Source organism: Staurois parvus, unplaced genomic scaffold (genome assembly GCF_062004578.1).
Source record: "Staurois parvus isolate SC_StPar_1 unplaced genomic scaffold, SC_StPar_1.0 ptg000153l, whole genome shotgun sequence".
Taxonomy (NCBI): domain Eukaryota; kingdom Metazoa; phylum Chordata; class Amphibia; order Anura; family Ranidae; genus Staurois; species Staurois parvus.
The window spans coordinates 927,119-1,215,476 of NW_028317949.1; the positions used below are offsets into that span (position 1 = coordinate 927,119).

At 41.7% G+C, this 288,358-nt stretch overlaps 2 protein-coding genes and 1 pseudogene across 3 annotated transcripts; 2 read left to right on the forward strand and 1 right to left on the reverse strand.

Annotated features, from left to right (window-relative positions):
- Nucleotides 1-96,848: 96,848 nt before the first annotated feature.
- On the reverse strand, nt 96,849-188,547 carry NSUN2 (NOP2/Sun RNA methyltransferase 2). The gene is made up of 20 exons (XM_089674820.1): nt 188,456-188,547; nt 188,201-188,351; nt 163,975-164,132; nt 162,684-162,788; nt 157,599-157,704; nt 154,214-154,285; nt 153,941-154,025; nt 150,396-150,588; nt 146,651-146,725; nt 140,896-141,026; nt 139,335-139,408; nt 139,130-139,257; nt 132,434-132,530; nt 127,642-127,823; nt 116,582-116,674; nt 114,114-114,249; nt 111,218-111,298; nt 110,873-111,011; nt 99,841-99,880; nt 96,849-97,685 (listed from the first exon to the last, which is right to left on the reverse strand). Exons 2-20 carry the CDS (start codon nt 188,300-188,302, stop codon nt 97,361-97,363), a joined length of 2,322 nt encoding a protein of 773 aa, XP_089530946.1. The 5' UTR covers nt 188,303-188,351; nt 188,456-188,547; the 3' UTR covers nt 96,849-97,360.
- Nucleotides 188,548-188,918: 371 nt separating this feature from the next.
- Nucleotides 188,919-230,449, forward strand: SRD5A1 (steroid 5 alpha-reductase 1). 2 transcript variants are annotated; one of them, XM_089674821.1, is made up of 5 exons: nt 188,919-189,254; nt 199,759-199,925; nt 216,648-216,749; nt 221,300-221,450; nt 230,047-230,449. In XM_089674821.1, exons 1-5 carry the CDS (start codon nt 188,974-188,976, stop codon nt 230,111-230,113), a joined length of 768 nt encoding a protein of 255 aa, XP_089530947.1. In that variant the 5' UTR covers nt 188,919-188,973; the 3' UTR covers nt 230,114-230,449. The 2 variants fall into 2 exon arrangements, with proteins under 2 accessions (XP_089530947.1, XP_089530948.1); XM_089674822.1 differs by lacking the exon at nt 221,300-221,450.
- An 8,618-nt stretch (nt 230,450-239,067) lies between these two features.
- On the forward strand, nt 239,068-240,129 carry LOC149463700 (uncharacterized; annotated as a pseudogene).
- The last annotated feature ends 48,229 nt before the right edge of the window (nt 240,130-288,358 follow it).

Sequence of the window (288,358 nt, forward strand, 5' to 3'; positions counted from 1 at the left end):
CACTGATCAGGGAGCATGAGCAATGATGATTAGAGCACTGGGCAGGGACATGTAAGACCACAGGAGACCCATGCTGTGTGCTTTGTGTTGAGTAGCGGTTTGACTCCCTAGTGTGCTGCTAGCGTGGAGTATTTTAACATGTGATGCAGCACACAGTAAGAAAAAGGGAATAAGAAAACACCACTGTATATGCAGCATGATTGCACTGTAGTAATAGGCTCCGTGCACACTGGGCGTTTTAATAACGCTGGTAATGTTAGCTGTGTAAAGTCGCATTAAAAACATGAGTTTTTCAGCATTTTTGCATTAGCGTTAAGTGGCGTTTTGCCACGTTTTACTGCGTTTTTCAGCACTAGAGCATGTTTACAGCTAAAAAACGCCTCTAGAAACCCACTAGTTCTGGGGGGTTTTTCCAGCCAAAAAAATGCCCCTGCCAAAAAATGCTGATTACAGTCTATGTGTGCATGGACACAGGATAACATTCTGGGGAGTTTACTAGAAAAAAACGCCAAAAGCCAAAAACAGTAGCTATTAAAACATCCAGTGTGCATGTGGACATAAACATAAAAGCTTCAGTTTCCATTCAGTTGGGCTTTAAGGAAATTAGAAAGAACTTTTATTCTAATGGTAAAATGTACTTTTCACAATAATTAACTGATGTCATCTTGTTCTTTGTGCAGTCTTTGCCAAACCTTATATTGACCTTCGATATACTGTAGGTATTATTTAGGTCACATATAGATCTTTCTATAAAGTAGTCATTTATTTTTTAATAAATCAAACAAATATAGCCCTTGGCTACATCACTACTTTTCATATTATATATGTTAAAGAATAAGGTAACTAGATGAAAATGCAGTATAGTCAGGTTACAATGGTGATGTATTTGATGAAGTCATCTGGAGTTCAACTATAATAATGAAGGAGTGACAGACGGGAAATTAAGCTGTGCAAGATAATTCAGCTATTGTTGGACTGAAGAGCTGTATGCCCTATTTGAATATGTTGGTGATGATTGATTGTTTAATTTACCTTTAATTTACATAATATATTGCCTTTACAAACCAAGAAATAAAGGTTTGGTGGGATGACTAATGACTATTCCATCTTACAGAGCATGGGCAGTGGTAATTTAATTTGTCCTATACCGTTGTATGTAATTTTATTTTTAGCACATTTAACTCTTAGGTTGGAATCAAAATTTAAACCGTGGTCCTTGAGCCTCAATTTTAAAAAGACAGAAAAGGGAAAATTATATGTGTAACTCTCCCCTCCTCTTGGCTGTGAATAAGTAGTGACCTATGCATGATTAAGCCCAGAGCTGCCCTCTTTACAAACAGAGTAATAAATGTCATCTCTGATATATGTAGGTCATTGTCACACAGCTCCTCTGAGACATTTATGGTCTAACAGATCCAGGAAAACACAGGTGCAAAACAGGAGGAGACCAGTGTTTTAACCTTTCCACTCCAGACAAAAGCCGTACAGTGTCATTTCTGAATCTAGCCTATACTTATAAGGCAATTAGTCAATCAGACCTACAAAGACAAAAGCCATTAAGTAGGACACGGAGATGCAGAGACAACATGTGCAACACAGCAGAATTCATCAGCTACTTTAATTGACGAAAAATCAAACTTGCTTACAAAATTACACACTACGAAAAGTATTTTATGGTTTGCATACACACACTTCTACCAGTAATTATTACATTGCCTTAACATGGCATTGTATTTGTGCAGTATAATACAACAAACATGTTTATGTTATGAGGTTTGTGCATCACATAGGACCGGGATTTGGTACTTGTTTAGACTATCATGCAGAAGTCTTTAGTAAGACAATTTAATTCTGTTATGTTTGTTGCTTATATGTTTTTGTACAGCATACACCTTCTTTTGTGTATCAAGAAAAGTATCATAAAAGAAGCAGCCTAAAACATTATTAGACCTCATGCACACAGAACGTTTTAAAAACGGGGCTGGGGGGGGGAGGGAGGAGCCGCAGCAGGTCTGGCTGAGGTGAGAAATGGGTAGCAGCAGTGGGACCGGAGCCTAGGGTTCCCTGGGAAGCATTGCAATAGGGTCATATGTGCAGAGCCACATCGGGTCCTAGGCTGCAGACCCACATCAATTTCTATACAGTAGACCCACACCAAGTCCTATACAGCAGACTTATATCAAATCTTATACAGCAGACTTGCACTAAGTCCTATACAGCAGACCTACGCCAAGTCCTATACAGCAGATTCACATCAAGTCCTATACAGCAGAACCACACCAAGTCATATACAGCAGATCTACACCAAGTCCTATGTAGCAGATCTATATCAAGTACCATATAGCAGACTCACACCAAGCATATTTACTAGCTCTCCTAAGAACACACTGGGAGAGAATAAAAGTGCTTAGGACACAGGACCAGGAGGAGACCCAGGCGCAATTTAAAGTGGAAGAGGAGGACAGCAACACAGAAGAAACCCATAGAGGAGGGTGAGTTGCAGCAGGAATAAATAATATATATCTATGAACTGTTATATATCTGCAACATACAGTTGTGGCCAAAATTATTCAACCCCCACTGAAATTGAGTGTTTTGGCCAGTTTGACATTGCTTTTGATCATTCAGTCATCTTGCTTACATTTACATTAAAGAGGCACTTGTAGGTCAGACAAATATAACATAACAGTTATAATGAAATAACCACAAATGTCTTTTCTGTGCTCACAGCATTATCAGTTTTATTCAACCCCCAAGTGACATTCAATCTTAGTACTTAGTACAGCATCCTTTTACAGTTATAACAGCTTTTAAACGTGAAGCATAGCTTGACACAAGTGTCTTGCAGCGATCTACGGGTATCTTCGCCCATTCTTCATGGGCAAAGGCCTCCAGTTCAGTCACATTCTTAGGCTTGCGCACTGCAACTGCTTTCTTTAAGTCCCACCAGAGGTTCTCAATCGGATTTAAGTCTGGTGACTGCGATGGCCACTCCAAAATGTTCCAGCCTTTCCTCTGCAACCATGCTCTAGTGGACTTGGAGGTATGCTTGGGATCATTGTCCTGTTGAAAGGTCCAACGTCTCCCAAGCCTCAGGTGTGTGACGGACTGCATCACGTTTCCATCCAATATCTCCTGGTACTGAAGAGAATTCATGGTACCTTGCACACGCTGAAGCTTCCCTGTACCTGCAGAAGCAAAACAGCCCCAAAGCATGATTGACCCTCCACCATGCTTCACAGTAGGCAAGGTGTTCTTTTCATCATAGGCCTTGTTCTTCCTCCTCCAAACATAGCGTTGATCCATGGGCCCAAACAGTTCTAATTTTGTTTCATCAGTCCACAGAACACTATCCCACAACTTTTGTGGTTTGTCCACATGGCTTTTGGCATACTGCAGTCGACTCTTCTTATTCTTTGGAGACAGCAAGGGGGTACGCCTGGGAGTTCTGGCACGGAGGCCTTCATTACGCAGTGTGCGTCTTATTGTCTGGGCTGAAACTTCTGTACCCACATCTGACAAATCTTTTCTCAGTTCCTCAGCAGTCACACGGGGACTTCTCTCCACTCTACGCTTCAGGTAGCGCACAGCAGTCGAAGTCAGCATCTTCTTTCTGCCACGACCAGGTAGCGTTTCAACAGTGCCCTTTGCCTTGAATTTGCGAATGATGCTTCCTAAGGTGTCTCTTGGTATGTTTAACATCTTTGCAATCTTCTTATAGCCATTGCCCTTCCTGTGAAGAGAAATCACCTCTTCTCTTGTCTTCCTGGACCATTCTCTTGCCTTCACCATGTTTGTAACCACACCAGTAAATGTCTAGAAGGAGCTGAGTATCACAGTCATTTTAAAGCTGCCTAATTGGTGCTTATTATGCTTGATTGCTGCTCGGTGACATCCACAGGTGTTTTCAATACCTGATGGAAAGCACCTGTATGAACCTCTGTTCTTCAGAGTGGTAGTCTTTAAGGGGTTGAATAATTGTGGCAATGAAGAAACCACATAAGAACCATTTACTACTGTATTACATAAACAATTGATGTCATTTTAGTTGCATTTGGGTAGTTACAACGTCCTTGTAGGATTTGATTCTGAATACAATTCCAAATGTACACTATAGTCCCTAAACCCCTTTACAGCATTGGGGGTTGAATAATTTTGGCCACAACTGTACAATCATATTAAGTGTTTGCTGTTCGAAGAAGAATTATTAAAATCGAGGGGCCTTCTAGACGTACGGAATAAAGGGGCTATTCACTATATCCATCATATTACTAACTGGCATCAATCTGTATTAAAATCTAAAAGTATAATATCTTTTATGGAGTAAAAGAGACTGCTTAGTGGTCCTGCAGTATGGGAAAGGTAAAGAGGACCTTAAAGGTTGCAGTGTGTAAAAACCTGAAGGTTAAGAGGTAAAGGAAAAGAAGAAGGGAGGTGGAGGAGGAAGTGGAAAGGAGGAGAAAGGGAGAAAAAGAGGGAGAGAAAAAAAAGAAAGAAAAATAAAGTGGTAAACTCCCAAGAAAAAAAGAGAAGTAGACAGACTAAAGGAGGTGGTTCTAAAACACCCCAAGTAAATGCGAATTCCTCTACGATAAAAAAGTATCTGCCGGTACAAGGGAGAAAAAGTCCAGAGTCACAAACCCAGGAGAACCAAAGTGAAAGTTCCATTATTATCGGAGGTGAATATTCCAGGTTGTCATTTGGTAATTTGGAAGAGACCCAAGATAAAGAAAGCCTGCGTATGGAGAGCACAGGAGAACAAAGAGAGAAGGAACAGGAAAGGCCCTTAGCTCATACTGTCCTAAAAAAAGACCCGATAGAAATGTTCGCAAAAATGGAGATGGTAGTGAAGAAGGAGATTGGGAATCTTCGAAGCGATTTGGGACATATATTAACTCAAATGGAAGAAATAGAGAAAAGAACAGAGGAAAATATTCCACAAATTAAGAAGCTGGAAATGCAAGTAGAAGAAAGGCGGATAGAACAAAGAGAATTACTATTTAAAATGGAGGACCTGGAGAATCGCAATAGAAGAAATAACCTGAGGTTTAGAGGCCTACCAGAAGAAAAAGAGCAGGAAGAGGACTTATTGGGGAAACTGGAAAAGATTTGCAATCCAATAATGTGAAAATCAGTGACAGACCAATTAAATATGGTCAGAGCATATAGGGTTAGATGGCCAAAGGGAATTCCAGTAGAAAGTCCCAGAGATGTGATTGCTAGGTTTCAGGACATTGGAGATAGGCATTGGATATGGAAAAGGTTGCGGGACTTTGCTGAAATAAAATTTGAAGGAACAGCTATATAAATGTTCCCTGATATTTCCCCAGAGACACTGGCAAGGAGAAGAGCACTAAAACCATTGCTAAATCATATGAGAGAGAAAAAAGTTTGATATAATTGGGGTTTCCCAACATGCCTAGTCGGGTGGAAAGATGGAAGGTCGGCAAGGCTGAGATTCCTTGAAGATTATAGTGACTTTTGTGAAAAATTAGATTTACAGAAAGTGAATATCAAGGGATGGTCAGAATGGGTTTAGAGAGAAGGGTAAACAGGGTTTAGGTGGGTGGCAATAGACACCTAGGAAGAAGATTTAGGAAGATGTGGTACAGGGGAGATCATGGGAGAAAGGAGAGGGGTTTGGAGTTGTAGGGTGTTTTTTATTTTTTTCTTCTCCTCTCTCTTCATCTTTCCCATGATTTTGCTGGGGTGCATTAGAACACCGCTGTCCCTCATGGGTCTCCATCCCTCAAGGTAGATCTATGAGGAGGGAGTAGGGGGGACATAGGGGATAGAGCAGGTTGGCGATCTGTGGAGACTCAGTTTATGGCCACCTTCAAACCAGGAATGTTATCTGTCCAGGTGAAGGGGAGGTGGTCATGCTGTGAGTTTCACCCCAAACAAGGAATCATAAGTAGGGATTTCTCTCGTCAGATTCCAAGGCTTAAAGTAAGCCGGGGGGGAGGGGTAGATGGGAGGGAGGGGGTGGGAAAGGGAGGAGGAGGAGGGGAGTGGGACGGGGGAGGGGGGTGGGTGGGCAGAGGGTATGGGGAGGGGGTAGGTAGTTTAAGACTCTGCGATATAGTAGGAGATATATTAGTTTGGAGAAGTCCTAGAAAACTAAGGGGAAAATATGGACAAGAGAGGTGGAGAGTGGAGATGGAGAAGAGGATAGGAGAATAAGAGGAGAATGGAAGAGATTCACTTCATGACTTATAATGTTAATGGATTAAATATCCCTGGGAAGAGATTTAGGATATTTAAAGAGATTCAGCATAGATTGTCTTCAGTGGTTTTCCTACAGGAGACACATTTGGGGCAAGAAACAAATGTGAAATTAAATTCCAGATATTATTATTATTGTGGTTTTATGCAGATTCCCCAATTAGAAAAGCTAAGGGAGTGGCAATAGGTTTTGCGAAAAATATAAGGTTTAAGTTGGAAAACAGATTGGTAGATCCTGAAGGGAGATTTCTGTTTCTGAAGGGAAAACTACAAGAAATAGATTGTACATTAGCAAATATTTATTGCCCTAATAAGAAACCGGAGATATTCCTAAAAAATACTCTGAAAAATTATTGGATTTCAAAAAAGGCAGTTTAATTGTAGCAGGAGTTTTCAATCTTTGTATGGATCCTCAGATAGACATGACGTCTCCTGTGCAGAGAGAGGAAAGTAGGTCTCTGAGATCCTTGAAAAAAATGATATATCAATGCCAACTGGTAGATAAATGGAGAATTAAGCATATAAAGGACAGAGACTATACGTTTTACTCCCATGCACATGAGATGTATTCAAGATTGGATTATATATTGCTGGAACATCGACTTATTGAGTCTTTGGTTAAAGTAATAATAGAAGTGATGTCAATATCGGACCATGCTCCTGACACAATGCAATTATTATGGGGAAAGGAGTTGATTGGGGGAAAAGTATGGAGGTTAAATGAGACACTTCTCCAGGATCAAGAGACGGATCAAAAAATTAAAAAAGAAATAGAGAAATTTTTTGAGGAAAATGATTCAGGGGAAGTGTCAGTAGCAACGGTGTGAGAGGCTCATAAGGCCTATATTAGAGGAATCCTAATAGCGATTGGAGCAAAGAAGAATAGGGAAAGAAAAGAAAATGAATACGCTTCTTATAGATCTCTGTGAGCTAGAGCAGACACACGAATATAGAGTAACAAAAGAGATTATGCAGAGGGTAATAAATAAACGAGAAGAATTACATAATTTTCTGGAAGAAGATAAGAGAAGAGTATTCAATAAAATGATAAGTGAGAGATATAGATGGGGAAACATCCCAGGAAAGTATTTAATGAGGGCTCAGAGAAAAAAAAATCCAGGAACTATATAGAAACAGTAAGAGATCCCAAAGGAGAATTAGTGTATAAAACTAAAGATATAGCTAAAGTGTTCAAAGAATACTATAACATGTATAATATTATCCCCCACAGTTCTATAAATATAGATGTTGTAGGAAAAATAGAAAAAAGACGGACATACTTAAAAAAGGCAGGATTACCGAAAATAAGTGAGGAACAATTAAAATCCCTAGAATTAGAAATAACACAGGAAGAAATACAACTAGCACTAAAAAGTACCATATCTGGGAAAGTCCAAGTCCAGATGGATATACTGTGAGGTATTATAAAACATATAAAGAACTATTAGTACCTAAATTGAGGATATACAGTGGGGATCGAAAGTTTGGGCACCCCAGCTAAAAATTTGTATTAATGTGCATAAAGAAGCCAAGGAAAGATGGAAAAATCTCCAAAAGGCATCAAATTACAGATTAGACATTCTTATAATATGTCAACAAAAGTTAGATTTTATTTCCATCATTTACACTTTCAAAATAACAGAAAACAAAAAAATGGCGTCTGCAAAAGTTTGGGCACCCTGCAGAATTTATAGCATGCACTGCCCCCTTTGCAAAGCTGAGACCTGCCAGTGTCATGGATTGTTCTCAATCATCGTCTGGGAAGACCAGGTGATGTCAATCTCAAAGGTTTTAAATGCCCAGACTCATCTGACCTTGCCCCAACAATCAGCACCATAGGTTCTTCTAAGCAGTTGTCTAGAAAACTGAAACTGAAAATAGTTGACGCTCACAAAGCTGGAGAAGGCTATAAGAAGATAGCAAAGCGTTTTCAGATGTCAATATCCTCTGTTCGGAATGTAATTAAGAAATGGCAGTCATCAGGAACAGTGGAAGTTAAAGCAAGATCTGGAAGACCAAGAAAAATATCAGACAGAACAGCTCGCAGGATTGTGAGAAAAACAATTCAAAACCCACGTTTGACTGCACGATCCCTCCAGAAAGATCTGGCAGACACTGGAGTTGTGGCACACTATTCCACTATAAAGAGATACTTGTACAAATATGGTCTTCATGGAAGAGTCATCAGAAGAAAACATTTCTACGTCCTCACCACAAAAATCATCGTTTGAACTTTGCAAATGAACATATAGACAAGCCTGATGCATTTTGGAAACAAGTTCTGTGGACCGATGAGGTTAAAATTGAACTTTTTGGCCGGAATGAGCAAAGGTACGTTTGGAGAAGAAGGGGCACAGAATTTAATGAAAAGAACCTCTGTCCAACTGTTAAGCATGGGGTTGGATCAATCATGCTTTGGGGTTGTGTTGCAGCCAGTGCACAGGGAACATCTCACGAGTAGAAGGAAAAATGGATTCAATAAACTTTCAGCAAATTTTGGATGGTAACTTGATGCCATCTGTGAAAAAGCTGAAGTTAAAGAGAGGATGGCTTCTACAAATGGATAATGATCCTAAACACACCTCAAAATCCATGGGGGATTACATCAAGAGGCGTAAACTGAAGGTTTTGCCATGGCCTTCACAATCTCCTGACCTCAACATAATTGAAAATCTATGGATAGACCTTAAAAGAGCAGTGCGTGACAGACAGCCCAGAAATCTCAAAGAACTGGAAGACTTTTGTAAGGAAGAATGGGCAAAGATACCTCAAACAAGAATTGAAAGACTCTTGGCTGGCTACAAAAAGCGTTTACAAGCTGTGATACTTGCCAAAGGGGGCAGTACAAGATATTAACTCTGCAGGGTGCCCAAACTTTTGCAGACGTCATTTTTTTGTTTTCTGTTATTTTGAAAGTGTAAATGATGGAAATAAAATCTAACTTTTGTTGACATATTATAAGAATGTCTTATCTGTAATTTGATGCCTTTTGGAGATTTTTCCATCTTTCCTTGGCTTCTTTATGCACATTAATACAAATTTTTAGCTGGGGTGCCCAAACTTTTGATCCCCACTGTATATGAATGCATTGGGGGGAGAGATGGAAATGAGGAGGGAATCCCTACAAGCACATGTAGTTCTCATTCATAAAGAAGGTAAGGATGTTACTCACTGCTCAAGTTATAGACCAATTTCTTTATTGAACACAGATACTAAATTATATGCAAAAGTTCTGGTAAACAGGTTGAAAGACCTAATGCTGGAATGGATACACATAGATCAAGTAGGCTTTGTCCCAGGGAGAGAGGGTAGAGATAACGGACTGAGATCTCTGTTTCTCATACAAAAAAGCAGAAAAGAGAAAACCCCTGCGGTGGTACTCTCGATTGATGCTGAAAAGGCATTTGATAGAGTAGATTGGGGATATATGATGGATACATTGGAAGTACTGAGGATAGGAGATAGAATGAGAGAATGGATAAGGAAGTTATATAGTCAACCCTCTGCAGCAATCATGGTTAATGGGGATTTATCAGAGAATTTCGGGATGCTAAATGGAACAAGACAGGGATGCCCTCTGTCTCCACTTGTATATGTTTTGTTATTAGAATCTCTATTGGCTACAATAAGGAATAATATGGATATAAAGGGAATATGGATAGGAGACACAGAGCATAAGGTGGCAGCTTATGCAGATGATATGTTGTTTTATGTGGGGAACCCAAGGATAACATTACCAAATTTAATGAAATCACTGAAAGAGTATGGGGAGATATAAAATTTAAAAATGAATCCAACAAAAACAGAGATTTTAAATATAAACCTTCCAAATAGAGAGAAAAATAGAATACAAGAGGAATTTCCCTTTGTTTGAAGAGAAAAAGAATTAAAATATCTAGGAATAAAATTAACTGTATCCTCCAAGAACTTATATAAATTAAATTATATCCCATTGTTAAATGAGATCAAGGATGAACTAAGGAAATTAGGAGGCGGAACCCCTTCATGGATAGATTGTATAAATTTGCTAAAAATGGTGATTGTTCCAAAAATTTTATATAAATTGCAAATGATACCAAGTAAACTACCAGAAGTATATTTCAGAACAATTAAAAAAATGTTAACAAGATATATTTGAAGGGATAAAAAAACAAGAATAAGCCATGAAATTTTATGTAGAAATAAAGAGAAAGGTGGACTGGGAGTACCAGATTTGAAAAGATATTATAACTCGGTAATAATGGTGAGAATTTTTGACTGGACATATAATGCAAAAGGGAAAAGCTGGGTTAAAATAGAAAATATACTAAGTAATATCAATTTAAGTAGAATTGTATGGTTACCTTCACAATACGGAGGATTAGCAGATAGCACACGTTTGTTCACATTAAATGTTTTAAGAGTCTGGGATGTTTTACACAAACAGATGGGATGGGAATTCAATTCACTGTTAATGCCCTTAGGGTCTACAGAGTTTTTCCCCCAGGGTAAAGAAGGTATCACAGGGAAGTGGATTAAGAAGGAAGATGCACGATTAAGGGATATAATGGTGGGGGAGGAAATGGGTTCACTTAAGCAATTGAAAAAAAAGGAAGTTTTCACAAGAATGGATGAGTGGCATTATTTTTAATTGAAACACTTTATAGGGAAGCTCCCAAAGCCTCTAAGAACAAGAGAGGATTGGAACCCCTTTGAGCGTTTATTAGACACACAAGGAGATGGGAAACATGGAACTTTTAAAAAATATAAGATTCTCACTGAAATAAACACAGATATAAGGCCTCCATATATAGAAAAATGAGAAAGGGATATAGAGGAGTAATAATAGATGTGGAAAAACAGAAGAAAATGTATAGATTAATCCATGGAAATATAAATATGCAGGAGGTAAAAATGAACTATAAATGTTTGGCAAGATGGTATATTACACCGAGTGTGGCACATAGATTGAGTGGAGATAATTCACCTTTATGTTGGCGGAGATGTGGAGGTAGAGGCACAATGTATCACACATGGTGGGAGTGTCCTAAAATACAAGAGTATTGGGAGAAAATAGTAAGCTTGATTCAGAAAATTACAGAGGTTGATATTCTATTAGACCCAGAGACTTGCCTTTTTCATAGTACCAAGCTTTCAGTCAAAAAATATAAAAAGTCTGGTTTATTGTATTATTTGAATGCAGCAAAGGGATTGATATCCAAGTTCTGGAGGAGACAGGAGGCTCCGAAAATAAAAGATTGGGTTGACAGGGTGGATCAAATATGTAAATTGGAGGAACTTTACCATATGAATGAAGATAAGATGGAGAGTCATCATATAAGATGGAACAAATGGGAGGAATTTAAAAAGTTAAAGTTAATTATAGAGTTTATGGGGGACTAACATAGAATAACATGACAACACTTTTTTTCTTCTTTTATAGGGATTAGGATCTGTATTGATAATGTGTTAATGTTTTAAAGAGTATGTTTGTACAACTTTTTTATCTTAAAAATCAATAAATATTTAAAAGGTTTTAAAAACGCTCCTGTTGGTAGTAACGTTTTGGCAGAAAAAACACCTGACACCTGACCTTTTACAGGCATTTAGGCACCTTTATTTCATTTAATTGGCAAGAATTAAATGAAATAAAGTGCCTTTGAAATGAATTAATTCTCAAGCGCTAAATGCGCCTAGCGTTAACACACATTCAAGCAAGTTTAGCCGCGCTCACACACAGCTATCGTTTTTTTCTGCTGATCCTCAACATGCTGGTCCTGGGTTTCTTTTTCCTTCTGGTAAACACTACTGCTATTAAATGCTTCTTAAAGTCTTTATGTGCATGGACACATAGAATAACAGTCCAAAAAATGCCTGATGCCCCTAAAAGTGGCTGCAAAAATGCCCTTTGTGCATGAGGTCTTATTATTAATCAATAACATGTGTTGGCGCATGCAGAACAGCTTACATTAATATATATCGTGAACAGAGATTATGTACAAATGTGTACACTTCAGAAAAACAAATGTTAGCAATGTGGCAACGGTGTGTATAGTAAAGCACTACACTGTTTGTACATGACAAACCTCTGCCTCCAGACTTTATTATTATTATACAGGATTTATATAGCACCAACAGTTTGCTCAGCACTTTACAATATAACTGGAGGCAATACAGCAACAATACGGTTCAATTCAAAAGGGATAGGAGGGCCCTGCTCCTTGAAGCTTACAATCTAGTTGGGAGGGGCTAGTGGTACAAAAGGTAGTAACTGTGGGGGATGGACTGGTAGGAGGAGTAGAAGATTCCATTATTAGCTGAGGGCAGGATAGGCTTCCCTGAAGAAATAGGTTTTCAGAGATCACCTAAAAGTGAGCAGAGTAGGCGATAGTCTGATAAATTGGAGTAGAGAGTTCCAGAGGATGGGGTCAGCTCTGGAGAAGTCCTGGAGACGAGCATGGGAGGAGGAGACAAGGGAGCTAGAGAGCAGGAGGTCGTGCGATGAGCGGAGAGTACGGTTTGGGTGATATTTGGAGACAAGATTGGTGATGTAATTTGGGGCAGAGTTATAAATGGCTTTATATGTTATTGTTAATGTTTTGAATTTTATCCGTTGGGCAACGGGAAGCCAGTGGAGGGAGGGGTGGCTGATACAGAATGGTTAGCAAGTTGGATGAGTCTGGCAGCAGCATTCATGATCGATTGAAGAGGGGATAGCCTGCTGTCAGGAATGGACTCAGCACTGGTGGTGGGACTCGCCTGCCGTGTGGGCTGCAGTACCAGAGCTGACCAGCGGGTGCTCTTAGCAGCTAGAAGCTCACAATCAGCCAAACCTGGGGCTGATTGTAGAAAGGTGTATATAAGGCATGACCAGGCCTGTGCTCTGGGCCTTGGTGTATGTTTTCCCATGAGCCTCTGTACCTGTATCCTGTGTTCCTGCTTCGTTGCTGACCCGGCTTGATCCTGATCTATGTTGACCGTCTCCTGTTCTGACTACTGGCTCATCCCTGACTATTCTTCTGCCTACTCCTATGCTGTTTGACCTCCTGTTGCTGTACCTTGGCTTGTGACCCGTTTACTCTTTGCCTGCTGCTCTGTACTGATCTGCCTCCACCGTTACCGACCCGGCTTGTCTGACCACGCTACTACTCTGCCATCCATCCATCCTGCACGGATCCAGCCGTACCTGCACATACCTCTGGCGGATCCCTCTACCACTAGCAGGTGTACTCAGGGGCCGCGACCTGGTCTCAGTCCTGCGCCAATTCCATCCCCACCATCAGAGGCTCTGGTGAAAAGGCAGACTGGGGCTTAGACTCCGCGCCCTGGGGAATCCTGCCCTGAGGACCGCTAGAGGTACCACCAAACGGTCATTACAGAACCCTACGGCCGGCCTGACCGTTCCACCTCTCCAGCCCTGACTACGCCTGTGTTCCTGCACCTCCTAAAGATTAGTGGAAGGTTGGTTTGCTCACTGTGCGTTTATATAGATATATATCTGGGTGGCTAATAATAAACTGTATTATATTACCTGCGTTTCCCTGTGTCAGTCCACACCTTTCTGGTCACTCCTTGATTCCTGACACCTGCGATGAGGTAGGCCAATGAGGACGGAATTACAATAGTCAAGGCGAGAGATAACATGTGAGTGAATAAGTTGCTCAGTGGTTTCCGAGGTTAAGAACGGCCATATCTTGGAGATGTTGCGGAAGTGAAGTCTACAAGATTTGGACAGCGATTGGATTTGGGACTGAAAGGACAAATGGGAGTCTAGGATTACACCTAGCACCCTGGCATGGGGGAGGACTGATGATTGTGTTATTGATCTTGATGGAGAAGTCAGGGGAGGGGGCACGGGCTGGAGGGAATACTAAGAGCTCAGTTTTGGAAAGATTGAGTTTGAGGAAGTGGAGTGACATCCATGCCGATATGTCGCTTAGTAGGTTAGTAATGCGAGAGGAGACTGAAGGGGTGAGGTGAGGGGTAGAAAGATAGATTTGTGTGTCATCAGCATAGAGATGGTACTTAAAGCCATGGGAGTTTATCAAGTGACCAAGGGAGGAGGTGTAGATGGAGAAGAGTAGGGGTCCAAGGACGGAACCTTGAGGGACCGACTGGTAAATAGGAATCATTTTGCAGGTAGAGATGCAATAGCAGAAGCAACTGAAACACAAATACAACTTGAGTTTAAATTTAAACAGTTAAATAAAACCTAAAATTGGGAGGTTTGTAGGTTACCATTTATTATTGCTCCCCCTGCTTGGTTCTGTTGCTAAATTAGTGGCTTAACCACTTTCGCTGACCTGGTTCAAATATGCGGCCTCTTGGTGGGTGTACTGTAACGCTGAGCGGTTGCATATATGCGGCCCTAGGTAAACACTTTACGGTACTGAGAGCATGCTCCCTGATTCCAGCACAGTGATGTGTGGGGTGCTGGAAACCTCCCAATGCATGCTTGTGATCGGGAGCTTTTTAATCGTGACTGCTGTGGCAGCCAATCACAATCGTCACATGATCGGAATGCCCACCTCCACCCAGCATTTAGATCCTTTTAAAGAGCCAGGAGGAGGTGGCAATCACTGGTGTCAGGATGATAGTATAATCTAAGTATCTTACAAGTGCACAGAGAAGCCAGATATCTGTTTAAAAACTCAGTCACATGTTGAAAAGTACAAAGGCAAGTAGTAGTCAGACACTCCATCCCATATCAACACTGCAAGCTCTTCCAGATCACTTCTCCTTCCTGTTAGAAGTAACCCGAGTCTTGAGTCCAAGAAGCCTGACAGTGCTATAGACCAGTGCTCTCCAAACTGTGGCCCGGAGTCCAGATGTGGCCCTTTGCTTGCCTATTTCTAGTCGTCAAGACACTTATCCTCCAACTGATGCCAATGATGGGGCACAATTTCTCTTACACCATCCATGGGGCATTAGTCCTCCCACTTATATCAACAATGAGGCACTATTTCTCCCACTAAAACCCATAATGGAGCATTTTTTATTCCCACTGACACCAGGGCATTTTATACTCCCATTGGCTGCAGTCTGGCCCTCCTAAAGCCTGAAGGACAGTGAACTGGCTCTTTGTTTAGAAAGTTTGGAGACCCTTGCTATAGACTAAGGGTTGGGAGCCACAGGATTACTCCATGGGCCACTGATAAGTCACTGAATCCCCTTAGCCATTGCTTTTTTAGCTAGGGAAAGTTCAATGCAAACTCTGTTGCATGGGTGTTGCTAGGATTGTGAAAGACTTGGGGCACAGTAAGAAAGAGCAAGCCTGTAGCATGCTTAGCACACCGTAAAGAGTAGTGGGCATTTAGAGTTTGCCCTTACTAGCAGGAGTGTCTTAACAGGAATATATTAAAACAGAGTATGGGTCTTAGCTGTACACACTGCACATGTGTTGCAGTCTCTGTACCCATAAAATATGCCTAATTACTTTCCTGGTCTAACAGACACACATAAACCCTGGCACAAATAATATTTTTTAAAAGAGGATAATCTTCCATTATATATGTTTTTTACTACACAGAATATACACAGACAGCTAATACTTTGTCTGAACCTACCTGAAAGAGGACCTCAATAAACTAATTAGGAACTAGCAAGGAATTTGCAACCAGCAACTGTAAACATAGTACCCATACTCATTCACAAAAAATAGTTGTGACTTAGAAACTCCCAAAACCCAAACCTTTGACAAGTCCTTTATTAGAAAAATGAAAATACCCCCAAAATATCTATAATTGTACATCCATTTTTATTTACAATGCCTACCAGCTGATGACTTGTCAGAAAAAAACCACATGTGACCGATCTCCACAGTATCACCAGCTGAATGCAAGCACCCTTCATCCAAACGCCTGAACAGCCAAAGTTCAGTCTAAACCTAGATTGGGACCGGACCGTCAGCTCATCCCTACAAGCCAAGTTGCCCTGTGTGTTGGGTTGATTATTTCTGAAAGAGGTTCTAGTAGTGAAAGGGGGGGATGGGGCAGAATGCGCATATAATGTTTTTAAAGTGATGAGATAATATATTTAAATAATTGCAAAAAATAGTAAGAATTTCTCATGCATTTCTATTGCATAATGCAGAAGAATGTCTAATATGGAGAACATGTTATGTATGCTAGCCCTTTCACTCCAGAAAAATAAAAAGCTACTTACGGCATAGAATCCATCCCACTTTAGTATTTTATTTAAACAATGGCAACTGGCAACAATGACATGATTATGATACAGTAAGTTTTTAAAAACTATAAACAATTTTAACTAGTGATTTTAACTAATTTTAACTATTTAAAATAATATGTCATCTTTGCTATACTCAATTGCTTTATAAATTGGGCATAATATTGATATATTTTTCTATTTATAAATGATTTATTAGAATAATGTTTTATAATATTGCCGTTTCAATATGCATAGTCAATTTTAAATGTCCCCATTTTTCATTTCTATTTATTTAAATAATATGTTTGCTGTTTTTGACATTGCATGGGAAATTTCTCTGTTCCATTTTTATACTTTTGTATATTAAAAAATTCAGCACCATAATAAGCAGTGAAAAAGCTGTATCCTCCCTAGCGGTCTGATTATGTCAGTATTTCTGTGCTCAAAGAGGTACATTTTTTTGCATGGAAATATGTACCGTATTTTTCGCTCCATAAGACGCACCTGACCATAAGACGCACCTAGGTTTTAGAGGTGAAAAACAAGAAAAAAAAATATTCTGAACCAATGGACTGCAGACACAGTACAGGGGATGACCAGAGACTGCGGACACAGTACAGGAGATGACCAGAGACTGCGGACATAGTACAGGAGATGACCAGAGACTGCGGACAAAGTACAGGGGATGACCAAGAGACTGCGGACATAGTACAGGAGATGACCAGAGACTGCGGACACAGTACAGGAGATGACCAGAGACTGCAGACATAGTACAGGAGATGACCAGAGACTGCGGACACAGTACAGGAGATGACCAGAGACTGCAGAAACAGTACAGGAGATGACCAGAGACTGCGGACACAGTACAGGAGATGACCAGAGACTGCGGACAGTGCAGGGGATGACCAGAGACTGCAGACAGTGCAGGGAATGACCAGAGACTGCAGACAGTGCAGGGAATGACCAGAGACTGCAGACAGTGCAGGGGATGACCAGAGACTGCAGACAGTGCAGGGAATGACCAGAGACTGCGGACAGTGCAGGGAATGACCAGAGACTGCGGACAGTGCAGGGAATGACCAGAGACTGCAGACAGTACAGGGAATGACCAGAGACTGCGGACAGTGCAGGGGATGACCAGAGACTGCGGACAGTGCAGGGAATGACCAGAGACTGCGGACAGTGCAGGGGATGACCAGAGACTGCAGACAGTACAGGGAATGACCAGAGACTGCAGACAGTGCAGGGAATGACCAGAGACTGCGGACAGTGCAGGGAATGACCAGAGACTGCAGACAGTGCAGGGGATGACCAGAGACTGCAGACAGTGCAGGGAATGACCAGAGACTGCAGACAGTGAAGGGGATGACCAGAGACTGCTGACCTTTGGGGAGGGAGGGGGAGCGGGTACCTGAATTTGACAGGTATCCGCTCCCACTTCCGCGGAGTTGCCTTCCCTCTTCTTCCCGGGCCGGCTTCTGTGACAGCCGGGTGCCCACTGCGCAGGTGCGAGAAGCGCTTCGCTTTGTGAATGGCCCGGCGCCTTCTGGGACCTTTCATGTGTCCCAGAAGACACCGGATCATTCACAAAGCGCAGCACATGCGCAGTGGGCACCCGGCTGTCACAGAAGCCAGCACGGGAAGACTGTGCAGCGCTGGAGCGAGGAACAGGTGAGGCCCTGCAGGAGAGAACAGCTGAGCGGCCGGCCCGATATTCTGACATGGTGGCCGCAAAAATACCGGACCGGCCGCTATATATTCGCTCCATAAGACGCACTGACATTTTCCCCCCTTTTTGGGGGGGAAAAAAGTGCGTCTTATGGTGCGAAAAATACGGTAGTTTTTTTATTGTAGGCCTGTAATTCTTAGGAATAACTCACTGAAATCTGTCCGAACAAGAGTCTAGTAAACATCCCGGGTATGATAAAATTTGAAACACGAAATCATAAATTATAATTTAATAAATAATCATAAAAAATAATAATATAATAATAATAAATTTAATTAAATAATATAATCAAACCAAAAACACTGAAATTTGAAATATAGCGCCAAGTTCACACATCACTGAGCAAAGTCGCAAAATCGTTTTCAGTGTCTGATAAAGAATTTCCCCACGAATCATTATCACTCAATTCTGCAAGTGGTTCTGATTTACTATCGCTGTTCTCTAGCTAGTTTAAAACCGCTTTTGACCTAAAGGGACGCTTTTTGGACGCCATGGACATTTCTCAGTTTCTATGCAGAATGAACAGTAAAAATGCAGGCAGGGCACAGGACAAAGCAGTAGGGACAAAATGTATGTGAAATGGTTTGATACAGTAATGTTTTACTATGTGATTTTAGTGAATTTAGTGAATGTCACTTTTACAACTTTTAAATTTTCCACCGATCTGTCCCCCGTATGTCCCGACGTCGCAGGGAACGGAAACCAGAAGACAGATATCGGCATCGGCTGGAGGACATTGCCAGAGACACTGCAGGAGGGACATCGCGGGAGCGCAGGACAAGGTAAGTGAAGAAGAGATCCCGGAGCAACGCTGCATGGTATTCTCGAGTGTAGCTCTGGGTTACCGCTTGTGGTACTGAAACTTTACCCCGAGCTACGCTCGGGAATACCACCAGGGAGGTTAAAGCAGACAATTGCTGACCTCTACAATCATGTACTGTGAAGTAATGAATTCTCAAAAATCACAACAAAGTCTTAAAAGTTGGATTTCAGTTGGTTATTTGCAGCGTAGAAACACCTGATGTGTATTCATGTGTATTCATGGTAGAGTTCTAGCTAACTGTCAGGATTCATTTTCATAGAAATTTCAAGGATATTAGATGCTGTTTAACCACTTCAAGTCCGGACACTTTCACCCCCTTCCTGTCCAGGCCAATTTGCAGCTTTCAGCGCTGTCACACTTTGAATGACAATTGCGCATACATGCAACACTGTACCCATATGAATTTTTTAGCATTTTTTTAAACAGATAAAACTTTATTTTGGTGGTATTTATTCACCACTGGGATTTTTATTTTTTTTTTAGATATAAATGAAAAAGTCCAAAAATTTTGAAAAAAAAGTGTATTTCTTATAAAATTTTGCAAATAAATAATCTTTCTTCATAAATCTTTTATTTTAAAAATTTATTCAGTTATCCTTTTAGTAAAAATAATAACCCAACTTAGTTTATAACCAAAAATTATAATTAAAAAAAAAAGGTTTACATTTTTATTTTATTTTGTATATTTTTATTTATGTTTTTTTTTTTTTTCTTTTTTTTTAACATTACGTCACCCTAGCAGTACAGTATCACCATAGTGACACTGTACACTACTTGTGGGGGGGGGGGGGGGGGGGTGGTGATGAAGATTTTTTTTTTTTCACTGATTGCTTTTACACCCATAAAGGCTGTAAAACCAATCATTTCTCTTTCTCTCTGGCTGCATTCTAGCAGCCATTGAAAATACCGTGAGAGCTGTGATTGGTCACAGCTTGTCACATGGTACAAGGCTGTTATGAATAGCCTTGTACCATGTGATCTCTGTGATCATTCACAGATTTCACTAGTAGTAAGCAATGATGTCAGAAGTGACATCTTACTTACAACTATTCATGTGATCACAGATTGGCCAATCAGTGATCACATGATTGGGACCTCACACAGAGGTCCCGTGCATCGATCGGTGTTCTGCTGTGTCCGGAGGACACAACGGCACCGGATCGCGGTGCCGTGCGCTCCCAGGGAGTGCGCACAGGCTAAAATGGCAGGCGCCGTTTATTAATGGCAATCAGCTCCTGCACTGCTCCCATCCGGCTGTTTATACACATGGGCTGGACGGGAAGTGTTTAAAGAGCAACACAGTGGCTAAATGGTTAGCACTTCCACCTAGCAGCACTAGGGTCATCGATTTGAATCCCAACCATGGCCCTACCTTCCTGGAGTTTGTATGTTCTCACTGTGACTGTGTGGCCTCCCAAAGGCATGATGGCATGTTAATTGGCCCTAGTATGTGTTTGAATGTGAACCTTAGACTGTACAAAAGGGCAGAGATTGATGTGAAATAAATATGTAAAGTGCTGCACAAATTGACAGAACTATGTAAGTATCTGTAATAAAGAAATAGTGCTCTACTGTACACTTTAAGATGACTTTTGTCAGAATATGTTAATACTGAAATGTGTGCATAGTCTACGCACTGGTTCACTTTAAGATAATGAAAAGTTAAACAAGTATAAACTTCCATAGTAACAGGGACCCTAAATGCAACTCCCAACTTTGTGAGATGGAAAAGAGTGGCACGTTGTATCAATTAAGTATGCAGGAAAAGGACCCAGTAATGGAGGATTAGTGCACAATTTTTTTTTTCATCACTACTTCATCTTTGTTTGGCTTTTCAAATAAACAAATTGAATAATTTAAAGGTTAGATAAAAAGTTTAGAGTAGTAAAACAATTTTCATGGTTAAATATACTTTGATAGACATCTATACATCAGGCTAAAAATATGGAAAAATGAAGAAGAAAGTAGGAAAGGGATATGGTTCCAAAATTGGGAGCTATGGATTCAGAATGATACTGCTGCCTTAAAATTTTACTTAATAATATCAAATCAGTTTAAAAAAAAGAAAGAAATCCTAGCAATCCTGACAGTAAACAACACAAGAATAAAGAATTCCCTGATTAAGTGAGATGAGATACTGTATGCTAGGTGCGCCTTTGTATAGTATCTTTTCATAGTGAGTATTTCTTTACTTAAAGGTCACCAGCCAACAGAATGCTCCCAATCTCTACTTGTGATCGGGAGTTTTCCAATCATGTGACTGCTGTGACAGCTAGTCCTGGTGGTCACATGATCAGAAACCTCCCAGTATCAGAAACCTGGGAGGCACCAACATTAGGGGGTTAAAGCTGAGCTCCAATGACAAAGTTAATTAATGCCCTGAAACCCTACTAATAGCTTCCTTTGCAATGTACAAGTCTTTTTTTTTTTTCACTTTCTGTGAAACTGATTCTTATTCCTGATAATTAAACCACCCTCTCCCTGGGCTAGATGGCACTGCTTGGAATAATGTTCCATAACAGTAGTCACTAGCGTTACCTCCCCCTCCTTTGTGTAGGCTCAGCACCAGGACATCTGCAGTATTACATTGGGAGGTGACTTGCAGTGGAACTGTGAAATATTATACTCATCAACTTGTTTCACAGCAATAGAAGGGGCAAAAAGGCTTGACACGTTGCTTCATAATACATTCCTTCCCAGTCTCCAGCCATCTAAATGTGCTGAAGTGATGCTAGGAGTGAATTCCCAGTGCAAGCTTCTATGTCAAACTATAGTGAAGTGTGCATCTGCCATGGATGTGGTAGATGAACAAAAACAACCTCCTGCCTCTTGCGCTCTAGTGTGGTGTTCAGAGACTGATGGACCTTGACTGTTCCATTCCAGAGATATGTTAGACCAACATGTCTTGCTGCCCTCTTACAACTGGGGAAGACCCGATAACAAAGGTACTAGAAAACGAAAAGAAGGCTCACCAACCCAGTGAATTATTTTTGTAAACCATTTATTAATGAAATAAAGACAATAGTTTTATTCACAAACACAAGTGTACAGTATGTAAGCTCCTAAAGAAATACAAAATCCAGAGATGTGAGATCCAATGCACATAGCCTTTTACATAGGAAGAACCACTCAAGTCTACTATGGCTGTTCATTCTTCATCAGAGCCTAGTATAGATATGGTAAATTTTGGCCCCAAGAGAACAAACCTTCTAAGTTGAAAAAGTTACTTGTTACTTGTTAGTAGTCTACAATTAGAATGGGACATTTTCATAGAGAGTGAAGCTCAGTTTTAATCAAATAGCATAATGAAATTGGAAGCTTTGTCTGACCATGTTTTCATTGTAAAGGAGTTAAAAAAAAAAGGTTTTGACTTTTATAATCTTAAGAGTAACTGTTTTGTTCTGTAATCTCTACAGGCGATTAAAGCGAAGCATGTTTTATAGCATAGGGCACTACACAACGCCAGATAATATAAGATAGGCAGTTCTGAAAAGCTTTATACAATATAGACTGAAAGCAGTCTGTGATCTCTTTAAGTCTATAATCCTTTTAATTTATTTTTTTTTGTGAATTGTATTGTCTCACCCTTACATTGTCTCAACATTTTTCCAAAAATTGGCTAAAATTGCTTTCAAGGAATCTTCAAAAATGTATTCTTCACTAAAAATACACTATATTAACTCTTTGTATATCTAGCATCTGATGCTGCTGATAATTTTATATAGGTCTTAAAGTAATTGTAAATCTCTGACATGAAAAATGTGAACAAAGCATTTCTTTCTATTGGGTGTACTGTGTGTACCGTAATCCAAAGCACAGAATGTGATTTACGTCTGCTGGCTTGTTCCTCTGCTATCAACATGAGACATTTCTGACAGGTTGTGTCAACTCCAAGGGATCAGGAGAGCGGAGCTGTGATTGACAGCCTCAGCTGTGCATGTTTCCCAATGAGATTGTGTAAACGAGGTGTGTCCATTCCCTCCACTCGGGTCTCAGATTACACTAAGCTCTCCTATGTGAACATTGTGCAGCGTGTGACATCAGATCCTTCCATCTGCCTCTGGAAGCTCAGAAATGGTGTAAAAAATTCTTAACTACAAACTGATGTAGAGGAGAGAGGGCTACAGATAAACAGGTACAATTTAGGGGGATTTGTTTCATCTCTGTGTATCACCTGAAGGCAGTCTCAGTGGTATATGTAAATGTTTACAAACACTTTTAGAAAGATGTCTCACAGAAATGTTAGATTTCCAATAAACTCATTGGGGTTGATTTACTGGAGTGCAAAATCTAGTGCAGCTGTGTATGGTAGCCAATCAGCTTCTAACTTCAGCTTGTTCAAATAAGATTTGACAAAGCTGATTGGTTTCTATGCAGAGCTGCACCAGATTTTGCGCTCTCCAGTTTTTGGTAAGTCAACTCCAACGCCTCTCTGATGGTGGCACATATTAGTTATGTGCTGCCAGATTATGGCTATTGAATCTACTAATGGTACCTAACCATATTTGTGGACAAAACTGTGGCTGGACAGGAGCAATGGACATTTTCAGTTTGCATTGTTTTTCCTAGTTCAAATAAACAAAAAAATGTTTGGTAAAGGTGTTTGGATTTTGTGGATTTGATGTCAATATATGTATCTTTACACATCTTTATCTTCATGCATTCCCAATTTCTTTTTCCTGTTGCGCAGAACAGGAAATCAGGACAAATCGCAATAATGGAGTCCTTCCATGCATTTGAAATAGAGAGGGTGGAAAATATGCAACAGAGAAAGAGATAACTAAAAAAAAAATCTTTTTTTCTATGTACTATGTTGGTACTGAAGCATTTCCCTCACTTCCCATCTGACAATAATTGTGTCAATAGAACAAAAAGTGAGCTTAAGTCTCACTAATAAAGACCTATACAGAAGTTAAAAATTAAAGGGATTGTAAGCTTTAGCAAGTACGCCCTTTAAAAAAATTGGAATTAGAGGTATACTTTAAACAGAAAAACATCCAGCAAGGAGCAGGCCTTTTTTATGCAGCTTGAAGGTAAAACATTTTGTAACATAAATCCTTTAAATAACTTGCTGTGGAAATGCCTTGAAAATTGACATTCTATTACAAAGCAGTACAATGTAGTCTGATGAAAGTAACAGAATAATAACCCTTTTTGTGTTACTACATTTTCAATCACACACTTGTACAAGCATGCAGGCTAGGTGGTCACAAAATGGAGCAAAGTAAGCATACTGACCCTCTCCTCCATGGTCAACAATGGGGGTTAACTTGATAGGGGGGACATAATTGACAGTGGGGGCATCTAGGGTCTCTACCCCATGTCCAACAGAAGGGTTGTGTAGGAAAAGTCGCAGATTGTGGAATATCCCTGTGGAATAAGGGAGCCAACAGATCTGTGCAACACCAAGAAAATATTACTAAGTACATAAGGACTCCTAACTATTGGGGTTGGTCTTGATGTTCGAGTCAAACATAAGCTCAACTTGAACATTGTATATTTGTGTGTTCGGTGACCACACAAACGGTAAGGGCATTCGGCAGTTTGTTCGCCGAATGGGTCAGGTGCAATGCTTTGGCCAATCACAGCACAATGCACTGTGAGAGCCATGATTGGCCAAAGTCTCGGTGACTGGGTGACATGCCCCACACTATATAAGATTGCTTACAGCCTTGTGTAGTGTGTTTGTGGAGCTTAGTGAAGTTAGTTAGTGATGTGTAAGGAGACAGTGTATTGTAGTCAGTGTAGTGTGGTGTTGTGAAGAGCAGTGTAGTGGTGTCAGGGAAGTGTCAGTGTTCTTACAGCACTTCTGCGTTACCACTGTTCCCATTTTTTTTTCTTTTTTTTTTAAATTTTTGCAGCATCAGGTTCTGTTGCTGCATCATTAGTGTTCCCCCTTCTGTGTCACAGGTGTTTTTTTTTGCTTTTTTAATGTTTATTTATTTGTTTTTGCCGTAGCAGCACTAAAAATATTTAAGGCATAATTGCTGCTCCCTCTTCTGCATCGCAGGTGTTCCTCCTTCTGCATCAGCAGTGGTTCCCTTTTTTTTTTGGCTTTTTGAATTTCTTTTTAAATGTAATTTCATTTTTATTTTATTTTTTTTTCCACAGCAGCACCACTAAAAATATTTTGGTCATAATTGCTGTTCCCCCTTCTGCATCACAGGTGTTCCTCCTTCTGTGTTAGCAGTGGTTCCTTTGTTTTTTTGGCTTTCTGAGGGATGATGGCATTGCATTGGGTGCCACAGGTCCTTGCACCCAATCTGCTACCAGTACACCACCTGTTGATTTCACCAGGCAAATTTCACTACCCAAGTTGCTGAACCGTAAAAAAAATACTGTCCCACCCATCCACATGCTCAGTGTCTAGATGCTAGCTTGGCCAAATTGCTAGTTTTACAACTGCTGCCTTTCCATGAATTTACAGAATGTGCTGTACCACAGTAGCAGGTTCCGAAAAGAAATTTCTTATCACATAAGGCCATTCCAGCTCTGTACCATCATGTGGAAGGCAATATTTTTGCCTTGTTGGACAGGGCAGTCAGCAGCAAGGTCCACATTACTGCTGACACGTGGTCCAGCAGGCATGGTCAGGAGGTGTTACATTTCCTTCACGGTGCACTCGGTAACTCTGCTGGCAGCTGGCAAGGATGTAGGGCAGGGTTCAGTGCTGCAGTTTGTTCCGCCACCACACCTCCAGAAAGCTAGTGGTGATTCTGCCACATCTGTCTGCTCCATTCCCTCCTCTTCCTCTATGGCCTCTTCTGCTGAATTATCCTCCGAACCAGCAGTTTTCCCTAAGCGTTCATGGGGCTATGCAAGCAGTCAGGCTAAAAGATGCCATGCGGTGCTTCAGCTGGTCTGTCTAGGTGACTAGAGCTACACCGGGGCAGAGAATCTGCTGCTCTGCTCTGCAGGGGCAGGCTCAGAGGTGGTTGACACCATGGCATCTTGAGCCAGGAATGGTTGTATGCAACAACTGAACCAACCTTCTTTCTGCTGTCCGACAGGGACACTTGACACGTTTTCCATACTTGGCACACATCCTGAATTTGTTGGTGCAGCATTTCTTGAACAGGTACCTAGGCAAGATCTTTTGAGGCAGGCCAGAAACGTCTGTGGCCATTTGCAGCAGTCATATACGGCCAGTGTTCGGCTGGCTGACCTTCAACTGGAATTCAATCTACCCACCAACCGTCTCATTTGTGACATGCCCACCAGGTGGAACTCAACATTGGCAATGCTGCAGTGGCCATTAATGAGTACCAGTGTGAGTATGGCACAAGGACAAGCTCAGGAGAGCTTGGCTTCTTTTTGCCACACCAGTGGCTGCTGATAAAGGATGCATGCAGTGTCCTGTCACCATTTGAGGAAGCCACAAGGATGGAGAGCCACAACAATTCATGCATCAGTGACACTATCCCTCTAGTATTCCTGCTGGAGCACACGCTGCGTGGAATCATTGACAGGGCACTTGAGGCAGCAGCAGGAGGAAAAGGAGGACATTCCACTCAAGGTCCCCTTTATGCAGATACCATTCCTGCAGGGCCACAGAACAGACAGGAGGAAGAGGAGAAGGAGGAGGATAGTGGCAGCATGGAAGTAGAGGATAACATATGGCAGTCTTCAAGGGATGTTTTCAGTACTCAGAAACCCAGCCAGGAGTAGTACGTAGCTGAGAGGAAGTAGTTCCTGACAGTGTCACATTCAGTGACCCTGAGAACTCAGAATCTCATGCCTCCCCAAACGTACGCTGCATGGGCTCCAAGGTTCTGCAAAGTCTGCAAAAGGACCCGAGAATTTGTGTTATCAAGGAGAAGTATCATTACTGGTTGGCAACCCGTTACAAAGGAAAAGTTGCAATCCAATCAAACATCTGTGTGATGTGCTAGAAAAAACAAGTCCAATCCATGGATGTCCCTATCTCAAAACTTACAGAAATGAATGGATCTGTTACTGATGGCTCAGTGCCACATACCACAGCATATTTTATGGCTAATTGGTATATACCCAGTAGGTGGAGTGCTAACGGCCTGCAGGTTTTGGACTTTCAATTACAACAGTGGTTTCACAACCTTTTTTGAGTCATGGACCTCTTTAAGCACTTCAATACCGAACACTTTTATTTCCTTCCTGCCCAGGCCAATTTTCAGGTTTCAGCGCTCTCACATTTGAATGACAATTGCGCTGTCATGCAACACTGTAGCCAAATTACAATTCACACAACTAGAGCTTTCCTTTGGTGGTATTTAATTACTAATAGGGTTTTTATTTTTTGCTAAATTAACAAAAAAAGACCGAACATTTTGAAAAAAAAAACACTTTTTTCTTTGTTTTTGGTATAAAAGTTTGCAAATAAATAATTGTTCTTCATAAATTTAGGCCAATATGTATTTGCTACATTTATTTGGTGAAAATAACCCAAATAAGTAGTTATTATTTAGTTTGTAGGAAAGTTATAGAGTTCACAAAATATGGGATATATCTGAAAATTGATCAGTCCTGAAGTACTGACAGCCAATCTAATTTATTGAGGCCCAAAAATGTCAGAACAGTACAGATATCCCCAAAATGACCCCTTTTTGCAAAGTAGACAGTATTTCATTAGAGGCATGGTGAGTTTTTTGAAGTTTTAATTTTTTTGTCATAATTTTTCTGAAAATGAAGAAAGTAAAAAAATGATTTTCACAATTTTTTGTATATACTGTCACCAGTGCAGTACAGCATCAGCATATAACTGGTGTGTCGGTGATCAGGGACACTGACTGGTGATAGTACAAAAAAAAATTTATCATTTTTTTCAATTTTTTTATTATTTTTTTTATTACATTTTTTTCTCTTTTTAAGATTTTTTTCTTATTACCCTATGACCAAAGTAGTATAATGTTACCATAATCAGTAAGTAATCAGTATTTTTTTTTTACACAAGTTGATTGCTTATAGAAAAGAATTTCTTTGCTATAAGCAAGCATTTAACTGAATGAAATCGATTTGTTCAGGTTTTTTTGTTGTGATTAGCTGTGATTGGCCCTGGCTAATCACATGACACAGATGGGTTGTGATTGGCCCAGCCTGCGCATGTGATTGCTGTGACCATTCACAGCTAGACACACTTGTGTACAACGAGTGGCATGAAAGGAAGCCATCCATTGTATACAACTGTCATGTTATCTGCTGTGATTGGTCCACAGATCTGTCACTGGTCATGTCCAAGGTCCACAGCCGGTGACAGATCTCTCCACAGCGCGGCCCTGCGGGCACACGCAAAGCGCGATCCGGGATGGACGTCATATGACGCCCTCCTGCAGGGACGAGGTGTTCGCCCAGCCGTCATTTGACTATAGTGGTTAAGAACCTAGTGAAAGTTATGGACTCCCTCCTCAGAAATATTCACAGAAACACAACTTTGCATGCAAGTACTTACATTTTTTTAAATTTGATTGCCTCATGACACACAAAGTCTGAATAAAGTAAACAAACTTAACAAAACTTACTACTTTTCATGCAAAAAAGTAATGGCCACTCATAACAAAAATGAAATACAATCATTTTGTTCAAATTAGACAAGACAATTTTAATTCTGCTCAAGTCTTCTACTAATGCTACTACTGCTACTGCTAGAAAATGAGAATCAGGACTTGTTATTATGGAGTGATGCAAGATAGCAGTTGTGCAGAGAAGGATAATACAAATTTAAATGGTAAACATGGGCCAGCAAGTCAGAAGACATAAACATCAATGCTATAAGCAGGGTTAGTTTCTTTAATGCTGAATAGTGAATAAAATGTTATCTTTAACTGCCCCTAATAGACCCCCTGAAACCCATCCATGGACCACTTAGGCCCCATTAACAATTGATGATTTGTAGCTCAAAGCTCCAAAACGCTTGAGGAGAAAAAATTAATTATTCTCAATGGAAATGGTTTCAAACTCCACTCCAAGTTTTCTGAAGCCAAACGTTAAATAAAATAAATACACAAAAAATCATAAATAAATAAAAATGAACCCCTAACCAACTAAAACTAAAAAATAAATAAATAAGTTATGGACAATAATAATGATAATAATAATAAAAAACACCCAAACCCAAACAAAAAAATGAATACAAATTATTTATTTTGTGTTATCGTTAAGGTGTTTATTTATAATTATGTTATTATTATTATTGTATTTCAATTTTTTAAAGGGTTAAGGGGTTAAGGTTAGGGGTTAATTATTATTATTTATTATTATTATTTTTATTAACATCCTAACCCTAACAAAAAAAAATATTAGAAATGAATAATAATAAAAACAGAAATAAAAGCTAAAAAAGCTGAAAAACCTAGCAAACAAATGATGCAACAGATGATATTTTTCTCTATTGGCTAACAAAAAAAACGGCAAAGCTCAAAAACACCTGATAAGCAATATATGAAAACACGTATAAATGTGCAACAGCACGCAAAAAAAAACTTGCGCAAAACACAAAGACGCTATGCTCTAGTGTGAATCCAGCCTTGGGGTCCATGCACCCCAGGTTAGGAACCTCTGAATTAGTAGTAAAACATATATTCAGTATATATGATTAGGGTTTCTTTGGTTGAGTTAAATTCTGCTGATTATCACTATAAGCATTAATTAAGAAAACATGAGAATAATTTCATTACCTGGAAGCTGTGCATGCTTTATGAACACAAACCTGGCAAAGTAAGAGTTATTAATTACACTACTGGATGCTTAAATGTAAATTAATTCAGTACAATGTTGACTTGTCTTTTTTCAGGCAGTTGATTACTCATTTACTATAAATACTGTAATCCAATTTAAAAAATAGCTGTTTTATGAATAAAGAGTCATGAGGCAGAAATGTAACACATTATCTTTGATAAGCTTCCATTTAAATAGATTTCTACATTAAAACACTGGCTTAGAAAAGAAACAAGTAATGTGCATCTTAGTGAATTATTGTCATCTGTCAAGAAAAGATAAGAGATCTGAGATTAAAAAAAAGGCAACAGAACAGGTTGAATGGTCCTGATAAAAGACTATCAGAGGGGAAAGGATTATAGACTCGATGTGACAGTAAATGCCATTGAAGAAAAGTGGAGCATGATCAACAGTGTTTAGGGACAAAAAAGGCTCAAGTCACAGACAGATCACATCGTGATTGTTGCCAGAAGCACTAGAAAAAGGCAATGAAGAGAGAAAAAAAATAGTAAGACATAATGGAGTGAAGAGTCAAACAGAAAGTCCCCAGGATAGCAATGGAGAAAAAAGCATAGTACATGGTAAACTACAACAAGATGCCAATCGGATCAGTAATTCTTTCCTAGTTCTTCATCTAATTTGTTTTTGTAAAGATAAAAAGGAGTGGAAAATGAAAGTCTTAAACATTTTTAAATTGTTAAATAAAAAAAAGAGTATGCAAACATGGCATGCTATATCCTAAAGTATCCATATATGTAATTCACTCCTTTTAAATAAGTTGTTTCACCTGACATGCACATGTGTTGTTTAGTCTAAAATCATCCACAGAATGCACTATAGAATCAGCTTGTACCCGCACTAACAATTGAGAACACTGGAACGTTGGTCACAATTTCCTAACCTACACTATGAAAGCAGGTCTATTATCCTATAAAACAGCAGGGCCCTCTGATTCCTCCTGTATTGAATTGGATTTTAACTGTATTGCCTGCCCTTATATTGTAAAGTGCTGTGCAAACTGTTGGCGCTATATAAATCCTGTATAATAATAATCATCATCATCTCTGTTACACTGCCCACTCAGCTGTTTGAAAGTCATAAAGGATCAACATTTGTCATAGAAATTGCTGATCTGGTAACCTCTAGTGACTATCCATGAAGTAACCTCAGCTGAAGGGTAGATCAGCAAAATTGAACTCTGATGGAAATGCTATCAAGATTTTTAACTCTTTCTCCTCAATACAGTTTCATACCCAGCCCTCCAGCCATCTTCCATTTTCCCCTTTTCTTCTCCATGTCCAACATTGTTCCACTTTTTTTTTATTATTTTGTGGCCTTCTCCTTACTGGTGCATGCTTCTATTTGTCCAAATTTGTAAGTAACTCAAGCAAAACTTTTTTTTGGGATACTGTGTCAAGGACAACATTACTGTCAGGTTTTTATTGCTGACTGTGTCCCCAGACACACAAAAGGTCAAAAATGGAAGTCTGCCCAACATTATAGGACATTCCAATTTCCTCCAAATGCAACAGATTTCTTATGTTAATCATTACAACATATACAGTATACTGATAAACATCACAGCTTTTCACTAGACAGCAAATTTGCTCTCCATAGTGCTGAAATTGAGTACCGTTCAAAGTTTTAGCACTAACAAGATACATTGTAACATTTTTTTTCTGGAAAAAAAATTCTTAAAAAATGTATGACCTCCAGCAACCTAGGTATGTGGGCTGGTATTTTAAAACAAAAATTGTTTCACAGTCCCTTAAAATAAAATAATAAGTGAAAATATACAAACACCGAAAAGTGTAATTATCAAAGTCCATTCCGTGACTTGAGTGATACTTCAAATCCTCTGTTATGCAGGCCATACATGGGTTGAATTCCAAATGAATTTTCTTAAGAAAATCAGAAATATTGTGCATTTTGTAATCCGATGGTGCCACCACTGACTTAGAAATTTGACCAACCAAGCCTTTAATTTCATCTCATGTTGCTACAGAAAAGAAATTTTGTGGCCAAGAATTTTCTTTTCTTTCCAGGTCACAGCTCATGCTGATTTATTATTCGATTACATTTCTCGCACGATTCTCCCATCATTGATTAGAAATTTGTTAATTTTTCTAAAAATTTCCAACATGCCCGATCACTCAAATTCGATGGTCACTTGAAAATTGGCCATTGCTGTGACCCACTAATGGTGCAAAATTCGAACTAAAATTCTTATAAAAGATTTTCAAAAGAAAATTCTTTTGGAATTCAACCCATGTATGGCTGGCTTTGTACCTTGTGAGTTCCATCACCATAAATTACATCAGCTGCTCATCAGACATAAAGACCCCATGCAATGAGAGGTCTAAAGCATTCAATATATTTTAGAGAGCCTCCAGAATGACCACCTGTAGGATCATAAACCACACAAATATTCAACAGGGTCCTGGTATGTGTAAAACCTCTACATTTAATTGTTTTAAAAATGGAAAGGTACTCACATTAGAGCAAAACATATAAGTCATGTGTTAAGACAAATGCTGGGTGCAATAACTAAAAGCAAGTCATATACATGCACACAATCAACATGTAGTCATGCAGGTACCTTTTAATCAGCATTTAAACTATTACATATTCTGCGCATGTGAAAGACCATCTACCAAATGAACACCTGCCCTGGCACATCATAGCATTCACCAAGAAATAACAGAATCCAACTGCAATATTCTTGCACTGTCAAAACCTTCACTTTTATTATAACACGACACACAGGAGAATATATCTTATAGTCATCACAATCTGCATAATAACACACACCAATAATAATGTGACCATTACAGCATGAAAGAGATACATAATTTGACAGCGTCACAGAATAGAATTAATACATTTCCAAAGCTATGTTAGAAGCTGAAAGAAACAAATCCCATCGGAACCATACTGCCCAGGGGGTCATGGGAAGCCGAAAGCACAACCAATCGATGAGCCCATATAGCCTTAGCAAAAATCCCAGCACCAGAGCGTCCCCTCATGCATGGAATGGCTTTCATGAATTGATCTCGCTTGGACCTCCGGCTTTTAAACCATTTTTCTGGAAACTGTCCAATAGTGGGCGGGCGCCACACCCACCAGAGGAGGAGCTAGCGGAAGGGTTCAGCGAGGATAACAGAGTCACATTCAACCACCATATTGATCTCACATCATTATCTGAAAAGTAACATTTTTGCTTCTTATCTACTCTAAACTTCTTCTCACCTACCCCAAACTTCTTCTCATCTAACTTCTCAAGCAGGTAGACATTTTTAAACAGGTTTTATCTTCTAATGTGACATACTAAATGCCATAAACACGTTCAATTTCCACAAACAGGTTTTTATTTTGCTCTCAGCAGAATATCGTGACTCTGTTCCTTTGGCTTAGAGAAATGACATCAGTCACCTCTCATGCCCCTGGCATTTGGGCAACAATGCTTTATTGTAATAATTACCCAAGAAACAAAGGGTCCAAAGCCACCACATTTTCATAGGCATTATAGAATGCAAAAAAAAAATGCAGCATCTAGTGGATGCAATGATGTCAGCACAGACTCTACCTAATGCATTTCGTAGCAAAATATGTTCTCAAATGGCTAGCAAGCATGCAGCCTACTGTTAAAACAGGAAAAAATGTAAGTCAGCCTTTTTTAGTTTCTGTATAGAATTGGAAGGGTCTGGAAAGACTATAGGGAAGGGTTTGTGGGTTCCACTAGCTTTCTGTCCTGGCAGCCTCTAGGAAAATAAAGAGAATCTCCCTAACGAATATATGGTTGTGGTTGATCTGCAAGATTCCATATCAGAACACAGCAAGTAAAACAGTTTAAGAGATACTGAATTTTAGTAAGGTACAGAACTGTAAAGGGAAAAACCATGTAGCGGGTGAATATATTAAATACTGTACAGCAGGGGCGGACTGACAACTCATGGGGCCACTGGGCATCAGGGGATCATGGGGCCCCTGTGTCCTCGCCCACACTCAAACCACACTCAAAAAAGCCTATGAAAGGTACCAGGAGCATTTCATGGGGCCCCTACTGACCCCGGGTCCTCGGGCAGTGCCCGAGTTCCCAAATGGTCAGTCCGCCCCTGCTGTACAGACATTCTAAACTGTGCATGTTATCTAAGGTTATTTGGTTTACAGGCTTTAGAAATGTTTGAACAAAGGTTCACATTTGAGCGTCTATGTAGAAAACAATCACTGTAAAATGTGCCAAACATCCGCACAGTCCAAACAAAACTTTTTCATATTTTCTCTAATATGATTGGTTCCTATATCATCAAACCATAATGCATTTTCTTTCCAGAAATACATCAGTCAGGAAGAAAATTTGTATTATGGCTACTAGATAGCACTGATGATATAGGAACTAATCTTATTATAGAAAATACAGCAAATTTTCATTCTGATTGTATGGATGTTTTGAATACCTTCACAAATATTAACCCACCCAAAATATACAGAGTCTGGGCCAAAATCATAAAAGGAAAGAGGGTGAAAATATAACAGGAAAGGAGTGAATTAACTTGCAAATCAGCAATAGCATATCAGAATACAACAGCACTGTTTATTTGCAAGAGAAGATGTAACTGAAAAAATCTCAGTTTCCTCAGTCGTAGATTGATGGTAATAGCTTCCATCATGATAATGAAAGAAACATAAACAAGCACAAATAATATAAAGTTTTTTTTATATGCTGAAAAAAGGGTCAGAAATACAGATTTTTATTAAAACAAGGCTATTGGGTTGCTTTAATATAGAAAATCCACCTAGTTTCAACTACTGTATATTAGAGGTGTCTTAAAGTGTTACTAAACCCAAGACCCTGCATTCACTCTATCTGGTCTCCCACAGTACACTGAAAATGGAAATGCAATTATTTTAGTAAATATAAACAGCTAAATACCTTTTCTCATCAGCAGTATATAGCAGTCCTATGACTTCTATCAGTGTTCAGCAGCGCACTAGTAAAGCTTGTAGGAGGAATTTTCATTCTCCTCTAGGAGGATGCAGGACCCCTGACTTCTGTCTGGACAGTGCTGATTGGCCCTGTGCTGATCACATGCACTCTCCCAAAAAAAAAAACCTCTCTAGCACTACACACCAAATTGAGCATGTGCAGCTTGCCCCGAGCCTCTGTTCTATCAGGAGATATTTTGGAGACACTGGAAGAAAGGAAGGATCAGAGAAGAGAGGATCAAACATCCTTTTTACACAATGTGGAGGATTAACCCTTTAGGTTCCACAGTGAGTATAACAAGCATGCTTTACTGCATATACAAACTGATTTTACTGTTGTGGGTTTAGTAACACTTTAATACCATCTACTCTATGATGCCTATGTAGGTTTTCAGTTACAATAAAAGAGTATTGAAGTATACTGTAACTAAAGGCAAAAAAATTCTTGAGTTTTGGACTCCATTGAGAGGGACTAGAACCCCTGTCAGGTTTTTTGTTGTTGTTGTTGTTGTTGTCTGTGCCCTCTTTAGGGAGACTCCCTCTCTGTTTGCCCTGTTTACTGTTATCACCAAAAATGTTATGGTTTAGAAAATCCTAAATTTTGGGTTGTCCCCAGAACAGTAACAGTGGGGAGATCCTCCAATGGTGACACTACTTTTGGAGACTCTGGTGCCATTCAGGGATTTCCTCACTTTTGAAAGATTCCCTCTCATTCCTGTTTTGGCTATGCCACAGGAGGTAAAAGTGAATTCTCTTCTACTGGACACAGATGGCAAAAAAAACATGACATGGGTTATACTCTATCCAAAATTAAAAAAGTTTCCTTTTAGTTTTACCTCAGTACCACCTGCCCTATGATGCCTATGTACCATATCTAATACAAAAAATAGCAAATATTCTTTAGTGCCATTATGTTAGTTTCTGCATTTGCTTATTGCACATGCTGCCGAAAAACTCCAAGCAATTGCATATGTTTCCATTTAACAGATTTCTGTTAAAAGCACCAGGCACTCCCTTTGGCTTCCATCCTCCTTGCTTCCTTCATGAAGGGCTTCCATTTAATTAGTAATAACATGTATTTATTCTATCAATTAAAATTATTTCAGAAAATGGTTTGTCAACCGTTTTCCATTTCTGAATAATAAAGTTCTGTTTATTGCAATAGACTCCATAACTGGAATGAACAGGCATGTTAAAGTTGGTCTTGTGATGCAGGCTTGACAGCATAGTTAGGTTGGTGACCTCACTTTCCTCTGTGTAGTTAAGCAATACAGCATGCCTCCAACCTGATGATCAGAAATGAAACAGCAGCAGACACTGATGGGGTCATTACTTTGCTATCTCTTCACTTCCCTCTTCCATCAGTGGATCCTAGGGTTAGATTGACAGCAATGTGCCATACAATAGAGCCTGATTGGTTGTCCCTCCTTCTGTTTGTCAAGCCTGCTATGCAGGAAGCTAGCATAAATACAGATCTAGGGGCACATTGCACCGAATGTGGAGCATAGGATGAGTGGGGAAAATACACCAGAGTGTTGGAGGGGATGTGGAAAGATAGGTACGTTATATCATATATGGTGGGAGTGCCCAAAGATCCAGGGTTTCTGGGAGAAAATGGTTCAATTAATTGAGACAATCACTGGGATAAAGATAGGACTGGACCCAGAGGTGTGTCTACTACATAGTACAGATTTATCAGTAAATAAATATAAGGACTCGGGTGTATGGCACTACCTGAATGCAGCAAAGGGTCTGATTCCTAGGTTTTGGCATAGACCAGAGGCGCTGAGGGAGGAGGATTGGGTAGAGAGAACGAATCAGATATGTAAGATGGAGAAATTGTATTATACGCAGGAAGACAAGATGGGGCTATTCTATAAGAAGTGGAGAAAATGGGAAGAATTTGTGGTGAGATATACGAAGTAGTAATGAGAAAGAGGAGGAAGTATTTGTATACACTATCTAGGAAAAGAGGTAATAGAATAATGCAGAGTGGGAGGGTTTATTAGTGGGAAGGGTGGGTATTTTGAGGAGGGAGGGGGGGTATTAGATAGGGGTGGGGGAGGTAATGGGAATAAAAGATAGGAAGAAATGTAATTAATAGTTTGGATTATGGTTTTTGTATGAGAACAATGATGAAATATGTATTTTATATGGAAAATAAATAAATATTTAAATTAAAAAAAAAATACAGATCTAGGATGCACTCTATTCAATTGTGGTGTTTAGCTCAAGGACTCTATGATTAAATTAAATAGACTATAAATTAAAACATTTTCATAATATGTGGCACATAACAAATAAACATGTGAGTTCACCTATATCTAATTACTGTTTATGTGTTTTACTGATACGTAATTCCTTACATGTTCTGATTTCATTATAACACTTACCAACATTTATACGATATCACAGATCACCTCTGCCTTCCTGATAAAGCTCATTATGACACTTCTTGAAGAAAGACACTGCCCCTGCCTCGCCTCTTCAAGCAAACTGTATATAGGTTTATGTTATAATCACCCGATAATGTTTTCTTAGATATCCTCAAGTTATGTAGTGATGATATATAGGTAAAGGTCCATGTTTTCAGGAGGTTGTCCAGATGTTGAGTAAGCTGTGGAATATTGGATGTTTCTAGTAATTTACAGAAGAAAAACTTTTTTTAAACGTATATAATAATAAAAAGTATGTTTTTTACTAAATTTGTACTTTGTTTTGGCACCTAAAAAGTTATATATAAATTTTATTATGTACAGTATATACAGTTGCAAGAAATCGTATGTGAACCCCTTGGGATTACGTGGAGTTTTGCATGAATTGGGCATAAAATGTGCTCTGAACGTCATCTAAATCACAACAATAGAAGAACACAGTCTGCTGAACATAATACTACACAAACATTAGATGTTGCCATGGTTTAGTTACACATAACATGTAAACATTCACAGTGCAGGGAGGAAAAGGTATGTGAGGCCCTAGCTTAATGACTTCTCCCAGAGCTAATTGGAGCCAGGAGTGAGCCAACCTTGACTCCAATCAGTGTGATGATACTGGATGTGTTGCTGACAGCTGTCCTGCCCTTAAAAAACACACACCTGTTTTGGGTTTACTGGTTTCAAGAAGCACTGTCTGATGTGAACCATGCCTCGCAGAAAAAAGCTCTCAGAAGACCTACGATCAAGAATTGTCGACTTGCATGAAGCTGGAAAGGGTTACAAAAGTATCTCCAAAAGCCTTGATGTTCATGTGTCCACGGTAAGACAGACTGTCTACAAATGGAGAAGACTGTGTTCTTCTATTGTTGTGACTTAGATGAAGTTCAGAGCACATTTTATGCCCAATTCATGCAAAACTCCACGTAATCCCAAGGGGTTCACATACTTTTTCTTGCAACTGTACATAGATGTATGTTATAGTGTTTGGTTCTGATCTGTGAATTAATTACTCCTATAGCTTTCACTGTGTTGTCTAAGTGACATTTTAGAATGCTAACCCATAACCAATTTCCCTGAACAGGGGCGGACTGACCATTTGGAATCTCGGGCACTGCCCGAGGGCCTGGGGTCAGTAGGGGGCCCCATGAGATGCCCCTGGTACCTTTTTCATAGGCTTTTTTGAGTTTGGGCAAGTGCACAGCAGACTTATGATCCCCTATTGCCTGGGGGCCCCATGAATTGTCATTCCGCCCCTGTCCCTGAAGTACACCAATAGACGCAACTAATGGTTTCATTTAAGTCTTATAATGCATAGGTAGGCTGTTATTAGCACACAGTTTTTAAGACTGCAAGTTAGTTATAAAGAAAGTCTGAAATACAAGTGAAAAATGAGTCAAGCAAAAGGATGTGTCACAATAATAATGTAAGGAAGAGGACAGAATAACATCCATTCAAACTTTTTTCATGCTGGACCACTGTTAAATAGACAGTAGAAGCAATTTTTAAGAAACTTTCACTACGCGTATCTCTCAAGAGGAACTTTAATGAGCTCACAGCCTGTTATTTATCAGAAGGAAGGACATTTCTTCATGTCATGGTACCCCAGAGGTTTTTATCTTTCTAACATTATAAGATAAATGTTTAGAGGCATGTGATGTCTTGATTCTCCAATATGAAAAGTGTTACAAGGCCATTTTAGCTTGTAGTTATCCTATTTTATAAGGAGGAGAAATAGATTAACAGTTTTAATGGTGGTAAAATTTCTAAATACAAATATTTAAAATCAGTTTACCTGATACTGTATTTGTACAGAAACAGCAGTTTACGTTGAACTTTTGTATAAATAACAATAAAATAGAACTAAAGGCTACTATTTTTCCAATTTGGATAGAGTACAGGAGAGTTATAACCCCGGTCAGTTCTTGCTATCTGTGTTTCATTGGGAGATTCCTCTTAACTTCCTATCTCATAGCTGAAACAGGAAGTGAGAGGAAATCTCTACAAAATAAGGGGAATCCCTGGTTGTCATTGGAAGTATTGCCCCTATTAGATTTCTTCTCTATTCCCCTTCTGGTGACAAACCACCATTTGGGATTTTCTTTCATTCTTGGTGATAATGGTAAAGAGGGTGAATCTCCCTAATGGGGCCATAGACAGCAATAAAAACAAGTGTTCTAATCCCTCTCCACTCTGTCCAAAACAAAAAAAAAGTTTTGTCTTTAGTTATACTTTAATTCTAGTTTTGTACTAATAACGATTAGATGTATTTATATACAATTTGTACCTGTATTTGCCTTTGTTTTAGCCTTTATTAGTAACTCTTAGACTAGGACAAGAAGGGCTATAATATGAGTCCTAAACCAAGCTGTGTGCATTATCTGCCGTAGAAAAAAATGGATCTAGTTACTGTATGTTGTCTGACAAGGGTGTCTGGATTAAAAGGACAGTTTAAATGAAATTATATATCTCTTGGCATGTAAGAATGTTTCCATGCATTTAACTGTTTATAGCAATTAGGGATTGCTGATGAATTTGGGCTCCCCTATAGTCCTGCACAGCCAGTCATTTAGCATCTTCCACACAGTTTTCATCCATAGACAAAAATCAGGCCTTGAGCGTTGTTTTTTTTTTTTTATTGAGGGGATTAGAACTTGGATATTGTAAGGGGTGTATAGGAAGCCAAAGGGAACCGATGTCTGAGGACAACTTCCTAAACTATTCACAGCTTCTTTTCTCTGACCCAGTCTCTGTTGGAATCTTAGCCAGCAGCTCCTGGTTGTATCACTACAGACCCTAGATGAACTCCTCTTCACCCAGCAAAGTGGGGATTTCCTTCCTGAGCAGTGGATCTGGCTCATGTTCCTCTAAATAAGGTGCACAGTCACTAGCAGAGGGCTAATCTTAATTCCCACCAGAGTGCTCTTTCACCTCTCCGCCCAGGGGGTGCAGGTGTACTCACTCAGATCCTTTCCTGTACAGCTTGCAGGATGGCTGCTGCTGCCAGGTCTATCAGCTGGGCTGCCCCTTCCCTGCCATATAGGTGGTCCTTTCTCAAGGGGCCAGTGAGTCCTGAGTTTTTCTCCTTTCCAGCTCCAGGCTTGCAGGCAGGTCCCATCCCACCAGGCCTCCTGGCAGCCTTTCTCCTCCAACCTCACCTCTTCCTGCTCCACACTCCTTTCCCAGCATCACACTCCTGCTACTGAGCAGGCTCCTACACTTTTAAGGGAGTCCCAGCTGCTTGCCAAGCCTCCTGTTGGGGATTGGCTGAGGTCTTTCGAGAGTGGAACCAACCATGCCTCAGATCCACCCACTGCCTCCAAGTCTTTTTTCCGAAAGACTCAGTGCAGGGGGAAACTCCAGAGGACTGGCCTGCAGAGTCTCTCAGTTCTGACCAAAATTTGACCCCTCTGGCTATCTCATTTGAGCTGCTAATCAGCTCCTAACTAACCATTAGTGTCTAGCTCCCCCTAGCTAAACTAGGAGGGTGCTATATGTGTATTTAGCTGTTTGCCCCAAATTCAGCTTTATGAAAAGCGCAGGATGCAAAACAAATTTTGAAATTGCACCAAATGCAGTTGGTTCACAGCAATGCCAATTTAAATTGTAAAATTGCATATTGTATATACCACTGAATAATGGGTTAATGTACATAGCTATAACCACTGCATCTTTATTAAGCAAGTTTTAATTACTGAATTAATAAATAGTAATTAAACTTCTCAATCAAAATTATATACAGTAATTTAGCCTCTGCTTGACTTCACGCTAAAAGAAGCATTTAATGCAGCAGATGTTTAGACACTTTGTGCTAGGCTGTGTGCAGTCACATCAAACATATCTAAAAAGTAAATGTGGCCATAAACATAAACTTGTGTAAGCTGATCTCCAGGTAAAATCAAAAGTTTGCTCTTACAATGGGTGTACTCTTGCACTGCAAGTGTTAAATGCACATTCCTTTTTCTAGAGGGGAACATAAACAGCAGCTATACTTACCTTTTACCTTGCTCCCACGGGCTTAATCCCAGCTGTGTGACTGGTTCTCCAAAGCCCCTCTTTGTCCTTCAGTTGGTTGCAGGCAGTCTGACACCATCATGTCCTGCATTGTGAGTAAAGAGGCTGGGGTCCACCCATAACCCAGACTGTTGGAGAGGAGTGGAGAGTACCAGTTGAAACTATTGTTTATGTGCCCCTTTAGCATTATGATACTTCACTTCATTACAGTATTATTTTAGGGTCTGGCTTTTAGGGGTTTACTTGAAATTCATGCCATTTCAAGTGAATCCTTTAGTCAATACATCTAAGTGACATTTGACAGCATTTGACTGGCATGTCACAGTTACATTCACAGTATGCTACTTCCCATGATTGGACCAAGTCCAAATATAGCCAGTGATATTACAGGGAACTCCAGAAAGACACATCCCCAGAATTCCCCACACACCTAGTTCTATATGTTATTTCCTGTAGGATCCTGCACATAGAAGGACACATGTGAACACATCTGGAACCTGAAAGAGAAAGATTATTACATTTAGAATTATTAATCTATTTTTTAAACTCTGTTGTGTTTTTATTTCTTTATATGTCTTATCTGCACAAACCAAGAAAACCCTAAAGCCAGTTCACTGCAGAGGAGACGGAAAACTATTTGCCCCTCATACAAGCTCTCCCCAGTCTGCAGCCTCTCAGCATCTGGATGCTGGTACTTTGACAGAGGTCCCCCAAAAAATTTGGGTCACTTTCGTAAAGCACCACCCCAACACTGAAAACAGAGCATGGCTAGTATCGCAACGGGGAGGGGGGGGGGCTGCATGCTCATTATCCCCTTTGAGATATCATTCCTCATGCCTAGTGAGCCAAGCTGGTAAGTTCTGGGAAGTGGGGCTGTGCATGTTTTTTTCGTCTACATGGAAAAAAAAATCTCCATAGATGACCATTGCATTTTGCACTAAAAAGCAGTGACTTAACACTTCAATCAGGCAATTTTGTTCACAAATAGGTTAAGATAATGTCAGATGAATATGAGATTAGTGTGCATGGGAATCAGGGCCGGATCTAGGGGGTGCTGCAGTGGGCTGTTCCACCCCCAAATTTTAATCATGCCCCCCCAGGTCTCTGAGGGTGCATTCACTGATCCATGAGTCAGCCTGATGTAGACAGTTGATGTAAGGAAGCACACTGATGGGGACAACCCGTTTGAGGGAGAGCTGTGATGGGGACACCTGATGTAAGGGGGGCACTTTGATAGGAATAAAATGTAAGAGGGCACTCTGATGGGGACACTGATGTAAGGGGGTGTTCTGATGGGGACACCGATGTAAGGGGGTGCTCTGATTAGGAAACCTGATGTAAGGGGGCACTCTGGGACATCTGATGTAAGGGGATACTCTAATGGGGACCCTGATGTATGAGAGAACACTGATGGGGACCTTGATATAAGGGGGTACGCTGGTGGAAATCTGAAATAAAGGGGTATGCTGATGAGGACTCCTGATGTAAATGGGGACTCTTATAGGTACATCTGATATAAGGGGGCACAGGCTCTGTTTAATCACCCTAATCCAATGACAGCCTAATACATACTAGTATTTACCAGGTTGTGACACTGTATTGACAGATTGTCAGTGACTTGCACAGTGTTGTCATTATGCCCCTGACTGTTTTTTCCTGCACCCTCAGATCAGAGAGGCAAGATCCAGCACTGACGGGAATGTTAATATTTTATTGTCCTTAGCCTGGACATAGATGAACTTTAAAGCTGAACTCCATTGAAAACAAAAATCCTCCATTGCAGTGGAGCTGCTTTGCACTGCAAGGGTAACTGTAAATGCTCATTTAGATCTAGGGTACTCAAAAAAGCACTTTTAATTATCTAATCCATTGCTTCTGCAGGTTCCCTTCACAGTGCGAGGTCAGTCCCCGCAGCCTCTTCTCCCCTAAGCTCTTGTAGTAGCAGGTCTTCTAATGTCATCAAGTACAATGCACGGCCCATAGCTTTGCATTGAATGTGAGCATTTGACCCTAGACATAAATGAGCATTTAACCCTTGCAGTGAAACAGCAACCCATCTGCAAGAGAGAATTTTTCCTTTTCCAAGAGATAAGCTTTAAGCAAAATTATATTGTGCACCGCATACTGTGAGGAACATTTGTCAAGCAAATTAGTGACACAATTAGTTGCAAATTAGACTGTTTCTTCATCAGCAAACTCTCTGAAACAAATTTACTGACCTGTGCGTCTATATTCCTGGGCAGCCAAGTGTGACAGTTTGCAAAGTTCAAAGACAGATTTATTACGGAAGATAAGACAGATTTCCACTAAACAGGCACATAATTAAGGACTGACCATAGACAAAGTTTTATTCCATAGGAAGTGCAACTTTAGAGCAGCCAAAGAAGCAATTTATGACTTAAGCTATAACCTTGTAATAAATCTGTCTTACAATGTGTCTTACTGCTCCTGTTTAGCATTGTTTTACCTTGTGACAGGATTGATAAATGGCCTGTAGGTTCGATTATTTTGAATGTTGAAAAGTGACTGTTGGTACTTTGGTGATGAGCACTGAACATGCCACACTTTTGAACATATTGCTAATATTTTTTCACTTACCTCAAGGCCCTTTGTGATGCTACCTGGCATCAGTTTCTGTCCTGCATCCTGTATCCTGTTGCACCACCTCAAAGTGTCATATAGAAGAAATAAGCAATAGGCCCAATTCACGAAGCTAGCTATCATGGATGGGGCTATTATGATTGGTTGGAGATCTTGGACCTTCTGTGCAGACTGCACTTTGGATGGCAGTGTGCCCAGGGAACGCACCCCTACAGGCTACAGCTGAACTGGTACAAGCAGGCACAAGAAATGAGGATCTGGGAAAGCACAGAATATTGGACTCAAAGAAATGGAAGGAGTATCATGCAGTACTGTCAAGCAAGAGTACTAACAACAGCTACTTACAGCACTTGGGCATCTTGCAGAGGTGGAATGCTTGGCTTTCAAGCACACAGGTGTAACAACATTTACAAGTGTAGCATTACCCCCTTAGGAGTCGCTAAAGTTTGGGTCCCCCGATAGTCCTGCACAGCCAAGCAACATGCATTTCCCTCATTCAGACGTGCATCCAGGAGACAGTAACCAGTCCTTGAGCTTGTTTTTTGGATTTTATTAGGGGAATTCAACTTGGATGTGGTAAGGAGTGTATGGGATGCCCAAAGGTAATGGCATCAGAGGACAAACTAGTTAGCAACTATGAACAAGTCTTTACACAGCAGAAACTCTTGTGGAGAGCTAGCCAGCATCTCCTGTAGTACCACCCCAGATCCCTGATACTTCTTTAACCAGTTTTTCTGGGTGAATCCCTTGGCAGGGGATCCAGTGCCTGCCACTACAGTGTGAAACAGTTTCGGGTAAGAAAGCTAATCCAGTTTCCCACTAGAGTGCCTCTTTCCCCTTACTGGCCTAGGAGTCTTTCAACAAGTAGGACACTCCTCATGAAGCAGAAACGCTAGGAATCACTAGGAATCTTTTTCACTAGGAAGCACTTTGGAACACTAGGAATCTTCTCCATTAGGAAAAATTGGGGAACACTAGGAAATTGGGGATCCTGGCACTAGAGACATCATATTTCTATCCATGTATTTGCAGTTTGTTTGTACACAAGCTGATCCTGTTAGATTTTCCCCGATCAATGCCACTGGCTATAGCCAGTAATTCTGATAGACTCTCAATGTCACAATGTAATACCACAGTGGGAGAGATTCCCCCCCTCCCCATCCACCTCACATGTGTGGATGGAGGAATCTGAGTTTTTTGGGGGGGGTTTCACTCAACTGGTTGAACAAAAAAAATATCAATGTATGGGCTGCCTTAGGCAATTAGCCCATCTTAAATAGGCAGATAGCCTGGCTGGGACTCGGACTGCAGAGACTAGAGATACCGGGCTGGGAAGTGGAGGAGGGAGATTTATACACCAGTAGGGAAGGAAAGTGGCAGCTGGTTGGAAGAGTAAATAGAGAGTTATTAGATAAAGGGACCTCGGGGAGGGGGGGGGGGAAGGGGTGCGGTCATGAGCGGAGCCGAACCTCCAAAGTAGGGATCAGAGGTGGATTATGATCCAAAGGCAAAGGAGGCCTTGGGGGGGGGCGGTCGGGGGGAGCTACGGGGGGGGGGGAGATGGGGAGGGCAGAGAGAGGGGGAGGGGGGGGTGTGGGGTTAATGTTCTGCAAGATATTCGGGCCTAATAGATGGACTAGAAGAGAGAAAGATAAAATCAAGAAGGATGGAAGAAATACAGTTTATAACATATAACGTGAATGGGTTGAATTGTCCTGGGAAAAGATTTAAGTTGTTTAAAGAGTTACATCACAGGGCAACGTCAGTGGTATTTTTGCAGGAGACACATTTTGAGATAGAATCAAATGTGAAATTAAAATCTAAATACTATCCAACATGGTTTTACGCTGACTCTCCAATTAAAAGAGCAAAAGGGGTGGCAATAGGATTGGCAAAGAATATGAGATTTGAGTTGGAAGATAGAAAGTGTCAGGGATCCTCTCGATCCCCGCCGCGTTGGTCCCGGCGCAGGCGCAGTATGCCGCCCGGCGCAGGGACTCGAGCACTGGGTCCGGGCCGGCCGCGGCGTTCGAGTTCGCGCATGCGCAGTAGAAGCCGCGGCCGCCCGCTGGGCACCAATGGCAGCGCAGGGCGGGATATTTAAACGACCCTGAGCTGTCATTCAGTGCCTTCTGGTCTTTCCTGCATCCTGTATCCTGTGAACCTGTACCCTGTAAGTTATTGACCCGGATTATACCTGACCTTGCTGTTTTCTCCTATTCTGACCCTTGCTTTGCCTGACCTCTCTCCTGAATGCCCCCTATTGGATTTGACCTGCTGTTGCTGACCTGGCGTGTGACCAGACCATGCTATGCCCGCTGCCTTGTACCTTGCCGCCCTCTCTGTTACCGACCCGGCCCGTCTGACCTTGCTCATCCATCCATCCATCCCGTGCAGTGGGGTCTTCTGACCTCCTCACATCAGACTCTTCCCCGTGGGAGCCCCTTGCGCATACTACTACCACTGACGGGCGCACCCAGTAGCCACGACCTGGTCTCAGGGAGCTCCAAGTCCATCCCCACCATCAGGGGCCCTGGTGAACAAGCACCCTGGGACTTAGACTCCGTGCGCTGGGGACGCCTATTCAGTGGAGTGCTAGTAGTACCGCCGGGCGGTCCCTTACAGTACCAGAAGGCCATGACTGAGTCTAGAGGAGGTCCCTCGCCGCTGGAGGAGATCTGCAGGCACCTGTCCAATTTGACACAGACCGTATCGGCCCTGCAGGATAGATGTCAGCGGATTGAAACTCAATTCCAGGCCTGCACTATATCCGCTCCCGCCCCACAGGCCGCGGTCCCCACATCTCCAGCTGTAGCAGCCCCTGTGCTGGTGTCTGGGGCATCCGCACCACTCCCGGCGGCCGACCCCCGAGTACCCTTACCGGAACGTTTCCACGGGGACCGCACACGTTTTAGATCATTCCGCGAGTCCTGCCTCCTCTATTTTGAGCTACAACCCCGAACCTTCGTGACTGAATCCGTGAAGGTGGGGTTCGTCATCTCCCTCCTGCAGGGTGAACCCCAAGACTGGGCCCATCGATTACGGGGAAAAAACGACCCTCACCTCAGTTCGGTTGACAGTTTTTTTGATGCTATGGCCATCCTTTATGATGACCCACAGCGGGCAGCTTCTGCTGAAGCTACTCTGTACACGCTCCGGCAAGGCCGCCGAGCGGCGGAGGAGTACGCAGCTGAATTTAGGCGATGGATGGGGGATACTCGCTGGAACGAGTTCGCACTCCTGCATCAGTTCCGTATTGGCCTATCAGATGGCCTGAAAGACGAGCTCGCCCGGGTGGAGGTACCTGAGACTTTAGAGGACTTAATAGCACTGACCATTAAAATTGACCGTAGACTGCGGGAACGCAGGTTTGAGAGGTCCGGCCAGGGTCATGGAAATCCCTGGGGATCATTTCAGGGTCCCAGTCAAACACCTAGGCCAGTCGTCCAAAACCGGCCACCTGGAGATAACCCCGAACCCATGCAGCTCGGCCTGGCACGGCCTAAACTATCCCCAGAGGAACATCTGCGCAGACGATCCCAGAACCTGTGCCTCTATTGTGGCGAAGCTGGTCATATGGCGCGTTCCTGCCCGCAGAAACTGAGTAAGTGCACCTCTTCTTCCTTATCCATTGGCAATGTTGGTCCATCCCAATACTTAGTGGTACCCCTTTCCTTTCAGCTTCCAGAAAGGACCGTGGAAGTATCGGCCATAATTGACTCTGGGGCATGCAGCTGCTTTGTGGATATTAATTTTGCTCACCAGCAGGGTATTCCCCTTCAATTGAAACAGAAGGGGTTCAATATTTATTTGGCCGACGGTTCCCGAATAAAATCGGGGGTAGTGAACCAGGAAACCCCCTCCATCACCACTGTCATTGCCGGCCAGCACCAGGAATTCCTCCGCCTGGATGCTATAGCTTCACCCCTCTTCCCAGTCATTCTGGGGCTCCCATGGTTACGGGCCCATAACCCCCAGATTGACTGGGAGACCGGAGTAATCACGTTCCCTTCCCCATACTGTCGGATATACTGCCGCACTTCGGGCCCGGGGGCCCCCCAAATCCTCCTGTGCTCTGAGGGGGAAGCTGAATTAAAACAAGTAATCCCTGCGGTCTACCATGGGTTTTTAGATGTGTTCAGCAAACGGGGAGCTGATACTCTACCCCCCCACCGCCCTTATGACTGCCCCATTGACCTGTTACCCGGCTCAGAAATTCCTTTTGGGCGAATCTTCCCCCTTTCAGAGCCCGAATTGGGGGCCCTAAAGGAATATATCGAGGACAGCCTCCAGAAGGGGTTCATCCGCCACTCCACCTCACCGGCGGGGGCGGGAATCTTCTTTGTTGAAAAGAAGGACAAAACCTTAAGGCCATGTATCGATTACAGGGAATTGAACAGGGTCACGATAAAAAAACGTTACCCACTACCATTAGTACCTGAGCTGTTCCAAAGTTTAAAGTCAGCAGTGGTTTTTACCAAGCTGGATCTGAGGGGGGCGTACAACTTGATTCGCATAAGGGAGGGGGACGAGTGGAAGACGGCCTTCCGCACCCGCTTCGGTCATTTTGAATATCTGGTCATGCCGTTCGGGTTGTGCAATGCTCCGGCCACTTTTCAACACTTTGTGAATGATATTTTTAGGGACTTTCTGGATGTCTTCGTGATCGTTTATTTAGACAACATTCTGATTTTCTCCCCGTCTTTGGGGGAACACAGAATACATGTAGCAAAAGTATTGGGGCGGTTGCGGCAGCATGGGTTGTACGCCAAGGCAGAAAAATGTTGTTTTGAACAATCCAGCATTGTCTTCTTGGGCCTGATTATCTCCACCGCGGGGGTCGCGATGGATCCCCAGAAGGTCGCTGCAATACTGGATTGGCCTGAACCCACAGATAGGAAAGGCGTCCAACGATTCATCGGCTTTGCAAATTTTTACCGGAAGTTCATCAAGAACTTCTCGGGTCTGGTCTCCCCCATTACTCAGCTAACCAAGCTGGGAACCCGATTCAGATGGACACCAGAAGCGCAGGGAGCTTTCGAAGTCTTAAAGAAGCTGTTCACTTCGGCACCCATTTTGGGTCACCCAGACGCCGCTCTGCCCTATATCTTGGAGGTAGATGCATCGGAGAATGCGGTAGGCTCCATCCTCTCCCAACGAAAAGGCACCAAGGAACTGCTCCACCCTGTAGCGTTCTTCTCACGGAAGCTGACCCCAGCGGAGAGGAACTATGATATCGGTGATCGAGAGCTACTAGCGATCAAAACGGCGTTAGAGGAATGGAGGTACCTGCTGGAAGGTGCGGTGCACCCCATCTTAATATTTACTGACCACAAGAACCTAGAGTATCTGAGAACCGCCAAGCGTCTACGCCCGCGACAGGCGAGATGGGCACTATTCTTTTCGAGATTCAACTTCCACATTACGTACCGGCCGGGATCAAAGAACACTAAGCCGGATGCGTTATCACGGATGTACGAAGACGCCAAGGAAACCCCAGTACCTGACACCATCCTGTCCTCGGGTAACTTCTTGACCCTTCAGTCGGATCTTCGTTCCAGGCTAATGGAGGCATCCACAAACTTCTCTACCCCAGGCGGAGGGCCACTCCGGAACAAGGGGGGACTCCTATGGAGGGAAGACCGAATTGTGGTGCCGGAAGAAACCCGAACCTTGGTCTTGGGGCATTGCCACGACCACCCAATGGCGGGGCACTTTGGCCCAGAAAAGACCCTGGAACTTCTCCGACGCTCATTCTGGTGGCCAGACATGGCTAAGGATTGTAAGGGCTATGTCAGGTCCTGTGTCACCTGCCAGAAGAACAAGCCAGCAACAAACAAGGTTTGGGGTCTGCTGCGACCCTTACCTATTCCTGAACGGCCTTGGCAAAAGATCTCACTAGACTTTATAGTCGAGCTTCCGCCATCCCGAGACCACACGGCAATCCTGGTAGTCGTGGACCGCTTGTCCAAGATGGCCCACTTCATCCCGTTGAAGAAAACCCCCTCGGCGGCCGAGACCGTGCAAGTCTTCATTCGTGAGGTAGTCAGGTTGCATGGGGTCCCTGAAGACATCGTCTCGGACCGAGGGGTCCAGTTCACGTCCAGATTCTGGAGGGCACTGTGCAAAGCCCTGGACATCAAATTATCTCTCTCCTCTGCGTTCCACCCTCAAACTAACGGTCAAACCGAAAGGACCAATCAGACCTTGGAGCAATACTTAAGATGCTATACCTCGTTTACTCAAGATGACTGGCTGCCACTTCTTCCTTTAGCGGAATTTGCGTATAACAACGCCCGCCACTCAGCAACAGGGCAGTCCCCGTTCTTTGCCAACTATGGCTTTCACCCAGTCTTCCTCCCGGATTTGGTGTCGGAATGCCCAGTACCAGCAACACAAGATGTGGTATCGTTCTTCGCTGCGAACAATAAGAAGCTTCAAGTGGCCATCAGTCGGGCCCAGGAAGACTACAGGAAAGCATTCAACAGGAAACGGAGAGGAGATCTGGTATTGCGGCCTGGGGAGAAGGTTTGGCTGGCGACGTCCAATCTAAAGATGCTTTGCCCGTCAAAGAAATTGGGACCCAAATTTATAGGCCCCTTCTGCATTAAACGGATGGTTAACGAAGTAGCCTACGAACTCGCCCTCCCTGACACGCTCAAGATCCACCCGGTCTTTCATGTGTCCCTGCTGAAGCCAGTGGTCCCAGATGCCTTCCCTGACCGGGAATCTAGACCCCCGGAAGCGGTAACGGTCGAAGGAGAAGAAGAGTTTGAGGTTGAAACAATCCTGAAGTGTCGAAGGAGGGGAGGCCAGACCCAATTCCTTATCAAATGGAAGGGCTATGGTCCTGAGGACAATTCTTGGGAACCAGCCCATAATGTCCATGCACCCAGACTTGTCCGGAGGTTCTTTCGCGATCACCCGTGGTGGAGAGATCGGGTGGGCATCCGGAGGTTGCCCGTAGGGGGGGGGCAATGTCAGGGATCCCCTCGATCCCCGCCGCGTTGGTCCCGGCGCAGGCGCAGTATGCCGCCCGGCGCAGGGACTCGAGCACTGGGTCCGGGCCGGCCGCGGCGTTCGAGTTCGCGCATGCGCAGTAGAAGCCGCGGCCGCCCGCTGGGCACCAATGGCAGCGCAGGGCGAGATATTTAAACGACCCTGAGCTGTCATTCAGTGCCTTCTGGTCTTTCCTGCATCCTGTATCCTGTGAACCTGTACCCTGTAAGTTATTGACCCGGATTATACCTGACCTTGCTGTTTTCTCCTATTCTGACCCTTGCTTTGCCTGACCTCTCTCCTGAATGCCCCCTATTGGATTTGACCTGCTGTTGCTGACCTGGCGTGTGACCCGACCATTCTATGCCCGCTGCCTTGTACCTTGCCGCCCTCTCTGTTACCGACCCGGCCCGTCTGACCTTGCTCATCCATCCATCCATCCCGTGCAGTGGGGTCTTCTGACCTCCTCACATCAGACTCTTCCCCGTGGGAGCCCCTTGCGCATACTACTACCACTGACGGGCGCACCCAGTAGCCACGACCTGGTCTCAGGGAGCTCCAAGTCCATCCCCACCATCAGGGGCCCTGGTGAACAAGCACCCTGGGACTTAGACTCCGTGCGCTGGGGACGCCTATTCAGTGGAGTGCTAGTAGTACCGCCGGGCGGTCCCTTACAGAAAGACAGACCCAGAAGGGAGATTCCTGTTTTTGAAAGGTAAACTACAGGGAATTGAATGTACACTAGCCAACATATATTGCCCCAATAAGAAACCGGAGATCTTTCTAAAGGGTTTGCTAAAAAAATTGATAGACTTTAAAAAAGGGCGCTTGATAATAGCAGGAGATTTGAATCTCTGTATGGACCCACAAATGGATGCAACCTCCCTTGTGCAGAGAGAAGGGGGTAGGTCCCTGAGAGCTTTGAGGAAGGTGATCCACGAGTACCAGCTGGTGGACACCTGGAGAATAATGCATATGAAGGACAGAGACTATACCTTCTTCTCTAATGCACATGAGATATACTCGAGACTGGATTACATTTTAATAGATCATCAACTCATTGAAATGCTGGTTAAAATAGAAATAGAGACAAGAACTTTTTCGGACCATGCCCCAGTCGTAATGAAAATGGGATGGGGAAAAAGGTGGACGGGAGGTTTAGGATGGAGGTTAAATGAGGCTCTTCTATTGGATGAGGATATTGTGCAGAAGATCAGTGAAGAGATTAAGGTATATTTCCAGGAGAATGAAACAGAGGAAGTATCGACAGCTACAGTATGGGAAAGTCATAAGGTATATATAAGAGGAATCCTGATTGCGATGGGAGCAAGGAAGAAAAAAGGAAAGAAGAGAGAGGGTTAGTGGACTCTTAACGGAAATCCTGGAATTGGAGCAGATACATAAGAAAAAAATAACAATAGAAACAAGACAGAAGTTAAGGGATAAAAAAGATGAATTAGAGAGATTGATGGAAGAGGAGAGGGGAAGAGTATATAATAAAGTATTAAGTGAAAGATATAGATGGGGTGATAGGCCAGGAAAATACTTAATGAGAGCCCTGAATAAGAAGAAGAACAGGAATTATATAGAAAAGATAAAAAGCCCTAAGGGGGAGATGGTCCACTCAACTAAAGAAATCATTAAAGTATTCACGGAGTATTATAGAAAGTTGTATAACATCAGCCACCAAGGAACACCAAAAGAAATTAGAGAAGGTATTAACGAAAAAAGGAGGATATATTTAAAAAATGCGGGAATGCCAAAGCTTAGTGAAACACAACTGAACTCTTTGGATGTAGAAATTTCTCAGGAAGAAATAGAAGCAGCATTAAGAAGTACAGGGGGAGGGAAAAGCCCAGACCCGGATGGTTATACTGTTAAGTACTATAAAAAATTTAGTGAAGTATTGTTACCAAAGTTAAAGAAATATATGAATGATTTGGGAGGTGGGATGGAGGGGAGGAGGGAATCCCTCCAGGCCCATGTAGTTCTCATCCATAAGGAGGGAAAAGATCCCTCTCAGTGCTCTAGTTACAGACCAATTTCATTATTAAACACTGATACTAAACTGTACGCAAAGGTTTTAGCAAACAGGCTGAAAGATTTAATACCCGAATGGATCCATGGAGACCAGGTGGGCTTTGTCCAGGGGAGAGAGGGTAGAGATAATGGTTTGAGAACTCTGATGCTTATCCAGAAAAGTAGAAAAGGGAAAGCCCCGGTGGTGCTCTTGTCAATTGATGCTGAAAAGGCGTTTGATAGAGTGGACTGGGGCTTTATGATGGACAACTTGGAAGTGTTGGGGATGGGAGAGAGAATGCGTGAATGGATAGGTAAACTATATAAGGAGCCCACCGCAATCATCACGGTAAATGGGGAGAGGTCGGAACCCATTGGGATGTCCAATGGAACAAGGCAAGGATGCCTATTGTCCCCTTTGCTGTATGTATTGACATTGGAACCCCTCCTATCAATAATAAGGAATAGTGGAGCGGTAAAGGGAATCCAGATAGAAAATATAGAACACAAAGTAGCGGCCTTTGCGGACGACCTACTGTTTTATGTAGGCAATCCCCGAATAACACTACTAAATATAATGAAGATCCTGAAGGAATACGGTGAACTATCTAATCTAAAAATTAACCAAACAAAAACGGAGATTTTGAACATTAATATACCAAAGAGCGAAAAAGAAAGGCTACAAAAAGAATACCCCTTTATCTGGAGAGAAAAAGATATAAAATACCTAGGAATAAAACTTGCTACCTCAGATAAACAACTGTATAGATTAAACTATATTTCTCTGATAAATGAGATTAAGGACGAACTAAAAAGATTAGAAGGAGGAAATCCATCATGGTTAGGACGAATAAACCTAATTAAAATGGTAATCATACCTAAAATACTCTATAGATTTTAAACGATCCCGATCAAACTCCCAGAGGTCTTTTTTAAGATAATGAGAAAAATGTTAACAAGATATATATGGAGGAATAAAAAACCAAGAGTATCATATGAAACACTGAGTAGGACTAAAGAGAAAGGGGGGATGGGACTACCTGATGTCAAGAGATATTACAAAACAGTAATGTTAGCAAGAATTTATGATTGGACTTTTAATCATAAGGGGAAAAGTTGGGTAAAAATAGAGAATGATCTGAGTGGAATTAATTTGAGTAAGATGATATGGGTTCCAGCACATTATAGAAGAATTAAAGAGGGCACAAGCACTTACACTTTAATTGTCTTAAGGATATGGGATAATTTACATAAACACATGAAATGGGAATTCAACTCTATATTAATGCCTCTTGCAAACACAGAATTTTTCCCTCCAGGAAAAGATGAGATATCAGGGAGATGGTTTAAAAAGGAAGATATCCAATTGAGAGACGTATTGGTAGAGGGGGAATTGAGAACATTTAAAGAATTAAAAGAGATGGGAGGAGATTTGTTTACTAAAATAGATGAGTGGAAATATCATCAATTAAAATGTTTTATAGGAACTCTCCCAAAACCTTTGAGATTAAAATAGGAGTGGAATATGTTCGAAAGGCTAATAGAAACACGTAGAGATGGGAAACACGGAATTACAAAAATGTATAGAATACTTACAGAACTAGACACAGACACAAAGTTAATTTTTATAACAAACTGGGAAAGAGATATGGGGGTGGGGATAGATGAAGACCAACAGAATAAGATATTTAGATTAGTTCACGAGAGTGTTAGTATGAGAGACGTTGAGATTAACTATAAATGTTTGACACGATGGCATATTACACCGAGCACTGAGCACAGGATGAGGGGGGAGAATTCAAAAATGTGTTGGAGAGGATGTGGGGAAGAGGGCACGGTGTTTCACATATGGTGGCAATGTCCAAAAATTCAGGTTTTCTGGAAGACAATAGTCAAATTAATAGAAATAATAACTGGAAATGACATAGGATTAGACCCAACCATATGTCTCCTACATAGTGTTGAGACAACAGTAAATAAATATAAAGAATCAGGTGTATGGTACTACTTAAGTGCTGCAAAAGGGTTGATCCCCAAGTTTTGGCGGAAGACAGAGGTACCAACGGAGGAGGATTGGATCAATAGGGTTAACCAGATTAGCAGAATGGAAAAATCTTATCATATTCAGGAAGACAGGATGAAAATATACTATTCACGATGGGAAAAATGGGAAAAATCGGGATTGAAAGAGAAATATAGAAAACTCTAAACTAGGAAGTTATTTGAAGTTACTGGGCCTAGAGAGATTGGAGATCTTGCAGAGGGGAGGGAGGGAAATGGTGGGTCGGGAGGGAAGGGAAAGAAAAGAGGTAAATAGAAGGGACAGAGTAGAAATGTATTGATATTTATATGTATTGTGTCTCTTCTTATGGAATTTTTGTAATAATGTGAAAAATTAATAAATATTTAAATTTAAAAAAAAAAAAAAAAAAAGGGTAATGGCATCAGAGGACAAACTAGTTAGCAACTATGAACAAGTCTTTACACAGCAGAAACTCTTGTGGAGAGCTAGCCAGCATCTCCTGTAGTACCACCCCAGATCCCTGATACTTCTTTAACCAGTTTTTCTGGGTGAATCCCTTGGCAGGGGATCCAGTGCCTGCCACTACAGTGTGAAACAGTTTCGGGTAAGAAAGCTAATCCAGTTTCCCACTAGAGTGCCTCTTTCCCCTTACTGGCCTAGGAGTCTTTCAAAAAATAGGACACTCCTCATGAAGCAGAAACGCTAGGAATCACTAGGAATCTTTTTCACTAGGAAGCACTTTGGAACACTAGGACTCTTCTCCATTAGGAAAAATTGGGGAACACTAGGACATTGGGGATCCTGGCACTAGAGACATCATATTTCTATCCATGTATTTGCAGTTTGTTTGTACACAAGCTGATCCTGTTAGATTTTCCCCGATCAATGCCACTGGCTATAGCCAGTAATTCTGATAGACTCTCACTGTCACAATGTAATACCACAGTGGGAGAGATTCCCCCCCCTCCCCATCCACCTCACATGTGTGGATGAGGGAATCTGAGTTTTTTGGGGGGGGTTTCACTCAACTGGTTGAACAAAAAAAATATCAATGTATGGGCTGCCTTAGGCATTTAGCCCATCTTAAATAGGCAGATAGCCTGGCTGGGCCTGGGAATGTAGCTAATTGAATCAACAGCAGAGTTAACTTATCACAAGTTGTTTTGGACACCAGGTAGAACCTTACAAGTTAAAGCCATGGAATTATATGTACTAGCATGCCTGCTGCTCTTTGAGAATAGAAGTGACAGATCAGCAGCAAAGTTGCAGGAGCAGACTTGGGATGCTCCAACCAGAACTTGACAAGTATCAAAATCTGGTAAGAGGATCAAAACTGCAATAGAGGTCGAGTAAGCAGGTTCTGTGTTGGCACCATAGGGAAGCTTTAGAGGATATGGCATTAGTCAAACCTTGGGTTCAGGCACAACAAATTAACAGACAGAAATGGCATAGAGGTGACAAACTCAGGCACAGCCAAAGAAGAAACCAGCTTAGGCACAGACACAGAAAAGGCCAACTCAGTCACTGACAAAAAAAGAGGCGAACATAGGCACAAAAGAGGCAGACTTAGGCACAAAAGAAGGGATCACAGACTATGCTAAGGGGAAAACAGATGAGGGATTAAAACATAAAGGAAGGATTGCTTTCAATCCAGCTTGTAGTAGGAGGCTTCCATCTTAAACACAGGGGAAGCTGACCCAAGGCACTGGACCTCAGGAAAAAAGTTGGGATGCAGGAACTAAGAGGCAAACTCAGGGTACAGAACCTCAGAGGCAAACTTGGGGTCCAGAACTTCAGAGGCACACTCAGTGTCTGGACTCTCAGAATGAGAACAGGTTTGAAGCCATCTCTAAAAAGAGGAAGGGAGAAATCAGAAAAAGGTCCTTTGCGATGGGTATGAATTCAATAAATGTTATGGGATCTTCACACAATTTGGAGTTGAAATCAAACATTTCTTCCACTCAGTCAAACCAATCCATTTCAAAAAGAAAAAAAAAAGGCAACATGGTATGACCAGGTTACTGTGGTGGCCGCAGCAGAAAGGATTCATTAGCAAATTGGAGACAGCTAACAGGAATGAAATAATGTTCTCTGGGTTTAAGTTCATAAACCTGGGTGAAAGAGCAAAAATATGTCTCTTAGGAACAGAGTCTTTGAAACTGGGAGGAGAACAACTGCTCCCAGCAGACAGGATTCCATCAGTTCAACTAGACTGAGACATAAGGAGAGTGGATAGGGCGCTTCTGCTCCGGAAACCTTAATCTGAGAGATGACAGCTGATGTGATCCAACAATGGACTAAGCACTGTGCAACTTTTTAATAAAAAAGTTTAAAAACACTTACAGCAACGTAAGAGCACAAGCTTGTCTGTGTGTCAGAGTAGCGGGCTCCTGTCACTATGAAAGCAACCCTTAGTGCCAGCCAACAGCTGCAGGAGGAGCTCAGGGAGTGCTGATAAGATGGGCGCCGCTCTTCTGGGACTGCTGGAATGCAAGCCAGCTGCATGGAGGGAAAAACTGGAAGTGATGTCAAGCTGGGTAGTAAAGCATTTCGGAGCATGTGTGGGACGCTCTTTTTCATGACTATGCCCACAAATGAATAGAGCCAGGTAAATAAGGGAAGGGGGCAGCACTAAGGGATGAAAGAGGCTGGGTGGCTAGGCAACGATGGATGCAATAGGCAGAATGGACCGATGGTAGATAAAAGGAATAGCTACAACTTGCTAGACCGCCCGCCAAGTGAGGAGAACCAAAAAGTGGCTAAATTAAGAGAAATAGGATGAATAAATTACTAAATCAGTCAGGGGACACTTGTCACTACACTGTGAGATAGATGTTAGATAACATTAGTAAGTGAAAAAAAAGGTTGCTACACAGTGACAGAAGAGCCCCCTAGGTGGCATTACAATAAACAACGGCACTGTTGGAAGATGTATACATGTATGATACAGCTAAAAATTAGCAATAATGTAATAAAATATACATGTATATAAAATATACCATAGTACATATATAAAAAAATCCTGAATCTGAGATTACTCAAACATACCCTGTGTGTCCTTAAAGGAAAAAGTATACAAAAATATAGTATGTAATTATATATAAAATTATGTATGGAAAAAGAGGGCAAACAACTTGGTAGATGAATCAGTTGGGCAACCAAATGGAAGGGGGCAAAGCACTAAAATGTGAGATGAGATAATTAGTTCATGGGTAGTAATAACTATGGAATAATAATGGTGAGACTGACCAAACCAAAGGCACAAACCCTAGCATTCACCCGTGGTGGTGAAGGCACTGTAATATGCAAAAGAAAAAAAAGAAACGAAGAAGAAATGAGAATATACAATTGTGTAAATAATTATATCATGTAATGGCATCAGCTCTATATAATGGTGTTGATTTTGAGGTCCTCATTTAGACCCCCCCGGGGTTAATACATATGGATGATATCATTCCATAGTTAGTGCTACCCATGAACTAATTATCTCATCTCACATTGTCGTGATGTGTCCCCTTCCATTTAGTTGCCCAACTGATTCATCTACCAAGTTGTTTTCCCTCTTTTTCCATACATAATTTTATATATAATTACATACTATATTTTTGTATACTTTTCGTATACTTTTTCTTTTAAGAACACACAGGATATGTCTGAGTCATCTCAGAATCAGGATTCTTTTATATATGTACTATGATATTTTTTATATATATATATATATATATATACTGTATATATATACTGTATATTATTACATTATTGCTAATTTTAGTTGTATCATACATGTATGCATCTTCAAACAGTGCCGTTGTTTATTGTAATGCCACCTAGGAGGCACTTCTGTCACTGTTTAACAACCACTTTTTCACTTACTAATGTTATCTAACTCACAGTGTAGTGCCAAGTGTCCCCTGACTGATTTAATTATTTTATTCATTCATCCTATTGCTCTTAATTTAGCCATTTTTTGGTTCTCCTCACTTGGTGGCCAGTCTAGCAAGTTGTAGCTATTCCTTTAATCTATCATCGGTCCATTCTGCCTATTGCATCCATCGTTGCCTAGCCACCCAGCCTCTTTCATTCCTTAGTGCTGCCCCATTCCTGCCCCCTTCCCTTATTTACCTGGCTCTATTCATTTGTGGGCATGGTCATGAAGAAGGAGCATCCCGCACATGCTCCGAATTGCGTTACCGCCCACTTTGACTTAACTTCCCGTTTTGCGCTCCACGCTTCTGGCGTGCATTCCTTCCAGCGGTCCCAAAAGAGCAGCAGCCATCTTATCAGCACTCCCTGGGCTCCACTTGCAACTGCTGGCTGGCACTACGGGTTGCTTTCATAGTGACAGGAGCCCCGCTACTTTGACACACAGATGAGCTTGTACTCTTACTGTTGCTGTAAATGTTTTTAACAGTTTTTATTAAAAGTTGCTAGACTGAGACATGGTGAATGCTTTGTTTGCAAAACAAGTTTTCTGGGTCAGAACTCTTGGCAGATTATGAAGATTATGTATCTTTCCCTGAGCAATCAATATCTGAAGAGGAGTCATCTAGAGATAATTTTGAACCATCGTACTCTGATAAATGCTGAAGATATGTCTATCGTTCTATGGATGCCAGGCAGCTAGAATTTTAAGAGGGTGGCCAAGGCTTTGAAAGCCAGCAGTAGCCCCAGTGCAAACAAATGTTTTTTTCCCTTTCAACTGGGGTAGAAGCTGAACCAAGAGCACCTCGGACATAAAATATCAAGTTTAATAATTTGTAAGATTTCACCAGTTCCCTACTGCGCTATAGCCAAAAGGCAGCTACAGCACGGTTGGCTAATTCTGGGAGGGCGTCCGTGGATGTCTTACCAGAACCACACACCCCTTTCACCCCCTGGGGTGCAACCCACCATGCGATCTGTGATCGCTGAGTCCATTGGTCCTTCAGACACAGCTGATCACATGACTAAGAAACGGGCCAATCACAGCCACCTTTACCATGTGACCAGCTGTGTCCAATCACAGCTGATCACAGGGTAAATAGGAAATGCCGGTTATCAGCAGTTCTCTCCTCACACTGACAGCGCATGAGGAGAGGAGAGCCTGTAAGTGGCATTTCACAGAGAGAAATCTACACTGATCATCAGGGCACTGATCATCAGTGTCCTGCTGATCAGTGTAGCCCCATCAGTGTGCAGCCAATAGTGCCCATCAGTGCCCATGTGTGCTGGCAATCAATGCCCATCAGTTGAATCAGTGACCATCAGTGCCAATCAGTTAAATCAGTGCCCATTAATTGAATCAGTGACCATCAGTGCTACCTAACAGTGCCCATCAGTGCCACCTATCAATATCCATCAGTGCCGCCTAACAGTGCCCATTAGTGCCACCTAACAGTGACCATCAGTGCCCATCAGTGCCACCTATCAATGCATCTCCACAAAAAGAACCCCGGCTGACTGCCCTTTCCTGAGACTAAATGGAGTGCTGACTGCCCCCAGGCCGTATCCAGACCTGCTCGGTGAAGGGACACCTGATAAAGCAACCTGTATATGATACAACGCGCTCATTCTAAGCGCATCTGATGAGTGCGCCTTTTATTCATTTTCTGCACCACCTGAGAATGTCAAGTTCATTGGGAGTATCAGTGTCATCAGGAGACCTATTTGAAGGACTGCGTTTATTCATATACGTATTTAAGCTATTTTTATGACATAAACGCAGGTATAATTACTATGCATTTTGCTATAAATATCAATATATTTCATATTAAGTGCACAGTTGAAATAAAACTGTTGCTAAGTTAATGTTCTTTTGGATAAGAACAATCTGTTCCATCCAAACATGCACATGACAAGGTTTTAATTCTGTAGAAATATAATAAATAATGTATTTGAATATGATTAGTGAAAAGATCGTATTTTGAAATTAATTCACTTTTTATTTATTATGGCATTTAATTAGATTTCAGAAAAGCGTGAACCAAGAGAAGTACTCTGGTATTCTTTATGACATGGAAGGTTATTAACAAACAGTATACAGACATTTAAACATTGATCTGCTTGATGACCAATAGCAAAGAATAATTACTAGGATAAATAAGTTGGATATATAAGATATAAGATAGTGTCTGATATTTGCAATTTCAGCAGAATTGGACAATTTGTGAGATCTGTACTCTGCTGCATATTAGGATGGGGACAAGCTGGGCATTGCACATTCTTTAGTGGCAGCCCTACACTTCAAATTTCATGCTCAAAATGAGATATTAGTGTGAATTTGAAAGTGTATATTTGAGAAACAGCATTTATTGCCTGGATTACCTCAACCTATACTTTGGACAATAACAATTTAAAAAGTGAAAATGTAGTGTTCAAGAGAAAGTATATAGGTATAAAACACCCCCCTTTAATGCAGTTAGGTTATTTTTTTATGAACAAAGCATATACTTCTATATTTTTTACCCACAGCATTGAATGTCATTTTTCTCTGCTGTCTAATTCCTCTGCTATCTGTATGAGTAATTTCTGACAGGTTTTCCTAACTCCAAGTGACAAAAAGGTGATGGGGGAGGGAGCTCCAGCGCACAGCCAGTGATTGATATCCTCAACTGTGCATCATTCCTGTGTGCTGTGTGGAGGAGGGTATGTCCCTTACCTTCAATCAGCTCTTAGAATTCCTTACCTGAGAGTATTTACCTGGAAAAAAATAAGATTTTTTTAAAATGTATTCCCAGTTGCCATTTTTAAAATACATTAGGGACAGCAGCTGTTTGTTCCAGTACCATTTTAAAAGGGCACCTGGACTCCTGCAGGCCTCTGCTTGTATTAGAGCTGAAACTGCCGGTCCCTGTCAGCTGGGACCCACAGAAAGGCCAAGGAGCTGAGACAGTTAGCTCCTGTGTTTTCAAAGAAGCTATAAAATAGTATGGCCCCCGGCACTTACAATATGATGTTCTATACAGCAAGAATAAATAATCTAAATTCAAAACTATCCCACTTGATTGGGCACTAACATTATAAACTAACTTACTCTTTGCTAACATAATTGTATTTCACCCAAATATAGTAGAATAATTGCCTCTTGAAATTACATTATCATATTAGTAATAATTATTTTCATATCCCCTTTTATTCCAAGGTCCTTATCTTTAGATGTCTTATACTGTATAAAGAACATGAATTTAACATTTCAGCATTCTTGTTCTCATCCCATAAAGAGGCTTTGTATTGCTATAGATAGGATGAGTGGTGTATTAATTGGTTATACAGTTAGTCATTTGTTATTTAAACACCATTTCCTATACTACAGTTTATGGACAATTTATGCTACAGCTTTTTTCTATTTTGAATAATGAGCCCAGAGAGGGATGCTGCAATTTGTGACAAAAGAAAGAAAAATAATCTTTATATCAGGTATCTTTAGTTCAATCCAGTGATGTTCACTATCTTTCAATGAATGAATCCTAAATGCTGCAGAGAATGGTGCCATATGGTGTAGTACCACTCTCTACAGAATTCTACTTGTGTTCAGAATGGTGGGTTGAGCCTTGGTATCCTAGGATCACAGGGAGTGGGCTGAATGATGATGTTATTTAACATGGAAGAGGAGCAGCAGTGGCTCAGTGAGCCAAAGCTTTTTTTTAAGGGAGTTCTGGGGGATCCTTTTTCGTTTGCTTACTTTTTTACCCAAGCTGGAAATGTAATAATTTTGGCTAATAATAAAGAATTATCTTAGCCTTAAAGCGGAACTTCACTCTAGAAACATACAGTGCCTTGAAAAAGTATTAATACCTCTTGAAATTTTCAACATTTTTTCATGTTACAAACAAAAACTAAAATGTATTTTATTGGGATTTTATGTGAAAGACCAACACAAAATGGCACATAATTGTGAAGTGGAAAGAAAATGATAAATGGTTTTCAAATTTTTTTACAAATAAGTATCTGAAAAGTATGGCGTGCATTTGTATTCAGCCCCTTTTACTCTGATACCCCTAACTAAAATCTAGTGGAACCAATTGCCTTCAGGATCCACTTAATTAGTAAATAGAATCTATCTGTGTGTAATTTAATCTCAGTATAAACACAGCTGTTCTGTGAAGTTTGTTAGAGAACATTAGTGAACAAACAGCATCATGAAGGCCAAGGAACACATCAGAAAGGTCAGGGATAAAATTGTGGAGAAGTTTAAAGCAGGATTAGGTTATAAAAAAATATCCCAAGCTTTGAACATCTCACGGAGCAATCCAACATCTGAAAATGGAAAGAGTATGGTAGAACTGAAAACCTACCAAGACATGGCCATCTACCTAAATTGACAGGCCAGGCAAGAAAAGCATTAATCAGAGATGCAGCCAAGAGGCCCATGGTAACTCTGGAAGAGCTGCAGAGATCCACAGCTCAGGTGGGAGAATCTGTCCACAGGACAACTATTAGTCATGCACTCCACAAATCTGGCCTTTATGGAAGAGTGGCAAAAAGAAAGCTATTGTTGAAAAAAAGCCATAAGACGTCCTGTTTGCAGTTTGCGAGAAACCATACGGGGGAAAGTTTTTTGGCCTAAAAGCAAAACGCTATCTGTGGAGGAAAACTAACAGTGCACGTCACCCTAAACACACCATCCCCACCGTGAAACATGGTGGTGGCAGCATCATGTTGTGGGGATGCTTCTCTTCAGCAGGGACAGGGAAGCTGGTCAGAGTTGATGGGAAGATGGATGCAGCCAAATACAGGGCAATCTTAGAAGAAAACCTGTTAGAGTCTGCAAAAGTCTTGAGACTGGGGCGGAGGTTTACCTTCTAGCAGGACAACGACCCTAAACATACAGCTAGAGCTACAATGAAATGGTTTAGATTGAAGCATATTCATGTGTCAGAATGACTCAAAGTCCAGACCTAAATCCAATTGAGAATCTGTAGCAAGACTTGAAAATTGCTGTTCACAGACGCTCCCCATCCAATCTGACAGAGGTTGAGCTATTTTTCAAAGAGGAATAGGTAAAAATGTCACTCTCCAGATGTGCAAAGCAGGTAGAGACATCCCCAAAAAGACTTGCAGCTGTAATTGCAATGAAAGGTGGTTCAACAAAGTAAAAAGTTCTACCGGGGCTGAATACAAGTGCACACCTTCATACAAAAAATTTTGAAAACCATTTAACCTTTTTCCTTCCACTTCACAATTATGTGCTACTTTGTGTTGGTCTATCACAAAAAATCCCAATAAAATACATTTACATTTTTGGTTGTAACATGACAAAATGTGGACATTTTCAAGGGGTGTGAATTATTTTTCAAGGCACTATAGACACATAGAAAAGCAATGGCAGAAAAAGACACAGTGGTACATCGAGTCTGCCTGTTTTTTTATGTGCATTTATTTGGGGGGGAGCGGGGTTGTGTTTTTTGGTGGTTTTTTTGTTCGTTTTTTTTTAGTTGAGTTATATTTTTTTTTTGTTAACTTTTTTTATCTCAATTTGGATCTATGCTTGTGTCAAGCATGTTTGAAGCTATTTACTCTTGACTGTTGGCTCACTACCTCTGCTGGAAATTATTATTATTATACAGGATTTATATAGAGCCAACAGTTTGCCCAGCGCTTTACAATATAAGGGAGACAATACAATTACAATACATTTCAGTACAGAAGGAATAGGAGGGCCCTGTTCGTGGAGCTTACAATCTAAAGGAAGGGGGAGGTGATACAAAAGGTGATAGCTGCGGGGGTGATCTGGTGGAGGTGATTCAAGTACAGTTCTTAGGTGGAGGTGGGGTAGGCTTCCCTGAATAAGTGAGTTTTCAAAGATTGCCTAAAGGCATACAGAGTGGGGGCTGACCGGACATACTGTGATAGAGAGTTCCAGAGGATGGGAGAGGCTCTGGAGTTGAGCATGGGAGGAGGTGATGAGGGAGCTAGAGAGGAAGATGTCTTGGGAGGAGCGGAGCGGGCGATTTGGGCAATATCTTTGGATGAGGTTAGTGCTGTAGCTAGGGGCAGTGTTGTGGATGGCTTTGTAAGCTGTGGTTAGTATTTTGAATTTTATACGTTGGGTTAGTGGAAGCCAATGAAGGGATTGGCAGAGAGGGGCAGCAGTCACTGATCGGTTGGTAAGGTGTATGAGTCTAGCAGCAGCATTCATAACAGACTGCAGGGGAGATAACCTGTGTAACGGTAGACCAGTGAGGAGGGAGTTGCAGTAATCCAGGAGGGATAAAACCAAGGCATGGATAAGTTGTTTTGTGGTGTCATTGGTCAGAAAGGGGCTGATTTTTTAAATGTTCCGGAGGATGGCAGGATTTATCCATTGATTGGATGTGGGGCTCAAAGGAGAGATCAGAGTCTAGGATTACACCTAGCACCCTGGCATGAGGGGAAGGACCAATGGTTGTGTTGTCATGAGTGGGGGATCGGGGAGGAGGAAATATTACAAGCTCAGTTTTGGAAAGATTGAGTTTAAGGTAAGGGTGTGACATCCATGCTGATATGTCGCTTAGTAGATTTGTGATACGTGAGGAGATTGAGGGGGTGAGTTGGGGAGTGGAGAGATATATCTGGGTGTAATCAGCATAGTGGTGGTATTGGAAGCCATGGAAGGTTATCAATTGGCCCAGGGAGGAGGTGTAGAGAGAGAAAAGGAGGGGCCCAAGGACAGAGCCTTGGAGTACCTCAACGGAAAGAGGGAGAGAAGCGGAGGAGGTGGAGTTGTATGTGATGCTGAAAGTTTGCTGAGAAAGGTAAGAGCAGAACCAGGAGACAGCAGAGTCACGGAGGCTGGAGTGGAGTTTACTGAGGAGGAGCGGGTGGTCGACTGTGTCAAAGGCAGCGGAAATGTCTAGTAGTATGAGTATGGAGTAATGGCCATTGGCTTTAGCAGTTAGTAGGTTGTTAGTGAGTTTTAGTAGGGCAGTTTCAGTGGAATGTTGTGGGCGGAAGCCAGACTGTAGGAGATCAAGAAGTTTGTTGTCGGTGAGGTAACAGTTCATTCGGTTGTGAACAAGGTGCACGAGAAGCTTGGAGGCAAACGGGAGCAGGGAGATGGGTCTTAAGTTATTCAAACAGGAGAGGTCCAGTGAGGGTTCTTTGAGTATGGGTGTAACCAGTGCATGTTTGAGCAGGGAGGGAAAGGTGCCCATGGAGAATGAAAGGTTGAAGATGTTTATTCCAAGCATCAACTACTCTTTCAGTAAAATAGTACTTTCTGAGAAAGTCCTGATAAGGCAGGATCCCAACACATATAGTGGTGTATATGAAAAATTTCACCTCATTTTTGAATGTGAGGAGTGATCCAGGTAGAGAGACAATGTAATACATTTGCGCCAAATCCTCAAAGTTTGTCAGCAAGTGCCACATTCGAGTACCCCCATCACGCCAATTTGTGTTTTTCCATATTTTGCATTGCGAGTCTTTAAACAATTAAAGCATATACTGCCTGCCATTTGGGAAGCCCCCTCCTAAGTTCTCATAGTCCCCACATCTGGTCAGCAGAGCAGATCAAAAGATTTAGACCCCCTTGACATTATACCGATTCATTGTAGTGCATCACTGCACAATTTGTGCAGAATTTAGGCAGAATTAAACTCTGTAATGTTTTCTTACAAAATGGGCCTCCAGGAGCTGTAAGCCATAATGTACTAGTATGCACTGCCTATTAGCACATTATGGCATGCTTAGCTGTCAAATAATCCCTTCCAGCTCATTCAGAGGGCACTTCCGTCTTCCCCCAGTCTTTCTTCTGGGTTAGGAATGATGTTACTCCCACATATATGAGCTTAGTGTACATTAACATGGACAGGCAAGGAAAACCGCTAATGACAGAAAAGACCAATACGGTATCTTAATGTAGCATTTGCCAATACAAGGCTTTTGTGTTCTGGTGCACTGAATTTTGAGTTTCTTGGCACCCACTGTACTTGTGGATTAGGTGACATTCTAAATCAATGGTGCTGTGTGTTGATGTGAAAGGCAAGAAATATGTCACCAGCACATAAGGAAAATACATAAAAGAGCCCAATGCTTTATTGAAAGATCACATCACAGAAAAGATGGCTATCATTGCTGAGATAATTCATAATTGTGATAATTCAAGTAAAGCATTGGACCCTTTTATTGAGTCCTCTGGTGTGCTGGTGACATATTCCTTGCCTTGCAGTCTTTCTGGTCTCCAGGTGGTAGTTGCAACAGCACCCACCCACTCTTCAGCCATTTTCAGGAATGTGCGCGTTGGGAATATTGCTATGGACAGTTGACCTAAAAGGCAATTGATGCAATGCCTAGGTCTGAAGGAGGTCTAAAAAGTTATTTATTTATAACGTAATCCTAATGACCTTCCTCCCCATGATAATTAAACCCCCTTTTATTTATCTTAGATCAGCAGGCGATGAGGTCCATGTGCATGCGGCGGATGGTGCTTATTGGGAGCAATCTTCCTGCAGGCTTACAAGTAGACAACTTTTTTTGGCCTGTGAAGAACCCAGTACACATGGCACATTGCCATTGCATCTCCTTGCTACCCAGAACCGCTAACACTACACCCCCTCATGCTACACCCCTGATTCTGAACGTCTCTGCTTTCCAGGACCCGTGACACTGCACTTTTCTATCTGTTAGCAACTCTGCCACTGCATACTCCACAATTGTCCCCAATTCCCTGCACCCCATTGCAACCTTTGCCGGGACATGCTGAGAGGAGGAGAGGCTGAGTCTTGAGTTTCAGAGTTCTCTGACCACTGGTGATGTCACATCTTCCCCAGTTTAGCCTGTAGAGGCCGGTTAGTCCTCTGGTCTCTGGGGGCACTGTGCACATTTTGTTTGTTCCCAGGGAAGGGGGAAAAGTTGCAGACTTCAGGGCTGAGAGGAAGAGGGAAGCCAAACAATTAGGTGCCCATCACCACCATTATTACAGAACCCTCCCAAAGTAGCCATTTTTCTAGATGTTCAATTTATTCTCTATTTCTTTTAATTTCAAGGTAAGCATTTTATTTGAAATATAGCATCATTATTTGTTATTGCTCCTCCTGAACTACCGAATCTTCTAGATTATTATTCGGAATGTGCAATCTCTATATTCGGCTGAAACTAATGGGGAAATGAAAACTCCATTTTATTTCCTGTATTGGTCTTTTACAATAAGTATAGCATAGGATATAGGATAGGGTAGGATAGGATAAAGGTTTTTTGCCATGCTCATTTGACTGGGAACAAAAATTAAGAGGTAATATTCTTGAGGGTTGGCAGGCTGTTGAAATCTGTAATAAATTTTAAATGCAAGAACCTAATTTTTAAAAACATATTTCTATGAAAACGTTAATATGTAAACATGTAGATAATTCACCTTTAAGTAAAAAGCCCTTTTTTTCTCATTTCCTTTGGTAGGTGCCTCTTGAAAATACCTTAAGTGGAAAAAAAACAGGTTATTCCATAATGTATCAAGGTCAGTTTATGAACAACCTTCAACTTGTCATCAGTGTGGGTTTCTGAAAGAACAGGGAGTATTGACAGATAATTACAAACCTGCAGCAAAGGTCAGTATGAACAATGCTGGATGCAGTATTATCTTTATTCTCTGCAACCTTTGATGCATTCCTTGTACACATTAGCCTCTTCAAAACATGGCACATGCGTCAGTAGAAATTAAACTGCCCTATTAACATGCTATCTGTTAACGTAATTCACATTTCATTAACAAGATCACTATGTCTTACATCACTAGAAAAAAAAGAAATCAGGAGTACGCATAAATATGACGGAACGTAAAATCCTTACACGCTCATTCAAGCATCCGAACACCTTTGGAATGAATAATGATTTTGAATTACACTGTGAGTAAAACAACACTGCCCTCTAAAGCCAATGTCTATAATATGCAGGTAAATCAACATTTTATAAGTACTGAAAAATATTTAAAAATTTCACAGTTCTACAGTATAATTTCATGTCCCTGTGTCACCGCTGTCTTTGAGCTGTGTGATACTTGTTTTCCAGCACAATGCAATTCACTGCATTGTAATAAGTCCATTTGAACTGTGATAAGAAGTGAATTACTATATAAAACTGCATTAGGTTGTCTGGTTAAGGTCTAAGCATTGTGTGGTGAGTGATAGACACATAGACACAGGGGGTCACACAGAGATAGATAGATAGATAGATAGATAGATAGATAGATAGATAGATAGTAGAGATAAGATAGGTAAGGTAGATAGATAGATAGATAGATAGATAGATAGATAGATAGTAGAGATAAGGTAGATAGATAGATAGATAGATAGATAGATAGATAGATAGATAGATAGATAGATAGATAGATAGTAGAGATAAGATAGGTAAGATAGATAGATAGATAATTAGGCGAGATAAGATAGATAGATAGATAGATAGATAGATAGATAGATAGATAGATAGATAGATAGATAGATTTGATAGATTAGATAGATAGATAATCTATTGCTTTCATAAAATGGATGTTCTGAATATAAACTCTACTGTAGTAAACAGCTAAATAGATAGATAGATAGATAGATAGATAGATAGATAGTAGAGATAAGATAGATACGATAGATAGACAGATAGGAGAGATAAGATAGGTAAGGTAGATAGACAGATGGATAGATGGATAGATAGATAGATAGATAGATAAGATAGATAAGATAGGTAAGGTAGATAGATAGATAATTAGGAGAGATTAGATAGATAGATAGATAGATAGATAGATAGATAGATAGATAGATAGATAGATAGATAGATAGATAGATAATTAGGAGAGATTAGATAGATAGATAGATAGATAGATAGATAGATAGATAGATAGATAGATAGATAATCTATTGCTTTCATAAAATGGATGTTCTGAATATAAACTCTACTGTAGTAAACAGCTAAATAGATAGAAAAGCTAGATTAGATAGATAGATAGATAGATAGATAGATAGATAGATAGATAGATAGATAGATAGTAGAGATAAGATAGATATGATAGACAGATAGGAGAGATAAGATAGGTAAGGTGGATAGATAGATAGATAGATAGATAGATAGATAGATAAGGTAGATAGATAGATAATTAGGAGAGATAAGATAGATAGATAGATAGATAGATAGATAGATAGATAGATAGATAAAGATACAGTGGGGATCGAAAGTTTGGGCACCCCAGCTAAAAATTTGTATTAGTGTGCATAAAGAAGCCAAGGAAAGATGGAAAAATCTCCAAAAGGCATCAAATTACAGATTAGACATTCTTATAATATGTCAACAAAAGTTAGATTTTATTTCCATCATTTACACTTTCAAAATAACAGAAAACAAAAAATGGCGTCTGCAAAAGTTTGGGCACTCTGCAGAGTTAATATCTTGTACTGCTCCCTTTGGCAAGTATCACAGCTTGTAAACGCTTTTTGTAGCCAGCCAAGAGTCTTTCAATTCTTGTTTGAGGTATCTTTGCCCATTCTTCCTTACAAAAGTCTTCCAGTTCTTTGAGATTTTTGGGCTGTCTGTCACGCACTGCTCTTTTAAGGTCTATCCATAGATTTTCAATTATGTTGAGGTCAGGAGATTGTGAAGGCCATGGCAAAACCTTCAGTTTACGCCTCTTGATGTAATCCCCCGTGGATTTCCAGGTGTGTTTAGGATCATTATCCATTTGTAGAAGCCATCCTCTCTTTAATTTCAGCTTTTTCACAGATGGCATCAAGTTACCATCCAAAATTTGCTGAAATTTTATTGAATCCATTTTTCCTTCTACTCGTGAGATGTTCCCTGTGCCACTGGCTGCAACACAACCCCAAAGCATGATTGATCCAACCCCATGCCTAACAGTTGGACAGAGGTTCTTTTCATTCAATTCTGTGCCCCTTCTTCTCCAAACGTACCCTTGCTCATTCCGGCCAAAAAGTTCAATTTTAACCTCATCGGTCCACAGAACTTGTTTCCAAAATGCATCAGGCTTGTCTATATGTTCATTTGCAAAGTTCAAACGATGATTTTTGTGGTGAGTACGTAGAAGAGGTTTTCTTCTGATGACTCTTCCATGAAGACCATATTTGTACAAGTATCTCTTTATAGTGGAATAGTGTACCACAACTCCAGTGTCTGCCAGATCTTTTTGGAGGGATCGTGCAGTCAAACGTGGGTTTTGAATTGTTTTTCTCACAATCCTGCGAGCTGTTCTGTGTGATATTTTTCTTGGTCTTCCAGATCTTGCTTTAACTTCCACTGTTCCTGATGACTGCCATTTCTTAATTACATTCCGAACAGAGGATATTGACATCTGAAAACGCTTTGATATCTTCTTATAGCCTTCTCCAGCTTTGTGAGCGTCAACTATTTTCAGTTTCAGTTTTCTAGACAACTGCTTAGAAGAACCCATGGTGCTGATTGTTGGGGCAAGGTCAGATGAGTCTGGGCATTTAAAACCTTTGAGATTGACATCACCTGGTCTTCCCAGACAATGATTGAGAACAATCCATGACACTGGCAGGTCTCAGCTTGGCAAAGGGGGCAGTGCATGCTATAAATTCTGCACGGTGCCCAAACTTTTGCAGACGCCATTTTTTTGTTTTCTGTTATTTTGAAAGTGTAAATGATGGAAATAAAATCTAACTTTTGTTGACATATTATAAGAATGTTTAATCTGTAATTTGATGCCTTTTGGAGATTTTTCCATCTTTCCTTGGCTTTTTTATGCACATTAATACAAATTGTTAGCTGGGGTGCCCAAAATTTCGATCCCCACTGTAGGTAAGGTAGATAGATAGATAATTAGGAGAGGATAGATAGATAGATAGATAGATAGATAGATAGATAGATAGATAGATAGATAGATAGATAATCTATTGCTTTCATAAAATGGATGTTCTGAATATAAACTCTACTGTAGTAAACAGCTAAATAGATAGATAAGCTAGATTAGATAGATAGATAGATAGATAGATAGATAGATAGATAGTAGAGATTAGACAGATAGGAGAGATAAGATAGGTAAGGTAGATAGATAGATAGATAGATAGATAGATAGATAGATAGATAGATAAGATAGGTAAGGTAGATAGATAGATAATTAGGAGAGATAAGATAGGTAAGATAGATAGATAGATAATTAGGAGAGATAAGAAAGGTAAGATAGACAGATAGATAGACAGATAGATAGATAGATAGATAGATAGATAAGATAGGTAAGGTAGATAGATAGATAGATAGATAGATAGATAGATAGATAGATAGATAATTAGGAGAGATAAGATAGCTAGATAGATAGATAGATAGATAGATAGATAGATAGATAGATAGATAAGGTAGTTAGATAGATAATTAGGAGAGATAAGATAGATAGATAGATAGATAGATAGATAGATAGATAGGATAGATAAGATAGATAGATAGATAGATAGATAGATAGATAGATAGATAGATAGATAGTTAAGATAGGTAAGGTAGATAGATAGATAATTAGGAGAGATAAGATAGATAGATAGATAGATAGATAGATAGATAAGATAGGTAAGGTAGATAGATAGATAATTAGGAGAGATAAGATAGATAGATAGATAGATAGATAGATAGATAGATAGATAGAGAGAGTGTCAGGGCTCCCAGGTGTGACCAGAGGTGTGTGGCTGACGCAGGGAAACACAGACCTCAGATATGTTATAAACAATATAATTTATTAACACTAACCATACAAACATAAACGCAGTGCAATACTAAAACATAATACAGTGCAACCAAACCAACCACCCACAGATAACAGTACATACAAGCAAGCGTCGTCAGGCAGGCCGGGTCAATATCAATAGGGCAGGTAGGTACAGGGGGAGCAAGCGGAGATTGGTCGGGGTCACAGGCCAGGTTCAGCAGGTAGCAAGCAGCGTAGTACAGAGGGTCAGGCAGAGGGATGGTCAGGGTCACAAGCCAGGGATCAGAACAGGTAGCAAGCAGCGTGGTACAGAGGGTCAGGCAGAGGGATGGTCAGGAGCGAGCCGGGATAAGAGCAGGAGAAGTCAGCAGCGGTTCAGAAACAGGATACAGGGCCCAGGACAAACACAACACCAAGGCAGAGTCTGTGGGTCTGGCCATCCCTTAAATACCCCAGCATAATCAGTTCCAGGTGTTAGCTGGCTGCAAAGTTGAGTCTCTGATTGCTGGGAGCATCCGCTGGCCAGCCTTGGTACTGCAGATCAAAAGGCAGGTGAGTCCCACCATTGCTGGCCAGTCCATTCCTGACAGTACCCCCCCCTCAAGGAGCGGCCTCAGGACGCTCCAAACAGTCCTAGCAGGGAAAAATGTTCCACCGCCCGGGTCTGGTAACTGGCGGGATATCAAAGACTGGCACACCGGGCAGGACTCCGGGCAGAGGCACATCGGGCTGGACTCCGGGCAGAGGCACACCGGGCAGAGGCACACCGGGCAGAGGCACACCGGGCTGGACTCCGGGCAGAGGCACACCGGGCAGAGGCACATCGGGCTGGACTCCGGGCAGAGGCACATCGGGCTGGACTCCGGGCAGAGGCACATCGGGCTGGACTCCGGGCAGAGGCACATCGGGCTACCAGGAGAAGCAGCAGGCAGCGGGCCACCAGGCGGAGCGGCAGGCACCGGGCCCCCGGGCGTAGCGGCAGGCACCGGGCCCCCGGGCGGGGCGACAGGCACCGGACCCCCGGGCGGGGCGTCAGGCACCGGACCCCCGGGCGGGGCGACAGGCACCGGACCCCCGGGCGGGGCGACAGGCACCGGACCCCCGGGCGGGGCGACAGGCCTCGGGCCCCCGGGCGGGGCGACAGGCCTCGGGCCCCCAGGCGGGGCGACAGGCCTCGGGCCCCCAGGCGGGGCGACAGGCCTCGGGCCTCCAGGCGGAGCGGCGGGCGCTGGACCCCCAGGCGGAACTACAGGTCTCGGGCCCTCAGGCGGAGCGGCGGGCGCCGGACCCCCAGATGGAGTGACAGGTCTCGGGCCCTCAGGCGGAGCGGCGGGCGCCGGACCCCCAGATGGAGTGACAGGTCTCGGGTCCTCAGGCGGAGCGGCGGGCGCCAGACCCCCAGATGGAGCGACAGGTCTCGGGCCCTCAGGCGGAGAGGCGGGCGCCGGACCCCCAGATGGAGCGACAGGTCTCGGGCCCTCAGGCGGAGAGGCGGGCGCCGGACCCCCAGATGGAGCGACAGGTCTCGGGCCCTCAGGCGGAGCGGCGGGCGCCGGACCCCCAGATGGAGCGACAGGTCTCGGGCCCCCAGGCGGGGCAACAGGCCTCGGGCCCCCAGGCGGGGCGACAGGCCTCGGGCCCCCAGGCGGGGCGACAGGCATCGGGCCCCCAGGCGGGGCGACAGGCCTCGGGCCCCCAGGCGGGGCGACAGGCCTCGGGCCCCCAGGCGGGGCGACAGGCCTCGGGCCCCCAGGCGGAGCGGCGGGTGCCGGACCCCCAGGCGGGGCTACAGGTCTCGGGCCCTCAGGCGGAGCGGCGGGCGCCGGACCCCCAGATGGAGCGACAGGTCTCGGGCCCTCAGGCGGAGCGGCGGGCGCCGGACCCCCAGATGGAGCGACAGGTCTCGGGCCCTCAGGCGGAGCAACAGGTCTCGGGCCCCCAGACGAAGCGGCGGGCACCGAGTCACCAGGCACGACAGTGGGCACCGAGTCGTCTGGCAAGACTGCGAGCACCGAGTCAACTGGCGGAACAGCGGGCATCGAGTCAACTGGCGGAACTGCGGGCACCGAGTCGTCTGGCAAGGCTGCGGGCACCGAGTCGTCTGGCAAGACTGCGGGCACCGAGTCGTCTGGCAAGACTGCGGGCACCGAGTCGTCTGGCAAGACTGCGGGCACCGAGTCGTCTGGCAAGACTGCGGGCACCGAGTCAACTGGCGGAACAGCGGGCATCGAGTCAACTGGCGGAACTGCGGGCACCGAGTCGTCTGGCAAGACTGCGGGCACCGAGTCGTCTGGCAAGGCTGCGGGCACCGAGTCGTCTGGCAAGGCTGCGGGCACCGAGTCGTCTGGCAAGACTGCGGGCACCGAGTCAACTGGCGGAACAGCGGGCATCGAGTCAACTGGCGGAACTGCGGGCACTGAGTCGTCTGGCAAGACTGCGGGCACCGAGTCGTCTGGCAAGGCTGCGGGCACCGAGTCGTCTGGCAAGGCTGCGGGCACCGAGTCGTCTGGCAAGGCTGCGGGCACCGAGTCGTCTGGCAAGACTGCGGGCATCGAGTCGTCTGGCAAGACTGCGGGCACCGAGTCGTCTGGCAAGACTGCGGGCACCGAGTCGTCTGGCAAGACTGCGGGCACCGAGTCGTCTGGCAAGACTGCGGGCACCGAGTCGACTGGCGGAACAGCGGGCACCGAGTCGTCTGGCAAGACAGTGGGCTCCGAGTCAACAGGCACGACAGTGGGCACCGGGTCATCAGGTATCGGATTGTCTGGCTCGACAGCGGGCATCGGGTCACCAGGTATGACAGCGGGCACTGGGTCACCAGGCATCAGGTCATTTGGCTTGCCAGCGGGCACCGCGTCATCTGGCAAGGCAGTGGGCACCGGGTCACCAGGTATGACAGCGGGCTCTGAGTCAATTGGCACGACAGCGGGCACTGGGTCAGGTACCGGATCATCTGGATCAACAGCGGGCATCGAGTCAACTGGCCTAATAGGATCGTCGGGCTGGATCAGTTCATCATGCTGAATGCAGGCATCAGGCTGAGTAGAGGCTTCAGGCTGAGTAGAGGCTTCAGGCTGAGTAGAGGCTTCAGGCTGAGTAGAGGCTTCAGGCTGAAGAGAGGCATCCGGCTGAAGAGAGGCATCCGGCTGAGTAGAGGCATCAGGCTGAGTAGAGGCATCAGGCTGAGTAGAGGCATCAGGCAGAAGAGAGGCATCAGGCTGAGTAGAGGCATCAGGCTGAGTAGAGGCATCAGGCTGAGTAGAGGCTTCAGGCTGAGTAGAGGCTTCAGGCTGAGTCACGGAAGGCAGGTTCACCGGTTTGGATACTGGCAGGATGGTATTGGTTGGAAAGAATTTTCGCTTTTTTCTGGTTTTAACTACTGGAGCACTGCAAGTAAACGCAGGTCTGCAAACGAATGGAGCAGCTGGAGACAGAGAAAAACTGGAGGATGGAACAGGAGAGGGAGCAGTTGCTACAGAGGGCTTTTTTACAGGGTTAAAGGCAGGATAGGTGCAGCGAGTGGGAACAGGGGACTGACATGCGGTAGATAGCCAAGTATACTGGGCTGTAACTGGAGGAGCTGGTGGGAATACAGGAGTAGAGTTAGAAGCAGGACTGGGTTTTTGTAAGCTGACTGAGGCTGGGTGCAACAAATCTGTCCATGTCTGCAGTATGGGTTGAACAAATCTGAGCTTACACAAAGCCTGTCTGGTCAATGACTGCACTGCGTTTATACAATATCTTAGTGTCTGTGGTGAACATGTGGAATAACGCTCCAGAAAGTAACCCACATCATCCTCTAATAACCACACCAGGGACTCTACCTGGTCTGCACTAAATGGTGGCAAAAATTCATCCCTGCATTCGGGGGAACCAGATGAAACCAACTCAGCACAAACCTCAATCAAAGGCTGCACCTCAGAGAACTCTGTGCCCTGATCTACTAGAACATGAGCGAGCCGTATACATTCTAGTAGTTGATCCCTGGGATACTCCTTCAGAGTTTGATAAGCATACTCCCTGTCATCAAACACTAGCAGATTTAAATACACAACCTCATCCAGATCCATCCTTCCCAGCAACAAGCCAAGATGGCTTCCCTGTGCAGCCACTTCTGGTCAGGATTGGCCTTGGTGTAATGTCAGGGCTCCCAGGTGTGACCAGAGGTGTGTGGCTGACGCAGGGAAACACAGACCTCAGATATGTTATAAACAATATAATTTATTATATGTGAACAGGGAGGTGCAGCGCTGTATAACCAAACAAATAATAATTACACAATAGTGAACAGTGACTGTAAATTAATAATGCCACTATATAGTGGCTCCAGGTGAAGAGAGTGAAAAACAGTCCAGTGAAGGAGTGCTCTTAAGATCCAGGGTGATCTTCAGACGTCCAATATACAGGACCATCAGGTGATAAAATATAAAGACTGCGCACTCACCAGATACGCAATCTTTATGCGCATTTGTGTAAAATTATCACTAGGCCTCCTGTATCATCATCCTGGTCTGGTCAGATCTGGTCAGCATATCCCTCATGGCCCGGTAACTGGATGGATGCAGCTGTTCCGTAGACTTGGCCGGTTCTCACCAGAACTCAAATAAATAGAAAGGGCCACATAGTGTAATATCCTCAGGTATCTTTATTGAAGACACAGGGTAGCAGAAAATCCAACTTACAAAAAATACTACACAGTGGCTGCAAGCTGCACCCCTATGACTACGAGCCTTCGCTCGAAACGCGTCAGGGATAGCTACAGCAGGTTGGACGCTTCACCGCCGGCGCCACGAGGGGCCCCGGCGGCCATCTTTGATTTATACCTGGGTCAGTATTTTTTGTAGGGATATGAGGGATATGCTGACCAGATCTGACCAGACCAGGATGATGATACAGGAGGCCTAGTGATAATTTTACACAAATGCGCATAAAGATTGCGTATCTGGTGAGTGCGCAGTCTTTATATTTTATCACCTGATGGTCCTGTATATTGGACGTCTGAAGATCACCCTGGATCTTAAGAGCACTCCTTCACTGGACTGTTTTTCACTCTCTTCACCTGGAGCCACTATATAGTGGCATTATTAATTTACAGTCACTGTTCACTATTGTGTAATTATTATTTGTTTGGTTATACAGCGCTGCACCTCCCTGTTCACATATATGCTATTGAAGGTTTGATACGGTGCCTTTTGGGTGTACAGCTGCCGCTTATTATACATTATATACTATCACATAAGCGCTCACTTATCCTTTGTTTTTCTTGAATATAATTTATTAACACTAACCATACAAACATAAACGCAGTGCAATACTAAAACATAATACAGTGCAACCAAACCAACCACCCACAGATAACAGTACATACAAGCAAGCGTCGTCAGGCAGGCCGGGTCAATATCAATAGGGCAGGTAGGTACAGGGGGAGCAAGCGGAGATTGGTCGGGGTCACAGGCCAGGTTCAGCAGGTAGCAAGCAGCGTAGTACAGAGGGTCAGGCAGAGGGATGGTCAGGGTCACAAGCCAGGGATCAGAACAGGTAGCAAGCAGCGTGGTACAGAGGGTCAGGCAGAGGGATGGTCAGGAGCGAGCCGGGATCAGAGCAGGAGAAGTCAGCAGCGGTTCAGAAACAGGATACAGGGCCCAGGACAAACACAACACCAAGGCAGAGTCTGTGGGTCTGGCCATCCCTTAAATACCCCAGCATAATCAGTTCCAGGTGTTAGCTGGCTGCAAAGTTGAGTCTCTGATTGCTGGGAGCATCCGCTGGCCAACCCTGGTACTGCAGATCAAAAGGCAGGTGAGTCCCACCATTGCTGGCCAGTCCATTCCTGACAGAGAGAGATAGATAGATAGATAGATAGATAGATAGATAGATAATTAGGAGAGATAAGATAGATAGATAGATAGATAGATAGATAGATAGATAAGATAGGTAAGGTAGATAGATAGATACAGTCGGGCAAAAAAGTATTTAGTCAGCCACCAATTGTGCAAGTTCTCCCATTTAAAAAGAGAGAGGCCTGTAATTGGCATCATTAGGTAGACCTCAACTATGAGAGAGCAAATGAGAAAAATAATCCAGACAATCACATTGGCTGATTTGGAAAGAATTTATTTGCAAATTATGGTGGAAAATAAGTATTTGGTCACCTACAAACAAGCAAGATTTCTGGCTCTCACAGACCTGGACCTTCTTCTTTAAGAGGCTCCTCTGTCCTGCACTCATTACCTGTATCAATGGCACCTGTTTGAACTTGTTATCAGTATAAAAGACACCTGTCCACAAACTCAAACCGTCACACTCCAAACTCTACTATGGTATAGACCAAAGAGCTGTCGAAGGACACCAGAAACAAAATTGTAGACCTGCACCAGGCTGGGAAGACTGAATCTGCAATAGACAAGCAGCTTGGTGTGAACAAATCAACTGTGGGAGCAATAATTAGAAAATGGAAGACATACAAGACCACTGAAAATCTCCCTCGATCTAGGGCTCCATGCAAGATCTCACCCCGTGGGGTCACAATGATCACAAGAACGGTGAGCAAAAATCCCAGGACCACACGGGGGGGACTTAGTGAATTACCTGCAGAGAGCTGGGACCAACGTAACAAAGGCTACCATCAGTAACACACTTCGCCGCCAGGGACTCAGATCCTGCAGTGCCAGACGTGTCCCCCTGCTTAAGCCAGTACATGTCCGGGCCCGTCTGAAGTTTGCTAGAGAGCATTTGGATGATCCAGAAGAGGACTGAGAGAATGGCATATGGTCAGATGAAACAAAAATAGAACTGTTTGGTAGAAACACAACTCGTCGTGTTTGGAGGAGAGAGAATGCTGAGTTGCATCCAAAGAACACCATACCTACTGTGAAGCATGGGGGTAGCAACATCATGCTTTGGGGCTGTTTCTCCGCAAAGGGACCAGGACGACTGATCCATGTACAGGACAGAATAAATGGGGCCATGTATCGTGAGATTTTGAGTGCAAACCTCCTTCCATCAGCAAGGGCATTGAAGATGAAACGTGGCTGGGTCTTCCAACATGACAATGATCCCAAACATACCGCCCGGGCAACGAAGGAGTGTCTTTGTAAGAAGCATTTCAAGGTCCTGGAGTGGCCTAGCCAGTCTCCAGATCTCAACCCCATAGAAAACCTTTGGAGGGAGTTGAAAGTCCATGTTGCCTAGCGACAGCCCCAAAACATCACTGCTCTAGAGATCTGTATGGAGGAATGGGCCAACATACCAGCGACAGTGTGTGCCAGCCTTGTGAAGACTTACAGGAAACGTTTGACCTCTCTCATTGCCAACAAAGGATATATAACAAAGTATTGAGATGAACTTTTGATATTGACCAAATACTTATTTTCCACCATAATTTGCAAATAAATTCTTTCCAAATCAGCCAATGTGATTGTCTGGATTTTTTTTTCCTCATTTTGTCTCTCATAGTTGAGGTCTACCTATGATGCCATTTACAGGCCTCTCTCATCTTTTTAAGTGGGAGAACTTGCACAATTGGTGGCTGACTAAATACTTTTTTGCCCCACTGTAGATAATTAGGAGAGATTAGATAGATAGATAGATAGATGGATAGATAGATAGATAGATAGATAGATAGATAGATAGATAGATAGATAGATAGATAGATAGATAGATAGATAGATAGATAGATAGTAGAGATAAGATAGATACGATAGATAGACAGATAGGAGAGGTGAGGTAAGATAGATAGATAGATAGATAGATAGATAGATAAGATAGAGAGTAGAGATACGATAGATAGATAGATAGATAGATAGATAGATAGATAGATAGATAGATAGATAGACAGGAGAAACTGACTGTTTTTCACTAGTTTTGCATTTGGCTAGGGTCAGTGTCACTACTGGTAGCATGTGGTGATACCTGGACCCTACAAAGGTTGCACAGGCAGTCCAGCTCCTCCAGGATGGCACATCAATACATGCCATTGTCAGAAGGTTTGCTGTGTCTCCCAGTCTCAAGAGCATGAAGGAGATTCCAGAAGACAGGCAATTATTCTAGGAGAGCCGGACAGGGCCGTAGAAGGTCTTTAATCCATCATCAGTTCCTGTATCTGCTCCTTTGTGCAAGGAGAAACAGGATGAGCACTGCCAGAGCCCTACAAAATGACCTCCAGCAGGCCACTAATGTGAATGTCTCTAACCAAACAATCAGAAACAGACTTCATGAGGGTGGTCTGAGGGTCCAATGTCCTATAGGGGGCCCTGAGCTCACTGCCAGGCACCATATAGCTTGATTGGCATTAACCATTGAACACCAGAATTGGCAGGTCTGCCACTGGTGCCCTGTGCTTTTCACAGATGAGAGCAGGTTCACCCTGAGCACATGTGCTAGATGTGAAAGGGTCTGGAGAAGCCGTGGAGAACGTTATGCTGCCTGTAACATCGTTCAGCATGACCGTTTTGGTGGTGGGTCAGTAATGGTCTGGGGAGGCATATCCATGGAGGGATGCACAGACCTCTACAGGCTACACAATGGCACCCTGACTGCCATTAGGTATCGGGATGAGATCCTTGGACCCATTGTCAGACCTTATCCTGGTGCACAACAATGCCCGGCCTCATGTGGCAATAGTATGCAGGCAGTTCCTGGAGGATGAAGGAATTTAAACCATTGAATGGCCCCCACACTCGCCTGACCTAAATCCAATAGAACACCTCTGGGATATCATGTTTCGGTCCATCCGACACCACCAGGTTGCACCTCTGACTGTCCAGAAGCTCAGTGATACCCTGGTCCAGATCTGGGAGGAAATACCCTAGGACACCATCCATCGTCTCATTAGGAGCATGCCCCGACGTTGTCAGGCATACATACAAGCACGTGGGGGCCATACAAACTACTGAGTACCATTTTGAGTTGGTGCAATGAAATGTTAGCAAAATGGACTAGCCTTCCGCATCATTTTTTCACTTTGATTTTCTGGGTGTCTTTGAATTCAGTCCTATATAGGTTGATAATTTTCATTTCCATCAAACGATGGGGCATCCTTATGTTCCTAACACATTACCCAGTCCATATCTGTATAGATATCCTACATGATATTTTTCCGTATTGAGATCTGATGTGTTTTCAAAGTGTTCTTTTAATTTTTTTGAGCAGTGTATGTGGATATTATATGACATACTTTTTGTCTTCTGCACAGTTCAACTAGCCATATGATTAAACTATTTCATTTCATGCCTATTTGAAGCATGAGATATTTATGTGTATTAATGGCTTAGATATGTATCAAAAATCCATTTTCATGACACGAATAAATAATGTTCAACTACAAAGTAATTTTTATCTAATTAAAATTTTATAGACATAAAGGGTTTAATTCTGGAGGGCGTCTGAGGTGGTGGCTGTTGAGTTTGGATATTGACTCTGTGGAGCTAGGGCACATGCCTTGTGGCAATATTGCATGCCTGGTTTGTGGAGTGCACTGCACCTGCGTGGACTCTCTTTCAAAGAGGCTTCTATACTTTTGCAGGCTCTTTCTGCCTTGTTTGCTACTGGCAAGGACCAAGACACATCTGCTGGTGTATGAGGCACAGGTCAACGGTGATGGTGATATGTACATCCTGGGTGGTGGCCAATAAGTAACATACCAAGGCATTCCCCTTCCCACTTCGTTATAGTGGGAATCATGAGTACTCGTTCTGGGGCATAATTTTGTAGCATGGCAGTTCAAATAAGGGACGAGGGCCCCAGGGGTCCCACTAACTCCGGTCAGTCATAGGGGTTGCCAGCTCTACTGTACATACGCCAGGTGCATTATCCTCTCACAACTGCCCTTTTTCTGATTCCCTGTCCATCTCAGGCCATGCTGCTAGAGTGCATGTCAAATCTTCTCCCTTTCTTTCCAGTTCATTGGCAGCATTTCGGGCCTTATTGAGGCCCTGGGCAACTTAAGTAATAGTTGTGCCACCTCTGCCTGCCCTCCAGATTCAGTCTTTGACTTTATTATTGAACCTGGTGAATCTCCAGAGGAGGATAGAGAGGAGAAGGACTCCCCAGCATCAGAGGCCTCGGATCATGAGTCTCCCTTAAGTTGAAGTAAATAATTTCCACACTTGTAGATACAGTACTCTTTTGCTTGGCATTGCAGAAACCTTATTCTGCGCACACAAGGGTGTCCAGTTTGGAATCTCTAAAATTACCAATGGTTACCATGTCCCTTGCACCATTTGCTTGGTCCAAGGCAAGGAATTGTTTTCTCAGGAGGTGTCAGGGAGCAAGGAGCCAGACACACAAGGAGGTGCAATTAAAGGTAGGTTTATTATACAAAAACAAGACAGAGTCTATGCTAGTCCAACAGCAGATGACTTGGTAGAACAGTAGCCAAGAAGGATGGTTGCCAGAGCCAGGGTCAGAAGCCAGGAAGGATGATCGCCAGAGCCGGGGGCAGAAGCCAGGAAGGATGGTCACCAGATCCGGGGTCAGAAGCCAGGAAGGATGGTCGCCAGAGCCGGGATCAGAAGCCAGTCTTGCCAAAGCCGAGTCGGTATCCAGGAGAGCAATGAGAAACTAAACAGGAGCTTGCTGCTGTGCAACAGACAGGACACAAATGCAATGGACAGCTACAAACAGCAGACTTATATGTGATAAGCCGCAACCTCCTGGGGGAGGAGCCGCAGGGGGCTGAAAGCATAAAGGATCCCACAATGCTTTGCAGACACCTAAGATGGATGCCAGCACATGGAGCAGCACAAGCCCTGGGGAAAGGTAGGACCTTGACAGTACCTCCTCCTCAAGGGCCCCTCCCCCTCTGCTGCTCAACATAAGGCTTCTGGAGAAAGCGGGCGTGAAAAGCGCGGAGGAGGGCAGGAGCATGAACATCCACGGAAGGAACCCAGGAACGCTCCTCGGGACCATAACCACGCCAATGGACCAGGAACTGCACCCGACCGCGGACAAACCCCATCCTCCACATGACCGTCAACCCAGATAGGACGAGGCCGAGGCGAAGAGGCAGTAAAGCGATTACAGACCAGAGGCTTCAACAGGGATACATGGAAGACATTGGAGATACGCATCCCAGGAGGAAGAGCAAGGGCATAGGCAACCGGTTTCACCCTGCGGAGGATACGGAAAGGACCAACAAAATGGGGAGCCAGTTTCGGTGCGGGCACCCGAAGATTAAGGTTACGAGTAGACAACCACACCCGATCTCCGACCTGGTATGAAGGAGCGGGCAATCGTCTACGATCAGCCTGGAGCTTCTGCCGCTGAGCTGAGTCCTTCAAGGACCTCTGGATCTGCCCCCACGAGGAACGCAGGGCAGCAAGATGGTTATCCACAGCCGGAATGTCCTGTGGCGAGAACAACTCAGGCAATACAGTGGGTTGGAACCCATAGTTGGCCATGAAGGGAGACATCCCAGAGGAGGAGTTGACAGCCGAGTTCCTCGCAAACTCTGCCCATGGCAGGAGATCGACCCAATTGTCTTGATGGTCTGAGATATAGCAGCAAAGGAATTGTTCCAGGGCCTGGTTGGAACGCTCCGCAGCCCCATTGGACTGCGGGTGGTAGGCCGAAGAGAAGGAGAGCTTGATACCCAACTGGAAGCAGAAGGCGCACCAGAACCTGGACACAAACTGGCTCCCACGGTCCGAGACAATCACCTTAGGTAACCCATGCAAGCGAAAGATCTCCCTGGCGAAAACCGTAGCCAGTTCTTGCGCAGTCTGCAATTTCTTGAACGGAACACAATGGCAGATCTTGGAGAAATGATCAATGACCATAAGAATGACCGTATGGCCTGGAGACGCAGGGAGGTCTACAATAAAATCCATGCCCAGGTGTGACCAGGGACGCTCCCCATTGGGAATGGGTTGCAGAAGGCCCAATGGAAGATGCCGAGGAGATTTATTCTGGGCACAGACAGAACATGCCGCTACATATGAGGCGATGTCGGAATGGAGAGATCGCCACCAGAATAAACGAGAAACGACCCAGGACAACTGGTTCCTCCCTGGATGACCGGCAGTCTTGGAATTATGGTAGGTACGCAGCAAGCGGGTGCGCAATCCCTCAGGTACGAAACATCTACCAGCCGGTCTCTCAGAGGGAGCATCAGTTTGAGCCGCCAAAATCTGCTCCCCAAGGGGAGAAGTCAGGCTGGTACAAATGGCAACCAGGATGTGATCCGGAGGTATGACCGAGGTCGGCTCAGAGTCCTCCCTAGACAGCTCAGAGTATTGCCGCGACAAGGCATCAGCCGTGATATTCTTGGAGCCAGGCAAATAGGAGACCACATAGTTAAATGCGACAAGAACAGAGCCCATCTGGCCTGACGGGGCGTCAACCTCTTAGCTTCCGAGAGATACATTAGGTTCTTGTGGTCAGTGAGAATGAGGACCGGAACCGCAGAACCCTCGAGCAGGTGCCTCCATTCTTTAAGAGCCTGAATAATGGCCAACAACTCCCTGTCTCCAATCTGGTAGTTGCATTCTGCGGAGGAAAGCTTCCTGGAGTAGAACCCACAGGGAAGTAGGGGTCCATTGGGTGACCGACGCTGAGACAGGAGGGCGCCTACTCCCGTCTCAGATGCATCAACCTCGAGGACAAAAGACAACCCAGGATTGGGATGAGACCGTATCGGAGCCGAAGTGAAGGCGGATTTCAGAGCTTCAAAAGCTAAGTTGGCCTCGGATGACCACTCGTGGGGATTACTGCCCTTCTTGGTCAGATCTGAGAGAGGCTTGGCCAGCGTGGAGAAGTTCCTGATAAAGTTCCGATAATAGTTGGCGAATCCCAAAAAGCGGTGAACGGACCGAAGACCACTGGGACGAGGCCACTGCAGAACCGCCAAAACCTTCTGAGGGTCCATGGAAAATCCCACAGCGGAAATGATGTAGCCCAAAAAGGCAACCTGGGATCGGTGAAATTCACACTTCTCGAGCTTACAGAAAAGCTCGTTCTCACGTAACCATTGCAGCACCCGCTTAACATCCTGGATATGAGACTCCATAGATGCAGAGTAAACCAGGATGTCGTCCAAGTAAACCACCATGCACTGCTGCAACAAGTCACGAAAGACATCATTAATGAACTCCTGAAAGACCGCAGGCGCGTTACACAACCCGAAGGGCATAACCAGGGATTCATAGTGGCCGGTTCTGGTGTTGAACGCGGTCTTCCACTTCCCTCCTTGATCCGTACGAGGTTGTACGCAGCCCTAAGGTCGAGTTTAGTAAAGACCGTTGCTCCCTTGAGGCGGTCGAACAACTCGGTAATCAACGGAATTGGGTAATCATTCTTAATCGTGATTCTATTGAGACCCCTAAAATCAATGCTAGGCCTCAATTCACCGCCCTTCTTTTTCACGAAGAAAAAGCCAGCTCCTGCTGGAGAAGTAGACTTGCGAATGTGCCCCCGGGAAAGCGCATCCGCAACGTACCCCTCCATGGCCTGATTCTCCGCAACCGAAAGAGGATACACCCTGCCACACGGAGGAGTGGCACCGGGTTGTAAGGTTATGGCATCGGCGTGCACCTTGTCAAACACGTCCAGGTACTCCCCATAGTCAGTAGGCAACACAGAAATTACCTGGAAACAGGCCAACTCCCTGTGAACAGCCCCAATAGCTACTTCAACCGTCAGGGTCTCGTGGGTAACCTGCATCGGGTGCAGGGGACTGCCATCTATCACCTCGAGGACCAATGGAGTAACTCAAGCCTGCAGAGGAATGGAGTACTGGGCAGCAAACAAACTGTCCATAAACAACCCGCCAACACCAGAGTCTACCAACGCCTGGGCCGACACCGAGCCTTCCGCCCAAGAGTGGACAACGGTGATTAGCAGTTTATCTTTGCAGGAAACCGGGGACGAGGAAACTCCACCCAAGATCTGCCCCCGACAGGATCTCAGGTGCGAGCGTTTCCCGGACGGACCAGACAGGACTGCCGAAAATGCCCACCGAGACCACAGTACAGGCAGCGACCCTCCCGACGCCGAGAGGCCCGCTCCCCCTTGGAAAGGCGAGCAAACCCCAGCTGCATGGGCTCACTGCCAGACAAGCCATCCCCAGGAGGCATGGGAGGAGAGGGAGGAACGGGTGAAACAGAAAACGTAGGTGCCAATCGGTTAGGAGGCCTCCGCAGATGCTCCTTAAGTGAAGGCCTCTCCCTGAGCCTAGTGTCAACCAGGATTAGGAAGGAAATAAGTGCTTCGAGCTCCACAGGCAGTCCTTCAACGCATCTGAGAGACCATAAGAGAAAGCAGCCACCAGAGCCTCATTGTTCCAACCCACCTCTGTCGCCAGGGTACAAAATTCTATGGCGTACTCGGCAACGGTTCCTGAACCCTGATGCATGGACATGAGCAGCTTAGCAGCAGAGGCAGAGCGAGCAGGCACATCAAATACCGTACGGAAGGAGGCAACAAAACCGGCAAACTTGTGAATCACAGGGTTATCGTTCTCTCATAAGGGATTTGCCCAGGCCAAGGCCTTGTCCGAGAGCAGCAAGATTAGGAAGCCCACCTTTGACCTCTCCGTAGGAAAAGCGTGGGGTATCAATTCAAAATATATGCCCACTTGGTTAAGGAAACCCTGACACTGACTCGGCTCACCCCCAAAGCGCTGTGGAAGGGGGGCTGAACCAGTCATACCTCTGGGCACCGCAGCTGCGGCAGCAGATGCAGAGGTAGGCGCAACAACCGGAGCAACAGCGGGAGCGACCACAGGAGTGACAACCGGCCTAAAGCACCAGGAGTAAGGTGCGCTGTGCGTGCCAGCAGCGTCTCCAACGCCTGAGCCAACTGATCCAACAAGAGATCCTGCTGATCAAGTCTGGCAACCAACATAGGGAGCGAGGGCGTACCTGCACAGTCAGGATTCATGGCATTCATGTAGGCAAACAGCTGCTGAAGTAATAAGGAAGGACTGACCTTACCTGGGTAACCATGGTGTAGTCTTACAGCACTGTGAAGAATTAGAGAAATAGCAAATAGCCTGACTTACTCAATGATGGTGCAGTCCTACAACTTTTTGAATGTATATAGAAGGAGCTTACTTGAGCAAGAATGATATAGTCTTAGGGTCCGCTCACATGGGTAACCAGGGGGTGGTAAAAGCAGGCGGTTGAGCAATGGTTTTACAATTCCCCTGATCACCCATTTAATCTAGGACATGCAGTAGCTCAGGGCTGTACACAGAATTTGCCTCACAGCCAAGTGAAATATCAAGTAGCATGTTGCTTTCAGCAAGCGATACTGCAGTGTGACTAGGGCTGTGTTACTAGTGCACTGCAGAGATTCACCATATTGAATGTCTCTATGTTTTATTTTTATGCACTCTTTAATAAACACCTTACAGAAGCTCACTATTAAAGCCCACTTGAGAAATTTAAAAAAAAAATGCACCCTTGCAGTGGGGCCCCCAAGGTTTGAATGCCCTTTATGTCTGGGGGTGCACAGTGCACTAACTTATACCCCCCTCTGGCACCCTCTTCCTCTTCCCAAAGCTCTGATCTGTGGGTGGAACCTCAGCATCATCACGTTCAATATAGGACTATGAGTCCTGTATGGTATCCTGAGGAGGATAGAAGCAGGTCACAGTTTACAGAGCAGGCTGTGGGGGACTGGTCACAGTGCCAGAGGGATTCTACTGGAGCCAGGACTGAAATAAGCATTAACTCTGTTTCTGTGCACCCCTGGACATATCAAACATTTAACCCTTGCAGTGGAGGGAAGCCCCACTGCAAAGAAATAATTTGTCCTGGAAAATTCCTGGAGTTGGGCTTTAAAGAGACACTGTTATCTTTCTCGTGTAGGGCAAAGTGACAGTGTTCCTGCAAATGGAATTACCCAACCTTCATACTCACCTTGCCTGCACCCCCTTGACCCATGCTGCAGGTGACGCTGAAACCATTGGTGTTGGGTAGTGGTGACACCATTCCACATATGACAGCACTTCAGCCTAGTAATTGGGTGCAAGGTCCGATCACTGTCACAGTAGAGTTGGTTACATGCTTCCCCTTACCTGGAACCTCCAAATACCTGTGCACTGTAATGAAGAAAGTAGTGGCGGGGGGTGCTATCATGGTAAGTATAGGGCCTTTTGTAGAGACATTGTCCTCATAGGCAAGGTGACAGCGTCTCTTTAACACAAAACACCGTCTAGCAGGATTTGTAGAAGCAAATACTGTCACAATGTGAGTTCACTATAACAGCAGATATGTGCAGTAAAACGTCTAGTGAATTAAAAACAAAAAGGTTATTTTTAAAATTTACAAATGCACAGAAATTAAAATAATGCATGCATTATTCTTTTCTAAATTAAGGCTGGTAAAGAAATGAAGAAGATATTAATAAATTTCACTCTCAGCAATCAAGGTGGTGGAGGAGATGAAGAGGAAGGTTTGGTGTGTTTGGAATAATTCTTTGCCCAGCTTTGAAGCTAACCTGGCCTGCTTACTTTCCCTCTGAACCTCACACACAGACCTCTCGATGCCTCCCAGTATGGCCTCACACATTTGTGACCGACAGCTTCTACCCTGTGCCTGAAATCCAAGATATTTGAGTTACTTATGAGTCTGAAATCCAGGTGTCACTGATGTTATGCCCATGGACCCTCCTTGTCACCCGTACCATTGCACCAACTTCATCTATGTATTCTATGCCAATGCTTGCCCATGCAGACTCCTGTCTACCAGGAATCTTCAACATTTACTACATCAATGGCTTTTTACTAGAAAGAAGGATGATGGCACATAGAGCAATGATAATTAGCCTGAATGCCAGGGGGTATCTTCAGTGTTCTACCAGCTGTAGAGGTCTTAAAAACACCATGTAAATAAATAGCATTCCTCCATGATACTGGCAGGAGGCTACAGTCTTACAATCTAAAATCTGTTGCGTAGGCCAGCTCAGAATTATGGAATAATATTCATGTTCTTTTGCAATTTATAACACTGTGTCATATCCTCACTGAAAGATGATGGTGTTTATTCACTTGTTATAAGTGCTACAACATCAGAATTGAGTCAGCTGTTTCCACAGGCCGTGTCTGTGTACAAATATTAAATTCATGTCAAAAGTTACTTTTGTTCTGACATATTGGAATTTTTGCTGTTTAACATTTTTATATGATTTTGTGGAACCTTTTGATGATGTAGAGCTGCACCTAAAGTGCTCACCACTCTCTCAGGACTGTGCAGCATTTCAATATATCATACTTAACTGGTTACCGACCAGCCGCAGTGTTTTTACTGCGGCAGGGCAGCACCTCTGCACACAGCGCCGTTTTTTTTAACGTCGCTGTGCAAAACAGGTAGGTGGCGCGCGCGAGGCACGTGCCCACCCTACCCGTGCCGCTGATCGCGGCAGCGGGTGTCCATCACCAGGTCCCGGCGATTACCGGTAATCACTGACAGAGAGCACGGCTGCAGTGTTTACACTGCAGCTCTGCTATCTGTCAGTTCAGAGCACGCTGAACCTGAGAGAAGACTTTATCTCTCGGGATCAGGGTGTTCCCATGAAGTACACACCCCCACCCTCTAGCAAAACACTCCCCTCACACAGTTAACCCTTTCATTACCTAAAAAATGTTAACCCCTACCTCCCCAGTGCCATTAGTACAGCGTCAGTGTTTTGTTTTGTTTTTTTTGCACTGATCACTGTATTGGTGTCACTGGGGATGTCAGTGACCCCAAGTCAGTTCCCCCCCAGTGTCAAAATGTCCACCACAGTCCCGCAGTCCTTCCATAAGTCGCTGATCACTGTCATAAATCGCTGATCACCACCATAAGTCGCTGATCGCCGCCAATATTAGTATAATAAAAAAAAATCCCAGTATCTTTCCTGCCATTTGTAGACGCTATAACTTTCACGTAAACCAATTAATTTACACGTATTGGGATTTCTTTTTAGCAAAGACATGTCGCATGCATTTTGGCAGAAATTTATGACTAAATTTGATTTTTAAATTTTTTTACTGGACATGTTTTATAGCAAAAAGTCCAAAATATTGTTTTTTTTTGCCAGCCTTTTTTTTTATAGCGCAAAAAATAAACGCACAGGCGATCAAATACCACCTAAAGAAAGCTCAATTTGTGGGAAAAAAAGGATGTAAATTTAAATTTGGGTGCAGCGTTGCATGACCGCACAATTGTCAGTTAAATTAACGCAGCGATGTAACACAAACCACTTCTGTAACCGCTTCCTGACCACCCTGTAGCAGAAATACTACTACAGGGCGGCACGGGTGAGCAAAATCACATATATATATATATATATATATATATATATATATATATATATATACACATGATTCGTGCTCCCGTGGTTTTCACGCCCCTCCCAGATAGCGTCAGATTGCCCGTCAGTACACCAGTCATCACATTTAACCCCTTGATTGCCAGGAACACGCTCATGCACAATAAACCTCCATTGCTAGTATAGTGTCTGAACGGGTCAATACAGTCATGGCCGAAATTGTTGGCACCCTTGATATTTTTCCTGAAAATCAAGTATTTCACACAAAAAAGGTATTGCATTAACACATGTTTTGCTATACACATGTTTATTCCCTTTGTATGTATTGGAACAAATATAAAACAGAGGCAGAAAAGCAAATATGACATAATGTCACACAAAACCCCAAAAATGGGCTGGACAAAAGTATTGGCACCCTTAACTTAATATTTGGTTGCACACCCTTTGGAAAACATAACTGAAATCAGTCGCTTCCTATAACCATCAATAAGCTTCTGACACCTCTCACCCGGAATTTTGGACCACTCTTCCTTTGCAAACAGCTCCAGGTCTCTCTTATTGGAAGGACACCTTTTCCCAACAGCAATTTTAAGATCTCTCCACAGGTGTTCAATGGGATTTAGATCTGGGCTCATTGCTGGCCACTTCAGAACTCTCCAGCGCTTCTTTGCCATCCATTTCTGAGTGCTTTTTGACGTATGTTTGGGGTCATTGTCCTGCTGGAAGACCCAGGATCTTGGACGCAAACCCAGCTTTCTGACACTGGGCCCTACAGTGCGACCCAAAATCCTTTGGTAATCCTCAGATTTCATGATGCCTTGCACACAGTCAAGACACCCAGTGCCAGAGGCAGCAAAACAACCCCAAAACATCATTGAACCTCCACCATATTTTACCGTAGGTACTGTGTTTTGTTCTTTGTAGGCCTCATTCCGTTTTCGGTAAACAGTAGAATGATGTGCTTTACCGAAAAGCTCTATCTTGGTCTCATCTGTCCACAAGACGTTTTCCCAGAAGGCTTTTGGCTTACTCAAGTACATTTTGGCAAACTGTAGTCTTGCTTTTTTATGTCTCTGTGTCAGCAGTGGGGTCCTCCTGGGTCTCCTGCCATAGCGTTTCATTTCATTTAAATGTCGACGGATAGTTCGCGCTGACACTGATGCTCCCTGAGCCTGCAGGACAGCTTGAATGTCTTTGGAACATGTTTGGGGCTGCTTATCCACCATCCGGACTATTCTGCGTTGCAATCTTTCATCAATTTTCCTCATCCGTCCACGACCAGGGAGATTAGCTACAGTGCCATGGGTTGCAAACTTTTTGATAATGTTGCGCACTGTGGACAAAGGCAAATCTAGTTCTCTGGAGATGGACTTGTAACCTTGAGATTGTTGATATTTTGCCACAATTTTGGTTCTCAGGTCCTCAGACAGTTCTCGTCTCCTCTTTCTGTTGTCCATGCTTAGTGTGGCACAGACAGACACACAATGCAAAGGTTAAGTGAACGTCTCTCCTTTTTATCTGCTTTCAGGTGTGATTTCTATATTGCCCACACCTGTTACTTGCCCCAGGTGAGTTTACAGGAGCATCACATGCTTGTAACATTCTTATTTATCCGCAGTTGTGAAAGGGTGCCAATACTTTTGTCCAGCCCATTTTTGGAGGTTTGTGTGACATTATGTCGAATTTGCTTTCTTTCCTCCCTTTTTTTGTTTTGTCCCAATACACACAAAGGGAATAAACATGTGTATAGCAAAACATGTGTTAATGCAATACGTTTCGTGAGAAATACATGATTTCCTGGAGAAATATCAAGGGTGCCAACAATTTCGGCCATGACTGTATCTTTGATCAGATCAGCACTATACCAGCGTTCACATTAGTATAGTGCCCCCAAAAACGCAGCGTTAGCGGGATCAGCCCAGGCACCTGCCAGCACCTGTGTTTAGCCCCTACGCTTACCCCCCCCCCCCCCCTTCTCCCCCAGCAAGTGCAATGTCAGTAGGTCACTGTCACTTGATACATTGCACACAAAACCGCAGTGTTCGCAGAATCAGGCCTGATCTCTGTTAGCACTTGCCGGTAAATTTTGATGACTCTCATATGCAGCAGAGTGCCAGTACAAGTGCCGCTCTACATTTTGGTGAACTGGTGAGTATCAGCGGTCTAGTACATCTTGGTCTTTCACATACCTCCTTGATTTTTGGAGCTGTTTTTCACGGAATATCTGTATGCGTTGATTGTGGATCAAAGCAATTTATATGCACAACAATTTATCACCGCCAACCCAAATTCAAACTTTGCCAGACCATTCGCATGGAAACTCATTACGCTTTTCGAATTTACATTTTTTGGGGGCCTAACCCTCAACATGGGCATTACGAAAATAAATGAATTGCGGTTGTATTGGTCCGCAGACCCGATTCATCATATGCCGTGTTCTCTGCTGCCATGGCCAGGCACAGATATGAGAGTATAATGTGTTTTATGCATTTCAACGACAATACACTCTGTCATCCTCGGGGTAACCCTAAACTTGACCGGCTCCACAAAATTCATCTCCTCGCAAATCACCTTAACCAAAAATTTGCAGATGTCTATACTCCCCGGCAAAACATCTGCATTGATGAGTCCCTCATTAATTTTTCTGGCCGCCTCGCATTCAAACAATTTCTCCCCTGCAAGCGTGCCAGATATGGGGTCAAGATGTAGAAGACCTGTGAGAGGACAACAAGTTATACTTATAAGTTTTGGATTTACCAGGGAAAAGATAGTCACATGGAGCCCCCTGGATGCCCAGACTACATGGGGAGCAGTGGCAAGATAGTTTGGGACTTGGTGTCATCCTTTCTCCATATGGGGTACCACTTATACGTGGACAATTTTTATTCAAGCGTGCCACTATTTAGACATTTATTCAATCTTGGAACTGGCACTTGTGGCAAAGTGTGACCTAATGTGTGCCCACCATTAGAAGTGGGTGGATGCAGGGCGGTATATTCTAATGGTGGGCATACCACACACTTTTTCTGGCAGAGATTTCTTCTCTTTTTTTCATTCAGTCCACAGGCTGCATACAAAATTAAAAGAACATAGCATATATAACCAACAAGGACCAGCGATGTACTGGCACATCACTGGATTTTGAATGGTTATACCAGGATGATGCCTACAGCTGCAGGCATAATCCTGGTATCGACTGTTTTCAGCCGGCGATCGGCTTTCATGTAAAAGCAATCCTAGTGGCTAATTAGCTGCAGGATTGCTTTTACAAGCAGTGGGAGATGATGCCCCCCTCCCCCCCTGCCTTCCATGGCCTTCTCGTGCCATCGGGGGAACCTGAGAATGTAGCCGGTGTTTCTGCCAGCTGACTATAGAGCTGATTGGAGACCAGAGTGGTGCCAATCATCTCTATAGTCTAAGAATTTGGAAGCTACAAGCATTTCATCACTTCAGTTTCGCAGGATATAAACAGCGCCATTCGTAAATTGGGAAAGCATCTGATCACACCAATTTTGGTTTGATTAGATAATGTAAGGGCCGAGGAGATATCCAGAGTCTGATAGACCCCAGATTTCTCAAAAAAGAATATATGACAATGCCCACTGAAGTTATAGGGGATATTTGCATTCCCTGTTATAGCATTAAAAGTGATCAAAAGAAAAAAAAATATGAAAGGAACAATGTAAAAATTAAAAAAAATCAAAATAACTAAAAAAAAAATCGCCCCTCCCATGCGCACACACCTGTGTGCACAAGCCTTGACCCTGTGCCGGTATGTAAACAGCGGTTGCACTATGCATGTGAGGTATCGCCATGAACGTCAGATCAAGGGCAGTAATTCTAACACTAGACCTCCTCTGTAAATCTAAAATGGTAGCTTTTAAAATGTATGCAGTTTGTCGCAATTGCACAGAGCTTGCGCAGTTTTAAAGCATGTCATGTTTGGTATCTATTTACTCGGCATAACATTATCTTTTATATTTTACTAAATAATTGGCCAACATATTGTGTTTTTGTGCATTAAAAGTAAAAAAAGTGTATTTTTTTTTAAATTTGCTTTAGAAAAATCGCTGCGCGAGTAATATGTGACATAAAAAATTGTAGTATCTGCCATTTTATTTACTAGGGTGTCTGCTTTAAAAAAATATATAATGTTGGGGGTTTAAATTATTTCCTAGCAAAAAATACTGATTTTTTTCATGTGAACAAAAAGTGTCAGAAAAGGCTTGGTCTTCAGGTGGTTAGAAGAGTGAGTGATGTGTGGCATAAACTTCTAATGCTGGGCATAGAATGCCCCCACCCCCCAAAACGACCCCTTTTTGGAAAGTAGACACCCCAAACTATTTGCTGAGTGGCATGTTGAATCAATAGAAGAATTTATTTTTTTACCACAAGTTTTTGGAAAATGACAAAAAAAAAAATATATATTTTTTTTTACACAAAATTGTCACTTAAATTATTTACTGCTCACACATGCCATGGGTATATGTGGAATTACTCCCCAAAATACATTCTGCTACTTCTCCCGAGTATGGGGGTACCACATGTGAGACACAGTTTGGCAGTCTAGCCAAGTACAGAACCCCAAAATCCAATAAGCACCTTCAGGCTTTTAAAGGGCTTTATTTCCTCATTACACTTCCAGACTACCTATCACAGTTTCGGAGGTCCTGAAATGCCAGAATAGCACCTACCCCCCCCCCAAATGACCCCCTTTTGGAAAGTTGACACCCCAAGGAATTTGATAAGAAGCACGGTAAGTATTTTGCAGATCTCATTTGTTGCCACAAGTTTTTGGAAAATGAAGAAAAAAAACAAACATTTTTTTATATTTCAAAACCTTGTGAGAAAAAATGAGATCTGCAAAATACTCACCATGCCTCTTTTTAAATTCCTTGGGGTGTCTACTTTCCAGAAAGGGGTCATTTGGGGGGGGGGGGGGTTGGTGCTATCCTGGCTTGTCAGGGCCTTCAAACCTCTGATAGGTAGTGAGGAAGTTACGCACCTTCAGGCTTTTAAAATGGATTTCAGGCTTCTGTATGTGGCTAGGCTCCCAAAAAGTCTCACACATGTGGTATCCCCATACTCGGTAGAAGTAGCAGAATGTATTTTGGGGTGTAATTCCACATATACCCATGGCTTGTGCGAGAAATAAATAATTTAACCACATGCCACCCAGCCACTGTAGAAATAGGGCGGCACGGCTGGGCAAAACCACGTTTTAAAACGTGTGTTTGCAAAACAGGTAGGAGGCGCGCCACCGTCCTACCTGTCCCGCCGATCACGGCCGCGGATGTCAGTTGCTGGGTCACAGCCGATTGTTACCGGCTGTGTCCTGCCAATTTGCGGCAATCACTGACAGAGAGCAGGGCTGCAGTAGCTCTGCTTTCTGTCAGTTCCCTGTCAGCTCCTGACATGCTGAGCCGGAGAGAAGAGTTTATCTTTCCCGATCAGCGTGTCCCCGTGCAGTACACTCCCCCGCCCCCTAGTAAAACACTCCCTTCACACAGTTAGCCCTTTCTGTAAATAAAAAAGTTAACCCCTTCCTCCCCAGTGCCATTAGTACAGTGTCAGTGTTTTTTTTTTTGCACTGATCACTGTATTGGTTTCACTGGGGATGTCAGTGACCCCAAGTCAGTTCCCCCCCAGTGTCAGAATGTCTGCCGCAGTCCCGCCATAAGTCGCTGATCGCCGCCATTATTAGTATAAAAAAAATTAAAAATCCAAGTATCTTTCCCGCCATTTGTAAACGCTATAACTTTCACGTAAACCAATTAATTTACACGTATTGGGTTTTTTTTTTAGCAAAGACGTCGCAGAATGCATTTTGGCCGAAATTTATGACGAAATTTGATTTTTAATTTTTTTTACTGGACATGTTTTATAGCAAAAAGTCCAAAATAGTTTTTTTTTCTCAAAATTGTCAGCCTTTTTTTTTTATAACGCAAAAAATAAAAACCGCACAGGCGATCAAATACCACCAAAAGAAAGCTCTATTTGTGTGAAAAAAGGACATAAATAAATGTAAATGTATGTTTGGAATTTTTATATTTGATAAATAGCAGCACAAATATGGTGTGACAAAGAAATACAACTTCCAATATTTTATTCTACAGGGTCACTGCATTTAGAAAATATATCACGTTTTGGAGGTTCCAAGTTAGCTGTGCATTTTAAGATGTGCAAAAAAAAAAAAAAAAAAAAAAAAAAAAAAACACCTCAAAACATTCAACACACGCTGATATGGAACGTAAACTGAATGGCAACGTACATCTTGAATAAACAAATCTGTAAATCCATTTTTTTTTCATTAAGGAACTTTATTTCTTAAAAAGGAAATATATTCCACACTGGAATTTACATATAAAAAAAAAAAAATAAATGTGATCATCCCCAATTCTGCAGGCTGATACTTACAGAAAACATAAAAGAAACATACTGTACACTGAGAAAATACATAAGCTGCTGTCGAAGTCCTCACTTGCAAACACTTGTTACTGACAAGCTATTGATTTAAAACATGTATGCAGATCAGAAATTCCAACTTTTAAAATCACTAGCTGAATGGAGGTCAGTGACTCAAAATACAAGCATTTTCAAAAGAAAATCAGCAATTGCTGCCTCTGTATTTCAGTATAAATTTTCGTTAAATGCAAGTCACAATCAAAAACATGGCTATTAGTCCCAGCAGTCTGTTAACTGCTAACATTCTTTATAAATCACTGTCTGAGCAATCCATGTTGGATTTTTCCAGGCATGCTGGGGCCTCTTCGTTCATCACACCAATGAATGAACCATCCTCCTTATCTGTTTAAACCTTTTTCAGGGATGCCAAATTCTCTTCATCTGTGGCACTACCCTCCTCATGATCTGTAATATCATTTGCATCTGAGTCCTTGTTCTTTGGCAGGCTTTCACCTTCTGTTATGCATTCCATATCCTCAACTTCTGTCCGGTCAAGGGTTGCTTCTGACTCCGTATTAGTATTTCTGGTGGTTTCTTTTTTTTCCTTAAAAATTTCCACCCCCATCATTCTCAAGTAATGCAATCTCTCATTCTTTGGAACAAAGGAACGGATGGAGGTTTTACCTCTCCAACCTACCAGAACAATAGGACACTGAAGTGTTTCAGGTTTCCTATAAAAGAACAAAAAAACAAAAAACACATTAACCAAACAATCAATCAGTATTAAACTGTTCCAGGCTTTTGCACCTAAAAAAAAGTTAAGCACAGTGCATTTATGTTTCAAAACACTTTTCTATAGTAAAACTTGAAAAACAAATACAATTTTTGTAAAACAAAAACACTCAGTTACTATGGACTGGAATTCCAGGGATTAGCAGTATTTACTAGCTCTGATGTTCTGTAACCTGCAACAGAGCAATGCACCTGGCTTCACAAATCTGGAGTGCATTTCAAAAATATCAATAGTGCTACTTTTATATATAGTAAGCAATTTAATTATACACCCATTTATGCAAAGAAAAAAACACAGTTTAAGATAATCTGTAAAGTGAAAAGTGTAGTGCATCTTCAAATACTTAATGCCTGTTTCCTACCCTCCCAATACAACATAAACGCTGACTATATAGCTTATTCAGCTCAATGAATCATAAGAGGTTTTTTGTAGGTCAGACCTGCTCAGCTATAACAGTGTATACCTTGAACAGCATCAGCATGCAAATAATGGTAGTGGTCTTTATCCCTTTTGTGACCAGTGGAAATTGATGCCTAGATACCCAGGCCAAATTCAGCAACATCATCATGCTTTAACTTTGAATAACTCGTATACCAAAATGCCTAGGTCAATTTTCAGCTTTTAGCGCTGTTGCACTTTGAATGACAATTGCGCAGTCATGCAACTCAGTACCCATATGAAATTTTGGTTTTGTTTTGTTTTTTTTACACAAATAGAGCTTTCTTTTGGTGGTATTTAATTACCACTGGGTGGTTTTATGTTTTGCACTATAAACAAAAAAAAAAGCAAAACATTTGAAAAAAAAAAAGAAAAAGTTTTTCATTATTTCTATTGTAAAATTTTGCAAACAGGTAATTTTTCTTCTTCACTGATGTGCGTTGATGAGGCTGCACTGATAGGCAGCACTGATTCTTAGATTGTAAGTTCCAAAGAGCAAGGACCTCCTAACCCTCTTGTAATGAACTGTATCGTTGCTGTATTGTAAAGCGCTGAGCAAACTGTTGGCGCTATATAAATCCTGAATAATAATAATAGCAATAATAATGAGGTGGCACGGATAGGCAGCACTGATAGGCTGCACTGAGGAGGTGGCACTGGTGGGCATTGATGAGGAGGCGCTGATGATGCTGCACTGATGGGCGACACTGACGGGCACTGCTCGGCACTCATGGGCACAAAAGCTGGGGGCATTGATGGGTGGCACTGCTAGGTACTGATGGGGGGCACAGCTCATCAGTGCCGATCTGCTCTGTGACAGTTGCCAGTTATCAGCAGTACTTTCCTCACGCTGTGACAGTGTGAGGAAAGTGCTGCCGATAACCGGGAACTGTATCTATTCCGTAATCTGCTATGTAATTGGACACAGCTGATAACGTGATGAGGTAAAAGGCCAATCACAGCGGCCTGTTATCTCATCATGTGATCAGCTGTGTCCATAGGACTCAGCAATCACAGAGATCGCCGGATGCGTGCCGCTGGGGGCAAGCAGGAAGACGCGTTCTGGAAGGACAGCATATGACGCCTTTCCAGAACTGGACAACCACGCTGTAGCCGTCATTCGGCTATAGTGCGATTAGCAAGTGGTTAATGCACACAAAATCCCAGCTCTCTTTTTAAACACAGCAATTGTATTTAACAATTACAGTACTAAACAGAAGAACACCATCCCATTCAGGCAGCAGGTATCTGTGGGCTGAAAGCTTATCTTTTGACTGACACCTACAGCCTGTTTGTGATTACTATGTCATGGCTGGCATAATGATCCCATGATCAGAAACCACCAGGATTCAGAGCCACCAACTGTGCAAAGTGTTGGCTGGAGGCTTTCAAAGGGAGGATATTTATATACATATTCTTAGCACAGGGCAGTATGTGGTGAATATTAATATAAATACTGCAAGCAGAAATGGGTTATGCTGCAAAGACAGTTAAGATGCAAACAATGCTAATGTAGTGTTTTTTTTAACTTGTATCAGCATATAACAAATTAATCTGTTATTCGCTTGTTACGCATGGAGATCACATGCACTTATAAACATTTTAATCGGTCAATAAAATGGCACACTTAAATATAATAATTGAGAATTACTTACTGTGGATCAGGCTCAAATTTTAGAACAATGCTTCCCATATCTGAGGATAAAAAAAAAAATATTTTGTAGAACCCTCAAGTATTTATAGTGCAGTTCTCTCCTAGCCAACACAAACTATTCACAGTGTGAGGATTAAAATGTTCTAAACAAATACATGTGCACCGTTGTGAGAGCAGATTATATTACATGAATAGAGGAGTTAAACTGCAATTAGAGTACATTGTGATAGAGAGAGTCTGGTAGTATGCCAGTGCTTGAATTGCAGTGCATGTGGCATGTTCAAGAAAATGAAACATAGATTTGGTCTGTCTTCTTAATCCCCCAGCCTTCTGCTGCTGTATTTTTAAGCCTTCAAATTTAATGTGTTACGCAAACGTCAAGTATGGACAGTGGTGATAATTTACTGAATATGCTAAACCTTTCAGAAACTCATGAGTTTGAAAACACAAGACAAGTTACAGTTCATAAAAACCTTTAAAGTTCCAAATAATAAACTTATTGTACCATATGATAGCTTTAAAGACTTAAATCAGGAGTCAACAAACTATTATGCAAAAGAACAGATAAACTGTGGGCTGACCTGTGGTAATTGTGTATATAAAAATGCCCCAGCATTGAAAGTCAGTGGGGTTTTTGCAGATAGACTTTTTTTTGTTTCTCCCACTATGTCAGTGGTTAGTAGGAGTAATAAATGTCCCAGAGCTGGTGCTCAGAAAAAGAGTAATACATTCCCTTAAGCTGGTGTACAGAAAGAGTAATACATTTCACTGTTGGTCAGTAAGAGTATTAAAAAAAAAAAAAAAAAAAAAAAGTTTCCTTTGCCTGTGGTCAGCATTGCTTAAAAAAAACAAAAACAAAAAAAAAAACAAAAAAACAGGCCCCCCCATACCTCACTGAATACTCTAAATAATGTTCTACCACAGGTATCAGGCAATGAGGAGGCCCAGCATGCAGCACCTTCCCATTGCAAGGGCCAGTTCTTGGCAACCAGCCTATGGGGTTGCAGTTTGGGGACTTGTGAATTATGAGATTTTGACTGCAAACAACAGGTACATGGCTCTGGGAGTTTCAAAATAGGAAAGACAGGTGGAGAACTGACTAAGCCCATCCTCGAAGTCACACTGCAGTTGCCCTGATACAATGAAGTCGGCTACTCTCTGACATCCATTAGAACAATTCTTTCTTGGCTACATAGTAGGATACAGTAGTAACATGCCAACGCATTTCCACCTAAAGTTTTACTCAAATGCTAGGAGTAAGGCTTTGGCGGGAACGTTAGCACATAACAATATCCTGCTATGTAGCCAAAAAAGAATCGTTCCAATGGATATCACCAAGCCTCATTACTTTAGAGGATTATTGCTACATTTCAAAAAGGCACTTGGGCCAGAGCATCAGTTCCTAGTCTCCCAGATAATCTGTGGTAGAGCATGTTTCTTTGTACACTGCAGATGCTACTCTTAACTGTCCTAAACTACAGCCACCTCCTGTACAGACATATTAATAAAAAAAACAAGATGCTCAGGAGTCCCTCCTCCTAGGAGGGCAACTGGCAGGGTTTAAGTGCAGTATATTTTAAAGGAAAACAGTTTACCATTCAATTCTTTAGATAAAAAAGCAAGTGAGGTGGGAAAAGTCCCACAGGAGCTGCTATAAGAATACAACTTTGCTGGTAGAGAGATATCAACCACACGGCATTATAAACATGGGATTTTTGACCGACCTGTAAAATCCTTTTCCTGAAGTATATTACAGGACACAGGATTTTAGTTTTAGACGATTAGGTTTTGTAGTAACATTCAGGTGATGGAACAATGGCAAAGTCTTAGCATAACCTCTTCAACGCTCAGCAAGCCTCAGTGTAGCAGCAAGCAATAAGGAGTGAAAAAAGAACAGAGTGGAGAGACCAGTCTCCTGAACTGTACTTTAAGAAAAGGATTTTTACAAGTAAAAAAAGAAAAAAAATCTATTTTCTTAGTTGTACATTACAGGACACAGAATCTGAGTCTTAGACAACTGGGATATCCAGATGTCTAGGTGGGCAACACAGCAAACATGCCAAACAGGCCTAAGTAACATACAGCCTTACACCTGAAACTGGTATCAGGAGAGGCCTTAACATTCACCTGGTAAGACTTGTCAACAGAAAATGAAGTGGCAGCCTTGCAAATGTGAGACAGATGCGTGATGCTAGGAATCCCATGAAGCACGAACAGATTTAGTAGATTGTGCCTAAACAGGAAGGGCAGGAACCTTATCCTTCAGAATAAATGACAACTTGTCTAATCCACCAGGCATTAGTAAAATGAGAGTCAGGATGCCCCTAATGGGGACCTTCAGGAATGACCAAGAGTGAATCTGAATGTCTAAAAGAGTCTGCAGTTGAGAGGTAGAGTCGCACGGTACATGCCACTTCCAAACAGTGTACAGAAAATTTCTCTGGAATGTTTTGGAGCAGGACAGATAAAGCAGAACAGTGTCCTGTTAAGGTGGAAGGAAGAAACCACTTTGGGACAACCTTACCCCAGTGTAACACAAGGAAAGGTTCTTTAAAGAACAAGGCAGCTAACTCCAAGACCAAACAGGATCAATCTGGGCCTCCCTGCTTCCCCCCCAAGATAGACATTCACTGAGCCCCGACTCAGACTTGCCCTCAGTCACCGGTGCTGCCATCCCTTCCTCTTTCCCCATGAGGTGGTTCGGCCCGGTCTCAACTGCTACTGGCAGAGATTCTGATACGCCAGCAAACCATTCTCTGCCATCCTGAAAGGTTGAGTAAAATACTCGTGAGCTACTAAGGTGGTATTAACAAAAAACTACCTATTAAAAAATAAATTATTAAAGTGGTGCATCAACACTGGTAGACACTCATAAAACTGTGTATAGTAAACAAATAATAAATTGTGTCACGCTCCACCCAAAAGTATATTCCTTGTGATAAATAATAATATAAATCCTCCCACACAACCGTGCAACTGTTTACAATCTTAATAAAGATTTTCAGTGGTATAACCTATTTATCCAATCAGAAATGAAAAGTAAGATGCCATACCAAAAAAAATGATGGCAATAATATAATATTAATAATGCAAGTGAAATATACCAATCATGTGTGACATCAAAACATTTGATTAAAAATAACAAAATCAAAAATAAAAAAATATAAATAATAATGAGAAATAAGAGTTTCAAAAAATAATAAAAATAATAAATAAAAACTAAACAATTGAAAAAATGAAATTAAAAATATATAAAAGTCGTCTTTGTGATCTCACTGTGTTGACCTCACTCTATAGCCCGACCATAAAGGAGGCTATATAACCTATCAGGTCCTTAGTTAAACCAAATGTAAGATGTCCGTGCTACAATAAAATCTAAATACTAGTGGGTAAACTGTGATAGTAATTTCCTTCTACTGGGGGTCTCTTGATCTCCCTTCTTGGCTGTAAGTGAGGGATGGATGGATGAGGATTTCTCCCCTTGTCCTGCAGGGGTCTGTCTCCTATTTTCTCCTCTCCCCTTTATTCCTCCAGTTGAAGCATGAAAGACATACGTTTCCACATAGTGCCTGATCTTTGGTGATAAATTTTATTAAATGCAGAGACAAAATGCACACTCACATTATAATAAAGATAAAATCGCGGTTGTTGTATCAGTGTGTGCTCGTGCACACTAACCGTACTCGCCGTTCTGCTGATTCATATGGCGTCGTGACGTCAGAGCCCCTCCCCTACGCGTTGCGCCACAGGGTCACGTGGCTTCCACAGGTTAATTAGTAGACGCACCCCGCTGTGTACTGTACACAGCAGGGTGTATCTACTAATTAACTAACCTGAGGAAGCCACGTGACCCGGTGGCGCAACGCGTAGGGGAGGGGCTCTGACGTCACGACGCCATACGAGTCAGCAGAACAGCGAGTACGGTTAGTGTGCACGAGCACACACTGATACAACAAACGCGATTTTATCTTTATTATAATGTGAGTGAGCATTTGTCTCTGCATTTAATAAAATGTATCACCAAAGATAAGGCACTATGTGGAAATGTATGTCTTTTATGCTTCAACTGGAGGAATAAAGGGGAGAGGAGAAAATAGGAGACAGACCCCTGTAGGACAAGGGGAGAAATCCTCATCCATCCATCCCTCACAGCCAAGAAAGGATATCAGGAGACCCCCAGTGGAAGGAGATTACTATCACGGTTTACCCACTAGTATTTATATTTGATTGTAGCACGGACATCTTACATTTGGTTTAACTAAAGACCTGATAGCTTATATAGCCTCCTTTATGGTCGGGCTATAGAGTGAGGTCAACACAGTGAGTTCACAAAGAGGACTTTTATATATTTTTCATTTCATTTTTTCAATTGTTTAGTTTTTATTATTTTTTGAAACTCTTAAAAATAAATAAAAATGAGAAATACATTTTTATTTTTTAGTCTGTTATTTTAAAATACATTTTTTGATGTCACACATGATTGGTATATTTCACTTGCATTATTAATATTATATTATTGTCATCATGGTTTTTGGCATGGCATCTTACTTTTCATTTCTGATTGGATAAATAGGTTATACCCACTGAAAATCTTTATTAAGATTGTAAACAGTTGCACGGTTGTGTGGGAGGCTTTATATTATTAAAATTTATCACAAGGAATATATTTTTGGGTGGAGCGCGACACAATTTATCATTTATCATTCGTTCTTTGCTATCCTGCTGTCTCTCTCCCATTCTGGTGTCCTATGGCGTCTTTCAGCCCTCTTCTGGATCGTGTAATATTCCCAGCCCCACCCACTCTTTCCTTGCAAGCCGCTAAGTGTGGAAACCATGCGGGGGAAGAAAGACAGCAGCCGGGCAGCTTTCTGACCACTACAGCGGCAGACCATACTCCTTTGACCAGAGCGCTGGTGCCAATCTGGGGGCGACCTGTGAGAAAGGACAAGCCTGCAGGTTAGTTCAGCCCTCCCGATGGCTGCCCCACAGGGGTACCATCCGACCTTCCCCGGTCTTCTGGTCACAAGAAAACAACAAACGTTCCGTTTCAGGGAGAAACACAATCAATACTGAGGGGCAAGGGGAAGGCTGGTAACTTATAACAGCTGTAAATTGATTGTGTTTCTGGTAGGGAGGAGCCTCATCTCTCAGGTGTACCGTCCTGGAAGGTGATCGGAGAAATAGGATGGTGAACCAGTCCCTGGTACATAAAATAAAAAGCCTAATATGTGAAATATGTCAACCCTCACTGTGGCAGCCCAACATTCAAAAAACAAACGAAGGTGCACATACCCATATACTGAATAATCCACAGGGTTAAAACCTGTTAGAAGACTTACTTAAAAAAAAAAAGGAATTATCCAACAGAAATTGTGTGCATTTAATGTTTACAAGTGGAGGCTGGGGCACTAACACACTCCTAGAATGAAGCCTCTCATTACTGACTGTGGCTCATTATTATGGTCAGTTTTTTTAATGTCTGCAAATTAACTCATAAAGCTGTACATCAGTGTTGCAGAGGCATAAACACAAGGGACTGGGCCTCTAACACACTCTTTAGATAAAGCCTTATCACCAGCTATGGTTCATATGTTCCAGGCAGTTTGCTCAAACAATGAAAATCAGATTGGTGAGGTGCTTATTTTCAGTTAAACATTCTTTAAAAGGAACATGGTATGTATACTATGTACAGTTGTGTTCAAAATAATAGCAGTCAGACATGACTAACCTGATCAATCACTGTTTTTGGTAGAAATGATATTTCTAAATGGCAAATATATTACTAGCAGGTGTAGTAGAGTAATAGAAATCCAACAGACCCAACAGTCATGACATGCATGCTGCTGATTCTGTGTCATTCAATCACTAATTGAAAGGGGCATGTTCAAAATAATAGCAGTGTGGAGTTCTATTAGTGAGGTCATTCATTCTTTGAAAAACAGGTGGCAATTATTGCCCTTATTTAAGGAAGGAAGGCAGCAAATGTTGTACATGCTGGTTACAGTGCATTTCTCTCTGAAAGTCTGAGGAAAATGGGTCGTTCCAGACATTGTTCAGAAGAACAGCGTACCTTGATTAAAAAGTTGATTGGAGAGGGGAAAACATATAAAGAAGTGCAGAAAATGATAGGCTGCTCAGCTAAAATGATCGCAAATGCTTTAAAATGGCAACCAAAACCTGAAAGACGTGGAAGAAAGCGAAAAACTACCATTCGAATGGACAGAAGAATAGCCGAAATGGCAAGGACTCAGCCAACAATCAGCTCCAAGAAGATCAAAGAAGGTCTAAAGTTCCCTGTTAGTACTGTTACAATTAGAAGACGCCTATGTGAAGCCAAGCTATCTGCAAGAAGCCCCCGCAAAGTCCCACTGTTGAAAAAAAACACATGTGCTGAAGAGGTTACAATTTGCCAAAAGAGCACATTGACTGGCCTAAAGAGAAATGGCGCAACATTTTGTGGACTGATGAAAGTAAGATTGTTCTTTTTGGGTCTAGTGGCCGGAGACAGTTTGTCAGACGACCCCCAAACACTGAATTCAAGCCACAGTACACTGTGAAGACAGTGAAGCATGGTTGCATAAGCATCATGATATGGCGATGTTTCTCATACTACGGGGTTGGGCCTATTTATCACATACCAGGGATCATGGATCAGATTGAATACATCAGAATACTTGAAGAGGTCATGCTGCCTTATGCTGAAGAGGAAATGCCCTTGAAATGGGTGTTCCAACAAGACAACGACCCCAAACACACCAGTAAACGTGCAACATCTTGGTTCCAGACCAACAAGATTGACGTTATGTAGTGGCCAGCCCAATCCCCGGATCTTAATCCAATAGAAAACTTGTGGGGTGACATCAAAAATGCAGTTTCTGAGGCAAAACCAAGAAATAGAGAAGAACTGTGGAATGTAGTCCAATCATCCTGGGCTGGAATACCTGTTCACAGGTGCCAGAAGTTGGTTGACTCCATGCAACACAGATGTACAGCAGTTCTCAGAAACAGTGCTTATACAACTAAATATTCATTAAGTGATTCAAAGGAAAGCAAAATCTTCAAACATTTTTCAGTTTATATAGTGAATGTTTGAGAAGAATACAAACACTGCTATTTTTTTTGAACAGTCTAATATTCACTTTTCTTCAATTTTTTTTTTTAGAGGAACACCACAAATTTGATATATTTTTCTTCATGTTTTGATTTGGAATAGAATGTGTAGTGTTCCCAATGCATTGGTGTATGGAAATAAAAGCTATTAGAAGGATTTTGAGCTTTATTCACTTTTTTTCAACACACTGCTATTATTTTGAACACAACTGTATCTCTCCATAAAGTGCCAAACACTACATTAAATGTATAAACCTCTATAACTATTACTACGTATTGAACTACTCAATACTTACATGATTCATCCACAATATAAAGTGTTTATTTACTTAGTAACAATCCTATGCAAATATGCATCAAAATAATGTGCTCTTAGTTAATGTGCAATCCTATATAAAGTATGCCAATCCCCTACAGATCAGCAGACCCTGTAGGGAGATCAGCATACTTTGCATAGGAGTGCATATTAACTAAGAGCCCATTATATTGGTGCACACTTGCACTGGATTGTTATGGAGCAAATAAGCACTTTCTATTGTGTGGGAATTGTACAAGTACTGAGTAGCTCAGTAAATAGTGATAGTTATAGAGGATTTTAGATCTTTTATGTAGTATTTGGCACTTTATGGAGAGATAACATACATACCATGACCCTTTAATGAGTGTTTAATTGAAAATAAGCGCAGTACCAATCTGATTTTCATTATTGATTACCACCTGTTTTAGGTAAGTAATCTAGGTGCAAGCAGCTATTATCAGTTGTAGTTTCCCATAGCACTGAGTCACATATATACTGCTCAAAAAAATTAAAGGAACACTTTGAAAACACATCAGATCTCAATGGGGAAATATATCATGCTGGATATCTATACTGATATGGACTGGGTAATGTGTTAGGAACGTAAGGATGCCCTATCGTTTGATGGAATGAAAATTATCAACCTACAGAGGACTGAGTTCAAGGACACCCCGAAAATCAAAGTAAAAAAACGATGCAGCAGGCTAGTCCATTTTGCTGAAATTTCATTGCAGCAACTCGAAATGGTACTCAGTAGTTTGTATGGCCCCCATGTGCTTGTATGCATGCCTAACAACGTTGGGGCATGCTCCTAATGAGATGATGGCTGGTGTCCTGGCGTATTTCTTCCCAGATCTGGATCAAGACATCACTGAACTCCTGGACAGTCTGAGGTACAACCTGGCGGCGTTGGATGGACTAAAACATGATATCCCAGAGGTGTTCTATTGGATTTAGGTCAGGCGAGCGTGAGGGCCATTCAATGGTATAAATTCCTTCATCCTCCCAGAACTGACTGCATAAACTCGCCACATGAAGCAGAGCATTGTCATGCACCAGGAGGAACCCAGGATCCACTGTACCAGTGTAGGAACGGACAATGGGTCCAAGGATTTCATCTCGATACATAAAGGCAGTTACGGTGCCATTTTCTAGCCTGTAGAGGTCTGTGCTTCCCTCCACGGATATGCCTCCCCAGACCATCCCTGACCCACCACCAAAACGATCATGCTGAATGATGTTACAGGCAGCATATCGTTCTCCACGGCTTCTCCAGTCCCTTTCACGTCTGTTACATGTGCTCAGGGTGAACCTACTCTCCTCTGTGAAAAGCCCAGGGTGCCAGTGGCGGACCTGCCAATTCTGGCAAATTGAATGGCAAATACCAATCGAGCTCTATGGTGCTGGACCATGAGCAAATTCCATCACAAAGGGAATGCTGTGAGAAAAAACTGGGGCACATACTGGGGAAGAACAACCCGTCCTGCTCACAGTTTACTTAGCAAGTCTCTTTAGAGAAAGAGAGGGATGATGGCAAAGATGGGTACCCACTTGCCATTGTTCTACATGACAAGAATTGCCTGAGAGAGATGGTGATATGCAGGGCGAGACACAGTGCCTAAGGCCATGACCAAGAATCCTTGGGTTGAAAAGGAAGCCTGAATGGTAAACTACCCAAACACCCACCCCAGAACTCTTGGATTTCGATTTCTGGAAGCCGATCACAGCATACAGTATGAACTGTCCTGTGCCAAGATGTATGCAGATAGCTGGAAGGAAGAGGAGTCCTTTAGGAAAAAGGCTGACTAGGTAAAGGCTTGACATATTTACTTTGAATCTAAGAGCCAGTTTATTTTTTAGATCAGCTGCCCAGGAGAAAGAGAAAGAAAAGGCATATGAGAGATGAAAGTGGGGAAAGAAAGAAAAAAAAGACAAGAAAAGCACATACGATGAAAAGGGGGAGTGGGTTTAGACATCTGAAAAGAAAGGGGGTGGGGGAGGGGATCAGACACTTCAGTAGGAAGGATGTTCAGACACGTAAGAATTCAGAATGTGGGAATTAGGGATGGAAGAGAGCGAACAGGCAAGTAATAAAAGTAAACAAACTGATACACTCTATGCCCAATTATAGAGCCTCTTTCCTTCAGTCATCCCGCCCTGCACACTTTCCTACACTTCAATTTCAGATCGAGCAGGAGGTCACATGGGGCAGTTACGTGTCCGTGATGTCCACTCCCCCTCCAGCCTGTGTTTCAGGAAACTGAAGTCAGCCAGAGCTCTGTGTAGTTCCATGTGGTCCAGCTGGGGATGCACTGCAGTGGTCAGTTTCCTGGGGGTGCGGTCAGCATGCTCTGCCAAACTAGCGTACGGAGTGGATTACCTGAGAGAGCTGTGCGGGGCGTACACAGGGGAGGGGGACAAAATCAGTGAAGCGGCGCCCCAGTGCCTGACACTGAATGGCTGGCAAAAGTCCAGGTGCCAGGATGCAATTCATAGTTGTCATGGCGACCTGGGATTTGTCAACCCATGGTTTAGATAACTTATGACCTGGATGCCCTGAGTTCATAGAAAGGCAAGGGGTGCAAGTCCGTGTGAGTACGCTGATACACTGGGAAAAGAGGATGTGCAAAATGGAAAAACTGGCATGGTGTTGTCCCCACTGCAAAACATAGAAAACTCGGATAAGCTTGATAAAAACGGGAATTTGCAGATAGGCATCTAGGATGTCTCTGGATGCCAGGCATTGCCCATTTCCCAAAGAAGCAATAACTGACCTTGCGGATTCCATGCAAAAATTTTGGAATTTGAGAAGTATTTGTTTGGGGGATTTTAGGTCCAGAATAGGAGGAATAACCCCACCAGGATTTGGTACAATTAATAGGTTTGAATAAAATCCTTTGAACCTGCCACGTGGGGGTACTGGCACAACTACTCCCTGGGACAAGGAGGCGGTTCAGGGCATTCTTCAAAAAACTGACTGTCTTTGGGCAGATTTTGGTTGATTTGAGTGAACGAAGCAGTGAAGGGGTAGAGTTTTTAAATTACCGTTTGAACCCACAGGTCTGGGATGTCTGAGGGTTAAAGGAGAGGCAAACTGTAACGGATATACCCCACTCTTAAGAAAGAGGGTGCCCCATCATTGTAGAGGACACTAGAGAAACATTGGGGGGAAGGGGGAGGGGGGGTTATAGGGGAGGTGCCTATTCTCAAAAGCTTTGCCGCTGTCCAATCACCGGATACAAGGTCTATACTCTGCCTGTGTCCTGTACTATACAATTAAGATAAAACCATTACTGTCAGCACCGAAAAAAAAAAAGAAAAAAATCACTGAACAATAAAACGGTGTTCAGCGCTGTCATTTCATGGCCCTTGGGGCTGGGGAAAAAAAGCTAACTGAGCATGACTTGTGCTCCATTAAGTGCAGAGGTTAATATTAGGGGACTACCTGATGTCTTCTTAAAGTGAAACTGTCAATTGCACTATGCTATCACATCGGAGGCTTGATTAAATAAAAAAAAATATATATATAAAATTACTACAAGTCCCCCATTCATTCAAATGTAAATCGTAAGCATCAGGTGCTTCAAAGTACATGACATTTTGAAAGCATTGTAAATTTACTTACCTAAATCTTTAGTTTGTTTTTGGGTTTTACTACTAAATTTACTTAGGAAGGGATTTTCCTGGGTAAGAAGTACCTTAATGTCTTCTACACATACAGTCACAATTCTCAAACTGATGAACGGATACAATGTATAGATGCCCTGCAGATATAGAAAGGGGGATCCTTTTACATATAACACAAAGATGAACTCAATTACACAGCACTGAGGCCTACTCTGATTATCTCTACAGCCCTACATTAACATTTAATTAAACAAAACCATTATTTCTAGCAGACCAGTAACACATTTGTGACTATAAGCACAAAAAAAAAACAAAAAAAAAAAAACCAAACAAACACAATTACCTCTTGAGCTAATCTATAAGCACAGCTATATTGTTGTCCATCATTATTCCGGCAGAGAACTTTTACACCAGTATTTATTACCTGTAAGAATGAACGCAACAACATGGTTTATTACAATCCTGCAGCATAGAGGCAGTCTTTGCAGAAAATAACTTTTAAAGCACAAATGTAAATCTTCCACAGGCTGTAAATATGCTAAATTAGATTTCTCGCTTTTGGATTTGTTTTCTAATGACATAATGGGAGCTCATAGGCGCTTAACATTTAAATCTTAACTAGATATGCAAACAAGCTGCAGTTATTTCATCTTATCTTTACCCTTCAATTAAACATGTCATCCACGCTCTGTAATGTACTCTCAATAGTCTTGCTAAAATGCAAGTTGTTCAGTTCAGAATATGTCTATGAAAGACAGCTCAAAATCAAAAATGTGTACAGTAGTCCCTGTTCTCAGAAATTATGTTGCATATTAAAGCATACCTAAACCCGACCACAGCTTACCAGTGAAGTCACCATATCTTTTTCAGGCTTTTTTCCTTTATTTTAACCTGGTGATCCTGCAAAACACCACCACTCCTCCCCCATGTATACACTTACACCCCCCTCCCCCCCACTTTAATCTTTTGGTAGTGTGGGGGGCTTATTAATAGAATTAAGGGGCTGGTCACAAAATATCCTTAAGAAAGACTGACTATGCTCAACCTTTCCGGCCAGCTACTCCATTTACAAAGGCGGTAGGACAGCTTCTATGAATTAAATAAGATACACTATATTTCTAAAAGTATTGGGATGCCTACCTTTACATGCACATGAACTTCAATGGCATTCTAGTCTTAGTCCATAAGGTTCAATATTGAGTTGGCCCACCCTTTGCAGCTATAACAGTTTCAACTCTTCTGGGAAGGCTGTCCACAAGGTTTAGGTGTCTATGGGAATGTTTGACCATTCATCCAGAAGCGCATTTGTGAGGTCAGGCACTGATGTTGGAAGAGAAGGCCTGGCTCGTAGTGTCCGCTCTAATTCATCCATAAGGTGTTCTATCGGGTTGAAGTCAGGACTCGGTGCAGGCCAGTTAAGTTCATACACCCCAAACTTGATCATTCATGCCTTTATGGACCTTGCTTTGTGCAGTCATGTTGGAACAGGAAGGGGCCATTCCCAAACTGTTCCCACAAAGTTGGGAGCATGAAATTGTCCAAAATATCTTGGTATGCTACGCCTTAAGAGTTCCCTTCAATGAAACTAAGGGGCCAAGCCCAACCCCTGAAAAACAACCCCACACCATAATCCCCCCTCCACCAAACTTTACACTTGGCACAATGCAGTCAGGCAAGTACCGTTCTCCTGGCAACCACCAAACCCAGACACATCCATCAAATTGCCAGACAGAGAAGCGCGATTCGTCATTCCAGACAACACACGTCTCCACTGCTCTAGAGTCCAGTGGTGGCGTGCTTTACACCACTGCATACAACGCTTTGCATTGCACTTGGTGATGTAAGGCTTGGATGCAACTGCTTGGCCATGGAAACCCATTCCATGAAGCACTCTCTACGCACTGTTGTGCTAATCTGAAGGCCCCCCAGTTTGGAGGTACTTAGCTATTGACTCTGCAGACAGTTGGCGACTTCTGCGCGCTGTGTGCTTCAGCATGAGCTGCCCCACTCTGGAATATTTAGTAGCAAGGAAATTTCACAGATGGACCTATTACACGGGTGGCAAGATATTACGGAACCATGCTTGAATTCACTGATCTCCTGAGAACGCCCCATTCTTTTACAAATGTTTGTAGAAGCAGTCTGCATGCCTGGGTGCTTGATTTTATACACCAGTGGCAATGGAGGTGATTGGAACCACTGAATCCAATGATTTGGAGGGGTGTCCCAATAATTTAGGCAAAATAGTGTATATGATGGATAAGACGGAGCTATCAATCATCTGCCACTTCTCTATTCACAGATAACTTTCCATTCATGGAAGCTTTTTGTTTTTTTAAATATTCCTTGGTAGGCTTAATTAATCTTCTGATCAATATTGTTTTGAAGAATCCATTTCTGGTGCAACGTCAACATTCAAACACATGGCATCAAATTCTTATTATTCACACTTGCTATGATGCAGAATTCATAATTCACCTGATGACTGCAAGCTGCTCAGATTCTAAAGTAGCAAAGTAACTCTAAACCGTACCATTTCCATCACCATAATTCACATTTGGTATGAGGTTCTTCTCTTGGTCAAACATGTCTAAGTCACTGTGGTCAAACAACTATCTTTAAATCATCCATCCAAAGCACACTGTCCAAAAGGTCTGTTCTTTGCCTACATGCAAATTGCTATAGGGCAACTGTAGTCTAGGTTTAAAGTTCTTTTTGACAGCAAAAATGTTTTCATGGCACACCACCTATAAAGACTACATTAATGCAATCTGATTGTTTGACAACTGTTAACTGCTGATCCCAAAATAAACCAATAAATGAGGAGCATGGGCTGAATTTGCTGGGCTGGCCAGTCCTTGACAAACCTTTCTAAATCCCTTGCTAGACTCTGTGGCATCCACAACCTACACCAAAGAGAACACCAGACCTTTGAAATCTGAGGTTCCAATTACATACAGCCAATTCTTATTTCATAGATTTGAAGCGTTGGTAAATGTATCAAATGAAAATCTAGCTTTGCTTGTTCAAAATAAGCTGAGAAATTTCCAAGGGATTTACTTTTCCACTTGACTGAATACAGAATGAATGGACTTGAAAGTATAGTTCAACATTATAACACAGATAATATATACATTGAGATAAAATCATTGCATGTGTTGCATATATGGCAGAAATATGGCAAGCTGATCGAAGATACAAAGCAGTTGGTTCATGTAAATCTTATAAAACAAAAATACCTTCATCTTCTCACTATTATTAAGTAGTACGTTCCTCAGCTGCTTTGAGACCACATACAATTGTTTCTTCTTCCCTTCCTGAGTGCGAGTTAAGAGATTTGTCTTTGGGAATGATGAACTTAAGCCATAAAATTTCCTGCAAACATTGCTGTAATTAGGTTTCTCCCAAAACATCACAGTGATTCACCAGATTCAAGAGATAGACATCTACTGTAACTAGTTTCACTTAATATAACATTTTACTGAACAAGTTTTATGTCAAGTTTGGATTAAAGTATATCTAAAGCCAAAGCGTAATGGAGGGTTAGATCTGCTGCCAGCTTTTTTTTTGTCATACATGTCTAAACAGGATTATTTCCCTTCACTTCCTGACCTGTAAACGTAACAGAAAGTGAGGTGATCTATCCAATAGGACTCAATAATAATTGAGTCCCTACACATCTGAAAACCTAGGGTATTTCCAGGTGCATGAAACTGCACGTTGCAAAAGCACCATCCACTTTCCATGCAGCTGCAATTTTGAAAAGGTGCTGGGACCCTTGCCCTGTAATCTCTTCAGGTACAGCAACCTGCTCAAATGGGCAGGAAACCTGAATGTAAATCACCCTAATAGGCAGCAGACATCAATACAAAACTTGACAGTGATTCCAACCCCCCACCACTCAGCATCTTATAATCATACTACACAAATGGGCTCTATAATAAGTGGAATAGACTCTGAAATTTCTAAGAAAGATCTTAGTACTAGAGTTCCTAAGGGATACAAAAAGCCACTTTCTGTGTTCCTTAGCCGCCCCCCCCCCCCCCATAAGATCCACGAACCACTGAAGTATCAGTTTTAGATGAATCTTTGTAAATCATAATTTTTCCAGCTCTAAGACAAACAGAATGAACATTACTTTTTATAAGATATTAGGCAGATCTCAACATGAGGATTGCATACATTCTCTGGCATGCCAGAAGGTAACTAATGTTACCCAACTTTAACCGCCTCCCACCCGCCATATAAGGTAATGACAGGGGAAAGGCAGTTCTCTCGTTCTGGGAGGACGTCATATGACGTTCTCTCACTCCAACCACGCATGCGCGGCTCTGGGAGAGGACGTCATATGACGTTCTCTCACACCAACCACGCATGCGCGGCTCCGGGAGCGCTCAGCGCGCCAGTCGGTGGTGCACTGTGTCCCTCGGCCACAGCAAATCACGGATCAACGGAAAGAGCCAAAGATGTCAGCTCGGTCATGTGATCAGCTGCGTCCAATCACAGCTGATTGCATGTAAATAGGGAAATGCCGGTTATAGGCATTTCTCTCCTCACAAGCGGTCACGCTGACAGATCGAGAGGAGAGACATTCCTCGAAGGGGACATGTACACTGATCATCAGGGCACTGATGATCAGTGTAGCCCCAGCATTGCCACCTGTCAGTGCCCATCAATGCCACCTGCCAGTGCCCATTTGAGCTGCCTTTCTGTGTCACCTATCAGTGCTGCCCATCAGTGCCACCTATCAGTGCCCGTCAGTGACGCCCAACAGTGCCAGTCAGTGACGCCCAACAGTGCCATATATGAGTGCTGCCTTTCAGTGCTCATCAGTGATGCCTGTCAATGCCCATCAGTGCCGCCTCTCAGTGCCCATCATTGCCGCCCATCAGTGCTGCCTATCAGTGCAGCCTCATTAGCGCACATCAGTGAAGGAGAAAAATCACTTTTTATAACAAACACATTTTATAACAAAAACTAATAAAAAAATGTGTTTTTTTTTTCAAAATTTCAGTTTTTGGTTTGTTTAGCAAACAATAAAAAAAAAATCCAGAGGTGATTAAATGCCACCAAAAGAGAGCTCTGTTTAAAAAAAATGATAAAAATGTCATATAGGTACAGTGTTGCATGACCATGTACTTGTCATTCAAAGTGTGACAGCGCTGAAAGCTGAAAACTGGCCTGGGCAGGAAGGGAGTATACTGGCCTGTAGGCAAGTGGTTAATTTTAGGACTCATGCACCTAGGTGCATTCTCCAGTACAGCATAAACTAGTGTATTCTGGTGTCTGGGAGCTCCCAGTGTTGCATGCAACCTCCCACAGACATGAATGATTACAGACAGGTGTACACAGCAGATAAACTGTTTGTGAACTTATATCTGTGCACAAGTGCCACTTTAAACAAGTAGTGGCTCATAGTTGCGTACAGCCGTGTGCAACCATTCATGTCTATGGGCATCAAAATATGCTAGTTTGTTTACCTTGTACCAGAGAATGTGCCCTAGTGCATGAGTTCATATAGTATAAAATCTAGTTACTGTAGGCAATGCTCAAATTTGTTCTACATAAAATGTTCATAACGCACTGTCAGCCACAGTCTTAACCAACCTAAAATGTTTGCAGATTACAGGAGGGAAATAAGGGACTCACCAAGAAAACAAGTAGAACCCATATCTTACGATATGCATACCTTTAAAAAAATACTTACACTATTGAGGGAAATATTGGATCATCCTCAGAAAGAAACACAAATGGGTCTTCTTTAAATCCAAACAACTTCATTTTCTTAGAAGGTGGAGGACTGTAAATAAATAAGTAAATCAAGCAAATGCAGGCAAGTTTCAGTGAACCTATATCAAAAGCAAGATAGTATTTATCAAATTTCTGAAACATGGCCTTAAAATCACTCCAAGATTTTTCCAAGAATTCCAAGATTATATTTCTACAAATTGATTCCTTTAAAAAAAATTAGATAAAAGTAAAAACCACACGCATCATGGGCCCATTCACAATAGAACTCTGTGTCCATGTGTAATGAGGCGCACTACTTTGGGCAATTGAGTGTAGACTGCATTTTCGTCCAGTGTATATTAAAGGACACTGGTGTGTATCAGCACACGTGTGTATGGGAGCCATTCACAATGGCTGCCAAAGCAGCACACCAACACATCATCATCGTGTGTAACTGCAGGTGGTGTCAATGGACCCCAATAGAACTTCTATTCTATTTAATTTCAGGCTCTCTTTACCATCACTTCCTATGCACACTCACAAAGGGTACTGTTCACTTGTAATTCTAATAAAGCAATTAATAAAAAAAATAAATAAAGATCTAAAAATGTTTGTGAGGCGTGTGAAACTTTCAGTATGTGAGCAGCTCTTCTTCAGTGCTCCCACTACCATCCTGCCACATAATCCTGCTCAGCCAGTGCTGCTACCTCCGATCTAGAACTCTCTCTGTGCTTGGGAAGTTCCCATGCGGCGTTTGATGATGGTCCAGATTGGGAAAGTCCGTTCTGTGTCTCCGAGCGAGAAGCAGGTCCCCTTTGCTTATGCGACCCAAGATGGCGCCTGTAACCGTCAGACCTCTGGCGCAGCCGCATGCTCCCCTCTGGGAAATGGGTTACCAGGACTGGTTGGACTCTGCTCCCCGACCATCGGCTGACCCTCTGAGCTGCTGATGCTGCCCCCGAAGAGCAGAGAATTTCAGGCTGAGCAAAGAGTTCATGCAGCTAAACTGGGGGATCTAGTGGACCACCTTAGATGGAATAATCTCAGCTTTCTGGGATTCCCTGAGGGGGTGGAAGACAAAAACCAAGAGGAATTTCTTACAGAATAGTTCAAACTCTCTGGGAACCAACACTTTTTCCCTGCTTTTCGCTATTGAAAAAGCCCACCGAATTCCTCTTAGAGCCCCCTCCGGGAGGCCTGGCCAGACAGCTGCTTGCATGTATCCTTTATTTGAGGGATCGCGATGCTGCAGTCCGCAAGGCCCATGAGCTATCTTGATCTAGTTAACGACAATAATGTCATCACTATCTTCCCTGATTTTTCTGCTGTGACACAGAAACAGCATGCTGCCTTTCAGTGTGAAGAAACTGCTACAGGATCACCTCCCTTACAGCATGCTATACCCGGCTAGGCTGCTGTGATCCATAATGGCAAGACTCAATTCTTCACTGCTCCAGCAGAGGAGGACCGCTGGCTGGAATCCCTAGGCAAATCCTGGACTCTTTACGGCTGCTATGGCGTAGCTTTTTCTCTTGTTTTGAACTTCCATCTGCCGCCCAGCAGCTGTCTTCATCCCTCTGGTTTTTCAGTCTTCTTTCCTTTCCTTTTTTTTTTTTCCCCATCTTGATGAGGAGGTTGCTGGGTTGGAGGAACTTTCATGACTCTAAACAGCAGGAGAGCATAATCTCAAGACCTTCTGCAACTCTCTCCTATAATGCTTGGAGAGTACCATATTCAAATTTCCAGTCAAACGTATGAGGCCTGCTGCCACACGCGCCATTACTTGATTCCAAAAGGTCACAGTAAAATGAAAAGGAATATAAAGAGCAACAAAAGTGTAAGCTGAGTTATTAATCTGCAAGACTGCCACAACATATCTACCAAATGGATTTGTAACCACAGTGGCAATGGAACACCCCAACGATTTGGCGATTAACATCGTAACCCCTCTAGAATAGTTAGAGTACATGTACTGAAGAGTGTAGGCCACAAATGTACATTTCAAAGCCATCACTTCAGAACCAATAAGATGGGTTTCCTGTACAAATATCAGGTAAGGTTTATGCTTCTGTATATATTGAAAGACCAATGAGTGTTTAATTTCATAGTTAAGGCCCCAGACATTCCAAGAGACTACCATTACACTCTGCGTAGCCATCTTCCAAAGTACAGAAAAAAAAAAAAAAAAAAAGGTAAACCCCAAAAACAAGGAAAAAAAGACGACAAACTACTAACTCCCATAAAAAATGCACAAGTACATATAAAATAGAACCAACAAATCCCCCCCTCCCCCCCCCACACTGCTCATAATCCCCAAACGAGTATGAGCTTGTACCTTGAACCAAGATAACAAAAATTGGGTGTGCAGTTCAGCCCCGTCCAGTCAGACGAGAGATATAAGAAAAAATATAGGATATCAGAGGTTGCATGATTAATGACCTGGAGGAAAAAACATTATATGCTGATGATATGCTTTCTCTACTTGGTGGATTATAATTCTTCCCTTCATACGGCCCTGCAGGTTATTTCTCAATTTGGTGAATTTTCTGGATTTAAAGTGAACTGGGGTAAATCCAGTGTTTTCCCATTTCACACCCCTCATACGCTTCTACTTCCCCACTCAACTCCTCTGCAGGTTGTCTCCCGGTTCCAATACTTACGGATTGAGATCCAGTTGCCTCTCCAACATTATATACCTCATAATCTGGTGATGCTGGTGAAGCAGTTAAAAGACAGTTTAGGAACGTGGCCAACATTGCCCCCAACTCTTTTGGGAAACAAATTTATTTCAAACTACTTTTCTACCCAGATTTCTGTATGTTTTCTGGCATGCTTCGGTATACATTCCTAAAAATTTCTTTGTGGAAATAGAGGCGTTGTTAACGTCTTTCCTGTGGGGATCTAGCCCACCTAGAATATCCCTGGTAACTCTTCAATTGCCCACTCAGCGGGGCGGGCTTACTTTACCTAATCTACAATGTTACTACTTGGCAACCCAATTGACCCATATACATGAGTGTTTTTTCCCTGACCATTCTAATGCCACGGTGACGACTCAGGCAGCCTTTATGTATTCTTATGAAGATTTAATCAATATGTTGTTCAGAAATAGTCCGTATCCCTCCACAGCAGCTGCCATTCTAAAATACTCCTATAAAATCTTCCATCTTTGTAATCAACGAATAAAGGGCACTCCATTGACACTTTCCCCTAATGCTCCTCTGTGGTATAATCCTGAATTGCAACGTTGGGCTCAGTTTGGACTCAAATACACTCATTTATTTTCCTCCGGGGCATTTAAGTCATTCTCTGCCTTGCGGGCTGAACTTAATATACCCACTACTTATTCTGATTTCTACCTTCAACTGCGCCATACATTTGCAGTCCAATTTGGCCTCAGGGAAGTGGCTCTTCAGACATCTGCACTGGAGGCTGCTTTGTTGGGAAAGGAAAACTCCAAGTTGATATCTACATATTATCAGTTACTGTTACCCCTCCAAACTCCCCAGGCAGAAAAACTTAAAACGCAGTGGCAATCTCATCTCCCAACACTACAGGATGACTACTGGCATGAGGTTCCTGTAGCTCTACCACTCCTTAGGGGAAGCCATAGGGGAAAGGAAGGAGAAGGAGTAAGAGCCCCCTCTTATTTTTGATTTATGTTTTGTATTTGTCGTCTTATTCACCAGTTAAATAATTTCTTGTTGTATTGTAACAATGATGTGACTGTACTCGATTTTTGTTGCTTCTGTAAACTAGCAATTGAATAATTGTCTGTAGCCTGTATTCTGCAACCATCATTGGGTACTCTGTTTACCATTGTTTGTTCTTGGTTGACTTGTAAAAAAAAAAACAAAAAACAAAAAGTTAAAAATGTTTGCTTCTCTAAATATTAATAATGTCTAAAAAGAATAGGATTTTTGGTTTACCTGTAAAATTCGCTCTAGGAGTGCATCACAGAACACAGAGGACTTTATATTAATAGCTACTTGGGTTATCCTGCTACTGGCAAAAGAAAAAAAGGCAGGAAACCCAGCCCAAGCATAACCCCTTCCAGCTCAGCGAAGTCTTGGTTTTGGAGTATTATAGTGAGAATCAGAAAAGAGAGGAGGGATCTCTGTGTCCTTTGATGTACTCCAAGAAAGTCATTTTATAGGTAAACCAAAAATTCTAATTTCCTAAATTGTACATGATATCAAACAATACATGTAGTACGTAATAACAGTGTAAAGAGAAGACCAAGTAGCAGGCTTATAATAAGGTGTGAGGATAGTTCAAAAATGCACTGACATTCCTAGCGACCAAGAAAGGACTCTGCTCTTGATACCACAGGCCTGAGAAATGAGTGGATAAAGCAATCTGGAAATAGTGGAAAGAGAAGCAGCCTGACCCTTGTAAGAACAAGCAGAACAGTGGATCAGACTGTTGAAACAAAAACTGTAGACTTCAAATATATTCATACAGCTCAAACAACATCCAAAGAACCAAACATCTTCTCCTTTGGATACTTAGGATTAGGATATAAAAAAAAGGGCAATTCAGCTGTCCTGACTTGGGTGACGAACCAGAAAGGGAGGTAATGGCTACCAAAACCTGGCGAATGAGGAGCAACAAAGGAATCAATTGAAGAACTTCAAAAAGAAGCTCGCAAAATGGACAAGCCCAAATTAAGGTTCCAGAGTGTCTGCAAAGGTAGAAAAATCTGTGCGACACCCTGCACAAAGGCTTTGAACAAGGAATGAAACTTAATAGGTCTCTGAAACAGAATGGCCAAAGCGGAGATCTGTCCTGTGATGGTACGTCACTTGTGGATAGTAAGAATCAGTCAGAAATATCCCTATTCCTCAGCCATGTCATCAAAGCCTGACACTGGATAATGGAAGATCAGGCCTTGACACAGCAAATCTGACCAAACCGGAATAGCCCACAGCTCGTCCACCAGAAGAACTATGATGTCTGCATACAGACATGGCCTTGGCCAGGCAAGTGCTATAAGAATAACCTGAATACCCTCCATCTTTATCCTGCCCAACAGGCAAAGCAGCTGTAGTGGAATAAGATATTGATCACAGAAAACTAATCCCAATAAGTCACCAGAGCATTTACTGCATAACATCTGAGGAACGGTGGTACAAAACACAAACCTGTTCAGTTTGTTGTTATATCTGGACACCACAAGTTCCACATCTGGCATCCCCACCAAAGACAAATCTCTAAACACATCCTTGTGATTCACAGCTGCCAATGGCTGAGAAAGTTTGCCTGCTAATTTTCCGTGCTGGGAATGTGCATTGTGGGGAGGACCAGAATGTGAAATTCTGCCCAAGACATGATCAGGTCTGCTTCTTGTCCCTCCTTGATGGTTGATGTATGTCACTATGGCATGGTGCATTTGCACCCTGATAGCAAGACCCTGAAGGCAGGCAAACCAGTGTAGAGGAGCAAGCCAAATTGCCTGAAGTTCCAGGATGTTGTGATTGGCAACTTCTGCTTCTGACACCAAATCCCCTAAACTGAGACATTCTCCAAAACATCTTTCCCAGCCCATTAGGCTGGCATATGTCATCAAGACCTTCCACATCTTCGGAAGGATTTTCTGGTATCCAGGTTCGGCATAGGTAACCACCATTTCAGAGCCATTCTGGTCTAGGGAGTCACATGTTTTTTCGCAGGATCCAGTGAAAACTGAGAACATTAATAGGCAGCTGCCACGCTTTCATGCGGTGTATGGGTACATTCCTTCTTGCCCATCGGCCTGCAGCGACCGATCCAGATGAAGCCCTACTCTATCCCAGCAGGGTTGTTAGGAAATAGGCCAGACAAAGCAGGAATAAAGAACCTGAATGGAGATCTTCAGAGAGACAGCTGTAAGCACATCACCTAAGGACACTAGCAAGGGTAATGTCTGCCTCTTTTGATCAGTGTCCATTCACAAGTGGGTGGTAGCATAACCTACGCAGTTATGAATATGAAGTCCTCCATGTCCTGTGATGTATGATTCGGAAAAAATATAAAAAACAAAAAAAAAATGTAAAATGCCCCATTCACAGATAAACATAAATGTAGAGCACACACATAAATGCAAATTTATTGCACATGTGCAACAAGTACAGAATTAATTTAAGGGCCCACTGTTTCGGTTTAACTGTAAACTGATGGGCTGTAAAGGTTTTAAATCCGCAGCCTATTCAAAATGTTGGATAGCATAGATTTGCACCATTTTGAAAGTACATGATTTTGAAGTTTGACATATTTGGTATTTATTAACTGGAAACAGTCTCATCTTTTATATTACAAAAAAACTATTGATTATAGTGAAATATATTATTGTGGGGGTTTTTTTGTGTTTTTTTTTTTATTAACCAGGGCCAAGTCCCTGTCTGCTGGCTGAAACAGCCAAAGTTAATAACAGAAAAATGAAAATGGAAGCGCCACACCACTGCCAAGAGGTCCAGATAGATCTTTAGTCCAATAAAGTCAAGGGGACAATCCAGAAACCTACACGTTTTGGGGGAGCAAAAAAAAAAAAAACCCTCGTCCAGAACTCTTTGAAAACAATGTGAACTGTATCTAAAAATGAACTGGACCTTTCAGGTCATTTCTTCCAGTGTAATTAAAAAACACAGGCCTTGTCAGCAGCTGGTTTTGCATTTGATACTCTTTGGATTGTCCACCTGACTTTTATTGGCATAAAGTTGTATCTGGACCTCTTAGCAGTGGTGTAGCACTTCAGTTTCCATTTTTGCTTCATTACACTACAAGCAAGGAGACCACGAAGATACTCTGGGGTGTGTGTAGAAGGAGAAGGGCAGGGAACCAGTTTATTTATATTATCAAACACTGGGGTGTAGACGCTAACGGGCCAGAAAAAAACTGTTCATTTATATTATCAATTTTTTAGGGCAGCAATACCAATAAAATAACCTTATGGGCCCAGAACGATTTTCCCACTTTCCTTAGTGGCAAACAGTAAAGGAGGAAATAATGGCAAACATACCTAGAGAACAGGAGCTGTGTCCTTCAATGAAGGCAGAGTAAAGGATTTTATGGTGGTGAGTACAAAACAAAACCCTATTTAGTCTACTGTTCACTGAAGCACTCAGCAAAGAAGCTATATCTGTAAAGTCCAGAGCAGTGTCTACAGCAGTGTGAGCCAAATTAGAGAATATGACCTACCCTCCAAAGACAAAAAAAAAAAAAGGCATAACTTACACTGCTCCCTGCAAAAGTTTGCGCCACAAACTGGCATCTGCACATGCAAACAAGTCAATCTAATAAAACTTGGAAAAAAACATGAACAGAAGACCAAGTAGCTGCTCTACACACGTGAGATACTAAAGCCTTATGACAGAAAACCCACAAAGCTCTCACCGATCTGTTTGAAACCAGGACCCTTCTTTCCTGGTTCTCCAAGAGCATAGGCCAGGGCAAAAGTCTATCTGATCTATCCAGCTATTGTAGCAGAATAGGCAGACTAACTCTTCCAAGAGCTGTCCCCAACGTTGGAAAAAAAAAAAAAGTCTGTTATATGAAACAATGCTGCAGCATCTAGGTAAACATTTATTGCCCAAACAAAAACCAAAAAAATGTAAGGCTCTCTCCTTATAATTAACCAGTTTAGGACAGAGGTAAGAATATTCTCATTCAAATGAAAAGCTGAAACTACCTCAGGAAGAAAAGATTCAGAGCAGAGCTTTGTCTCTATACAATACCAGACTATGAGACTTACACAACAAGGCCAGCAGCTCCCAAACCCTGCAATCCAAGGTAACAACTACAAAAATGCTAACTTTTGGAAAAGTGTTAAGGAAACCTCTCAAGGTTGTTGCAAAATGGAAAGCACTGCGTTCAGATCACATGGCATCAGAGGGGATCCTGACAAGAAGAAAGAGGGGGTAGGAACCAGGGTATTAGAAGCCAAAGGACATTGAAAAAGAATGGTCAAGGCCGAAAACTGACTCTTGCTGGTACTCAAGGTCAAGCCTTTATCGATACCATGCTGCAGGAAAGCCAGAATCCTGGCCACAGAATATAATTGCAGAGAAGTCAGTAGGGATACACACCATACAATAAAGTTTTACCAGCTTTGAGCATGGTTCTGGTTTGAAAAAGGAGCGCGCTTCTGCCCTCAGAGGTTAGTGCATGCTCTGAAACATGCCGCTATGCATGCTAGTCCTTGACGTCGTCACACAGATGTCGCGCCTGAATGTGCGTTCCAGACACCATCTTTAGGAGACTCCACATGCCGGCCAGCTTTTCTTCTCCTGATACTACGATTCCCTGAGCGCAGACGCGGCTGTCATAGCTGGGACAAAGCCGTTCTTCCACCTCTATGAGACTGCACCTTATGAGCCTGTTTTATCACAAATAAACAGGAGTTTTCTACATTTGACACCTATTAAATAGTGGTTTATACTGCACTTAGAGGCGCTTCTTTTCTTTTCTTCTTCATGGTAGGAATCACCTCCCAGTGGTGGGGGCAAACCTTCATGCACAGATAGACTTCGCTTTGTGTACACTTAGGGAATATGGATCGCCAAGGACACATGGCTCCCACGGTAGCAGGGCACTTGGTGGGCTTATTATCCTTATCATGTTACTGGAACTCCTATAGAGGGTGTCCACATGTCCAGAGAAAACCATAGGGCCTAACAGCAGCCTCTACCAGTACTCTTTAGGTAGCAGAGTCCTTCTCTTCCACACGCCCAGGAATGTAGTAGAGTGTGGACAGAAGTGACATCAGGGAGGGACAGAATGCCACAGTTTCCAGTTCCAACAGGCCACAAAGCCATGACTTCAATTATCATACAGCTCGATCATGTGTCCGTGCACCCATGGAAAGCAGCTCAGGAATCACCAACAGAGGGATGTGAAGGACTGATTGCCACACCCCTTATTTACAGGCAAGTGCTATAAAAGTACTGGATGCCCATGTTCATAGGCCCACACAGGGGGATCTGGATCGAAGAAAAGTTTTATTCTGCTCATGCAGTCATCCAGGAGGGCCACCTCTGGCTGCATACAGGGAGCTGCCTGCCTGTATGGGGACACTGACTGGCTGGCCCACCATCGAGAAAGGCTGCTCTGAAGACAGAGCTGTCACAGTCAAACCTGCGGGTTGCCATGTGCTCGATGTTCAGTCTGTGGGGAATATATGGATCATTATCAACCAGCTTGTGACAGTTGATTGAAGAATCCACTGATAACACACAAAACAAAATCAAAGTAAAAAGAGTAACATAAAATAAATAAAAATAAATCACAATCCCAGCAAAGATTCTGGAGGTCCTAACAATATTACTAAAAAAAAAAAAAAAATCTGACTTTCCAGTAAAGTCCTTTTCTTGAAGCACAGTACAGGAGAAAGTATTCTCAGTCTTAACCATGGTTTTATAGTGCCTCCTTTAGATGATCTGATATGGATTTAAAAAAGGTAAAGAGACATCACCCATATAGTCCCTCCCAGTCAGCTTCAGTTTAATATCATGCAAAATGGAGATCAAAAGAAGAGGGAAGAGACAAGTGTCCTGTACTGTACTCCATGAAAAATAATTTGCTGGTAAATAATTTCAATTTTCTTAATTGTACAGTATAGGATTCTTAGATCTACCTTTAGGATGCCCAAAGGAAGTCCAAATAAGGGCTGGGCAACAAAGCAAAACACTAACAGACCCATGTGTCAATGGCTCACGGAAAGGCTCAACAAAATTGAGAGCAACAAGAAGCACCTTACACCCGACACTGACCTTAGAGAGTTGGACAAACTAAAAGGAGTAGCAGCTGGGATATAAACTTCAGAAGTGTGTACCACAGTCATACAATAGAAGGAAAGCTTCCAGAGGATCTACAGGAGCAGGTCAGAGGAAAATCATAACCCTGTCCTAGCTAAGGTGAATAAAGATAGAAACACTTTGTGGAGAAAAGAGACCATGGCCTTAATCAACCTTGCACTTACTGAACGAAAATGAAGACATGCAGTAGTCATTCCATGAGTTCCACAGAGGCTGTAAGGTCCCCCATATGGAAGAAGCAATGACTGACCTGTCCGTTTTCACTTTGGATGCATAAGTCCTGCATGAAAAGTATGTATCAGATTCCCCTGTGGCCAAGATTCAAGGGAAGAGAGTCTGTGTCAGAGCACCGTAAAGTTTTGCCAAAACAAAAGTGACAAACCCAATGTCTGAAACTTCTGGGATCAGTTTAAGGTTGAAGACTTTTAAGCACTTGGACTTGCCTAGAACAGCCGATGACTCTAGGATATGAGTAATGGCCAAAGACTAAAACTCGCTCACATACCAACTCATCTGAAGGTATATGGTACACTTTGACAATTAGACTCAGGAGGATAGGGAGAGGTAAAATGATCGCAATACACATGATAGGAGATGGCTCACATGGCAAGATGACATACAAATAGTCAACAGTATATATAAATATCTAATTCTATACAGAAGTAAGATTGCACCAACAAGGATTACGCAAAGACCTGTTGCAGAGTCGAAGAGGTTAATGGAGGTTTGTTAATAATGTTTCACTATACATGGTATGACCGTGCATAATGAGACATTAACAAAACATGTTCACAAAACAATGCAAAGCTGTGGGCTTATTGCTCATGCTTGGCAAGTCACCAGAGGCACTGTAAAAACCATGTACAGTATAAAAAAAAAAAAAAAAAAAAAAAAAGAAAAAGTAGGTTACCCACAGGACACTGTAGAGCAGGAGGGGTTAACGACAGTCTTTGACTAAGTCACTGGTTTCACCATTTAAAAATGTATCTAAAAGCAAAAATATAGTCCAACATTTTACCAGTTTTAGATGTACTTTTTTCTTTTAGAACTTCATTATGACCTGATAATCCTGATAATGACAGTTCCTATCAGGGTGAATTCTAATTTTCATAACAAGCAATAAACTTTACTAAAGTGGAGTGACATTCAACACTAGAGGAAATGATTTAAAACAAGAGGCATGTATACAAGCATCAGTTAAATGATAATTTAAACAAATTAAGCCAGTGTATATAGTCCACTTTACCCGCACACATTGTCCTTATTAGTAGAATCAGTCTCAGGATTGCTGGAAGATTTGGCACTTCCGTCCTCATTCTCTGCATTATCTCTTCCCACAGCTGGTTCATCTGTTGTTTCTGTCGCATCTTCAACAGCATCATTAACAACTGGCACATTGACCGCAACAGTGGGGGGCCTCCGAAGCAGCTGCAAGAAAAGGGGTCATGTTTTAGGTTATTTTTCAGAGAACAGTAAGGGAAAAGGGATTTTAGACAGGAGAAAAGCAAATATTTGCCAAATGAACTCTACGGAAAATAAACTTTGATAATCCTTTAAACATCTACAGGTGAAACTCGAAAATTTGAATATTGTGCAAAAGTTCATTTACTTCACTAATGCAACTTAAAAGGTAAAACTAATATAGAGAGATAGACTCATTACATGCAAAGCAAGATAGTTCAAGCCGTGATTTGTCATCATTGTGATGATTATGGATAACAGCTCATGAAAACCCCAAATCCACAATCTCAGAAAATTAGAATATTACATGCAATCAATAAATCAAGGATTGTACATAGAACAAGATCGGACCTCTGAAAAGTATAAGCATGCATATGTACTCAGTACTTGGTTTGGGCCCCTTTTGCAGCAATTACTGCCTCAATGCGGCGTGGCATGGAAGCTATCAGCCTGTGGCACTGCTGAGGTGTTATGGAAGATCAGGGTGCATCAATAGCGGCCTTCAGCTCTTCTGCATTGTTCGGTCTCATGTCTCTCATCTCTCTCTTGGCAATGCCCCATAGATTCTCTATGGATTTCAGGTCAGACGAGTTTGCTGGCCAATCAAGCACAGTAATCCCACGGTCATTGAGCCAGGTGTTGGTGCTTTTGGCAGTGTGGGCAGGTGCCAAGTCCTGCTGGAAAATGAAGTCAGCATCCCCATAAAGCTCGTTTGTGGAAGGAAGCATGAAGTGCTCCAAAATCTTCCGGTAGACGGCTGCATTGACCCTGGACTTAATGAAGCACAGTGGACCAACACCAGCAGATGACACAGACTGTGGAAACTCCACACTGGACTTCAAGCATCTTGCAGTGTGTGCCTCTCCAGTCTTCCTCCATACTCTGGGTCCTTGGTTTCCAAATGAGATGCAAAAGTTGCTCTCATCAGAAAAGAGGACTTCTGACCACTGAGCAACAGACCAGGTCTGTTTTTCTTTAGCCCAGGTAAGACGCTTCTGATGTTGTTTGTTGTTCAGGAGCGGCTTGACAAGAGGAATACGACATTTGAAGCCCATGTCCAGGATCCATCTGTGTCTGGTGGCTCTTGATGCACTCACTCCAGCCTCAGTCCACTGCTTGTGAAAGTCCCCAACACTTTTGAATGGCCTTTTCCTGACAATCCTCTCCAGGCTGTGGTCATCCCTAATGCTTGTGCACCTTTTTCTTCCACACTTTTCCCTTCCACATAACTTTCTATTAATGTGCTTTGATACAGCACTTTGGGAACATCCAACTTCTTTTGCAATTACCTTTTGAGGCTTTCCCTCCTTATGGAGGGTGTCAATGATGGTTTTCTGCACAACTGTCAGGTCAGCAGTCTTTCCCATGTTTGTGATTCCTACTGAACCAGACTGAGAGACCATTTAAAGGCTCAAGAACCCTTTGCAGGTGTTATGGCTTAATTAGCTGATTAGAGTGGGACACTTTGAGCCTAGAATATTGCACCTTTTCACAATTTTCTGAGATTGTGGATTTGGGGTTTTCATGAGTTGTAAGCCATAATCAACACAATTATGACAAATCACTGCTTGAACTATCTTGCTTTGCATGTAATGAGTCTATCTCATATATTAGTTTCACCTTTTAAGTTGCATTACTGAAATAAATGAACTTTTGCACAATATTTTAATTTTTTGAGTTTGACCTGTAGTTCAGGTTTAATACAAACATACCAATAGTAATTACTTATGTTTATATGCCTAGTATTTTTATGGATCACACACAATCTGCTAGGATTTTGTTGAACAGTGGTTAGTTCCAAGAAGCTCACAAAGGATTGAGCATTTAAAATGGTACCGGGAGGAAGAACATGCTACAGACATTCTGAAGAGAAAAAGAGGATTTCAAAAGTCATCATGTGCTGGCCTTATGTGTCTCCATCTTGCTAGTATGCCATTGTGGCAGCGGATGTACACTATATTGCCAAAAGCATTGGGACGTCTGCCTTTACACACACATGAACTTTAATGGCATCCCAGTCTTAGCCCATAGGGTTCAATATTGAGTTGATCTACCCTTTGCAACTATAACAGCTTCAACTCTTTTGGCAAGTCTGTCCACAAGGTTTAGGAGTATGTATATGGGAATATTTGACCATTCTTCCAGAAGCGCATCTGTGAGGTCAGGCACTGATCTCAGACAAGAAGGCCTGGCTCGTAGTCTCCGCTCTAATTCATCCCAAAGGTGTTCTATCAGGTTGAGATCAGGACTCTGTGCAGGCCAGTTAAGTTCCTCCACCCCAGACTCGCTCATCCATGTCTTTGTGGACCTTGCTTTGTGCACTGATGCACAGGATGTTGGAACAGGAAGGGGCCATCCCCAAAGTTGGGAGCATGAAATTGTCCAAAAGGTCTTGATACAGTATGCAGACGCCTTAGGAGTTCCCTTCTTTGGAACTAAGGAGCCAAGCCCAACCCCTGAAAAACAACCCTACACCATAATTCCCCCTCCACCAAACTTTACACTTGGCACAATGCAGTCAGCCACATACCATTATCCTGGCAACCGCCAAACCGCTATATGGCAATCAAGCCTAAAAACATCTTTAAACCAAAACGCAATATACAGTATATCACAGAAGTTACCTGAGATGTATGAATAACTTTTATTTCTCCTAGAACACTTTTGCCTGCGATTAGATGTCCCTGATTTAAAGCAGGCTTAGATGAATTTAGCTGCATTGAGGACTCATTCACACTGGCACTGTTAAACATGCATTTAGAGGACATTTCTAAACTCATATAGATGAGAATAATTTTTCAAACTGAGGCAACAACAATTGTCATACAGGATGGACTTCAAACAGGTTTGGCTTTGTTCAACTTCATTACATAATGGGTTTATGGGACTAGTAGTTTACACAGTTAGATAAAGTTCCGTGCTTTTTCAGTTTACAGAAAGTGACAAAGACACCATTTCTGAGAAGACCATGAGGTATTTTCTGTACTTTCTGAAAATTCTAGCGTTTGACATGTGGTTTTGAGGAAAGCTGGATATCTTGGCTTGATACACAAGTGTCGGTTGACCACCATAATTGGGGGTCATATGATTCTGGTAAGCCTCCCTTTGTTGTACACCGAGGTGCTGTGTGATTCACCGTTAAGAAGTTTTGGTGGCGTTTGGTATCCACATCTGTCATTTCCTCATAAATTGAAGAACCACTGAATTCACAGTTTTTGGCTTCACATTTGGATTCCTTCATTTTTTTCAATTTGTGGTGACACATAAGAGTTTAATATATTTGCAATACACTATTGTACTGCACATACATTTTAATTTATCTTAGCATTGCACTGTTTTGTGACGTTTAACATACTTAGTATTATGGTATCGTGCTAGCTGCTATGTTTTTTTGACATCCAACAGAGTCTTCGCGTAGTTTTATTCGTTCTCATGTAGATATGCTTTAACCACGTTAAAGCCAATAACCAAATCAGCTAGAAAAATTTGAGTGAACACTTGTACAGTGCCTTGAAAAGTATTCATATCCCTTGAGACTTTCCACGCTTTGTCATGATACAACCAAAAATGTAAATGTATTTTATTGGGATTTTATCCAATAGTCCAACACAAAGTGGCATAAATTTGTGAAGTGGAAGGAAAATGATAAACGGTTTTCAAAATTTTTCAAATAAATATCTGAAAAGTGTGGTGTGCATTTGTATTCAGCCCCCTTTACTCTGATACCCCTAACTAAAATCTAGTGGAACCAATTGCCTTCACCTAATTTGTAAATAGAGTCCACCTGTGTGTAATTTAACCTCAGTATAAATACAGCTGTTCTGTGAAGCCATCAGAGGTTTGTTAGAAAACATTGCTGAACAAACAGCATAATGTACAGCACAGCGAGTAGAACGAGAAAGCTTTACTGCATATATAAACTGATTTTTACAGTTGTGGATTTAGTAACACTAAGTTGAAAGAGGGCCTATATTTAATACATTTTGAGTGGAAAAAAACCCAAAAAACTTACAATGCTACCCAGACTTCTCACTTTCATATTCTAAACTCACAACCTTTTCCTCTTTCATATTCTAAACTCACAACCTTTTCCTCTAACACCTCACTTTCTAACCTTGTCACTTTTTTACCTCCTCAAAAGTATGTTGTTTTGTTTTTGTTTTTTTGCTTACCAAAGCCATTTGAATTGGAATTTAATACTTTTATTATACTGTGTACACAGTAGCATAAAAGCATACTTTATCTTGCATCTTTCTACACGTAATTATGGCATGCTGCAGCATTTCTAAAATTGACCCCTTTGTCGAGTTCAACAGTTTAGAGGTCAGCATTTAGGACTCCAAGGATCAGTAATGAAAGCAAGTTATTATTACTATACGGGGTATGTATAGTTCCAACAGTTTGCGCAGCGCTTTACAAAATGAAGGTAGACATTACAGTTACAATAAAATTTGGTACAAGAGGAAACAGAGGGCCCTGCTCGTTAGAACTTACAATCTAGGAGTCAAGTCAGATGGATTTATCACAGGCAAGTGCTCCAGAGTCATGTATTTTTCTAATGAGATATAAATATATACCTTGGGTTGTCTCCTGTTCCATGGCATAGGAGCTTTCTTTACCAATACTGCTACAAAGAAACCTCCAGTATTCTGGTGATGTGGCAGTATTCTCAAGCTGTTACAGGGGGAAAAAAAAGGTAGTTGAAGAGTAAGTAACACACCAAACCATGACACACTGCTGTCTTTACACTTCTAGAGCAGCTTTTGGACCCAATTAATCAAAACAGTTCTCTTAAGATAAAAACATATGCTCTTTCTTTGTAAAATGAATTAAAAATGGTTTTAGGTCAACTTTTGTTTTTAGAGATATTTGGACGTGGTATCAAATGGTTTTGAGACTAGTTTTGTAACACACCAACAGATGCCAGCACAAGGCTGCATACACAGTCACAGGAAGCACTAACCTTCATAAGTCAGTGTGCCTAAAGATATCGTCCTGTGTATATTGGAGGATGTGCAACTGGTGCTATTCTGACGACACGCATTACCGCGTCTGCCATTCCATCATGGACATCAAGTTAGAAGAGCAAACATGAAATTGTGTGTGAAACCCGTACATCCAAGTTTCTTCACTGGAGATGATCCTCGAAATGAAGGTTGGGTCATCCACAGCATACTGATGGAGTTCTTGATAGACTTAGATGTGGCGTACCTTCTGCTCCTGGGTCAGCAGCCTGGGAACGAATCTGGCAGCAACACGACGCATGTTCAAATCATGAGGTTTGCCTGGACTGTTCCGTATGACACACAGACAATGGCAGCAATGTTGTGGATTGTTCTCAGACAATCACCATGCATAAGTTGCCAAACGGTCTCCACATTTTTGGGGGTCAAGATCTTCCGCTCTTGAAGCACGCGAGCCATTCAAAACACCTCTCACAACTCATTGTACACAGGATGATGTCTTTTGGTACACTGACATATAAAGGTTGGTGCTCCCTGTGACTGTGCATGCATCCTTGCGCTGCCATCTGTTGGCGTGTTACAAAACTAAATTGGGCTTGAAACTTTTTGATACCACCTTTTATTTGTATACTGTAGGTGCAATCTTTGGATTACCAAAAACATTTCATACATAACTAAGGATACTCAGAACACTGCAGGTTCTTTGAGGCAGCACAGTACTGAATCCTCATAGGAAGGCATATGTGTGTCAAGGAGTCACTGACATGTATTTGATTAGGTGCCCCTCCCCGCACCCCACAAGGATACAGTTTTTTTTAGCAATCAGTAAGGAGATCACAGAGGAAAAAAGGAGCGGGACCTCGTGTCTTGTACTCCTGGGCATTGAAGTTAGAAGTATGTCAAATTTCCTATTATCTTTATCATACAGTTCAGGATATGGGAGTCAATTCTTGGGTCATGGAATGTCCTAAAACAATTGAAGGGGTGTGCATCAAAAACAGGCCTACAGGAAAGAGGGGTCAATGGATCCGAACAGACAGATTATGGCATGAGCACCTTGTAGCTGAAGCAAAGATCAGCAGAGGCTCAAAGTCAGCTGTCAAACAACTGTTTGGAAAATGTAAATAGAAAAAAAAAAAAAAAAGATGGTGGCCGTTGAGAAGGACGCAAGTGCAGAAGTCCTAGGAAAGAAGTTTAAAAAAAAAAATAAAAAACTCATTCATACCTACCAACTTCTGAAAGCCAGTTGGAAGAAAAAGAAGGAAGAATGATGTTTCCACAAAAAGTGCAAAAAGAAGGGTCCCAGGGAAGCAAGAAGGATTGGCTTCCAGGATTCTGTCCTCATGTAGTATAAGAAAAGGAGGCACAAAAGAAGAACACATCTGAGAACCAAGCAACTGCTGTCAAAGTTAATGACAAGAAAAAAGTCCTGTTCTTGCAGAGGCCCTTTTAAGGGAGTTACTCCTTTAAACACAAAGAGAGGGCAATGTGTGGGAAAGAGAACATGAGGAAGGCCCCCGGAGGGAAAAAGGAAGCTGCAACGAACGACAAAGAGGAGCAATTTCTTGCAAAAGGGGGTGCACAAGGAGTACAAAAGCCAAAAGGCGTTAAGGTGGTTATACAAGGCCAAACGAAGACGTGCTGGGTGGGTACCAAGGGCTAGGTATTTTGTGATTTCAAATGAAAAGTTGCAGGATGAGGAAAGTGAACAATCTCTGGGAAGGGGTTCCTCTATCTTAACACTAGGTAAGAACTACCTCACATGATAGTTTACAGAGTACTAAGGGGGAAGGTGGGGGGGGCGCAACATGCATGTCCTCATGAATGAAGGGCAACCAATTTAAAAGACAGGAACATGCCTAACTAGTGAATATCAGGGAATTATAGATCTCTTGGTGAGAGTCTGTAGAGCAGTCACATAACTATTTGGAAAAAATATCCATAATGGCACTAGGAGGTAATTTCACAAAGGAACGGGTAAGGATAGAAAAATATTTTAAAGCATAAGTGGGATAGTACTTAATAAAAACAAATAAATGCAAGGGGAACTGATGATAGCAGCAGCTCCACACTCCGATTGAAGCTAATCTGCAAATATAGAAGGAACAAGCAGGAGCAGCCAGCTAAGTCTGGTATTAAAAGCCATTTTTATTGACACAGACAATTTGCAACTCACTGCGGTAAAAGTGTATATTGCTCATCATAAAAGTGTGGCCAAATCCTATGCGGAGACCCACTATGAGCCTACGAGTCCTCCTGTAGCTGAGGGCCGCTCCAGCTGCCACCAACCAATGGGGAAGCGCTGGGGACCGGAACCGGATGTAGTGGAACCACTGTGGAGCGCAGGAGAGGACGTCACACCAGGACAGGCCAACACCAAGTGGCGTGGATACTGACAAAGTGGCATATGGAAAAACTGAAAATACAACGTGGCAGTAACTGACAAAGTGGCAATAGCCAGTTGCAGGGCAGGACCTGTCAAAGAAAATGAAGACTTGAAAGGGCCTCCAAATACCTATCAACTGAATCCTTAAAGGATGCTCTGCCATCAGTGGAAACATTGTGGGAATACTTCACTGCTTTTTAAACATGAAAATTATCTGGAGAATGAAAAATCCTCTCAGAGTTGGGCCAATCATGATAGAAACTTCAGTTGGCTTGAGCAAGAATAGGTAAAGCTTTATAGGAATAGCCTTTCGTGCTCAGAATGTGTGTGGCTTGAGCAATGAATGAATCCAGTAAGGACAGCATGTGTACAAAAGCTGAAGTATTAACGTTACAACATTTTGGTGGTGAAAAATCTCCTATAACCACTACTAAAAAGTCAGTGTCTCCCTTCTGCAAATGGAAGTGCACTGGGCAGTTTAGGTAATGTTTGAAGATGATCAAGGGGAGGAGATGCAGAAGAGCATTTACAGGTGTTTATACCCAGCGATTCTAGACGTGGAATCCACTACTGCTAAATAAGGATCTTTGCTACAAGGTAATTACAGAATGGATGCAGACTGAGGGGGTTCAGTGTATCCGGGGAGTCATGGGGAGGTGTCCCTGCTGGGAGAACACAGTGATTAACAGCCGCTGGCAATAATTGCATGCTAGAAAACGGACATGCTGGTTGTACCCAAGTAGACTGATGGATCAACTTAGGCACAATCAGCCTGCCCATACATGGATCGAATCACGGCTGGTCTCTGCTGAACCGGGCAAGACTTGACCCATATCTGGCCGGCTTAAGCTCTTGAGAAGTGCAGTCTTTATCCACCTAGCAATGGTGGAGCTTGAAGCAGGATGTCTCTTGCACGGTTCTCAGAGTAGGACAAATAGAGGTTCTGGTTTCCTTATAGAAACTGTAGCTTTTACATCTTCACAAAAGGCGGAAGACTGACACCACCTTAGGAAGAAAGGAGTGTCATTGGTGCAAGACTACTTTTTCCTTGTGAAGTGTGAAGGATGGCTCCTTACAAGAGCTGCTAACTTAAAGACACTTCTCACTGAGGTGACAGCAATCAAGGCTACCTTGCAAGAGAGATTTTTTTAAGAGGAGTTCCCTGATGGGTTCAGAGAGTGGTTTCTCTAGGACAGAGATAACCAAAGAACTAGGCAAAGAAGAATTTCCAGATATTATAGTAGGTCTTTCTGGAGGTGACTTTCCTTGCTTTTAGCATAGATCGACAGACTCAGAAACCCCTCTGTCTCTTAAAACCTGGACAGTCATATGCCCTTAAAACTAGTGGCTGAGAGGCAGGATAGAAAAGAGGACCCTGAGACAGCAGGTCTGGAAGAGGCTAGGAGTCCTAGAGATCACAGTAAATCTTGTGTACCTGGTTCTTCTAGGACAGTTTTGTGCAAATCAGAATTACTAGTTTCTTCTGGTGCTCTATATTGTGGGGCTGTCAAGGCAGAAGTCCCCCTGGAGGAAAGGCTGAAAATTAGCATGAGTCCAGTGAATTATCAGAACAATCAAAGCTAGTCCTAGAGAATAGGTGTCAAACTGCAGCCCTCCAGCTATTGAGGAACTACAACTTTCATCGTGCCTCTGCCTTTGGGAGTCATGCTTGTAACTGCCAGCCTTGCAATGCCTCATGGGATTTGTAGTTCCGCAACAGAGGGAGGGCCACAGGTTGACACCCCTGTCCTAGAGGATCATTGATCCTGGTCACAAACAGAGGTAACTTGTTGAACCTAGAGGCCAGGACATCCACATCTGGCGTTCCCATTAGGTTGAACATATTTGAGTGAGGGGCCCATTGTCCTTGGTCCAGGTGGTCAGGTAATCTGCCTTCTAACTGTCCACTCCTGGGATGTGAACAGCAGAGATCGCTTGACAGTATTTCTGCAAGACATGATTAGGCTAGCTTCCTTTAAAATCTACAGGATTTCTCAAACCCTCATGGTGATTGATGTAGGCCACAACCATGGCATTGTCCAACTGCACCTTGATCAGGTATGCTTTAAGAAGGTGGGCCCAGTGGCGCAGAGACATTTCTATCACCCTGAGCTCCAAGATGTTGATGGGGAGCTTGGATTCTTTGGTGACCACATTCCCTGAATTGAGAGAGACTGACACTCCTCCCCAGCCGGCACCTGTGATCACCTTTTATTAATATAGTAGAAATTACTTCTCTATTGTCAAGACTGGGTTGGAAATCTGCCAAGCCTGGGAAATCCTAGCTTGGCTGGATAGAAGCATATGGGGGGGTCAAAAGAGGTAGCATGTTTGTTCCATGAAAACAAGCGGCTGTGTTGGAGAGGCCTTGAATGGAAATGGGCAAACAGAACAGCCTCAAAAGGAGGCCACTGTGAGGTCCAGAATACTCAAGGAGAAACTCAAGAGATATCTCTTTGACCTTAAGGCCCGAGCGCAAGATCGGAAGGATACGTTTTTTTTTTTGGGGAAGAAAGATTTTTTCTTGGGCTAGGTCTATAATGAGGCCCAAGTATTCCAGGAGAAGGAGAAGCCTGGGATTTGTGAAAGCTAAGTACCCGACCAAAGGTCTGAGAAAACTGAATAGTCCTGTGGGCTTTTGCAGATAGTTGGTAGGGGAATGAGTCCTTCAGAAGAAGGTACTCTAAATACTCTGACCTGTTATGTACCTTTGTTTGTCTGTACCAACGTACATCTTCAATAAACAAAACTGTTAAAAAAAAATAAAAAAATACTCTGACCTGAACGTCCGGAGTTAAGAGTTCAGGAGCAGTGAACACTCTAGCAGCAGAGAATAGCTCAAATGGCAGTGTAACAAACTAAAAGTGTTTGTCTCCTGCTGCTAAGTGCAGAAAGCATTGATCACAGATGGATAATGGCATATAAAATGGCAGATCAGTATCTTTGAATATCTACAGATTCCATACAAAACTTGTAAATTTGAAGGTACTTGCTTAAGGCTTTTAGGTCCAGGATAGGACAACTACCACCATTGGGTTTTGGTATTGTGAACAGGTTTGAAAAGAATCCTTTGAACCTGTCCTCCATAGGTAATGGAAGGGCCAATTCCAGGGACAAGAAATGGCTCAGGGAAGACCGCAAGACTGATTGTCCTTGAGCAGATTTTGGTTGGTTTGAGGGAAGTGGTGAGGGGTTAGAGTTTGAAACTACTTTTACCCCTCTGAAATCACCAACTCATCCCACAGATTTGGAATGTCTAATCTACAGAAAGAAAACCTGTAACAGACATCCCCCTGTTCTTAAAAGTGAGGGTATTTCTTCATTGGGAAGAGAAGTTTGGTATAAACGCCATGGATTTTGTGTTCCAAGTCTTGTGCCAAATGGAAGGGATGACTTTTGGCTTAGAATATGAGAACTGGGTACAGCATGGAGGCGCTGTTGCAAAAAATTTGATTTTTCATCAGAGCTGAAGGAAAAAAAAAAAAAAGTTAACCTCATAGGATAACAGCAAAAAAACTGAGTAACTGGGGCACACCAGGTAGAGGAAAGTTATATGGGGGGTGGCTTACGACCAGTTTACCAGTGTCTCCATTTTCTTAAGGCTGCAGTATAATCCCAGCTGTTTCTGAATTGCTGTGCCCCTCAATGGAGGAAAAAGAAAGTATCATTACACATATTAAGCTAGGCATAGCTACCAAAACACAATACTACAGCAAAAACTATTATCTCCCTCCTCCAGAAATTGCAATAGCATGAAAATTGTGTGAAAAACACATCAAAACGAACCAAGTCGTACTACTGTTGCACTACATAACAGCACTGGAAATCAAATTAAAATCGCAGTTGCACTAGAATGTACCAAGCCTAAAATGGCAACTGATGTTCACCCCCTACAAGTAACCTATCAAGACTACTCGGCATACCAACGATGTAGATTCATTCCTTTCATTTTTTCTTCGTCACAAGGAAACATAGTTGGACGGATTTGAGTATGTCTACTTGTAGGTACATCTTCCCACTTGTCAAACCACTGGCCTTCTTTGGTCATTACCTAGGAAAGAAAGATCATTAAGTGCCTAAAAATCAAAGTTAAATATATTTGATAATCCCAACACTGAAGATAAATACCCTCCAGTGGGTGATTCCAGGCATCCACTTCAATCCAGGAATCTCAGAAGAAATATCAGCAAGTTCAAGGGATCCTAGTAAAAAGAAGAGGCGAGTGAAAAAAAAAAAAAAAAAAAATCAGAATCCATACTAAAAGTTGTTTTTATAGATTCTCATATCAAGAACATGATAGAAAAGTGTATGCAAGACCATTCTATCTGAAAGGTAGGAAAGTGCTTAAACTTTTACATAAACACCAGCGGAATAAAGCCCTAGGGACAGAAGTGGAGAGAAATTGTAGCATGCAGACCTTTTATATGTGCAAATTATGGCTAATGAAATAGATAAAATGTAAATGATCAGCAATTTACAACGGGCCTAATTCACAGATTATGGTGACTGTACTTATGCTCAGTGATGAACAAAGGTCGTATTTTATGATGACCAGAAATAGCAGAAAAGCAAGAAACCTACAATTCATATCAATTAATATATGAACAATGAGTTGCCAAACGCACAAAGATTCACTTATCCAGTATTCTCTATTCTTCTCATCAAGCCCTAAATCCAGCAGTTTCAACCAGTCACCCACCTAATACAAGACCCAACACTGATTCACTAGACAGCAGCATAGGAGGCCGGACACGTGTTATAGAGCCTGTCATCATCTCCGAACTGCATTTTTACTTTAGCAGTGTTTTAAGCGAGAATGGGTATAGAGCAAACTCCCATTCAGCCTCTAAAACGAACATTGTGAAAGCTGGGGGAACAGCCAGTGAGGGATTCCACTGGCATGGCAATAATAGGAATGACTATGAGCATGTTGCTGTGAGTGTGAAGGGGAGAGGGCATGTAACACTGTAAAACAGGATTTGCATATTCTGACCTGTTCTGTCCCTTCGGCCAGAAGAAATCATGAGGGGGCACTTCAAAGTTAATAGTAAAGACCCATATCCAGTGTGTACCAAAAACTGCTCACCTAGTAATGTTCTCAGATTCACAAAATATAAAATATTCAGTTATTTCCATTTGTCAATAGCTGCAACACCTGCTTTGACCACGCAGCTTCCAATGCACCTTACAGGCGCTCTGAAAAACAGGTGGACTTTGATGATGGCAGCACTGCTATCACAGCTTTATCCCAGCAGCAATACCTACCAGGGCCAAAGGGCACAGGGCAAAAAATATGGGCCTAGTTTTGTGATCAAGAGCATGTTAATGTACTGGAGGGAATGGTCTCAAGAGGCAAAACTTTGACAATGTACATTTTGGATATTTTTTTTACCTATTACTTGTACAGTTTGGTTATTTATGAAAAGATGGGCATAAGTGACTAAAATGTACAAGTGTATAATCTGATACTTTTCCCCCCATATACGTTTTGATTACTAAAAAGGTATGAAGGAGGTCAATTTTAAAGTACTGATGCAATAACAAAGTGGTTGCAGATTACTAAAAATATATGTAAAACATTTTGCTCACTAAGAAATTAAATAGGCTTCTCTAGAACATTTTGTTTTTCTGCGTTTAGTGATTTAAATGGGTCTTGTACTGCTTGTGACGAGAGAATGCATGGCCTTGCCTTCACTTTTCTCCAGCAGGGAGGATATAACAGCTTCATCTTCAATAGGATTCAGAGAGCATGTTGAATACACCATCCTTCCCCCCTCTGCCAGCTGCTCAACACCACGGGTAGCAATTCTAATCTGTAACCTAGAAAATGCAAAATGAAGGTTAACAACAACTTGCGTTCAATTTCAAAAGATTCTTCTCCCGAGAACACGGCATGCTTCCTCTCTTTTATCTACATAGACATCAGTTAAAAGAATAAATTAACACTCTCAAACAGCAAGAGAATATAGAAGAAGATAAGCATAAATGGAAAAAGTGTTATTCATCCAGTATCAAATGACGAAGCCTTTAACTCCGCACAGCAAATAACTGGTTGAAGGTGTATATAAACCAGGCCATGCAAACATACAGGATTCATGTAAAAAGGTTTAAAAAAAAACCAGTGCTTCGTTTTTCCGGTAAACTTAATTAAAATCTGCTTCTTCAATAATAAGTATCAGGCATACTTTCCCAGAAAAGTGTGGTTCTCATCTTAACACAGGTGAATATCAGAATTGGGACATACAGTATTCTTTAGATAAGGATAAAGACCAAAGCTTACCTGGAACCAGAGCCCTTAAGTCAGTTTGTCATATGGATAAGAAAAAAGTCAAAGACAAAGTTTCTTAAATCTTACATCACAGGACACATGGTACCTCATTTTCATGACTATTTGGGTTATGCCACCACCTTCAGATGAAAGGATACTGGTCTCCCAAAAAATAAAATAAATAAAAGGTAGGAATCCCTACCCAGGCAAAACTCCTCCCAGCTCAGCTAAGCCTTAGTTTTCAGCTAGTGTTCTTACATAACCTTTGTTGCTACAGATATCTCTGAAGATGGACTTTAGTTCCAAATTTAATATAGCCTATTCTAAACAACCCTGCTGGGGAAGAGAAAGCCTTCATCCACATCGATTGCCTACGGCCCTAACACCAAGAGGGACTGTACCTGGAGGACCTCCATGCAAAAGCAGCTACGGAGTGTAACGTTGTCAGTCAGTGCTGGATCTCATGAGTAGCAGTCTCCAGGGTGCACAGAATCCCATGACCTCACTGACAACAGGGTGCTGTACAAGTCCAAGGCAATTAACTCTTTGGGTGGGGGTGGTAGAGAAGGGAACAGACTAAATGTCTAAAGTCCTTGCGGAGCACTCCCACCAAGAAAGGTGAAGATTCGGCCTTCTGGCCCTGCACCAAGGAATGGTGAGTGTCTCTGTGGTGGAACATGTGGCAGTTTTTCCTTGCGAACCCTGATGCATTTGGGGCAGTACAGGATGGTTATGGTGTGCGGAACAACACACCCCAATAACAGCTTTTAAAAGGAATTAATTGGGCATGACACACGTACATGATGGACGCCATTATGTCTGTTCCCTTGGCATGGAAATATGTGCGACAGGCAGCTTCCATATACAGAGTGGACCCAATTCAAGTGCTAGGATAGCTACCTCCAGGTGCAGCTCCAGCACAGCCACAGCAAGTTTACAGTGCAGAAGCACCAGCATTCCACAAGCACTGGAATACTTGCAATGGGGGGGACCTACCAATTAGGTGTCCGGCTTGAGCCGACACCCCCTCAGCTGGGTGGCTAATCCCATTTGGGTTTGACAGGACTGCTAGTCCTTAGCAAGCCATGGCAATATGAGAGATCAGCGGGGTGGGTTCCCAATCCCTCTACAAAAAAGGTAGCAAGGACCCCTTGCAGAGTCCACCTTGAATGGGCCCCCAGCCTGGGTCAGCTTAGCTCTGATATTTTCAAAATCTCGGGGCACAATCGATAAATTCCTTTGTGTCAATGGAGGAATTTTCTGCAGCCATTTCTGATTTGTGTGACTGTCTCTCGGGGATTCTCCCTGGTGAAAGAGAAAGATGGAGAGGATTGAGAATACTCTGTAGAGGAGTCCTCCAGGAGTCGCAGGGTGCAAATCTATCTCAGACTCAGAAGACTACAGTGGGCTTCCCAGCGGATGTGGTGCAAACTAACTTGAAGTAGTAACTTCCAGGGTCTCCTTCTACTAAAGTCACTGTATTTAGTTTAGTGGTGCACCGAAATGAAAATTCTGGTATCGAAACCCGAAAATTCAGGATGCACTTGGCCAAAAAACCGAAATGGAGAGTTTTTAAAAATTAACCTATAAATGATTTTAAAATTCTTACAGGTTACCAATGTAAAGTTACAGAGGAGTTCTAGTGCTTGAATTATTGCTCTTGCTCTGACATTCATGGTGATACCTCACATGTGTGGTTTGAACATAGTTTATATATGTGGGCGTTGCCTACATATGCGTTCACCACTACATGCAAGCACGGGGGGATGGGGGCACTTTAAACTTTTTTTTTAATTATTTAATTATTTTTTACACTGTCCCTTTAAAAAAAAATGAATCACTTTTATTCCTATCACAAGGAATGTATGCATCCCGTGATAGAAATAATTAGTCACAGGTCCTCTTTATGAAGAGATCTATGGTCAATAAGACTATGGCGCAAAACCAGATCCTAACTAGCCTTCACCTACTATAAACTGTGGAAGACATCTAATCCGCCTCCTGTATATGATACTTTAGTCATGTGTGATCTTGACCTGGTCAGTGTTTTCTTCCACATTCAAATATATAATCAATAATACTGTAACTTGATCGTGTCTGATTTTATGTATTATGCGCAGATTCTGAAACTGTGAATTAGAGAAGGTGAATAAGATAGCCATCAGAACAGATTAGGCCTAAATGGCTTTTATGGTATCAATTAGCCCAGGCTAAGACATTTTTTTGGAAGCCATGTACTTCTAATGGGTTTAATTACCTGGAGGTTCAGAGAGTGACAGAACTGAAATGTTTTTACCACTTTATGTCGGGCTAATATAAATTCTGAATTAAGATAAGCAACCCGTTCCAGATCCCCCTGATAAAGCATTGAATTAGTGAATGACAGCTTTAGAAAGTATCTGTTTATTAGGTACTGTATTTTCTAAGTACTAGTATAGCAGAATGGGCAATAGCCATTCCTGAATTGAGATAGCAGTTCTACTGAAGTTTCCAGTCCCTTGTATTATATATATATTTTAAATTAGCTATGAAGATGCACTCCTGCTGTAATAGGTATGTTCTAAAAGGGGGGGGGGGGGATCCTAGCAGCCATGTCTCCTATTCCAAGAAAATGTCATGTCTGATGATTAATTCTGAACATGGCTGCCCTGTGTCTCTTCACACAGCTTTTGGTGTGCCCAGTTCGCATTATCACTACTACCCTCATTGAGATTCCGAGAATGAAATCAACTCCAGCACAAGGAAAAATACCAGGCTGTCAATATCCAGCATCCAAGCAGGTGCACGGCAGACAGCACCCACAACCATTGGTGGAGTCACAGTTGGAGGCACTTAGAACCATTGGTGGAGTCAGAGTTGGAGGCACCCAGAACAGTTGAACTGTTCCATGTGTCTAGAGTCAGCCACACAACTCAGCCCAGGACACAAGGCTAGACCTCAGATACTAATGAACCAGGCTGCTTGGGTAGCAGGTAGAAAGTCAGACTACCGACAGACACTGTAGGTGGGTAGCAGAGACAAAGAATGAAACGCTCCAAGCATCTCAGAAGGTGCTTGGAAAGGTGCATCAATGCTTAATACCTGGAAAAAAAAAAAAAAAGAGCAAACCGACCTTCCATCCAGCAGGTGATATCAGCACTCAGTTCCTCAGAAATAACCCCCTTCTGCAATACGAGTGATGACAGGAGTGAAATTTATTGATGCCTAGCATTCCTTGCAACAAGGCTGCTGCCAGAGAACAGCCCCCACCTGTTACTTACAAAAGGGAGTCTTCAGAGATGGTCAAATGCTGGTATGACTGTGGCAAAGCCATGGCTCTCGACTTGATAGCACTCTGCAGCTTACTTTTACCAGTACACATAGGTTTGGAAAATGCTGAAATGAGGAGCCCAGTGATCCTCAAGGTTCCAAAGTCAGACTTCAGAAAGAACAATCTGGATAGTTGTGTATAGAGTCCATCTTAGAAGCAATAAAGTAAGAATTCTGACTGAAGGAAAACAATTAGCTAGCATAAAAAAGGCTAGACTTTTCTCAGTAGAGAAGAGACAACCACCCTCTTGAAAAGAACAGAGGAAAGCTGGAATGGGGGTTAGGAAAGATTATTCTGAGTTGGGCCACTATTTTTTTTTGTTTTGTTTGGTAGTGACCACTCCAGCATAACCAGACAGCCTCTGAATTCCTGCATTCCTCAAGGCACAAGGGAAAAAAAAAAAAAGTTATGAAGCCACTTCAAAGCAACATTACTTATATGTTTCTGCACTGTAAAAAGCCAAGCCGCACCTGCGCTATAAGTGTAACGAATGTGGTCACGGTTTACTTTAAAAACAAAAAACACAACACCAAAAAACAAACTCTGAATAAGGTTCAATTACTCTAATAAGATGAATCACACACACACACACACACACACACACACACACGCACGCACGCACGCACGCACACACGCAATGCTGCTGCACTCAACTGTGTATAAAAATACTACTAGGTAGGAAGTGTGTGCTAATATCCCTGTTAACCACCTCCCATTCGGGCGGACGGTGGCAGTGCAGGGTCGGGTGGCCATTTATAAACGGCCTCCCCGCACCCTGCTTGTGCGCGCTCCCTGGGAGCACGCATCACCGCGATCTGGTGCCCGCTGTGTCCTCCGGACACAGTGGAACACCGATCGTCGGATGGGACCTCTGTGCGAGGTCCCGATCATGTGATCACTAATTGGCCAATCAGTGATCACATGCCGAGTAGTAAGCAAGATGTCACTTCTTACATCATTGCTTACTACGTGTGAAATCTGTTCACAACAGCCTTGTACCATGTGACAAGCTGTGACCAATCACAGCTCACACAGTAGTTCTCAGTGGCTGCAAGAATGCAGCCAGAGAGAAGGAGAAATGATTGCTTTTACAGCCTTTATGGGTGTAAAAGCAATCAGTGTAAAAAAAAAAAAAAATCTTCAGCACCCCCCACAAGTAGTACAATGTCACCATGGTGACACTGTACTTCTAAGGTGACAGTATGTAAAAAAACTAAACAAAAATAAAAATGTAAAATAAAAATGTTTAAAAATTATAAAGGTTTTTGGTTATAAACTAATTTGGGTTATTTTTTTTTTTACTAAAAAGATAACAGAATAAATTTTGGCCAAGATGTATGATGAAATACTATTTATTTGCAAAATTTTATAAGAAAAACACTTTTTCAAAATTTTTGGACTTTTTAATTTACATAGCAAAAAAACAAAAAAACAAAAATCCCAGTGGTGAATAAATACCACCAAAAAAAGGTTTATCGGTCTAAAAAAAGATGCTAAAAAATTCATATGGGTACAGTGTTGCATGACCGCGCATTTTTCATTCAAAGTGTGATAGCACTGAAAGCTGACAATTGGCCTGGACAAAAAGGGGGTAAAAGTGTCCGGACATGAAGTGGTTAAAACACCCACAAGCTTTGAGCCTCGTTAATACAAACATACTATAGTGTACGTAAGTTTTTACCCACATGGGAACGCACAGGTATTCCATGCTCGTTTGGGGTCATGCTCCAGAACTCACACAACTGTCAAATAGGGAGCTGCAGCTGTGTCCATTTTAAATGTACTGTTTGGCTTAGAACAGCAGCCATCAAACATGCTCAAATGGCACATAGGAGTTTCTGAAAAAAAAAATATATATATTCTTACCCATGCAATTGCAAACTGTTTAATGTTGTCCATTTTCTCCAGACATCTATATTCTTCCTCATTGTGCCATCTCCACTGCAACAAAGCAACAAAATGTAATTAAACTCTGCCCCGAATGATCATACTTACCATAATAATGCAGACCAGAAACTAAAAAGAACTTTAGGCAACAAACACCACTAGTCACAGCTGACAATTAGAAGACGCCTATGTGAAGCCAAGCTATCTGCAAGAAGCCCCCGCAAAGTCCCACTGTTGAAAAAAAGACGTGCTGAAGAGGTTACAATTTGCCAAAGAGCACATTGACTGGTCTAAAGAGAAATGGCGCAACATTTTGTGGACTGATGAAAGGAAGATTGTTCTTTTTGGGTCTAGTGGCCGGAGACAGTCTGTCAGATGACCCCCAAACACTGAATTCAAGCCACAGTACACTGTGAAGACAGTGAAGCATGGTGGTGCAAGCATCATGATACGGGATGTTTCTCATACTACGGTGTTGGACCTATTTATCGCATACCAGGGATCATGGATCAGTTTGAATACATCAGAATACTTGAAGAGGTCATGCTGCCTCATGCTGAAGAGGAAATGCCCTTGAAATGGGTGTTCCAACAAGACAACGACCCCAAACACACCAGTAAACGTGCAACATCTTGGTTCCAGACCAACAAGATTGACGTTATGGAGTGGCCAGCCCAATCCCTGGATCTTAATCCAATAGAAAACTTGTGGGGTGACATCAAAAATGCAGTTTCTGAGGCAAAACCAAGAAATAGAGAAGAACTGTGGAATGTAGTCCAATCATCCTGGGCTGGAATACCTGTTCACAGGTGCCAGAAGTTGGTTGACTCCATGCAACACAGATGTACAGCAGTTCTTAGAAACAGTGCGACTACAACTAAATATTCATTAAGTGATTCAAAGGAAAGCAAAATCTTCAAACATTTTTCATTTTATATAGTGAATGTTTGAGTTTGTAAAGAAGAACACAAACACTGCTATTTTGAACAGTCTGATATTCACTTTTCTTCAATTTGTTTTAGAGGAACAACACAAATTTGATATATTTTTCTTCATGTTTTGATTTGGAATAGAATGTGTACTGTTCCCAATGCATTTGTGTGTATGGAAATAAAAGCTATTAGAAGGATTTTGAGCTTTACTCAACACACTGCCATTATTTTGAACACAACCGTATATATATATATATATATATATATATATATATATATATATATAACATTCTAACTTACATTCATACATACACATACTAGGGCCAATTTAGACAGGATCCAATTACCCTACCAGCATTTCTGTGGAGTGTGTATGGCTCTTCAGAAAGATGAAGTGCATTTATGGTTTAAGGGTTAGTGATTGTATGTTTAAGTATCATTTTTAATTTTTTTTTATGTAAATGGCCATTAGAGGCTCAACTCTGTACCCAAACTCCTGAAGCTTGAATATACATGTAAAAAACACGTGAAATACAATTCTAGAACCCTATTCATGTGCAAAATGCTCAAATACACCTGCAAATTGCTCTGCTTAGGTGTGAATACAGCCTTAGGAAAAAGGTACATACTATAAAATGGAAACTGCCAGAGATGTAACTGAACAAAGAACATGGGTCACAATAATTAAAGGGTTACTAAACACACAACAGTGAAATCAGTCTGTATATGCAGTAAAGCATGCTTGTTGTATACGTGGAACCTAAGGGGTTAATCCTCCGCTTTGTGTAAAAAGGATGTTTGATCCTGACTTTTCTGATCCTCCCTTTGTTCCAGTGTCTCCCTCTTATCTCCTGATAAGACATAGTGTGAAGACACTGCACATGCTCAGTTTGGTGTGTATTGCTAGTTTTTTTTCTTGGGAGAGTGCATGTGATCAGCACCTGGCCAAACAGCACTGCCCAGACAGAGGCCAGGGGTTCTACATCCTCCTAGAGAAAACTCCTCCAACAAGCTTTAACCAGTGCTCTGCTGAACACTAATAGAAGTCACAAGACTGCTCTAACTGCTGATGAGAAAAGGTATTTAGCAGTTTATATTTACTAAAATAATTGCATTTCCATGTTCTGTGTACTGTGGGAGACCAGATATAGTGATTGCAGGGTCCTGGATTTAGTAACACTTTAAAGAGCAGTACACTTAGCAAAGCACCACAGGACTGCAAATGGTGGCACTTGATTGGTTCGATGATTATCTGTATACTAATCTAAGAATATTTTAAAATTTTGTTCCTACTAAATGATGTGTGTTCAGTTTCCTGAGACACATGCAATAAGCCACCCAATACAGTGGTTACAGAAATGAATCACCCCCCTTTAAAATAATCACATTTTGTTGCTTCACAGCCTTAAAATGAAGGCACACAGTTTTTGTTTTACCCAGTTTTGTTTACTCAGTGCAACTTATAGCATCCAAGTGAAAGATGTAACACAAACATGTCAGAAAAAAGTTAAATCAAAAACAGAATCATGGATTTGGAAAGAGCACCCCCCCTCCTAAAAATGATTTGTAAACTGAATCAGGTATAGCTAATCAGTTTCTTAATGGCACACAGAGCCATTTGACTTTCAACTGTGATAAACTGTGGTCACTTTGATTAGCTCAGCATGAAGAATGAGAAAGAGAATTTCAGTTTCTGGTAATGCTACTGAAGCAAACAATGAACTATGGGTGGCAAGGCACTGTCAAAAGATCTCCGGGATAAAGTTGTGGACAGGCACAAGTCAGGAGTTGGATACAAAAAAATTTCAAAGGCTTTATCAATGCCTAGGAGCATAGTGAAATCTATTAAGAAGTGGAAGGTATTTTGTACAACACAAACCCTCCCTGAATCAAAAGACTAAAGGCTGTAATTAAAGCAAAGGCTGGTTCAACAAAATACTGACACAAGGGGGTGATCCTTTTTCCATCTCTGTGATTATATTTTTGATTTTCTTTTCTGATATGTTGGTGTTATATCCTTCACTTGGATGCTATAAGTTGCACTGAGTTAGTACAGCAGGATAAAAGAAAAACTGTGTCGATCTTCATTTCAGGCTGCAAAGCAACAAAACATGATTATTTTAAAGGGGGTGATTATTTTCTATACCCACTGTAATTATATGACAAACTGGATTGATAGCCTTAAAAAGGAGTGCAGGATTCTAACCAATTCTCTTGACTACATCCCGCCCGCTAGAAGTAAATGTACTGCACGGGCAGGCTGGATGACGTACATGTATGTCATTCAGCATGTTCCGGGTTAGGGGTGTGCATGCAACTCTCACGGTCACTGGCTACGGGACTTGGTCAGCAGTTCCTGGCCAATGATTTATGGCCGAAACCTGTTGATTGGCTGTGGCCAATCACAGCACACAGCCCTGTGTTTACAAACACACAGGGTTTTGTACACAGTTCAGTGATCTAGCAGTTTCTTCTCCCTGCAGGAAATTATCAATTTATATACACACAGCACTGAAAATTAAACAGAAAAGACAAAGCTGCCCAATGCAGAGTGCCCCTGTAGCAAGCAGCTGGCTATGGAGTCAACAGAGGAGGCTTACGCCCGAACCACTGCTCTGCATGTCTATTCATACACACATCACGTCTCAGCCCATCTCCCTACTCTCTCCTCATTGACTCACTGGCTTTGACTGACAGTAGCGGATGCCAATGGGGTGGGGGGTAAACATAAAACCACAATATAACAAAATAATCATTTGGATTATTTAGAATAAAATGCCTCATCTCGTTACCTGCATGGCACATCACAGAGTATCCGGTCATAGTACAGCACTTCTTTAGCACCGTTATTTTCAACTAGGAGCCGGGGAATGCTTGATGCATCATGGTTCACCACCATAACACAGGGACTGTTTAGCCTCTTAGCTTGATGAACTAACAAATAGCAACGCTTGTTGTCCACATCATTAGCAATGACAAAGCCCTCTAATATTTGCAGAAAAACAAAAAAAAAGTTAGCTAGCAGCTACATCAATTGTAACAAATTGGATTGTGCTAGAATTCACATACAATTAACAACAATTTGTCAAGTAGAACACTAGATATTAGGCCCCTTTCACATGGTGGGTCCGATCAGGTTTGCCTGTCGGTTTTTCAGGGGGACCTGACCGCATGGTATTCACTCCTATAGACAGGAGGGTGTAAATGGATTTATGTCCACTTACATCCGCCTACCACTAGGTCTGATCCATCAGAAAAGAAAAAAAAAAAGGAAAGGGATCGGTCCTCTGATTTGGGTGGATCGGTTCAGAGGGTAGTCGGGTGTAAGAAGACAACAGAGTCAGTTTACACCAGCCATTAGAGCTGAGTAGGCGGTGTCCATGCTGTATAAAACACATCCACCCATTCTGTGACCTTTCCAACCTGTACCTTGAATGCCAGAATACAGCTTTGACAGGTCTTTCCATTGCCAAAATATGTCAGCTGCACCATTACACAGAGAATATATGGGACTTATAACAAAAAATGGTGAAGCACTATGCAAATGCAACAAATCAGTGTATATACACACAAATATAGGTGAATAAATATACATTAATAAGCAATAATTAAAACGTGAGACTCCAATCGTTTAAATAATATAGAGTGACATGTGCTTAAAACAGCAGGTGCAATAACACAAATAGGTCCAGAAATATTGGGACATCGACACAATTCTAACATTTTTGGCTCTATACACCACCACAATGGATTTGAAATGAAACGAACAAGATGTACTTTAACTGCAGACTGTCAGCTTTAATTTGAGGGTATTTACATCCAAATCAGGTGAACGGTGTAGGAATTACAACAGTTTGCATATGTGCCTCCCACTTGTTAAGGGACCAATGTAATGGGACAGAATAATAATCATAAATCAAACTTTCACTTTTTAATACTTGGTTGCAAATCCTTTGCAGTCAATTACAGCCTGAAGTCTGGAACGCATAGACATCACCAGACGTTGGGTTTCATCCCTGGTGATGCTCTGCCAGGCCTCTACTGCAACTGTCTTCAGTTCCTGCTTGTTCTTGGGGCATTTTCCCTTCAGTTTTGTCTTCAGCAAGTGAAATACATGCTCAATCGGATTCAGGTCAGGTGATTGACTTGGCCATTGCATAACATTCCACTTTTTTCCTTTAAAAAACACTTTGGTTGCTTTTGCAGTATGCTTTGGGTCATTGTCCATCTGCACTGTGAAGCGGCGTCCAACGAGTTCTGAAGCATTTGGCTGAATATGAGCAGATAATATTGCCCGAAACACTTCAGAATTCATCCGGCTGCTTTGGTCAGCAGTCACATCATCAATAAATACAAGAGAACCAGTTCCATTGGCAGCCATACATGCCCACGCCATGACACTACCACCACCATGCTTCACTGATGAGGTGGTATGCTTAGGATCATGAGCAGTTCCTTTCCTTCTCCATACTCTTCTTTTCCCATCACTCTGGTACAAGTTGATCTTGGTCTCATCTGTCCATAGGATGTTGTTCCAGAACTGTTGGCAAACTCTAATCTGGCCTTCCTGGTTTTGAGGCTCACCAATGGTTTACATCTTGTGGCGAATCCTCTGTATTCACTCTGGTGAAGTCTTCTCTTGATTGTTGACTTTGACACACATACACCTACCTCCTGGAGAGTGTTCTTGATCTGGCCAACTGTTGTGAAGGGTGTTTTCTTCACCAGGGAAAGAATTCTTCGGTCATCTACCAGTTGTTTTCCGTGGTCTTCCGGGTCTTTTGGTGTTGCTGAGCTCACCGGTGCGCTCCTTTTTAAGAATGTTCCACACAGTTGTTTTGGCCACGCCTAATGTTTTTGCTATCTCTCTGATGGGTTTGTGTTGTTTTTTCTTGCTTCACTGATATTGGCAGGTCTTTGGATCTTATCTTGAGAGTTGACAGCAACAGATTCCAAATGCAAATAGCACTCTTGAAATGAACTCTGGACCTTTTATCTGCTCATTGTAATTGGGATAATCTGGGAATAACACACACCTGGCCATGGAACAGCTGAGAAGCCAATTGTCTCATTACTTTTGGTCCCTTAACAAGTGGGAGGCACATATGCAAACTGTTGTAATTCCTACACCGTTCATCTGATTTGGATGTAAATACCCTAAAATTAAAGCTGACAGTCTGCAGTTAAAGCACATCTTGTTCGTTTCATTTCAAATCCATTGTGGTGGTGTATAGAGCCAAAAATTACTATCGAGGGAGACACACAGGGATATCAATCGCTTTGAGTGCATTTAAAGCCTTATGACCACTTGTGGGTCGCAGTTTGGAGGTGAGCACGCATGCTAGCTGGTGGAGGATTGATTCATTGCAGTGATCACTGGATGCTTCACAGCTTGTGTTGAAGATACACAGTTTCAATTGGGACTGTACACTATATATTGGGACTGTACGCCACATTGATTTATTTGGGACTTAAACTAAACTATATTGTGGCACTTATATCTATCTATCTATCTATCTATATATATATATATATATATATATATATTATTATTTATTTATTTTTTTACACATTTGGTCACCAGTACACTGAGTTTATCACTGGCACTGCATATACACTGTGTAGTTTTGTGTATATTGATTGAATTTTTTGCTCATTGTGTTTTTTCATTAGTCCTCTACTCCTGCACTTGGATGAATAAACGAAAAATAAATAATTAAATGAATATAACCTCACACCCATTTGTTTATCGAGTAGTGCAGCATCAATTAGTTATATATATTTTTAACCACCATGATTAATAGAGGCCCAAGTCTCAGTATATTCTCCTCTTTGATCCAAACCTCTCAAACATATGCTAATTTATTCTATGATTGTCCTCCTACTAGTCACCCACCATTGATTATCTGTTAGTTTTTTAATTCTAACCACTTTTCTATTAACTTTTTTCATATTCAGATCTGGAATTTTCTTAGAAATCATGTCTACCAGGCCAATATTCCAAAGAAGTATCAAAATTGCAGGTGACACTAGTGCTTGTTGTGAACTTTTTAGCAAATCAGCCAACTGAAACCTGGGTTTCTTTTTAAGAAAGCAGTTTCATTTGGGCTATATTTGAAACTTAAACTTCTAGACTAAGCAGTCATTTTATCATGAATATGTTACCAGGATACACAGACATCAAATGTAAAACAAAATGTTACACACAGACAAATCCTCTGTGTAACTGACTGCCTTGTGTAACACAGAACCCACAGCCCCTTCTGACACCTCTCAAGCTAACTGGAACTAGGGGCTGCAAGCAAAAATGTGTGAAATGTGTTAAGTCAGATCATACCAGGAAATGGAACATCCATGTCCGCATGTAACATTTCTATAAGTTGCTTTGTTTTAGATCCTGGAGCAGCACACATATCCAAGATCTATGATGAAAACCAAGAAGAAGAAATTAAATGCCTGTTCAAGGTTAATGATGATTCCCTAAAGAACGATCAATATATTACTCTGGGGAATTTGAATTACAGTATTTAAATAATTTATCATTAACAATGAACAAAATGAAGCAGGCAAAAAACAAAGTTCAAAGTTTCCTGGATAGTAAAAAACATACTTTGTGATGTGGCTGAACATCCAAAAGAACAGGAGGAATCATACTGACAGCTTCTTGACGACTTATGTTACCCTGAAAATAAAAAAAGAATTGCATAAAACACGTATTGGTTACAAACAAAAGTAATTTTCTCCCAGCACCCATTATGGCACTGTAAACTGCAGTGAGGTTGATTTAGAGTGTTGGAGCCTTATGTCCTAACAGTTTCCCAGGTAGAGATAAACACCATTAACACCTACCTACAGGTTTACTATGATGTTAAATAGTCTGGCCCAAGATGGTCCAAACAATCTATTACCTTTACTAACAGATGTGCCTGCTGGGAGCGCTGTATAAACTACATTGCATCAGCTACATACAGTATACATCACTGTGGGGACTTCCTGCCCCGTTCCTGGAATGAAATCAAGTCAGGCTGTGCGCTGCTGAATCAGAGGAAACTTTGTAGATTTATAAAAGAATGCAAAGCTTCCTCTGATTGACTGAGGTGGCGATGCAGGTGTATGATGTCATGATCTCCACCTCAGCCAATGAGGGGAAGCCGCATATGCATTCATAAAAATGCAAAGCTTCCTCTGAATGACCATGTAGTAATAGCCTGACTATTTTGTTGGGAAACAGGACGGGAAGTCCCTGTACCACTGCTGAAACAAAGCACGGTGTACAGTAACCCTCTACGTTCGATCAATGAACTTGCGAACTTTCTAAGCTGCAAATGTGTTCGCATATCCAATTCTGTAAAGCTGAAAGCTGGGTACAAACAGTTTTTCCTGTTTAACCCAAGGGGCTGAACGAAAGAAGAAAAACTGACAGATCGCCACACCAAACACAAGCAATGTTGGTGCAGCGATCTCCCCCTCAGTGCCTTTGTGAAAGGGTTACTCCGCCCTCCCCCAAAACACACTGATCAGCTCCCATAGTCTTTGTTTTTAAGTCCAGCAAAGATCAGCGCTTGCAAATGAGTTCCATTCCAGGAGCTCATTCGCAAGTAGGGGTCTGTACTGAATGTAGCTGATGCTGCGCTGCTGCCCAAATTGCGTCCACATACTGCACTAGAGTGCCAGCCCCTGGCCCCCCCAGTCTCCTGCCCTTCTTGTCCTGACCTAGAAGTGATGTGTAAGAATGTAATGCAGGGCGTTCTGCATTACCTTCACTGGAGCACAAGGGAGACATGCAGGGTCTTTTAGACCCCAGATGTCTCAGAGAACCTGTCACCAAAAAATCATCACATAAGATACTTTTTGTCCCCTATGTGATGAAAAAAAAAAAGTTAGTGTTACTAAACCCACAACAGTAAAATTAGTCTGTATATGCAGTAAAGCATGCTTGTTATACTCATTGTGGAACCTAAGGGGTTAATCCTCCGCATTGTGTAAAAAGGATGTTTAATCCGGTCTTCTGTGATCCTCCCCTTCTACTGTCCCCAATCCATCTGCTGATAGAACAGAGTCTTGAGGGCAAGCTGAACATGGTCAGTTTGGTGTGTATTGCTTGAGAGTTTTTATATGGGAGAGTGCATGTGATAAGCACTGTCCAGACAGTGTCAGGGATTATGCCGCTTCATAGGACAATCAGGGGAGAGTGAAAACTTCTCCTACAAGCTTTAACTAGTGCTCGGCTGGACACTGATAGAAGTAGCAAGACTGCTATATACTTCTGATGAGAAAAGGTATTCAGCAGTTTATATTTACTAAAATAATTGCATGTTGTGTGCACTGAGGAAAACTAGATATAGTGAATGCAGGGTCATGGGTTTAGTAACGCTTTAAGTAAAGAAAAAACTTTTTTTTTTAAAAAATTGTAAAAAATTAGTTACACCCAAGCACATAAACTCCTCACATAAACGCACATACAAACGTAAACACGTGAAAACCTCAATTATGATACATGTTACATACTGCCTACTGCATGCCAGAATGAGAGCAATAATTCTAACACCAGACCTCCTCCATAACAGTGAACTGATGATCTAAAGGGGCTTTAAAAGCGTTGCCTATAGAAAATATAGGGTACTAAAGTTGGTTACAATTTCAAAAGCATATGAAAATTTAAGGTTTGACATGTTGGGCATATATTTCCATGGTGCAGCTTCATCTTTTTTATTTTACAAAAAAATTGAGTGATTTAATGACTTTTTGTGCCCTAAGATAACTTGTGTTTTTTACTGAAATTGTTCATTTCCTAGACTTTTACGATATATGTAACATAAATTAGAACTACCACTATTTAATTCTCTATAGCTTCTGCTTTTAGAAAATATATAATGTTTTTCTGGGGTTTATGTAATCTTCAGGCCTAAAATAATTTTTTTTTTAACGTGTACAAAGAAAAAACAAAAAAACACAAACGACACAAAAAGGGCTCTTGCAGCGAAAAGGGATAAAGGATAAGTTGACCTTTGGGAACATGTTACATGTTCCGCCCGTTTTAAGGGTGGAATATATAACATGTTCCCAGTCCTGCAGCGGCTCGGCTATCCAAGCCTTCTGTGTGACGGAAGTATGGGGAGAAGTACCCATACCAACTGTCACTTTTTGAAAACAGCGTGGTTGTTCAGGGCTCCACCTACATGGCCACATCATCCATTTACAGAGTTTTGGGAATCAACTACAAGTACCGACATCCTTTGCAGTTGTCGGCTTGTAGTTCTCAATGAACTACCCCAGCACTGTTGAGCACTCTAGTAGCTCGATTCTTCCAGTCAGTGTGAAACTGCCTGCTCATATGATGTATGATTTATGATGTATGATGTACAGACAGACTACACTGACAGTCTGCAGGAGTCCTGCATTGAACTGCTGATCACCGGTGCAATGTTTTCCAGGCTTCTAAAATTAACAAAATAGGCATTTATTATTATTTTATTTAAAAGGTGAACTTATCCTTTACCAGAGTGAACACTAAAGCTTGATTTGGCTGCTCAGCATGCACTCGTACTGAGCCTGGATGTCCAGTATGCGAGGGTAACCTGAAGGAATAAAGTTTTTTCTTTTTCTCACTGGCGCCAGCGCTTCATTTACTCGCTCAGCAGATGCGCCTCTGCTGAGTGTTAAGGTAGCCAATCCTGATCATTGCTTGTCACACTGCCCGGGTGCAGTGTTGGAGACAGGCAGGGAGGAGAGTAAGAGATAAACAGCACAATGTTAAATACATTAACAGTTTAGGTTGCCATAAAGCCCCTTTCATTTTTTAAAAGCCCCAGACTTTCCTAAAAGCACCTCAGATTTAAATATGGTTTTGGTTAAACTTTTACCAGGATTGGGACCCAATCCTAAATGGTCCTAACATTGCAGTTAAAAAGAGTATATAAAGAGACCCAGAACACGTTTCTTCTGACACAATATCAAGTTATCACACAGAGAACACTTAGCTTAAAGTTACTTACAGACTCTGTCTCACTGATAAGAAATTGGTGAAATCTCTCCAAGTCTGGTGACTTGCGAATTATCTTCCTACTCAAGTTTGTGTGCCAGGCAAGCTCATCAGGGTACCTAAAATTATAGGGGAAAAAAAGAAACATAATTTAAATGTAAGGGCCTAAAAAAAAAAAAAAAATTACATTTTGTCATACTTGTAAATTCCTCATCTTGGAGTACTGTACAATACATAGGGCTTCTGAGTGGTTAGCACTTCTGCCTAGCAGCACTAAGGTCGTCGATTCAAATCCCAACCACAGCACTACCTGTGCAAGTTTACTCCTGTCTCCTGTCTAACTTAGCCCTTGTTTGTATGAATGTGAGTTAGGAACCTTAGATTGTACGCTCCTTGAATGTTAGGGACTGATGTGAATGTACAATATATGTAAAGCGCTGCATAAATTGACAGTGCTAAACAAGTACCTGTAATAGAATGAATAAATATGGACCATGGTTACAGTATATGCCGGCCTCCTTCTGGTAACTGGACACGGCCCCCTGGCCCAAAGCACCCCCCCTTAAGGTCAGAGTACGTGGCCTGGTATGGTCCAGTAGGGAAGGGGGGCGGGGTACTGCTTGCTCACCCCCCCCTCCCCTTTCTTGGCCTACCAGGCTACCTGCTCAGATAAGTGTCCGGTATGGATTTTGCAGGAGATCCCACATTTTTTTTTTTAATTTTGACGTGGGGTTCCCCTTACAATCCATACCTGACTCAAAGGGCTTGGTACGGATTGGAGGGGGATCCCCACAACATTATTTTTTTTTTATGGTCAGCAAAGGTTTTTATTTTTTTACATTCAGCTGTCAGCGGGGAACCCCACTGACAACTGATGACTCATCCGTTGTTAAGGACACGGCGGCCAGCCTCCTGGCCCACTCCTTAACAACCACTGGCTAAGGACGCCGGCAGCCTACGCTTAAAAAACTAGGCAAAAGCATTTAGGAAAGATAGTAGAGTTTAGGAGCTGTCAGCGGTTTTTTCTACCAAAACACTGCTGCTCCAGAAAGCACTGGTAGAGGGTGTATTTTCTGTCACTAAACTCTCCTGCCATAAAACGCTAAAAGCCTATGTGTGCATGAACATATAAAATAACATGTAGGGGAGTTTAGGGGCAGTTAAAAAAAAAAAAACCACAAGTCTGATGCCCAAAACAGCAGCTGTAAAAAACGCTCAGTGTGCTTGAGGCCTTAGACGATCCCTGAAAACTCTTCTCTTCAGAGTGGCCTACACTGCCCCCGCCTAACAACTGCACTTGTTCTTTCTCCATCAGTTCATTCCCCACAGTTTTTATCATTTGCACCTCTTGACCCTCCCTCTTAGATTGTAAGCTCTAAGGAGCAGGGCCCTACGATTCCTACTGTATTAAATTGTACAGTTTGCCCTAATGTTGTGACGTGCTGTATAAACTGTTGGAGCTATATAAATCCTGTATAATAATATTAATAATAATAATGTGAAGGAAAGATAGTGATGTGTAGATAGGCATCTTGTATATCCACTGATGCCAGAAATTCACGTTGTCTGAGAGAAGCAATGACAGATCTTGTCAATTTCATTAAAAATTTTGGTACACAAAGAAATCTCTGTCTAGAAACGAAGTCTAATATTGGGCTCATGCCTCTATTGGTTTGAGGACCGAATAGGTTTGAATAAAAACTTTGCAACTTTTCCTCTGAAGGAACTAGTACAACGACCCCTTGTGACTTGAGTTGTTGCAAGGCAGCCAGCTGCTGCTGGTGGGTAGGAAGCGGGGAGGGGGCAGAGAAAAAAATTCAAATTTGAATGGACAGATTGGACCCAGAGGTCCAGGACATCTCAGATCTGGAGTGATGCAACTGTCAATAGACATGCTCTGACTCAAACAAGTGGGGGTGCCCCCTCATTGTGAGGAGGGTTTCTGGGTAGGCTTGAGGGCCAGGGCTTGTGACAAAATGAAGTACTAAGCCTTGGTTTTGAAGTTGACCCCTTGGGAGAGTGAAAGGGCCCCTTTTGCTGAGCAGTCGTACTGTAGTAGCCAGGAAGGAAGACGACCTTGGCTTCTTTGGTAGTAAAAGTGCCTTTTCCTCATTGACTTTCTTGATTAATTTATCAAGGGATTCCCCAAATAGACATTCACCATCAAACAGCATGCTTAAAAAGTACCTAATGCAAGCAGGTTCTGCAGACTAAACCACAAAATTCTGCACAGATATAAAAGAGTCATTCCAGATACTTAGCGATTTACATTTTCTAGAGCATTGACACTTAGTGCCCATAGGGGCTTGTTTGAGCTGTGGAGATTAAGATGCTGCTAGGCAAAGACTAGTTCACACCATGCCAATCAATGTATCCATGGTGGAAAAGCAATTGCCGTTGTCTATGGGGGCACTTGTGCGGGCTCGTTCCCCAACCATGCTGCCCTGAATTTATAGACACAGACAGGGCGGCTTGGTCCCATGCGTGTTTTTTAAAAAAAAATCTCAACTTTTGGCGTGGGATTTTCCTTCGGTTTGATATGGGTTTTGAAGGGAAACCCATGGCAAAATTAAAATTGACATGATGGTCCCCCCAAAAACCATTCCAGGCCCTTATCCACATGTCGCCTGGCATGCATTTTGGGGGACACTCCCACACCATTTTTTTTTAATTTTGGCGTAGGGATCCCCTCACAGTGCTTACCGGAACATTCAGAAGTTTAGAAATCCAGCAACAAGTGAATAGTTGGTTGATAAGCAACAGGCCAGGAAGCCGGGTGCTGCATCCAACGGATGTCTCATCAGCTGTCAGCAAGGAACCAAGCAAGTAAACACTGTTGGGGCCATAATCCGGAAGTGGAAAGAACATCATTTCACCACAAACCAGCCATGACCAGGTGCTCCTTGCAAGATTTCTGACAGAGGAGTTAAAGAATTATCAGAAGAGTTGTCCAAGAGCCAAAGACCACTTGTGGAGAGCTTCAGAAAGACCTGGAATTAGCAGGTATAATGGTTTCAAAGAAAATAAGTAATGCACTCAACCGCCATGGCCTGTATGCATGCTCACCACGCAAGACTCCATTGCTGGAAAAAAAGCATGTTGAAGCATGCTAAACGTTTGCTGCACAGGATTTAAACAAGCCTGTGAAATACTAGGAAAATATAGTCTGGTCAGATGAGACCAAAATTGAACTCTTTAGATGCCATAATACACACGTTTGTAGGTGAAATGGCACTGCACATCACCCCAAAAACACCATACTAAACAGTAAAGTTTGGAGGTGGGAACATCATGGTGTGGGGCTGTTTTTCAGCATACAGTACTGGCAAACGTCATGTCAGTGAAGGAAGGATGAATGTGTCAAGACATTGATAAAAATTTGCTGCCATCTGCCAGGATGATGAAGATGAAACGAGGGTGGACATTTCAACAACACAATAATCCCAAACACAAAGCCAAGGAAACACAACTGGTTTCAAAGAAAGAAAATAAAGCTGTTAGAATGGCCCAGCCAATCACCTGACTTGAATCCAACAGAAAATCTATGGATAGAACTAAAAACAAAACAGAGTTCATACAAGAGGCCCACAGAACCTTCAACATTTGAAGACTGTTTGTGTGGAAGAATGGGCCAAAATCACACCTGATCGATGCATGCGACTAGTTTCTCCATACAGGAGGCGTCTTGAAGCAGTCATTACCAAAAGGATTTTGTGCAAAGAATTAAAAACAATTTCAGTTAGCGTGTTCAATAATATTTCCGTTTCATTCCATTTTATTACACAACTTAATTTCTGAACTTGATTGTTTTGGTTTCTTTGTAGTGGTGAAAATGTCATGTCAACAGCACTTTAAGAAATAATTTTACCTAGAAAAAAGGTGACATATTGAATACTTATTTTACCCACTGTACTTGTGTGCGATGTAAGTTGTTCATATCCAGGTCGGTTCAAGTTACAGGGAAACCCGGTTTTAGCCTGTCCATGTCATTGGTCCCATTAGGAGTCCAGGTTTTTGTTGTGAGAATACACATGAAGAGGTCTTTGGGGGTCTGGAAACTACCACAACCTTTTTCCTGTATAGCACCATGTGGCTAAATACACATGCAAGTTGAGAAGCAACAAAGCAAACATTACAGGCCAGTACTACACTGTGGGGTCTGTGCACAGTTTCCAAGAGAAACGGAGTTACGGATTCAGAAGCCCATGGGCAAGGTCAATAAGTCAAATCCTGGCAGACATGTGAAGAAAAAAAGGTAGTAGAGCGGGTGGGGCTGTATGGGGCTATACAGGGGCAGCCCCAAAAAGGTTTTTTTGCCATTATTCAAGTCACCTGAAGATAAAGTGCATATAACCATGGTCTATAACTACAAGCCCTGTGTCCTGTACTTAGAGTGGTTAAAAAGCTATTTGTTTTACCTTAATGCATTTCCTGCATGCTTACCCAAGTTCTGTATCATTCGGGCACTGTGCGCATCTTCAATTCTTCTCTTCTCTCTTTCCCTACTAATGGGAGGATGGGGCAGCAGTGACAGCCATTGACTTCCACTGCTGTCAATCTAATCATCCTAGCAGAGGGTGGGGGGCAAAGCCAAGTTGTGTTGTGTGCAGCTATAGACATACATAGCCCAGCTCAGGATCGCGCCCGCACATCCGCCCCATAGCAAGCCACTTGCTATGGAAGAAAACAAAAAAAAAAAAAAAGAAGGAGCTGCAGGGGGACTCCAGAGGAGAAAGCTGCAACTCGCTGCAAAGTTGCAGGTTGCATTTTTTTTTCCATAATGGAGAGGACCGCATAGAACCCTTTACACTGAGGCATTCAGGAGTGCATTATAGTGTACATGCATTTGGAGGTGCACTATGATGCCATTCAAAATAAATGACTCCGCAATGCAATGGTGTGAATAGGTCCTAACAGTGCACTGGGATATTGGTTAAAAATTGATGACACCACACAGCAATTTGCTTGTTGCAAGGAGTTGCAATGCATAAACGTACTATAAGTCCAGCCTTAATGTGCTGGACTAAGGATTAAGTAGTATAAGAATGTAAATGGCTTCTAATTGGGAATAACCTTTCTATGACAGTGAATAATTTACCAGCTCAGTGGTTGGGGAGCCTCTATTTTCTGACCATCCACTTCAATATCTTGCAGCTCCTTGAAGTATTTTTCCTTCAAACAGTGTAAAATTTCTTTGGCATGGCTAAAAAAAAAAAAAAAAATTTTATCAAGTTAAAATCACATTTAGAGCTATAAAATCTCTGAAAACTGATTGGTAAGCTTTAAAGCTGAAATCCAGGTATTACATTTATTGCATAGTTACTCTGGTACAGCTTGGACCGATGTAAGTATGCATATCACACAAGCATTCCTATTTAGGCACCTTGTCTCCAAGTTGCTCTTAAAGTGTTACTAAACCCACAACAGTAAAATCAGTCTGTATATGCAGTAAAGCATGCTTGTTATACTCACAGTGGAACCTAAGGGGTTAATCATCTGTATTGTGTAAAAAGGCAGTTTGATCCGGACTTCTCTGCCCTTCCTTTTGTTCAAATGTCCACACTGATAATTTTGCAAATAAATAATTTTTTTTTTTTTTTTTTTACACCGATTGCATTTACACCCATATAGGATGTAAAAGCAATCATTTCTCTTTCTCTCTGTCTGCATTTTTGCAGCCATTGAAAACTACTGAGTGAGCTATGATTGGTCACAGCTTGTCACATGGTACAAGGCTGTTGTGAATAGCCTTGTACCATGTGACCTCTGTGATCATTCACAGATTTCACAAGTAGCAAGCAATGATGTCAGAAGTGACATCTTGCTTACTACTTTGCATGTGATCACTGATTGGCCAATCAGTGATCACATGATCGGGACCTCGTACAGAGGTCCCGTCCGACGAACGGTGTTTCACTGTGTCCGGAGGACACAGCGGGCACCGGATCGCGGGAGCACGCACAAACAGGGTGCGGGGAGGCCATTATAAACGGCCACCCGACCCTGCAGTGCCACCGTCCGGCCGTTTATATACAACGGTCGGGAAGTGGTTAAAGCTATCAGTGTTTTTCTTTTTTTCATATATGCAAGAACGCTATCAACTTTTGTTGAATTTGTGTTAATGTTTTAAGAACCTCATTTCTTACTCATAGTGTATTATATGTATGTGAGGAAGGGGGGCAGAAACAATGGAGTTTTACATACAGTTAGTAACTAACTAAAAACAAACTCTCTATATGGCTTAAAAGCATCAAGCAATTCCCCAAAACAGCATTTACCTGTTTTGAGAGAAACTGTATTGAATTTTTGTTTGAAATACAGGATATTACACTTATGGCCCTTTTCCTTCTTTTGTTTTAATTTATTTCTATGCACATAGCCGCATGTACCTTTTGTATCCAGTAATTCTTATTGTGGCTGGAAGAGGTTCCCTAAGAGCAGACATAAACTGCTCCCATTCACCTTCAGGCACAATCTTCAGTTCTTGATAATAATGTTCAAAGAGTTTGTTTTCTTTTATGATTTCAGCATAGCCACCTTCCCAGGCCTTAGAGAGAACACAAAGTAATAGATTAAAGCAAGCAACAGATTCTTAAACTATAAAGGGTAACTTAAGCTGTATTTCATCATGTAGTGGAACAACAATTTAAAGCATTTTACTTAGCAAAGCAAAATCTATTTAGGGAAAAAAAAGGAAGACAGAGTATGGTCTTCGAAGGACCAGCCGGCACAATTTCTAGCGCTAACCTGTGTGGAAACAATTTCTTTGTAAGGTCAATGAAAAATTTGCTACTATGTTTATCAAGCTTTCCAAGTAAAAATATGTTACTTTATGAGATTTAAAAAAAGAGATAGAGTAGATAGATCCATTTCTAGCAGTCCCTATCTCCCAAAAGGTGCGTAGTCCAAGACTCCATGTACACGAGACATTTGGAAAATACTTCTAGAGGATGGAAACTGACTTCTGGAAAACGTAGGTCAAAAAACAGCTGTTTAGCCGCGTTTGCATACCGCATTCATGCACGTTTGCGCTTAGAAGCGTTTTTTAAAGATAACATCAGACCTTCCAAAATGCCCAGAATGCCCTGAAAAATAGTAAACAAATAACTATTCCAGACATTTTGAGAGAAATAGAGAGAGGAGAAGCAGAGAGAGCAGTATGTGTTGAGATGGCCTGTCTTTTCTGGTTGTAGTCACTATGGATCCCATCATGAGCATAATGCGGCACGTTCTACCATTTTTTTCTTCACAAAACCTGAAACTGACTGCGCTGGTGTGCTACGTCTATTTGAATACATGGGAAACGCTTTGCATGCATTTCTGATGATGAAAAAAGGCTCTGGACAGCATTTGGATATGGAACAGTTAAAAAAATGCTTCTAAAAGCAAACGCTTATAAACGCAGTTAGCCGCGTTTACAAGTGTTTGGCGTTTGAAACGCTGATAAATCAAATCTACTCCTAAACGCAAGTATGGGGCGTTAAAAAAACGACTGTAAACTGAACTGCCTGTAAACCACATATTGTACATGGACACATAGGAAAACATTAGGGAGAGTTCAGATGCTGCTGAAAAAACGCAGAAAAGCTCTTTAACGTCTGTTTATCATGAGCCCTAAAAACTTACATTATACTGTACATTACAATCTGATTGCATGGTCTACTGTAGAATGTGCTGCTGCACTGGTGGCTGAGAATCTGGCTATGCTTTCTGGCCTGAATACAAGATTGGCTTCACAAAATTATAAACCCTTCAACAGGAAGAAAAGTTCACAAACTGTATTTCAACTCTGTATGCGTCATTGCATGCCTGGGGTTCATTCAGAGAAAAGTGATCGGCTCTCCTGTAAACAGTGTCGTTAAAGGAGAAAAGAGGAACTAATGAATAAAGGAATCATTGATTTGTTTCAGTATTTGTATCAGTAGCTGCAGCAGATATTCAAAACGGTGTAGGATTTTTAACCCTTTCACTCTGCCCCCTCTTCTGTATATCTCAGTTCCATGTTTCTGCAGTGAAATGCATACTAACCCCTTCACCCCCTTTAGAGCTCCTTAACATGGAGTAAAAAACACCACCTTTTTACTGATTTGAACACAGCTGCATTATTGTTTATTAACAGTGCACACAGCTACGTACAAATCAGCAAGGCCAGTTGCACATGGACATAATAATGTTTATACCCAGGATCGTGTTGGTTGAAAGATCCTAAATAAAACGTTCCATAAATACCTTGAGTAAACATACTTATGCATCAAAATCGGAACGTACTAAACTGCATACTGGGATGATTGGATTTATGACTGCAATGCTCAGCACTCTCATTAAATGTCAGTATATTTTTATACACATATATGGTAATGACCCTGTTTTTACTCAAAAAATGTTTTTATTTTCTGCACCGCTTGATACTATGTTGCAAGAAGCAGCAGCTAATGTTTAACTCTTTACTTGCCGATAAATATGCAGCTGTACAATGTAATTATAGCAAATTATATAGAAGTAATGGAAACATTACTCATATTTCTAGGAATAGATTTACTGATATTAAACAGTACATGTATGTATAAAGCACTACATTTTGAACTTTTATTAGGAACCCGGAAAAAGATGTTTCAAGAATGAATATTATAAATTACAAACACGAGGAAAAGAAAAGATGCATCTCTGATAACAGTTTGGTTATTATTGATCTGCATGGGGATTATGAATGAAATACAATGGTGACACATCCCACATAATACATTTCACCTTTTCAGATAACAATATGGGGAAAATTACTTTTATTTATAGGGATTATTGGGGAAAATCATGGTTATACTTAAACATATTTAACCTATTTTGGAAATGTAAAACACATATAATTTTTTTCTACATGGGGATTAAGGGTGGATACACATGCCGAGCACCATAATCCCCATGTAGAAAAATATATATTCTTATCAAAAACAAGTCCAATGTGTTCCTAGGTATGTTTAACCATGATATTCCACCCATAATCCCCATGTAGAAAAATTATACCCATATTTTTAACAGAAAACACACAGAGCCAAGCCTCATGAGGCAATGTGGTCCCTGAGAATCATAGACCTGTGAGATGACAATAAATGATAGACAAATTGGTCGAATATAAACAAACCATACAAAAAAAAGGAGAGAAATGGAAAAAAAAAAAAAAAAAAAGAAAAATCAAATAGAACCAGAGATGGCCAAGGGGTCAAAAAAAAACAAAAAAAAAAAAACAAAAACAAAACCCAGACCAGGAGACACGATCCCAACATAAGGGGAGTGGAGAGGCAAAACCCAACACATCATAGATTTGTAAGTTTTGTGGTAAAACGAGAAACCGGCTGGTAATCCACCCATGGTTACCAGAGAGAAAATTATTTTTATCCTCAAACACCACCGTCAATTTTTCGTTGATAAAGAAAACTTGGATTCTGGACCTGACCTCCTCAAATTGTAGAGTAGGGGATTTCCTAGAACCAGCAATAGTCTGTTTAGCAGCCATAAAAAAAAAAATTGACCAATGAGCGGGATCTACGAGGTAGACCATGAAGTGGCTGAAAAAGTAAGGCCTCAATCGGATCTTTTTTAAGGTTAATGGACGTAACTGAATAAATAAGATTCTAAACTCTAGTCCAGAAGCGGCGGGCCACTGAACAGGTCCATCAAATGTGGAGCATCATACCTTCTAGAGAGCAGCCTCGAAAACACAGTTATAATCTGGTATAAATTTAACTAATCGCGATGGGGTAAAATACCATCTTGAAATCACTTTATAGGAGTTCTCTAATGCCGGTATGTTACGAGAGCAGCAGGAAACCCCTTGCTTCCGGACTGACAGATAAATTTGAGATAGGGCACCTTTAGTGGGAGCCGACGCCTTACAAAGTGATTCAAAACCCGAAAAGGTGAGAGGGGAATCCCATCTACGAATCAAAGGTACAACAAAATGACGCAATTGCAAATAAAAAAATAACTCCGAGGGAGGAATAGAATGACTCTCTCGAAGCTGCGCAAACGTACGCATACCTTGACCAACGAGTAAACCATTGTAAAACCATGAGTTATCCACCAACGAAAGGCCATCTTATCACAGTCCCCTGGGAGAAAAAGCGGACAGTTGAATAATTGTAGGAGAAGTAAATGCGGAGAAAGAAGACCAATGAGTACCTAAACGAGTCCCAAATTTTTAAAGAGCGAGTCAAGACAGGATACAACAATTTAGGCCATGAGGACGGAGGAAGCCAAGGCAAGGCTGAAGGCAGAAGGGGATGTGTATCCAAAGTATCTATCAGTGCCCACAAGGGTAAGTCCTTTAGAGAAAAAAAGCTGAATAAGGGGAGTAGCTTGGCCCGCAATATAGTAATGGTGAACGTTCAGAAGACCAAGACCACCCTGAATACGTGGGCGGTAAAGCAACTTCTTAGACAAACGAGGACATCCCGAAGCCCATACAAACCGTAAAATTTGGCGTTGTAAGGTACGGAGTATATGGGGTGGAATCCGAACAGGGAGAGAATAGTTATTTTTCTAAATGAGGATTATGCGTGGAATATCACAGTTAAACATGCCTAGAAACCCGGTTGACCCGTTTCTGATAAGAATATGAAAATAGTTAATTTTCTACATGGGGATTACAGGTGGAATATCATGGTTAAACAAACCTAGGAACACATTGGACTTGTTTCTGATAAGAATATAAGAAAATTTATTTTTCTACAAAAGGGATTATGGGTGGATTTTTGTGGATACACATGACAAAGACCATACAGTATATGGTTTAACCACAATAACCCATGCATAATAATATTTGACATTTATAAGAATATGAGGATAACAATTTTTCTACATGGGGATTATGGGTGGAATATAGTGGAAAAAACATGCCTAGGAAAACATTTAATATGTTTCTGATAAGAATATGAGAATAGTCCTTTCTACATGTGGATTATTGTGTTTAAACCATACCTAGGAACACATTTGACATTTTGCTGATAGGAATATGAGAATTGTTAAATTTTCTACATGGGTATTATGGGTGGATTATAATGGATACACATGCCAAGGACCATATTTGAGCGGATTCTGATAAGAATATGGGAATAGTTATTTTTATACACGGAGATTATGGGTGAAATTATATCATGGTTTACCGTGCCTAGGAATACATTGGACATGCTTCTAATGATATGAAAATAGTTATTTTTCTACATGAGATTATGGGTGGATTATTGTGGATACACATGCCAAGGATCATATTTGACCTGTTTCTGATTAGAGTATGAGAATAGTTATATTTCCACATGGGGATTATTGTGGATACACATGCCAAGGGCCACATTTGACCTATTTCTGAAAAGATTATGGGTATAGTTATTTTTCTACATGGGGATTATGGGTGGATTATTGTGGTTAAACATATGTATGAACACATTTGACCGGAGCCAGATAAGAATATGGGTATAGATATTTTTCTACAAGGGGATTATGGGAGGAAAATCATCAGTACAAATTCTAAAAAGAATATGGGTACAAATATTGTTTATGGGGATCATGGATTGAATATCATGGTAACACTTAACAAGGAACATATTTAACTTATTTCTGATATGAATATGCACATAATTATTTTTTATATGGGGACTATGGGTAGCATATCATGGTTACATAGTAATTTATTTAAACCTGTTTCTGATAATATGGGAATAATTATTTTTATACATTGGGGTTATGGGTGGTATATAATGGCTAAACATGCCTAGAAACACATTTGATATGTTTCGGATAACAGATTTGATAAGTCATCATTTTTTTTTTACTACAAAGGGAATAATGAGTGGAATATCGTGGATACACATCTATATGCATTTGATCCTTTTCTGATAGAAATATGGGTATAATTTTTGTTCTTCATGGGGATTATGGATGGAACATCATGGAATATCTTGGTTACATTTAACAACAAACATATTTAACCTATTTCTTATCAGAATATGCATACAATTATTTTTCTACATGGAGATTTGTGGCATATCATGGTTACATATTCAAATAAACATTTGGCCTGTTTCTGATAATAATATGCTTACAATTACTGTTGTCTATGGGGATTATGGGGGGAAATCTTATGCTTACACTTATATTAAATATTTAACTTGTTCCTGAAAAAAAAAATGGGTATAAATATTGCTCTACACGGGGATTATGGATGGAATATCATGGTTACATCTAACAAGGAATATAATTAATCTGTTTCTGATAGAAATATGCATATAATTATTTTTCTACATGGGGATTATGGGTGGAATATCATGATTATACATCTCACATTATGCATTTAACCTTCTTTAGATAACAATATGGGTAACATTACTTTTATTGATGAGGATAACGTGTTGAATATCATTATTACAAATGTAAAGGAACACATTTGACCTGTTTCTAATATGAATATAAATCTAATTTTTTATACATATGGATGAGTAAAATATTATAGTTACACATGCCAAGGAATATATTTAACCATTTTATAAGAACATGGGTATAAGTATTTTTTTACATGGATATTATGAGTGGAATATTATGATTACACATGACAAGGAACACATTGAACCGGTATATGATTTTGCAATGTAGGGATAGTTATTAAAAATAGAGATTATGGGGAATATCAGGGTTACACATATCCAGTATTGTATTTGACCTTTTTCTGATAGGAGTATGGAAATAATTATTTTTATACATGGAGATCACGGTTGAAATATTATGGTTTTTGATAAGAACATGGGTATAGTTTTTGTTCTAGATGGGTATTACAGATGGAATATCGTGGGTACACTTAAGGAATATATTTGATCTTTTTTCAGATAAGAAAATAGCTATAATTTTTCATCACTGAGTTTATGTGTGGAATATCATTGTTACACATACCACAAAATCTATTTTTACCCGATTCTGATATAAAATCACCTAAAAGCGGTTGAAGTTTTTTTTTTTTCACCTTTTTGCATTCTATGTATGTGCTCCTCCAACAGTCCCCACCCCCCCCAATGCTTGTCTGAGTCTCCTCTAGATCCACCAATGTGCACGGGAGGCCTTGGCTGTCCAGGGTTTCTCTGTCCTCATTAATGACACAGAAGTGAGAACAACTGGCTCTCATCCAGTGAGGAGAGAGCAGGGGATAGCTGAGCCATGGCTCTATGTGTCTTATGAATGCATAGAGTGGGGCTCAGGAGCAAGCAAGCATCAGTGCCTCCATAGCAAGCATCTTGCTACTAGGTGCATTGGTGGGGGAGGGGTCAGCAGCACCGGAAGGGGACCCAAGCAGAGGATCGGGGTGCTCTGTGCAAAACCACTGCACAGAGCAGGTAAGGGTTTGTTATTTTAAATGTTTATTTTAAAAAAAATAATTTTTTAGCTTTATTATCAAAAGAACATATCTAATTGGTTTCTGATAGGATGCTCCTTGGTATGAGTAATCATCATATTCTACCGATTATCCCCATATATAAAATCATTATTACCCGTATTCTTATCTGAAACAAATCAAATGCCCTTGGCATGTGTAACCATGATAATGCACCCATAATCCCCACGTAGAAAAATAATTACACTGCTCAAAAAAAAAATTAAAGGAACACTTTGAAAACACATCAGATCTCAATGGGGTAAAATATGCTGGATATCTATACTGATATGGACTGGGTAATGTGTTAGGAATGTAAGGATGCCCCATCGTTTGATGGAACTGAAAATCACTAACCTACAGAAGACTGAATTCAAAGACACCCTGAAGAACAAAGTGAAAAAAAAATGATGCAGCAGGCTAGTCTATTTTGTTGAAATTTCATTGCACCAATTCAAAATGGTACTCAGTAGTTTGTATGGCCCCCCATGTGCTTGATTGCATGCCTGATGTCGGATAGTGTCCTGGGGTATTTCCTCCCAAGTCTGGACCTGGGCATCGCTGAGCTTCTGGACAGTCTGAGGTGCAACTTGGCGGAGTCAGATGGACCAAAACATGATATCCCAGATTTGTTCTATTGGATTTAGGTCAGGTGAGTGTGGGGGCCATTCAATGGTATCAATTCCTTTATCCTCCAGGAACGGTCTGCATACTCTCGCCACATGAGGCCGGGCATTGTCGTGCACCAGGAGGAACCCAGGAACCACAGCATCAGAGTAGGGTCTGACAATGGGTCCAAAGATTTCATCCCCATACCAGATGGCTGTCAGGGTGCTATTGTCTAGCCTACAGAGGTCTGTGTGTCCCTCCATGGATATGCCTCCCCAGAACATCACTGGCCCACCACTAAAACTGCCGTGCTGAACAATGTTACAGGCAGCGTAATGTTTTCGGCTCCTCCAGACCCTTTCACGTCTGTCACCTGTGCTTAGGGTGAAACTGCTCTCATCTGTGAAAAGCACAGAGCGCTAGTGACGGACCTGCCAATTCTGGTGTTCAATGGCAAATGCCAATTGTGCTCTATGGTGCCGGGCAGTGAGCACAGGGCCCACTAGCGGACGTCAGCCCCTCAGGCCACTCTCATGAAGTCTATTTCTGATTGGTAACAGGCATTCACACCAGTGGCCTGCTGGAGGTAATTTTTTAGGGTTCTGGCAGTGCTCATCCAATTCCTCCTTACACAAAGATGCAGATACCGGTCCTGCTGATGGGTTAAGGACCTTCTATGGCCCTGTCCAGCTTTCCTAGAGTAACTGCCTTTCTGTGCTGGGAGACACAGCAAACCCTCTGGCAATGGCACGTATTGATGTGCCATCCTGTAGGAGTTGGACCTCTGTAGGGTCCAGGTATTGCCTCATGCTACCAGTAGGGACACTGACCCTAGCCAAATGCAAAATTAGTGAAAAACAGTCAGAAAAATGAGTAGGGGAAAAAAAATGTCAGTGGCTTCCACCTGTAAAACCATTCCTGTTTTGGGGGGTTATCTCATTGTTGATCATCTAATGCACCCGTTGCTAATTTCATTAATCAACCTGTTGCTAATTCCAAAGCAGCTGAAACTGATTACCAACCCCTTCTGTTACTTAACTGACCAGATCAATATCCCAAGAGTTTAATTGACTTGACGCTATACTCTGGTTAAAAAGTATTCCTTTCATTTTTTTGAGCAGTGTATATCCATATTCCTATCAGAAGGTCAAATATGGTCCACGCATCGTGTAACCATGGTAATGCACCCACAGTCCCCATATAGAAATATAACTATAACCATAAACCTTTAAAAAACCAGGTTAAATATCTTTTGTTAAGTCTAACCATGATATTCCATCCAAAATCCCCATGTAAAAAAATAAAAAATAAAAAAAAATATATATATACAGTCATGGCCGAAATTGTTGGCACCCTTGATATTTTTCCTGAAAATCAAGTATTTCACACAAAAAAGGTATTGCATTAACACATGTTTTGCTATACACATGTTTATTCCCTTTGTATGTATTGGAACAAATATAAAACAGAGGCAGAAAAGCAAATATGACATAATGTCACACAAAACCCCAAAAATGGGCTGGACAAAAGTATTGGCACCCTTAACTTAATATTTGGTTGCACACCCTTTGGAAAACATAACTGAAATCAGTCGCTTCCTATAACCATCAATAAGCTTCTGACACCTCTCACCCGGAATTTTGGACCACTCTTCCTTTGCAAACAGCTCCAGGTCTCTCTTATTGGAAGGACACCTTTTCCCAACAGCAATTTTAAGATCTCTCCACAGGTGTTCAATGGGATTTAGATCTGGGCTCATTGCTGGCCACTTCAGAACTCTCCAGCGCTTCTTTGCCATCCATTTCTGAGTGCTTTTTGACGTATGTTTGGGGTCATTGTCCTGCTGGAAGACCCAGGATCTTGGACGCAAACCCAGCTTTCTGACACTGGGCCCTACAGTGCGACCCAAAATCCTTTGGTAATCCTCAGATTTCATGATGCCTTGCACACAGTCAAGGCACCCAGTGCCAGAGGCAGCAAAACAACCCCAAAACATCATTGAACCTCCACCATATTTTACCGTAGGTACTGTGTTTTGTTCTTTGTAGGCCTCATTCCGTTTTCGGTAAACAGTAGAATGATGTGCTTTACCGAAAAGCTCTATCTTGGTCTCATCTGTCCACAAGACGTTTTCCCAGAAGGCTTTTGGCTTACTCAAGTACATTTTGGCAAACTGTAGTCTTGCTTTTTTATGTCTCTGTGTCAGCAGTGGGGTCCTCCTGGGTCTCCTGCCATAGCGTTTCATTTCATTTAAATGTCGACGGATAGTTCGCGCTGACACTGATGCTCCCTGAGCCTGCAGGACAGCTTGAATGTCTTTGGAACATGTTTGGGGCTGCTTATCCACCATCCGGACTATTCTGCGTTGCAATCTTTCATCAATTTTCCTCATCCGTCCACGACCAGGGAGATTAGCTACAGTGCCATGGGTTGCAAACTTCTTGATAATGTTGCGCACTGTGGACAAAGGCAAATCTAGTTCTCTGGAGATGGACTTGTAACCTTGAGATTGTTGATATTTTGCCACAATTTTGGTTCTCAGGTCCTCAGACAGTTCTCGTCTCCTCTTTCTGTTGTCCATGCTTAGTGTGGCACAGACAGACACACAATGCAAAGGTTAAGTGAACGTCTCTCCTTTTTATCTGCTTTCAGGTGTGATTTCTATATTGCCCACACCTGTTACTTGCCCCAGGTGAGTTTACAGGAGCATCACATGCTTGTAACATTCTTATTTATCCGCAGTTGTGAAAGGGTGCCAATACTTTTGTCCAGCCCATTTTTGGAGGTTTGTGTGACATTATGTCGAATTTGCTTTCTTTCCTCCCTTTTTTTGTTTTGTCCCAATACACACAAAGGGAATAAACATGTGTATAGCAAAACATGTGTTAATGCAATACGTTTCGTGAGAAATACATGATTTTCAGGAAAAATATCAAGGGTGCCAACAATTTCGGCCATGACTGTATATATATATATATATATATATATATATATATATATATATATATATATATATACACACCCCCATATTCCTATCAGAAACAAGTGAAATATGTTTCATAGGATTTGAGACAAAGACATTGCCACCATGTGTAACCTCGATATTGCACCCCTAATCCCCATGTAGCAAAAAATTTCTTACCCATAATCTTTTCAGAAACAGGTTAAATAAGTTCCCTGTTAAATTTAAGCAGAAGATTTACCCCAATAACCCCCCATAACAGTCATTTTACCCATATTTTTATCAGAAACAGGTCAAGTATATTTTTTGGATTGTGTAATCATGATATTCCCCCATAATCCCCTTGTAGCAAAATAATTTTACCCATAGTCTTATCAGAAATAGGTTAAATTTGTTCCTTGGAATGTGTAATTGCGAATAATCCCCTTGCAGAAAAATAATTATAAAGCATATTCAGAAAAAGGTTTAATATTAATATACAATATGTTCCTTGTTAAGTGTAACCATTATATTCTATCTATAATCCCTACGAAGAACAATAATTATACTAATATTCCTTTCAGAAACAGGTCAAATGTATAACATTAGATGTGTATACATGACATCCCATCCATAAACCCTATGAAGAAAAAAAAGTCACATCCATGTTCTAATCAGTAACAGGTCAAATGTGTTCCTAGGCATGTTTAGCTATACAATTCCACCCATAATCCCCAGAACAAAATGAATTAAACCATAATCTTTTCGGAAGCAGGTTAAAATATCTTTCTTGTCAAGTGTAACCATGATATTCCCCCCATAATACCCATGTAGAAAAATAATTATACCCAGATTCTTATCAGAAATAGGTTAAATACATTCCTTGAAATGTATAACCAGGATATTCCACCCTTAATTCCCATGTAGAAAAATCATCATATGCCTATGATTATCAGAAATCGGTAAATATGTTCCTTGTTAAGTGTAACCATGATATTCCATCCATAATCCCCATAGAGTACAATAATTGTACACATATTACGATCAGAAAAAAAGTCAAATACATTACGTAGGATGTGTAATGAAGATATTCCCGCCATAAACCCCTATAGAAAAATAACTATTCTCATATTCTAAATCAGAAATGTGTTCATAGGCATGTTGAACCAAAATAATCCACCCATAATCCCCCTGTAGAAAAACAACTATACCCATATTATTAGAAACAAGTCAAATGCATAGCGTAGGATGTGCAACAATGATATTCCATCCATAATCCCAACAAAGAAAAACAATCAGATGTATATTCTTATCAGATATAGGTTAAATATGTTCCTTGTTAAGTGTAACCATGATATCCCATCCATAATCCACACGTAGAAAAATAACTATACCCGTATTCTTATCAGAAACAAGTCAAATGTGTTCCTAGGCATTTTTAACCATGATAATCCACCCAAAATCCCAATGCAGAAAAATAACTATACCCTTATACTTATCAGGAACAAGTCAAATGCATTCCTAGGGATGTTTACCTACCATAATCCACCCATGTTCCCCATGTAGAAAAATAACTATTCCCATATTCTTATCGGAAACAAGTTAACATGTAACTGTGATATTCCACCCATAATCCCCATGTAGAGAAATAAAAATAGAATATGGATATTAATCAGAAATAGATTAAATGTTCCTTGTTAAGTGTAACCATGACATTACATCCATAATTCCCATGCAGAATAATAATTATACCCATATTCCTATCAGAAATGGGTCAAAATACGTTACGTATGTGTAATGATATTAAACCCATAATCCCCTTGTGGAAAAATAACTATACCCATATTCGTATCAGAAACAGGTCAAATATGGTCCTTAGTATATGTAGCCACAATAATCCACCCATAATCCCCATGTAGAAAAAGAACTATTCACATATTCCTATCAAAAAAAGGTCAAATGTGTTCCTAGGCACGGATAACCATGATATTCTATCCCTGCTCCAGTCTATCCTCAACTCAGCAGCTAGGCTCATCCACCTCACCAACCGCTCCACTTCTGCCACCCCCCGCTGCCAATCCCTTCACTGGCTCCCGATTGCCCAACGCATTAAATTCGAATTACTAATTCTGACATACAAAGCCATTTATAACGCTGCCCCAAACTACCTCACTAATCTGATACCCAAATACCACCCTACCCGTGCCCTTTACTCCTCACAAGACCTCCTACTCTCTTGCTCCCTGGTCTCCTCCTCCCACGCCTGACTGCAGGACTTCCCCCATCCTCTGGAACTCCCTACCCCAATCCATCAGACTGTCTCCTACCCTCTTCACCTTCAGGCGCACCCTGAAAACCCATCTCTTCAGGCAAGCCTACCCCACCCTCACCTAACAGCCGTTCTCTTCTACTCCTCCTACCACTCCATCCCCCTCAGCCACTTCCTCCTGTACCTCTACCCCCTCCCTCGTAGATTGTAAACTCAAAAGAGCAGGGCCCTCAAACCCCTCGTGTATTGTATTGTTACTGTATTGTCTCATGTACTGTCCCCCCACTTTAATGTACAGCGCTGAGCAAACCTTTAGGCGCTATATAAACACTGTATAATAATAATATTCCACCCATAATCCCCATGTAAAAAATAGCTATTCTCATATTCTTATCAGAAACAGGTCATATATGGTCTTTGCACGTATATTCACAATAATCCACCCATAAACCCCATATAGAAAAATAACTATTCGCATATTCCTATCAGAAACAGGTCAAATGCATTACGTGGGCAGTGCAACGATGATATTCCATCCATAATCCCAATGAAGAAAAATAATTATACCAATGTTCTTCTTAGAAATTGATTAAATATGGTCCTTGGAAGGTATAACCATGATATTCCACCCATAATCCCCATGTAGCAAAATAATAATAACCATATTTCTATCAGAAACAGAAGAGTGGCCCTTGGCATGTGTATCCACAATAATCCACCCATAATCCCCATGTGGAAAAATAACTATTCCCATATTCTTATCAAAAACCATGACAAATGTGTTAATTGGCATGTTTAACCATGATATTCCACCCATAATAATCCCCATGTAGAAAAATAACCATACCCAGTGTTATCAGAAACAGACCAAATAAGGTCCTTGGCATGTGTAACGACAATAATCCACCCATAATCCCCATGTAGAAAAATAACTATACCCATAATTTTTCAGAAACAGGTCAAATATGGTCCTTGGCATGTGTATTCACAATAATCCACTCAATGCTTTTGCAGAGAAACAAATTCTCATATTCTTATCAGAAACAGGTCAAATGTGTTGCTAGACATGTTTAACCATGATATTCCACCCATAATCCCTATGTAGAAAAATAATGATACCCCTATTCCAATCAGAAACAGGTTAAATATGGTTCTTGGCATTTGTATTCACAATAATCCACCCATAATCCCCATGTAGAAAAATAACTATTCATCTCCTTATCAGAAACATGTCAAATGTGTTCCTAAGCATGTTTAACCATGATATTCCACCCATAATTCCTATGTCGGAAAATATTTCTATGCATTTGTTCATCAGAAATAGATCAACCACTTCCCGCCCAGCCAATAGGAAAATGATGGCTGGGCAGGACTCTCATCGATTCGGATGGGCGTCATACGACATTATTTCCAGACCCTGCCTTGCACGTGCCCACAGGGCCATGCTGTGGCGAGATCTGTCACCGGCTGTGTACCTCAGACACAGCCGATGACAGATCTGTGTACCACCCGATGCCAGTACCATGTGACCGGCTGTGACCAATCACAGCCAGTCACATGCAAGTTGTAAACAATGGATGGCTTCCTTTCATGCCATCCATTGTATACAATTGTGTCACTAGCTGTGATTGGCCACAGTGATCACATGCATAGACTGGGCCAATCACAGCCCATCTCTGTCATGTGATTAGCCGTGGCTAAATCACAGCTAATCACAAAAAAAAACAAAAAACCCTGAATTAATCGATTTCAATCAGTTAAATGCTGCTTATAGCAAAGAAATTTTTTGATATAAGCAATCAAACTGAGTAAAAAAACAAATATACTGATTACTTCCCCACTATGGTAACATTTTACTACTTTGATCATAGTGTAATATGAAAATTGTAAAAAAAAAAATAAAAAAAAAAGTATGATTTTTTTTTTGTACTGTCATCAGTCAGTGACCCTGATCACCGCCACACCAGTTATATGATGATGCTGTGCTGCACTGGTGACAGTATGTAAAAAAAAAAAAAAAAAAAAAAATTGAAATTAAAAAAAAAATGTTTTCTTCATTTTCCAAAAAAATGAAAAAAAAAAATTACTCAACAAACTTGCCATGGCTGTTATGAAATATGTTGGACTGTCTACTTTGCAAAAATGGGTCATTTGGGGGATATCTGTACTGTTCTGACATTTTTGGACCTGAAGAAATTAGATTAGCCGTCACTCCTTCAGGATTGATCAATTTTCAGATATATCCCATAGTTTATGAACTCTATAACTTTCCTACAGACTAATAATAAATACTGATTAAGGTTATTTTGACCAAATAAATGTAGCAAAATACATATTGGCCTAAATTTATGAAGAACAATTATTTATTTGCAAATTTTTATAATAGAAACAAAGAAAAACTAGTTTTTTTTTGAAATTTTTTTGTTAATTTAGCAAAAAATAAAAACCCCAGTGGTGATTAAATACCACCAAAAGAAAGCTCTAGTTGTGTGAACAAAATGATAAAAATTTAGTTTGGGTACAATATTGCATGACCGCACAATTGCCATTCAAAGTATGAGAGCGCTGAAACCTGAAAATTGGCCTGGGCAGGGAGTAAAAGTACTCGCTATTGAAGTGGTTAAACGTGTTCCTTCTTAAATGTAACTATGATATTCCACTTATAATCCCCCCTATGTAAAAGTAATTTTCCCTATATTCTTATCTAAAAAGGTGAAATGTATTACGTGGGATGTGTAACCATGATATTCAATTCATAATCCCCTTGCAGACTAATAATAACTACATTATCAGAAATGCATTCATTTTTACTTGGTGTTTGTAATTTATAATCCTCATTTCTAAAACATCTTTTTTCTAGGTTCCTAATAAAACAGTTCAAAATGTAGCACAGTGGCTAAATGATTAGCACTTCCGCCTGGCAGTACTAGGGTCGTTGGTTCGAATCCCAACCACGGCACCACCTGTCTGGATATGCACGTTCTCCCTGTGCCTGCGTGGGTTTCCTCCGGTTTCCTTCCACTCCCACTCCAAAGACATGCTGGTAGGTAAATTGGCTCCTGTCTAAATTGGCCCTAGTATGTGTATGTATGAATGTGAGTTAGGGACTTTAGATTGTACACCCCTTGAGGGTTAGGGACTGATGTGAATGTACAATACATATGTAAAGCTCTGCGTATATTGACGGTGCTATAGAAGTACCTGAAATAAACAAATGTAGTGCTTTATACATACATGCACTGTAAAACATCAGTAAATCTATTCCTAGAAATACACTGAGTAATGTTTCCATTATTTCTGGATAATTTACTATGAATCCATTGTGCAGCTGCATATATATCAGCAAGTAAAGAGAAACATTAGCCACTACTGCTTGCAACATAGTATCAAGCAGTGCAGAAAAGAAAAACATATTGTGTGTCATTACCATATATGTGTGTAAAAATACACTGAAACCTAATGAGAGTGTTGCAGCCAATAATCCAATCATCCCAATATGCAGTTAAGTATGTCCTGTAAAAATCTCCATCTTCTTCTAGGGACTCGATCTGGCAGTGAACATTTTACTGATAGTATTTCATGTACTTTCTAGGAGAAAAATTCCTGCATAATGATTAGTGAAACACTTCGCATAGATGCGTGCAAATTTTGTATACAAGTGTATGCACGTAAATTACCGCACTCAAACATAAAAATTTAGTTTTTATTATTGTACAGCTCATTACTCAACACTGTATTATTGCTCTATATGTAGCTGTGTGCATTTTTCCACTGACAGCAAGGGACCAGTGTTCAGATCAGTAAAAAAAAGGGGCATTTTTACTCCGTGTTCAAGGCGCTTAATACAGCAATGAGTAAAAAAACAAAAAAAAAACAAAAAACAAACCAAAAAGCATTATGTCCGAGTGCATTCATTTAAGTGCATACACACGTATAGGTAAAGGCAGGGTGGATAAAAATCAATGATTTAAAAAAAAAAAAAAAAAAAAGGATTTTTTTGAATAAAATGCTTTTTAAAGAAAATATATTACCATCCAAAGGTTATTCCATCATGAAATAAAGATTAATTTTTTAATTATGTAGAATAAGGCTGTATATGTTTAATTTTTTTGGTAAATAAATTCCATGAATCCATTCACAATGTCATGCTCTTCCAGAGGTTTTTGTAAGATTATTGGGCAGTTTCTCTGCCTACAAGATATTATCACAGATGTTTGGTTTACTTTTGCAGTTCTCAAAACTGAATTTGACTCAGCGGAGATCACATGCCTCTTCTTCACAGCAAAAATGTTATAACATGAACAGAGTTAAGAAAAAGACCTTCATCCTAACTTCTACAAACCTATGAATACAGAATCAACCCCTTCAGTGCTAAGTTTCAAGAAGTTCAGTGAATAGAAACAATATTTTTCTGATTGTTTGGGGTGGAATAGATCTGCACAAGAAGAAAGTGAAACTAATGCAGGCCATAGACGGGGAGAAAAACAGCAGATTTTTCTTTTAAAAAACGAAAAATCGGTCGTTCAAGCGGCCGACGTTACCATCAATGGTAAAAAAAAAAAAAAATGGCCGATTTTCATCCCGTCTACAGCCGGCAAAAAGTGTCCCTGCAGAGAGCTCCGCTATTTCTGACAGTTCTTTGACATTTACAGCGGTTGCAACATTGTATCTATTTGTTTCCATTTAGGATACAGATGTTTTTATTCAGAAACAAATAGATACATTGTTGCAACCGCTGTAAATGTCAAGGAACTGTCAAAAATAGCGGAGCTCTCTGCAGGGACACTTTTTCTCCTCCTCCTCCCTCCCCCTCCATCCTCCATCCTCCTCTTTTTGTCTTCCTCTTGCAGGTCACTGCTCATGCGCAGATTTTTTTATCGGTAAAAAAAAATCGGCCGATTTGCCCATTATTGCCGCGAAAATCGGCCGATCGGCAAAATCGGCCGATTTTTTTTCCAACTTTACCGAAAAAAAAAACGGCCAAAATACCAAAAAACGTCCGAACAAATAGCCCACTAACGATCCGAAAATCGGCCGATTTTATTTTCGGCCAAAAAATCGGACGATTTTCGACCCATCTATGGCCTGCATAAGTGTGAGGAGGAAGGGACTGACAGTCTAAGTTTCTTAAAATATATATATTTTGTTTAGCCAAATTAGTTAACAAACATGGATGTTTATTTAGGCAAATAACATATGCTGGAATGTTATTGTTTCAGCTGAATAAATCTATTTAAATTGTTATTATTAAGGTAATGATTATTTTTCTCCTTCCTAAGTACAACAGAAAAGTTGTCCAAATATGAATGATTAACCTATTAAACTGCGGATAAAAAAACTAATATGAAAAGTTGTTATTCTAAAAATCTTCATCTACTTGCATATTAAAGTTATACCAGCAAGAATTAGTCTTTATGTAGAAAACTAGGATTTAAATCAAGCCTTACTGACTAGTGATTTAAATCGTGATTTAAATCAGTTTGATTTAAATCAAATCCACCCTGGGTAAAGGACTGCTGTTAGAAATCACAGGGCCAAATACCGCCCACCTGACAGGTCCGCTTTGAAAATAATAAAACAATATTTTCGCTAAAAATACACTGAAATCATTATTCACATAAAATGCAACTTACAAAATTCCTGCCAAAACTAACAACTAAAATGGAGTTAATAAAGTTCTGTGAGAGAATGAGGTCTTGGGGCTGTGTGTGAATCAGTGATTTGTTTATGTGATTGGAGCCTGCAGCAGCTTTGTGAAGGCAGCCTATGTTTTTGCTCTGGAGATGCAGGAGCTGTACGAACACAACCACAGGTCCTAATTTGACAGACATTTTTTTCATATAATCTCTTTTTTTATTGAAAATAATTTTCAAGACAGAATACAAAAAAAAAAAAAAAAACACAAGATAAACAAAACATTAAGAGCATAATAGCATAAGAACAGACATGTTGTAACCATATATCCACATGCCATGTAACCAGCTGCCTGCTGTCAGGGTAGTAGGTACAGGCAAATTTTATACCACCAAGGGACCCAATGGCCATACAGGAGCTATATCTCTGCACATTGCCAGCGATCTTCTAATTTGACAGCCATTTGAGTGCAAGTGTATGGCTCTAAACACACCTGTCAAATTAGAACCCATCGCTGTGTTCGTACAGCTAATGCATCCCCATAGAGTAACACACAGTACGGCTGCACAAACCACTCATTCACACTGTATGGGTCAGAACTTCTGTAACTGAATATTTAATTTTTTATGATTTTTTTCAACAATTCTGTTGTGGGGGGAATATCACATGTCTAAACAGACTCTTGAGGTCTTATTTTTGAGACAGAAAAAGGAATGGAGGATACATTCCTCAATTCCATTCTCTACAGCCTCAGCTGCACTGCAGAGGAACAGTAAGTGATCTGTTCATTCATAAACTAAAGAACAGTAAATACAGTTTACTATGCTTCAGTTATGAATGAACACAGTGAGCGATTTACTAAAACTGGAGAGTGCAAAATCTGACACAACTCTGCAAAGAAACCAGTAAGCTTCCAATTGCTTTTTTTTTTGTCAAAGGTTAATTGAACAATCTGAAGATCTAAGCGAATTGGCAACCATGCAGGGAAGAGCTCAGCAGACAGCTTGTCTATATAGAACATAAAATATGCAAAGTGCAGCGCTTTATAACAAATTATGAAGTTCGACCTCAAAAGTTCGATCGGAAATCGATCTATACACACACATAAATGTTCATAGGATCGAGCAAACTATTAGTGAACACAGCTTATATCAGATCCGGGAAATGGCAAAAATGCGCACTCACCGACCGCACATAGGAAATGCGCGTTTTGTATATCCAATCGATATACAAAACTTCATAATTTGTTATAAAGCGCTGCACTTTGCATATTTTATTTATACCGGAGGTGGTTGTGATCATCTTTAGTGCTATTAGCTGCTTGCTTATTTTATTAGTAGCGCTCACTTTATTGCATATTGTCTATATAGAACATAGCTCCTGTAAGCTGTGTGATGGGGGCTGTGTCTCTTTCCTCCAATCAGCTCTCATGGGCTATAACTGTAGCTCCCTGCCCTCACCTCTGTGATACTGGAAAACACAGAAGGATTTTACCTAAAATCAGCCCTTTTGAAGGGATGTAGAAAAGAGAAGACTGCAGATAATCAAGTAAAACTTATGTAGGAGGATTTGTTTCATTTCTTTAGTTCCGCTTTAGGGTGCAATATATAACATTTTTGTTTTTGGGTTTTTTCCCCAACCAGTAAGTTTTAAATGTTGGGCAATGCTCCGCCTGCACAGTTGGGTCATTCGTTCACAGAGACCTATGAATGGACGAACTACAAGTCTCGTCTGCCACCATAGTTCTCAGTGAACTATAACTGTGGTAATCAGTGCAGTCATAGTCCCTAGAATCTTCTTCCAGCTCTGAGTAGAGGCAAAGGGCTGGAGGGGGAGTTTGCTAGAACAAAAACGTTTCAAGTGCCTGTTAAAGAAGAAAAAAAAATTTGTTAACCACTTCAGCTCCAGAACATTTTACCCCTTTCCTGACCAGGCCATTTTTGGCTATTCGGCACTGCACTACTTTAACTGGCAATTGTGCAGTCATACAACGCTGTACCCAAATGAAATTTATATACGTTTTTTCCACACAGAGCTTTCTTTTGGTGGTATTTGATCATCACTTTTTTTTTTGCAATCTAAACAAAAAAAGACCGAAAATTGAAGAAAAAAAAAAAAAAACATTTTATATTTTGCTATAAAACATATCCAGGGATGTGGAAATTTAAAAAACTACTTGTCTGGGGACTAAATCAGAGTCCCAATAGAAATATAAAGACAAACCCCAGTACACAGGACCACCCCTTAAAAAAAACAATTAATAACAAGGATGTGAATTGCTGCTGCACACAGCTATGTGAAGCTGTGTAGCAGTGAAGAGGTTAAGAGTAATGGGCTAGGTCTGGCGTGTGAAGCGGTGTAGCAGTGAAGGGGTTAAGAGCAGTGGGCTAGGTCTGGCGTGTGAAGCTGTGTATCAGTAAAGGGGTTAAGAGCAGTGGGCTAGGTCTGGCGTGTGAAGCGGTGTAGCAGTGAAGGGGTTAAGAGCAGTGGGCTAGGTCTGGCATGTGAAGCTATGTATCAGTGAAGGGGTTAAGAGCAGTGGGCTAGGTCTGGCGTGTGAAGCGGTGTAGCAGTGAAGGGGTTAAGAGCAGTGGGCTAGGTCTGGCGTGTGAAGCAGTGAAGGGGTTAAGAGTAGTGGGCTAGGTCTGGCGTGTGAAGCAGTGAAGGGGTTAAGAGTAATGGGCTAGGTCTGGCGTGTGAAGCAGTGAAGGGGTTAAGAGTAGTGGGCTAGGTCTGGGGTGTGAAGCTGTGTAGCAGTGAAGGGGTTAAGAGCAGTGGGCTAGGTCTGGCCTGTGAAGCTGTGTAGCAGTGAAGGGGTTAAGAGCAGTGGGCTAGGTCTGGCGTGTGAAGCTGTGTAGCAGTGAAGGGGTTAAGAGTCGTGGGCTAGGTCTGGCGTGTGAAGCTGTGTAGCAGTGAAGGGGTTAAGAGTCGTGGGCTAGGTCTGGCGTGTGAAGCTGTGTAGCAGTGAAGGGGTTAAGAGTCGTGGGCTAGGTCTGGGGTGTGAAGCTGTGTAGCAGTGAAGGGGTTAAGAGTAGTGGGCTGGGTGTGAAGCTGTGTAGCAGTGAAGGGGTTAAGAGCAGTGGGCTAGGTCTGGTGTGTGAAGCTGTGTAGCAGTGAAGGGGTTAAGAGCAGCGGGCTAGGTCTGGTGTGTGAAGCTGTGTAGCAGTGAAGGGGTTAAGAGCAGTGGGGAAGGTCTGGTGTATGAAGCTGTGTAGCAGTGAAGGGGTTAAGAGTAGTGGGGAAGGTCTGGTGTATGAAGCTGTGTAGCAGTGAAGGGGTTAAGAGTAGTGGGGAAGGTCTGGTGTATGAAGCTGTGTAGCAGTGAAGGGGTTAAGAGTCGTGGGCTAGGTCTGGGGTGTGAAGCTGTGTAGCAGTGAAGGGGTTAAGAGTAGTGGGGTAGGTCTGGCGTGTGAAGCGGCTCTTGCAAGGCATTGCAAGTTGCAGACAGAGGAAGCAGCCCAGCAGATACAGACAAGCAATCACACTAAGCTGCTCGTTTCCCCCTGTAGTAAGTTGCATGGCTCCCTGAGGCTGATCATCTGTTTGCCCACAGCAGGGCTAAATGTCAAAGAACACAACTTGCCCGGCACCCGGAACTGCATGTCCTGGGCATCGGGCGATATGATTTGCACATCCCTGAATATCTAATAAAAATGTTTTAGAATATCAATATTCTTTGGCAGATTTTGGCTAAAAAATATTCTGCTATATTTTTGAATAAAAAAAAACCCAACAAGTGTATATTGATTGGTTTGCAAGGGCACAATGAAATCAATTGATCTCTATGTGCCCTATTCACACCACTAGTATCATGTACGGATTTTGTCTGTGCATGAATCCCCTCCCCTCCTGTGACTGACAGACTACCCAATTCTCTCATGCACAACAGAAGGGGCCCTATGTCCAGCATTCCAGTAATAGAGTACTCCCCCTACCTCCTCTGGCTCACCCACGATTGGCTGCTTCGCACTTTAGCATTATTGGTCACGCTGAAGTCAAGTGGTACCTTCTATGAGTTCCGATTGGTCGGTACTCATGAGCGGGCATGGCAAGCCGCCAGGGGTTCCTGCTGTCTGGCTGGAGGGAGTGCAGAGATGGGAGGAGAGTCCAGTGAGGTCATAATACAAGTGTATAATCCAAATGCACACGTTCCTGCATTAGAAATGGCTGTGTGTATAAGTGGGTGCTGCAGCGACCGTCGGCTGGAACCGAACAGAATCAGCAAGGGAGAATGTCACCAGCACACAGAGGATCACCAACATGTCTAAAAGTTTTAATGAACGATCACATAGTTACAGCAAGGCAACGTTTCAGAGTCTCGCAGGACCCCATCATCAGGCAAGTGACCATCGTGATCGTTCATTAAAACTTTTGGACCCATATTGGTGATCCTCTGTGTGCTGGTGACATTTCCCCTTCCAGTGAGGTCATCACTCCGCCTCCTGACCTCCGGTATGCAGACACGCGAACTGATCGGCAATATTCTGAGGGCTCAGACAGGCGCAAGGGATAAAAATGTTAAGGGATACGTACAGCGATTTGCTTTTGCAATGTGGGCACATTAATAGGGTGCCTTCCTTTTATGTTGCATGCACTGCAGGTTTACAACCACTTTAACCGCTTCCTGAACAGCCTTACAGCAGAAATACTGCTACAGGGCTGCACAAAATCACACACACATATTATATATATATATATATATATATATATATATATATATATATATATATATATATATATATATATACACACACACACACATACACACACACGTGATTTTGCATTTCCAGGTAGGGGGCGCACACCCTACCCGTGCTGCCATTCACAGGGTCCCCCGCCAGTGATTACTCGCCGGCGCCCAGTGATTGCCAAGCATCTCCGACGGGGGGGGGGGGGGGGGGGGGCGAACTGTTTGTAAACAAAACAGTTTTCCTCCCTGCAAGCTCGTGCACACTACTTTGGATGGCTGTGCATAGCACAGCCATCCAAAGCAGTGTGTTTAGAGTGAAGCACACGGACACAGCACATAGTAAAACAGCACACAGTTAACCCTTTGATCACCCTTCATGTTAACCTCTTCCTGTCCAGTGCTATTAGGACAGTGTCAATGCTTTTTATTAGCACTGATCACTGTATTGGTGTCACTGGGGATGTCAGGGACACCAAGTCAGTTCCCCCCAGTGTCAGAATGCTCGCTGCAGTCCCGCTATAAGTCGCTGATCACCGCCATTACTAGTAAACATTTTTTAAAAAGCCCAGTATCTATACCGCCATTTGTAAACGCTATAACTTTCACGTAACCCAATTAGTTTACATGTATTGGAATTTTTTCTAGCAAAGACATGTAGCAGAATACATTTTGCCCTAAATTTATGACAAAATTTGATTTTTTAAATTTTGTTACTGGACAAAAACAAAAATATATTTTCTTTTCTCAAAACGGTCTTTTTTTTATAGCGCAAAAAACCCACAGGCAATCAAATACCACTGGAAGAAAGCTCAATTCGTGGGGAAAAAAAAGGACGTAAATTTCATTCGAGTGCAGCGTTGCATGACCGCGCAATTGTCAGTTAAAGTAACAGAGCGTAACAAAAAATGGGCTGCTCGGAAAGGGGGGGGGTAAATCCTCTGGAGGGCAAGTGGTTGAACGTTTCCAATGGCTGATGCACACAAGTAGAAGGCCTCCTAGTGACAGTAATGAGATGCTGATGTCAGGATTGCTAGAACCAATGGCACACATTTGTCACGACTCACCGCCTGCTCTCTGGCCCGGCGCCTCTCCTCCTCCTCAGCCGGGGTCCTCTGCACTGCAGGCCGCTGATCCCTGTGCCGATTCCGCCGGTTTCTGCGCCCCATCCTCACGCTAACAGTTCGCACACAGAGCCCGGAGAGTGTGAATATCCTCCTATTGGAAGACACATAGCATGTACACGGTTAGGAGGATATGATCCGAGAAGCTGCACTCCTATTCCATCAGAACAACATACATGCATGCATCGGAGTACTCACTCAGGAACACACGTGTACGCACACCAAACTCCTACCTGACCGCACAAGTGACGTAAAACCTACGGGTGCCGTGAGAAACCGTGCAAAGGAAGTTCGAGCTGCCAACCAATCACTGGGCAATTCTCGCTGAAGCACCTACTGTCTCCTTCCACCATCTTTGAAAAGGGAACAAGTGGAAAAATCATATTTGGTACGTAGAGTATATGGAGGTAGAAACACGTGTGTATTATTGTGCATTTGTTAGCTGTTCGGAAGGCACACATTGGCATGAGAGGGAATGCCCAGCAGCGGTGACCGCCAGCTTCCGTCCAGAGCACACCACATTGGCCTCACTAACTTTCCGGGTGTGAGTGAACACTGTCACCGCCCATTATGTCTTCTGCGACTCTGATTAGCTGGACTTTGACATAGGTCCCCGCCCCCTCGTCGGTGAGTGGTGGTTGCTTAGCAGCGGCGGGTTTTATGGTATGGCTGCAGTGGGCCCACTGACTGACTAGGAGACCGGCGGTGACGGCGACATGGCTGAGCTTGTGGAAGACGAGGTCCGCCTGCTGGACCTCCTGTCGCTGCTTATGGTTCTCATGGGACTCCTAACATTCGCCTTACTGTTCTGTATCCGTGTGCCTTATGGGCGCTTTGCCAGCTCGGCGTTTGGGCCGCCGGTTCCTGTGAGGTTGGCTTGGTTCATCCAAGAGCTGCCGTCTTTGGTTGTGCCCTTGTATTATGTGTCAGTACATCCTGGCCTACCAACACCCGCCCTGCTTCTGATGGGACTCTTCATCTGTCACTACAGCCATCGGTATGGAGGCTTCTCTGACTGCTCTGATGATTGTGTACCATTTCATGTGCAGCTAACAACATGACTTTTTAGGTGTTTCAGGTTTCCATTTGTGCCAATAGGAGAGATTTCCCTTCACTTCCTGTCCCATAGCCAAAACAGGAAGTGAGAGGAAAACTCTCTCAAATGAGGGAATCCCTGGTTGTCAGCAGAATTAGTGGTCCCATTGGAAGATTCGCCCTTTATTCTGGTTCCAGTGATAACCCAAGATTTGGGTTATCTTTCTCATTGATGAATGTAAACAGGACAGATAGGGGGGGGGTCTCCCTAAGGCTAGGTTCACACCTGTGTGGTTTCAGAAGAGCAGGGGCACACAATTGATTTACCATGGTTTCCTAGGAGTCCTGTTCCCACCTATGTAGTTTCCTGCAGTGCGATTTTGGAAGAGATGTAGGGACTCTCTTCATGCATGAAGGGGTGGGGTTTTTTGACCCATTGATTTTATCCACTTCCCTACCGCCATACGTACAAATACGTCCTAGTAGGGAAGTGGTTATACTGGGATCACGGTTGAGACTATAACTGCGCAAAATCGTATGTGTATGTATGTATATAGACACACATGCGTGCGTAATTTGGCATTTCTGGGTAGGGGACGCAACGCCATTGGCTGTTACAGCTGTCGATCACCGGGACCCGGCCTAAGATTGCCAGCTGAAACCCATCGGTCGCTGAGGAAAACCGTCAGGGGAGAGGTCTGTATGTAAACAACACAGATCTCTCCCCTGTCAGCGCAAACAGGCTGCTTTGTATTGCTCTGCACAGCAGAGCAATTCAAAGCAGCTTGTCTCCCTAGTAGAAAACGCACACCGCACATAATGTAAAACACAGCACACAGTTAACCCTTTGATTGGCCCAGATGTTACCCCTTCCTGCCCAGTGTCATTAGTACAGAGTCAGTGCTTTTTAATAGAACTGATCACTGTATTCGTTTCACTGGGGATGCCAGTGGCAGTTAGTTCCCCCCCAGTGTCAGCCTGCTGCAGTCCCGCTATAAATCGCTGATCGCCACCATTACTAGTATAAAAAAAAAAAAAAATTCAGTATATATACCACCATTTGTATAACTTTCACATAAACCAATTAACTTACACGTATGGGGATTTTTTTTTTTTGCATAGACTTAGCAGAATACATTTTGGCCTAAATTTATGAAGAAATTTGATTTTTAATTTTTTTTTTTTTTTTTGTTACTGGATATGTTTTATATCAAAAATATTTTTTTTTTCTCAAAATTGTCACTTTTTTTGTTTATAGCACAAAAAATAGAAAACACAAAGGCGATCTAATACCACCAAAAGAAAGTGGTAAAAAGGACATAAATTTAATTTGGGTGCAGCGTTGTATGACCGCGCACTTGTCAGTTAAAGTAAAGAAGCGTCATGTCGCAAAAAATGGCCTGGTCAAGAAAGGGTGTGAATCCTCTGGAGGGCAAGTGGATAACCATGATCCTGATATAGTTTTTTAGTGCCAGCAATTGTCTTTCACGTAAAAGTAATACAAGCAGCTAAGCAGCTGCTGGACTACTTTTATGGGTGACGAAGGGGGTCCCTTCTGCTGCTGCCACCTTTACTGGACTCTCTCGAGTGATTGGGGAGCCTGGTAAGGATGCAACCTGCGGCATCTGGAGCTCGGCACATGGTGAGAGGAGCTGAAAGTGGTTGTGAAGGCTGAGAAGAGGAGAATCGCTTTAAGTTGTCCCTCCCACGTGTGACATCAGAAACTAGAAGTGACGACTTTGCCACATCCATTTCCTGCTCTTTGTTTACAGGCCAGCTACATTGGAGCCCAAAGGAGAGACTTGGGTGGTGGGGGGGGTCTAGTAGACTCCCAATCTCTCCATAAAGAGTACCTGTCACTGCCTATTGCTGTTACAGGAGCTGTTTGCATTCCTTTTGACCATAACAAAAGTGATCTAAAAACTTTTTTTAAAAAAGTGTAACAAATAATAAAATTAAAACAATCTATAAAGTGTGAAAATTATATAAGAAATATTTTTCAACTAGTGTTTATACAATCCACCCCATAAATCCGCACATTATTTGCTACAAGTGTTCGTAATATATACAAAAAGTCCAAAAAAAATAAAAGTCCAAAAAATAATAAAAATAAAAATGAAAGTCCTTCCAATCTTTCCAATCCTTTCTCACGATGATACAACTTCAAAGAAAGGAAATATCACATAGTGTATTATCTTTTTGATATATCAAAAATATTCGTGACAACACTCTAGTGAATATCCAAATAGGAATATAATTTTTCCTTTTGGTAATTAGTGTAAAAAAGTGAATCAAGTGAACAAACGTGAATTCAAAATAGTACAAAACACTGTGTATTGTGAATCACTTTTCAGTGCTCCAAAACAAGTCCACACCGTGACACTTCTATTGTAGTAAGGAATGCATACCCTTACCAACACTCCTCAATAAACTTGCTTTCAGTATTATATAATGTCAGATGGATGGTGACTCTCCTGTAGTGCTCTCCCAGATTACACTGTATTCAAAGCACTATTTGGGCAGGATGCTCCATGTCTCCATATAGTAGGCACCATATAAATAAAAACATATGAGGGACAAGAATAGTATAATACCGCCAGAGTAATATCAGCAAAGACACTTTATTTTAACTGCTCACATTGTTTGAAATTCAAAAAACGCTTTTAAATACTGTCATAATGCCACGCTACCATCCAGGAAACATCTAGGGACCAACACACAGTCTTTTTCCCTTTTCCAAAATGGCCGCCGGTCAACTTCCAGTTCCTGTATGCATCTTGACGTCACAGCCCTTGACGCGTTTCGTCATCGACTTAATCATGTCGATTAAGTCGATGACGAAACGCGTCAAGGGCTGTGACGTAAGTTGACCGGTGGCCATTTTGGAAAAGGGAAAAAGACTGTGTGTTGGTCCCTAGATGTTTCCTGGATGGTAGCGTGGCATTATGACGGTATTTAAAAGCGGTTTTTGAATTTCAAACAATGTGAGCAGTTAGAATAAAGTGTCTTTGCTGATATTACTCTGGCGGTATTATACTATTCTTGTCCCTCATATGTTTTTATTTATATGGTGCCTACTATATGGAGACATGGAGCATCCTGCCCAAATAGTGCTTTGAATACAATGTAATCTGGGAGAGCACTACAGGAGAGTCACCATCCATCTGACACTATATAATACTGAAAGCAAGTTTATTGAGGAGTGTTGGTAAGGGTATGCATTCCTTACTACAATAGAAGTGTCACGGTGTGGATTTGTTTTGGAGACCTGAAAAGTGATTCACAATACACAGTGTTTTGCACTATTTTGAATTCACGTTTGTTCACTTGATTCACTTTTTTACACTAATTACCAAAAGGAAAAATTATATTCCTATTTGGATATTCACTAGAGTGTTGTCACGAATATGTTTGATATATCAAAAAGATAATACACTATGTGATATTTCCTTTCTTTGAGGTTGTATCGTCGTGAGAAAGGATTGGAAAGATTGGAAGGACTTTCATTTTTATTTTTATTATTTTTTATTATTTGGACTTTTATTTTTTATATTTTTTTTGGACTTTTTGTATATATTACGAACACTTGTAGCAAATAATGTACGGATTTATGGGGTGGATTGTATAAACACTAGTTAAAAAATATTTCTTATATAATTTTGGCACATTTTTATATCACTGTTGCACATCTTCAAGGGTGAAGGTGCTATGGAGATTTAAGATTTTGCTTTAGTTTATTTTGAATTTATCTGTTTGATTTGAAATTATCTAAGGAAGTGGTATTTATAGATAAATCTATAAAGTGCCCCGTCCTCACACGGAAAGGGGAACTCATGCGTTGGTCCCCCAAGTATATGTAAACAATAACCACACCAGACATGCGAGTTATCACAGCAAACGACAGAGCGGGAGCAATAATTCTAGCACCAGACCTCCTGTGTAACTCTTAACTGGTAACCTGTATTTAAAGTGTCAGGTATGGATAATTTAAAATACTGTAGTTTGTCGCCATTCCATGAGCATTCCTAATTTTAAAGTGCGACATGTTTGGTATCTATTTACTCAGTGTAAAATCATATTTTATATTTTACCCAAAAAATGTTATTTATTTTGTGTGTTTATGCATTAAAATTCATGTAAGTGCTTTTTTCCAAAAAATTTATATTTGAAAAACTACTGCGCAAATACTATGTTACATAAAAAAAAAAAATTGCAACACCCACTAATTATATTCTCTAAGGCCTCTGCTAAGAATATATAATGTTTGGGGGTTTGAAGTAATTTTCTAGAAAAAAAATGATACATTTTACATGTAGGAGAGAAGTGTCAGAATTTGCCTGGTAAACAAATGGTTAATAGAAGTTCATCACACATTCTCAAAAAATACACTTGCGTGTTTTTGGTAGGGTTTTGTGATGAACAAGCAGCCTTCTCCTCCCGAAAAAAAAAAAAGAGGCATGAAAAGCTCACATGCACGTTAGAGCCTAGCATTATGGGAGCTAGGACTGGTGTTCTAATCCCTCTCCACTCTATCCAAACATTGAAAAATAAATTTCACCCTTAACCACTTGCCTACCAGGCACTTATACCCCCTTATTTACGAGGCCAATTTTCAGCTTTCAGCGCTGCCGCACTTTGACAATTGCGCGGTCATGCAACATTGTACCCATATGAAATTTTGATCATTTTTTTCTCACAAATAGAGCTTTCTTTTGGTGGTATTTAATCGCCACTGGGCGCTTTACTTTTTGCGCTATAAATAAAAAAAGTGCAAAAAATTTGAAAAAAAAAGTTTCTTTGTTTCTATTATAAAATTTTTCAAACAGGTATTTTTTCTCCTTCACTGATGTGCGTTTTTGAGGCAGCACTGATGGGCACTGATAGGCAGCACTAAAGGGTACTGATAGGCAGTACTAATAAGGTGGCACGGATAGGCGGCACTGATAGACAGCACTAATGAGGTGTCACGGATAGGCGGCACTAATATGCAGCACTGATAGGCGGCACTGATAGGTGACACTGATGATGGGTACTGAGAGACGGCACTGACTGGCATCACTGCTGGGCACTGACTGGCGGCACTGACTGGCACAACCCCTGGGCACTGACTGGCAGCACTGCTGGGCTGCACAGGTGGGTGGCACTGGTGGGCAGCACAGGTGGGTGGCACTGGTGGGCACAGGTGGGTGGGCACAGGTGGGTGGCACTTCTGGGCACAGGTAGGTGGCACTTCTGGGCACAGGTGGGTGCACTGCTGGGCACAGGTGGGTGATCTGCTGGGCACAGGTGGGCGGAGCTAGTGGGCACACTGCTGGACACAGGTGGGCAGAACTTGCGGGTGGCACTGCTGGGCACCGATCATCAGGGCACTGATCATCAGTGCCCTGATGATCGGTGCCGATCCCCGCTCTGACAACTGCCGGTTCTCGGCAGTACTTTCCTCACGATCTGACAGCGTGAGGAAAGTGCAGCCGAGAACCGGCACTTGCATTTCCCTCTGATCAGCGTGTCATTGGACACCGCTGATCACGTGGTAAAAGGCCGCTGTGATTGGCCTTTTACCACATCACATGATCAGCGGTGTCCGTAGGAGAGCGCGTTCTGGGAGGACGTCATATGACGTCCACTCAGAACTGGCTGGCCGCAGTGCAGCCGTCATTCGGCTATCTGCGGTCGGCAACTAGTTAATTGGGCAGCTTTTACACAGCTTTTCCGATCAGATGTGTCTTTCGGCTTTTTAGGCGGACCCAATCAGAAGGTCCATTTATAAACAGACTTATGTCCACTTACACCCGCCTACCTCCAGGTCAGATTCAGTCCAATAAACAAATCCAAAGGGGATCTCTCCTCTGCAGTTTGGGCAGAGTAGATTGGACAATAGTTGGGTGTAAACAGACAATGGAGTTCCTTTACATCTGGCCTCCCAAGTAGGAGAGCCATCTCTGTCCATGCTGCATAATCTGAGCAGACCCAGACCTTTCATCTGTCTGCTCTGATCAGCAGAGAGATCCCCTGATGATTATAAATGGAGTCTGCCCTGTGTGAAAGGGGCTTAATACTTTAAAGAAGCACTCCGGGATAGGCAAACAAACACTGAATGGTACACCTTTCTACACTAAACAGTTAATAAGATTTAATAAGAAAATCCTTACTATTTAGGAGAAAAGTCTAATTGAACTTTCATGAACTCATCTCTATAATTCAAAAGATAACCGCCTCTGCTTTGCCAAGGAGGAGATGTACCAGCCGGGATTACATCATATATTGTCCTCTCTCTCTGCAGTAAAAGGAAACTACAGTTCCCACAGGGAATTGTTCATGTACAGCATGTTCATGTACATGGCAGTTAAACTAGGCCTGTACATGTTGAATGTTTCATCCGTGTAGAGTTAATTGTGAATAATGACACTAGAACTACTGCTCGCACTTCAGTGTGCACAATGATATTTAATGTGTTGCACAATGTTTGTAGCATTGCACGTAGCTGCACCTGAGGTATGCATTTATGTACTGTATGTGTTAAGGACTCTGTTATGGGGGTGCTCTGATGTTATTGAGGGGATTTTTTTAGAGGGACTCTGATGTAATGAGTTGCCTCGGCCTCTGTGATGGGGGCCTCTGATGTGAGGTTAATTTCTCAAAAATGTCTTCCAGGACAGCCCCTTGAGACGTTGAGCTCCTCCCTCCGGGACAGGAAACATGTAAGCCCAGAACCTTAAAAGGCAGACCACCAGGCCTCCCTCTTCAGTATTTGTGTTTCCTCCAGAAGGATAGGTTACACCTTTAGGAACCTGTATAGGAGCCCTAGGTTCAAGAGTGGTGCTTGTGGCTCCTGTCTAGGTAAGTACCTCCTCCTTGCCTGGCGTGATCCCTCCATTTCAGAGAGGAGTCAGCGTCCATACATCAACAAACGGGGGTACATGAAGCCCTTCTCTCCAAGCAATCGCATAGAGTATACTGTTTTTGGCCGAGCAAAACTTTTGTTTAATATATGCCATCCATCTGAAAGGAGCACAGAATTCCCTAGTGGACTTCCTAAATCGGCATCCGGTCAAGCAGGACAAATGGTCTCTCAACCAGGAAGTGTTTGCGACCATCACTATGAAATGGATCGTGCCAGAGGCGGATCTCTTTTCTTCCCAAGAAAACAGGAAGGTCAGGCGGTTCTTCTCCCTGAATCTGCGGGATCGGGCCTTGGGTGTAGATGCCCTCTCAAATGTGTGAGAATTCAGTCTCTGTTATGAGTTTCCTCCAATGAGGCTGATCCCAGCAGTCTTGCAAAATTTTGTCAGAAAGGAAAAAACCTCATTCTGGTGGCCCCGTTTTGGCTGAATTGACCATAGTTCTCTCTGCTGTGGAGCCTTGCCTCAGTTCCTCCATTCCCTCTCCCAGAGCGTGAAGATCTGGGCTCTCTGGGTCCAGTGCTGCACCCTCAGGTAAAGACTTTGAGGTTGGCAGCGTGGCTACTGAAGAACAACTCCTGAAAGCTCAGGGGTTTTCGGACAGGGTAGTGAGGACTTTGGTTAACTGCCACAAGCCAGTAACCAAAGCTATTTATACTAAGGTCTGGAAAAAATTCAACTCCTGGTTGTCGAATAGGGGTCAGAGCCCTCCGGATATCCCAGCAGTCTTAAATTTCTTCCAGGATGGGGCAAATCAGAGCCTTTCGGTTAGTACGTTAAAGGTGCAGGCCTCGGCTCTTAGTGTTTTCTTTCAGGTCCCCCTCAAGCAGGACTTTTTCAGGGCCCTTTCTAAGTTCAGGTCGGTGGTGGTCAAGTCCTGCCCAGTTTGGGATCTGTCTTTTAGTCCTTTAAAGCTTTGGTCCTTTGTCTCTTTTGAACCTCTGCACAAGTCTTCAATAAAGTTTTTTTTTTTTTTAACTCTAAAGACCGTATTTTTGGTAGCAGTCACATCGGCCCGTAGGGTTAGTGAATTGCAGGTTCTTTCCATTAGGGAGCCCTTTTTGTCAGTTTTTTATGAGGATAGACTTGTTCTCAAAACGGATCCTGGGATTCTTCCCAAAATTTCCTCCTTTCATAGGTCCCAAGATATCATTTTGTCACCCTTCTGTTCTGCTCCTGCAAGCAAGGAAAAAGAAAGATTGTTAGGCCAAAAGTCTCCTTCTAACATCTATCTTAGTAGGTCTAGAGAGTTAAGAAAATCAGATTCTCTTTTTGTTCTTTTCGTGGGAGCGCGGAAGGGTTTCAATGCCTCCAAATCCACCATAGCTAGATGGATTAGGATGGCTATCACAGAATCGTATAATTTATTAGAGATTCCGCCCCCATTTGTTAATGCACACTCAACCAGATCCTTGTCTGCATCCTGGGCAGAGAGTTGGTGTCTCACCAGAACAGGTTTGTAAGGTGGCCAATTGGTCCAGTTTTTCTACCTTTTGTGAAACATCGCCTGGATCTCCTTTCTAGTGAGGATCAGGCGTTTGGGCGCAAAGACCTCCAGGCAGTAGCCCAGCCCTACAGGGTAATTTCTTGATTACTGTCTCAAGGGGCTGTCCTGGAAGACGGTTTTGAGAAAACCAGAGTTAGACTTACCGGTAACTCATTTTCTTTAACTCTTCCAGGGCAGCCGAGATTTCCCACCCTAGTGTTCTACAGTAATGTATGTTTATGCATAAATGGTTATATTAAAATTACATGGTTTATGCATAAATGGTTATGTCTTTAAGTGCCTTCCAGTGGTTCTTGGGAACACTGAAGAGGGAGGCCTGGAGGTCCGCCTGTTAAAGTTCTGGGCTTGCGTGTTTCCTGTCCCAGAGGGAGGAGCTCAACATCTTAAGGGGCTGTCCTGGAAGACTTCTAGAAAACGAGTTACCAGTAAGTCTAACTCTGGTTTTCATCAAGATTGGGCACGTCATCCCTGACTCAGATTTCCCACTGATTAAAAAGTCTAGAAGGGGAGAGAAGTCATGTGACTGATGGTTGTCAGCTCTCTCACTATCAAAGAATACTACAGGCTGCATGCATTCATAAAATGCAGGCTGCAGTTTGCAGTAGTACTGTGAAGAATGAGAACAGATGGCACTTTCTGCTCTCCGTTATAAATAGGCTGCCTGCTGTCTGCACTCTAGAAGTGCAGCTTCATTCACATCAAAAAAGAAGTGTTGTGCAGGCACTGAATGAGATTTATGGAGTGAGCACCTAAACATCGGAAGAGGCAAGTGAGAACCTTTGTGGGTGTCTTATATCGACTCTCTCTAAATTCATGTCTGTTGTGTTAGGTTTATGCAATAGTTGTCAACATCAGTCTGCCTCTTATTTCAACTGCACACTTCTAGAATGAAAAATGCCAATTGGAACAGAGAGCAGGAAGGTTAAAACTAGTGCAACAACATTTTAAATTATGTTAGTACCAAACTATACTAATAGAATTATATAAACAATAAACATATGAGCGCTGGGTGATAACAGGAAAAAACACAGATGGGAGCAGCCAGCATAGAAGAGGAAACAACCTCAAATCCTCCAAGAAATGCCAAGAATAATAGTACAAATGCGGCGCTATATAGTATTAACAGTACACAAATGGTATCTCACAGTAACAAAACTTATTGGATATAGTTCATGCGAAGTAATGTGACTGTGGTGACACAATGAGCAACGATTAACTTTCGTGACTGCTGTGGCTGGAAACAATGAGCATACTATGCACTAACCAGATAGCACAGATTAATGTGCATTGGAGTGTATAAGACCTACTCCTTTGTACTCTGGGGGTGGGAACTCTGCATGCGGATGTGGTCATCAGGTGGGGATGCTTCACCAGCTATCATCTATCCAAAGCAGGTTTCCACATCTTAGGTTAACTGCGTCCAGCAGTACAATTTCCAGCCATCAGGTGGATCATGCATTCAGATGGGAATCCAGAAAGGTTCCTTCAGGATAAGGACTCTCAGTGCCAAAAAAATGAGCCCAGAGAGAAAGAACTCCAATAGTGTAGTATGTTTAATAATCACAAAAAAGTAACATCAAGGTACAGGTAAAAGAGAAGAACCAGCACTTACATCTGAGGTAGATAGTAGGTCATGTGGTTAGTGTTCCATGAGAAAGGGTATCTCTCCTAACGCGTTTCGTGTAATAACACATTTTCAAAGTCCCTTGTTTCCTCTGTTGGTATAAAATCAATTATCTCTAAGGTTGTCCTGGAAGATTTGTAGAAATACCTTCTTTTTTTTTTTTTTATAGGTAAGACTAACATGACATTTTTAATTGATCTATTACTTCTAATTATGATCATATTTCTCATACTTGGATATTATTATTCTTATAGGCTAAATAAAGATGCAATTTTCCTCTGTTGGTATAAACTGCATAAATATGTACATACTATAAGATATGTTTGCAGTCCTTTCTAGCTATTTAGAAAAAATAGGCTTGAAGCTAAAGGCATAAAAGCTTTACAGGACAGCAGATGTTGAAGGATTTACATGTCTAATCATGTTTCCACAGGACACTCATTTTTCCATTTCTGATACGCGGAGGAAAGCCTACGCCGCTTGTTCCCTTTGCTCTTGCATTTATTTTCTGTTGTTATAATGGATACTTACAAGGCAGTTACTTGTGCAAGCATGCTGATTTTCCCTCTGGTTGGACACATGACCCACGATTTATTGCAGGTGAGCTGGCTTTATAAAGTTAGATTATACTGCTTTTAGCAACAATGGAAATGTGTGTTTTTAAGTGCCTGGTTTTTGTGGCTTAAAGGAGTATTAAACCCAAAACAGACAAAATAATATATTGCAGTGCACCAGTCTTTAGCCGTTGGCTGTATTAATTTTCTTTCTTCTTCTTCTTTTCTTTTTTTTTTTTTTTTTTTAAAAGATATTTTTCCTAAGTCATCTTCCAAGACTGCTTCATATGAGAAATGGGCTCCTCCTACTAGAAAACACTTGATCCACTTTTCTTTAATAAATAGCCTCTCCATCACTGGGGTCCTCAGTATTGGTGTTTCCTATGGCCACGACTGACACTACCCCCGTTTGTTATTTTACATAGGCTGTTTGGTGGGGTACAGAGGCCTCCTGGATGAGTCCTTCTTCACTAAGCAAGGCAGGGACCTTGTGGGGTGGCTTAATTCAGGGCTCCCTTGGCATTCCTTCTGAAGAAAACGCAGAGTTGGGGGAGACAGCACCTCTTCTTGTGCCTAAAATGGTCCTGGACAGGCTCATCAGGGGGAGGAGGAACCTGCAAGTTGACCTGGGGAACCAGGGGTCCGCAACCCTGTTGGGCGAGTACCATACCTTCCTTGGCAGCAGGACACGAACATCTTCGGATCGATGTGGCTGGGTGCGGTAATGTCACGTCTGGATGCCAGAGCAGGCAGGGGGCCGAAGGGAGCATCACTTCTGGGACAAGCGATGATGTCACTTCCGGGCGCCCGGAGACAGTAAAAGCTCACCCCACGCCATGGCCATCTCCTGGATCCACTACGGCGATGGGGGGGAGATCAGTGCGACTGGACCCAGGGAGAGGACGGGGCCCAGTTACCCTACAATCAGAGCCGAGGGCAAAAAGGCTGCCAGGATGGAACTGTCAGAACTGGAGGATGCCAGCATCAAAGTAAGAGCCGGGTGGTTGGCAGGGCCCCCCCCCCTTTTTTTTTTTTTTTTTTTTTTTTTTTTTTAATGGGTTATATATGCATATGCTCTCTGCTCCATGCTGTCTCTTGGTAGGGGGTCTACATTCTTTTACACCCCAAGGGCTTTTTTCCAGGTGGCACTTCCGGGTGGCTTCTTAGTAGAAGCCCTTGGCTTACAGGGGGGTCTGTATTCTTTCTCTCCCTGTTCTTGGATGAGCTCACATGAGGAAAGACAGGAGAAGGAGACTCCATGTGAGATAAAAAAAGGAAATGTACAACCTGCAAGAAAAGACTTTGTAGTTCTTGTAGAAAGCAGCTGTGCCAGAAATGTATTGACAAGCTGGTTAGAAAAGAATCAGGGTCCCTCTGTAAAGATTTCCTACAATCCATGACAGGAAATGTCCAAAACCTTTCAGAATTTTAGGGAACAAATGCAAGAGCGGTCCCCACATGAACCTCAACCCAGCACCTCGGTATCTTTATAATAAGATATGGAGGGCCTTTTAAAAGTAATTTATGACACTCTGGACCTGGAAGAACAACCGGATCTCTCATTGCACAATCTGCTATATTCAGGGCTACAAAAGAAAAGTGGCCACACGTTTCCAGTCCATTCCAGACTATGGACTACCATAAAAAGAGAATGGAAAGAGCCAGAAAGGAAAGCTTTTTTCCTTCAAAATCTAAAAAGGCAATTTCCATTTAAAGATGCTGTAGAATTTTCTGAGACACATATAATAATTCTTTAGTGTCTATAGGCGATTTGCATATAATTAAAGAGCCGGCGAAGTAAAAAATAAAGTGTGATTTTTATTTTATCACACAATGGCTTGAAATAACAATGTAAAATGTATCATGAACAGTTCTGTGTAGGTAAAACAGAAATATCAAAACAGAAGTTATAAAGATGTGTCATCCTTATTTTCATGGCCGTTGTCTCATGTGCTGTTCCATGTGGTTCTTCTTGTCCTGAGTCTTTAGCAAGAAGACGGAAGTGACAGGTTCTTGTCTTAGAGAATGCACCTGTTCCAGTCTGTCAGTTCTGTGAATAACCATAGAATCTTTATAAATAATCTGGGAAAACTCCTCCTGCGCTTATATGGGCAATCCCTCCCTCTAAGCTGCTATTTACTATCTGAACTACTTATATTGTGAGTTTCATAGCATCTTTGTGTGTGTGTGTGTCGCCTTTCGCATCTCTTGGGATGCATTTTTATGATGCTTGTATACGTCATAATTTGTGATCTTAGAACCTTGTATGGCAAACAATACTGCTTAGAGCAATTTCATTGAAGGGAGGGGACACTACATACAGTTGTGTTCAAAATAATAGCAGTGTGTTGAAAAAAGTGAATAAAGCTCAAAATCCTTCTAATAGCTTTTATTTCCATACACACAAATGCATTGGGAACACTACACATTCTATTCCAAATCAAAACAAAGAAAAATATATCAAATTTGTGTTTTTCCTCTAAACTAAATTGAAGAAAAGTGAATATTAGACTGTTCAAAAAAATAGCAGTGTTTGTATTCTTCTTTACAAACTCAAACATTCACTATATAAACTGAAAATATGTTTGAAAATTTTGCTTTCCTTTGAATCACTTAATTAATATTTAGTTGTATAAGCACTGTTTCTGAGAACTGCTGTACATCTGTGCTGCATGGAGTCAACCAACTTCTGGCACCTGTGAACAGGTATTCCAGCCCAGGATGATTGGACTACATTCCACAGTTCTTCTTCTCTATTTCTTGGTTTTGCCTCAGAAACTGCATTTTTGATGTCACCCCACAAGTTTTCTATTGGATTAAGATCCGGGGATTGGGCTGGCCACTCCATAACGTCAATCTTGTTGGTCTGGAACCAAGATGTTGCACGTTTACTGGTGTGTTTGGGGTCGTTGTCTTGTTGGAACACCCATTTCAAGGGCATTTCCTCTTCAGCATAAGGCAGCATGACCTCTTCAAGTATTCTGATGTATTCAATCAAACTGATCCATGATCCCTGGTATGCGATAAATAGACCCAACACCGTAGTATGAGAAACATCCCCATATCATGATGCTTGCGCAACCATGCTTCACTGTCTTCACAGTGAACTGTGGCTTGAATTCGGTGTTTGGGGGTCGTCTGACAAACTGTCTCCGGCCACTAGACCCAAAAAGAACAATCTTACTTTCATCAGTCCACAAAATGTTGCGCCATTTCTCTTTAGGCCAGTCAATGTGCTCTTTGGCAAATTGTAACCTCTTCAGTACATGTCTTTTTTTCAACAGTGGGACTTTGCGGGGGCTTTTTGCTGATAGCTTGGCTTCACATAGGCGTCTTCTAATTGTAACAGTACTCACAGGTAACTTTAGACCTTCTTTGATCTTCCTGGAGCTGATTGTTGGCTGAGTCCTTGCCATTTTGGCTATCCTTCTATCCATTCGAATGGTAGTTTTTCGCTTTCTTCCACGTCTTTCAGGTTTTGGTTGCCATTTTAAAGCATTTGCGATCATTTTATCTGAGCAGCCTATCATTTTCTGCACTTCTTTATATGTTTTCCCCTCTCCAATCAACTTTTTAATCAAGGTACACTGTTCTTCTGAACAATGTCTGGAACGACCCATTTTCCTCAGAATTTTAGAGAGAAATGCACTGTAACCAGCATGTACAACATTTGCTGCCTTCCTTCCTTAAATAAGGGCAATAATTGCCACCTGTTTTTCAAAGAATGAATGACCTCACTAATAGAATGCCACACTATTATTTTGAACATGCCCCTTTCAATTACACAGAATCAGCAGCATGCATGTCATGACTGTTGGGTCTGTTGGATTTCTATTACTCTACTACACCTGCTAGTAAATTATTTGCCATGTAGAAATATAATTTCTACCAAAAACAGTGACTCCCATGACATTCTACACTAGAGTCCTTTAACCAGCTATGCCCTTCTATAGAATACTCAGCTTTCAGCTAGTTACTTCGCTTCAAACATATTTTTCTGTCTCGGCTATAACTGAAGAATTTAACACTGTCATTTGTTGAAGGCCAATCACACATTTTAATATTAATTATGATTAATCATAAAAAGCAAATATTTTGCAAGCTTTCCATCAATAGAAGTGCCGCATTATGAATTTGGAATTAATGTTTATCAGATGCATCACTATGGGAATCCTGCCTAAAACTGGATACTCCCCTTTCAAAAATTTCAAGAAGCGCGGATTTATAATTTGAAGATGGGGGCTCCCTAAAGGACCTGATGGACTGAAAAGCCGACACATTCCTCAGAAGAGCATGGTAAGCACCCGCAGTAAACTTTAAACCAGCAGTAGCAACAACTTGTGATTCCTGAATGTATGGTTAGGTCAGCTCCGTTCTCACCTGGAACAAGGTACATCGGAGTATGAAATGATCAGATCACTACCGGTTTTGGCAGTGGCCTTCATTGCAGATTTATCACCTGAAACCATTTAAATATACAGCAAAATCAACTGTGCTTTTAAACTCCGCAAGCAGAGCAATTTGGCTGAAGTCTTGGCAGGGGGACATAGCTTCCAAATCCAGACTGTGCAGCCTGCCCTTTGAAGGAAATCTCCTCTTCGGTGTAGAGTTCCCTTTGGTCCTCAAGAGATCCACTGATTAAAAAGAAGGGCTTCCCTGTTCCCAATAGGCAAACAGGACGAAAATATTTTCTTGAGGCAGCGCTCCACTAAAGAAGCTAAATTCCAAGGCCAGAAGAGAGGCAGGTTTGCAAAGAAATGTTTTCTCTTCAACCCCGACCAGGATAAACCCAATCCAAATGACTGGTGGAGCCAGGTGGGAGGAAGGCTGGGATGCTTCCACACAATGTCTACAGACTACCCAGAATGCATTAATTCTAGACATAATTCAGAATGACTACAAGGTAGAATTTTTTTCAATTCCCACCTGTTGTCGTTTTTTTTTTTTTTTTTTTTTTGCGACTTCACTGCCAAGGGAGGAGGAGAAGGCAGAAGCACATGAACCTTTTGGAAGAAATGCTCCAACAGAATGTAGTCTGTCATTTGGGGGAAGAAGAAAGAAAAAGGGGGTTCTATTCCCATTTCTTTCTAAGGAAAGTACAGAATGATACGAATTTGTTAAATATTTCGCATGGAGACAATCTACACAGTGAAAGAAATACTTTCCCCCGGAGTATTCATGGCATCAATAGACCTAAAAGATGGCATACCTGCACATCCCAATAAGGTAGGAGTCAACGTTTTTGAGGTTTGTGCTAATAGGGTAATAGGGCCCGAGAGGACAATCTTGTTCCAGTTCAACGCACTTCCCTTTGGTCTGTGTTCAGCCCCAAGGATGTTCATGAAGGTCCTAGTAGAAGCACTACAGAGCTTGAGGCTGAAGGGAATAAACATTATCCCCTACCTGGATGACTTATTCTTGTTTGCAGACACGAAAGTGGTGCTAGAAAGTCATGTGGAGTATACAATATCTTTCTTGAAATACCTAGGATAGATAATAAATGTTGAAAAATCACAGCTAATCCCTTCCAACAGAATTACATTTTTGGGATATATTCTGAATTCAACAAGCATCTGGTTATACCGGACACCAAAAAAGGTGCTCAAACTACAAGACAGAGTGTTTTGGTGGCATCAGACTGTACAATCAGAGATGCCATGAAGCTTATCGGACTGCAGTCAACTGCAACCTGGTGTAAAATGGGCGCAAGTGCACTTTAGGACAATACAGAATCATGTTCTCTCCCTCTGGGACGGCAACCAAGCACCTCCTGGACTCCATTCGCCTCATGCATAAAGTAAAGGAGTCACTGACTTGGTGGGGAAACATACAGATGCTGGAACAAGGAAGGAGATCGAAACCATCCAATCCAACAAATTACAACAGATGCAAGAACGTGGGGGTGGGGTGCACATATGGAGGGCTGCTTGGCTCAAGGCAAGTGGGACCTGGAGACTGCCATCAATTCTTTGAAATTTGAGGAGCTTTTTGCAGTTTTCAAAGCACTTACAGTCAGGTCCATAAATATTGGGACATCGACACAATTCTAACATTTTTGGCTCTATACACCACCACAATGGATTTGAAATGAAATTAACAAGATGTACTTTAACTGCAGACTGTCAGCTTTAATTTGAGGGTATTTACATCCAAATCAGGTGAACGGTGTAGGAATTACAACAGTTTGCATATGTGCCTCCCACTTGTTAAGGGACCAAAAGTAATGGGACAGAATAATAATCATAAATCCAACTTTCACTTTTTAATACTTGGTTGCAAATCCTTTGCAGTCAATTACAGCCTGAAGTCTGGAACGCATAGACATCACCAGACGCTGGGTTTCATCCCTGGTGAAGCTCTGCCAGGCCTCTACTGCAACTGTCTCAGTTCCTGCTTGTTCTTGGGGCATTTTCCCTTCAGGTTTGTCTTCAGCAAGTGAAATGCATGCTCAATCGGATTCAGGTCAGGTGATTGACTTGGCCATTGCATAAAATTCCACTTCTTTCCCTTAAAAAACTCTTTGGTTGCTTTTGCAGTATGCTTTGGGTCATTGTCCATCTGCACTGTGAAGCGGCGTCCAATGAGTTGTGAAGCATTTGGCTGAATATGAGCAGATAATATTGCCTGAAACGCTTCAGAATTCATCCTGCTGCTTTTGTCAGCAGTCACATCATCAATAAATACAAGAGAACCAGTTCCATTGGCAGCCATACATGCCCACGCCATGACACTACCACCACCATGCTTCACTGATGAGGCGGTATGCTTAGGATCATGAGCAGTTCCTCTCCTTCTCCATACTCTTCTCTTCCCATCACTCTGGTACAAGTTGATCTTGGTCTCATCTGTCCATAGGATGTTGTTCCAGAACTGTGAAGGCTTTTTTAGATGTCGTTTGGCAAACTCTAATCTGGCCTTCCTGTTTTTGAGGCTCACCAATGGTTTACATCTTGTGGTGAACCCTCTGTATTCACTCTGGTGAAGTCTTCTCTTGATTGTTGACTTTGACACACATACACCTACCTCCTGGAGAGTGTTCTTGATCTGGCCAACTGTTGTGAAGGGTGTTTTCTTCACCAAGGAAAGAATTCTTCGGCCATCCACCACAGTTGTTTTCCGTGGTCTCCCGGGTCTTTTGGTGTTGCTGAGCTCCCCGATGCGTTCCTTCTTTTTAAGAATGTTCCAAACAGTTGTTTTGACCACGCCTAATGTTTTTGCTATCTCTCTGATGGGTTTGTTTTGTTTTTTCAGCCTAATGATAGTGACAGCTCTTTGGATCTCATCTTGAGAGTTGACAGCAACAGATTCCAAATGCAAATAGCACACTTGAAATGAACTCTGGACCTTTTATCTGCTCATTGTAATTGGGATAATGAGGGAATAACACACACCTGGCCATGGAACAGCTGAGAAGCCAATTGTCCCATTACTTTTGGTCCCTTAACAAGTGGGAGGCACATATGCAAACTGTTGTAATTCCTACACCGTTCACCTGATTTGGATGTAAATACCCTCAAATTACAGCTGACAGTCTGCAGTTAAAGCACATCTTGTTTGTTTAATTTCAAATCCATTGTGGTGGTGTATAGAGCCAAAAATGTTAGAATTGTGTTGATGTCCCAATATTTATGGACCTGACTGTACGTCCTTCCAGGAAAAAATAAAAGGGAAAGGGATTCAAGTCCTGTCGGACAACATGACGACAGTCGCATACCTAAACAGACAAGGAGGCACAAGGTCACCAAAACTAATGGAATTGGCATAAACCACCTTTGGCTGGGCAGAGGGAAACCTAAGGTCTATCACAGCAGCTCATGTGAACTTGCTAGCAGACCAGTTAAGTCGAGAAAAAATCGTTCACTCGGAATGGTGCCTCAGCCACACAACATTCACCCAAATCTGCAGCAGATGGGGCACTCACTCTATAGACCTTTTGGCCACCAGAAGAAACGCAAAACTAGGGAAGCATTTCTGCCTTCAAAGAGACCCTCAAAGCGCAGGCACAGATGCATTAGCTTAAACATGGGCGGGGGACCTTCTTTATGCCCTTCAGACTATTACCAAGAGTGGTACAGAAGATACAGACATCTCGTGTCAAGATCATCCTAATTGCTCCATTTTGGCCAAAGCTTATCAGAGAATGTGGTCTCCACCATTTTAAGTGGGCAGAAAAAGTCAACAAATGTCATTGACGACAAAATCCGGAGGAAGTTTTCCTACTGGAAGGCGGAGAACAAGTTGCCTGGAGCAGCTATTCTGAACACAGTACTTGAATTTCTATAAGCAGGAGTAGACCAGAACCTAGCAGCTAGTACACTTGAGGTCCAAGTAGTTTGTCTAATTTCCTTGAATTGAAGTTGGCAGAGGATCCCCTGGTAGTCAGATTCCTGAAGGCCATCGCTAGACCTAGCAACCCACATATGCCCAAATGCCCAGTCTGGGACTTAAGAACAGTTCTAAGAAGTTTCCAACGTGAGCCATTCGAACCCTTGGAAAAAATGTTCTCTCGTGTATTTAACCCTCAAAACCATTCTCTTAGTATCCTTAGTCTCGGCTCGCAGAATCAGCGAATTGCAAGCATTGTCAGTAATAGCACAATCCCAATGGATAGGATAATCCTCAATCCTGACATGGCGTTCCTGCCAAAGGTTGCATCAAACTTTCACAGAACAGAAGAGATTGTAATACCATTTTGCGTAAACCCAAGCAACACCAAAGAAGTCGACTATAACAAAATCGATGTAAGAAGATGCCTAATTGCGTACATAGAGCGCAATTAGGCATGGAGAAATTCTTCCACCCTCTGACTTGTTCCAAGCAAAGGTTACAAAGCCTCTAAAGGCACCATTGCAAGGTGGCTAAAGGAAGCTATTTCAGAAGGATACAAAGCATGGCACTAACACCACCATCTGGCCTGAAAGCACATTCAACTAGAGTTACCGCAGCTACGTGGGCAGAGAAGGTTGGAGCTTCCCCCAGACAGATCTGCAAGGCCGCAACATGGTCGAGTTTCAGCATGTTTGCCATACACTACTTGTTAGACCTGATCTCCAACAAGGAACAGGTATTTGGCAGCAAGGTCTTGCATGCAGCAGTTCCACCCCAATGTACGTATTCCTATTCAATCCTCTGATTTGAAGCTGTCCTGAAAGATGACATGGGAAAACGCAGTTATTTACCTGTTAGCTGTATTTCCAGGAACCTTCCAGGACAGCTTAATTCCCTCCCGATTGACGTATAATTATGAGCTGGTGTTCTGTCATGCAATGGACTAGACATATGTTTGCAAATATTCTGCTTATGCTTGATCTTAGGTCTTCGGTTATATTCCTGTACTGAGGAAGGATGGAGAGGCTATTAAAGAAATGTGAATCAGGTGTTTCCTGGTAGAAGGAGCCTATCCCTCATGTGAAGCTGTCCTGGAAGATTCCTGGAAATACAGTTAACAGCTAAATAACTGCTTTCCCTCTGTTTTAACCTTGTGATCTGGCCAATAACACAGCTCCTTGTTTAGAGAGCCTCTATTCTGGATGAAGGAGCACAGGGGGCACATTTAGACAGCAGCATTACACTAATAAAGTGAAGCCAAACTCCAGTTAGAACATTGTACTTTCTAGTCAGTTACAGCAATCCTAGTTTTTTTTTTTTTTCCTTTTTAAAGGATAAAGGTTTTACATGAATAAAAGCTAATCGTTTAAAGTGTTACTAAATCCACAACAGTATAATCAGTGTGTATATATGCAGTAAAGCTTGTTATACCTGTAGCAATTGTGCACACAGATGGATGCAAACCTCCATTTTGGCAAAGGCCTCCATCTTCTATAATTTTCTACTCCCAAATCCGCTTCCCTCATCCCCCTCCCTCTCTGTTGAGTGACACATGGTCCCTGGTTGCTGAGTTCAAAAAGGCATCAAGGCCCAGCGGGAGAGCTCATGGTCATAAACCCCAATTAGCCTGGCCCCCATATGTCTGTGAGACTCTTGCTGGAAAGGGATCGTAAAGCCATAAACCAAGCCCTCACTGAGCTTCAAAGACATTCCAGCTAGCTGTGAAACAGACTTACATTTAAAAACCCAGTTTTCCATATAATTTTATATCTTCAAATTGGAAATGATTACATAAACATGGAGCACACATTCGGATGGCTTACTTTAATACACGTCGCCTGATAGGTTACACCCCCTAGCTGTCAGCTACAGGAGAGCAGAAAATGATATCTCCTCAACCATCCCAGCAGGTATGCCATATTTCATACCTAGACGTTCAGATGATTCTGCATATTAATCTACTTGTGGATAGAATGTTATGTGTATCCGGGGAAAGTTATTGCCCTGATATTAGCTTGTGAGGGATTTTGGTCCTAGCTGGGGTTTCTACCTACACCTCCCTCCCCAAATGAGGCGATTGGTTCTCTGCTTTAAGGAGACACCCTGCTGAGTTCCTAGAAAAAGGATGTTATGCTTGGAGTTAAGCTAAGCTGAGTTGAGCTAAGTGGAAGATTCTCCCTTTTTAACATTGGAACTAACTTTGGGAGATAAGGCACCTTTTTGGCTCAGGAAACTTGATCTGCTAAACCAGGGCTGACGGTAAGTACTCTAGCTCTCTAAACTTCTTTCTGTTATCTCTTTGCTGTGTTATTGCTCTGTGTGTGTGTGTGTGTGTGTGTGTATGTATGTATGTGTATATGTGTGTGTGTATATATATATATATATATATATATATGTGTATATATATATATATATATATATATAAAACATCTTTTTTTTTTCTGTAAATATTTATTTTTATTGCACCTTTTTGACCTTTTTTAGTAGTAAATCTTACTTTCTGAACTTGTTGAACTGTTTCTAAAGCTCTTTAATGCAAACTAAGAACCCCTGTCTCTGAAGAGCGCTACTGTGTGTTTAAACCTCTATATACCCTGTCTGCGGTGACAGTGGTATACAGACGATTATTCAACATCATAGTGTTATTGCTGATATTGACGAGTTTCCTCTTTTCTGTACAAAAAGGAGGTGGTGGCAGTGTGAAGGGTTAATTGCGTAATTAACCTGGCCCAGTAAGAATCGCTCCCAGGCTGTAAGTACACAGATTGTGGTCCATTAGCTGGAAAATCTTTGTGCAGGGTGCAGCTGGGCGTGGCATTGTTACGTACGTGACAGCGCGGTTTTAGATTGGCTAGTCCTTCGGTCACGAGTTTGGTGTCTGACGCCACGACCGTCACAATACCCACTGTGGAACCTAAGGGGTTAATCCTCTACATAGTGTAAAAATGCCGTTTGGTCCTGTTTTCTCTGCCCCTCCTCTTGTTTAAATGTCCACCTGATAAGACAGACTGAACCCATAGTCACATGCACATGCTCAGTTTAGTGTGTATTGCTAGAGTTTTTTTTGTTTTGTTTTTTTCTTGGGAGAGTGCATGTGATCAGCACAGGGCCAATCGGCGCTGTCTCGACAGAGGGTCAGAGGTTTTGCATCCTCCTAGAGCAGAAAGAAAACTCCTCCCATAAGCTTTAACCAGTGCTCTGCTGAAGTCACAAGACTGCTCTGATGATGAGAAAGTATTTAGCAGTTTATATTTACTAAAATAATTGCATTTCCATGTTGTGTGCACTGTGGGAGACTGGATATAATGAATGCAGGGTCCTGGGTTTAGTAACACTTTATGTCAGTGTTTAATGGTTTGTCTCATCCCTATAAATGCAAGAGAGCTTGTCCTGTTGAAAAAAAAAAAAAAAAACACTGGCTTGGATTGTAATAGTCTTGTGATTTTCCGTTTTTACACCATTCATGTTAAAGCACAACTCCCAAATCTTTTGTTGGTGTTTTTTTTTTGTGCTTTTACAATGGGTGTCACAGTATAACAAGAAATTATGTGAGCGCAGCGCTAAAAAAATACACAAAGAGCAGCTAGCATAAAAAAGGCAAACCTCAACACCTCATAAAAAGTATATGTAAAACATTATGCAGCGCTCAGCAATAATATATATAGAAATTGTTCAAAGTGGGCACTAGTGGTAGTGCGTAAATGGTGCAATGGTGATTACGTCAAGTAGTGACGTATAAGTCTATTATAGACAAAAGACTGCAGCAGTATTGACGGTGAGTTCAAACACTGAGTGATAGAGTTCATCAAAAGTAGTGCTTCTGTGCTTCGTGCCTCATGATGAAAAACTCAGGTACAATAATGCACTTACCAGAAGCACATATAATATAAGCATTATATGTATATGGTCTATGCGTTGTCATCCAGGTCTGGTCTGTAGTGACTGGGTCATCAGGCTCAAAATAGGACTCTCAGAGAGGAAGTATTCACACTCAGGGGTCCCCCTCCGATCACTGAATCCTCACGGAAACTAAGCACACTGGTAACAGCTTCCCAAACGGATCCACCTTGTAGGCTCGAAATGACCAAGCCAATGGGCAGAAATGGTACTAATCGTGTAATATGTTTATTGCAATGTAACAAAAACTGAAAATAAACTCACATGCGATCAGTAATAATGGCCGCCCGGCCTTCCTCACGGCCATGTGCAGCTAGGATGTCTATTAGGTAGGTTCCCCTAACATGTTTCATGCAACAAGCACGTTTTCAAAGGGGTATGAACTGCCCACAGACGCCAGTTCTTAAAATATAATTCATGCACGAGTACGAATGCGCACCGGGTGGAGAGGCAGGCTAATGTGTGTGCACGTTATCCGCCGCATTATGCAGAAGGATGTGCGCGAGCAGATCCATCGCCGCATCACGCAGACCCATGTGCGCATGCATCAATACGTCACAACTCGCTGATGCACATGCGCGAGCTACAGAGCCGGCGACACATACGTCACTCGGCTATGCAAAGATCGGTATACAATACAACATTATAGCAATGAAGGCTATCAAGAGGACATGGTCAGGAAGGATAGTAATCCTGATGTGGTCAAACTTAATATACCCAAATTGAGAGATAAATATAAATGGGAGGCATATTATAGAAGACCATGAGAGATTATACCCCCTAGGGGATAAGTGGACTCCATATTGCTGTGGCCCAACTGTTGGCAAATTAATGAATAAGCCCAATTCAAGTATATTGGATTATATATTCAGTGGAATTAATTAAACCTTCCATGTCCAACTGAAATTATATATACTGCAAAGTAATAATATAAATTAGATAGCATGGATATGATCACACTAAAACATTAAAAGTAATTCAAAAATAGAATAAAAAATATAATAATCAGGAATAACTAAAAGCATAAAATGCCCCCAATAGTATTATGAAATGCAATATAAAACTAATATAAAAACATAAAAATGCACAAAATCATATGTCATCAATATATAAAAGAAACTAAAATATCACTAAGACCTAGAGCATAAAAATGGGGCTAACATAGTGGGACACAATGATAACATCTCAATATATACAGGATGCGGTCTCCAAGAGTAATAATCATAAAGAGAAAGGATTCGAATAAATGAAACACAAGTACTGAGGCAATGAATAGAATAACACCAGAAAACCTGTAATCAAATACCATTCCCAACAACATGGTTAAAATAGTATGTAAAAACATGGAATAAGAAATAAAAGAAATCAACTATTATCGATTAAAACAATTAATATCAAGATCTATGTTGAGGCCATGAGGGGTAAGGGATTTCAGCTCCACAATCCATCTAGTTTCTAATTGCGACACCGCCCTCCTTTTGTGTTCTCCTCTCCATTGGGGTGTAATTAAATCAAATCTCATCTCTGAGAGTCCTATTTTGAGCCTGATGACCTGGTCACTACAGACCAGACCTGGATGACAACGCATAGACCATATACATATAATGGTAAAATATAAAGTGCAGCACTAAAATGGATAATCATCAAAATATAAGTTTGTTTGAAAGCTCATGCAATAAATCAACTTATGTGCGGTACCAATCGAAAAACTTCCCTAGCTGTAGATATCTCATAAAGACTTTTGACAGTGGAAATGACAGATAAGGCGGAATTTGAGAGTTCCTGCAACCTAAAGATCTATAAATACAGCCTTTACTGCATTCAACATTCAGAGGAGGGAGCCATACATCCAGGCGGTCTACCCACATCCTAAAGAAGTCCTCTGAGCCCAGCTGATCACTGCTTGATAACAACTTTTCCCTGAGGGATACTGTACCCGCTGTGTTACATCTTGGTGGATGGATACATTATGCGCGGTTGGTGAGTGCGCATTTCTGTCATTTCCTCTGTCAAAAGCCTTTATGAGATATCTACAGCTGGGGAAGTGTTCGATTGGTACCGCACATAAGTTGATTTATTGCACGAACTTTCAAACGAACTTATATTTTGATGATTATCCATTTTAGCGCTGCACTTTATATTTTACCATTTGTAGGATGCAAGGCTGTTGTGATTCCCTCGAGTGCTTTAGCTGCTTTTATTTACTTCTATTTTAGGAGCGCTCGCTTTTTCATTTTATTCATATACATATAATGCTTATATTATATGTGCTTCTGGTAAGTGCATTATTGTACCTGAGTTTTTCATCATGAGGCACGGAGCACAGAAGCACTACTTTTGATGAACTCTGTCACTCAGTGTTTGAACTCACCGTCAATATTGTTGCAGTCTTTTGTACCGCCCCTTGATGACGTCGGTGTGATGAAACCGGTTGGGCGTAGCCTACTCGATGTGGACGTTAGAGAGCCTTGCTGTTCTGTGCTGTATGGGAGAGATCCGCGGTGAGCGTTAACTGTATCTCAACCCTTTTTTGCGATTGAAGCTGGTGTCTGTTGGACACCTTGTTTGTGAGTTTCCTTATACCTTTTTTATTAAAGAGATAAATGAAAAAAACGTATTGCACCATTATGTTCTCTTTTTTGTCCCTGAGTGTACTGTATGCTCTCATGGAGGTATGAGACAGAGTGGAGAAGTTCATCATAAGAGCTTGGACTGCAAAGTTGTTTGGCTGTGATTATTATCTGGAAGTATCTGAAACATCACCATATCTATTTGGACATCGGGTTCATTGCTCCCAGAGCACAAGCGTTGTTGCTGGTTTATAATCTGACCAGCCATTAGCTCTGGTGAGTTCATTTAATCTCCTTTGGTGGTGGATTTTTCACAATTGATTCAAGTCACTGAAGATATATATATATATTTTGGACACTAATTTATGTTTGGACACTATAATTATTTATTTAAAACACTAATGTTTTTTGGATGATGATATACACCTTTGTATAAGTTTGTTATTAGCGCATACCTTTTTATTTAAAATCAAATACCACTGAAAGCTCAATTTATGGGGGGAAAAAAGGACATAAATTTAATTTGGTTGCATCATTGCACGACCGCGCAATGGTCAGTTAAAGTAACGCAGTGCCGTAACGCAAAAAATGGCCTGGTAAGGAAGGGGGGAAATCCTCAGGAGGGCAAGTGGTTAAAGAAAATCGGTCACCAGTGGGCATTTGTATTCATTTGATAACCAGTCAGAGCGACTAAGGCCAATACAGTAAGGCCAGTCGGTTTAGCAGGAACTGGCCAACTTTTGGCCCATGTGTACAGCTGCCTGTTCTACAGGAGCCAGTCTCACAATGGGCCTCTGTCGATCGAGCATGCTAGAAAATCCGCATTCAACCCGCATCTGATCAGCTGTGTTAGTACGGCAATCCTTCTTTCATTTATTTATTTGTTTTTCGTTCAGCCTGCTCGGTTAAGAGAAAAAAAAAAAACTCCTAGTGTGTAGCCAGCTTTACTTCTCTCCAGCAGCTCAGAGTGTCAGCCATCAACCAAAAAAGCAATAAAGGTCTTTACAGCCAGACATTAAGATGCCATACCTGATGTCGCAGGGAAATATGTCAACAAAAGAGCACACACAGCTAAGGCCACTGTTTGCCATGCATGTAGCAATTTCTACCATTTTAAAAAACTTTAGCTTGCTAATACATTTAAAAGTGATTTAAAACTCCCCCCAGACAATTTACTAATGAGAAATTTGACTGACCAACAAGCCACGATCCATTTTATGGATAGTTTGTTTTTATACATTGAAAGGATAATTGCAATTGCTTAGTAATTAATTGAAAATAAGTACACTGTTAAGAAATCTGATATAAAGTGATCAGATTTTCTTCCTCGACAGCCTCAACCTGATTGCCACTGATCGATCACAAGTTGTGAATTATTCATTCCCATGGATGAAAAATCAAATCAAAATTGGGATAGAATAATTGCATTGGATTTCCAAAAATTAAACTGGATAAGATGACCCTTTCTGAGTACAGATTTCAGATTTCCACAGAGACTTGAGGGTTATATTTTTACCATTTTAAGGTTTTGTCCTCATCTTTAATGCATGTTTTACAACTTTTGGTTTTGTTTACAGTAGGATATGAAATACAAGTGCACATTATTTTTAATGCCTCATATGCCCCTAGAACATTCATGTCTTGTTCCACAGAGATTATACAATTTTCTTAAAAATGGTCACCAGGGTAAGAAGGGGGGCCCTATTAGGGAGATCTAACTTACTGGAAGTGGTCATCCAGACAAAGCGTGAGTGAAAATCTCACCAGTGGGGACCCAGCTGGCTGTAAGATACTGAGGTATTAATTATTGTCCACTTTTTCCTGCACTAAAATGTTTTCTGGAGTTCCACTTTAAAGAACAGTCTCTTCAATTGTGTGCAATATTTGGTGACCAGCTATTCATGACTTTCGCAATTCTTTTTAAAAAAAAAAAATGAAAAAACATGTCCTAATGCAAGACAACTTTTTCTTAGGCTTGGCACTGTTTTTCTGTGGAATGGCTATCAATATTTATTCTGACCACATATTACGAAATTTGAGGACACCTGGGGAGTCGGGCTACAAAATTCCCTATGGTAAGTAGTCACCCAAGATTGGTATGTTTTTGTTTGTGATTAATAGGATTTATTTATGTGCTATAGGAGAGACCAGGAAAGTTGTATACTACAAGTTGCCCATTATTTTGGTCATTCAGCAAGGAAAACTGCTGAGTGTTAAATGCACAAAATTCCATAGTTGTCAGATAGGGGAAAATATAAATTCAGGGGCATTTGATGTTGCTTTTCTTGGTATGTTAATGTTTTGGACCAAATTCAACTGAGTGCCTAAAAGCACAATATATAAAAACACCTGCCCTATATGGTGAATACAAATATAAATAAATATATTTTAATGAACACTAGTTTTGGCTCCGCTTATGTGCTGCTGGGTTTGTGTAGAGGAAAATAACAAATGGCCAGCAGAGGTAGGAGCTAAGTACCACAAAGGACACGGTTCTACACTGGATTTACCTCTGTTGTCTGAAGTGGAGGTTGGGGTGGATGGGGGGGACTTTGGTCAAGTGAAAAAGAAAATTGGTTCTGTGTGCTATGCTTCTCTCCCATTTCCTGCTATCCTACAAACTGCCTCAGTATTCTATATCAGCACTCTTAACGGAGGAAACACTTACAGTTGTGTTAAATAATAGCAGTCAGACATCACTAACCTGATCAATCACTGTTTTTGGTAGAAATTATATTTCTACATGGCAAATAATTTACTAGCAGGTGTAGTAGAGTAATAGAAATCCAACAGACCCAACAGTCATGACATGCATGCTGCTGATTCTGTGTAATTGAACCACTAATTGAAAGGGGCATGTTCAAAATAATAGCAGTGTGGAGTTCTATTAGTGAGGTCATTCATTCTTTGACAAACAGGTGGCAATTATTGCCCTTATTTAAGGAAGGAAGGCAGCAAATGTTGTACATGCTGGTTACAGTGCATTTCTCTCTGAAATTCTGAGGAAAATGGGTCGTTCCAGACATTGTTCAGAAGAACAGCGTAGCTTGATTAAAAGGTTGATTGGAGAGGGGAAAATATATAAAGAAGTGCAGAAAATGATAGGCTGCTCAGCTAAAATGATTGCAAATGCTTTAAAATGGCAACCAAAACCTGAAAGACATGGAAGAAAGTGAAAAACTACCATTCGAATGGACAGAAGAATAGCCAAAATGGCAAGGCCAACAATCCGCTCCAGGAAGATGAAAGAAGGTGTAAAGTTACCTGTGAGTGCTGTTACAATTAGAAGATGCCTATGTGAAGCCAAGCTATCTGCAAGAAGCCCCCGCAAAGTCCCACTGTTGAAAAAAAGTCGTGCTGAAGAGGTTACAATTTGCCAAAGAGCACATTGACTGGCCTAAAGAGAAATGGCGCAACATTTTGTGGACTGATGAAAGTAAGATTGTTCTTTTTGGGTCTAGTGGCCGGAGACAGTTTGTCAGACGACCCCCAAACACTGAATTCAAGCCACAGTACACTGTGAAGGCAGTGAAGCATGGTGGTGCAAGCATCATGATATGGAGATGTTTCTCATACTACGGTGTTGGGCCTATTTATCGCATACCAGGGATCATGGATCAGTTTGAATACATCAGAATACTTGAAGAGGTCATGGTGCCTTATGCTGAAGAGGAAATGCCCTTGAAATGGGTGTTCCAACAAGACAACGACCCCAAACACACCAGTAAACGTGCAACATCTTGGTTCCAGACCAACAAAATTGACGTTACGGAGTGGCCAGCCCAATCCCTGGATCTTAATCCAATAGAAAACTTGTGGGGTGACATCAAAAATGCAGTTTCTGAGTCAAAACCAAGAAATAGAGAAGAACTGTGGAATGTAGTCCAATCATCCTGGGCTGGAATACCTGTTCACAGGGGCCAGAAGTTGGTTGACTCCATGCAACACAGATGTACAGCAGTTCTCAGAAACAGTGCTTATACAACGAAATATTCATTAAGTGATTCAAAGGAAAGCAAAATCTTCAAACATTTTTCAGTTTATATAGTGAATGTTTGAGTTTGTAAAGAAGAATACAAACACTGCTATTTTTTTGAACAGTCTAATATTCACTTTTCTTCAATTTTTTTAGAGGAACAACACAAATTTGATATATTTTTCTTCATGTTTTGATTTGGAATAGAATGTGTAGTGTTCCCAATGCATTTGTGTGGATGGAAATAAAAGCTATTAGAAGGATTTTGAGCTTTATTCACTTTTTTCAACACACTGCTATTATTTTGAAAACAACTGTATATGCCACTCGCAATTCATTTCCAAGTATAAATAACAGGGTAACCTAAATCTGTACCCTCTACTGAACTAGTGTGTAAGCCCTAATGATTCTTTATATTAGAACATGATCTAAATTTCACCCTATTAATATCTAGAAACCTGCATAGTTGTGAGACATTAAAGGATAAGTTCACCTTTTTTTTTAGACAAAAATAATCAATGCACATTTTTTTGCAGGTAAAAAAATGTGCATTTATTTTATATACAGGAGCCTGGAAAGCATTGTACAAGCAATCAGTAGATCGTTGATGCCATGCAGGTCTCCTGCAGACCTGTCAGAATATCTGCTAGCCGCACTGGATGTACAGGAAAGCAGATATTCTGACAGAAAGCTTCAATGAACTACCCCAGAACAGTGTCAGTTCATTGAAAACTACAAGCCGAGAGCTGCTAAGGCTTTCGGGGCTGCCGTGCGGGCGGAGCCTCGCACAGCGGCACTGTTTTCAAATTTGACAGATAGTACAGGGAGACTTCTCCCTGTACTATCTGTCAGAGAAAGAGAGGGTGGGCAGCGGCTGAGGCTATGGTAACATGTTACATGTTCCACCCTAAAAACAGGTGGAACATGTAACATGTTCTCAAAGGTGAACCTATCCTTTAAGGTTCTACATAACCCCACTAGGATCCAACGAATCACCATTGTCTTTCCCGAATAATACTTTAGAGGCTGTCTTACATGGCAGTGAACCATAAATATCACTGCCATACAGAGCAATCTCTGCCCATTGTGCAGAAATTACTAGAGTCCCCTTCATGAGACTCTCACCCAGCATGAGAGCAGACCCAGATATTCTGTTTTTGGCCAATAAATTATCAGGACTAAAACTCCTGACTCACAGCATGGGAAAATGTTAACCCAATAAAAATTACAGAACAAATTTTGGCACTAAAGACAAAGGACCTGACAGCCTTGGCTTGATCTGCAGGGATGTTTGCATCAGGAAGCCTAGCATTAGAAACCCAAACTTATTAAGATGTAACCTAGGTGATTTCACTGCTGAGAGGTTTTGAACCACCACTTTGGTTGCATTTAAAGCAGAAGTAAATTATTTGATATTCGCCTGAGTTCACGTGTGGGGCCGGTTTGCAGTGTGATTTCAAGCCCAATCTGGTGCAATTTGTTAATCGGTTCAAATGCGAATCTGCAAATTGTTAAAGTGTATGACATTGGAAATTGCAACTGAACCGGACTGAAAATCGTACCGTATTCTTTTTTTTTTTTTTAACTCTCATTGCAGCCAGCCCACACATGCAGTATGTGAACCGGTTCCATAGAAAGGCCTTTTGGGTCACGTCATGCAAATTGGATGTGGTTCAAAATGCATCCAATTCGCATATATGTGAATTGGGGCTCAATGTTGCAACATCCTCACGCGGCTTAGCCAGAGCTGACAGTTTTTCTCCCTGTGGATGTATGCACATAGGAGTTCATTCATCCTGGTACAAAGCCATGCCAATACTATACACTGAACTGTGCAAGAGCAGCTCCGTACATAATTTACAGAAAACTGAAAACATAAAGCTAAGAAGGTTTCATTGCAAAGGACATTAGTGTCTCTTCTGCAAAAAAAAGTTTCATATATATATATATATATATATATATATATATATATATATATATATTTTTTTTTTTTTTTTTTTTTTTTTTGTTACAGGTTTAACACTATCATTTTAAATTGCTGTTCTGTCAATTTAAAAAAAAAATGCTTGTTCACGTATTTTTTTTTTTTCTTTTTTTTTACATTTTATTTTAAACCTATTATTTCTAGTGTTATCTTCTTAACATGCTGCTGCATGGTCACATTTTGAACCCCCTGTGTGGGAAATTAGCCCACTGTATAATGTTATATCCTTCAACAAATCTTTTTAAACTTAAGCAGCCCATAGAGTATGCACTTTTCTTTTCTTTCCTTCCATTACAGGTAAGAAAATTTCTTCCCCCCCCCCCCCACCAATACAGTGTTGATAGGGGAATCCCTCCCTCAACACTGTTGTGTTCTGCCAGCGGGGAGCCTTCCAAGAAACACATGACTGACTGACTGAATTTGGGTTACAGGAGCCAGATGCTTTCTTTTGAAAAATTCTATCCTAATGATCGTTCAGAGTAGTGAAGGCCTTAAAGAGAGCCTTCTCTTCAAAAATATGTTGTCTGCATTGCTGACCTCTTTCTGATTGCTGAACACAGAACCAGCATGTATCATTTGAAGTCAGAACATCTGATCTGCATACTTGTATTATACATACATATTTGCTGTTATAGTGCAAACATATTTGCCCTTTTATTTCATAGGCGGATTGTTTGAATATGTGTCTGGTGCAAATTTCTTTGGTGAAATCGTTGAATGGTCAGGATTTGCAGTAGCTGGCTGGTCAGCACCTGGAGCTGCTTTTGCCATATTTACTTTGCTATGTCTCTTATCCCGTGCACGTCAGCATCATCAGTAAGTATTGCATTAGTAAAACCTGCACTTTAAAGGAAACACTTGCTTTATAAAGGTGCGATTTCTGGGCTGTGAATCTCATACTTGCTTCAGCCTCTGAGTCATTTGACCTGCAAGCAATATGCAGCCAGGTACAGTAAGTCAGAACCTACATACTTGGTGCCGCAAGGATGAAGGCATCAGCTTGATGTGCTATACTACATATTTCTTTTATCTAAAAAGAAAATGCTTTTAGGGCTCAATCACACCTGTTTTAAGCCAACTATGGTTTCCTATAAGATCAGAGGGTGCAGTGCTATAAAATGATAATCCTATAAATATGTTCAGTGTCAAAATGCGTTTTAAAATGATAAATCTTGTGCGTAAAGTCCACAGTATGCATTTTATTTACAGTTTTTTTGCAAACATAATTTCAATGTGCTCTGAAATAAATCAATAAATAAATGTATTAAAAGTCCATGTGATGGTGACATTTAAAATGCGCATCTGGTGAGTGCGCACTTTTACTATATCCCCGCCACCTCACCAAATATATAATTGGCACAAGGAATGTATTTGTGACCTCCTGAGCACAGATCTTTGTGTAGCAATAACATTTAACGAATAATAGTTTTCACTATCACATGGACTTTTAATTCATCTATTTTTATTTATGGATTTATTTCAGAGTACATATTGAAATGATATGTTTGCACTTTATTTACAGTTTTTTTTTTTTTTTTTGCATACTGTGGACTTTACGCACAAAGATTTATCATTTTAAACGCATTTTATTTGACACTGAACATATTTATATTATTATTTTATAGCGCTGCACTCTGATCTTATATGTTATTTGAAGGTTTTTGGTTCCCTTTTTAGTGCATTAGCTGCTGATTTTAAGTGCTCACTGATTTATTTTATTCCATTTGACTATGGTTTCCTGCTGGAAACTCAGCAAGATTTCCTGTGAACAGCTGCAGGTCGGAAGCCCCTTTCAAAGCAATGCGAGGTTGATAACACCTGTGGCCATTGGCATGTAATTGAACTTGTAGCAGTTACCTGTGGATGATCATCCCTAGACACAAACTGTGTGCATCCAGGGAAAATCATCCACAGGTAACAAATGGTTGCAGTCACTGTCAGCCTCTCATTGCTTTAATGGAGGTTCCAGCCTGCATCTGACCACAGAAAACACCCTGAGTCTCCCACAGGAAGTTGTAATCGGCTCCAAACACAGGTGTGAACAAGACCTTGAACAATAAAATACCTTGGAAAGAATATTTCATTTAAGATGTTCGTAAACACACATGATTCTCACCTCTAGTTCCTGGTGACCATTAACAGTATATTTCTTTCATATTTCCAGATAGAAAAACAGCTTTTTCAACTAGTAATGTTTAGAAAAGGCTCACTAATTGTCTTGAAGTAGTGAGTTCTCCTTTTTTACTTTTAACATTGATATCCACCAATGATAGATGTTGTCTCTATATATGTGCAGAAGCACCTGCACTTAGTAACTTTCACAGCCATTGTCTCCAGATCACTCGGCAGCTGTTCACCGAACTTCCTCGTCAAACACACACTGAGGATGTCACTTGATCACCCTCATTAGGACTACTTGTCCATCATTCCTATCCTCCTATCCCCATGCCCTGTCCTTATAAACTTAATCTCAACAGCTGCAGTCAGTCTAATCCATTGGTGAAGGAGCAGGGGCTGGTCTTGCAATACTAGTCTTCAAGGCTGTCTGTGTGTGCCGGCTTACGTTGCATTTTGGATATACAGTTGTAGTCCAAGCTTGGAGCAGACACTCAGGATGGCTGAGGTGGGGCTTTATGGAACTACAATGAAGGATGGCTGAGGTGGGGCTTTATGGAACCACAGTGAAGGATGGCTGAGGTGGGGCTTTATGGAACCACAGTGAAGGATGGCTGAGGTGGGGCTTTATGGAACCACAGTGAAGGATGGCTGAGGTGGGGCTTTATGGAACCACAATGAAAAATGGGAAACAAAAAAAGAGTATTTATTTTAACCATTTTGTTTTTATTGGTATGATGTAAAGGTTACATACATAAGATGTGGACATAGCAGCGTAATAACATTGTGACAGTAATCAGAGTGTAATGCAATACAGTTAGTCCTTAACGTAAATATACATGAAGGTCAAACATATATGTCTTGTAACATTAAGGTGTTAGTTCAAAGTATCACTCATGTCAGAGAAAAAGAAGGGGGGGGGGGAAGGGAGCTGATAAGTAAATAGCTACATATATGATAGGCTATAAGTGCAGTCGTGGGAAAGCGATCCATCAAGCACAACACTTAGAACCATAATTAAGTATTATACCATGTAAGCTAAGGTTTCCAGGCTTTCTCAAATGCAGGCAATGTGTCAAATTGGAAAGCTAGTAATCTTTCATATGAGTAGTAGTGTTGGGTAGTATATACAGTTTCTGATGGATTAGAGCAGGGGTGGGCAAACTTTTTGACTTGAGGGCCGCAATGGGTTCATATATTGGACCCGGGGGCCGGACCAAGAGTAGATGAATGATGTGTATGTGTCATCCAGAGTAAGTATAGTAATATTCCCCCATAGTAAGCATAGTAATTCATCCCCCCTATAGTAATTCATCCCCCATATAGTAATTCATCCCCCATATAGTAATTCATCCCCCCTATAGTAATTCATTCCCCATATTAAGTCCCCAAGTCCCCCCTGTGTCAATTCACTTACCTTTGCTCCGCACGTTCCTCTCGCCGTGTTCCCGCGCCGTTCCGGTGTAGCATGAAAATCTGTCTCCTATGAGGATCTGTCCCCCTCGACGTATCTGCGCATGTGCCAGTTTCAGGCATTAGCAGCCGATCGGCGATCTCCGGCACATGCGCAGATACGTCGAGGGGGACAGATCCTCATAGGAGACAGATTTTCATGCTACACCGGTCTTCAGGGCGGACTGTGAGAGGAGCCTAGCGGGAGCCTAGCTCCGCGGGCCGGATGAAAAGGTGCGCCGGGCCGTATACGGCCCACGGGCCATAGTTTGCCCATTGCTGGATTAGAGGCTAGTTCTTTTTTTTCCAATTTCTTATAATGGTTAGTTTAGCTGATAACAGGAGGTTGACAATAGTTTTGCGAGAAGAAGGAAAGTTATCTATTCCTAAATTCAATATAGCTAGACCAGGATTAGGGTTGATAAGTACACCTGAGATGACTGTCAGGATTTGAAATATTCTTCGCCAGAAGCTGCGGATACTTTTACAATTGCACATTATATGAAACAAATTACACAGAGCCACAACCTCTCCAGGGAAGAGCACACAGGATATATTTTAGCCAACTTATAAGGTGTAAGATACCATCTTGTGTTTTTAGTTTTAAGGCCAATTCCCAGTGGGTGATATTATATGTGTATTTTATGGCATAATGCCATTGAGAGCTGGTAAAGGACATATTAAGGTCTGTTTCCCATTTTGAGTATGGGGTTATTTTTTATAAATTCAGATTTTAGTATGTAGTAAATTGTATATTAGAGATATACCTCTTTGGTTTCTTGAGGCACGTTAAGAAACGCCACACTTTCGGGTGAAGGTAAATCCTAGGTAAAGGATGAGATGTTAGAAAGTGTCTAATACGTAGTAATGTGAAATAAGTTGTGCAAGGTAAATTAAACTTATTTATTATAGCTTCAGGAGTTTCAGGGTTACCATCTGTAAGAATTCTCAGCCCAAGTGATACCATATTTCTCCCAGTCATGTATTCATAGGTTCGGAATTAAAATTTCCAGTGTGTGAATAGGAAATCACACAAATGTCAGCATGTATGGGAAGGTGAATGGTGGATTTGGTTAGTGTTCTCCAAGCCAGGATAGACTCTTTGGTGGTGAAGGGCAAGTTATCTATTGGGATTGGTTTCCAAAGGTCTGCGAGAAGCAAGTGACCTAATGTAACGGTTTTAGTGAGGTGTTTTTCGATATCAACCCATAATGGAGCCTCATTGGTAGAAAAACAATGTTTCATTTTGGTCAGAATGAGTTGCTGTATGATAATCAAAGATATCTACAATCCCCATTCCTCCTGCTCTCCTAAGTTTTGTGAGAAGGGTGTGGAAACATCTACAGTAGATTTATTTACCTGCCAAATTAACACTGTAAGCAGAGAGGATAATGATGAGTATGAATGTGCAGTGGAAACATGCAGGGTTCTAAATAAAGGATTTGTGGGAGGATAAGCATTTTGAAGGCTGCCAATAGTTTGTGAAGATCAAAGAAGGTCTTCAGTCTCTGAGATGCTGCAACCATCATGTCTTTCACCAGCAATGGCAACAGCCATTCCATCATCCTCATTCAAATCATGCATCTTACCCCATTCTGTTTACAGTAGTTGAACATCTAAACTGCCTTATTTTGTCTGCATGTTGCATGTATTAAAGCAGTGGTAAAGTATATTGCACCAGTATACTAGCCATTATGGCAGACTTGCCTGTAAAGTGGATCCCTCCAGCTGTGCACGGTCACCACTGACAGGGCTTTCATCTTCAGCTGGCTTCTTTACAGGTTCCTGCACTCTGGCCAGGCTGTGATGCATACGAGTCATGGTCGCAGCCCAATGCTCTGAATGGATGGTACACTTGAGTGTGCTGTCTGTTGAGTGTACAGCGTACATGCACTAGTGACATCACCAGCTGCTACAAATATGACTATCTCTGAAATGGTGCATGTTTAGGAGATATTCACTTTTTATCTGCAGGTAAGCCTTATTATATGCTTACCTGTAGGTGCATGTAAAAATGTGGCCTTTTATTACCACTTTAGCCACTTTAAGCTCCGGAAGGTTTTACCCCCTTCCCGAACAGGGCAATTTTTGCTATTTGGCACTGTACTACTTTTAACCGGCAATTGTGTGGTACACAAATTAAATTTTACATAATTTTCTCACACAAATAGAGCTTTATTTTGGTGGTATTTGAACACCCCTGGGTTTTTATTTCATATATAAATGAAAAGAGACTGAAAATTTTAGAAAAAACAATATTTTCTACTTTGTTATAAAATTTATCTAAGAGACACCAGATCTCTCCTCAAAGAGTACCTGTTACAAACTATTGCTATCTCAGAGGATATTTATATTCCCTGTGATAATAATGAAAGTGATTGCAAAAAAAAAGTAACTTCTTAGCAAAAAATACTGATCTTTACATGTAAACAAAAAGTGTCAGAAAAGGCCTGGTCTTAAAGGATAAATTCACCTTTGGAAACATGTTACATGCTCCACCCATTTTTTTTTTTTTTTTTTTAGGGTGGAACATGTAACATGTTTCAACTTCTACAGCGTAAGTGAAATGCATGCTCAATCGGGTTGAGATCAGGTGATTTGACTCGGCCATTGCAGAATATTCTACTTCTTTTCCTTCAAAAGCTCCTGGGTTGCTTTTGCAGTGTTTTGGATCATTGTCCATCTGTACTGTGAAACACTGTCCAATCAACTTTGCTGCATTTGTCTGAATCTGGGCTGACAGTATGGTGTCCATTTATGACACAGAATAGCTGCCATTGAGAGGATCGCAGCTATTCTCTGGTCATTCACAGTTTATGACACTCAGGAGATCATGTTCAGCCCTTCACTGGAGATCTGTGTTCTCCCTACAGATTCTCCAGCCCAGAGCTGGAGAATCGGAGGGACCGCAAACTAAGCAGAGATCATTTACCTCTGCTTAGTAAACTGATCTTTTACTGTAATCTCGCGAGATTATAGTAAAATGAGCCGTTCTCCAGCGTTTGGAGACCGTTCTCCCTTCGTTCGGAGAACTGCTTCATAAAAGGCATTCACAGGAGAACTGTGTTCTCTGAGAATGCCGGAGAACTGAACAGCGATCTATTACTGCTGGTTCATAAACGGACACCTTTATCTTTAAACACTGCAGAATCTTCTGTCTTCTGTCACATCATCAATGACCCAGTGCCACTGGAAGCCATGCATGCCCATGCCATCACGCTGCCTCCACCATGTTTTACAGCTGATGTTGTGTGCTTTGGATCATGAGCTGTTCCAAGCCTTCTCCACACTTTTTTTTCTTCCCGTCATTCTGGTACAGATTAATCTTAGTTTCATCCAGCACAGCGAGGCCGCCCGCTCTGTAGGCTAAGTTGTAGTCACGTGACCTGGTATTCGTATTAGTGATCAGCTGTATCTAATATAGTAGTCCCTGACTGTACTGTGTATATATTACATATTCTTTTTGCTTTCTATTGATATCCTAAGGTCACTTTGCTTTCCTCTCTCCATCCAAAAAAGTAACATTCTGGTATGTTGTTGGTTTTTTTTTTTTTGGTTTTTTTTTTTTTTGCACAAATATGGCTTTAGTTGAGACAATAGACTGTGAGCTCTGGATTTGAGTTATTATATAAGTTAATAGAAAAAATGTACAAGTCCCTTAGAAGCCATGACACATTTATGTTGCAAGGTAAGTAGTGCCATGCTAGTTGTTTGTCTTTCTTCATTTTACACTGTGCACTGTTTATCATCTTCTTCCTTTTTTTTTTTTTTTTTTTTTAATTTTAAAAAGCAGAAAAAAAAATGGAAGAAAAACTTTTGACCGTGTCAGCCTATGAAACTCTTCACATTCATCTGTTGCGGGTCTGCTTCGTTTAGCAAAATACTGTTTGCTGCATTTTTGGCACAGGTTTGGTGTAGCTAAAAAAAACACACCAAATATGCAACCGCATTGTGTTGTTGATGCGAGTCACATGTCCTGTGAAAAACGCACTGCAAAAACGCATATGCACAGATCAGTGTGAAAGTAGCCTTATTGCTGTCTTTTGATTAAACGGGCTGTTTTATCCATAGGTACAAATTATTTATTACAGGTACTTGTATAGCGCCATACATTTACATATGTACATACACTATATTGCCAAAAGTATTGGGACTCCTACTTTTACACGCACATGAACTTTTAATGGCATCCCAGTCTTAGTCCATAGGGTTCAGTGTTGAGTTGGTCCACCCTTTGCAGCTATAACAGCTTCAACTCTTCTTCTTATGGGAAGGCTGTCCACAAGGTTTAGGAGTGTCTATGGGAATGGTTGACCATTCTTTCAGAAGCGCATTTGTGAGGTCAGGCACTAATGTCCGAGGAGAAGACCTGGTTCAGTCTCCGCTCGAATTCATCCCAAAGGTGTTCTATCACATTGAGATCAGGACTCTGTGCAGGCCAGTTAAGTGCCCCCACCCCACACTCGCTCATCCATGTCTTTATGGACCTTGCTTTGTGCACTGATGCTCAGTCATGTTGGAACAGGAAGGGGCCATCCCCAAACTGTTCCCACAAAGTTGGGAGTATGAAAGTGTCCAAAATGTGTTGGTATGCTGATGCCTTAAGAGTTCCCTTCACTGGAATTAGGGAGCCAAGCCCAACCCCTGAAAAACAACCCCACACCATAATCCCCCCTCCACGAAACTTTACTCTTGGCAACAAACAAACCCAGACACGTCTATCGGATTGCCAGACAGAAGTGTGATTCGTCACTCCAGAGAACCCATCTCCACATATCTAGAGTCCAGTGGAGGCATGCTTTACGGCACTGAATCCGACACTTTGCATTGCACTTGGTGATTTAAGGCTTGGATGCAGATGCTCGGCCATGGAAACTCTCTACGCACTGTTGTTATGCTAATCTGAAGGCCACATGAAGTTTGGAGGTCTTTAGCTTTTGACTCTGCAGACAGTTGGCAACTTCTGTGCACTTCAGCATGCACTGACCCCGCTCTGTCATTTTACGTGGCCTACCACTTCATGGCTGAGTTGCTGTTCCCAGTTGCTTCCAGTTTGTTATAATACCACTAACAGTTGACTGTAGAATATTTAGTAGCAAGGAAATTTCATGGATGGACTTACTGCACAGGTTGCAACCTATCACGGTACCACGCTTGAATCCACTGAGCTGCTGAGAACGACCCATTTTTTACAAATGTTTGTAGAAGCAGTCTGCATGCCCAGGTGCTTGATTATATACACCTGTGGCCATGGAGTTGATTGGAACACCCAAATCCATTGATTTGAAGGGCTGGCCCAATACTTTTGGCAATATAGTGTATAATATATGTATATTATTCAGTCTTTGCCCTCAAGGAACTTACAATCTTAACGGATAAGTTCACCTTTCGCAGCGTTGCACCCATATTCTGGGTGTAACATGTAACGATCTGACCAGCTCCCCCCCGATCCTGTTTTGGAGTCCCGTGGTAGTTCATTGATTCTTCCTGTCAGTATATCTGCTTGCTCGTACATTCCGTGCAAGCAAGCAGATATTCTGACAGCTCTGTAAGAGACCTGCATGGCGCCAGTGATCTGCTGTGCTGATCGATGGTGCAATGCTTTACAGGTTCCTGCAGACAAAAATAATAAATGCACATGTTTTTACCTGCCAAAAAATTTGCATTTATTATTTTTTACTAAATAGTTATCCTTTAAGCCCTGTACATACGATGAGAATATTGAATAAATGATTGTTTGTTTTTTTTTGGTTTTTTAATTTAATAAAAATTAAGAAGTGATGTAATGTATTCTATTATTGGATGAAAACTGTACTCCATATTGCCTTTTTTTCATGTCTTTCAGATGGTATCTTGAGAAATTTGACAACTATCCCAAATCGCGAAAAATCCTGGTACCATTTGTGTATTAAACTGGATGCAGCAAAAATTTTAATATGAAACTGGACTGTTTTACCTGGATTTTCTACTCCTTTTTTTTTTTTATGGACCTTTATTTTTCAGATGTTGAAAGTTTGTCTTCCGCTTTCTTATTTAAAAAAAAAAAAAGTTTGCATTTACAACTAAAATTTACTGTGTTCTTATGGGTTTTTACTGTTTTTTGAATAATTCTACTTTTTTACTATGGAGCTTTATGTTCCCTATCCTGAAACTGTTTTACCTCATTACTCCATTTCATGTGATCACAAGCTTATTAATTGATCTGTTTACAGGTTGTTTACGGGTGAAATAAAGTTTGATAACAAAAAGTGTGTGTGGTATTTGCAAGCTATAACTGATACACAAGTTTAGAATTATCCATCTCAAGAAAAAAATGTTTGAGAATAAAAAGATAAACACTGCCCTCTGCAGCAGGAATTTGAAAACTTGTTTCTCTTAACTGATTGGACTTTGGCATCTGTAACAAAGAGAAACATGCTACAAGGGAAATAACTTTATTAATGGTTGAAGAGTAATTGGTTTAATTTGTGTTTTAATATTTTCATAATATAACATATTTGGTTGTGCTATTCATGGCTAAATCAGCATAATATTTAAAATGGACCTAGCATCATATGTATGTTGTTTATGATCAGAGCATGCATGCCAGGTAGTGTCCTTATGACACTTTTTAGGTATTTAGAGTACCTTTCACAGAGATTATGGTACTCCCCTTGACTGTGACATCTGACACAGATCAGCCCTGCTTCAGTCTTTTACCTTAAGATTGTCAGGTTTCCTTCTGCCTGCAGAAGACTGCAACACATCCCAGCCTGGCTAGAGCTCAAGAACTTTATATATATATATATATATATATATATTAATGCCAGCTACAGGTTTTCTGAAATATTGATACTTTTGCTGTATATTGTAACATCATTAGTCGGTATGTGATATGATCATCTGAAAACACATCCGTCTCTGTTTTTATGTACACTTCAGAAGTATCCCTACTGAAGATGCTGTTTCATTTTTTTTTTTTTTTTGTTTCAGTTTGTAACATCAGTGTGTATTCTTGGTTCCATGATTTGTCATGGTTGCATTGACTAGACATTGCAAGTAGAAACTTTTTTCATGTTGCAGGTAGTCTTGTAAGATTATTGTGAGGCAAAAAAACTGATATGAAACCGTTGTCACATAAAACCTAGCTTAAAGCTCCACCTAAAAAAATAAAAATACGTCCGCAGCTACAAAAACTTAAAATACAGCCACTTACCTGTCCCTGGGTCCAGCGGTGTCTTCACCACCACTGGTTTCACCGGCCGTCTTCTCTCCCTGGCACCGGCATCTTCAGTGTGGGCACCCGGCTGTGACAGCTTGTGGCTTCACAGCCGGGTACCCACACCGCATACGCGAGAAGTGCTGCACTTTGTGAATGGCCCCGTAATCTTCTGGGACCTGTCACATGTCCCAGAAGACTATGGGGAGGGAGGAGTGGAGGACAACTTCTGCTTCCGATCACCTAGGCCAGTGGTGGGAAACCTTTTTTTTTCAACTGACCCAAATCTCGCCAAAACCACGATTTAAATTTATTTTGAGAGCCACATTTTTAAAACTGAAAATACATCCCCCATATAGTAATTCATCCCCCCTATAGTAATTCATCCCCCATAGTAATTCATCCCCCATATAGTAATTCATCCCCCATAGTAATTCATCCCCCCTATAGTAATTCATCCCCCCTATAGTAATTCATTCCCCATATTGTGTCAATTCACTTACCTTTGCTCCGCGCGTTCTTCTCGCCGTGTTCCCGTGCCGTTCTGGTCTTCAGGGCGGACTGTGAGAGGAGAGGAGTTCGTCACGCTGCCCCGCCTGCATCCTGGCTGCCCCGCCTAAATCCTGACAGCTGCAGAGTCCTGACTTTTGGGGCGGCCGCCCGAGAGGAGGGAGGGGAGCGGGCGCCCGGCACACAGAAGAGCCGCATTTAAGTTTGTAAAGAGCCGCATGTGGCTCGCGAGCTGCGGCTTGCCGACCACTGCCCCATAGTAATTAATCCCCCATATAGTAATTCATCCCCCCTATAGTAATTCATCCCCCCCATAGTAATTCATCCCCCCTATAGTAATTCATCCCCCATAGTAATTCATCCCCCATATAGTAATTCATCCCCCATAGTAATTCATCCCCCCTATAGTAATTCATCCCCCCTATAGTAATTCATTCCACATATTGTGTCAATTCACTTACCTTTGCTCCGCGCGTTCTTCTCGCCGTGTTCCCGCGCCGTTCTGGTCTTCAGGGCGGACTGTGAGAGGAGAGGAGTTCGTCACGCTGCCCCGCCTACATCCTGGCTGCCCCGCCTACATCCTGACAGCTGCAGAGTCCTGACTTTTGGGGCGGCCGCCCGAGAGGAGGGAGGGGAGCGGGCGCCCGGCACACAGAAAAGCCGCATTTAAGTTTGTAAAGAGCCGCTTGTGGCTCGCGAGCCGCGGCTTGCCGACCACTGACCTAGGCGATTGCAGCAGAAGTGGGAGCGGGTATCTGTCAAATTCGCCAAAGGTGCCAATCCTTAATGGGGAGCGGGGGACAAAGGCTTAAAGCGGAACTTCCCCTTTTGGGTGGCGCTCCGCTTTATCGACCAGTACCTATGCTACAAACGTACATGCCATTGATGACCTGATGATTGTGAAAATGTTAGCTGTTGGGGTGAATCTGTAGCCTTAGTACCTTCTGAGACACTGACCAAAAACAAATATGCAGATCATGAGTTTACACTTCACTCTGACATTTCTGGTCTGTGGTATTGTTCCAGGTCAGTGATTCATAACAGATTGAAGATGAATATAGGAGATAGCCAGGCAAAAAGCCTTCATGAATGAGGTCAGCAATGGGCATCCTCCATATGATTGTACGCCCCTTGATGGTTAGGGATTGATCTGAACGTACAATATATATGTAAAGCTCTGCGTAAATTGAGGGCGCTATGTAAGTACCTGAAATAAATAAATATGTCTGTCAGGTTTGCTCTGTAAATAGGTGATATGCAGGGATGGTGCAAGCATTTTTGTCTACTCAGGCGAATGTGTATTTTGACGCACATAAATGCAATTTATTACCAAATTTTCAAGTATTACGCATGCCTGTGAAACAATGAAAAACATCAGTACCCTATATTTTGCCATTGGCAACACTTTAAAAGAACCCACAGGTCCTCAGTTTAGTGATACACACGAGCTCTGTAGTAGAATTATTGCTCTCTTTCCGATGAACACCGAGATGTAGGGTAATTTCTGTTTTTGTATGTAGGCGCCCCAACTCGTGCTTCTTTTCTTTTTTTTGTCTGTGTGGGGGGCCGCTAACATTTTTGTTTTTCTTGTGTGTGGCTCTTTAAATGAAAATTTTTTTTTTTTGTTTTTTTTTTTTGTTTACATCTATTGCTATCACATAGGGGACCACTAGCCTCCTATTTGATAGCATATAAGTGACCAGTTCCCTTTATGAGGCATGCAGGGTCTGTTAGATCTTTAGATGTCTCCTTTGTACTCAACTGCAGCTGATGGAACACAGCCCCCTGGGACTGATCCTAGTGATTGACTGCTCCAAACCAGGAGCAGTCAATATGTCACTTCCTGCTGTGTACACAGGTGGGAGGCTCAGTGGATGGATGTCTGCTGAGCTCTAGCCACCCTTCAGAATGACAGTATAACAAAAAGCTAAAAATGGGATCCCCTGCAATGGAATTACAATTAAATATATACAATGAATATGCCGACTCACCCGAGTACTCTCTTGGTGGCCATTTTTCCTGTGAAAAGATGTTTAAGTCATCTATAAAGGTCTTCAACACTATGGCTTTCATATCCTGAAGAAGCTCACGTGACTCTGGGAGAAACGCGTTGACGTCATATTGTTGTGACGTCCTCCTCCCGGCCCTTCCATGCGGTGATACCTTGCACCGCTACCCATTGCACATCCTCACACTGGGCAGACCAGGCAACTCCTGACCCACTGATAACATACAGCTTGATGGTGCACCTCATCCTCAGCAGCAGGAAGAGATATATCCTTAAGTAAGCATGAGGTTGGGTGAGTGGATCTTGTTCCACAATAGGCATATACTGTATGTACCGGGGCCTCTCCATTCACTGCCGAAGGCTCGGCTGAGCCATTGCAAACTTACTGACTTTGAACTGCACGTTGGATGATGGCGGTACAACACTGCTCCTCTAGCTCACCCACCTCTGTTGGTACACACTGTACATTCTGCTTTACCTGCTCAGCATTTCACTTTGGTAACACTGCTTTTACTTATCAATGGAATTTATCCTCATGGACAGTTTTTTTGTGGGTCTTTCTCTAGTCTGCCATACCATTTCTATATGTCTGCCATTGGGACTAAGGACTGAATTGCATGGTTTATGCATGACCATTGACTACCTCTCTTAGCCATATTAGTGCACAGATTTGGCTGTGCTATACACATACCCTGTTTGGGTGGCTATTACATGTTGTACATGAGAGTTGTATATTATGTCAATTATGTTGGCCAGAGCATTCATGTGGGAGAATTGAGGATCATTTATCATTCATATCCGGATCAACCTCCATGTACTCCCCTTTGAGGATTGACTGAGATTGCTATCACAGCTACTTGGTTTGATCCTTCCAATCATTTTAGTTACATCCATCTCCACTATATTCTGGCCGTACTTAGTCTTCCTTCAACACCACATGACCCTAGTGGTCCTAGGTCATCACTTGCTGATTGAGTGTGTGTGAGTGCGCGTGGTCTGGACCGGGATCCCAGCACAGGTGTATTTTATGGTTTTAATGTGAAAGGTGGAGGGTGATGTAATCTGACAGTAGTTTTAAACCCCCCCCATCCAAAATGGGGGGAACATTTTTTTGAGTTTAGATATACATTAATTCAGTGTTTCTCGAGTACTGAGTCATGACCCAAACATGGGTCGCGACCAGGGGTGCGCTGGGCAAGTGCCCCCCCAGACCTGTCTAATGCTCCCATAAAACATCCAGTGCCCTAAAACATAGTTTAATAAAAGCCGATGGCCGCACTAATATAAATGTTAAGACAGCCAGGACCGCAACTATGACCGTGCTTAATATTTGTATTATTGCGGCCAGCCGGTCCCATTAAGGTGGTGCGCACAGTGCACATACAAAGAGGTTCCACAGCCCTCACGCTCATTCCTCCTTATTCTGCAGCAGCGCTAGGAGAAAGTGACATATGACTACACTTCCAGCCAGCCATCCAGGAGGGAAGATAAGCACCACTGGACTCAAGGGAATGTATCCGCTAGGTACTTTTCGTGGGGTATGGCAGGGTGATAGAGAGCGCATTTGGAAAGGAATGAAAGAAAACAGGAAAGCGAAGTTGATAAAGGGGAGCTGAAAGTATGCATGAAAGGGGACGGCATGAGAAGGGGGCAAGGTGGGTATTAAAAGAGGGTGTGAAAGTGGGATAAGGAAAGAGCAAAAAAAGGGGAAAGGAAGGGGGGCATGAAAGGGTGGACTAAAGCAGGGGATGAAGTGCATGAAATGGGAGGGGGGATGGGGACTGAAAACCCTGACACACAAATATTGCACAAACTATATTGTTTATTTAAAAGCCACTGAAGACATTAATACTCTTAACTTTGTGCCTTTGAGAGAGTGAAAGGTTAGAGGAGGCATTGCTCAGCTTTCACTGCCCAAGCTGTTTTGTGGCATAATGTTTCAGAAATTACATTATTTTTGGGTTGCAACGTAATGACCAAGGACAAATGTGGGTCCTGAGGTTCCACAGGTTGAGAACCACTGCTTTAAATAATGTAACTGTACAGATACTCAGTGCTCAGCTCCTTTGCCCCTCCACCCGGTGAAACAACTTCCCATCCTGACCAGAAACCTGTAATTGACTTGGCACTGCTCTGTGCAGCATTCTCCTGTGAGTCCAGGCAGAGCCTTGCAGTCCTAAGCTTTAAAGGAATTGGGTTAAATGACACTGGACATCATTCAACCCAGAAAGAGGAGTGCTGCCACAATGCTGGTATGGTGAGTCTGGGGCAGATGGCTCAGGAGATCAGGTGGGCATAGAAGCCTGCTTTTTATTTTTTGGCAACTGCTGCACACTGAAATTTGTGCATTTTCTGAACTTGATTTTTAAGAAATATTAATATTTGTCCACTTGTATAGTTATATTTGCTTTGTCTGAAGCCTGGTACTTGACTGTCAAGGGCTAACTTCACTTGAAATATAGCAGTCTTTCACCCATCAAATTTGTTAAGGATGTAGACAACGTTTAGTTAGTCTAACTTTGTGAATACAGTGGATCTATGTTTCTTTTGAATACCCAATCATGTGAAAATAATTAAATGTAAGATTTTTGCCTACACTTAATTTGAGTTAATTGAAGCCTTTTCACCGAGCCAAGTTAACATTCACTTTATGCTTTATTTTAGTGAAAATACAGGTTTTTGTTTTCGTTTTAAACCAACCCTATTGTCTTTCTACTCCAAAGAGTGCATCACAGGGTTAATCAGTGAAATGCAGACCGTGGTAGTGCTCTGACACATTAATATCAAGGAGACATTTAACCACATAAGGATCAGTCGCTTACTAATCATAATTATTATTGTAATCTCACTGAAGCCTCAGTCAAAGGCTGTGGTATGTGTGTATATTATTTATATATATATATCAAGTACCCAGTCATGAAGACTGCTTCTACAAACATTTGTGAAAGAAAGGGTCGCTCTCAGGAGCTCAGTGAATTCAAGCATGGTACCGTAATAGGTTGCCACCTGAGTAATAAATCCATCTGTGAAATTTCCTTGCTACTAAATATTCCACGACCAACTGTTAGTGGTATTATAACAAAGTGGAAGCAACTGGGAACAACAGCAACTCGACCACGAAGTGGTAGGCCACGTAAAATGACAGCAGGATCAGAACATGCTGAAGTGCGCAGAAGTCAATAGCTAAAGACCTCCAAACTTCATTTGGCCATCAGATTAGCACCATAACAGTGCATAGAGTGTTTCATGGAATGGGTTTCCATGGCTGAGCAGCTGCATCCAAGCCTTACATCAGCAAGTGCAATGCAAAGCGTCATATGCAGAGATGTAAAGCACACTGCCACTGGACTCTAGAGCAGTGGACACGCATTCTCTGGACTGACTAATCACTCTTCTCTGTATGGCAATCCAAAGCACATGTCTGGGTTTGCCAGTTGCCAGGAGAATGGTACTTGCCTGATTGCATTGTGCCAAGTGTAAAGTTTGGTGGAGGGGCGATTATGGTGTGGGGTTGTTTTTCAGGGGTTGGGCTCGTCTCCTTTTTTCTAATGAAGGGAACTCTTAAGGCGTCAGCATACCAAGACATTTTGGACAGTTTCCTGCTCCCAACTTTGTGGGAACAGTTTGGAGATGACCCCTTCCTGTTCCAACATGACTGCACACCAGTGCACAAAGAAAGGTCCATAAAGACACGGATGAGCGAGTTTGGAGTGGAGGAACTTGACTTGCACAAAGTCCTGACCTCAACCCTATAGAACACCTTTGGGATGAATTTGAGTGGAGACTGTGAGCCAGATCTTCTCATCCGACATCACTGCCTGACCTAAAAAATTTGCTTCTGGAAGAATGGTCAAACATTCCCATAGACACACTCCTAAACCTTGTGGATAGCCTTCTCAGAAGATCTGAAGCTGATATAGCTGCAAAGGGTAGATCAACTCAATATTAAACCCTATGGTCTAAGACTGGGATGGCATTAAATTTATGTGCGTGTAAAGGCAGGCGTCCCATTACTTTTAGCAATATAGTGTATATTCGGACCTTAGCTAAGTTGATACTGTAGTGGGTCCATGCAGGTGAGTTTGCGTGAGCACAGCAGCCATCTCATTTACTACCCTGAGTAGTGGGGAGGCACAGGGTGAAGCTCAATTGGCAGCAGGGCTAAAGACAGAAAAGGATATAGCGACTCTGCATGTGCCTGCTATAATCCAGAAGATGGCTGGGGAAATTAAACTAGGGGTGACCAAAACTGTCTTGGTACCATGTTCCCTAGTAACAGGTGCTGCAGAGAAACCAGGGAAACCACCCAGGTGTCTGCAGGGACGGAGTAGAAGGTTTCCCAGGTCAGCTATGGAGCTGCCAAAATAGGAAATGGTGCCCCTTTAAAGAGAGAGGAAGCTGTGAGGGGTGGCTCACAGGCTGCCCAGGTGGATAATAGACAGAGACAACTCGCAAAAGCCACTGTCATGCCTGCATGTTAGGAAAATGCTGACGGTCATGCCGATAAAAGGGTTACTATTGGTAAATGTAATTTTATTGATGGTGATGACATTGAGGAATTTATTTCTGGTCATGATCCGTCTGAGAATAATGTTGGCAAAGATAATAATGATGAAGTTGGTGGGATATCTCCCGTGACAACCAGAGGCAAAACCACAGGATTGTCCAAGGAAGTCTTGTGGGGTCTCCATGTGTTGTAGCCGGAAGCTGTCCAGGATGACTCTGGTGCTGCTCTGATGGAACAAGGGGGGACTATGTCACACAGTGAGTGTGTGTGGGTGCAGCCCCACAACCATGTCTGTAACTTGGTTGATAAGAGGTTAGCTCAGCCTGCTAAAGCTGACAGTACAAAGCTGAATGTGTCGGTAGTGCCACCATAGCAAGCTGGTCAAAATTGTGTATTGCAGCCTGCCTTGGTTGAAGATACAGAATCTCAGTGTAATATGAATAAGAGCATGGTGGCACATGGTGATGTATATAGAAGTGACAAATATGCTGTTTTGGCTAATGAATCCCAGTTTCCTGTGGGGCCATCTAGACCAGATGATGTAGCACTGTGGAGCATGCATAATGAAACCACAAGTGACTGGGATGGTTAGTGCGAGAACGCACTCATAATACTAAACAATGTGACTATTTTTTACCAGACTATGGTGTGTAATAACAGGGTGGACATAACATCCGCTATGCCTAACGGAGGGATTGCAGAATGGCTGGTGGTTGAGGGTGTGTTAGCCCCTGTGAAGGCTGATCACCTCCAGTCTGAGGGATTGGTTCAGGGAACTGGCATGGCGGATGTGTTATCCACAACCTCCCAAGCTTCAGTAGATGAGTCCTTCCACGTTTCTGACAAGAATAAAGTCCCTAAAGTGGTCATGTATTTAGATGTGGAATGTTTTGAGATATCCAATACATTGTTAGAAATGCTGGAACTGATAAAGGTACATTGGCTGTACACCTGAGTGTCTCCACCACAATCCGGCCAGGTGGTACTATGTAGTACCAATGGGTGGAGCCAGGTGGTACAAGCTGTGTTGGATATCCTTGATCAAGAATGGAATTGGAATTGGTGGGACCAATGCTTATTAACAGTTTGGCACATGATTTCCCGATTTCCTTTGAGGGTGCTTCCAGTTACTCCTTGGTGTGTAAGGTGCTCAGGAGAACTGCTGCAGACATCAGAGGTCTCTCCATCTGATGCTGTGACTAAGAACACTCCTGCTGGTGTGGTCCGAGGTGCTGCTGAGCAGTGGTCAGTAGAGGGTGCAGATACAGTCTTACATGCGAGACCTCATGAGAAGGAAGGGCCTGGAATAGACGTGGCACTAGTGGAGATGCTTTCTGTCACTCATCAAGAGGTACAAGTTAAGGTACCCAGAGATGCCGTGGGACAAAGTGATAAAAGTATTGGTTGCTGTAACAATGTAATATGTACACCAGTCTGCAATATTGCAGTAAGAATTGGTTTGGGCTTGGATCAGTGTCATTTGTTAGGACAGCTGCCCATGGAGTACTGGACAACAGGTGAGGTGGAGCTCTGTGATGGTCCCATGGGGTATAGTCGCTCGCCTGTGTGTGGTCCCTCCTCAAGTCTGGTCCTAACTAGCACTGAGAAAGAAAGCACTGATGATATGGTAATTTGGGATCTATTATTGATTAGTATGGTTTACAATTATTTGGTTGCCATGAGTAACCAGAGAAACCTGAGGTAATTGCAGCCGTATTAGTGCACTTGCGACAGAAATAATTGAGTACGGTCCGTGATACTTTTTTTTATTTGCACTAGCATACAATCTTGAGAACAAGCTTTCGGAGTATGTCCCCTTCTTCAAGGTCCAAGCAGTTGAGTACTGGACCTTGAAGAAGGGGACATACCCCGAAAGCTTGTCCTTAAAATTGTATGTTAGTGCAAATAAAAAAAGTATCACTGACCGTACTCAATTGAACCTAAAGTGTAAAACTGCTAGAGGTGGGGGAAAAGTTGATTCCTCATCAGACGCAGATTCCCTACACAATCCAGACTGGGACTTGAAAGGAAGTATTAGGGATGGCAGAGCTTCCCCAGGAAGAGAGAATAAGCCCAGGGACCCCAAAAGAAGAGGCAGAATGCTGGGAATAAGGAATGGTAGAATCCTGTTGAGACTCAGGGTAGGGCATACCTGGAAGCACACCTGAAAAAAGGGCTGGGCCTACGTGGCTAGAGGTTGGCACAGAGATGTCCCAACCACAGTGATGGGTGCAGGTGTTCCTCCCTCGGGATTGAAACAAGAGTGAGGATGTGGCAGTGCGAGGCTCAGTCACTATGAAAATGGCCGGGGAGAAGACAAAGTTTGCATATCTGCTGACTGCAATACTAAAGTGCACAGATTGTGAGTGGAGAAAACTGCTTTTGCAGCTTTCTCCGGATCTTGGTATTGCCGGATGGGGCTCTGTAGTTTGGAAATTCCTAAAAGTCTTGAGCGGGATCAAATATCCCACCCTGTGCCCAGGTGTTGTGGACAATCAGCAGGCTGTGTGCCCAGGTGCCCTTTTAACGATGTCGTATGTACTCTCCAGCGCCTCAGGATATGCACAGCCGAAAGGGAAGCCAAGGGTACCAGGACAGCAAAAACCAAAGGAAATGCTTCAGGGGTGCAACCCTCCTCAGACGGGGAAATCAGCCACTGGATAAAGAGAAAACAGGTGGCGCACACACCTAGTGCATTATCCAAGGTTTATTGTAAGGAGTAAAAAATAAAAACATACTCACAGACGAAGCATGTATCTAAAAAGCATAGAAAAATGACGATGGCCACAACGGCAGGCAAGGTGTTCTCACTGTCAGTGCGGTCTAATGGATGATGCGTTTTGTGGACGAATCCCTTTCCTCAGAGGTAATGACCAGCCTCTGATGCAGATGTGTAATGAATGGAAAGTGGGAGCCTTGCTAGTGAGGCATCACCAGCAAGGCTCCCACTTTCCATTCATTACACATCTGCATCAGAGGCTGGTCATTAGCTCTGAGGAAAGGGATTCGTCCCCGAACGCATCAGACATTTGACCGCACTTTTTTTCTATGCTTTTTAGATACATGCTTCATCTGTGAGTATGTTTTTATTTTTTACTCCTTACAATAAACCTTGGATAATGCACTAGGTGTGTGTGCCACCTGTTTTCTCTTTACCCTTTTAATGATGGGCTTTGCGAGAGCACTAGGTGGTGGGAGTTGGGGTTGCTTGAAGACAGAACCTTGTCGGGACAGCTGTGAGTCCCTGTTGGAGACTACAAACCCTGTGAGGGGGACTCTGGGCCCAAGGACTGGGAAAGTCTGGCAGACCAAGAGAGGGTCAGGGAGACAGAGGTAGCTGTGGAAGCCAGTGAGTCCAGGGGGGCTGGAGAGAATCGGGAAATCTCTGGAGGATCCAAGCTGGAGATACTGTCAAAACCCCACCAAGGTGTACCACTAAAAAAATAAATAAAATAGAAATGCTGGCAAAAAAGGCTAAGTTCACCTTTTTTAAGCAGAATTACATTTTTCATAATCAATAGAATCCTTTTTGTAATATCATTTCTGGCTCAGCCATCCCAATGCTTTTATCTCTCACTTACCTCATCCACAGAAGGTTTGGAATTTCATGTTTCTGTGAGAGTTTTAATTCTTTCTGCTTGCATTACTTCCTGTAGGTCATCTCCATCATTCACTGTGTTGTTGCATCACAGAAAAGGGTGTTATAGGGCATATATTATAAGTCTGGACCACACCTTCCTCATTGATATACTGCTACCTCTTGTTTTATTTCTAACCACTTTTCTACTTCTTCCCCTAAAGTGCCCATATACCATACAATCTGATTGTACAATCTCCTTTAGATTTACCAAAACTATATAATAGGAGGACACACCATCTTTCCAATCACTTTGTATCCATTCAGGCAGGCCCCTGCACTACATAGTTGATGGTAGATGTAAAGTGTATGGTGAGCTTTACAGAACCCAGGACATACTTCTCCTGCTTTCAGTACTACAGCTGTTATACTAGGGCTGTTATCTGATCGCTCAGCTCCTGCACACTCTGCCAAATGATCGATCTATGGCTGTATATGTAGTGAGAACGTTATTCACTGATTTCATTGGAAAACGTGCACCTGAGGAGGTGGGTGGTAGTGATCTACTGGAATGGAGGAGGGCAGATGCAGGGTGTATGGTAATGAGGTCAGCTGGTGAACTCCTTCCTGTGTCTTGTCTTAAGGTCTGTTCAGTAAACCAGCAGATCTCAATCATATTGTCGAAATCTGGGCAGATCTCGACCATATTGTCGGGATCTTTTCAGAGCCTGGACCGACTCTGTGGGCTTCAGCCCACTGTCATCTGAAAACAGGTCACAGGAGTGCACTTCATTCTGATATGGCCACACTTCTCATTTAACCACTACATTTCCCTTCTCTCCCTTTCGTCAAGCTTCTAAACATCACAAAACGGTTCCCTCTGCTGTGTAGATGTGCTCCATACAGTGTAGGTTTCTACTTCAATTACAGTAGGCTTCAGGCAATCAGATTGTCTCCTTTTCTTTCCTGAGAGTTCTTTGAGGGGATTTTTGCTTTTCCCTCCACCATGGCAGGGTGGATTCGGCAAGTCTTTGTTCAAGCCTATTCCTTGCAAGAAAGTGATGTACCGACAATTAAATGTTTGGACCTCACCTTACTGACAGATCCTATAAATGGAGTTGTTCATACTTCATTTCATAAATCTATTTCAGGTAACTCAACTCCTAGACCAACCAGTTGTTACTTGCACCTCACAATCAGATCTATTCCTACAGGCGCGTTTGTTAGGGCTCTTCATATCTTCCCTTTTGTTGCTTTGTTTAAAAGTGAAGCTTCGGTGATCGCATCACTAAAGTGCAAGAGGATATCCTGGAGGTCTTATTAAACAATGCATGTATTTTGTTTTTATCTTAATCAAGTCTAGGAGAAACATCATTCAGTATAATACTACCAGTAACAAAAAAATAAATATTGTACAGGACATTAGAAACAGTCCTATCTTTTGTCACCACATATTCAAAAGAATATAAACATGTTATCAGAAGGAATCGTCCTATATTATATGCAGCTCCACAGTTGCATGAAATACTCAAGTAAGGTTGAAGATTTGTTAATAGGAAAAATACAACTTTAAGCTTCATTATTTTTTCTGCTCTGTTTAAAAAATCGTAGCGTAATTAATGAAAATAAAACCTGGTTGTCAATGTAAGGTTCCTACAAGTGTGGTATTACAACATGTAAACATTGCAGGTGGAACCATAAACCTAAAGATGTTTTATATTTTAGGAGAGGGATTCCCCATCAAGCTTTTATTGACCATGAAACTAGAAATGTGGTTTATGTACTAGCTTGTTCTTAATGTAATCTATAGTACATTAACTGCCCTACGAGACATTTCTGTACTAGGATTGAAGAGTACTACTATGGAAGTTAGGGTACACCTATTTCTAAAATCCTAATGTGTTGCATCACTTTAGAGCAGTGTTTCTCAACTCCAGTCCTCATGGACCCCCAACAGGTCATGTTTTCAGGATTTCCATTATTTTGCACAGGTGATTTGATAAGTTTCACTGCCTTAGTAATTACCACAGCTGTTTCATCTGAGGGAAATCCTGAAAACATGACCTGTTGGGGGTCCATGAGGACTGGAGTTGAGAAACACTGCTTTAGAGATACATATGGATATACACTATATTTCCAAAAGTAATAGGACACCTCTCCAAATCATTGGATTCAGGTGTTCCAATCACCTCCATGGCCACAGCTGTATAAAATCAAGCACCTAGGCATGCAGACTGCTTCTACAAACATTTGTGAAAGAATGGGTCACTCTCAGGAGTTCAGTGAATTCAAGCGTGGTACTGTAATAGGTTGCCACCACCGTAAAATTTTCTTGCTACTAAATTATCCACAGTCAACTGTTAGTGGTATTATAACAAAGTGGAAACAACTGGGAATAGCCGCAACTCAGCCATGAAGTGGTAGGCCACGTAAAGTGACAGAGCGGGGTCAGCACATGCTGAAGTGCACAGAAGTTGCCAACTGTGCATGAGTCAATAGCTAAAGACCTCCAAACTTCATGTGGCCTTCAGATTATCATAACAACCGTGCATAAAGAGCTTCATGTAATGGGTTTCCATGGCTGAGCAGCTGCATTCAAGCCTTACATCACCAAGTGCAATGCAAAACGTTGGCTGCGGTGTGGGAAGCACGCCCCCATTGGACTCTAGAGCACTTGAGACGTGTTCTCTGGAGTGACAAATCATGCTTCTTTGCCTGGCAATCCAACAGATGTATCTGGGTTTGGCGATTGCCAGGAGAATGGCACTTGCCTGTCTGCATTGTGCCAAATGTAAACTTTGATGGAGGGGGGATTTGAGGATGGCCCCTTCCTTTTCCAAAATTACTGCGCACCAGTGCACAAAGAGAGGTCCATAAAGACATGGATGAGTGAGTTTGGGGTGGAGGAACTTGACTGGCCTGCACAGAGTCCTGACCTCAACCCGATAGAACACCTGTGGGATGAATTTGAGTGAAGGCTGTGAGCCAGGCCTTCTCGTCCAACATCAGTGCTTGACCTCACCAATGCGCTTCTGGAAGAATGGTCAAACATTCCCATAGACACACTCCTAAACTTTGTGGACAGCCTTCCCAGAAGAATTGAAGCTGTTATAGCTGCAAAGGGTGGGCCAACTCAATATTGAACCCTATGGACTAAGACTGAGATGCCATTAAAGTTCATGTGCATGTAAAGGCAGGCGTCCCATTACTTTTGGCAATATAGTGTATATTGGGACCTTAGCTAGGTTGTTACTGTAGTGGGTCCATACAGGTGAGTAGGAAAATGACGCCCCATGGGTCTGAAAAAAAGCAGCTTCTTCTGCCTGAATATGAGTTACACACATTCCCAGAGTCTCTACAATGTGAACACAGCCTTAGGTGGGATGTAAGGGAGCATGGATATACAAGATTATATCTGAAGTGCTACATTTTATGTAATTGGTTCCCAAATTGGTTCCCACTTTGTGCAGGTGGTTACTGTCCTAGTTCAAATTAAAATCTTCCACTCCCCATACCCCCGCAACAGTAATATTTTGATGCTGCACAGCATTTTACATTCACTGGACCTTTCATAGGCACTCGTCAATAATGACTGCTCTTTCTACCCCCCTCTTCCTTTCATAGAGGTTGTACTATAACTTCCATCAATGAAAAGTGCTCTAGGGATGGAGGAGCCCAGCCCTTCATTCGTCTGCTTTGATAACAGTCTATTAGCCCGCATAAGGGCTCTAAAATGAACACAAGAGGTATTGTGTCACTAATCCCTGCCAAATCAAAGCTTCAAAAGGGGCCAAAATGGTCCAGGCATCCTGTATAGATGAGCGACTGCCAGGGCGCAAAAGACTTAATTTTCCCAGAGCCTGTCACAGATGAGATGGTTGCCAGCAGCTGAGAAATTGCCCTGCAGTTGGCACAGCATTTTTTGCCAGAAGAAATTGTTCATAAACGCTCCTGTCCTGACAAAGCACACCAAGGAAACCAAGGTAATTTGTAATAAAGGCAGGCTAAGAACAGCTGAAGAGCAGCCAGTAACTTATTACCATTCACACAAATAAGCTCTGCCTGTCTGAAGATGGCATAGGATCGGCCACCTCTTGGCCTGGTCCTAGAGCTACTTACAGATTTGTTCCGGAGTGGCTCCTGTTACTCAGACATACAAGCTGCAATACAGCATGGCAGCATTTAGCCTAGAATGTTGTGTACACTCTATGACACTTGGAGGGTTGGTCATACTCAGGATAAGGACTTTCAAGTCTCTGAGGAGAAAGGGGTACGACGAACAGATGACAGCACTGCCTGACACCATCTCCTAACACAGGCTGCACCACTAGCTTCTGAATCCTTACTAGCACCAGAAGAGACTCCATATGCATGGTGAATAAGATATAATGTCGCTGTTCACATTTACTCACCATGTGTTGTGGCCATGTGTACTTTACCACTGACAGTGTGGTCCAGCAATGCATTTTGTCCACATGCAGGTGTAACACTACCCCGTAAGAAGCTGCTGAGTTTTTGGGTCCCCTATTCCTGCACAGCCAGGCAACACACATTTTCCAACTTTCTTGCGGAGACAATTACCAGTCCTTAAAGCTTGTTTTTGTTTTTTTATTAAATAACTTGGGGATTGACTTGAGGAAACAACTTGAAGGATCAGTAGCCATGTTAGTTTAGAGAGAACCAAGTCCCCTTGAATGAACTCTCAAAGCCCAAGTTAACAATCCTACCAGCCCACCTGGCTGCGTTTAAGACACAGCTACCTAAATCTCTTGCTCTGGGTCACTCTCAATGAGAACCTGCTGGATAATGCATCTGACAGCTTCCTTCCTTGTATTCTCTGGGGGTGTAGAGACACTCACACTGTCTCTTTTATCCCACTGTTTTGAAAGAGGCTACTTTCAGGTCTTTTGCTGTGCTAGTCATTCCCTGGCTATGCAGGCTGCCTTCTTCAGACTGGAGGGAAGTGGAAATCCCTCTTTCCAGTTTCCTTTCCTTCCTTCCTAAGTTCCAGCCTGGAGGCAGCGCCCCCCTTCTCTGGGGTCCCCTCCCAGGCTTCACAATCCTCACCACTCCATCTTCCACCCAATAACTAAACTCCCCTGCTGGCTAGGCTCTTTCATATTTATAGGCCATCTTACCACACTGCCAGGCCTCCTGCCTGGGATTGGTCAGACTCCCACAAATATGCAGATCACCACCTCTTTGCTTCCACCCACTAGCTTCTAAAACCTTCTGAACGCTTCTAGAACCAGGGGGAGGTACCAGAGGCCTGTCCTTTAGAGCACTCCAGCCTGACCTAAAGTAAATCCAAAACAATTCCCCAGACTCACCACACCACTGTGAACCAAGGCAGGCATGCCCTTCAGGGCAAAATAACATGGCTGGGACCTGTATCTGCCATTGTAATTTAAAGCAGAAGAAGCTCATTTGATAGCAGATGCAGTGCCAATGCCAGATGCTGGACATGGAAGTGACCCATGCCATGGATAGGATGCTGCTGAAGATGGTGTTGTTGAGTACTGAAGTTGCTGCACTAGGAGAATGTTGGGAAGGAGGGGGGAAGGAGCAACTGAAAAACGAGGAGCAGTGCAGAACTTTTGCTGAGGACATGTCGATGTTTAAGTGCTTCTTCTACCAGCTCACCCAGCAGCACACATTTGAAAAGGCCCACACTGTAGAGCCCTGTGAATCTTCCCTGTGGATAGCAGCCTGTACTTGTGGGGCAATACCACTAGATGGATTTGGATGGCAGCTTCCTCCTGTTCTCTGTGAGGTGTCCCTGCTTCTGGACAACAGTGCTCTTTAGCCCATCCCTCTGAATGTTCCTCCTTTCCAATCTGTGGCACCCATGGATGGTCTGCCACCTCATCATTCATCCCCTTTTTTTCAATGGATCCCACTTACAGTAAGCTCCAGCTGCTGGAACATCACTGCCTCTTGTTGCTCTTGCCTTATGTCCCCTGCCTGTAGCTTGGCAGGCATTGCCCTTCTCTTGCTTTCCGGTCATTGTGCGGTCTTCCTCAAAATCATAAAGAAGGAAGACTTGCACACCCTCCTGCAGCAAGCCCGAGATCATATGACCAGAAAATTCCAGTTTGTGGGGCTATGGTGGGATTATTCAAGGGGACTAGCACCTAATTATGTTTTAGACTTGCAAAAGCTGTGTTAAGTTATTTTCCCTGACAATATCATCAAAGCACTGACGTGGACCAGGGGTGACCAGAATTTTAGGATACTCATTTATGTAAGTGAACACTTTAATGATGTTGGTTTATTGAAAACTGTGATTAAAAATCACTCCTGCTATGTGATGTATTGGCTGAAACTAGTTCAGCATAAACCCTAAATCCTGCTTAAGCCCCCGCACACTGCAGAGATAAAGTTAGGCTGACATCATGATTACATTGTGACATTTTTAGAATGTAAGCACATTTTTACTGTTTATTGAACTGAAAAATCACAATTACATTTACTGGAATCTCTATTTACCAAATTATATTGCCTATAGGAGAGCAAATATTCATACTTTACCTATTTAGGACCAGGGAAATTCTGTACTTCCGTGTGTTAAGTGATTTTGGTTTGAAGGATTTTATTGATTTTTTTTTTTGTAGCAATCTGTTACCTCCAGTATACAAAGCTGTATTTTACTACCATACTAGGTTAAAGGCTAAGTTCCTGTTCCTGGGTATATTTGACCCACTGATTGCAAAAATGGCACCAATTTTTCCCTATCAGCTCTAGTTTCTGAGATACAGCATACATGCCATATACCACTCTTCACTCTCGTTGCCCTTCAATAATCATGATATTTGAATATAGTGTTTTAGTAGCAATAACCTCTACAGTGCTCGATCTGCAAAAGTGAAATGTTATGAGTGACAATATACACACACCTCCTATATGATCATAACTATATTACAGTTAAAAACTTACACTTTAGAATCCAATGTTTCTGATGTAAAAGTACAGTTATGAGTATGTAAACACAAACCAGGTAACAGAAGAACAAGTTGATCAGCAAGATCTTTTCCAAAAACTGACTAAAAAATCTTATAAATATCAACCATATCTAAGAAACTAGAGCTGATGCTTTCTAGCTAATGCAAGTTCCTGAATCAGTGCCCTAAATAATCCCAAGAACAACTCTAAAAAGCAAAGCATCAAGGAAAAAATTTTTATTGTTGGGCTTTGTAATAAATGCACATCTTCAGTCGTGGAGGCTGACAACAGCTATAATTCATTCACAGAACTCCGTATTTGAATTGTGACAAGTGCAGGGAGAAGATCCCCACCCACTGTTATAGGTAGGGGGTAATTGGGGGAGAGGAAACAGGAGCTGGAACATGTTACTTGTTCCACCCTAAATAAGGGGGAGCATATAACATTCCCAAGGGTGAACTTATCCTTTACGTGATCCCTGTCAAAAGACTGTGATTACTAGCTGAAAGTTGGTGCTTTTTGCTCCCAGTGCCTTCACTATCACCATAACTATATTAACAGCTTGGCAACACTAGGTATGCACTGCACATGTACACTTAAAAGTATTCTCACAAGCATACCTGCTGGTATGGATGCACATGCATGTGTGCTGTAAACCTCCTTTACTCCTTGATACAGGAATATATCACAAATTAGGATGTAGATGCCCAGGAACAATATGGAAGTGAACTCTTTTGTCTGTGTAGAACTACCCTCGTAAGGGCCGTTGGATTTGTTTGGGTCCCCCTATGCTCTGCATAGCCAGGCAACACAAATTTCCACACTTGTACCTTCAGAGTCAGTAAACAGTCCTTGAGCTGGTTTTTATTTGTTTTTATTAAGGAGTTAACAACTTGGGTTGGGTCTAGTAGTATATGGATTCCCAAGGAACTGTAGAACTTGAGGACGAACTTCTTAGCAACTACAGTTATATACAAAAAATGTGGACTAGCAAAAAAATAGCCCTGTCCCTTTAAGGAGCGCTGTAGTCCCCTTTGGTGCACCTCCTCAGACCCCAGATGAATCCTTTTTTTCAACCAGCTGTACTGAGGGTATCCCTGAGCAAGAGGTCCCAGAAGCTTGCAACTAAGCAGTCCCAGATGAAGACTAGTTGGGTATTCCACCTGACTATCCTCTCCTTTTATCTGATCCGGGGGGTGTAGGAGTACTCACTCTGTCCTTTCCTGCTTGGTTTGTGGCTGCCTTCAGGCTTTATGCTGGGCAGGCTCCTTCCCAGCTACACAGGCTGTCCTCCCAAGGAGTGGACAGTGGGACAGAGGAGATCCTCCCTTCCAGCAACCTGCCTGTAGTTAGGCTCCCCATCCTGGGGCGTCTCCCAAGCTCCTCACTCCAGATTTCCTCTTAATCCATCTTCCACCCGACTCTGCCTATGCTCACCAGGCTCTGTCCTATTTTAGGATTGTCCTGGTCACCATACACAGCCTCATGACAGGGGATTGGTCAATGTCCCTCAAACATGCAGACCTGAGCCTACTCCTCCCCATGTTCCAGAAAGTTCTCTAGTTTCTGGAAAGGTGGGAGGGCTCCGGAAGCTCTGATCTGTAGAACCTCCCAGCCTGTCCTGAGGTGAACTCCTACGTCATTCCCAGGCTGAGTCATCCCCAAACTGCTACTCAACCGCTATCTAAAAAAAAAAAGCAACCTAGAAGGAGTTACATCTGAATTTGATAATAATCTGCCTATGAGTCAGGCAGATGCCCAATGACCAACCACTCTACTGGAAAACAGCTGACTGAAGTTAGAAAAAAATTTAAAAAATACAATAGGATTGACTTGGGTACAACCAGCCTGCCCATAGATGGATCGAATCTCGGCCAATCCCTGCTGAATTGGCCAAGATCTGATCCATCTATGGCCAGCCAAAATCTCTGCTTTATTTTGGTATATGAAGTAAATGCTGCAATGGGGCACAAGACTGATGCCCTTCTTAGAAAAAAATCATAATAATGATTTCTGTAGTCACAACAGGCCTTATTCATGTTGAGATCATCAATCCTATTGTTAATGGCAATCTAAGAATCCATTATTTTTCATGTTCTGTTGAGCTTTAGAATAAAGCTGTGTCTTAGCAGATAGGATTTTTTTAAAGTGTAACTTTATGTACAAAATGAAAATGGGCGAACAAGCAGGATGTTTTTAGAATGCTTTGCCTCTTCTGCATTAAAGTTACTTACTTGCCTCTGTCCTTGTACAGTGAGCTGCGTAATCAAACTGATCTTGGTTTGATTTGCTGCTTTAGAGGGCAGAGGAGAAACCTGGGGTCTAACAGACCCCAGATCTCTCCATAAAGAGTACCTGCCACTGCCTATGCTATCACAAGGGGTGTTGTCCATACTTTGTGATAGCAATAAAGTTAATAAAAAAATTAAACAGACAGTATAGAAAAAGTAAATAAAATTTTTTAAAATTCAAAGTGTCCCGTCCCCTGTGCTCACGCTCAAATGCGAATGCATATGTAAGTCCTGCTCGCATATGTACACAGTGATTGCACCACACATGTGAGGTATGACTGCGAACATCAGCCAGAGAGCTATAATTCTAGTGCCAGAGCTCATGTTTACAGTGCCAACCAAAAACGTAAATATATTTTATTGGGATTTTATGATAGACCAACACAAAGTAGCACATAATTGTGAAGTGGAAGGAAAATGATAAATGCTTTTCAAATATTTTTTTATAAATATCTGAGTGTGGCGTGCATTTGTATTCAGCACCTCTGAGTCAATACTTTGTAGAACCTCCTTTTGCTGCAATTACAGCTGCAAGTCTGTTTGGGGATGTCTCTATCAGCTTTGCACATCTAGAGAGGGACATTTTTGCCCATTCTTCTTTTCAAAACAGCTCAAGCTCTGTCAGATTGGACAGAGAGCGTTTATAAACAGCAACTTCCAAGTCTTGCCAAAGATTCTTAATTGGATTTAGGTCTGGACTTTGACTCCGCCATTCTAACATATGAATATGCTTTGATCCAAACCATTCCATTGTAGCTCTGGTTGTATGTTTAGGGTCGTTGTCCTGCTGTAAGGTGAATCTCCACCCCAGTGTCAAGTCTTTTTCAGACTCTAACAGGTTTTTTTTTTCTATTATTGTCCTGTATTTGGCCCTATCCATTTTCTTATCAACTCTGACCAGCTTCCCTGTCCCTGCTGAAGAAAAGCATCCCCACAACATGATGCTGCCACCACCATGTTTCACAGTGGGGATGGTGTGTTCAGGGTGATGTGCAGTGCAGTTTTCCGCCTCACGTATCGTTTTGCTTTTAGGCCAAAAAGTTCAATTTCAGTCTCATCTGACCAGAGCACCTTCTTCCACATGTTTGCTGTGTCTCCCACATGGCTTCCCGTAAACTGCAAAGGGGACTTGTGCCAGATTTGTGGAGTGCATGACTAATAGTTGTCCTGTGGATAGATTCTCCCACCAGAGCTGTGGATCTCTGCAGCTCCTCCAGAGTTACCATGGGCCTCTTGGCTGCTTTTCAGATTAATACTCTCCTTGCCCTGCCTGTTAGTTTAAGTGGACGGCCATGTCTTGGTAGGTTTTCAGTTGTACTATACTCTTTCCATTTTCAGATGATGGATTAAACAATGCTCCCTGAGACATTCAAAGCTTGGGATTTTTTTATAACCTTATTCTGCTTTAAATTTATCCACAGCTTTATCACTGACCTGTCTAGTGTGCCCCTTGGCCTTCATGATGCTGTTTGTTCACGAATGTTTTCTAACAAACTTCTGAGGGCTTCACAGAACAGCTGTATTTATACTGAGATTAAATTACACACAGATGGACTCTATTTACTAATTAGGTGACTTCTGAAGGCAATTGGTTCCACTAGGTTTTAGTTAGGGGTATCAGAGTAAAGGAATCTGAATACAAATGCACGCCACACTTTTTAGCTATTTATTTGTAAAAAATTTTGAAAGCATTTATCATTTTCCTTCCACTTCAAAATTATGTGCCACTTTGTGTTGATCTATCACATAAAATCCCAATAAAATACATTTTTGTGTTTGGTTGTAACATGACAAAATGTGGAAAATTTCAAGGAGTATGAATACTTTTTCAAGGCACTGTAACTCTAAACTGCAAATCTCTAAAGGCATTTAAAGTGTCACCTATAGAAAATGTTATGTACTGTAGCTTGTGGCCATTCCATGGGTGAGCCCAATTTTAAAACGTGACATGCTTGTTTATCTATTTACTTGATGTAACATCTTTTATAGTTTACTATAAAATGGGTATTATATTGTGTTGTGTGCACTAAAATTCACACAACCTGGGATTTCTAAATAATTTTCCCATTAAAAAATTGTGATTTTTAAATGTATGTGACAAGTATCTGAATTGGCTTGAGCAGCAAGTGGTTAATCATGCCCAGGGGTGGACTGACCATTTGGAAACTCGGGCAATGCCCGAGGGCCCGGGGTCAGTAGGGGGCCCCATGAGATGCCCCTGGTACCTTTTTCATAGGCTTTTTTGAGTTTGGGCAAGGACACAGGGGCCCCGTGATCTCCTATTGCCTGGGGGCCCCATGAGTTCTCAGTCCACCCCTGATCATGCCCATTTTTTAGCCATACTCAAAATTGTATGGTGAATAGTGTACTATGCATGTCGCAATTTTATTTTCAATCCTTTTAGGGTGAGTGGCAGGTAGCCCACGTAGTTCCCTTAGTGCATTTTCTTATCAATCCCTACAAGGTGTTGTTCCTAATTCTTTTCCAATGTTAGCAATTTTGATTTATTTTTATGCCTACAGGTGAAACTTGAAAAATTAGAATATCGTGCAAAAGTTCATTTATTTCAGTAATGCAACTTAAAAGGTGAAACTAATATATGAGATAGACTCATTACATGCAAAGCAAGATAGTTCAAGCCGTGATTTGTCATAATTGTGATGATTATGGCTTACAGCTCATGAAAACCCCAAATCTACAATCTCAGAAAATGAGAATATTACATGCAATCAATAAAACAAGGATTGTACATAGAACAATATCGGACCTCTGAAAAGTATAAGCATGCATATGTACTCAGTACTTGGTTTGGGCCCCTTTTGCAGCAATTACTGCCTCAATGCTGCGTGGCATGGAAGCTACTAGCCTGTGTCACTGCTGAGGTGTTATGGAAGACCAGGATGCTTCAATAGCGGCCTTCAGCTCTTCTGCATTGCTCGATCTCATGTCTCTCATCTTTCTCTTGGCAATGCCCCATAGATTCTCTATGGGGTTCAGGTCAGGCGAGTTTGCTGGCCAATCAAGCACAGTAATCCTATGGTCATTGAACCAGGTTTTGATGCTTTTCACAGTGTGGGCAGGTGCCAAGGTCTGCTGGAAAATGAAGTCAGCATCCCCATAAAGCTCGTCTGCGGAAGGAAGCATGAAGTGCTCCAAAATCTCCTGGTAGACGGCTGCATTGACCCTGGACTTAATGAAGCACAGTGGACCAACACCTAACAGATGACATGGCTCCCCAAATCAACACAGACTGTGGAAACTTCACACTGGACTTCAAGCATCTTGCAGTGTGTGCCTCTCCATTCTTCCTCCATACTCTGGGTCCTTGGTTTCCAAATGAGGTGCAAAAGTTGCTCTCATCAGGAAATAGAACTTTGGACCATTGAGCAACAGACCAGTTCTGTTTTTCTTTAGCCCAGGTAAGAATCTTCTGACGTTGTTGTTCAGGAGCGGCTTGACAAGAGGAATACGACATTTGAAGCCTATGTCCAGGATCCATCTGTGTGTGTGGTGGCTCTTGATGCACTGACTCCAGCCTCAGTCCACTCCTTGTGAAAGTCCCCAACACTTTTGAATGGCCTTATCCTGACAATCCTCTCCAGGCTGCGGTCATCCCTGCTGCTTGTGCACCTTTTTCTTCCACACTTTTCCCTTCCACATAACTTTCTATTAATGTGCTTTGATACAGCACTTTGGGAACATCCAACTTCTTTTGCAATTACCTTTTGAGGCTTTCCCTCCTTATGGAGGGTGTCAATGATGGTTTTCTGCACAACTGTCAGGTCAGCAGTCTTTCCCATGATTGTGATTCCTACTGAACCAGACTGAGAGACAGTTTAAAGGCTCAGGAACCCTTTGCAGGTGTTATGGCTTAATTAGCTGATTAGAGTGGGACACTTTGAGCCTAGAATATTGCACCTTTTCACAATATTCTAATTTTCTGAGATTGTGGATTTGGGGTTTTCATGAGCTGTAAGCCATAATCATCACAATTATGACAAATCACAGCTTGAACTATCTTGCTTTGCATGTAATGAGTCTATCTCATATATTAGTTTCACCTTTTAAGTTGCATTACTGAAATAAATGAACTTTTGCACGACATTCTAATTTGTCGAGTTTCACCTGTATTTACACCAATTTTTTAGACCTGATTTTTGCATTTTCTTATCAGTAATGTAAGAGACACTATCATTTGCTTCTGCCCACTGAAATCTGTATGCTTCAATGTGCTTAAAAGAGAAGTAGGGGTAATTTTTTTGGCCCAGTTATATTTACCTAGGTGGATGCAGCATTGGACCGATGCTGCATCTGTCCCCAAGCGGGCTCTAAGAACTCAGCGACCACATGACTGCTGATCACTGAGTTCTCACAGTTGCTCTGAGCAAAGAGCGGTGACTGTCAGTCAGTGCTGTCTGTTCTGTCCCCCCACTGCTCACTGGAGTGCTTGGCTGTGAAGGGGGAGGGAGCAGCTGGCTCAGGCTCTCAGTGGATAACTGAGAGCCTGAGCCAGCCAAGTGCCGCTCCAGACTCTGGGGTGGATCCCGACTTTAAAGTCTTAATCTTTCCCCAGCCTGAACCGGCTGAGTGACGTCAGCCGACGGGGGCTGCAGCCCGCTGTCAGCTGAAAAAGGGTCACAGGAGAGCAGAATGACTAGACTTCTCCTTGAAAAGGGACTACAGTCTGTGTTCTTTTTACACTGTGAATAATTTCTATATCACATTGCATCTTGCATCTTTCACGTCTGCTTTTATTATAACATGGCCTTCAGGATCATGGACAGGTTTAGCTCTCCCAAGCACAGCACCAGCAAAAAAGTTGTCTGAAGCCGCCCCTTTCCTTGTTAAAGTGGTTCTAAAACCTTAAGATTTTTTTAAAAACCTTCTGAGCTGCAGGATTCCCTGTCAACCCCCTTATACTTTCCCGAGCCTGATCTCGATCCAGCGCTGTTCACTAGAGCAGCGGACCTCTCCCTCATAGGGCAGATTGATAACAGTGGAAGACGTTGGGCCCAGCTGCTGTCAATCAAACTCTGATGAGGGAATGGGTGGCAGGACCGGACTGCAATGCCTGTGTCGACAGACGCAGACAGAGTGGCTTGAGATCGATTCTGTACGTGTCTCAAGTCGTTTTCTATAGGTATATTCTCTGTCTGAAGAGGAGGAGCCAGGAGTGCCAGTGGGGACCCCAGTAGAGGAGGATCGGGACTGCTGTGTACAAAACCACTGCACAGAGCAGGTGAGTATGGCATGTTTATTATTTTATTTTTTTTAAAAACTAAGGCTTTATAATTACTTTATGTAACTGTATGTAAATGCCTTTCTTTTTAGCATTTTGGTTTAAAGCACAGTTTAGTTTAATTTGGAAACACCTTTTAAAGATGTCAACAATTAAAATGAAAATTAACATAAAACATTCAAACTGAGAATACATTATTTTATAACTGAAAATTATTTGACACTTTATGCTAATATGTTCAAAGATGCTAAAGTAGTAACAGTTTACACACATATTCAAAATTATTTTGCTAATATTACTAGGTGTTGCATTTTTATTTCTGCCAGTGGGATGCCAAAAGAGCAAAGTGAGTAGCATAATACTGGAGATTGTGGCCTGACACATGGATCTAGATAATCATTTATTTATATGTATTTTGATGATATTATGGTGTATTTTTACCTGACAATGGTGGCATTCATACGCTGGTCACTATCTGAAAGTATTGAGAAGGTGCATTCATTACATCAGGGACCCCCCCTTTTTAAATTGCTATATAATAATAGCAAAAATATATATGTACCTATGGGGAAATGTGAAATATTTATACTTAATTTACCCCACATACTCTGCCCCTGGTGCCTACAGTAAGGAGATATTATGATCTTTTCAGCAAGATGTGGTGAATAATGAGAATCCCAAACTTCGTAAGATTTGTCATCCTTGTTCCCCAGGAATCTTCCCTGGAAGGATGGTGATGTCACTCCCTGCGGTGTGTAAGAATAGCATAGCATATGAATGGCACACCTTGGAATTTACCTGGCTACTCATAGTTCTCTTGAATTCATGCAAATAGGAAGCAGTTCCTCAGCTCACAAACTTGCAAGTATTGTATGCCATTTTAGATTTTCCAGCCATTTTAGTAGATACTCTTTTTCAGCAAGTTATTGCTATAAATGCTAAAGTAGAAACTTTACAAATGAGACCCAAATTTCTGTTAGCTATTTACACTATAAAAACCAAATGATTATTGGTTGGTATATAAACTTAAAGTGGGATTGCAATCAATTTATTGCTTTCATTTGTATCCATTGACAATAAATTGCATACTAGATGAGACGTCATTAGTAATACAGAGGAGAGGAGCATTTGCCAGATCCCCTGGTAATAATTCAGCTGAGAAGTTGCAGCTCAGCAAAATTCCAGCTTCAGTTAACAGATCAGCAGCTAGTCACCATGTATTTTGTAGTGAATAAATTCCTTACAATTCCACAACTGAACACACTGTACATGATCCAAGAGGCATATACAGCTTCATTACTTCTTATAGATTTATCACAACTCATGTTATATTATCAATGCAACATGAGTTATGAAAAAACTATAGAAGATATATATATATACATACACACAGGTCCAGACACAAGCACGATTTTTGTTTTTTTCAGGTATTTACTAAAACCTATTCAAGCTATAGTTATATAATAGAAGTGCACACTCTCAGGTTTAATTTGAGGGTATCAGGGGCGGACTGACCATTTGAAAACTCGGGCACTGCCCGAGGGCCCGGGGTCAGTAGGGGGCCCCATGAGATGCCCCTGGTACCTTTTTCATAGGCTTTTTTGAGTTTGGGCAAGGACACAGGGGCCCCATGATCCCCTATTGCCGGGGGCCCCATGAGTTGTTAGTCCGCCCCTGGAAGGTATGTACATCCAAATTGGAGGAAGGGTTTAGGAATTACAACTCTTAAGAGTATCCATCCCCCATTTTCAAGGGACCAAAAGTAATTGGACAATTGAATCAAAAGCCAGGTGTGGGCTACTCGTTCGTTATTTCTTCATCAATTAAGCAGGTAAAAGGTCTGGAGTTGATTCTAAACCCTCATGCACACGGGACGTTTTGATAACGCTGGTAACGTTAGCTGTGTAAAGTCATGTTAAAAACGTGAGTTTTTCAGCTTTTTATTGGCATTTTTGCATTAGCGTTTAGCTGCATTTGCGGTTTTTAGCGTTTTTTCTACCAACAAAAAAAATTTTTTCTTGGTCAAATGTCCAAAAATGCCAGTTTGCAGCGGTTTATGCATTTTACTGGGTTTTCCTGCGTTTTTCAGCGTTAGAGCCAGGGGCGGACTGACCATTTGGAAACTCGGGCACTGCCCGAGGGCCCGGGGTCAGTAGGGGGCCCCATGATATGCCCCTGGTACCTGTTTCATAGGCTTTTTTGAGTTTGGGCAAGGACACAGGGGCCCCATGATCCCCTATTGTCCGGGGGCCCCATGAGTTGTCAGTCCGCCCCTGGTTAGAGCATTTTTATAGCTAAAAAACTAGTTCTGGGGTTTTTCCCAGACAAAAAACATCCCAGCCAAAAATCATTGATTACAGTCTGTGTACATGGACACATAGGATAACATGCTGGGGGGTTTACTAACTGTAGAAAAAACATCAAAAGCCAAAAACAGCCGCTGTAAAAACGTCAAGTGTGCATGTGCAAGTGTGCGGTATTTGCATTTGGAATGTATTGCTATGAACCTACATCATGCGTTCAAAGGAGTTGTCCAGGCAAGTGAAACAGGCCATTGTAAGGCTTCAAAAACAAAACAAATCCATCAGAGAAATATGGCAACATTAGGAGTGGTCAAATCAACAGTTTGGTACATTCTGAGGAAAAAAGAATGCACTGGTGAGCTCAGCAACATAAAAAGGTATGGATGTCCATGGAAGACAACAGTGGTGGATGATCACGGGATCCTCTCTATGGTAAGGAAAAACCCATTCACAACATCCAGACAAGTGAAGGACACTCTCCAGAAGGTGGGCGCATCATTGTCAAAATCTAAAATCAAGAGAATCATTTTTTCACTTTGATTTTCTGGGTGTGTTTGAATTCAGTCCTCTGTAGGTTGATAATTTTCATTTCCATCAAACGATGGGTCATTCTTACATTCCTAACACATTACCCATCCATATCAGTATAGATATCCAGCATGATATTTTTCCCCATTGAGATCTGATGTGTTTTCAAAGTGTTACTTTTAATTTTTTTGAGCAGTGTATATAAAGCATTTGTACTTTTTATAAAATAAACTTTTGTGTATTTTCAAGAGTATACATTTTGGTAGCAGCTATTTCTCACCATTCTTTACTAATTAATTGCATCTGATAGGATGCAATCACTCTTCGACCAATAATTTTCCATCCTGCTCAGTGTAATTTTGTTGAGCCAGGCTATGCTAACAATGCCACTCACAGCTTGAAGTATGGCCAATAATTTGAGCCAAAAAGCAATTGTATGTCTATTTGTTGTCACAACTGTAGGCACTTATTTAGTGATGAAATTCAACATCAGAACTGTTGATAAACATTGAGGTGCTAGAAACCACTCCTTTAAACACACCCAGATTAATTTTCAACAGTGGCAAATGTATTATGTGAATTGAGTACAGAAAATAAATCTGTCCCTTATTTGAGTTAAAAAAGGAAAAAAGCAACATATTAGCAACTAGTGTCAGCGAACAGATGAATATGGCAGGTGTACCACGCTTTCCAATGCCAATCCAGGGCTTTAACCACAAACCTACAGGGCACTTATACCCCCTTCCTGCCCAGGCCAATTTCCAGCTTTCAGTGCTGTCGCACTTTGAGTGACAATTGTGCGGTCATGCAACACTGTACCCATATGACATTTTTATAATTTTTTTGTGACAGAGTTTTATGTTGGTGGTATTTAATCACCACTGGGGTTTTTTATTTTTTCTTAAACAAACCAAAAACCACTGAATATTTTGAAAAAAAATGTTTTTTCTTAGTTTTTGTTTTTTGTAAATAAGTGATTTTTCTCCTTCACTGATGTGCGCTAATGAGGCTGCAGTGATGGGCACTGATAGGCTGCACTGATGGACACTGATAGGTGGCACTGATGAGGAGGCACTGGTAGGTGGCACTGATGGACATTGACAGGCATCACTGATGGACACTGAAAGGCAGCACTGATACATGGCACTGTTAGGCAGCACTGACTGGCACTGTTAGGTGGCGCTGACTGGCACTGTTAGGCAGCACTGGCTGGCACTGATAGGCAGCACTGATTGGCACTGATAGGTGGCACTGACTGGCACTGATAGGTGGCACTGATTGGCAGCACTGATAGGTGGCACTGATTGGCATTGATAGGTGGCACTGACTGGCACTGATGGGTGACACCGAAAGGCAGCTCAGATGGGCACTGATATGTGGCATTGATGTGCACTGGTGGGCACTGATATGTGGCATATAAGATAAAAATATAAGATAAAAATATTTACCTGGAAATGTTCTCCACCTTCTTTTTCTGGATAGAAACATTTAACTAATACCGCCTTTCAATTATAAGAACTTACACTAATATGAGTTCCCCAGCAATTTAAAAAAAATGTGGGGTCCATGGATACTTAAGCCAGTATGGTTGAGCTGGGAGACTACATTATTGTCTACCTATACAGTAACTTACTCTGTTGTATTGTGCTTACCATGGATATTTTTTTTTACTGTTACTTTTCTGAAGGACAACAGTGAATGATGCTATCTGTATTGGTAAATATTATGTATGTTTGTATATCTAAAACTCAATAAGCAGCATTAAAAAAAAAAGCTTTGGCATTACATAGATAGTATGCTCTTTTTTTAATGTGCAAATTATAAAATTAAATTTCAATCTAAAGTTTGACACCTAGAAAAGTCCATAGCAATTACATAGTGTCACAAATAATGTAACTGACTAGGGTACCTATGCGCTGTGGAGTAATGCCAGGCTGACTTCTGTTTGTTACAATGCCAGTTATTTATTTTACCTGGATTTCAACTTTAAAGTGGTTGTAAAGGCAGACTTTAATCCATTCTGTGCATTAAGGTAAAACCTTCTGGGTGCAGCTCCCTCCTCAGCCCCCCCCCCCTTATATTTACCTGAGCCCCCTCTCGATCCAGCAATGTGCATGAAAGCCACAGCTCTCCTGGGTCTCTCTCTCCTCATTGGCTCACACAGCAGCACGAGCCATTGGCTCCTGCTACTGTCAATCACAGCCAGTGACCCAATGAGGAGAGAGTGAGATGTGAGCGAGGTGTGGGGCTAAGCCATTTTCTGTGTGTAAATTGACAGTATCCATCTACAGGAATGTGGCTCAGGAGCAAGCCTGCTCGAGTGCCCCCATAGCAAGAGGCTTGCTATTGAGGGAACTCGGCAGGAGGGAGGAGCTATAACCTCCAGCAGGGGACCCAAAAAGTAGAGAATCGCAGCGGCTCTGTGCAAAACCATTGCACAGAGCAGGTAAGTATAACATGTTTGTTTTTTGTTTTTTTTTACATTACAAACTTTTAGAAAACCTGAGGTGAGCGCATAAAAAAAAAATCACACTGCACGTGGATTATGGGATTGCACCATCATAATTTAAATTGAAAGAGGACTGTCTATGAGCACTTTTTCATATATATTGTTTTTATCACTATTTACTATTGTCACCAGCACAGTATGCGGTATTTATTTATGATGTTATAAGCAGAAGATAATTGTATTTTATACACTAGATATAAGTATATATATATATTTTTTTTTTCTTCTTTGGATTGTCATTTGAAATAGTGAATATTGTAATTATTTATACACAGGAGCGCGGCACAATTTATATATTTAATTTTCTCACAGAACACTGTTTAATGAGTAGGTGTGAGTGCCAGCGAATCACAGGTGTATCATATATTGTGTTTTTTGTTTTGTTTGTCAAATTAATTAATGGTAATAGTTTAGACAAACACCATAGAAGCTCACAAGTACACTCATTTATTTATTTTTTTTAAACTTTTAGAGTCACTTTAAGAATTTTGAGTCCAGACAAGTATGCAGGCAAGAACTGGATCATTCACCAGAAACGTTTTTCAACTAGCATTATCAAGAAGGAGATTATCATTTGCAGTCCTCATATTCCTCTAATGATATAATTGTTCTCGAGGTGAAATACATCTTTAATCCATGGCAACTGACCAAAAGTGTAAAAGTTTCTGTGGCACAATGAAGACACAATGCATTATCCTCTGATACCTACACTATAAATAAACTGCTGTGCTGTTATTTTTGTAGCGTAGTGTAAATCCATGTAATCCAAACCACGCTTGTAAGAATGAAGCCAAGTAGGCAGGATCAGATAATATTACCTTGTTTCTAAATTGTGTGATGTGAAAAGAAAAGAGCTATACAGAATGCGAAACATAATGGATTAGATACTGTTAAATCCAGTACATTGTCTTTGTTTGCACTCATTTAGAGAAGTTAACCTATTTTATTCATAATTGTTTCTTATCATGTATTTTAACACATGTTGATAGCAGTAGATAGCGGTCATAGTTACAGATGCTGACGGATCATAAGAACAGGGCAGCAGCTGAAGTGGAGGTTTGTTTTCCTTCATCTTGTGACATTCATAGAGATAATTACAACTTGGCTGAAATACAAAATTTAATTTCCTGAGCCTTTATGCACTAATCAGTGGTGTTAATTAAAACGCTTCACTGACCCTTTATTTTATTAACTAATGCATTCTGTTTTTACAGTATTTCTACCTTCACTTTAAACATCACTGATCAATATGACGTGTTTAAATAATCTCCAAGCATTTCTTATTTGAGATACGTAGAAAATATCATTTGTTGCAAAAAAGGTCACAAACTTGCCTTTAAAATGCATTACGAATGCATTTTTTTTCTGAGGCAGTGAGTGATGACCGGCAAATAAATGTTCTCATTGTTCCCCACTGGTTCCTATCACTGCAATATTCAGAATGAGCTGGAGGTCTTTTCCAGTTGTCGAAAAGGAAATTTTAATTTGAATAGACTGCTTCCCATATCTGACTAGGCTGCTGCTTGCTGGGTATATCTAGAGAGTGCTGGAGGACTTCCCTGTCAGAAAGGAAATCCTAATCTGATGGTTCCTGGCTGCCTCCCCAAAACTCATGCAGCTTTAGGGCAGGTTTAAACGATTAATGAACCGTGTCTGACAGACGCAGCTTTTCACTTGCATTTCCATGAACTATCAGCAACTTTGACAGCCTTCATCACTTCTATGATGGATGAACATTTTACTTAAATGCAGCTCAGCATGGAAACAGATTTTATTAGTCTAAAAATACATAGATGCAATTCCCATGCATGCTGATGTCTGCTGCAGTACTGGGCAGCACTAAAAGTGAATGGCAACATAATTCATAAAAAAAGGAATGAAGGCTTCCAAATTCATACTGATCCATGAAATGACTTGTATCTGCATGACACAAATGAACATTTTAAACCAAGCTGAACTAGCTTGATTGACTACTTCATTCTGTCCTGTGGAGCAATTTGCAGCCTAAAATAGATGAGCTGAGAATTTCAAGCCAGCTCTGCAAACACGTATCTTTTAGACCCCCACTCCTCCATTTATAAATATTGTATTGTGACTAGACATGTGCTGTTCGTTTTTATTCCAAATGGAAATTCGGACGAAATTTGGAGATTCGGATATATCCTAATTTCCAAATTACAGTAGTAACAAATTACAACAAATCCATTATAACAAAACAAGCGTTTGTCCAAAATCCAAATAAAAATTGAATTCAAAAACAAATTTGAAAGAACATATTGCTGACTATTGATGATTTCCTTCAAAGACTATGTGTATTATTATATTATTATTATTATACAGGATTTATATAGCGCCAAAAGTTTGCTCAGCGCTTTACGTATTACTGTTAGAATATAGCCATCTTCCATAATTTGAATATCGAAAAGAATAGAGTAGAATAAAATAGAATAGAAAAGAATACAGAAAAGAATAGAAAATAAAAGAATAGAATAGAAAATAAAGGAATAGAAAAGAATAGAAGATGAGAGTATAATAGAATAGCAAATAAAAGAATATAAATAGAATAGAAAAGAATAGAGCTGAAAAAAATACAATACAATCGAATTGAACAGAAAGAATATAGCCATGTTCCGAAATTCAAATTTTGAATAGAATAGAATAAAATAGAAAAGAAAATAATAGAGTAAAATAGAATAGATGAAAATAGAGTAGAGAATAAAAGATTAGAATGGAAAAGAATATAAAATAAAAGAATAGAATAGAAAAAAAATAGAATCAATTAGAATAGAATAAGATAGAGAGAAAATAACCGTCTTCCGCAATTCGAATTCCTAATTGAATAGAACCAGCTATTTTTCACAATGAATTTGGATTCATTCAATATTTTCGATTTAAGTTTGATTTGGATTCTATTTGAATACTTCAAATTCATTAGAAAAATTAGAATCTGGGAGCGTGCGGCACCGTGATCCAGTGCCTGCTGTGTCCACCGATCGCTGTACACCAAACACCGATCGCTGTACAGGACCTCTATGTGAGGTCCCGATCATGTGATCACTGATTGGCCAATCAGTGATCACATGAACAGTAGTAAACAAGATGTCACTTATCATTGCTTACTACTAGTGAAATCTGTAAATGATCACAGAGGTCACATGGTACAAGGCTATTCACAACAGCCTTGTACCATGTGACAAGCTGTGACCAATCACAGCTCTCATAGTATTTCTCAATGGCTGCAAGAATGCAGCCAGAGAGAAGGAGAAATTATTGCTTTTAGAGCCTATGGGTGTAAAAGCAATCAGTGTAAAAAAAAATCTTCATCACCCCCCACAAGTAGTACAGTGTCACTATGGTGACTACTACTGCTAAGGTGACAGTATGTTTAAAAAAACAAAAAACATAAATAATATAAACAAAAAAATTATTAAAATTAAAAAAATGTTTTGAAAAATTATAATTTTTGGTTGTAAACTAATTTGGGTTATTTATTTTTTTCACTAAAAAGATAGCTGAATACATTTTGGCCAAGATTTATGAAGAAATGATTTATTTGCAAAATGTTATAAGAAAAACACTTTTTTTTCAAAATGTTTGGACTTTTTCATTTACATAGCAAAAAAATTTAAATCCCAGTGGTAAATAAATACCTCTGTAATAAAGTTTTATCTGTCTCAAAAAATGCTAAAACATTTATATGGGTACAGTGTTGCATGACCACGCAATTGTCATTCAAAGTGTGATAGCACTGAAAGCTGAAAATTGACCTGGACAGGAAGGGGGTAAAAGTGTCTGGACTTGAAGTGGTTAAGGAATCAATCCGAATTAAATTAATTTTTTCATTCTTCACATGTGTAATTGTGACTGTGTAAGAATAGGCAAAAGTGACACAGGGTTTACACAAATGCAGAGCGTGCAGCTCCAGAATATTGATTGTGAGCAGACCAAACTTTTTTCAGTTTTCTCTGGGTTTTGTAATTTGTGGATTGGGGTCTGGAGCTCAGAGGCTCCAAGAGTATTGGGAAGGACAGAGCCTCCAACCTGGCTTAAGTTATGTGTGCAGATGTGCACACCCTTTATATTCTAATGCCTTGCAAAAGCTCAGGGCTCTGCTGAGGGGACAGGTGTGCTATACCCAAAAGCCAGATCTCAAGCCAGGAGACAAGAGGGCTTCATTTGGGTGCCTGGAAATTCCCCTATTAAGAGGCCAGGGCATAGGCTCATGCAGCAGGGAGCTGCAAATAAAGAGCGCTGAGAAAGCTGCAGCTGTTGTACATGAGCACAGATGTACTGTTAGTTGGTCAGGAGGACCAAGGCAAAAGGCCTGAGATGCGGTACTGTGAAGAGAAGGAGCCAGGAGGCTTGGTATTATTTTGGGAATTCTGATGTAAGGAGCTTTATGTTTAAATAAAAGTGGGCTGACAAGCCCTAAAACACACAGTTTTGACTATCACAAAGCATCATATATAGAAGTAATATTCCACTACTTCTATATATGACTACTTCCCACTGTCAGAGGTTGCTAGGGTGACAGTGGGTGGTAGCACCTGCTTTGTCCCTAGCAACCGCTGATAACACTGACACCAATTACTTACATGACTAGGAAACCCAGGCATATAAGCAAAGGAGTGGGGATAACAATGACATTGCTGACCAAATCTGACCATGAAACATGGTTCCAAATAGGGAATTAAGGATAGGTGGGGAATCTATTGGTATAAATGGAAAAATACAGCAGAAATCTCACTAGAGGGAAACAATGCAAGACTAAAATCAGCGATAAATGGATCAAAATTCAGCCACTTCCTGCTGCCTAAGGTTTGCTGTACATTAATAATTTTTTTTTGCTCAACAAGTGGGACGAGCAAAAAAAAAAAGAAAAAAGTTGAACGATAGATCGGCTTATGTACAACCAGCCTGCCCATACATAGATTCTAATTAGCCCGGTCCCTGCTGAATTGGCCAAATTTTCAGGCACATTTAGCCACCCTAACACCTCTTTACAAGTGATATGCACCCAGCATGACTTGTGATTTGTGAATTGTAATGTGAGCATATACAGGGGTGGACTGACAACTCATGGGGCCCCCGGGCAATAGGGGATTATGTCTGTGTCCTGTGTCCTTGCCCAGACTCAAAAGAGCCTATGAAAAAGTACCAGGGGCATCTCATGGGGCCCCCTACTGACCCCGGGCCCTCAGGCAGTGCCCGAGTTTCCAAATGGTCAGTCCGCCCCTGAACATATAGCAGCCTTCATGGACAAGCAGTGGCAGATTCTAACTCTTCATCGACACTCTATGAGTTAGTGAGCGTAAGGAGCTGGGTTCTACCAAGGTGTACAGCACTGACAGTGCAATGGGTAAATGAGTTTGCTTTTTCTTTATGCATATAGCAACTCATGACTGGTGATTGTATGAGTCTAAAAAAAGAACTGACAGTGTGCCAGCAAAATTTCCAATGTGACAGGGTCCTTGCTGTAATTAGTTACTCCATTCTTAAAGGTAAAGTATGTAGTATTTACAGTGAGAACTTATTTTGAGTTATCTTTCCAGTGTTTATCTTTAACTTCAAAGTTTACACACGGAGCAGGGAGCCAGCCCTTCTGGGAGAATGCAGTGATTATTGCTAGCAGCTACAGCCACTGGCAATAATTGCATGAAAAATTTGACGGGCTTGTTGTACCCAAGTCATACAACAATTTGAATTGGGTACAATCAGCCTGCCCATACATGGCTCGAATCTCAGCCAGTCCCTGCTGAACTGGCCGAAATTCAAACCATCTTTGGTAAACTTTAGGGGATGCATTGTTTTCAATAAGTAAAACTGAATCATTGCGTAGCACTTTAAAGCCGAGCATGGACATGTTATAAGCAAATATAGCTACCTCCATGCACATGTAAAATTACAATATACAGTGTGTATCTTAAAAATACTTGGCTTTCATGCTGACCTATTGGATTCAAAATGTTGTGAGGCAGTAACTCTTAGCAGTTATACAGATCCATAATTCTAACTTCAATCTAACTTTTTATCCACTTCAAGACCAGACTATGTCCTCCCCTTCCCAAAGCCATTTTTCACATCCTATTCACATAGAGGAGTCCAAAATATAAGGAACACCTTCAGGCTTTCTAAAGGTATAAACTACACATCTAATTCCTTGACTGCCTCTCAGAATTTTAGAGGCCCTGGAGTACCAGAACAGTGGAAACACACACACAATTACCACTTTTTATAAAGAAGACACCCCAGCATATTTTCTAAGAGGCATAACTCTTTTGAAAATGTAATTTTTTGTCACAATTTTTGGAAAATGCATAAAGATAATAAAAATTTCATTTTTTTTACACAAAGTTGTCAATTAGTAAGATTTTTTTTTAGCACACAACATGAGCATGCTTATTACTTAAAATCTCTCTTCAAAACACATTCTACTACTCCTCCCAAATATGATCGTACCACATATGTAAGACTTTTAGCACAGCCTATCCACATAGAGGAATCCAAAATCCAAGGAGCACCTTAAGGCTTAAATTATGCATTTAATTTCCTGACTGCTTTTCAAATGTTGAAGGCCCTGGAGCACCAGGACAGTAGAAACACCCACAAATATATATATTATTGTGTATATATATAGTATAATTGTATATTTTAAGAGGCATGGTGAGTCTTTTAAAGACTTTTTTTTCTTACATAAAGTTGTCAGATTTAAGATTTTTTTCACACACAGCACAAACTTAGAATTACATCATAAACCCATGAAACATTATGTTGCTCCTGAATATGGGAATAACGCATGTTTGAGACTTTTTTAATGTTTGTACTGATTATGAACCGGACATTGCATCTCATACAGTACCATGTACTGTAATGGTTGCCACTGTATGAGTCAGGGAATCTATCTTAGAGTAGCATCACCTAAAAGCCAAACAAGCCTAGCATATTGGCACATGGTTGCCCCCAGAATGTCATGTTCACTGTCCATAAGGTACAGAAGGCTGAACAAAGGGTGAACAATAGAGTTCCTGTGGTTCCAGTTGTGCAGGCGATGGTTGGGGCTGATGTCTCTCGGGAATGTAGTCAGTGGGAAATGCAGATGGGTCAGTTCAGGCAGCAGGCAGAGACATGGTGTAACGTACTTGGTGCTGGAGCCTGATGTTTGGAGTTAGGCTTCTTTTACACCTCTGGCTCAGGATCCTTGGGAAAGTGACAGGAGCACCTGAGCACAGAGTGGGCATGAGTGCTTGACTGGTCTTCCATTGTAGGATGCTGGAGAGCTGCACGTGGTTGGAGGATAAGCAGGCAGTGTGTTGCTGTGGAGTAGGCTGTACTTGCTGAATGGCAGGCTGGCTTTGCTGATGAGTAGGCCATGTGTTTGCTGTGGAGCAGGCTGTACATTGCCATGGAGCAGGCTGTTCTTTGCTGTGCTGAAGGAAGACTGGTGTGGCAACTGCACAGGTCAGCTGGTTCAGATGCAGAGAGCATGATCAGGCAGCCCGGGTTGGCAACTGAAAAGCAGATCAAGGTACAACATGGCAGGCAGGAGAATAGTCAAGGTCATGCCAGGGTCGGAAATGGTAGGCAGATAGCTGTATAAGCAGGAGGAGCAGGCAGAGACGAAAACCAAAGACAAACCTGGGGTTGGTACAGGCAGCTTTCACACAAGATCAGGGGCAGATCAAGTCAGTGACAGAGAGCCAATACAGGAACGGGTTCCAGATGCTTCAGAGAGCGTAATAGACCAAGCGGCAAGGACCCCAGGCCATAGTGCAGTTTAAATGGCCCACCTGGTGTTGTGCATGCTCACGCTTTTGTTCACGCACCCGTTCATGCACGTGCGTGCACTCGCGCATGCGCACCCACAAATCAGCCGCAAACAACTATTCTGTGCACCGGAATGCATCTTTCCTGACACATGGTCAATAAACAGACAAAGGATCACTCCAGTCAGGAGGCAGAAACATGGTTAATAAATTGGCTAGGGTCCGTACAAGCCGGAGGCAGAGGCAACACTGCACTGGTGTGGTGGTGACCAGGAACACTGTTGCTGGCTGCACTGGCTTTGGTGACACTGTACTGATGTATTGGAGATCACGGATACTGTTGATAGCTGCACCGGGTCTGGTGATAGGGGCATTGGTGTGGCTAGCGAAAAGGAACACTGTTGCTGGCTGCACTGGTCTGGTGACAATGTTGCTGGTGTTGCAGTGATCAAGAACACTCTTGCTGACTACACTGGTCTGGCAATACTGTGACTAGAGTGAAGGTAATCATGGACACTGACTGGTTGGTCACACTGTCTGCATTTGGGGCCTTGCACCCACACACTGCACAGATGTCAGATTGGGAACAGTGGCGATGCCTTTACAGCTGCTTGATCCAATTAGACATCAATGGGACTGCTTGCATGGGGATGCAGAGATGTTTCATGATGGTGACAAGGCCCTCACATAGGGTAAACATTGATATGCCCCATGTGAACGAGGCCTTATGGTGATTGGTGTGGTATTGTTAGGGGACACTGTGACTGGTCATGTTTTTAGGCCTTGTTCCCACGTGGTCTATCAATGCATACCCCGTGCATGGGCTGTTATTTTCCATATAGGGATGCACAGGTGTTCCTTATAATGTCTTTTAGAACACAGTGGTTGCATGGATACAGACACTTCTCCCGATATAACATCCATGCAGGTGTGAACAGAACACCTGTGCATCCCCGTGTGGGTAAATATCATCCTCACCCAGGGTACACATTAAAACGCCTCATGTGAATATGGCCTTGTGGTGACACTGGGACTGGTGTGGTGGTGGTAAGGGACACTGTGACTGGTAGCACTGGTGTGGTAAATGTGTAAAAATTAGAATATCGTGCAAAAGTTCATTTCTTTCAGTAATGCAACTTAAAAGGTGAAACTAATACATGAGATAGACTCATTACATGCAAAGAAAGATAGTTCAAGCCGTGATTTGTCATAATTGTGATGATTATGGCTTACAGCTCATGAAAACCCCAAATCCACAATCTCAGAAAATTAGAATATTACATGCAATCAATAAAACAAGGATTGTACATAGAACAATATCGGACCTCTGAAAAGTATAAGCGTGCATATGTACTCAGTACTTGGTTTGGGCCCCTTTTGCAGCAATTACTGCCTCAATGCGGCGTGGCATGGAAGCTATCAGCCTGTGGCACTGCTGAGGTGTTAAGACCAGGATGCTTCAATAGCGGCCTTCAGCTCTTCTGCACTGTTCGGTCTCATGTCTCTCATCTTTCTCTTGGCAATGTCCCATAGATTCTCTATGGGGTTCAGGTCAGGCGAGTTTGCTGGCCAATCAAGCACAGTAATCATTGAACCAGGTTTTGGTGCTTTTGGCAGTGTGGGCAAGTGCCAAGTCCTGCTGGAAAATGAAGTCAGCATCCCCATAAAGCTCGTCTGCGGAAGGAAGCATGAAGTGCTCCAAAATCTCCTGGCAGACGGCTGCGTTGACCCTGGACTTAATGAAGCACAGTGGACCAACACCAGCAGATGACATGGCTCACCAAATCAACACAGACTGTGGAAACTTTACACTGGACTTCAAGCATCTTGCAGTGTGTGCCTCTCCATTCTTCCTCCATACTCTGGGTCCTTGGTTTCCAAATGAGATGCAAAAATTGTTCTCATCAGAAAAGAGGACTTTGGACCACTGAGCAACAGACCAGGTCTGTTTTTCTTTAGCCCAGGTAAGACGCTTCTGACGTTGTTTGTTGTTCAGGAGCGGCTTGACAAGAGGAATACGACATTTGAAGCCCATGTCCAGGATCCGTCTGTGTGTGGTGGCTCTTGATGCACTGACTCCAGCCTCAGTCCACTTCTTGTGAAAGTCCTCAACACTTTTGAATGGCATTTTCCTGACAATCCTCTCCAGGCTGCGGTCATCCCTGCTGCTTGTGCTTCCACACTTTTCCCTTCCACATAACTTTCTATTAATGTGCTTTGATACAGCACTTTGGGAACATCCAACTTCTTTTGCAATTACCTTTTGAGGCTTTCCCTCCTTATGGAGGGTGTCAGTGATGGTTTTCTGCACAACTGTCAGGTCAGCAGTCTTTCCCATGATTGTGATTCCTACTGAACCACACTGAGAGACCATTTAAAGGCTCAGGAACCCTTTGCAGGTGTTATGGCTTAATTAGCTGATTAGAGTGGGATACTTTGAGCCTAGAATATTGCACCTTTTCACAATATTCTCATTTTCTGAGATTGTGGATTTGGGGTTTTCATGAGATGTAAGCCATAATCATCACAATTATGACAAATCACGGCTTGAACTATCTTGCTTTGCATGTAATGAGTCTATCTCATATATTAGTTTCACCTTTTAAGTTGCATTACTGAAATAAATTAACTTTTGCACGATATTCTAATTTTTCAAGTTTCACCTGTACACTTGAGATTGGGGCAGCGGTAAAACCCTGCAGTTGAGCTGCATTTTTACTGCCCTTCAACTGCTCCCCCTTTAGCTGGGAAGGTAGCAGTCGGGGGTGTACACATGCCACATCAGAAATGATATCCCTCTAACATGCTGTAGGAGGAGAAACTTCAAATGTTGCAGCTTTGCAGCCTTTTTTTGCATGTGTGATCGCTTTGGTTGGTCACAGCAATCACATGATACAGGGTCAATAAAATTGGCCCTGTACCCTGATCTGCGACCCTCTGTGTCCTGATCACAGGTTGTGTTGTTGTGTGGTCTCAGGGCTGTGCATGAGCGACCAAAATGAGAGGATGTAAGGGTACATCCTCCTGAAACGATCAAGATCCCGCCCAGCCACATACGTATATAGTGGCTGGGAGGAAGGAGGTTAATATACATGATAGTTCAAGGTCAGCAAAAGTATTGAAGCCAGAGACAGCCAGGAAACTAGCACCCCTAAAAGTACATATTAGTCAATTCATGTTAAGGCGACTGTGTATAAAGACATACAAAAAAGCGTCCCTTATAGACAGAGGCGAAAAGTGTGACAGAAACCAAGTTATCAGTTTACAGAGGTCAAGCTGACAAACAGCGGTGGTGGCAGCGTCTGAGCTATTGATACCTTTATCTGCTTTAAACACTTTGTTCTGTTTTCTTATCTATTACCTGTGTAGAGCTGGCTATCAGCACGCTTGCTGAGACAAACAAATGTTCCATGAATTACTAACACAGTTCGAGAGCATTAAAACTAATGACAGCACACGCCTGAACGTTGATGCAGAAACATTAATGTGAAATTCTAGTCAATATAGAAATACAGCGTTTAAAGCTGAACACCAACCTTAAAAATCAACCGCTTCATCCAGTTTTTTGTTTGATAAAGTGAAGGCGTAGCATGCTTTCACATACAGTACATCTTTAAGTTGTTTAATATGACTTTCACATTTTATATGCTTGTTCATTCCATTATTTTGTTGCTGCATTAAATGTAGAGATTTGTAAATTAGCCCTAGGAGCAGTGATGGGTAACCACTTGCCCTCCTGAGGATTTACCCCCTTCCTGATCAGGCCTTTATTTGCGTTACGGCGCTGCGTTACTTTGACAATTGCATGCTCATGCAACACTGCACCCAAATGAAATTTACGTCCTTTTTTTCCACGAATTGAGCTTTCTTGCGGTGTGCTATTTAAAAAAAAAAAAAAGACTGACTATTTTGAGAAAAAAACAATATTTTTTACTTTTTGCTATTAACCACTTGCCTAATGGGCATTCCCCCCTTCCTGCCCAGGCCAATTTTCAGCTTTTAGCTTTAGTTGCACTTTGAATGACAATTGCGCGGTCATGCAACACTGTACCCATATGACATTTTTACCATTTTTTTCACACAAATAGAGCTTTCTTTTGGGGGTATTTAATCGCCACTGGGTGTTTTATTTTTAACGCTATAAACAAAAAAGTGTAAAAAATAAAAAAAAAAAGTTTTCCTTTGTTTCTATTATAATATTTTGCAAACAGGTATTTTTTCTCCTTCACTGATGTGTGTTGATGAGGCTGCACTGATAGGCAGCACTGATGGGCACTGATGAGGTGGCATGGATAGGCGGCACTGATGGACACTGATGAGGGGGCATGGATAGGCAGCACTGATGGGCACTGATAGGAGGTACTGATTGGTGGCACTGATGAGCTGGTATTGATGAGCTGGCACTGATGATGCTGCACTGATAGGCACCACTGATAAGCAGCACTGATGGCCAGTACTGTTGGGTGGCACTGACTGACGGCACTACTGGGCATTGACTGGCAGCACTGCTGGGCACTGACGGGCGGCACTGCTGGGTACTGCTGGGCAGCACTGCTGGGCAGCACTGATAGGGGTCACTGCTGGGCACAGGTGGTTGGCACTGCTGGACAAAGGTAGGTGACACAGGTGGGTGGCACTGCTGGGCACTGATCATCAGTGCCCTGATGATCAGTGCTGATCCCTTACAATTGCTGGTTCTTGGCAGTATGAGGAAAGTACAGCCGATAACCAGCAACTGTATTTACCCTGTGATCTGCTGTGTCATTGGGCACAGCTGATCACATGGTAAAAGGGCGATGTGATTGGCCTTTTACCGTATGATGTGATCAGCTGTGTCCGTAAGACACAGCAATCACCGGCAGCGCCGGGTGTGCACCACTGGGGGCGCTCAGGGAGCGTGTTCTGGGAGGACGTCCATGGACGTCCTCCCAGAACTAGACAACTGCGCTGTAGCCATCCTTCGGAAGCTGTTAACTTACTAGATACTTTCTAGCTAGATACATACCAGACCCTTCACAACTGACTTCACAAGATTCTCCACTGAAAAAAGAAATATGTGTTAGATCACCTAAAAACCCATACTAGACCCTTAATCTGAGCATGTAGCATGGCTGACTAGGAAAGGGAGGGGGGGCAAGTGTGTGTGTCCCCTGAACCATACCAGGCCAAATACCCTCAATGAGCAGTATATCATAATGCATAGAAACACAGGTGCATTAAAGTATATGTGAACCCTCACCTTGTATAACAACCCATTCAGTTTAAAATAGAAATGAAAGACAAAACATTTGTGTGTGTATGTATATACAGTATCTCACAGAAGTGAGTCCACCCATCACATTTTTGTAAATATTTTATTATATCTTGTCATGTGACAACACTGAAGAAATGACACTTTGCTACAATGTAAAGTAGTGAATGTACAGCTTGTATAACAGTGTAAATTTGCTGTCCCCTCAAAATAACTCAACACACACCCATTAATGTCTAAACCGCTGGCAACAAATGTGAGTACACCCCTAAGTGAAAATGTCCAAATTGAGCCCAATGCTTGGCCAGTCCATCACCTTTACTCTCAGCTTTTGTAGCAAGGCAATGGTCGTCTTGGAGGTGTGTTTGGGGTCGTTATCATGTTGGAATACTGCCCTGTGGTCCAGTTTCCAAAGGGAGGGGATCATGCTCTGCTTCAGTATGTCACAGTACATGTTGGCATTCATGGTTCCCTCAATGAACTGTAGCTCCCCAGTGCCGGCAGCATTCATGCAGCCCCAGACCATGACACTCCCACCACCATGCTTGACTGTAGGCAAGACACACTTCTCTTTGTACTCCTCACCTGGTTGCCGCCACACACGCTTGACACCATCTGAATCAAACAAGTTGATCTTGGTCTCATCAGACCACAGGACATGGTTCCAGTAATCTATGTCCTTAGTCTGCTTGTCTTCAGCAAACTGTTTGCAGGCTTTCTTGTGCAACATCTTTAGAAGAGGCTTCCTTCTGGGACGACAGCCATGCAGACCAATTTGATGCAGTGTGTGGCATATGGTCTGAGCACTGACAGGCTGACCCCCCACCTTTCAACCTTTGCAGCAATGCTGGCAGCACTCATACGTCTATTTTCCAAAGACAACCTCTGGATATGACGCTGAGCATGTGCACTCAACTCTCTTTGGTCGACCACGGTGAGGCCTGTTCTGAGCGGAACCTATCCAGTTAAACCGCTGTATGGTATTGCCACCATGCTGCAGCTCAGTTTCAGGGCCTTGGCAATCTTCTTATAGCCTAGGCCATCTTTACGTAGAGCAATAATTCTTTTTTTCAGATTCTCAAAGAGTTCTTTGCCATGAGGTGCCATGTTGAACTTCCAGTGACCAGTATGACAGACTGAGAGCAATAACAACAAATTTAACACACCTCCCCCCACACCTGAGACCTTGTAACACTAACAAATCACATGACACTGGGGAGGGAAAATGGCTAATAGAGCCCAATTTGGACATTTTCATTTAGAGGTGTACTCACTTTTATTGCCAGCGGTTTAGACATCAATGGCTGTGTGTTGAATTATTTTGAGGGGACAGCAAATTTACACTGTTATACAAGCTGTACACTCACTACTTTACATTGTAGCAAAGTGTCATTTCTTCAGTGTTGTCACATGACAAGATAGAATAAAATATTTACAAAAATGTGAGGGGTGGACTCACCTCTGTGAGATACTGTGTGTGTATGTGTGTGTGTATATATATATATATATATATATATATATATCTTTTTTCCCCTTTTTGTGATCACATACACTCTGTTCTCAGCTGCATAAGGAACTCAGATACCTAGGGGAGAAGAAACCGCACACTAAACTTCCCAATGAGTAGCTGTGCAGTGGGGGAGTGTAAGCAGAAGTCTGCCAATTGGAGGAGAGTAGGTTGAGTTCCAAGCACACCCGGAAAATTGACCATGCTGTGCTTTCATGCCTAGTGCGGTCAGTTTTTAATAGGAAAGCAGAGGAACTGTCAGGAACACCAGGTACTTCACACAAAGGAAACAACACAAAGAGAACATGATACTTTTTCATATAGATATATGGAAGGCACATATCAGGAATGTTAAATGTTGGGTTGACATATTCTTTAAACCAGTGGTTCTCAACCTTCCTAATACCGCGACCCTTTAATACAGTTCCTCATGTTGAGGTGACCCCCAACCATAAAATTATTTTCGTTGCTACTTCATAACTGTAATTTTGCTACTATTATGAATCGTAATGTAAATATCTGATATGCAGGATGTATTTTCATTGTTACAAATTGAACATAATTAAAGCATAGTGATTAATCACAAATATTTTTTTTTGCAGCAGTTGATGATTTTACAGTACATGATTTTACATTTACCCAGTAATTATAATTTATGAAGTGTTGTTTTACCTCCAATACTGCTGCTTTCAACACAGTAGCTGGTTTCAACACAGTAGCTGCTTTCTACACAGTAACTGCTTTCTACACAGTAGCTGCTCTTTACACAGTAACTGCTGTTTACACATGTGTGACTGGTCCACATAAGTACATTATAGCGCCAACCCTGTCACATACACCTGTATTTGTACGGGGTGTATGTGATGAGGTTGGCGTGATGATGTCATCACGCCGGGTTATCGTATGTGGACCTATCTGCATGTGGGCGGACCCGCCTGGAGACGGATAGAGGAGCGCTGTCTCAGTTCCTAAGACCATCGGAAATATGTGTTTTCTGATGGTCTTAGGTGACCCCTGTGAAAGGGTTGTTCGATCCCCAAAGGGGTCCCGACCCACAGGTTGAGAACCGCTGCTTTAAACCAACACATAGGAGTCTGTTTATAAAAAAAAAACACACAGCGAGAATGCTTAAGCATTTGCATAACTGTCACAAAAAATTCATGCATCTAATATGTGTTATTTCTACAATCGTTGGCTCCTTCCAATGTCCATAATCCAGTATTTTCCAGAAATACTACAATCAGACAAATACTACATTATGGCCTAGATGGAGCTGACAATCATATAAAAAAAAGCACATATTAGACACATTATGGGATTTATATGTGACAGCTGTGTAAATGCTGAGTTCTTCACAAAACAATTTTTTAAAAACTAGAGCCTAAGTTAAGGTAGGCCCTAATGTTTTCAAGCAAGTAATCAGGTATTTAACAGCTTCTAGTCTCTGGTTGCTATAATAGCCAGCATTCCCACAAGGCATCCCACCTTTTCCCATTCTTTCTTTTATGCTTTTATCATTTTTATCCTGTGAATTTTTTATATTTTACAGTTTTATGGGTTACAATTATGAACTAATGTCAAATATGTGATATTATGCATTGTAATCTACAAAATATGTGCATTTAGCACTAGAACCTTACCAATTATACTGGGGACAATAGCAGCAGTCACAGTTGGATATAAAAAATGAATGCAGTCACCATCTGACCAAAAAAGCTACGCTACCATTTTAATATCCAAGCCATTTAATATCCAAATCATATAAGCCATTTCTGTTCATTAAATGCCGACGGTTGACCTAGAATGACACCATTTGTCAGATAATCAGCTTGGGTATGGAGAAATATACTGTAGCATTAAAGTTTTCATTTATATTTGCAATGATACTGAGAATAAGCAGTTTATTTAGCAAGGCAAGGGGCAACAGCATTATAGTTAGAAATCCTATTTTATTGATTTGACTGCTTTAAACTAAGGAAAGGTGATGCCTGGCTGGCTGTTATGGGTTGCCGAAATATCATCCTTGTACTGCTTTATGAAGGCACATGAATAACTACACATTTTAAATAAAAAGTGTGCCTATTCCAGAACAGGAAAGGTTAGGAATACATATACAGTACCAAACAGAAATGTCTTTGCAGACAGTATATGCAGTAGTGAAGTGCAGAGCGTATGACCACAGGCAGTTCATGCAGGACAGCAAGAAAGGGACAGAGAGGAGTGCAGGAAGCCTCATAGCATAATACTGTGTTTATTCGGAAGTAAGACAAAATAAAGTATTGCACTCACAGAAGGAGAAGTGACAAGCATCAATAAAGCTGAGGGTCTGTGTCCAGAGCACGGCTTTTGGAGAGAAGGGGAGATGGCAGCCGCCGGTATACAGAGCATACACTGACATCCAGTGTAAAGGACCCCTAACTAGAAATTTCTCCACTGATGGACAGGCACAAAAGATTATGGGATACGCGTTTCAACAAAACACACTTTTTCTTTATCAGTATCTGTATGCACAGAAGAGTAGTTCAGAAGATACAAGCGGTGAAGGTGGGGGTGGAACTATGTGCAGAAGAAGGGTGCTGAGATTCTGAAATTTCCAATTAAATATTTCAAATATATTGTTATAGCCAGACAGGTGAAAGAGAGGGGTGGTGAAATGTGCCCCATAATGCATTTGGTTATAAAGCAGCTGTTTGAGAGCTGAGCTCCTCACACAGATGGTTTTATAGAGAAGGAATGGAGGTTGGGTAGCACAGAAGCTCAATAGTTAGCACTTTTTCCTAGCAGTACTAGGGTCGTCGGTTCGAATCCCAAACACAGCACTACCTAACCGGAGTTTTCATGTTCTCCCTGTGCCTGTGCGTGTGTTTCCTCCCACACTCCAAAAAGACAAGCTGGTAGGTATATTGACCCTAGCATGTGTATGAATGTGAGTTAGGGACCTTAGATTGTAAGCTCCTTGAGGGCAGGGACTGATGTGAATGTACAATATATGTAAAGCCCTGCATAAATTGATGGTGCTACATAAGTACCTGTAATAAATAAAAGTAAATTAGTGCCCAGGATTTATATTAGAAGTGAATGTAAACACAACACTTCCATTTTTCTTGGTATCGGAAGTGTAGTGATATCATGAGTGATGTAATTGCACGGTGCACTTGCTTTTCAGTACAGATGCTGGGACAGGGCTATCGTAGCTCTGTCCAGCCTCTTCCTACAGCAGTAGGCCATGGATAAGGTTCATGCACATGGCTACAAAGGGGGCTATACAGCATACAAGACCTGAGTAAATTGTCCTCATTGGCCACACCTGGAGAAAGCAATTACAGGATGTGGGTACACTCCAGTACATGGATAAATGCAAGTGTGGATGTACAAGCATGAATGCAGCATAACTGGCATAGTAGGGACCGAGGCTTTATGCTTTTGGGACTGTGATGGACAAGACTACCAAGCGCAGCCCAATGCATCTGGTTAACAAGTCCTAAAGGTATATCAAGTATCAAGACAGAGTTATTTACTAATGCTTGCTGAATGCAAAACTGCATTTGATAATGTACTTTTTTTTTTTTAAATATCAGCTTTAAAAGGTATATATCACAAAGCAAAACATCAATGATACTGTTTTTTAAGGAAACAACCATTCTTCAACTCATGCCACATGCCATAAAAATAATAATGGCCGCGCTTTTCAAAACCCCATGTACCTTACATATACATTAATAAATGCAAACAACAACACAATACATAACGGTGATCCAAAGTTTGTGAGTCCTCAATATTGTGATTGAGATATAATTAATGTATTTAATTCCTCTTCTCAAACCTACATCCATATTCCTAGGAAAACATGCAAATCTTCATATTCCAAAATGAGTGCTTTGTCACCAAAGACCACAATTGTGCCCTCACCTGAATATTTTGACCTCACATGTAATGCTTGGTCATAATACGCTTGTGTCCCTTTAATAGTCTGGGGTGGTGATGAATCATGAGGAGAAATCTTTTTTCCAAATAAACAAATCACCTTCTCCACACCCATCTTACTACTCCTTTTACTCCTTTTTTCCTCGGATTGACATAAAAAATTAGACGGATAGTGTCTTATCTTAATAAAACATTGGTTTATTTAAAACTTAAAATGTCTACTCACATAAAAAGGTGCTGAATGGCACCTCTAATATTCAGCATAATATGTAAAACATGGATCCATGTATCTCACTCATCTCGTGTTCCTCGATGACCGCAAGCATCATGATGTCACAAGCACCTCCCCTACGCGGTACGCCACAGGGTCATGTGACTTTGTGAGGTGGATATATCATATATATATATATATATATATGTGTAAGTATCTATTGTGCAGGGCCCACGAGTGTGTACCTCACAGAGTGCAAGACTCAGAAGTTTATAATTCACAGAAAGCAGGGTGCATAAAACACAGAGTGCAGGATCAGGAGTGCATAACTCAGACTGCAGGGCTCAAGAGCGCATAACACACAAAGTAAAGGGCACTGTGTATTGCACAGAATGCATGGGTATGGGGTACCTAACTCAGACTGCAGAGCTTGGGTATGCATAGCACACAGAGTGCAGGGCTCAGGTGTGTGTAACGCACAGAATACAGGGTTTAGGATTGTATAAGACAGAGTGCAGGGGTAAGGAGTACATAACGCAAAGAGTGCAGGGGTCAGCCATGTATATTACAGAGTGCAGGGATGTGGAATGCATAAAGTACAGACAGTAGGGCACAGGAGTATTTAACGCATATAGTACAGGGCTCAGGTGTGTGCAACACACTGAATGCAGGACTAAAGCTGGGTATACACTAGCAGAATTTTGAACAAAACTTTTAAGGAAAATTTTTACAAAAAATGTCAGAGCATTCGAATGTCATTCAAAAGTAGTTCAAGAATTCATTTGCTTTTAACGATCGTTTCTAGAATGAATGGACTGTTCAGAAACCAGCACTGGGACAAGGTCATCTAGAGCCTAGGGTGAACATGCTGAATAGCACCCCCCCCCCCAGATATATTAGCATTATGTGTCAGCAAAGATCCCCCCCTCCAACCCTCCAAAAATAAATCGAGCACTAATGTACATGCTTGCACCCTAAGCATAACCCCCCCAGTATGAATCCCCCATTGCTGAAATCCCCCCTCCCAGCACAAATCTGTGCCCCCCCATCACCCTTAGCTCAAATCTTCCCACGTCAACCATTTGCAAGTTGACCTCAAGACTATATAAATGGCTATTTTGGATGGCTAATAGGCACACATGGTTTTAAATATACAAGTTTGTTATATGTTGAATAAAGTGGTATTATTTTATACTTTCATTATTTGTCTATATTAAACCTTTGGAGGTATACTTAAAGTCCCATGTTGTATTTTTTTTTTCCTTTGAAAATCACACAACGGAAGCAAAAAGAATGTTACATCACTTCCACATATTGTCACTTTCACACCTGCAAATCATGTAGTGTTTCCATTTTTGTTGTCTAACACCTCAACTTCCAAAGACCCAGTCTGTCTGGGAAGTATGGTTACTGGATGACTTGATACCATCCTCAGGCAGCTTAATTCTGCAATAAGACCCATGAGTGGAATCTAATGCAATTTAACTTCAGATAATTGCAGTACAGAGAATTTCTGTTCCAGTTTTCTTGAAATATAGGAAGACAGTGACTTTCTTAAGCCCTGTCCCTGCGAAGAACTAACACTCACTGAAGAAATATGGAAGAAACAGGCAGGGTCTAGCTAGGACTGAAGTAACTAGCACTAAACAGGAGGGTAGTTGAGAAGGAGACCTTAAACCACTAGATGTCGGCATACTAACAACAGAAACATGAAACAGCTCAATACAGCAACATAAAAATTATATATAGTTTGAACAGAACAGTGCACCATAGTAAATCTTAGCACACATCCCAATCAGTTTACAAAAAGAATACATTTACATCCATTTCAACTTAACCAACATGCACGTTTCCCATGCAGAACTTATAGTACTAGTAATTTCTCTTAGTTTTGACTTCACATTTTTTAGGATTATTATTTGTAATGTTGTAAACATTTGTTTATTGTGATGCTGCTTACACTTTTCCGTTTTGAAGCTTAGCATTTTTAGGTGTGACCAACTAGTAATTTTCACTTATTTTTTTTATATTTTATCAGATGCCTTGCTTCCATTACCAACATTTGAAGACAACTGTGACTGCACATGTGCACCTAACCACCCCACAGGAGCCCATTATATTGCCAGTGATGGTGAGCAAGATTTTGTTTCTAATCAAGGCCAGCAAACTGTAGATATATCAGGCCCACTGACTCACTGCCATGGAACTTGTATGTGGTATATGAGTCAAAGTATGGGAATCTTCACACACAGGTCTTCTATTTCATAACATATAACAAGATAAAATCAAAGTGGTTTCATGCAAGGTTTTCCTCCTTTCATTTCAACAGACCAACAATATTTCTGACGTAAAACTGTCCAGGAAAAGCAATTTAAAGGAAATATATTTCCTTGTACTAATTTGTTTATTTGCATTTGCAAAATAATTTTCTTAACAGCAAAGGAATTAAAGATTGTTCTGAACCTATGAGATCAATACAATGTAATATGTATAAACATAAATGTACAATGTATAAATGTCTAAATATAAATTTATGTGTAAGTATAATTTTTGTGTGCTAATTTTACTCTAGTACATGCAGCACTTTTGTATTTTATGTCTCGATGAAATATACTGCATATGCTCTAGGATTAAAGGCATAGCTCATGTCCAGTAAAATGTATTCTTAGTAGGTCTATGACCCCTATTCAGCTGCGTGCGCGTGTAATGTCTTCTGGCATTAGGAAGTAGGAAATAGCAGAAAGATGCTACTGTAATGCAGTATCTTCATCTAAATTACATGATGTTTAATTTAAAATGCGTAAATATCATCAACAGTGTTCCATAGAGGGTTTGAAAAACATTAATAATTAGTTTAAACACACCACTGCCTAGAGATTTCAGATCAGTAATAAGTAATAAAGTATAGTATACAACCAGGGGTGGACTGAGAGCTCATGGGGCCTCCGGGCAATAGGGGATCATGGGGTCCCTGTGTCCTTGCCCAAACTCAAAAAAGCTTATGAGAAAGGTACCAGGGGCATCTCATGGCGCCCCCTACTGACCCCGGGCCCTCGGGCGGTGCCCGAGTTTCCAAATGGTCAGTCCGCCCCTGTATACAACTAACACATAAATGAATGCTAAAAGTAAACTGAGAGAAATGTGGGGGCTGCTTTTGATATAGAAAAATATTGTTAAAGCAGAAGTAATGTCTCTGCTGCTGGGTGGGCTCTTGTCATAATATGCAATATTTGCACATTATGGCACACTTACTTTACAAGTGTGCCCTTCTCCAGCACAGACCGGTCTAGGTTGCTAGTCTCTCTGCCTTCCTCTGCCATCAACTCCTTTGCCTCTCCTTTTAGGTCAACTGTTGTATTCAGCCATTGGGTGGTGTCTGATGATGAAGCTCCTAAGCATGTAAAAATTTGGGTTTTTTTTTTCAATTACTTATAACCCCCAAACATTATATATTTTCTGAAAACACAGGCCCTAGAGAATAAAATGGTGGTTGTTGCAGTATTTTATGTCACACAATATTTGTGCAGAGGTTTATCAAATGCAAATTTTCATGAAAAAATACACTTTAATAAATTTTACCTAGATACCTAACATGTCATGCTCTAATACTGCGCACACCCATGGAATGGTGAAAAACTATGGCCCATTGTGCATGATCTCTTTTGCACCCTCCAAAGCATCTGATTAAAGTGAGACCAGTTTGATCAGATGCTTTACAAGCAATTACCTGCTCATAGACAACAAACCTAAACTGGAAGTGACAAAATCTTTGAGGCTTCCGGCTTCATTTATCATACAGGAAGGGACAGATGTACCTTCCCTTCCTCTGTACTCAGCCAGCCCGAGAGAAAGAAGTAGTCCCAAGCTCGCTGAACACACCAGAGAACCCAGGAACAGTGATGGCGGTGGCAGGAAGGGGGCCCCTTCCAAAACCTGTAAAAGGGATCAAGCGGCTATAGAGTGTCTTGGATCACTTTTACTGGAAAGCCATTTTTGGCTGCATATTTTGACACCAGGATCATGGCTGCAGCAATAAATTCAAAAATAATGTGTTTGTGTTCCATTTCCACCCAGAACACTATCTGCATGATGTTTGTATGTCCTCTCTGTGCTTGCGTGGGTTTCCCTTGGGTAATTTGTTTTTTTCTCGCACTCCAAAGACAGTGCTGGTAAGTTAATTGGCTTCTGTTCATATTTGCCGTAGTATGTGTATGCATATATGTATACAGTATATGTGAGGTAGGAACCTTAGACTGTAAGATACATATCAGCAAAGTAAAAGACTTAAAGCGGTAGTGAACCGCAGCTTGAGAGAAAAAAAAATCCCCTGGAAGGTAATGGCATAATGTGCATTGCATACTAGCACATTATGCAGGACTTACCTTAAAATGAAGCCCTCCAGCGGCAGAAGCTTCCATCTTCATCCGGTCTTCCTTCCGGGTTTGCGAGCTCTGGCCATCTGACTGGCCAGGCCACAATGATGTCACTCCGGCACGTGCGTGCAGGAGTCTTGGGACACAGCACAGTGCTCTTAAGAAATGGCACGGGTATGCCGTTCCTTTAGAATGCATGCGCCAGCTGTCAAAAAGAGTGAATATCTCCTAAATGGTGCATGTTTAGGAGATATTCATTTTACCTACAGGTAAGCATTATTGTAAGCTGCTGCTCTGCTACTACCCCTTGTATTCTAGAGATTTATAGAACATAGTGGGAGGGAGAGCAAAGGCTGCAGTCTGAATATTTACGGGGCTTCATCGAATCCCTGGGGAAGTGTTCCCAGAAGGTGGGGGAAGGGCCCATAAATAGTCTGAAGCCTGAATGGCAGGGGGGTCTGCAGTATGGTGGTGTAAGGCAGCATCACAGGGTCCAGCCTGCTGGAGAAGACCCCTGTTGAGGAGCGTAGTGGAAAGAAAGAAAATCAATTCACCTATGACTTGCCAAAGTGAGAATGAGACATTTGTTTGTTTGTAGTACTAGCTACATGGGCTACAAACCTATACTGTAATTGCATCACATAAACAAAGGGGCAGATACAAAGCAATCAGCCAAAAGGACCATATATCTGAGCCTCCGGGACATAGCTTGACAGGTTAATTAATGATGCACAATAATGATGGACAAATAGAAAATATCTTTATTAAATTACCAAATCTATACAAAAAACGATAAAAATATTAAATCACCTTCCAGCAAGACAATGTTGCCTTAGTACCAAATAGCATGTCTAGACATAACACACGTAGTTGTACCACATCCCTAAATTAGTAATGCAAACACCAGAAACAGAAGCAGATAAGTAACCATATATTTGAATAAAAACTTTTTAATTATCACAAAATTCTTATTAAAACAGCATACTGGAATGCAGGGTACAAACGTTATACCCTTCCATGGAGTTTTAAAATTAATTTTGCAAGATTTTCAAGTACCTTTCTACAGAAACCACTCTCACAATACCCCAGAGTTCAATCAAATAAGCACAAAGTAATTGGCATGATGTAACGAACTCTGGGGTATTGTGAGAGTGCCTTCTGTGGAAAAGTACACGAAAACTTGTGTCACCCTTACAATATAGATCTCACAGTGGTTTTCATCTCTGGCTGCTCTGTCCAAATCTAAAAGAAAAAAAAAAATTTTGCCATTAGTTTATTTTAAGTAAACACATGCATGCTTTAGAATTGGACATATTAGTTCATATGGCAAAGATTCAACTGTTTGATCTCCGGCATACAGTACAGAAACTGAGCGGAGTTGAAAAAAATCATGCGACAAGTGCCTTAAGTGCCTTATGGTGTTTTTTTTTAGGCTAGATCAGAAAGCCACTTAGAAATTTAAGAGCTTCTTAGGATAACTGATATTGAGAAAATGAATGGGACAAGTACACAAGTACCTTATTGTATTTTTTATGTCTAGATCAGGGACGACACTTACAAATTTAAGAGCTTCTTATGATAACCGATATAGCTGATAATATGCCCATGAGCTTCTAAAGGTAGCCTTAAAAAAACAAGTAGGAAAATACAATTATCTGCTGCTGTGTTTATTTTGGCTGTTATCAAAAGATAATGGAAAGTGTCAACTGTCAGAGTGTTTATATGTGTAGAAAGATTTAAATGTCATTTTCATGTCTTATCTTTCAGTGTCAACAATAATCTTGAGAAGTGTTTCTATCACTCAGGTTGGAACTACTGGGCATAAAACTCCCATTTACCATTCTGCCAAACTGGGGAGGAGTCATTCTGAGGGAAAACTATATTCTATCTTAATACATATCATTATAAATACAAATATACTGTTTTTACATCTATTTTATCCCAAAGCATGGGGAAAATTGTAATCAATTAAACCACTCCTATTTATACAGTCGGTGACATGTCAAGTCAGTGAGAAAACCTACCTCAAAAGTGTTTTTATTGTAGTCTAGACCAGCGTTTTGTAACCTTTTTCAGTCACAGCACTCTTTAAAACTATGCAAAATCTCAAGGAACCCCTAGTCTAAAACATAAAAAAGGTAAATGTTACTTATCAATGGGATACCTGAGCCTGAGCCAAAACATAAGTGTCTTAATGAAATAAACTCCACTTCAGAAGCTTCCCTTCACATCAGAGGTTCCCCCTTAACTTCAGAGGTCCCCTCATTACATCAGAGCTCTCCATGTACATCAGAGTCCCCCCCCCTTCATATAAGAGGCCTCCCAACACATCAGTGGTCCCCCATCAATCAGAGGTCATCCCATCACATCAAGGTCCCCCCTTCATGTCATAGTCACCCCTTAATGTCAGAGGCACCTATACATGAGAGCCCCCATCCTGTCATAGTTGCCTCTTTACATCAGGGGACTCCTATAGATGAATCCATCTCATCAAAGTCCCCTCATCATACTGGAGTCCCCAATAACAGGGCACACCTGTGACAAAGGCCCCCCATCACAGAGCCCCCCCCCCCAATCGCACAGCCCCATCTTCACATCAGAGCACTACCTTTTGGCTCCAACAGTGCAGCAAGAAGTGGAGGAGATGGGCTTTGAAGTCAGCCACCACTACAGTACAGTACAGCGCACACCTGTGCACTTTTTTGGTATTCCTCAAGACAGTAAGGTATTTTTAACTGGATATGGTGATATATGGGGCTTGTCCATTAGTGACTTGATTTATGGCTCATGGATGAATGTACCCATATTACATATCTGTAGTAAAATAGATCACATGACTTATTGAAATCTCATGGGGGTGATTAACTTTCTTAATGGAGGTTGGTTGGCAATATACTGCGTGAATCTGGTTTATACCCTACAGGTATGTGGTCTAACATCATTTGATTTGTTCTACCATAGTTTCATCCATATATAGTGGTGGTGTATGTTGAGACATATATTGGGCAGATTGCAGATATTATGTTGGATGAGAGAGGTATGACTATGGAGAAATAATTGCACAAAATATAGTTTGTTGAATAATGCGCTCTTTTTCTTCACTCTATAGGTATCTAATATTTACAGTTAGGAACATACCTTTTATATTAATCCTAATAAAGGTTACATTTTTAATGAATTGGCTATTTGGTGCGTAGGGTTGCACACCCTCGTAAAGTGAGTTTCAACAACATAAACTGCACTAATCTGATGGGAGAGAGCTCTGCTCTCTCATGAAATACTGGAGAAAATTATTTTATGATGAGTACAAAAATATCATATTAGTTTCCCAACATGCATTGGAGCACATATTTTTTTTTATTATATATTTTGTTAAGTTTTTCATTACAAAACCACAACAGTATACCATTTGCATCTATAGTACAAACATTTCACCTAAATTTCCCGTCCCAGCCTCCCATCCCCCCTCACAACCCACCCCAGTCCATATCACTCTTCCCATCTCTTTCCAACAAT

What these genes read in the sequence shown, in the direction of transcription:
- NSUN2 (XM_089674820.1), bottom strand. Translation starts at nt 188,302, where the DNA reads ATGGGGCGCAGAAACCGGCGGAATCGGCACAGGGATCAGCGGCCTGCA. An exon ending in GGAATGAATCTACATCGTTG is followed by an intron (nt 132,531 to 139,129) that starts GTATGCCGAGTA and finishes CCCCTGTAACAG; the next exon opens with CTTGAGAATACTGCCACATC. An exon ending in ATAATAGTGAGAAGATGAAG is followed by an intron (nt 111,299 to 114,113) that starts GTATTTTTGTTT and finishes TCATTCTTACAG; the next exon opens with GTAATAAATACTGGTGTAAA.
- SRD5A1 (XM_089674821.1), top strand. Translation starts at nt 188,974, where the DNA reads ATGGCTGAGCTTGTGGAAGACGAGGTCCGCCTGCTGGACCTCCTGTCG. An exon ending in TGACCCACGATTTATTGCAG is followed by an intron (nt 199,926 to 216,647) that starts GTGAGCTGGCTT and finishes ACTTTTTCTTAG; the next exon opens with GCTTGGCACTGTTTTTCTGT. An exon ending in GGGCTACAAAATTCCCTATG is followed by an intron (nt 216,750 to 221,299) that starts GTAAGTAGTCAC and finishes TTTATTTCATAG; the next exon opens with GCGGATTGTTTGAATATGTG.